Source organism: Oncorhynchus mykiss, chromosome 20 (assembly GCF_013265735.2).
Source record: "Oncorhynchus mykiss isolate Arlee chromosome 20, USDA_OmykA_1.1, whole genome shotgun sequence".
In the NCBI taxonomy this organism is placed as follows: domain Eukaryota; kingdom Metazoa; phylum Chordata; class Actinopteri; order Salmoniformes; family Salmonidae; genus Oncorhynchus; species Oncorhynchus mykiss.
In genome coordinates this window covers 20,444,755-20,716,514 of record NC_048584.1, presented here as the reverse complement: position 1 = coordinate 20,716,514, position 271,760 = coordinate 20,444,755, and the positions used below count along the sequence as shown (strand labels likewise).

Sequence of the window (271,760 nt, the reverse complement as noted above, 5' to 3'; positions counted from 1 at the left end):
TTTTTATGTATAATTTCTTACATTGTTAGCCCAGAAAATGTTGTGTTATTACATACAGCCGGGAAGAACTATTGGATATCAAAGCGCCGGTAACTCATTAGCACTACCAGGAATACGACTTTCCTGAAGCAGATCAATTTGCCCAGCAGGGCAAATTAACTGATTCCAGAACCCAAAACAACTGCGCCGAAGGAGAGGTCCTCGGAGTGGTCTTTTAGTCCGACTTAAGAGGCGCACACGCCACCCACCGCTTCCAAGCATATTACTATCTGCATAATAAAGTTGAGGAGCTCATGGAGGGGGTCTCTTTCCAGAGAGACCGGGATTGTAACATACTCTGCTTCACGGAAACATCTCTCTCGGGATACCTATAAGGCCCCCCCCCCCCCGCCCTCCATTCGGCAAATCTGACCGCAAATCAATTTTGCTCCTCCCTTCCTATAGGCAGAAACTCAAACAGGTAGTACCCACGCTAAGGACTATTCACCGCTGGTCTGACCAATCGGAATCCACGCATCAAGATTGTTTTGATCACGCGGACTGGGATATGTTGCGGGTAGCCTCCGAGAACAACATAGACGAATAGACTGACTCACTTTAGCAGGAAGTGTATAGGAGATGTTGTACTCAATACCTACCCTAAACAGAAACCGTAGATATATGGCAGCATTTGTGCAAAACTGAAAGTGCGAATCACTGCATTTAACCATGGCAAGGTGACTGGGAATATGGCAGAATACAAACAGTGTAGTTATTTCCAAACAGGCAAAATGTCAGTATAGAGACAAAGTGGAGTCACAATTCAACGGCTCAGACAGCAGACCTATGTGGCAGGGTCTACAGATAATCACGGGCTACAAAAGGAAAACCAGCCACGTCGTTCTTTGCTTGCTTTGAGGATAACAGTGCCACTGACGCGGCCCGCTACCAAGGACTGTGGGCTCTCCTTCTCAGTGGCCGATGTATGACATTTAAGCGTTTTAACCCTTGCAAGGCTGCCGGCCCAGACGGCATCCCTAGCCACGTCATCAGAGCATGCGCAGACCAGCTGGCTGGTGTGTTTACGGACATATTCAATCTCTCCCTATACCAGTCTGCTGTCCCCGCATGCTTCATGATGGCCACCGTTGTTCCTGTACCCAAGCAAGCCAAGGTAACTGAACTAAATTACTTTCGCCCCCTAACACTCACTTCTGTCATCATGAAGTGCTTTGAAAGACTCGTCAAGGATCATATCACCTCTACCTTACCCGTCACCCTAAACCCACTTCAATTTGCTTACTGTCTCAATTAGATCCACAGACGCCGCAATCGCCATCACACTGCCCTATCCCATCTAGACAAGAGGAATACATATGTAAGAATGCTGTTCAATGACTATAGCTTAGCATTCAACAACATAGTACCCTCCAAGCTCATCATTAAGCTCGAGGCCCTGGGACTGAACTCCACCCTGTGCAACTGGGTCCTGGACTTCATGATGGGCCGCACCGAGGTGGTGAAGGTAGGAAAAACCTCCACTAGATTGATCCTCAACACAGGGGCCCGTCAGGGGTACGTGCTTAGTCCCCTCCTGTACTCCCTGTTCACCCATGACTGCGTGGCCAAGCACACCTCCAACTCAATCATCAAGTTTGCAGATGACAACAGTAGTAGGCTTGATTACCAACAATGACGAGACCGTCTACAGGGAGGAGATGAGGGCTCTTGGAGTGTGGTGCACTCACTCAACAAAACAAAAGGAGATGATAGTAGACTTCAGGAAACAGCAGATGGAGCACCCCCCATCCACATTTGCAGTCTCGCAATGGAGAAGGTGGAAAGCTTCAAGTTCCTCAGCGTAGATATCACTGACAAACTGAAATGGTTTACTCACACAGACAGTGTGGTGAAGTCACAACAGCACCTCTTCAACCCCAGGAGGCTGAAGAAATTTGGCTTGTCACCTAAAACCCCCAAACTTTTACAGATGCACAATCGAGAGCATCCTGACGGGCTGTATCACTGCTTGGTATGGCAACTGCATCACCCACAACAGCAGGTCTCTCCAGAGGGTGGTGCAGTCTTCCCAACGCATCACAGGGTGAAAACTACCTGTCCTCCAGGGCACCTACAGCACCCGATGTCACAGGAAGGTCAAAAAGATCATCAAGGACAACAACCACCCCGCTATCATCCAGAAGGCGAGGTCAGTACATGTGCATTATAGATGGGACCAAGAGACTGATCTCAAGACTGTTAAAATAGCCATCACTAGCACAGAGGCTGCTGCCTATTTACACATAGACCTGAAATCACTGGCCACTAATAAATGCAACACTAGTCACTCAAAAATGCCTACATATCTTGCATTACCCATCTCATATGTATATACTGTATCCTATTCTATGCCGCTCTGACATTGCTCGTCCATATATTTTTATATTCTTAATTCCATTCCTTTACTAAATGTGTGTGTATCGGGTATATGTTGTGTCGGAGCTAGGAGCACAAGCATTTTGCTACACCCGCATTAACATCTGCTAAACACGTGTATGTGACCAATACAATTTGATGGGTTATGAATACTTCCTGAAGGCACATACCTTCATGCTGAGACTGGTCTTGGAGCCAGTGAAGGACAGCACCTTGATCTTGACTCGTTGACCTTTCTGGACCACATCAGCCACATTGGCAACACGTCCCTCTCTGCGTAGCTCAGAGATGTGCACCAACCCCTCCCAGCGTTTCCTACAATGCAAAACAGATAAGGCGTTCAACATTGCACAATCAAACGCGAACCGGGTTCATCACTATTGAATTAATGACTTTTGCCGAGGCATTAACAACTCTTTTACTGACCTCAGCCCCTCCAGTTGCACAAAGCAGCCAAACTGCATGATGCTGGTGATTTTGCCGTTGAATATGTCTCCCACGGTAGGCTCCTCTGGTGGTGGGCGGTCCACATGTTTGTCCTTCCACCGGTCCGAGCCTTCCTTTGTGTCCCTGTCTCGGTCTCTGTGGGGGCTGGGGGTGCGACTGCGCTCACTCCAGCGAGACGCACGTTTCTTACCACGGTCGCGGTCCCTCTCACGGTCGCGGTCTCTCTGACGATCACGGTCCCTAGATCGAGATCTAGAGCGAGAGCGGGACCGAGAACGATGACGCCTCCTCCTGTCCCTGTCTCGGCTCCGGCTTCTGCTGTGCCGCCTCTTTTTGTCCGACCTGAGGAATGCAAATCTATGAGCTCCAATCTATGTAACTGAGGAAAATGTACACTTGAAACCAATAAGAGTTTAATTGGGGAAATCTCTTTACCTGCTCTTGCTCTTTGAGTCTGATCTACTCACACTGGGCATGAACATCTCCAACTCCTTCATGGCGGCGTCTGCGATTTTCACATCGTCTTCGTCTAGTATGGCCTTGGGGGGGGGGGTCAGAAATGGTAGGCCAAATATCAGTAGGTCACACAGTCAACCAAAGTAGTCTATAATGTATATTTTACCTGCAAATGAACTACGTTAAAGCACAAAGACTTACCTTAGGAGCCGGATCGTCTGGCCTGCATAACGCAGGAAACAACTCCTTCAGTTTGTCTTTCTCACTCTTCTGCTTGACCACAGGCTCAACAGCTAGAATCATAGAGTAAAGAGTCAGCAAGTCTACAACATACTAACAATAGCATAAACAGTGCATTCGGAAAGTATTCAGACACCATTATATTTTCCACATGGATTAAATTGTTGTTTTCCCATCAATTTAGAATAATACTGGTACGTAACGATCTACACAATAACCCCATAATGACAAAGCAAAAACATGTCAAATGTTTTGCAAATGTACAAAAAACAAACAAACAAAAAAAACGATGAAAAAAACAAAATTAGTATTCAGACTCTTTACTTTGTTGAAGCACCTTTGGCAGCGATTACAGCCGAGACTTCTTGGGTTTGACGCTTCAAGCTTGGCACACCTGTATTTGGGGAGTTTCTCCCATTCTTCTCTGCAGATCCTCTCAAGCTCTGTCAGGTTGAATGGGGACCATTGCTGCACTGCTATTTTCACATCTCTCCAGAGATGTTCGATCGGGTTCATGTCCGGGCTCTGGCTGGGCCACCCAAGGATATTCAGAGACTTGTCCCGAAGCCACTCCTGTGTTGTCTTGGCTGTGTGCTTAGGGTTGTTGTTCTGTTCGCTCCCAGTCGCAGGCCCTGAGCGCTCTGGAGCAGGTTTTCATCAAGGATCGCCCTGTACCTTGTTCGGGTTATCTTTCCCTCAATCCTGCTGCCACCATGCTTCACCATAGGGATGGTACCAGGTTTCCTCCAGATGTGACGCTTGGCATTCAGGCCAAAGAGTTCAATCCTGGTTTCATCAGACCAGAGAATCTTGTGTCTCACTTTCTGGGAGTCCTTTAGGTGCCTTTTGGCAAACCCCAACGGGCTGTCATATGCCTTTTACTGAGCACTCCACCAATAAAGTCCTGATAGCTGGAGTTCTGCGGAGATGGTTTCCCATCTCCAAAGAGGAACTCTGGAGCTCTGTCAGTGACTATCGGGTTCTTGGTCACCTTCCAAACCATTCTGCCCTGATTGCTCAGTTTGGGAACGTCAATGCTGCAGAATGTTTTTGGTACCCTTCCCCAGCTTTGTGCCTCGACACAATCCTGTCTCGGAGCTCCGCGGGCAATTCCTTCGACCTCATGGCTTGGTTTTTTTCTCTGACATGCACCATCAACTGTGGGACCTTATATAGACAGGCGTGTGCCTTGCCAAATCATGTCCAACCAATTGAATTTACCACAGGTGGACGTCAATCAAGACGCAGAAACATCAAGAATAAACAATGGAAAAAGGATGCAACTGAGCTCAATTTCAAGTCAAAGGGTCTGAAAATTACATACGGTATGTGTACATTTTTCATAGTGTGTAGATTGAAGAAAAATTTACTTAATCCATTTTTGAATAAGGCTGTAAAGTAACAATGTGGAAAAAGTCAAGGGCTGAATACTTCCCGAATGCACTGCACAAAGCCCATAGCTTTTCAATTGTAAGTGAAAAGCATACATCACCATAAATCAGACGATATAGGTGGAATATAGCTCACATACCTTTGTTTGTAGATGTCTTTGATGGAGGCCGCATCGTTTGAATAAGTCTGAGCAAATTGCCAACAAGTGAATCCTGAAAGATCGAAAATAAATTGAACACGTAGTTAAAGTCGGGAAGTTTACATGCACTTCGGTTGGAGTCATTAAGACTTGTTTTTCAACCACTCTACACATTTCTTGTTAACAAACTATAGTTTTGGCAAGTCAGCTAGGAAAATCTACTTTGTGCATGACAAGTAATTTTTCCAACAATTGTTTACAGACAGATTTCACTTAATCACAATTCTAGTGGATCAGAAGTTTACATACACTAAGTTGATTGTGCCTTTAAACAGCTTGGAAAATTCCAGAAAATTATGTCATGGCTTTAGAAACTTCTGTTAGGCTAATTGACATCATTTGAGTCAATTGGAGATGTACCTGTGGATGTATTTCAAGGCCTCCCTTCAAACTCAGTGCCTCTTTGCTTGACATCATGGGAAAATCAAATGAAATTAGCCAAGCCCTAAGAAAAACAAATTGTAGACCTCCACAAGTCTGGTTCATCCTTGGGAGCAATTTCCAAATGCCTGAAGGTACCACGTTAATCTGTACAAACAATAGTATGCAAGTATAAACACCATGGGACCACGCAGCCGTCATACCGCTCAGGAAGGAGACACGTTCTGTCTCCTAGAGATGAATGTACTTGGAGATGGGGGAAACAGGTACCAAAGTATCTATATCCACAGTAAAACAAGTCCTAAATCGACATAACCTGAAAGGCCGCTCAGCAAGGAAGAAGCCACTGCTCTAAAGCCGTCATAAAAAAAGCCAGACTATGGTTTGCAACTGCACATGGGGACAAAGATCGTAATTTTTGGAGAAATGTCCCCTGGTCTGATGGAACAAAAATAAAACTGTTTGGCCATAATGACCATTGTTATGTTAGGAGGAAAAGGGGGAGGCTTGCAAGCCAAAGAACACCATCCCAACTGTGAAGCATGGGGGTGGCAGCCTCATGTTGTGGGAGTGCTTTGCTGCAGGAGGGACTGGTGCACTTCACAAAATAGATGTCATCATGAGAAAGGAAAATGATGTGGATATATTGAAGCAAAATCAAGACATCAGTCTTGAGTCATCAGTCAAGTTAAAGCTTGGTCGCAAATGGGTCTTCCAAACGGACAATGCTACCAAAGTTGTGGCAAAATGAAAAACTGAGTTTAAATGTATTTGGCTAAGGTATATGTAAACTTCCAACTTCAACTGTAGCCATCAGATCATACCCGTTTGCTTACAGCTGCACTAGGGTCGGACAGGCGTTCTGTGTAGATTAAGACACCACGGAGCCAGCGCGAGATATGGCTTGGAAAACGTACCTCAATTCAGGGATGAGAAATGTTGTACTCCCGACTTGTTCCATTATCCCAACTGTTACACAGAGAAGATTGAACGGCTGCTAGTTTTTAGCAGCCATTTTGGAATGATAGTGTCAGCCAATCAACTCCTTTGTTGTTCAACAAGACATGCCATTCTATAATGGCTGCTGTGGCTGGTAGTTCAATATTCTCGGTGTAACAGCACAAGCATTTCTTATCCCTGGATTGATGTGCTTTTTCCAAACCTTAACATCTTGCGCAGGCTCCGCAGTGTCTTAATCTACACAGAAAGTCCGTACGACCAGCTGTACACAAGTGGGTCAGATCTGCTGGCTATCTAGCTAGTTACAGTAGATAGCAGTGGACAGTACTTACTGTGAATTCTGCGCCATTTTTCAATAGAAGTGATTTAAAGCCATCAAACGTTGGTTGCTTTTCAGCAAGGCTGATGACAAACTCGGCTGTGTGGCAAAGAAACGACCCATTAGTTCAGGGTTAACCTGATTAGCCAAGTAATATTACTCCTAAACATTAATAATGTACTCGTTTGCTTGTTAAACAGGGCTATCACGCCAGCTAGCTAGCCAACTTTAAGGCCAGACATAGCCCTTGAGCATGACTCAGTTCCATTACACATAAGAGTCATTGAATGAAGAGATCCTCTTACAGGGATGTTTTGTTAAGACCATTAACACTCGTTGCTTGCGGTAGGGTATCGGAAGCATAAGGACCTCATCACATATAGAACAATGAGCCAGATCGTTCACTGGATATATAAAATGTGAAGCTTCCAGGTGGCGTTTCCACTCACTACCAAATATTGTGATGAGGAAGCCAAGTGACCGGCAGTGGGAGAACATGGAATTTGGCCAACATTCTGCAAATTTACTCATCGATGAAACATTTGATCTCCATACAGTTCTCTTTCAAAAACTAGAATCTGTAACAGAGTGTTTTGTAGACTTCACCCTTTGCTAAAGTTTCAAAACATTGTGTTTAGAAGGAGTGCAAGGGCGAATTGAGTTATTACACACATCAGGGTAGGCGTTCCCTCGCGAAAATATGCAAATAAATGCTAGAACGTGCCAATGGGAACTCACTAGCTTGTGCTTGGCTGGGCCCACCTCCTTGCTTGTTCTGCCCACTATGATTAATTTGCTCCCATTGGAAATGACAGGCTCTGGTCTGTTGAGTTAGTGCTAAAAATCTTTGACCTCATCTTCCATAAATATACACACACACACTACCGGTCAAAAGTTTTACTATTTTCTACATTTTAGAATAATAGTGAAGACAAAACTATGAAATAACACATCATGTAGTAACCAAAAAAAAGTCAAAATAGATTTTATATTTGAGATTCTTCAAAGTAGCCACCCTTTGCCTTGTTGACTGCTTTGCACACTCTTGGCATTCTCTCAACCAGCCTCACCTGGAAGTGTATGTGATTTGGAATGCTTTTCCAACAGTCTTGAAGGAGTTCCCACATATGCTGAGCACTTGTTGGCTGCTTTTCCTTCACTCTGCGGTCCGACTCATCCCAAAATCCTTCATTATGTGGCCCGACTCATCCTAAACCATCTCAGTTTGGTTGAGGTTGGGGATTGTGGAGGCCAGGTCATCTGATGCAGCACTCTATCACTCTCCTTATTGGTAAAATAGTCTTTAAACAGCCTGGAGGTTTGTTGGGTCATTGTGCTGTTGAAAAACGAATGATAGTGCCACTAAGCCCAAACCAGATGGGATGACATATCGCTGCATAATGCTGTGGTAGCCATATTGGTCAAGTGTGCCTTGAATTCTAAATAAATTGACAGAGATATTACTGCACTGTCAGAGCTAGAAGCACAAGCATTTCGCTACACCCGCAATAACATCTGCTATACACATTATGTGACCAATAAGATTTGATTTGAACTCTGGGTATTCCATTCCTGTGGCAGTCCTCGTGAGAGCCAGTTTCATTATAGAGCTTGATGGTTTTTGCAACTGTACTTGACAAAATTTTAAAAGTTCTTGAAATGTTCCGTTGGCAGTTGCAAAGAAAGAGCCAAATCTCAGACTGGCCAATAAAAATAAAAGATTAAGATGGGCAAAAGAACACAGACACTGGAACTCTGCCTATAAAGCCAGCATCCCGGAGTTGCATCTTCCCTGTTGACCTTGGTGTTTTGCGGGTACTATTTAATGAAGCTGCCAGTTGAGGACTCGTGAGGCATCTGTTTATCAAACTAGACACTAATGTACTTGTCCTCTTCCTCAGTTGTGCACCGGGGCCTCCCACTCCTCTTTCTATTCTGGTTAGCGCTGTTCTGTGAAGGAAGTAGTACACATCGTTGTACGAGATCTTGGAATAGCCTTCATTTCTCAGAACAAAAATAAACTGATGAGTTTCAAAATAAAAACTTTTGTTTCTTTTGAAACTGGCCATTTTGAGCCTGTAATCGAACCCACAAATGCTGATGCTCCAGATACTCAACTAGTCTAAAGGCCAGCTTTATTGCTTCTTTAATAAGCAGTTTTCAGCTGTGCTAACATAATTGCAAAATGTTTTTCTAATTATCAATTAGCCTTTTAAAATTATAAACTTGATTTAGCTAACACAATGTGCCATTCGAACACAAGAGTGATGGTTGCTGATAATGGGCCTTTGTACACCTATGTGGATATTCCATTAAAAATCTGCCGTTTCCAGCTACAATAGTAATTTACAACATTAACAATGTCTACACTGTATCTGATCAATTTGGTGTTCTTTTAAATGGACCAAAAATGTGCTTTTCTTTCAAAAACAAGGACATTTCTAAGTGACCCAAACTTTTGAACGGTAGTGTATATGCATAAATAAATGATTACATTGATGCACACCTTGATATAGTTAGTGTTCCCACACTGCCACATCCATGTTACATTGTTTAAAAAAGAAAACAGACAGAAGACAAGAGGCGACCACTTGTGCTAATTGTCCATCTAGCATTCGCATAACACCTGTGTGTAAGTGTTTCGTAGATTGAGTCACCCATAGTTATAACGTTATGGATCTGTCCAAAACGGATACCGTAAGTGTATATATTTTTATTTGAGGATTCTTCATCGCTTATGGAAGACAAGTGCCAATGATTATTGAAGTTCCTAAACGTTAAAACAACGTCGGGATTGCAGTTCACATGAGGCAGTCGTGGGCGAAGCTAATTTTGGCTCAGAACTGTAGCCAGGGAGAAGCCAGAATGCCGCCTTGAGATTGAGAACTAATTTAGCTAGCTAGGTCAGACAGATGTCAATGCTGTGTTAGTTAGCTAACTAAACGTTAGTCCGGATACGTTTGTATTGGCAACAAGACAACCACAACAGTGCCAAGCGAGTTACTGGGACTCATTTGGGGTATAAGACCGTAGACAGTTAACTTAGGTAGCTAGCTATCGTTGGATAACATGGTTAGTTAGCTGCTAAACAATTTGCGGTTTTCATACCTAGATCTTTATCGCTTATCCCCAGATGGTTGTCGAGTTCTGTGCACACTTTGGATACTAACGAAAGGTATTCGAGCTGTTCTAGCTCGTTATCTCCGATATTTGCCATTCTCCACGAGATTGTTTTGTTTTCAGAAGAAACCAGCAGCAGACATATTTGGAATTTGATGGAGAATGACACCATTTCCGGTTCTGCCGGAAATTAGTGTGTGTGGTGTAGTTCTTCAATTTTGTCACCTGGTGGTGCTAAAACCATTCCCAAAAGGGGACTCCCTAAAAACACTCCAGTTCGATACAAGACACTTCGTAGCAGGTAAAATTAGCAGAGAATTTTCGCTAGTCCTAATCTTAACCTAATTATCATAATCTCTTGCGTAAATCCTCCTAATATTCTACGAAAAGACGTAACTGTATGGAAGGGGCGTGTTTTTAGGGCTCTCCCAAGATGGACACTGTCTCTATGGACACTGACCGGATGTTATGACTGCCACAGTGACAGACATACACGAGTTAGCCTAGTGGTTAGAGTGTTGGACGAGTAATCGAAAGGTTGCTAGATCGAATCCCTGAGCTGGCAATGTAAACATCTGTCGTTCTGCACCTGAACAAGGCAGTTAAGCCACTGTTCCTAGGCCATTATGGAAAATAAGAATTTGTTCTTAATTAACTGACTTGCCTAGTTAAATAAAGGTTAAATAAAAGAGGGAAAGTAATCAGATTACATAAATGAGTTTGGGTAATCCAAAAGTTGTTACTGATTAAGATTCTGGACAGGTAACTGTAACAGATTACATTTAGAAAGCAACCTGCCCAACCCATGCAGTTGCACTGAACCACTGCTATCTAGGAAGAGCTGCTGCCACAGGGGCATCATCTCTCTTACGACACACTCTTTTAATGTGTTTTTATAACCCTAGAGATAATTGAATAGGTTTCCTTGTCTTTATGTATGATGAGTTACCCAACTGCCCTGAATTTCAAACCTTTTCTTTGCACTGCCGTCTCTGAGAACCAGCTCCTTACCTTCAAGAGACCCACTTGCTCCCCCTCCTCTTCTAAAGTCTCTTTCCTCTCCTCCTTCATTAAAGATTTGTGTATCCTTTATCCCCTTTCATTCTCTACCCCCTGGCTCACTGCTTAGGTCCCAGCCAAGGGCTTGTATAATCATCCCCCACTTCCCTCTTCACTTTTCCAGCACGGTGTAGCCTACATATTCCTATGTGTTTTGAATCTGGATCTGGGGGGGGTGCAGCTGAGGCCCCCTCTCTTGTCCTTACCTGACCCAGCGGAGTGGAGCTGAGGAGGGAGTGGAGACTATTTCACAATGGACTTATACCTGTGTGGGTTTAGCCTATGTGTGTGGTGTGAGTGAGTGAGTGAGTGAGTGAGTGAGAGAGAGAGAGAGTGTGAGAGAGAGAGAGAGAGAGAAAGCCCCTCTCAAGAGTACATTCTTTCCTGATTGTTTACAACCAACTCGGGGGGGGGGCGGGCGACAGGCAGTCATCTCCGTGTCTGTTTTTACATTTCCCTGTTTAACCATCATGGGAAAAGATCCCCGCACTCATACATTAAAAAAAGGTGGATGGAATGCAGGTTCCCCCCTCCTCGTGTTTATGTTTATTTCTTGTCACTTCATCCGAGCTCTTTGCTACATTAGTGAGCGTGGGGCAAAAAAAGAGTGGCAAGATGGAGTTCCAAACAAATGTGCCGTTGACCTACAGGCAGGAAGTGAATTCACAGTGGCGCTATATGTTCAGTATGGCAATGTGTTTGTGTCAGAACGAGCGGGTGAGAGAGGGGAGGAGTGTACGAGAGAGAGGTGAAGCCTCTGTATGCGCGTACACATGCGTGCATATACTTGAATTGACAGCACAGCTGGCTGAGATGTTTGCCTGCCGCTGAGTGGAAAATTCCTGCTACAACTGAGGATGGAGAGAGGGAAAATAGGGAAGAGAGGAGGAGGGAGCCTCTGAGGGGGCCGTGCTAGGGTCCGAAAAGCAAGGGAGGGATTGGTTGGCGGAAAAGCTGCCTTTGTGAGATCACAGCCCCCACAACAGCTTCCCACCCACATGACGAGTGAGCGGGCTCCCTATTAAAGATTCTGAGACAAGAAAAGTATCAATGAGAAAACGCTGCGCAACTGTTATTATGTGACTCATTCATATTTACTGGCTAATGGACTGACATCAACATTGATGAACATGTGTTTAAGTAGAGCTAGGCCTTGTTAAAAAAATAAAATAAAAACATTTAAGAGAAGGAACATTTCATCATATATTGTCCACCAACTTCAGATTTTTTTTTCAGTCATGTCAGCTGTATATGTGTGCGAAGGTGATAGCTTGCCCATACTCTTGCACATGCTGACCTGCAGCTGTCAAGCTTGGGTAATGCAGTATTTCCGCCACCAGAGGGTGACAGAGTCAGGCTGGCCATGTCCTCAACTGAGGGACCCTCACACGTCATGCTGTCTGGGATTGTGAAATTGGAACGATTACCCACCCACACCAAGTGTTTATTGCTATATTTCACCTGCAATCTAGTGCGTGCAATCATCAAACAACAACATGAAAACATGAATAAAACTTAGACAGCACTCAGTCATGGGGGAGAATGCAGTGTGACGTACTGATGGACCGAACAGTGGTGGCAGTCCCTTCCATTCAGTCCCATAGCAATGTGACATGACAGATTCTGTGTACTCATCATTTGCTACAATTCGTGCATTATGCATTTCCATCCTTGGCTGACTGCAAACTGAGCTTAGCAATGGTGCATTTCCAATGAGGATTTACCCCTGTGTTTTACCCAAAAGGCTCAGACTTTTCTGTTTCCATCTATAGTACGCAGGCTGACACCCGTGCATGGCTCCGGCGGACCAGCTCTAACTTAGGACCAAAGCCAGGCCACTGGTACTTTAACTGGCATTGACATCACAATGGCTAACTGTGAACTTTCACACCTTCTCACAAAGCAACAGTCTTGAATGATGCGGAGGTTGTTGCTTCTGCTCGCCGCGAGTCTTGAATGTCACACTCCTGATGGAAACACAATAACACTAGAGGCAACATGAACATAAAACAATGGTGACCCACTGGTGTGGGGGTAAGTCTAACTGGAAAAGTACCACAAATTTACTTCCCCCCCCCCAGAACATTTCTGAAAGCCTTGAAGATCAACAAATATAAAAGGGCCGTGCAACTGTATAGTCTGTTTGTATGTGTTGTTATCGCAGTGAAAATGTATGGCGTATGGAAATACAAAGATCACAGAAAGCAAATTGACGTTGAAAAAAAACATTTTAGATGTCTTTTCCAGACGTTGACGTCAGGCGCATTTTAGGTGCTGAATGAAAGTTGAAGATATTTTTCTGGATGTTGAAAATACATACTTTTCGGACGTTGAAATCAGGTGCATTTTAGGTGCTGAATGGAATATGTAATTTACAGACATTGAAAATACATATTTTTCTGTCATTGATTTTTTGGGGCAAATTTCAACTGCACTTACAGTACCAGTCAAATGTTTAGGCATTCAATGGTTTTCCTTTATTTGTACTATTTTCTACATTGTAGAATAATAATGAAGACATCAACATTATGAAATAACACATATGGAATTATGTAGTAACCAGAAAAGGGTTTAACAAATCAAAATATATTTTATATTTGAGATTTTTCAAAGTAGCCACCCTTTGCCTTGATGACAGCTTTGCACACTCTTGGCATCCCCTCAACCAGCTTCACCTAGAATGCTTTTCCAACAGTCTTGAAGGAGTTCCCACAAATGCTGAGCACTTGTTAGTTGCTTTTACTTCACTCTGCGGTCCAACTCATCTCAAACCAGCTCAATTGGGTTGAGGTCGGGTGATTTGTGGAGGCGAGGTCATCTGATGCAGCACTCCATCACTCTCCTTGGTCAAATAGCCCTTACACAGCCTGGAGGTGTGTTGGGTTATTGTCCTGTTGTAAAACAAATTATAGTCCCACTAAGTGAAAACTAGATGGGATGGTGGATCGCTTCAGAATGCTGTGGTAGCCATGCTGGTTAAGTGTGCCTTGAATTCAAAATAAATCACTGACAGTGTCATCAGCAAAGCACCCCCACACCATCACAGCTCCTCCATGCTTTACCGTGGGAACCACACATGCGAAGAGCATCCGTTCACCTACTCTGCATCTTACAAAGACACGGCGGTTGGAGCCAAAAATCGCAAATTTGGACTCATCAGACCAAAGGACAGATTTCCACCTCTCTAATATCCATTGCTCGTGTTTCTTGGCCGAAGCAAGTCTCTTCTTATTATTGGTGTCCTTAAGTAGTGTTTCTTTGCAGCAATTCGACCGCAAAGGCCTGATTCACACAGTCTCCTTTGAACAGTTGATGTTGTGTCTGTTACTTGAACTTTGTAAAGCATTTATTTGGGCTGCAATTTCTGAGGCTGGTAACTCTAAGGAACTTATCCTCTGCAGCAGAGGTAACTCTGGGTCTTCCTTCCCTGTGGCGGTCCTCATGAGAGCCAGTTTCATCATAGCGCTTGATGGTTTTTGCGACTGCACTTGAAGTAACTTTTAAAGTTCTTCTAAACCAAACATAGACCTCTATAATTGGTTCAGATTTGGTCCAGTTCAAACCAAAAATCTACTTCCTTGGACGTTGAAATCAAGGCCAGTCCGAACAGGACCAAATGATTAGTAGTATAGAAAGACATCCAAAAGATGTCGCTATCGATAAGTGCTTAGCGGGATGGGTCCCAACCGCACACTCAGGGAGCCAATGTGCACTCATAATCTGTCTTGGGTTTATATACAGTGGCAAGAAAAAGTATGTGAACCCTTTGGAAATACCTGTATTTCTGCATAAATTCCAGGGTGGGAAAAGTATGTGAACCCTTGGATTTAATAACTGGTTGACCCTTCTTTGGCAGCAATAACCTCAACCAAACGTTTTCTGTAGTTGCGGATTAGACCTGCACAACGGTCAAGAGGAATTGTGGATCATTCCTCTTTATAAAACTGTTTCAGTTCAGCAATATTATTGGAATGTCTGGTGTGAACTGCTCTTTGTAGGTCATGCCAACAGCATTTTAAATTGGGTTGATGTCAGGACTCTGACTGGGCCACTCCAGAAGGCACATTTTCGTTGTTGATTTACTTCTGGGTTTTGGGTTGTCGTCCTGTTGCATCACCCAACTTCTGTTGAGCTTCAATTGGCGGACAGATAGCCTAACATTCTCCTGCAAAATGTCTTGATAAACTTGGGAATTACTTTTTCAATCAATGATAGCAAGCTGTCCAGGATCTGAGGCAGCAAAGCAGCCCCAAACCATGATGCTCCCTCCACCATACTTTACAGTTGGGATGAGGTTTTGATGTTGGTGTGCTGTGCCATTTTTTTCTTCACACATAGTGTTGTGTGTTCCTTCCAAACAACTCAACTTTAGTTTCATCTGTCCACAGAATATGTTGCCAGTAACCCTGTGGAACATCCAGGTGCACTTTGGCAAACTTCAGACTTGCAGCAATGTTTTTTTGGACAGCAGTGGCTTCTTCCGTGGTGTCCTCCCATGATCACCATTCTTGTTTAGTGTTTTAGATATCGTATACTCGTCAACAGAGATGTTAGCATGTTCCAGAGATTTTTGTAAGTCTTTAGTTGACACTCTAGGATTCTTCTTAACCTCATTGAGCATTCTGCGCTGTGCTCTTGCAGTCATCTTTGCAGGATGGCCACTCCTAGGGAGAGTAGCAACAGTGCTGAACTTTCTCAATTTATAGACAATTTGTCCTACCGTGGATTGATGAACGTCAAGGCTGTTAGAGATGCTTTTGTAACACTTTACAGCTTTATGCAAGTCAACAATTCTTCATCTTAGGTCTTCTGAGATCTCTTTTGTTCAAGGCATAGTTCACATCAGGCAATGCTTCTTGTGATTAGCAAACTCAAGTGAGTTATTTTATTTATACGGCAAGGCAGCTCTAACCAACATCTCCAATCACGTCTCATTGATTGGACTCCAGGTTTGCTGACTCCTGACTCCCAATTAGCTTTTGGAAAAGTCATTAGCCTAGGGGTTCACATACTTTTTCCAACCTACACTGTGAATGTTTCAATGATGTATTCAACATAGACAAGAAAAATACAATAATTTGTGTTATTAGTTTAAGCACACTATTGTTGATGAAGATCAGATCAAATTTGATGACAAATTTATGCAGAAAGCCAGGTAATTCCAAAGGGTTCACATACTTTTTCTTGCCACTGTATGGGTTTCAGTAAAGCAGTGTCAGGAAGGGATGGAGAGAAAGCTTAGGGGTTCTGGTGGGGGGACCCTGCCAAGCACTACCTGCTTTAGTTGCCAGGCTTTTCTTTTTGTGTTAAGACAAACTATCAGTCTGCTCTAGAATTACCCTGTTTACGTTCCCATGGCGGTGTCTTTTCCTCAGGAGGGTGATGGGGCCACTGACTGAATGGGGAAAGGAAGACTGTTTCGATGTGTCTATGTCATGTCACCCTCTCCGGGGTTCGGCAACAACCGTATGCATCCAGGTTTTCAGGGGAAATGGAAAGAGAGCCTGTGATGCAAATTCCACTTTTGGAAGTTAACAAAGTGACAACATAACTCCTCCTCCACATTTTACTGGATTGGTACAATAGTGCAGAAGAGAACCTCGCCCAATAGTTTTTTTTATTCTCATCCGGACCAGAAAGAAAGAAACACCGCTCAGGCATTTATTTTACGCCTGCTACGTTAGGTTAATGTCAGGTAAACATGGGTGAAGTCAGTGAAGTCCAGACGCAACCACCCTCCCACCTTCCCAAGCGTTCTTTTATAGTGGTCCGCTATCCACACAATAGGCCTGGCTACACTCAGAAATACTGTATGTCTAGCCGTGCTGCAGTAGGAAACACTGGATCTAAAATTACATTTCCAATGTGAGCTTCACATCTACCCAACTATCACAATTACTAGTCATGAAATAAAATAACAATCAGCAGTTTCTCTTTCCCCCCCTATTTATTACCTGCCAGCTACTATTATATAATACCCACTCTGCAATGCACAGGCACAGAAATAGCTCGCTAAGCTGATACAACGTTTTTCTTCTGATATATCCGCTTACCCCAGATATTGGCAGGCTCAGGTAACCAACTGTTAAGAAAGGGATGGAGGAGGAGGCAATAACAGACCAGGGAGCGGGGGAATGTAAATTTAGTCACATATTTATTACATAAATATATAGTAAAATAGACCAGCGACAATTACCATAAAAATATCTTCCTTTAAAATCCTGACCATAAACAAAGGTTTGAAAAAAAATCACATACTGACGTTTACAAACACGCTGATTGTCTGGACCTGTCATAAGCAGCCCACCACAAAAACCTGACATCACACCACCCACTGGATTCTTGGAGGAAGAGGGGGGGGGGGGGGTTCAGATGCTAGGGCGAGAAGGGGGAATGGGACGAGGGTACAGGTTCAGGAGGAAGGGGGTGACCCTGCAGTAGCTACATATGAGGACACCGAGGTGTATTTTATTATAATTGTTTTTATTTTTATGTGGAACTCAGTCGGGGTCTCAATTTACTGATGAATTAGAATAGTACCATTTCAAAACTTTGTTGTGCATTAGCAGTTTCCTCTTGTTATATGTAGCTCACTGTCAGTCAATCAATTAGCCCATGTCAATTAACAATATTTAGATTGGTAAATTAGGGTAGTTAGTCTAGCCAGCTATCTAAGCTTGTCTGACCTCTAGGGGGCCCCCATTTCAGATCTCAGATATCATATTAACATGGCATAAGTCATGTCAAAATGTGGGGGTGGGGGGAGGACCTGGAAGTGCCTGCGACACTCCAGGACCAGGGCTGCCTACTCCTGGTCACTGGTTATGCTGGCAGACCAGCATGGTCAAGCTGGCAGACAAGCCTTCGTTGTTTTTATGCTGGTGACCAGTCTTCATTGTGGAGTTGCTTGTGACCTGCCTTCGTTGTGTTTTTGCTGGTGATCAGCCTTTGTTGTGTTTTCACTGTTGACCACACTGTAAAAACCATAACTTGTTTCTACAGTAACTTACTGGCAGCCAGTTACCTGGTTTAACAGTGCATTACTGTAAAAAAAAATGAATGTACTGTTAAACCAAGTTTCTTTGGAATTTACAGTAACATACTGTAACTTTTTGCACAGTAACATGGCTGCCAGTAAGTTACCATAAAAACTATTTGGCTTTTTTTACAGTGTACTTTTAGTTTATGGTTTTTGCAGCTTTTTATCCATCAGCCAATCGGCATTTCTCAATGTGTTTAAAGGACGTGAATGCTGGTATTTACAACTTCACAACTGGAAAATGCTCTCTTCCCACTTGGTTACAAACGCAACATTACTTTCACAGTACTTTGAAATGTAGGTGGAGGCAATGTGCAGGTGAGGGCTCATTAGCATATTTGTGGGCATGGTCTAAAATGTTGTATTTGTCCCAACCATTAGAGGAAGTGTTGTACCAGTTTAAGTGGTTTTATTGTTATGTTGTTGAAGGTTGAGCACCTAATTTGTCCACGCCCAGTTCTGTAGTATTTGCAAGAGCTTGTGGCAATCAAGAGCTGCATTGTTAAGAGGTGACTGTGCATGTTCCAATAACGTAATGGCAGTTGGTTACCGGGAAGTTTATGTTCAATAATATATTGTCAGCTTGTGGAAAGTAGTTATTGTAAAATTCACAGTAACTGATCTCTGACACAACCAAGAGGCTGAGGCAAGTTTAGGCTGGGTCTCAAAGACTGTGTATTAGTTGTCAGCTAATGTTATAAGCTTTCTTGTAATCAGTGAAGGTACTGTGAACTTCTGGCAGCTAGTAAGTTACTGTGCTTTTACAATAACATCTTACTGGCAGTTAAGGCTGCCTGTAGGTTACTGGCAGTTAGTTTCTAACAGTTACTGGCTATTTAGTTCATGTGAATTTGACAATTTTCTGACTGCTGGTTGCCAATTAGGTAATACAAAATTCACAGCAACTTCCAGGCAACTAACTTCCATTAAGTTATTGTGAAATGCACAGTAACATCTTAACAGTGCAGCTCTTTAATGTCACATGCTCTTTACAAAGATTCCAGAACTGACAGTGTTAAAAGAGGTGCTCAACCTTTGACAACATAACCATCATCCAATTAAAGTGGTAAAACACTTCTACTGACGGTTGGCACAAATACATGTATTTTAGTTCACACACACAAATATGCTAATGAGCCCCACCAGTACATTGTCACCACCTGGATTTCAAAGTGCAGCGATGATTGTACCTTATATTCAAAATATTGGGTAGAAAAATGTGACATTATACTAGATAATCTGCACATGTCCCCTAAAAAGGAAACGACAAGTACCATGTGAGTATGACCTTTTTGTACCCCAGGGAACAACACTGTAGCCTAACCGTATCCTAATTTTGAGAGTTTGTGGTTATACAGTGCCTTCGGAAAGTATTGAGACCTGTTGACCTTTTCCACATTTTGTTACGTTACAACCTAATTCTAAAATGGATGAAATAAAAATAAAAACTCAGCAATCTATACCTCATTATGACAAAGCGAAAACAGGTTTTTAGAAATTATTGCAAATGTATTAAAAACGAAAAACAGATACCTTATTTACATAAGTATTCAGACCCTTTGCTATAAGACTCCAAAATTGAGCCCAGGTGCATCCTGTTTCCATTGATCATTCCTAAGATGTTTCTACAACTTGGAGTCCACCTGTGGTAAATTCAATTAATTGGACATGATTTGAAAGTTGCCAATGCATGTCAGAGCAAAAACCAAGCCGTGAGGTCGAAGGAATTGTCCGTAGTGTCGTTGTGTCGAGGCACAGATCTGGGGAAGGGTACCAACAAATGTCTGCAGCATTGAAGGGGCCCAAGAACAGAGTGGCCTCCATCATTCTTAAATGGAAGTAGTTTGGAACCACCAAGACTCTTCCTAGAGCTGTCCGCCCGGCCAAACTGAGCAATCAGGGGAGAAGGGCCTTGGTCAGGGAGGTGACTAAGAACCCGATGGTCACTCTGACAACCATCTCTGCAGCACTCCACCAATTAGGCCTTTATGGTAGAGTAGCCAGACGGAAGCCACTCCTTATTAAAAAGACACATGATAACCCGTGTGTAGTTTGCCAAAAGGCACCTAAAGACTTTCAGACCATGAGAAACAAGATTCTCTCGTCTGATGAAACCAAGATTGAGCACTTTGGCCTGAATGCCAAGTGTCACATCTGGAGGAATCCTGGTACCATCCCTACACTGAAGCATGGTGGTGGCAGCATCATGCTGTGGGGCTGTTTTTCAGCAGCAGGGACTGGAAGACTAGTCAGCATTGAGGCAAAGACGAACGGAGCAAAGTACAGAGAGATCCTTGATTAAAACCTACTCCAGAGCACTTAGGATCTCCGACTGGGGCAGGACAATAACCCTAAGCACACAGCCAAGACAATACAGGAGTAGCTTCGGGACAAGTCTCTGAATGTCCTTGAGTGGCCCAGCCAGAGCCCGGACTTGAACCCGATCGAACATCTCTGGAGAGACCTGAAAATAGCTGTGCAGCAACGCTCCACATCCAACCTGACAGAGCTTGAGAAGAATGGTAGAAACTCCCCAAATACAGGTGTGCCAAGTTTGTAGCGTCATACCAAAGAAGACTTGAGGCTGTAATCGCTGCCATAGGTGCTTCAACTAAGTATTGAGTAAAGGGTCTGAGTATTTATGTAAATGCAATATTCCAGTTTTTTTTTTATTTTGAGTAAATTAGCAAACATGTTTAACCTGTTTTTGCTTTGAAATAATGGGGTATCGTTGTCGATTGATAAGGGGGGATATTATTTAATACATTTTAGAGTAAGGCTGTAACCTAACAAAATGTGGAAAAAGTGAAGGGGTCTGAATACTTTCCTAAGGCTCTGTATGTTCTTGGTAATAAAGGTGTACCTTGTGGCACTGCTGAAACATTATTGCACTTCAGCCCAAAAGCTTACAAGTTCAAATCCCCAAAGCAATTATGCACACTTTACATCAAGTGTCCCTGAGCACTGCTATTTTTAAGTTTGTGTTGTCAGATTATCTGACAATGATTGACCTGATTCTGGGATAACTTTTAGCAAAGTGCAGAAATGTATTCTTGCCATTAAAATCTATGGCCAATCTCTGTCATGCCCACAGACCTGGCGATGTAGCAGGAAATTCAGGTCATTAGCAACCAAGAGATGGTGAGTTCAAATCCAAGTGTGGTATAGTCTCAGGTAACCAGCATTCAGCAGCATACTGTCCTTTTACAGCAATAATGCCTTAATTCAGCTGTAAAACATCTGTAACTTGTTGTCGTTTAGCATACTCTCATTGAAACCAGTAGCCTGTAGTGTACTGTAAAATTACAGGAACTGTTTAACAGTGTAGCATTTTCATTGTATGAAAGGAAAACATGGTGGAGAGGGAAAGAACAGGATGGTTCTTCACAACCATCACAGCAGTAAAGAACCCTTCCTGATATGCCTGTATGCTTTGGTCCAGCATTGTCTAGCTGGCCAAGCTGGTCTGCTAAACCACGCCCATAATAATCCTATTTCCCAGCATGCTCTAATGCAGTTTTATTTTTTACAATTGTTTGTTTCAATATCTGTGTTTTTGCATGTACATTGATTTATTAATCAATTAACTACACAAAGATAAATCACTTTTTCTAAACTAATCCAATCTGCTAGTTGGATTTATTGCACCCGTTACTAAAATGGTTGTTCCAGTTTAGATGGTTTATTTGTCTTTCCAACCCAGGCGGTCATTCTGAATGCAGGTTGTGGGTGAATAAGATAGTGAATTGTTGGCTATCCCCCCTCAGACTGGATTCCAGTTAAGCAATAAGGCACGAGGGGGTGTGGTATATGGCCAGTATACCACAGCTAAGGGCTGTTCTTATATAAGCATGACGCCATATACCACAAACCCTCAAGGTGCCTTATTATTATTATTATTATTATTATTATTATAAACTGGTTACCAACCTAATAGGACAGTAAAAATAAATGTTTTGTCATACCTGTGGTATACAGTCTGATATACCACTGCTGTAAGCCAATCAGCATTCAGGCCTCGACCCACCCAGTTTATAATAGGAATGAGACGTCACCTTGCAGGCCAGCATAATGTGATTTGACGCAGGTTTTGTGGGTGACCAGCATATGCTGGTACGCTGGTGACCAGTTTCCAAAACACAGATAAGGCTGGTCACCAGCAACAACACAGAGAAAGCTGGTCACCAGCAACAACACAGATAAGGCTGGTCACCAGCAACAACACAGAGAAGGCTGGTCACCAGCCTATGCAGTTTTTTTCAGCAGGGTACTGTGTGCTCTCTGGCCACCACCAGTTACGGCAGTCTCAGATTAAGACTAGAGCCTTGATAGATTTACATATACTTCTGGCTGAAGGCTTTGAATTCTGTTTTATCTAACAATAACCACAAATATAATGAGAAATTAGCTAACGGACTGGTTAAAAAACTTTTTTGAAGAAAAAAAACAATTATCCATAAAAACATATCCATAAAAACAACATCAAGAGACACAAAAATGACTCGAACCAGAGAAAATACAATCCAACCCAGCCATATCGAGGCTCTCCATTGGTCAAATTTGGTAAGATTAAAACCCAATAGATTTGAATCAGGTGTCATGTCGAAGTGCACCGTTCAAGACCTTTTCGAATAAAATTGGCACGTCGCCTTTCTCTGGATAGAACAGTGGACTGCAAGAGTGCAGGTGATAGACGTCAACACAAAGAGATCATACACACCTGTACAGCAAAACATCGCCCAGAGTGTAGTCCCTATTCCAGGACTGGAGAACAGTGGAGACTGTAAGAAAGGCAGTTTGACATGGACCCTTCTGTCAAGACCAGCTACTGTAGACTGGATTGAGTAGTGGGTATTTGTGAACTATGGAACTCAATTAGACCCGTCTGTTTCTGTGTGGAACTTCTCTGTGAGAACGTTTGATCCCTTTTGCGGCATTATCTTCACTATCTTAACAGAGTATCTCTGGCTGTCCATACAATAAAAGGCTATAGTAGAGTATTGGTCGATTGGATTGAGGTTTGATCTGAGCTAGGAGGGTACATGTCAGAGCAGTGCCATGAAAAGAAGACAGGAGACACATTTGATGGACAGCATGAGAAGAGGAGGGGTTTAAGGAAAGCACCCTTTGAGGCCTCACATTCAAACCTGAGCAGTCCCGACCGATCAAACCCGTTTTCAACCTGACAAACTTTGCATATATATTCATGCATATGGTGTGTTAATTCTCTAAATATTTTTTTTCATTAATAGTGTACATCCTTGCTTTCTAGGCATAACATTTCCGCCACACCTTTTACAAAAAATATCTCCACAATTTTACAAATTTCAATAGACACATAGGATGTCCAAGCAGCATAAAGCCGACCAACCAACTATAATCACCTGCCTTCAAAAGCTCCTGAAGGCACTACCTAATAGTGCTAATAACTAATTGGAAAAATATGTGAAAAATTTGGCCTAGTAAGTAACAGACTCAATACATCACAATCGGACGAATCGCCAGAGCAATTGCTTTACTCCAATTCAAAGATCTTCACACGTTCTAACTTGCCCAGCTGTCCATGCCTGAGACAGTGAGCAGGCCACAGTGCAGGTCAATGTGCCATAGAAGGGTCATAGTGCTTTTTAATGACTACAGTCATGTGCTCACTCTTACTCAACTTACTACTGTACACAAGCACATCTAGAGGATGGCTTACCGACGCCACGACTTTGAACAGTCCAAGCACTTCACAACACAAAATATAGTCGCACAGAGCTGCGTGACCTACCTCTTTCTCTATATCACGCATACACACACGCATGGACGCAGGCGCGCACACACACACTAACTCCCTTGTCCCTGTTATTGTTGGCAGGATGAACATGGCAATCTGGTGATTTCATTAGATCCCTCCGATCTCTGAACTCGAAAATTAGTTTTTCTGTTGCATCAGAATTGCCTCCATGGGGGTGTTTGCTCTAGTCATTTCTACTTCTCTGTGACGATATCCTACTAATGTTATTCTTAAGAGACCGAAACTGGAAAAAATCAAGCAAACATACATATAGGCCTATCTTTCCCCCAAGAGCCCAACTCTATTGTCTGCATTTTTTCAAAGAAAACCAATGAAAGTCTACACAAATCATCGATCTCTACATAAAATACTGCAGTACAGTTTCACATGGGAGCAATACAAAACACAATCAATAAGGCAGCCGTTTCAAAACCTGCAATGCCAAAAACAAGAGAACCCAGGGACAGAGGTAACACTATCAACAGTCTGGTTTCCATTTGCAAGCATAAAAGTCCATCCAGTTGAGCCCCTTTTTAAAAAGCATTCCTACCAGCTCGCATTCTTCACTTGTGAGTTACAACCCCCCTCACCCACCCCCGAACGGTTCCCAAGCCTTTTGGGCAGCAGGTAGCCTAGTGGTCAGGGTATTGGAACAGTAACCGAAAGGTTGCTAGTTCAGAATCCCTGAGCCGAAAAGGTGAAAAATCTGTTGATCTTCCCTTGAGGAAGGCACTTAACCCTAATTGCTCCAGGGTCACGGTCAATAATCTCTGATCCCTGGCTGCGACCCCACTCTTCGAGGGTGCCTCAGAGGGAGTTGAGAAATGCAAAAAAACTTGTACATGGAGCAAAAAAGGACAAATATAAGCACCCCTATTTGACCTCTCGAACACGTTATTGGCTACATTCTTCAAGGGAAATAAAAATGTGAGCCTATGACAAGGCTGTTTTACAGAAATCTGTCTCGTACTGCGGCCTCAAAAGATGCTTAGGGAGTTGGGGAGACCAAAGCGGGTCAGTGGATGTTCAACACACCACAACACACACATACAAACCGACGAAGACGGACACACACACATACACCACAAACAAATTTGAGCCATACCAAGCTTCCAATGCATCACTAAGTATTGGCATTAAGCACACCTAAATAGAACACGTCTGTGGACAGAGGTGCAAAGCTTTTCCTCTGATGGGGAATTGCTGCCATATTGGATGGAAGCCATGCAAGTGGACCGTTCGCTAACTGTGCGCGGGAGCTGAGTATTGCTGCTTGCACTGTAGCTGTAAAAGGGGGAAAGCACATAGACTGGAATATTAAACAGGAATCCACTGTCCGTGATTGTTACAATCTGTTTTGCACACTGTATGTGTGTCTGTATGTAGTAAGCAAAGGTGAGGCGTGATTCCTTCTGGACCGTAGGGTATAATTATTTTTGTCTGCGGGCAAGGAACTGGCCCAAATACAGAAAAGTCCTGTTTATCACCAAACACACGCACGTACATTCACCCACCGACACACACACACACACACCGAAGCAGACAGACATTATAAATACAGGCAGACAGAGACGGAAAGACAGATATACTCACAAACCAACACACGCGGGCAGAAGTACCCTCTCATTTAAAACAAAGCTATGAGGATGCGGAGCAGTTTCTTCGTACGAGGAAGGGTAAAGGGGGAAGGAACTGGGAAAACCAACGAGAGGGAGCACAGTGCAAACAGTACATAGCATAACATTCTCCATCCATTGGGCAACAAATATGAGCTAACAATTGTGGTTCATCTAAGGTCTATCATCATTTATCTAGAAAATGTTATTTATTTTTTTTACCTGAGAGAATCCTTCAATAGCTTTCTTACCCAGTCCGGATAAACAAGGTGCGTGTCTGTGAGTGTGCATGTTTAGAGTAGGTGTTCTAGCCAACACTTTCATGGGTCATGCATATTCACATTGTCTCACAGTAAATCGCCTAATAGGGTCTGACAAGACTAGTTAAACTACAGCACCACTCGCTCACATAACGCACTTCATTCAAAACATTTGTAAAAAATATATATATATATATGTTGTAGCTTTGAGGCTACAGCGACACTAATATAACGGTTCAACTAATTCTAAGTAATAGTTCAAATGTTGCAAGCGCTATTTGGTCATTATCGGGTGCAATCAGTAAGTTTAAACGCTTTACGCTGACACAATCATTAACTGTTTTTATATTATTATATTCTCCGGGAAAGACTCTCGAATCGAGGCTACTGAAAGTGCGTTTCAACTACGTACATGCTGCTATGTCAGTGTACAGCGGGTTAAAGCTGTCCTGTTAATGTGTGGCAACTTGGTTTGTTCAACGATTGTGCATCAGTGCATTCGCTCGTGTCTCTGAGTGGTCTGGCCTTTGACCTCCATGAGGAGAGGTGAGAGATCATCCGGCCATTGCACAAGTTACTCGCATCTCGCCCACATACGTCGCTCGACACCCACTGAGCGCCATGACGTCTTGAATGACATTCCTTTGGCCGCTAGATTAAATATTTGAAAGCTCATCTATGCCAGCGTTTTTTCTTTCTTATCCACTCGTCTTTCTAAAAGAACTCTACAAAAATGTAGGGACTCGTCTGAGGCTGCGTGGGCCTTGTTAGGTAGCACCAAATCGATCTGCTGAACCATGAGAGCGTTGTATCATGTAGACAAATACTGTAACACAGATACACACATCACACACACTGATTCTGGAGCAGTTTACAACTGCACAACCTTTCTATGCCAGTGCCCTTCCAACACTTGGCCTTTTGTCATTTCAACAAGTAGACTTGCTGGACCCCAGGGATCAGCCGGTGAGCTGGGTTATGGTTGGAGAACAGAGCCTTCGAGTATCCCGTCAACCCTGGGCCCCACTCATTTGACAGCCCTGACCCTCAGCCCGGACAGAGTAGCAAGGGCCTTTGTACCCAGATCAAATAAGGACCCATGGGATTCATGCAGTTGAGTTGGGTCAGGGGAATCCGGACAGGGTTGAAACTGCTTTAATTTAAACATGACTGCCAGTCTGCCTCGCCAGTAAAGGGAGCACGCTTTTGAAGGGGTTGTAACGGATTTGCATAGATATCTTGAGTTCCTTTTTTTGTTTTCACAAAACTACATTTTGACATATGTGGAGCAAACACAGCCCCCCTGCAAAAAAACGTAACATCACAGACATTCTCTTCCCTCTCCCCATGTTTCAGCCTGTTGGACTGAACCATGCTATGACTGCTGATGAAAGGACAGGGATGTTGGGGGATTCCATTAAATGGGCTATCCCAAGTTAAGATGTAGCGGGCAGTAGCCAGGCAAGCTGTGGTTTAGGCGTAGCTTTTATATTGGGAATATTGACTGATTTCTCTTTTAGCGAAGTCTTGCCATCCCCCCTCCCCTTCTAAACGACAATATCCATTACACCTTCACATACTCTGTCTACTGTGGCTGCTACCCACTCCAGTCGTTAACCTGGAGAGACCAGTCTGTTGGTGGACACACACTGTATAGTCTTGACTGTATAGCGCTTAGAGTTGTGGCCAGGACATAATGTAGCGATGGCTAGCTATCTCTTTGCAAAGAATAGGAGGCACAGGGATGCGTAATGTCACGGGGCCACTTCTGAATACGGATCGACATGCGCGTGTGAGAGTACACACACAAGCACACAGATGTACAGTATGAAGCATTAATATACATAGCATCCCCCTCCCCCCAGCTTATTTTACAAGATGGTGGGACGCAGGTGCCGGCAAGTTGGTGCTCAAGCCTCAACATCCAGTTTGTGAGTTTTGCATATGTTTTCACATATACTGGTTTTTCATATTTAATTTTTTTGTATTTACATCCTTGGTTGTGGCCAAAATAAAACAAAAAATAATGAAAAAGAAAAGTATTTACAAAAAAAGACATACTGTATATATTGCACCTTGCAGATGGGCAATATTCTCAGTTTGTTTCCGTGTAACGTCTATGTGACACCACTGTCCATTCTGCTGGTGAGCGGAAGTGAGGTTGTGGGTACCGGGCTCAGATCCAGCCCCATCCTATCAGCTACATTCAATACCATAGAGCACTCAGCCATTACAAAAGACACCCCCCCCCCCCCCCCCAAGCTCTGGGCCATTCACATTTGACTTCACTATCTATGGTCGTGGATACACCTGGAAGGGGCCAACTGCCAGCAATCCATTTCAGCACCTGTTGATGATGCGAGACTTTACTTACGTTGGGTCCACAATCTTCCAAGAACCAATTTAAAAGGTAGCGAGCGCCAAGGCTTGTGGTTGAGTCTTTTTGTAATCGCTACAGATGCGTACACGCCACAAGCACATATATACCTCAATGTTCTTTAAAAAAAAATGCATTTACGCACTTCCACATGTGCCTGTGAATCATCACTCCTCCCAAGTTCCTTTTTGAGTTTTGTGTTGTGTGAGGTATGAGAAGATTGTGTTTCAGTTTCGGTTGCATTATTTTTCCTGCTTGTGAATTTTTTTTCTTCAAAGTCTTCTTTCATAAAAAAGCAAACATTATATTTATATATATATATATATATATATATATATATATATATATATATATATATATATATTAATATATATAAAAATAATATTCCTGTTTTTTGTTTGTTGTAAATTCCTCCTGAAAAGGGACGGACAATCAGACAGATGCACAGACAACAGAACAGTTGGCTTATCAACATAAACTATAGGTGATGGAAAATGTCTACGTTACGCTGCACGCGTGGTCAAAAAGTGACTACGGCTGTTCTTTTTTCTCTCTCTTTTACGTAAAGCAGTTTAAGCGTTAAAAACAAAAAAAAATTACATAAACATCACACAAAAAAAACGTTGAGATACAATGACGGGAAAAAGATCTCCAAGCATTCGACTTTTGTTCAGGAGTCTTTTTAAAGTCATATATTCCTCATTTCACTTTTCTGGGTACATAATCATTATCATCATATATGTCTTTCTCAATAAAAATTCAACTCAGAAGGTAAAAGCAGCATTTCAACCAACCATTTCACACACACACACACACCCAATCGGCTCACAGGAACTAAGGACCTTTTTTTTCTGTCACTTCGTTCTTTGTCCACGAAGCTTGGAGTTTCATACCCGCATCCATTGAATGGCGCTTCTGTTTCCGTTGCCGATCGTCTCCATGTGAAAGTTGGTGGCTCGCCTTGATGGAGAGCCGAAGGTGGGGACTCGCTGGGAGTTAAGGGGGAGACCACCTGATCATCTCCCCGTCCTCTGAGTTCATAACGGAGCTTTGACCACGGGCGACGGTCCCCCTCCGACCCACGCCATACGAAGGACGGAAGGAAGGGCTGATGCCCCCACCTTCTTTCTGTCCCGCTCCCTTACGCTCTCTCCTTCACTCGCTCCCATTGCTGCTTTGCAGTTCACATTCATTCGGTAACGCCGCTCTAAGTGAGCGGTTATGGCCAGCCTTGTCTCACAAGGGAGAGGCATGGATTCAGTTTGGTGTACATTTTTCAGACCTACCGTTGGCCTCCTACATTGAGTTGGGTGAATGGGTGGTTGGGCAAGGGAAGGAGTATGTACTGGGGCTGGATCTGGGTAGACTTGGAGACCAATGCTGAGAGGAGAGTGTATGAGTGACAAACAGACCCCGGACCATCCCTCCCTCACCCAGGGACGTCTCCAGCCCAGAGTGGATGAGGGTTGGGGAGGAGGGCTGTTGGTTTAATACTGAAAATGTGACATGGTTAGTTGGGAGCCCTGTTCCAGTGGCCTATGTTATACAGAGTCGGCCAGGACTCTCAGAGGAGGGGGCATGCCTGACAGAGGACTTGAAGCTAGGTTTGAGGATTAGGGGTTGTATAGTTGCTGATGAGGGTGGGGAGGGTGGAGAGAGGGGATGGGACTACTGCAGTAGTGTGAGGGGGCTCTGGCTGCTCCACTAGAGTGCTCTGAAGTCTGGTAACAGTCGATTTCGGCGGTTGAGGTTGCTGCAGTTAGGCTTGGCCGTCTGCTATGAGTACCCGCCATCCTGGTCCCACTCAACGCTCGGCTCCATGTCCTCACGCGTTCCTCCACATGCTCCCGGAATGCTGAAACGCATCCATCCATTCATCCCTCCCGCCGCCTCGTTCAGTCGTTCACAAACTACTGCTTAGCGTTCAATGAAAATTGGTTGTCTCTTTGAACTTTTTTTTGTTCCCTCAACAGTGCTAAACCCGCCCGTCTACGGCCTGGTAACCTTGGGGTTCTCCGCTTGCTTGCGGTGTATCGCTTCTCCAGCCAATCCTCTTCCAGGGCGACATGCAATTTCCTCCGTCGTGTGATTTATTGGCTTCTGTTTCAACTGAAAAAAATAAAAAATAGGGACTCCAAATTTGAATAGTGACACTTGGTCCCACATAACAAAAAAGAGAAAAGCCGAACGTAATGGTTACCATCCCCCGTTCCCCCGAAAAAGAGGAGAGAAGTCAGTGAAACCAATGAGGTCCCCATAGGGAAAGGCAGGCCCTCCTGTCTTCAGTGGTATTTCATTTCAACTGAGTGATAGTACTGAGATTGTGTGTTTGAGGGATTCGTCTTAATGTATGTGTGCTTATGAGTTTCCACCCATGTGTGTTTGTTGAGTATCCTTAAGAGTGTGTGTGTGTGTGTTTTTGTGTGTGTGTGTGTGTGTGTGTGTGTGTGTGTGTGTAGATGGGTGGGTGGGTGGGTGAGGAGGCTGGGGGCTGCTGCCCTGTGTCCAGAGGTGAGGTAGAGCCTGTCGGCACAGGAGCGATGGCGGCGCCCCAGCCGTGAAGGTGTGCCCACTTTGAGGTAAATGGCAGACGTCATTGACCTTGCCCTTTCTCAGTGACCGCTACCCTAACAACTGAGTATGGAAGCTTGGAGGGGCCATACTGAGCTGAGTCACACAGGCGCAGACTCGGACTAACTTACCCTGCAGGTCAGGGCTACATCACTGCAATGTGTACAGTCAACATGGCATTTGAGTTTCTGAGGTGAGGATGTGTGTGTGTGTGAGAGACATGAGTTGCCTGCCTTGTTCACTGCTATTCAGACAGGGTGTGGGAGTCTATATGGATGCTGTTCAGTCTCCAGCCATTGAGTCTACTTGCCAGTGATTTAACTCTCTCTCTCTCTCTCTCTCTCTCTCTCTCATCCTATTCCTCCCCTCTTCTCTTTCACTCGTACTCCTCTGAGAACTCTCCCCGTCAGTGGGCCCCCTTCCATCTTCCCCTCTTTCCTTCACTGCGATGACTTTCCTTGGAGAGAGAAGGGCTCAATTGTCATTCATAAGAGGGTCTACTGCTGGCACCAGCAGCACAGGCAATGACAAGGCACGTCTGCCCAGTGTGTGTGTGTGTGTGTGAGTCACAGGAACCGGCCTAATGACAGAACTGAAGGTAGATACGGAGCCATGGTCTGTAGTTTTACACATTTCAGACAATTAAAGGAGACTTATAAACATAGCACCTGACTTGTTTCAAACATGATCACGCTCATGGCTCAGTTGCGTTGGGAGATGATAGTAGGTACTGGTAGCTTTGCTCTACGATAGGCGCTATATGGCACACGCTCAGGACCTCTGCTTGTGTGTGACAGCGTCACTTGAATTATTGTTTTACACCAATTCTGAGACTGAAATTAGCGGACCAGTTTAAAACATGGTTGCCATCAGTTCAAATCGGTGCAAAGCTGTGAAGACCACCATCTAGTGGCGAGTGACAAATGAGGTGCCGCCGATAAGGCTCTGGGAAGGGACCCAGAGTGTGTGTGCGTGTGCGTGCGCGCGCCTTGGCAAAGGGATGCAACTCCCACTGGATGAGACTGCTCAGACAGGGAGGGCCGCCAAACTGATTCCCCAAAACAGATACGAAGAGGTGGTTGGTTAAAAGCAAAAATCATTGTTTGTTTGACCTCTGCTGCTGGTGTGTGGTTGTTGCCTGTTGTTTGTTCTTTACCACGTAAATGTCGGAGAAACACAAGTCCTGCCAAAACCCTCCCCTGCTCCAGAAAAACAGCCATTCCTTCCCAAGTCGCCACTCTACTATTTGGCAGCGGGGAGGGGGGGGGGGGGGGGGGGGGGGGGGGGGCGCCACTCACACTTCCTGGTCCTCGAAGACCTCCAGGAAGAGCGGGGGGAAAAGTTCAGTTGGGCACTCCACCTTCATGTGGAGGAAGCGGCTGGCGTGGCACGCCCCGATCATACGCAGGTCCGTCACCTTCATCAGCAGCTTGGGCCAGAAGTGGGGAATGTTGTGTTTGCGGTAGTTTATGTAGTGTTCAAACGCCAGCAGGTAGGTCTCCTGGCACTTCTCGATCTTGTCACTGCTCGTGAGGCCCGAGCGGTCTGTGACCGAGGAAGAGGGTGAGAGGGAGAGAAGGAGGAGAAAAAGGTGTGTGTCAGTAAACAGAGAGGGTAAAATTTCACCTAGCCTATCATGGGGAAAGGAGGACAAAATAAAACATTTTTTTGTTTGTTACATACATACATTTGACATACTACCTTCATTGTACTTTTATTTATGACATGATTGGACTCCCAATCACGGCCAGATTGTGATACAGCCTGGATTCGAACCAGGGACTGTAGTGACGTCTCTTGCACTGAGATGCAGTGCCTTATACCATAGATGCCACCTTTCCAACGCATCAAATTTCTGCCCTGCTAGAGCTTCCCCGGTCAACTGTAAGTGCTGTTATTGTGAAGTGGAAATGTCTAGGAGCATTAATCAATGTGAGTTTTCCATAAATAGACAAGTATTTACCTATCCATGGTTGCAGAATCTATGCCTATTTTTGCTAACTTTCTATTGAAATTGGTTGTGGTAAGTTAATTTCTATCTTTAGGGATATGAATACCAATTATGTCTACGTCACCATCAGACCATTTTATTGGTAAACTACAAGATAATGTAAAAATTGTATTTTTAACGATCCAATATGTAATATGGTACACTTATCACAATTGGGTTTTAGCCGAGTTACCTTCATCTAATAGTACAGCATCTTTGACTTATTCTTACGTTATAGTTCGTTCAGAGCCACACAAAGTGCCTAGGTGGTAGGGGATGGATTTGGAACGCGTCCTGAATCCTCTCTGACCTGAATGACCTCAATTGACCTCTGTTCACTGACCCTTGACCCGGTCCTCACCTGAGCTCATGAGCAGCACAGCCTGCAGCAGCGCCACCTCCGTGTCGTCCAGATTGAACTGCGCCAGGCTCTTGCCCAGGTCGAAGATGGCGTCCGACACCACGCCCAAGCCGCCGTTCTTCAACTGCTCCCGCTTGACCGCCATCTCGCCGCTCAGGGTCAGCGTCTCGCTCTCTTCGTCATAGCGCACGGCAGCGCGCAGCGACATGATCTCCATACAGCAGCCTTTTAATAGGATGATCTGGTCCTCACAAGGCAGCTAGAGGGAGGAGGGAAAAGGAGGAGAGTAATAGTAAGAGTTTTTTGGTTGCTCGCCGTCATAGACTGAATTTAGATCAATAGACCAATTTACAATCAGACTTTTATCAAATAGTAAGATCCTAAAAAAACACCATCATTCTAATACAATCCTATATGGAAAATCCAATACAATAATTCTACAACGACCAATATTCGGAGTGGCAGGTTTAAAAACAACAACAGTTCTAATTTTGAGTTCTTTGGTAGACTTCTCAAAAGCCACTGGGCTATGTGGTGTGTGTGTGCATTGATCAGTTTGGTGAAGAATGGGATAGGAAAGATCTGCTAGCATCCTGTTTGTGCTATTGGAGTTTTCAGGCCGAGGAAGGGAGGGCGAGAGAGACTATTACTGAATGTAAACAAAGTGAACTTTAAAGACACTCTTCCATCCTTCGATTGGAATTTCAAAGTATAGTTACGTAAGCCTACATACTTCCCAAATGTAGTGCTGTAGGCTTTGTGTGTAGAGTTCCAAGTCTGTATATAACATTCTGTTATATCAGCTGCAGTCTATGACTGAATCGCCAAATCCCCCCCCATTCCCCTCGGCCCTCTATTTGCGCGAGTCTCAGCCATATGCACAAGTGTCAAATACTCCAGCTATCCAGGTCATAAACAGTTCTCTCTGCTACCGCACGGCAAGTGATACCGATAAGTCTGGAACCAACAGGACCCTGAACAGCTTCTACCCCCAAGCCATAAGACTGCTAAATAGTTAACCAAATAGCTACCCGGACTATCTGCATTGACCCTTTTTGCGCTAACTCTGTTGACTCATCACATACGCTTCTGCTACTGCTTATTATCTATCCTAGGCTTGAGGCCCTGGGTCTGAACCCCGCCCTGTGCAATTGGGTCCTGGACTTCCTGACGGGCCGCCCCCAGGTGGTGAAGGTAGGAAACAACATCTCCACTTCGCTGAGCACTTGTTGGCTGCTGATCCTGCTAATGTCCATAGTAATCATACTGTCATTAGTAGCAACAACACTGCAGCAACGACAGAATCTATACCTAATTAAGTCAACACCAAACACAATGCAGGCTCATTATTGGTCAACAGGCTTCAATTCAAACACACAAACAAAGACACAAGGCAGTATTAAGAACTGATAGAAGGAAGACCGACACATCCCGACACACACACACCCCACTGCATACACACACACACACGTAGGGCCTTACCCCCGAGAACATGGGAAGTTTTTTGGCAAAGTCGACAACGCGGGTGATGGCAGGGGTGATAATCTTGGTGAACTCACTGAAGGCCTCCAGGTCCACCTTGTCTCCGTCCGACGTGGGGGCCACGGGAGACTGACCTATGTCCTCTGGCTAGGGGACAGGACAGGGGACACATGGACACAACACATGTCAACAGATAGCCAGCAGCTGCGGTCAGGAACACGGGTCAAGAGACTTGAGTTAAGTCCTTTGTTATTCCATGAGAGTTAATTCACTTGTTCGCTGGTAAGATGACACATTTAAGCACATCCGACAAAAGTACAGAATTAGACATAGTAGATACATTACAATGACTGAATCGTTTTTTTTTTTTAAAGTAAGGGTTGACATCATTGAGGAAGATCAGATCATGTGTAGTAAACAACTCCTCAGTGTGCAAAAAGAGAATACACATAGAGATGCATAGCACATGGTCAAATTCGGTATCAGCTGTTGATTTACATGCACGACTAAGCAGATGGGATTCTATGGACCTATGGGCTCCCGAGTGGCGCAGCGGTCTAAGGCACTGCATCTCAGTGCTTGAAGCAGTACTACAGACACTCTGGTTCGAATCCAGGCTGTGTCACAACCGGCTGTGATTGTGAGTCACATTGGCCCAGCGTTGCCCGGGTTTAGCCGGTGTCATTGTAAATAAGAATTTGTTCTTAAAACTGACTTGCCTAGTTAAATAAATAAAAGGCACATCAGACTCAAACTCTTAATGTTGGTCCAGCCAATGTCATTGGGAGTTGAGAAAGGGCTGAAAAGTAACATAACAAAAGGCATTATAGGTGGGATGGGCTGAGGGAAACTGAGGGTTGGGATGTGGAACTGGAGACAAGTGGGAGTGGAGTTGCCTGGCGGGGAGTAGAATGACGGTCAAAGATGAACGTTTTTAAGAAAGTACGTTTGAATGACACTGAGGGTTGACACTGCGCTGTTACATCCCATGCATGTTTGCCTGAGGCTGATGCCGCGCAGGTGCTTGCAAGGGTGTATACCTGCATACACACACACACACTCGCTTGAAAACGCACATACACACATGTCAATAGTGTCACACATGCACTAAAATGCATGTAGTTGGCCTTGCTGATGAGTTTTTTGCTGTCCTTGATGCCTTTTGTTTTTGCATTGTTTTCCTTTTTTTCTCTTTTGTTAATTTTGTTGGTTGTTGGCACATTGGGTGGGTGGTTGTTTTGGTTGGGTTGGAGGGGGACAGCGACTTGGGGGCGGGGGCAGTGGAGATGGGGAGGGAGTGGCAGGGGAGGTTTTTCGACTGTGGGGGTGGGGGGGGATGCAGTGGACTGGACCTTAATTTGGTCGGGTGACTTTGATTCCAAGTGGATGAAGGCAGCCTACAGCTTGTAAATAGGAATTTGTTGTGGAGATGCGAAATGTGCTAAATGTGTCGATGTTAATTAACGGTCAATTACCGTGAGACCGGCAGTTATTTGCTTGACAATCCCCGGCTGAAAACATTTCATGACCACCACAGCCCTATATCCCTAGTTTCCATTTTTATTTTACCTTTATTTAACTAGGCAAGTCGGTTAAGAACAAATTCAATGACGGCCTAGGAACAGTGGGTTAACTGCCTTGTTCAGGGGCAGAACGGCAGATTTTCACCTTGTCAGCTCGGGGATTCGATCTTGCAACCTTTCGGTTACTAGGCCAACGCTCTAACCACTAGGCTACCCCATGTTGTCTGGACTAGCCCTGTCAGGATACCCTGTGGTAGTACTGGTAGGCCTATTGATCTGATGTGCTATTCCGGACAACATGGTGGCCCATGAATAGCACATCAGATCAATAGGCCTACCAGTTCTACCACAGGGTATCCTGACAGGGCTAGTCCGGACAACATGGGGTAGCCTAGTGGTTAGAGCGTTGGCCTAGTAACCGAAAGGTTGCAAGATCGAATCCCCGAGCTCTGGGCACACAGCGGCAGGAGGTTGTAGCTAGGGATTAGGCCTAGCAGGTGATGAGCTATGAGCTGGGCACTTCACTCACTCACAGCATGGCTGACACTAAGCCTTGGCAAGAAGCAGGGTCCTTTATTAGCAACCTGCCCCATGAATGGGTGATCTACCTGGGAGGAAGATGAGAGGAAATGGGGGTGATCCTGGTGGGGGTTTCCGAGGCTCACTGTGAATAGCAGGTGTGGTAAGAATTGCAAGGCAACTGTGTTCAACAAGTGGTGTGTTATGAGTAGGAGGAAATGGTACGTGTGGTTTGAACACACAAAAACATACACACACACTTCCATATTTTCTCACACTTTCTGTTTTTCTGTCAGGAATTTTAATTGTCTGTATTGTCTACTTGTTGAATGTTTGAAGTCTTGATTCGTGGTTGTTTGTAATGTCTTGTTAATTGGTGTTGGACCCCAGAAAGATTCGCTAGCTTTATGGCGTCAGCTAATGGGGCTCACTCACTCACTCTCACACACACATGATACAATACCGCTCTCATATACCCACATGTGCACACCAGTGTAAGGCCCCAATTCACCCAGAACGGCTCTAAATAGAGAGAATCATCCATACCACAGAATGTTCACCCGCAAAGCCACATTCAATTTGCCCTAACCATTACGAGGTGTGTGAAAGTACTGACAACCCAAAATCAAACTGGATTTGAGAAAGCTGCAACTTATACCAACCAATATGGAAAATAACGCCTTTCAACTGGTGCCAGAAGAAACCCATGAGTTCCTTTTAAAACTTCTATAAATAACTTAACCCATGTTACTTTTAAAACATATAGAAACCTTATTGTATAGCCTAGACTAGAGTCCTTATAGACAATTTAGGCTTGTACTCGTGTGCGTGACAGGGGCTGTAGCAATGATTTTACTGTGGGGAGTTGTAAGTAAATGCTGATTGCCAGTCGAGATGATGGACGGCACTCAACGTAAATGCTAATGGGACTATTTAGTGTAATTATTAAGTGCAGAAGCCAAATTTATCACAAATGAGCCTAAAATTGACAGCCAGCCAGCAAAACTGAGAACCAAACAAACACTTAGGGAACCAGCCAGCCAGTCAATCAGAAGCTGGCAACATTATCAGCCCTAGTGGGGGCGAGACGAACGTTGGTCGTCCTTGAAGGGTCTGGAAAAGTCATAGGTCAGAGTTTGGTGCCCCCGCTGGCATTGAATGTAATAAAGGCTTATACATACAGGCGAGGTCAAAGTGATTTGCAATAGACAAATTTAATCCATTCAGAAAGTATTCATACCCCTTGACTTTTCCACATTTTGTTGTGTTACAGCCTGAATTTAAAATGGATTACATTTCGATTTTTTCCCACTGGCCTACACACAATACCCCATAATGTGAAAGTGGAATTATGTTTTAGAATGTTTTACTAATTAATAAAAAATGACCTTTTATTATGGCAAGTCTAAATAAGTTCAGGAGTAAACTTTGCTTAACAAGTCACATTGAATATCCCTTTGAGCATGGTGACATTATTAATTACACTTGGGATGATGTATCAATAGACAAAAAAAAAAAAATCACTACAAATATAAAGACTCTTAACTCAGTTGCCGGTGAGGAAGGAAATCGCTCAGGGATTTCACCATGAGGCCAATGGAGACTGTAAAACAGTTTAATGGCTGTGATAGAAGAAAACTGAGGATGAATGAACAACTTTCAAGTTAATCCACCATACTAACCTCATTGACAGAGTGAAAAGGACACCTGTATAGAATAAAATTATTTCCAAACATGCATCCTGTTTGCAACAAGGCACTACAGTAATACTGCAAAAAAAATATGGCAAAGCAATTCACTTTTTGTCCTGAATGCAAAGTGTTATGTTTGGGGCAAATCCAATACAGCATATTACTGAGTACCACTCTCCATATTTTCAAGCATAGTGGTGGCTGCATCATGTTATGGATATACTTGTAATTGTTAAGGGCTGGGGAGTTTTTCAGGATAAAAAACAAATGGAATGGAGCTAAGCACAGGCAAAATCCCAGAGGAAAACCAGGTTCAGTCTGCTTTTCACCAGACACTTGAAGATGAATTCACCTTTCGGCAGAAAAATAACCTAAAACACAGACCAAATCTACACTAGAGTTGCTTACCAAGAAGACAATGAATGTTCCTCAGGGGCTGAGTTACAGTTTTGACTTAGTTTTGTCTAGCAATGATCAACAACCAATTTGACAGAGCTTGAAATATTTTGAAAAGAATAATGGGCTAATGTTGCACAATCCAGGTGTTGAAAGCTCTTAGAGACTTAGTATACAATTTAGTATACGCTCTTATCCAGAGCAATTAGGGTCAACAGATTTTTCACCTAGTCGTCTCGGGGATTCAAACCTGTTTCGGTTACTGGCCCAACACTGTTAACCACTAGGTTACCTGCCGCCCCGAAAGATTCACAACTGTAATCGCTACCAAAGGTGCTTCTACAAAGTATTGACTCAGTGGTGTGAATACTTATGAGATATTTCTACATTTTATGTTCAATGAGATATTTCTGATGAGATATTTATTTCTTATTTCTTATGAGATATTTCTACATTTTATGTTCAATGAGATATTTCTGATGAGATATTTATTTCTTATTTCTTATGAGATATTTCTACATTTTATGTTCAATGAATTAGCAAACATTTCTAAATGTTTTCTCTTTTGTCATTATGGGGTATTGTGTGTAGATGGGTGAGGTGGGAAAAAGTTACATTTAATCCATTTTGAATTTGGGCTGTAACACAACTAAATGTGGAATAAGAGGTATGAATACTTTCGGAAGGCACCGTAGAAATAGTCCACAGTGATTTGGCATTCTCAACATACAGGCTACAAATATTTCTCTGTGTGTTTCGTGTGTAAGCTCAAATGGACAATGAGCAGTGATGTCCAACGGGCCTTTGAAAAACAAAATACTTATCATAGAATATGGGGACATATGGGGAAACGTATTCCATCTTTTGTAAAGATCCATCGAGTCTAAGTCATGGAGGAGTTTCCTCCCAAGGTCGAGAGAGAAGGCCCTGTTGTACACTCCAGACGCTAACAAGCTACTTGTAGCTGTGGTCTCATGTCTACAACACTGTTGTAAGTTCGTCACCTGGAAGCTTAGCCATATCTGGTCTACCGGTTTATTGAAACTCTACAATCAAGCTTTTGTGACATGTTGAATTTGATTACTGTAACCAATTATTGCAAGGCAGATTATGATGCAAAACCAGGTATAAACAGAGATTAACAAGGAAGTAAGGCTTTGAGAAAATCTACTTTAGATTTGTACTAGAGTTTTGTCCCGGGGGGGCCTGGTCATGTCTGCTTGCTTCAACGCCTGTTATGTCTCTGCTTGTCTTTGTCATTAAAACATCTCATAGTCTGACAGCCATCCTGTCCTTCATCCTCTTACCAGGAACTTGCGTTTCTGTTTCCAGTGGGAGCCCTGTGCATTGGTGTGGCGGTGGGCCTCGGTCAGCATGCGGATCAGCTCCCACTCTGAGCCGGTGGGCTCCGGCCGGTTCTGCAGAGTCTTCACCATCTCCTCCTTCTTCCTCTTCTCCCGGTTCTCCTCGATCAGACGCCGCTTGGCCACCCGCTTAGAGTCATCCAGGACGACTGAGAGAGAGAAAGGAGGAACAAAAAAGGGAGAGAGAAAATGTATTTCAGTTACATCAAGGAGTCACGACTGAGGGCATCCGTATGACTTGTAAAATGTTTGTAAATGTGTTGGATAAATTACATTGTGCACGACACGGTGTGTGTGCGTGCATGCATGTGAGTGCGAGAGAGACACTCACGGTCCATGGCCATGCCCACTGCGATGCACTTCTTGAAGCGGCACAGCTGGCACTGGTTGCGGGTGATCTTGTCGATGATGCAGCAGCCATCGTACTTACAGGAGTAGGCGGGGTGGAGGTTCTTCTGAATTGTCCGCCGAAAGAAACCCTGGGAGAGAGAGCGAGAGGGTGAAGAAAAACAATGGAGGAACAGAAAGGGAAGAAGGAAGAAAGAAGGAGCCAGAGGGTGGGTGTGTGTGTGTGTGTGTGTGTGTGTGTGTGTGTGTGTGTGTGTGTGTGTGTGTGTGTGTGTGTGAGAGGATTTGACAGGGGTGGCAGACAGACCATGATGCAGAGTTGAAGTGGGGGAGGAGAGAGACAGAGAGAGAGTCAGTCAGAGTCCATTGGACTAGAGTGAGGATGACAGAACTGACATAGATATGACATACTGTAAATATTGAGGAAGCTGTCACGCTGTGTGTGTGTGTGTGTGTGTGTGTGTGCATTAAATTCAGGCAAAAAAACACCTGCCCCAAATTTAATGCATGTGAATATCCTTATTAATTTATGGTTGATGTTGGGATGAACCCTTCCCCCATCTCATCTTTGTTTTTCCTGGCCTTGTCCTAACCTAAACAGTGCAGTCTCCATTCAAAAGTTGTGCTCTGTAGCGTGTGCATGTGGCCCTGTGTGTCTCACCTTGCAGCCCTCACAGGTGATGCAGCGGTAGTGGTAGCCAGTGGCCTTGTCTCCACACACCACGCACGGTTCATCCTTCTCCAGGTAGCTGGGGATGTACCCTGCAGCACACAGAGAGAGATGGAGAAGGAGAGTGGGATGAGAAGGAGTGAGTATGAGGATAAGACCTGAAGTTCACACTATTGCCACGCAGTACTGATGCTTTAAAGATAGTCAGTACTACGGACCTCAGAGGTTTCAGGATAGGCGTAATAGATACAGGTAATTGCCAAAATAACGGAAACCCTTGAGTAAATGAGGGCTACAAAGTGCTTCCACACAGGTGTGGTTCCTGAGTTAATTAAGCAATCAACAACCCGTCATGTTTAAGGTCATGTATAAAAAGGCCCTGCTGCCCATTATTTTGGCAACCATGGCTAGAAGAAGAGATCTCAGCGACTTTGAAAGAAGGGTCTTAAAAGGGCATAGGGGGGTTAAAGGGCGCGTGTGTGTATGTGTCAGTCACCAGATCTCAACCCAATTGAACACCGCGTTTTCCACCGACATCAAAGTTGAGGAGATATTGACTACATCACTATTGGTCTTTGTGCGAAGTATTGATCTGTTGCAGGTACCAAGCAGTTGGCACACAGTTAGGACACAGTTAGGACACAGTTAGGACACTCATCAGTACAAGACATGCAACCAGAGGTCTCTTCACAGTCCCCAGGTCCAGAACAGAGGCTGGGAAACAGACAGTATTAGATAGAGCCATGGCTACATGGAACTCTGTGCCCCCGCAGGTAACTCAAGCTAGCAATAAAGAAAAGACGATAAAAGAACACCTTACTGAACAAAGGGGACTGTGAAGAGACAGCCATTTTATATATATTGTATTGTAATTGGCACTGTATTATGAATTAGACCTAGATATTGTGTGTATGTACTCTGTGTGACGTTTTAAATTGATGTAGTTCAGTCCTTGACTAATAACGTTCTGTACTATGTCATGTTTCATGTGGACCCCAGGAAGAGTACCTGATGCTTTTACAGAGGCTAATGGGGATCCTAATCAATACCCAAAATAACAAACAAACAAAAAAACAAGAATGGTGTCGCATCGAGTTCCAGACACTTCTAGAATATATGCCAAGGTGCATTGAAGCTGTTCTTTGTGGGCAGAAGTGAAAACGCGTGTGCGAGCAAGGAGGCCTACAAACCTGACTCAGTTACACCAGCTCTGTCAGGAGGAATGGGCCGAAATTCACCCAACTTATTGTGGGAAGCTTGTGGAAGGCTGCCCAAAACGTTTGACCCAAGTTAAACAATTTAAAGGCAATGCTTCCAAATACTAATTGAGAATGTAAACTTCTGACCCACTGGGAATTTGATGAAAGAAATAAAAGCTGAAATAAATCACTCTCTACTATTATTCTGACATTTCCCTTTCTTAAAATAAAGTGGTGATCCTAACTGACCTAAGATGGAATTTTTACTATGATTAAATGTCAGGAATTGTGAAAAACTAAGTTTAAAAGTATTTGGCTAAGGTGTGTAAACTTCCGACTTCAACTTTATTTGTGAGTAGAGTTCAGTGTGTGTGCATAGCGTCAGTGCAACAGAGTTTGTGCAAAAAAAGGAGAAATGAAGGAAGTCCGGGTAGCCACTTGATTAACTAATTTAGCGGTCTTGTTTAGAAGTCTTATGGTTTGGCGGTAGAAGCTGTTCAGGTTTCTGTTGGTTCCATAATTGCTGTGCGGTAGCAGAGAGAACAGTCTGTGGCTTGGGTGGCTGGAGTCTTTGAAAAATTGTTGGGTCTTCCTCTGACACTGCCTGGTATAGAGGTCTTGGATGGCAGGGAGCTCGGCCCCAGTGATGCACTGGGCCGCCCGCAATACTCTCTGTAGCGTCTTGTGGTCGGATGCCGAGCAGTTGCCATACCAATCAAGCTGTGGTGCAGCCAGTCAAGATGCTCTTGATGATGCAGCTGTAGACCTTTCTGAGGATCTGAGGGCCCATGCCAAATCTTTTCAGCCTCTTGAGGGGGAAGAGGTGTTGTCGTTCCCTCTTCACGACTGTGTTGGTGTGATTGGACCATTCCAAATCCTTAGCGATGTGGACACCGAGGAACTTGAAGCTCTCGACCCGCTCCACTACAGCCCCAATGATGTGAATGAGGGTGTGCTCGGCCCTCTGTTTCCTGTCGTCCACGATCAGCTCCTATGTCTTACTGATGTTGAGGGAGAGGTTGTTGTCCTAGCACCACACGGCCAGGTCTCTGACAACTTCCCTATAGCCTGTCTCGTCGACATCAGTGATCAGGCTGACCACTGTTGTGTCATGTGTGGTTACACAATCTTGGGTGAACAGGGAGTACAGGAGGTGTGAGTAGCAGTGGGTTGAGTAACACTATGTTGGTGTTTCCTTTATTATGCCAGTTACCTGTATCACCAAATATACTAAATTACCAAAGGTATGTGGACATCTGCTCGTCAAACATCTCATTCCAAAATCACGGGCATTCATTTGGAGTTGCCCCCCCCCTTTGCTGCTATAACAGCTCAATTTTATACACCTATTAGCAATGGGAGTGGCTGATATATCCTAATCCACTAATCTGAAGGGGTGTCCACGCGCGCGCGCGTGTGTGTGTGTGTGTGTGTGTGTGTGTGTGTGTGTGTGTGTGTATATATATATATATATATATATATATATATATATATATAGATAGATAGATAGATAGATAGATAGATATATGTGTATGTGTATATATATATATATATATATATATATATATATATATATATAAAGTACAAACCAGGGTTGAGGTCAATTCCAGACACTTCAGGAAGTACATGTACAGTGGGGCAAAAAAAGTATTTAGTCAGCCACCAATTGTGCAAGTTCTCCCACTTAAAAAGATGAGAGTGGCCTGTCATTTTCATCATAGGTACACTTCAACTACGACAGACCAAATGAGAAAGAAAAAAAATCCAGAAAATCACATTGTAGGATTTTTTATTAATTTATTTGCAAATTATGGTGGAAAATAAGTATTTGGTCAACTACAAACAAGCAAGATTTCTGGCTCTCACAGACCTGTAACTTCTACTTTAAGAGGCTCCTCTGTCCTCCACTCGTTACCTGTATTAATGGCACCTGTTTGAACTTGTTATCAATATCAAAGACACCTGTCCACAACCTCAAACAGTCACACTCCAAACTCCACTATGGCCAAGACCAAAGAGCTGTCAAAGGACACCAGAAACAAAATTGTAGACCTGCACCAGGCTGGGAAGACTGAATCTGCAATAGGTAAGCAGCTTGGTTTGAAGAAATCAACTGTGGGAGCAATTATTAGGAAATGGAAGACATACAAGACCACTGATAATCTCCCTTGATCTGGGGCTCCACGGAAGATCTCACCCCGTGGGGTCAAAATGATCACAAGAACGGTGAGCAAAAATCCCAGAACCATACGGGGGGACCTAGTGAATGACCTGCAGAGAGCTGGGACCAAAGTAACAAAGCCTACCATCAGTAACACACTACGCCGCCAGGGACTCAAATCCTGCAGTGCCAGACGTGTCCCCCTGCTTAAGACAGTACATGTCCAGGCCCGTCTGAAGTGTGCTAGAGAGCATTTGGATGATCCAGAAGAAGATTGGGAGAATGTCATATGGTCAGATGAAACCAAAATATAACATTTTGGTAAAAACTCAACTCGTCGTGTTTGGAGGACAAAGAATGCTGAGTTGCATCCAAAGAACACCATACCTACTGTGAAGCATGGGGGTGGAAACATCATGCTTTGGGGCTGTTTTTCTGCAAAGGGACCAGGACGACTGATCTGTGTAAAGGAAAGAATGAATGGGGCCATGTATCGTGAGATTTTGAGTGAAAACCTCCTTCCATCAGCAAGGGCATTGAAGATGAAACGTGGCTGGGTCTTTCAGCATGACAATGATCCCAAGCACACTGCCCGGGCAACAAAGGAGTGGCTTTGTAAGAAGCATTTCAAGGTCCTGGAGTGGCCTAGCCAGTCTCCAGATCTCAACCCCATAGAACATCTTTGGAGAGAGTTGAAAGTCTGTGTTGCCCAGCAACAGCCCCAAAACATCACTGCTCTAGAGGAGATCTGCATGGAGGAATGGGCCAAAATACCAGCAACAGTGTGTGAAAACCTTGTGAAGACTTACAGAAAACATTTTACCTCTGTCATTGCCAACAAAGGGTATATAACAAAGTATTGAGATAAACTTTTGTTATTGACCAAATACTTATTTTCCACCATAATTGGCAAATAAATTCATAAAAAATCCTACAATGTGATTTTCTGTATTTTTTTTCTCATTTTGTCTGTCATAGTTGAAGTGTACCTATGATGAAAATTACAGGCCTCTCTCATCTTTTTAAGTGGGAGAACTTGCACAATTGGTGGCTGACTAAATACTTTTTTGCCCCACTGTGTGTGTGTGTGTGTGTGTGTGTGTATATATATATATATAGATAGATACATGTGTACAGTGCCTTGCGAAAGTATCCGGCCCCCTTGAACTTTGTGACCTGTTGCCACATTTCAGGCTTCAAACATAAAGATATAAAACTGTATTTTTTTGTGAAGAATCAACAACAAGTGGGACACAATCATGAAGTGGAACGACATTTATTGGATATTTCAAACTTTTTTAACAAATCAAAAACTGAAAAATTGGGCGTGCAAAATTATTCAGCCCCTTTACTTTCAGTGCAGCAAACTCTCTCCAGAAGTTCAGTGAGGATCTCTGAATGATCCAATGTTGACCTAAATGACTAATGATGATAAATACAATCCACCTGTGTGTAATCAAGTCTCCGTATAAATGCACCTGCACTGTGATAGTCTCAGAGGTCCGTCAAAAGCGCAGAGAGCATCATGAAGAACAAGGAACACACCAGGCAGGTCCGAGATACTGTTGTGAAGAAGTTTAAAGCCGGATTTGGATACAAAAATATTTCCCAAGCTTTAAACATCCCAAGGAGCACTGTGCAAGCGATAATATTGAAATGGAAGGAGTATCAGACCACTGCAAATCTACCAAGACCTGGCCGTCCCTCTAAACTTTCAGCTCATACAAGGAGAAGACTGATCAGAGATGCAGCCAAGAGGCCCATGATCACTCTGGATGAACTGCAGAGATCTACAGCTGAGGTGGGAGACTCTGTCCATAGGACAACAATCAGTCGTATATTGCACAAATCTGGCCTTTATGGAAGAGTGGCAAGAAGAAAGCCATTTCTTAAAGATATCCATAAAAAGTGTCATTTAAAGTTTGCCACAAGCCACCTGGGAGACACACCAAACATGTGGAAGAAGGTGCTCTGGTCAGATGAAACCAAAATTTAACTTTTTGGCAACAATGCAAAACGTTATGTTTGGCGTAAAAGCAACACAGCTGAACACACCATCCCCACTGTCAAACATGGTGGTGGCAGCATCATGGTTTGGGCCTGCTTTTCTTTCGCAGGGACAGGGAAGATGGTTAAAATTGATGGGAAGATGGATGGATGGAGCCAAATACAGGACCATTCTGGAAGAAAACCTGATGGAGTCTGCAAAAGACCTGAGACTGGGACGGAGATTTGTCTTCCAACAAGACAATGATCCAAAACATAAAGCAAAATCTACAATGGAATGGTTCAAAAATAAACATATCCAGGTGTTAGAATGGCCAAGTCAAAGTCCAGACCTGAATCCAATCGAGAATCTGTGGAAAGAACTGAAAACTGCTGTTCACAAATGCTCTCCATCCAACCTCACTGAGCTCGAGCTGTTTTGCAAGGAGGAATGGGAAAACATTTCAGTCTCTCGATGTGCAAAACTGATAGAGACATACCCCAAGCGACTTACAGCTGTAATCGCAGCAAAAGGTAGCGCTACAAAGTATTAACTTAAGGGGGCTGAATAATTTTGCACGCCCAATTTTTCAGTTTTTGATTTGTTAAAGTTTGAAATATCTAATAAATGTCATTCCACTTCATGATTGTGTCCCACTTGTTGATTCTTCACAAAAAAATACAGTTTTATATCTTTATGTTTGAAGCCTGAAATGTGGCAAAAGGTCGCAAAGTTCAAGGGGGCCGAATACTTTCGCAAGGCACTGTATGTGTGTGTGTTTATATATATATATATATATATATATATATATAAAGTACAAACCAGGGTTGAGGTCAATTCCAGACACTTCAGTAAGTACACTGAAATGCACTGTACAGGGAGAATGCAGGGTAAGGCATGGTAGGGATGCCCAGTCTCAGTCTGATCCCAAGCCAGTCTGTGTGGTTTTTGTTAGGAACCTGAGCCCAAACTCAATAGTGCTGCTGCAGCCCACGCCCACTACTATAGTTGCCCCTACTCCAATATCTCAATTGAAGTACTGTCCCATCTATTCAAATTCCAGTTCAATATGCTCTGACCCAAAAGGCTGTATGTAACTGACCTGTACTCTCTGACCCAGTCTGTCCATATCCATTAATTTCTGTTTAGAAAAGACAAGTCACATTTATATCTATTTTCAACGAACACAAAATGGAAGGGGCAATGCTCTCTTCATAGAGAAATACTACACTTAATCTAAATACATTTAGATGAAATAAAGTCTTTCAAAATAAATGTAAGGCAAATGACATGCTGTTTATTTTAGGCAACAGCTAAACCTCGACTCAGTTTTGGTAACGAACCACTTCTCGCATAATTGTTTTTAAGAAACCCATTTCCTTCATGGGTTATTCAGACAAAAAATGTTGAGGGTGCCATGCCATGTGTCAAACAGGGAGTACAAGAGGGGGCTAAGCACACACCCATGGGGGGCCCCCGTATTGAGGGTTAACGTGGCGGAGCTGTTGTTGCCTACTTTTACCACCTGGGGTCGGCCCGTCAGGAAGTCCATGATCCAGTCGCAGAGGGGAGTGTTCAGTCCCAGGGTCCCGAGCTTGGAGGGCCCTTTGGTGTTGAATGCTGAGCTGTAGTCAATGAACAGAATCCTCACATAGGTATTCCTCTTTTCTAGGTGGGAGCGTGGAGTGCAATTGAGATCTGTTGGGGCGGTGTGCAAATTGGAGTGGGTTCAGGGTGTCCGGGATGATGGAGTTGATGTGTGCCATAACCAGCCTTTCAAAGCACTTCATTATCACAGATGTGTGCTACAGAGTGGTGGTCATTGTGGCAGGAACAGGAATGATGGTAGTCAGTTTGAAACATGTGGGGATTACAGACTGGGCGAAGGAGAGGTTAAAAATGTCTATGAAGATGACTGCCAGTTGGTCTGGCATACTCTGAGGACACTCCCTGGAATAGTGTCTAGCCCATCAGCCTTACGAGTCTTTACCCATTAAAAAAACGTACGTCAGCCTCGGAGAGAGAGATCACCCGGTCCTCCGGATTAGCGGGGGCCCTCATTCAGGGCTCTGTGTTGTTTTTTTGTCAATGCACGCATACAAGGCATTGAGTTCATCTGGTAGAGAGGCATCGTTGGGCAGATCAGGCTTCCTTTGTAGTCTGTAATGTACTGTAGCCCCTGCCACATGCGTCAAGCTTAGGCGCCGGTATAATAGGTTTCCACCTTGTTCCAATATTGTATTTTTTCCTGTGTGGAGGTCGTAGTCTGACTTTTTGTACATGTTCGTTGTAACGGTTTTCTTTGGGTGAAAGAGAGTCGGACCAAAATGCAGCGTTGTGATGATTCATGTTTGTTTAATAAAGGAAAAAACTATACATGAATAAACTACAAAAAATAATGAAATGTGAAAACCTAAAACAGTCCTATCTGGTGCAAACACGGAGACAGGAACAATCACCCACAAAACCCAACACCAAACAGGCTACCTAAATATGGTTCCCAATCAGAGACAATGACTAACACCTGCCTCTGATTGAGAACCATATCAGGCCAAACATAGAAATAGACAAACCAGACACACAACATAGAATGCCCACCTAGCTCACATCCTGACCAACACTAAAACAAGGAAAACACACACGAACGATGGTCAGAACGTGACATTCGTGTCCTCAGCCGTAGCCCTGGGGTTGGATGCGTTTGCTCTGTGAGCGGTCATTCTGTCCTTTAGTTTACTGCGCACCTCAGAGTTAATCCAGGGCTTTTGATTGAGGAAGCAGCGAACCTTCACTGTGGGGACGATGTCTGCGATGCATTTCCTGATGTGGTTAACTCGTCGACGCTAATCGTCCGGGAAAATATTCCAGTCAGCGCTAGCAAAGCATTCCTGCAGCACAGCCTCGGCTTCGTCTGACTATTTTTCTACGGAGCGCATCATGGGTACTTCCTGTTTGAGCTTCTGTCTGTAAAGAGGAAGCAGGAGTATAGAGTCGTAATCTGATTTGCCAAAGGGGGGGACGAGGGAAGGCCTTGTATGCTTGCTTGTGGATTGAGTAACAGAGGGTTGAGTAAAACTATGTTGGTGTTTCTTTTATTTTGGCAGTTACTCCAAATACATATAAAGTATGAAACAGGGTTGTGGTCAAATCCATTTCAATTTCAGACAATTCAGGAAGTACACGGAAATTCCAATTACCTTCAATTATTTTCACGGAGGAAAATTGGGAATTGGGTTTACTTTCTGAATTGATCGGCATTGAAATGGAATTGAGCCCAACCTTGGCATAAGCAGACATACAATAGAACACAGTCAAACAAAAACTCATGATCTTATCCTAAGATCTTGGCCTGAGGACCCCATCACATGAGAGTCAGGATACAAACCACTAGAGGAAACGACAGTGTGACAATGTGTGTTTGTGTGCACTCGCGCATGCATGTGTGTGTCTCTGTGTTCGCCTGAGAGTGAGGAGGTTAACCATTTCGGGTACTGTCTTTCTTTTCCTGGCATGTAATGAAGGTGTAAGTCCTTAAATACATCTCCTCACTTGAGAAATGGTACATTGGCAGAGAGAGACTCCAACAAGCACCCTTCAGTGTGAGAGACACTCTAAGGCAATCAAGTATGCCTCGCCCTCGGGTAGAAGACAAAAACACCCACCAGACAGCCTCTCTCTCTACCTCCTCCCTTTCTCTCTTTCTCCTCCCTCCTTCAGGCCAGTGCTCTTCTAGTCTTCCCCTTCTCAAGCCACCTCGGGAGAAAGGTAAATCTGTACTATTTCCATACAGAACATTGGGATTTAGTGGGGGAGTGCGTAGAAACAGGAAACGGCCTCCAGCCCGCCGTTTAATAAAATATATAGCTGTGATACGAGGGGAAGAGAGGGGAAATGGTATTACACAAACACACACACTGCCAATAGCAGATCCTTGGATGCAGCTTAGGGAGCCAAGATGTAATGTCTGTGTAGGCTGCTCTCTCTGCATTGCTGTGTGTGTGTGTGTGTGTGTGTGTGTGTGTGTGTGTGTGTGTGTGTGTGTGTGTGTGTGTGTGTGTGTGTGTGTGTGTGTGTGTGTGTGTGTGTGTGTGTGTGTGTGTACGAATGTGAGAGTGTACCACTGTATGCACACGTGTGTGTACTATAGAGAGAGAGTAAAAAGGGAGTAAACGTGTGGGTGTTTTGGCGTGTGTGTTTATGTCTGGCCCACACTGAGTACAGTCTTACTAGTGTCAGTCTGGCCCTCCCCTTATGGCAGAAAAACAGAGGCGAAGGAGTGGACACTTGACAGGGAGAAGGCAGGGAAAGACAGGGTAAGGCAGGGTAGGGATGCCCAGTCTCAGTCTCAGGCTGGTCCCAAGCCAGTCTGTGTGGTTTTGTTAGAAACCCGAGCCCAAACTCAATAGTGCTGCTGCAGCCCACACCCACTGCTATAGTCACCCCTACTCCAATATCTCAATTGATGTACTGTCCCATCTGTTCAAATTCCAATTCGATATGCTCCGACCCAAAAGGATGTATGTAACTGACCTGTACTCTCTGACCCAGTCTGTCCGTATCCATTCATTTCTGTTTAGAAAAGAAAAGTCACATTTGAATCTATTTTCACCGAATACAAAATGGAAGGGGCAATGCTTTCTTCATAGAAAAATACTACACTTAATCTAGATAGAAAATTAATTTCAAGCAAAATGACATATTGTTTATTTTAGGCAACCGTTAAACCTCTACTCAGTTTTGGTAACAAACAACTTCTTCCCCCCCAAAATATATTTTTTTAAGAAACCCATTTCCTTCCTTCCTTCCCTCCGTGCCACGCCATATGCCAATGACATAACTTATAACACTTAGATAATAAGGACCTGCACTATGCCCCACCACCCCTCAAAGCCCGGCTCAGACATATTGTCATAGTTTCCCAGCTGAGATGGACCGTGGAGGGTCACATGATTCAGGTCTAGCTGCCAGAGAGCATGCTAGGTTTTGGGGGCCTACAGGCTTCCTCATTGGTCTGTCTGCCCAGGCGTGTTTAGGAGATGACAAACACAGAGGTTTTATGGCATCTCGGCAGAGGCGACGTGTAGCGTCCTGCAAATTCCTCAAAGTTGTTTTCCTTTCTTTCACCCTCCGCCCCTCAACTTCCAAGCTGTCAGTCAGTGCATTCTGCCGCGTGAAGAACGAGAGCAGAGCGACAGCCTCCCGTTGAAAGAGATCCCTCCCCCCCCCCCCCCCTTCTCTTTGGTGATAAACACAGACTAAAATGTAAAGAAGGTGGCAGTGATTTATGAGCTGAGGCTTCTGGGTCTTCCACACAAGCACACACCGTACAACCCAGGTGACAGGTTGGGAACACAATGCAGGTTTGAGTTTTTTTTCCCCCAGAGTTGAAGAGTCTAAGGCTGGAATTCAATCAAACCCACATTGGGAGCATAGTGTTCTTGTGTGCAAACGGCTGTAAATCTACCGTAACTGTACCTACCAGACATGCTCTTCACAGAACATGAACTGTTCTTTCTTTTCCTTTTCGGGCCATCGATCCACCTGTAGAGAAGGAGAGAATAAAAGATAGTTGGAGACGGGGGGAGAGAGAGAGAGAGAGGAGAGAGACATTAGAGTCTACGTACAATAGGACACACAGGAATTCAAAAACACAGGCGGCGTGAAGGACATGTCTTCTCCTGACAGTTCTCCTGCGGGAGTCTTGCAGGACTGTAAGCAGTGCTCGTGCTAAGTGTCTGTGGTCGGGAAAATGGCTGCCCTGCCACTTCAATTTACATTAGAGGGGAAGGCAAGAACAACAACAACAACACACACACACATACAACGACGCCGAAACACACATACGCGCGCACACACACACACACACACGTACACAGTTGGCAACACTCACACGCATACAAAAACACACCTATGCGCACACACACACCTGAACATAGCTCTGCAACAGGAGAAATTAGGTAGCTCTGGAAGCACACAGCCCAGAAGAGAGTGCACTAACAAGTCATGCTGTAGGATCTATCAGATGTCAACACTAGTAGTCTTCCAAGGGTCCCTCCTCTGCAACCATCCAGACTCTCCTCAGCACTTCAGCATATCTCACCATATTTTATTTATCCTTTATTTATTTAGGAAAGTATTCTTATTTACAATGATGGCCTAGGAACAGTGGGTTAACTGCCTTGTTCAGGGGCAGAATGACAGATTTTTACCTTGTCAGCTCGAGGATTCGATCTATCAACCTTTCAGTTACTGGCCCAACGCTCTAACCACTAGGCTACCTGCCACTCCTTTTAAAAAATGTTTTAATAAAACATAATATAGTTTACTAAAGTGAATTTGGACACTAGTTTGTCTGGTCTAACTCCCCCTCTCCGTTCTCAGTAAATAGCGATCCATTGTTGCCAGGGAAATCCTAAGGACTTAAGTGGCTGTTTCATTGACTCCCTAATCGAGCTGAAATGCCAACTGTGTCTGACCCTGTGTGTATGCCTTCTTGTTGCATTACCGACTGAGTTGTTTCCAATTACAGTAATGTCGGTGCCACAGTGAACCAAATCGAGTCTTAGTGTGTTTTCACATATAGTCCCCTTTAACAGAACCGATCTCAGTCCTCTTTAAAGTGAACTCTGTGGTTTAAAAAAAAAAAATTGCAAAATAACTCTGTTGTCTTTGTATTACACTGTCCTTGCCTTTGAATGAGGACTCAACACTTTTGCCAGTTCACTTCACCCATTTTGTGGTTAAAAGATGATATGATAATTGTAATCAAAATATACTATTAACATGTATATATTATTGGTAACAAAATAAATAACAGGATAATAAATGCAGATTCAATAATGCTATAATTGGAAAATGTACACCCAATGTAGGCTACTGCCCCTTTAAGAGCTAGAAATTATTTTGTACCCGAGGTTGTGATTCTCACCACCAAATATGTTGTCTTCTCACACTATTCAACCCCCACTATCGAATAAACCGTTTATGAAGCTCTCGTATATATCACATATTGCAAACAAATAACCTGACTAAAAACTCCACACAAATTTGGGAATTCCTGTGCATCCTTGATCACTATCCAAAACAGCACACGTTTCTTTCGGGTGAATCTGCACATCGTTATCTTCTCTCTTTTAGGCACCAAAAAAAGTACTAAACTGTCATACTTGAGTAAAAGTAAAGATACGTTAGAAAATAACTGAAGTAGAAGTGAAAGTCTCAACGTAAAACACTACTTGAGTAAAAGTCTAAAAGTATTTGGTTTAAAATATACACTACACAAAAATATAAATGCAACATGCAACAATTTATACGATTTAACAGAGTTACAGTTCATGCAAGGAAATCAGTCAAGTGAAATAAATCCATTAGGCCATAATCTATGGATTTCACATGGCTGGGAATAAGGATATGCATATGTTGGTCACAGATACCTTAAGAAAAAAAATACGGGCATAGATTAGAAAACAAGTTGTGTCAAGGGAGGGGGGGGGACCATTTGACTCATGCAAGGCGACACATCTCCTTCACATAGAATTGATCAGGCTGTTGATTGTAGCCTGAGGATTGTTGTCCCACTCCTCTTCAATGGCCTTGCGAAGTTGCTGGATATTGGCGGGAACTGGAAAACTGTCGTACACGTCGGCCAGAGCATCCACAACATGCTCAATGGATGACATGTCTGGTGAGTATGCAGGCCATGGAAGAACTGGGACATGTTCAGCTTCCAGAATTATGTACAGATCTTAGCGACATCGGGCCGTGCATTATCATGTTGAAACATGAGTTGATTGCAGCGGGATGAATGGCACGACAATGGCCATCAGGACCTCTGTATCTCTGCATTCAAATGTCCATCATTAAAATGAAATTGTGACCGTTTTCCTGTCTTGCTAAGTAATCAAAGTGTAACGAGTACTTTTGGGTGTCAGGGAAAATGTTTAAAAAATTACAGAATTTTCTTTAGGAATGTAGTGGAATAAAAGCAAAAGTTTTCAAAAATAGAAATGCTAAAGTACAGATACACAAAGCAACTACTTAAGCGGTACTTTAAAGTATTACGTACTTTACACCGCTGCCAATGTGAGGATGCACAGAAATCCCAAAATTTGTATGGAGTTTTTAGTCAGGTTATTTGTTTGCAATACGTGATACATAGGAGAGCTTCATACACTGTTTATTCGAAAGTGGGGTTTGAATAGTGTGAGGAGACAACATATTTGGTGAGAATCACAACATAGGGTATACAATAAATGATAGCTTTTAAAGGAGCAGTAGCCTACATTGGGTGTACAATTTTCAATTACAGCACTATTTAATTGGCAGTTATTCCGCTGTTGTTTATTTTGTTACTATTAACACGTATATATTATTGGTATTATTCGATTACAATTATCATTTCATCTTTTAACGAAATGCAATCTATTAGCTTCCAAAATGTAAGTAGGCATATCTAGATGTCCGATAACACGTTCTGATTAAATGGCTTGTCCTGTGCTTTGTAAAAACCCAGAGTGTATTGAGTGAATGTAGGAAAAAGATCGTGGTTCCTTTCTAAACATAGCGATATGAATGCAAAGAGGACTCGGGCCACAAAATGGGTGTAGTGAACTGGCAAATATCTGAGTCCTCATTGAAAGGCAAGGGCAGTGTGAATAGAAAGAGAGCTCAGTTATTTACCTTTTTTAACGCCAAAGTTCACTTTAAAACTGACAGCGCCTTAATTCAATAACTACTAGAATGGCCATGACGGTTATTCTGACCATTTTTTATAGTTAAATTGTATAAATATTCCATAATACATTGATAAACGAATGCATTTATTATGTTAAAAGATTTTGTTAACCTCAGGTTCACGAAATGACTTGATTGATCCAGAAGCGCATAGACTGTAAATACTAAAATAAGATGATAGTGTATTTTCGACTGTAAGACAAGTCTCCCGCCCAGCTGGCCCGTTCAGACTACACCTTAACTATATCGAAACTAATTTCACACACATACTAATACGAATACGAATAATAGTAATTGATGTGGCCTAAAGACAAGATTACATTTACAATAGTCAATGATGGGTGACAATAGTATATATTGTCGAATAGAAAACGAAGAGACTTGATGTCCTGCATTGACAAAGAAGCAAGGCGCTTACCAAATAGCGCTACTTCCATATCATCACACAGAGGTCCATGCAGGCCAGACATTTTGATTGCTATACCATATCTGAAAGTGCAGATGCCAAGGTTTCTAATTAACCTTTTTTTTTTTTTTGCCAAAACTCTGTACAATTGCGCGGATGGTCACTGTTTTAAAATATAACTTTTTTTTTCTAGAATAACCATATTTCCATGTATTCCTCATGTGAGTAGGCTACTGGTGACAATCAGCAATAGCCATTTGGGATATTCCATTATATTAATAAATATAAATATATTAATATATGAATATAAATTAATAAAACTTGGAGTAGGCTACACAGTGAGAGCGTGCATAACGTACAATGGCAAGCCCAAAACGAAAAGGACGCACGTGCTGCGTTAGCCTTGCTTTCAAGATCTGAATGAAAACGGACTCAGATGGCGGGGAATAAATGGATCATGAGATCTCTGATGATTATTATTCTGATTCGTGGTGAACGGCTTTCCATATCTGGGAAAGGATCCGTATCGGGCAGCAGGTGAGCGAGAGTCGGATAATGTTTCAGATCAGATGGCATGGCTGTATGAGATGACAGGAGGATGGAGAAACTCGCCGCTGGCCTGTTGCTGTGTTTTACAACATGCTCGATTTGGCTGCTATCGACGCACACGTGTTGCTCAAGCAGCGGATGAACAACACCCATGAGCAGGAGAGACTTCATCATGAGTCATACTGTATCGTCTACAGTAACATAAACCAATGAACATGTTATGTTCTTTTAAGTATTTACATTTTGTATTCTAGTCTTAGCTAAGACCTTCATAAACGCAAACAAATTACATTGTCACGAAGGGGGGTCCAATTAGCCCAGGCTTTTCTAGTTGAATGGATTTATTGGACTGGTGGCTATTGGGGCTCTTCGAGGCCCGGCATCTACTAAATATGCAGTCATGGCGCTTTGAGGATGGCATGCTCAGAACGTTTTTGTCTTTTATGAAATTTGTCCGAAAGTACTGCTAGAGTGTAAAATACACATATTTAGGAGAAGTCAGGGACAGGTGGGTTCAATGTTTTTATTGAAATGAAGTTATTGAAATTCCAAAATTGAAAACGGTCAGATTGACGGTCTTGGCGGATCTAGTGTTAAAGAGGACCGAGATGGTTCTTTTGAGGAGGCGAAATGTAAAAACACCCTTAAATGTTTAATAGAGAAATGGCTAATTGGGGCAATAAAAAAAAAATCAAATTAAATTCAGCACTTGTAATGAAGCGCATGTGATTTGCGACTCTGCAAACCCAAACAGGAATAAAGTGACTTATTTTACAACAGCGTGAGGTCATTTGACACTCAACCAAAAAGGGCCACAATAACAAGTAGACACGTTTATAGGGCTGCAATATATATGTATGACTGCTTTCATGCTAGATATGACAAGATGAGAGACCGGTAAAAAGTTTTCAGACAGGTGAAAAGTTTTCAGACCCCTTCACTTTTTCAACATTTCTTACATTGCAGCCTCGTTCTAAAATTAATTAAATATGCTTTTTTTTCTCATCAATCTACACACAATACCCCATAATGACAAAGAAAAAAACATATTTTTTTGTTGTGTGCAAATATGTTAAAAATATATGTTCCATTGATCATCCTTGAGATGTTTCGACAACTTGATTGGAGTCCACCTGTGGTAACTTCAATTGATTGGACATGATTTGGAAAGACACACATCTCTCTATATAAGGTCCCACAGTTGACAGTGTCAGAGCAAAAACCAAGCCATGAGGTTCAAGGAATTGTCCGTAGAACTCCGAGACAGGATTTGGGGAAGGGTACCAAAACATTTCTGCAGCATTGAATGTCCCTAAGAAAATGGTGTCCTCCATCATTCTTAAATGGAAGAACCACCAAGACTCTTCCTAGAGCTGGCCACGCAGCCAAACTGAGCAGTCGGGGGAGAAGGGCCTTGGTCAGGGAGGTGACAAAGCTCCAGAGTTCCTCTGTTGAGATGGGAGAACCTTCTAGACGGACAACCATCTCTGCAGCAATCCACCATTCAGGCCTTTATGGTAGAGTGGCCAGACTGAAGCAACTCCTCAGTAAAAGGCACATGACAGCCTGCTTGGAGTTTGACAAAAGGCACCTAAAGGACTCTCAGACCATGAGAAACATGGTCATTCTCTGGTCTGATGATACCAAGATTGAACTATTTGGCCTGAATGCCAAGCGTCACGTCTGGAGGAAACCAGGCACCGCTCATCACCTGGCCAATACCATCCCTACAGTCATGCATGATGGTGGTAGCATCATGCTGTGGGGCTGTTTTCAGCGGCAGGGACTGGGAGACTAGACAGGATTAAAGGAAAGATGAACAGAGCAAAGTACAGACCTCACACTTAGGAAAAGGTTCACCTTCCAACAGGACAACGACCCTAAGCACACAGCCAAGACAACGCAGCAGTGGCTTCGGGACAAGTCTCTGAATGTCCTTGAGTGGCCCAGCCAGAGGCTGGACTTGAACCTCGATCAAACATCTCTGGAGAGACCTGAAAATAGCTGTGCAGTGACGCTCCCCATCCAACCTGACAGAGCGTGAGAGGATCTGCAGAGAAGAATGGGAGAAACTCCTCAAAAACAGGTGTGCCAAGCTTGTAGCGTCATACCCAAGAAGACTCCAGGCTGTAATAGCTGCCAAATATGCTTCAACAAAGTACTGAGTAAAGGGTCTGAATACTTATGTAAGTGTAATATTTCAGTTATTTATTTTTAATACATTTGCTAAAATGTCTAAAAAACTGTTTTTACTTTGTCATTATAGGGTATTGTGTGTAGATTGATGAGGGGGAAAAAATGAATCCATTTTAGAATAAGGCTGTGAAGTAACAAAACGTGGAAAACTTTCCAAATGCACTGTAAACCCTGGATTGCTGATGCTATGTACTGGCCATCGAAAGGCTTTGAAGCTACAGGTCGGCCATATTGGCACTCCCAGTAGGAGCAGTCCTCCATTGGACATAATAGAATTCTACAGTATTTCAAGAAAATGTTTCAAGGATAAAATTACATGTATTTAACTACTTTGTTGTTGTAGTGGGGACAGTATCATTAGTGATCCGGTCATGGCTCACATCAACACCATCTTCTCAGAAACCCTAGACCCACTCCAATTCACATACCACTCTAACAGATCCACAGATGACACTATCTCTGTTACACTCCACACTGCCCTTTCCCACCTGGACAAAAGGAACACCTTCGTGAGAATGCCGCCACCCACCCCACGCCAACCCCTCTTTTACGCTACAGCTACTCTCTGTTCCTCATATATCCATAGTGACTTTAACCATATCTACATGTACATACTACCTCAATCAGCCTGACTAACCGGTGTCTGTATGTAGCCTCGCTACTTTTATGGCCTCGCTACTATATATAGCCTGTCTTTTTACTGTTGTTTTAGTTCTTTACTTACCTATTGTTCACCTAATACATTTTCTGCACTATTGGTTAGAGCCTGTAAGTAAGCATTTCACTGTAAGGTCTACTACACTTGTTGTATTCGGCTCACGTGACAAATACACTTTTTAAAATGTTTTATTCATTGACTACAGCTCAGCATTCAACACCATAGTGCCCTCCAAGCTCATCACTAAGCTAAATACCTTCGGAATGAACACCTAACTCTGCAACTGAATCCTGGACTTCTTGACGGGCCGCCCCAGCTGGTGACGGTAGGCAACAACACATTTGCCACGCTGACCCTCACCACGGGGGCCCCTGACGGGTGCATACTTAGTCCCCTCCTGTACTCCCCGTTCACCCACGACTGCGTAGCCATGCACAATGGTGGTAGGCCTGATCACCGACAACGATGAGACCGACTATAGGGAGGAAGTCAGAGACTTGGCAGTGTGGTGCCAGGACAACAACCTCTCCCTCAACGTGGTTAAGACAAAGGAGCTAATCGTGGACTACAGGAAAAGGAGGTTCGAGTACGCAACCATTCACATCATCAGGACTGTAGTGGAGCAGGTCGAGAGCTTCAAGTTCCTTGGAGTCCACATCACCAACGAACTATCATGGTCCAAACACACCAAGACAATCGTAAAGAGGGCTCGACATTGACTATTTCCCCTCAGGAGGCTGAAAAGATTTGGCATGGGACCTCAGATCCTCAAAAAGTTCTACACCTGTACCATCGAGAACATCCTGTCTGGTTGCATCACCGCTTGGTATGGCAACTGCTCGGCATCCGACCACAAGATGCTACAGAGGGCAGTGGGTACGGCCCAGTACATCACTGGGGCCGAGCTTCCTGCCATCCAGGACCTCAATACCAGGCGTTGTCAGAGAAACGCCCTAAAAATGGTCAGACTCCATCCACCCAAGTCATAGACTGTTCTTTCTGCTACCACACGGCAAGCGGTACCGAAGCGCCAAGTCTGGGACCAAAAGGATCCTCAACAGCTTCTACCCCCAAGCAATTAAACTGTTGAACTGTTAATCAAATGGTCACCCACCAAACTATTTACATCGACCCCCCCCCCCTTTATTTTATTCTTATCTATTAAAATGTTTTGCACTGACTCTCTTGCACAGTCTCGATGTACACTCACAGGACTCTAACCCCACACTCACACATACTACACTGACACTCCAAAACACACACACACACACATGCATGCATATTGACATTCCTTCACACTCTTCACATACGCTGCTGCTACTCTCTGTTTATTATCTATGCATACATAGTCTCTTTATCCCTACCTACATGTAACCAGTACCCCTGCACATTGACCCCTTGTATATAGCCTCGTCATTGTTGTTTTGTGTTACTATTTTTCCTTTAGTTTATTTAGCAAATTCTTCTTACTTTTTAAAAAACTCTGCATTGTTTTTATTTGTATGTCTAGCTGACATAATACAATTTCAAAGTATGTACGAACGTGTCTGTAATATAATAAGCCTATCAGAAATGTTTGTAGACATTAATAAAGGCATTTCTATTGCATACAAAATACTTTTTACAATGGTGGGGGAGTACCAAGATGGTGGCATGGTGGCTTCTACAAGGCGCCCCATATCAGTCATCTAGTATGTATATATCAATCATCGAGTGCCACTATGGGATGAACCGATAGAACATGTCCAGCTGTAACAACAATGCAGCAAGTATAGCGTTGTCATTGGGTGATAGCCAACGGTAAATGTCACTCCCAGCTTTGGCTTCCTCATCAAAAGCCATCAGATATGCCGATGCCCTGGGTGATAGCCATCAAATTGTCAACCCACTGACAGTACAGCCTCCCACCCTGTGGCCTTCTGATGCTGCCTGTGTCGTACAACTACACAAGCATGCACAGCACTCACTCACACACACACACACACACACACACACACACACACACACACACACACACACACACACACACACACACACACACACACACACAGAACAACACCACTTAGTATCCTGATACATACACACAGAGACAGAAAAAGTTCCGTCCCTGTTTTCCCAACCAGGGTCTTCACATCTGCTACGCACACACGCACCTACTCACGACCCCCATCGCCCACCAACCCCACAAATAAAACGCCCAACGGGGCGGCAGGTAGCCTAGTGGTTAGAGCGTTGGACTAATAACCAAAAGGTTGCAAGATCAAATCCCTGAGCTGACAAGGTAAAAATCTGTCGTTCTGCCCCTGAACAAGGCAGCTAACTCACTGTCCCTAGACCATCATTGAAAATAAGAATTTGTTCTTAACTGACTTGCCTAGTTAAATAAAGGCTAAAAAGTCAATAAATTTACTCTAGGGATGCCACTGCCACCTTCCAAGCCTCCATTAACAACATCACACCTCAGGTAATCCATTCAGAAATACACAACCTCCATCATCACAGTCAAGCAGACAGAGACTGAGGAGTGATAAACTTTAGCGGACCCCTCAGAAGTAGCTAGCCTATAGCGTCCAGTCCCCTCTTAACGCTTTCTGTTGTGCTCTATCAAAAAAATGCCCTTCAGAGCTTCACAGCTCAAGTCTTCTGCTGAGGCGAGAGAGAGTGAAAAAGAAGGGGAAAAAAATACTGTGCACGGATCTTTTACAAAACAAACAAATGATTTCACATTTAAATGGTGAGGCTACACATTTGTACCATTAGGGGGCCAAGTGCCTTGTCGGAACCTTTAAAGAACCCTTAAAGTCTTGCTTTCTTTACTCAAGTAGTAAAGAAAGCAACATGACCTATTTCCTATGTACCATCATTCCTGTGCCCAAAACTACAACAACACAGCAGACCCCCAACAACACCAACACGAGACAATTCATCTGCTAAACAAAAGTTGACAGTCCAAAAAAGAAGACCATTTCTGACCTTATGACGCAGTGCGAGTGTAGAATATGCATGGCGAGAAGAGTTGCTGGCCTCAAACAGCGCTGGCAAATACGAGTCACATCTACTGTACACTGACACTGCTGCCAACCTTGCTATGTTTAGCTCTGAAAAGACCTTGGCTCGCTAGCACACACACCCACTCTGCCTCTCTTTTTCACTCTCTCAGTCTCTCTCTCGCTGTATGAATCCCTGCAGACTCTCTCTGGCTGATCTGTTTCTCTGAATCCCTCCTACAATCTCAACGCTGTGCTTTTCACTGTCATTTTCTCACTCTCTCTCGTGTCTGTGGCTCTCACTCTCCTGTTAGACCCACCCATGCTCATGATTGGCTGTGGGCCAGCCTCTCCACCTGAGGGGTTGACAGCAGGTTTGGGGATGATTGAAGGTAGGCTGATATGGCAACAAACAGGTAGCTGTCAGCTCTGACCTCAAAGGCAGGCTCGATGGGTATATTCTTGTACCTCAGCGACGGAGCCAAAAGCTCAATATCTTGAAATGAGGGCTATTTCGAAACGTAGCTAATTGCCAACAACCCAGTTTTGCGCTTCAAAACAATTTTGAGGCAAAACAGAGATTGGCAATACTCGAGTGAAGAAACAACGAAGAAATATAATCAAACTTACAAGTAGATTGACTGACACCTTTAAACTGGCACAGATGTGATTTCGTGTGACTCAAGTTTTCGGGCACTGAAATACTAATACTAAAGGAAACAAGTTGTGGTACTTTCACGGAAGGCTGACTTTATTATACAGTGGGGCAAAAAAATATTTAGTGAGCCACCAATTGTGCAAGTTCTCCCACTTTAAAAGATGAGAGAGGCCTGTAATTTTCATCATAGGTACACTTCAACTATGACAGACAAAATTAGATTTTTTTTCTCCAGAAAATCACATTGTAGGATTTCTAATGAATTTATTTGCAAATTATGGTGAAAATAAGTATTGAGAGCAGGTCATACACACATGCACATCTGTCTGTCTGTCTGTCTGTCTAGGACTGGCCTCTTGTGGTGATGTGTGTGGATTGGTTTGAAGAGGTTAATCCTTGTCATTACTGACTTGAGAGAGAGAAAAAGAAACAAAGAGAGAGGGAAACAGCAAGCAATTATGATTCTGGTTATGATTGAGGCCCATGCCAAAAGGAAATCGTAACATTGTTTGTCTTACATGTCCAATGAATGCGTAACAAGATAACAATAGGGTACTACAGGCATTGTTGCTTTTCATATTGTTCGTTATCAACCTGAGCATCACATCTACTGCTATTCATTTCCATATGACACAAGGAAGTCATAAAAGCAATATTGAGAGGACAAAGCTCGTATAGCGAAGCCATGGTGGGAAATCCTGACGTCAGCAGGGCAAGGAAAAGCCAATTGGGCCAAAATCTTGTTTATGTCTCCAGTGACTTCAATTGCATTGTTTGGTATGGCAATTGAATTAAACAGAGCCACAGAGGCTGGAGAAGTTCAAGGAGGTCAAATGCAATGTGCTAGATGGCTGTTATCTATTCATAAAAAGGCTTGTTTGAATGGATCTCTCAACTGAAGTCGGTCGTTTTCAGACTGCAAAAATGTGTCGAAATACAAATGCTGTTGTCTTGTCTGAATGGATGTGTGCGTGCGTGCGTGTGTGTGTGTGTGTGTGTGTGTGCGTGTGTGTGCGTGTGTGTGCGCGTGTTAGATAGGACATTGCCTTTTTTGGCAAGGTTGAAAACCAAAACCAATAAGGAAACAAAAAAAGCTAATGCTAAGCCATTTGCTACCATCAGCACCCACAAAACCACAACACCTAATATTACTATATGCCATTGTTATTATTAAGGGCAATAGTACAAGAGCTACTCTCACCTTAGCAGTGCAGTTAAAGGGATAGATCAGCAAAATGCTAGATTTAAATTTGTGTTGCCTAACTTGAAAAGCAGGAGTGACTGCGGTCCACAGAGGCTAGTTTAACAAAAACCAAAGTGTAGATTGCAGTCACTCCTTGTTCATAGACTGCTTTCAAGGTAAGGAAACAAATGTTGCACACTCATAAGCTCTACCACGTACCTTTTTATTAATAAACAAACAATAATTTAGATCCTGACCTGACGAAGATCCTTGCAGGATCCAAACGTAGTTAAAAAAAAAAAAAAGAATCATTGGAATTTCGTAAAAATATCTGATTGCATTTCCAAAACATACAATATACCTGCAGTGAAGCCGCTCAACAACTGCACCACACAGTCATCCAACAGACTCCCATTCAGAGCGACACACAGAAGCATCCCGGGTCAATGCCCTGCTCAAGGGCAAGTCGGCAGATCTCCCACCAGGCCATAAAAAACGGGGACCCAAACCCTCCAAGATCCCCCTCCCACAGTAACCCCCAAAGAAGATTTTTTTTAAATAAAAAATAATAATAATAATAATAATAATTCCATTCCCCACCCCCAAGAACCCCCCAATGCACCAACAACGAAGAAAATTAACTAAAGAGAAAAAAGAAAAAGACAAAAGAAAACAGCAAACTTAAATGCAATAACAAAAAACAAAGGACATCAAGGACAACTGAAATCATAACAGCAATGCCAATTGTATATATCTGAGTGCATGTCTGGCACTATGACATATGTGTGTGTATGCGTGTATTTGAATGAGAGTGTGTGCATATGCATGTGTACAAACACCTGCACGGCATCAGCCTCAGCCAAACCGGCATTAGCTGTAAAAACACTGCCCCTCGGTGTCATTCAAACTTAATTTTTATTATGTTTTATTTTGACTTTACTTTTGACTTTTATCTTTGACCATCATTCCATCTCCCGCCCAGCAACTCCACTCCCACTTGTCTCCAATTCCACATCCCAACCCTCAGCTTCCCTCAACCCATCCCACTTATCTCTACTGGCCACCCTCTTCGGAAATTCATGTATCTTTCAACTATGCTGTGATGCTTAATGTACAATCTCAATCTATCGAATAGAATCCACAGATTGCGAGTTGAAGATAAATACTTTCACTAAGAGTATTAGTATATTAGTAATTGACTGACCTGGTCTCTCCAGATCTCCTAACAGTACTATTTCTAGGGTCAATTTCAGATCAACGTTATGCATTTTCAGCCATTCCTGAACCTGAGTCCAGAAACAGGCTACTCGAGGGCAATACCAAAATAAATGGTCTATTGATTCTGTATCCTCACAACAAAATCTGCAGAGTTTAGATGATTTTATGCCCTAAATATTCAACAGTTTGTTGGTGGCAAGAATTCTATATAATAATTTTTAGCTGAACAGCACGAAGTCTTGAATCTTGTGTTATTTTATATTTCTCATATATCTCATACACCCTGTACCATGAAATTGGTACATCAAAAATCTCTTCCCAACTATTTTGCAATCTGTATGGCACAGCTGTCAACATCTTGGTCTTCAAATGAAACTGGTATACTTTCCTATTTATGCAATTTTTATTCCTCCGGATTGAGCAGACCTTCCTGTACAATTCTAATAACTTCATGAAAGACATAACTCTACCATTACAATTTACAATATAATTTAAGACCAAAATACCCTTTTCAAACATCTTTCCCATAAATACAGGTAAAGTTGAAGTCGGAAGTTTACATACACTTAGGTTGGAGACTCATTTTTCAACCACTCCACACATTTCTTAACAAGCTATAGTTTTGGCAAGTCGGTTAGGACATCTACTTTGTGCATGACACAAGTAATTTTTCCAACAACTGTTTACAGACAGATTATTTCACTTAGAGTTCACTACATCACAATTCCAGTGGGTCAAAGTTTACATACACTAAGTTGACTGTGCCTTTAAACAGCTTGGAAAATTCCAGAAAATTATGTCATGGCTTTAGAAGCTTCTGATAGGCTAATTGACATAATTTGAGTCAATTGGCGGTGTACCTGTGGATGTATTTCAAGGCCTACCTTCAAACTCAGTGCCTCTTTGCTTGACATCATGGGAAAATCAAAAGAAATCAGTCTGGTTTATCCTTGGGAGCAATTTCCAAACGCCTGAAAGTACCACCTTCATCTGTACAAACAATAGCATGCAAGCATAAACACCATGGGATCACGCAACCGTCATACCACTCAGGAAGGAGACGTGTTCTGTCTCCTAGAGATGAACATACTTTGGTGCGAAAAGTGCAAATCAATACCAGAACAACAGCAAAGGACATTGTGAAGATGCTGTAGGAAACAGGTACAAAAGTATCTATATCCACAGTAAAACGAGTCCTGTATTAGCATAACCTGAAAGGCCGCTCAACAAGGAAGAAGCCACTGCTCCAAAACCGCCATAAAAAAGCCAGACTACGATTTGCAACTGCACATGGGGACAAAGATCATACTTTTTGAAGAAATGTCCTCTGGTCTGATGAAACAAAAATATAACTGTTTGGCCATAATTACCATAGTTATGTTTGGAGGAAAAAGGGGGATGCTTGCAAACCGAAGAACACCATTCCAACTGTGAAGCACGGGGGTGGCTGCATCATGTTGTGGGGGTGCTTTGCTGCAGGAGGGACTGGTGCACTTCACAAAATAGATGGCATCATGAGGAGGAATATTATGTGGATATATTGATGCAACATCTCAAGATGTCTCAGGAAGTTAAAGCTTGGTCAGAAATGGGTCTTCCAAATGAATAATGACCCCAAACATATTTCCAAAGTTGTGGCAAAATGGCTTAAGGACAACAAAGTCAAGGTATTGGGGTGGCCATCACAAAGCCCTGACCTCAATCCTATAGAAAATGTTGTGGGCAGAACTGAAAAAGTGTGTGCGAGCAAGGAGGCCTACAAACTTGACTCAGTTACACCAGCTCTGGCAGGAGGAATGGGCCAAAATTTACTCAAATTGTTGTGGGAAGTGTCATGCCCTGACCTTAGAGATCCTTATTATGCTCTATGTTTGGTTAGGTCAGGGTGTGACTTGGGTGGCAAATTCTATGTTTTCTGTTTCTTTGTTTTTGGCCTAGTGTGGTTCCCAATCAGAGGCAGCTGTCTATCGTTGTCTCTGATTGGCGATCATACTTAGGCAGCCCTTTTTCCCACCATTAAGTTGTGGATCTTGTTTTCTGTTTAGTGTCTTAGCAGGCTGACAGAACTATGCGCTTTCGTTTTCGCTTTTGTTATTTTGTTTGAGTGTTTTTTGAATAAAATAATTATGAACACTTTCCACACTGCGCTTTGGTCTACTCTTCCTACCACCAACGAGAGCCGTTACAGGAAGCTTGTGGAAGGCTACCTGAAACGTTTGACACAAGTTAAACAATTTAAAGGCAATGCTACCAAATACTAGAGTGTATGTAAACTTCTGACCCACTGGGAATGTGATGAAAGAAATAAAAACTGAAAGAAATAATTCTCTCTACTATTATTCAGACATTTCACATTCTTAAAAAAAGTGGTGATCCTAACTGACCTAAGACAGGGAATTAAATGTCAGGAATTGTGAAAAACTGTATTTGGTTAAGGTGTATGTAAACTTCCGACTTCAACTCTATATATATATATATATATATTTATTGTCTTCGTATCTAAAAATCATTGTAATGTGGTTGACCTTAAAAATCGAAATGAAAATTATTGAAATCTAAAAGATGAAATTCAACCAGTGAGTGCCCTTGGTGGGAAAAGGCTGTGGGAAAAGGCCGCATTTGACCGTTTCGCTTGAATTGGAATAATTCTAGTGCAACAGTGAAGTGAGGCTTTTCGAGCTGTCATGTGACCGAATGCTGCAGACAATGCATTCACGGGTCACTAGGATGAGTTTTGCTTTCTGACTCAAAGAGAATAACCTGCCTTCTCCCTCAGAGTATTAACACTCATGGTACCCTTCACCAGCTCATATCTGTGTGATGCTTGATTCAACAGTGCTCTCGTCTGCATTGAATCCAAATATCGATCCAGTTTGGATGTGAAAGGAGAGATGAGGTGCACACTGTTAACCACGCCCCCTGATGTTGAGTATTTTATCAACCAGCACATTTGAGTTCAGCCATAATATTTGTTGTAATATTTGTTCTATCTTTCATTGGGATGAAATTGAAATTGTAGCCAGCTCTGCAATGCTTGTTTGAAAAAGAGCTATACTCAATTAATCGAAAATGAGACATTGTAATGTGCACAAAGGCAAAAAAGGGCATTTTTAAACAATGGATGAGCTTTTCTTAGTTATCTACTTGAGAAGCATTTAGGGTTGAAGTAAAACTTTTGAATAAGTGAAGCTTTCAGAGAGAGGTTTAGTGCTTTTATATGTAATAATCTCAACCCACCCAATTGATATTCATTATATAGATAGGCATGTTTTATTTTGTCTGGTTTAGCGTCCCAGATAAAGTGAAATATTATTTGCTCATGTGATTTGAAAAACGAATCATCGGGAGTAGGCAGCGCCGTAAGTGAGTAAACTGAGATATGACTAAGGACTAAATCAGGGCAATTTTTCCATAAATAGACAGGTATTTACCTCTCCATGGTTGCAGGATCTTGTCTATTTCACAAGTGTTCTATTGAAATTCATTGTGGAGAGCTTATTTATATATTTTGTGATATGAATACCAAGTATATCTACTTCACCATCAGCTCATGTTATAGGTAAAAGTTGTATTTTTTAAAGATCCAATATGTAATATTGTACACTTATCATAATTAGGTTTTAGTCCAGAAAGTACAGAAAAGTTATCTAGAACTTCAATGAGACATTGCAGGGATCTAGCTTGCGGACTTAATACAAAACTTGACTCATCGGCATACATGGACACCTTTGTTTTTCAGCCTTGGATTTCTAATCCTCTAATGTTGTTATTGGATCTGATTTTAATAGCTAGCATTTAGATGGCCATAACAAATAGATATGGTGACAGTGGACACCCTTGTTTTAATGCCTCTTGACAATTCAAAACTCTCTGAGAAGTAGCCATTATTTACTATTTTACACGTTGTGAGTGTGCGGGCTCTATTTCTTGTCCCTGCACCCCACTAAAGGGTGTTTTTGTGTGTTTGTGTGCGTTTGATCACACTTGACTAGGAAAACAAATGTCTACATCTGTCATTTTATTGAACTATCCCTTTAACCCCAATATCACTTCAAAGGTATAGAAGGGCAACACAGTGAAGGAGAGCTTAACCTCTCTAGGGTACGTGGGATGCTAGCGTCCCATCTGGCCAACATCCAGTGAGATTGCAGAGCACCGAATTCAATTACAGAAATGCTCATTATAAAAATTCAGAAAACAAAACATATTTTACATAGGTTTAAAGATTAACTTCTTGTTAAACCAACCACAGTGTCATATTTATAAAATGTTTTTCGGCGAAAGCATACCTAGCCCAGAACATACCTAGCCCAGAACATAGCCCAGTTGACAAATTATTACAAACAGTAACCAGCCAAGCAGAAGCGTTACAAAACTCAGAAATAGAGATAAAATGAATCCCTTACCTTTGATGATCTTCATGTGGTGCCAATCAGAAGACATTCATTTACTCAATAAATGTTCCTTTTGTTCGATGAAGTCTCTTTATATCCAAAAACCTCTGTTTTGTTTGCGTGTTTTCTTCAGTAATCCACAGGCTCAAACACAGTCAAAACAATCAGACAAAAAAATCCAAATTGTATCCGTAAAGTTCATAGAAACATGTCAAACTGTGTTTATATTCAATCGTCAGGTAGTTTTTTAGCCTAAATGATCTATAATATTTCAACCGAACAATAACGTCGTCAACGTAAAAGGTAAACAAGAAATGCACATGCACATGAAAAAGCTCTGCGACATGGTAGGGTCCACTTGTTCAGACATGTCTTACTCCCTCATTTATAAGAATACAAGCCTGAAACGATTTGTAAAGACTGTTGACATCTAGTGGAAGGCATAGGAACTGCAAATAGAGTCCCAAATCAATGGATACTGTAATGGCATTGAATAGAAATCTACAAAACCAAAGAAAAAAACGACTTCCTGAATGGATTTTTCTCAGGTTTTCGCCTGCTAAATCAGTTCTGTTATACTCACAGACACTATTTTAACAGTTTTGGAAACTTTAGAGTGTTTTCTATCCAAATATATAGGCATATCATATCTTCTGGGCCCGAGTAGCACACCGTTTAATTTGGGAATGCTTTTCATCCAAAATTCCGAATGCTGCCCCCTACCCTAGAGAAGTAAAATGAAATCCACTACAGTAGCAAACCGTTTAATCAACTTCAATGTGATTAGCAAGCTCTTTAATTCCTCCTCTTTAATTAACACAGCAACAGCAGGCTTAATTTAGCCCTGAACGTCCACTATACAAACAGACACATACAAACCCACAGAATCCCAAACACATGTGCACACACACACACATACACACACACCAGCCCAGTTGCTAATCTAGCGACAGGTGTCCATCGCGGTTGAGTAATCTAGTCTGGCTTTCCTTTCATTTGCGCCCTGGTAATTTGCCACAGGGATCAGCACCGGGGAATTTGACACAGCATTCCAGGGAGCCAAAGACCCTCTCCATGAGGCCATATGTCACAAACATGACACACACCAGACACAAGCACAAAGGAACAACATACACACACATACATGCACACACACCCAGGTACACGTGCAAGCACACCCACATGAACAAAAATATTATAGCATACAATGGTATAAATACTATGGTATTCACTGTAGTGTTTTTGCTGTCTTTACTGTACTAGTCACTGACTAAAGTTTGCAAAAACACTACAGTGAATACTGTAGTATTTACTATAGTATACTGTAGTATTTAAAGTTATAGTATAAATACTGTGGTAAAAGAAAATTACCATAGTATATACACTACAGTTAACGTGAGTTTTTGCTGATTGTAGTATACTGTAGTATTTACTGTAGTGTTTTTTAGGACTGTAGTATACTGTAGCATTTACTGTAGTGTTTCTGCGGATATTACTGTGGTATTTATTATAGTGTTTTTGTTTTATTATCTTTGATGGAGAAGTGGGCAGATTTGCATTTTTCATCAAACGCTAATCTGTCGCTGTGTTAATTATTCTGGAGGCAGCTCTGCAGACTGGTCACTAGCTGGCACAGCTACAGTCATAAAATCCTATTTTAAAGCTAACCTTAACCACACTGCTAACCTTAATGCCTACCCCTAACCTTAAACCTAACCTTAAATTAAGACCATCCTGTTTCTATTGATCATGCTTGAGTAGTTTCTACAACTTGATCGGAGTCCACCTGTGGTAAATTCAATTGATTGAACATGATTTAGAAAGGCACACACCTGTCTATATAAGGTCCCATAGTTGACAGTGCATGTCAGAGCAAAAACCAAGCCACGAGGTTGAAGGAATTGACCGTAGAGCTCTGAGACAGGATTGTGTCAAGGCACATAGTTGGGGAAGGGTACCAGCATTGAAGGTCCCCAAGAACACGGTGGCCTCCATTATTCTTAAAGGGAGTGCTCAGTACCTCAGACTGGGGCAAAGGTTCACCTTCCAACAGGACAACGACCCTAAGCACACAGCTAAGACAACGCAGGAGTGGCTACTGGACAAGTCTCGGAATGTCCTTGAGTGGCCCAGCCAGAGCCCGGACTTGAACCCGATCGAACATCTCTGGTGAGACCTGAAAATATCTGTGCAGCGACACTCCCCATCCAACTTGACAGAGCTTGAGAGGATCTGCAGAGAAGAATGGGAGAAACTGCACAAATACAGGTATGCCAAGCTTGTAGCGTCATACCCAAGAAGACTTGAGGCTGTTATCGCTGCCAAAGGTGCTTCAACAAAGTACTGAGTAAAGCGATCTGAATACTTATGTAAATGTAATATTTCAGTTTTTTTATTTGTAATACATTTGCAAAAACTTGCAAAAACTTGTTTTTGCTTTGTCATTATAGGGTATTGTGTGTACATAAACACAACAGTAACAGAACCCAAACATCATCACTATCAACCATATGAAAATATAGGCTACGCTACCAGAATGTGATATCATTCTAACCTAGCCAGGTGGAGCTGTGCCTCCAATCGCCCCGAGGCATTTCAGATTGACTGATAGTTGTGCCCTTTGAGCAAGAGCAGGTTTCTCTTTGATAAAAATCCCCATTCCACTCTGCCACAGCCTGACTGGTTGAGACAGAGGAGCTTCCATTTCACTGATGTTGTGTTTTAATTAATGATGAACAGGGAAACAGCCTATGTTCGTGTAGGGCGGACTGTCTTTGAGCGGTACAGTTTGTAAGTTGCAGTTACACACTCACAAGGGTTCAGGGTTGGGAAGCCTGGAGGCCTAGTTTACAGGTTTCTTAGAAAACAAGATCACCTTTTGGAGCTGTTTCAACTTGCATACAGTAAAGAAAGTGGAAAGAGAGAGAAAGGCAGAGAGAGATGGAAACGGAGAGAAGAAATAGAGGGAGCCGGGAGAGAGGGAAGAGATGGATGAGATAAAATAAATACTAGCATAGTTGAGAAGCACAGCGAGAGAGAGAAACCGGAGAGCAAACTTTCAAAACAAAAAGGTAAAACACACAGTAATTCTACACTTTCCTCAGACGACCTCTAAAATGATAAGACCATGTGATACCTATTCACGCGTGATGTTAGCGGCAGGGTCATAGCCTGTAGGGTTGAGCCTAGGAAGTAGGGGGCGGGACTCACAGTTTCTCTTCTCCCTCTGATAGGTTAGGGTCCTGCTCCTTGGGCATGTGTTCCATTCACCTTAATTCCATCCAGCAGCCAATCATGCGAGACTGAGGCGGGCCCCACCCTCAGATGCTTGCTGGTCATTCGCAGATAGGGGGGTCAGTCAGTGCGACATCACAGGGTCCCGGTCCGGATGGGCTCTGGCCTCCGGAGCGACCCCCCTGTGCTGGCCCTGGGACTGACGAATGGACTGGACCGTACAAGATCTGTCAATGAGAGGATAGGATACATTTAGTTAGGCACAGTTGACCGATGTGGAGACTTGATGGGTTCCTCCCTTATTCAACCATTTTGACCACTCCTCCCTCGGTTCTATTCTTCCTCCCTAATCTCTCATTCAATGCCTTTCTAATCCCAAACAGAGGGATGGAGGGATTGCGAGCATCAGATTGTTGTTAGTAAATCTATGGTATAATAGTGGTAACACATAATAGTGTGAGTTGAAAAGCTGTGATTTTAATGGACCACAGGAATACAATTTACTACATTGCTTCATGAAAATCTCCAAGTTTGCTGTGTTCTATTTCATAGCACTTTGATTGGGTGGAAAGGTGGAAAGTGTTGGCTTTTGATAAGAAAAAGAAACCTACTACGTCTTCACTGTATTGTGTTTTCCTCCAAGAGAATATTTTTCATATATATATATTTTTTAAATATTTCACTTGAAAATGAATTAGTTGGTGTATGGATATTCTCTTATGGTAAATGTACACAAAAATCATTACATTTATTTTAAAGTCATGTTAGCATGACTATTTACCAGAGGTGTGGACTCGAGTCACATGACTTGGACTCGAGTCAGACTCGAGTCACAAATATGATGACTTGCAACTCGACTTTGACTTTAAAACCAATGATTCGTGACTTGACTTGGACTTGAGCCTTTTGACTCAACCTCACTTGATACCCTCACCAAGCCCAAATATAAAAAATTATGCTATTAACAAGTGTGCAGCGCATCAACTCTTTTTTTAACGGATTACAGTATGAGTCGAACAGCAGCCAATCAAATTGTGCCAGCTGAGAAAAAGTTGTGCCTGGCAGTGCAGAGGAACGTCGGCGAGTGAATTCAGATGGAGCCCTTGGAAAGATGATGTCACGTTCTGACCTTTATTTCCTTTGTTTTGTATTTATTTAGTATGGTCAGGGCGTGAGTTGGGTGGGCAGTCTATGTTTGTTTTTTTATTTTTTGGGGCATTTCTATGTTTCGGCCTAGTATGGTTCTCAATCAGAGGCAGGTGTTATTAGTTGTCTTTGATTTAGAATCATACTTAGGTAGCCTGGGTTGCACTGTTTGTTTGTGGGTGATTGTCTATGTTAGTGGCTTGTGTCAGCACAGGTCTAATTTGTAGCTTCACGGTCGTTATTTGTTTATTGTTTTGTATGCAGTGTTCAGTACTTTCTTTATTAAATATTCACTATGAACACATACCACGCCGCGTTTTGGTCCTCTGATCCTTCTCGCCTCTCCTCTTCCGATGAAGAGGAGGACGACCGTGACAGAATCACCCACCAACCAAGGACCAAGCAGCGTGGTAAAAGACAGCGACGACAGCAGCAGCAACAACAGCGGCCAGCATCACAGGACTCCTGGACATGGGAGGAGATACTGAACGGATTAGGACCCTGGGCACAGGCTGGGGAATATCGCCACCCCAAAGCAGAGCTGGAGGCAGCGAAAGCTGAGCGGCGGCGATATGAGGAGGCAGCACGGCAGTGCGACAGGTACGAGAGGCAGCCCCAAATTTGTTTTGGGGGGGGGGGGCACACGAGGGGTGGAGCTAAGCCAGGTAGCAGACCTGCGCTCACTCCTCGTGCTTATTATAAGCAGCGCGTTACTGGTCAGGCACCGTGTTATGCGGTTAAGCGCACGGTGTCGCCAGTACGTGGCCATAGCCCGGTGCGCTATAGGACAGCCCCCCGAGAGTGTCATGCGAGTGCGGGCATCGAGCCAGGGCGTATGGTGCCTGCTCAGCGGGTCTGGTCGCCGGTACACAGTTTTGGTCCAGGGTATCCTGCGCCGGCTCTGCGTGCTGTGTCTCCGGGGCGCTGGGAGGGTGCAGTGCGTCCTCTGCCTGCGCTCCGCTCGTGCCGGGCGAATGTGGGAATGGAGCCTAAGGGAGAGGTGCGTGTAGTAAGCACTAGATCTCCCGTGCTTACCCACAGCCCGGTTCAACCTGTGCCTGCACTCTGGAGGGTCCGGGCTAGAGTGGTTGTCCAGCCTGGGGAAGTGGTGCCAAGGCTGCGCAACAGAGCTCCAGTGCTCCCCCACAGCCCGGTCCTTCAGGTGCCTCCTCCTAACACCAAGCCTCCTGAAGGTCTCCCCAGCACCAGGCTGTCTCTCTGTCTCCTCCCTGCAGGTGGTCCCGCCTGTCCGGCGCCACTGCCGGAGTCTCCCGCCTGTCCGGTGCCACTGCCGGAGTCTCCCGCCTGTCCGGCGCCGCTGCCGGAGTCTCCCGCCTGTCCGGCGCCAGAGGTGGGACAATGACTTGGTCCCACCTCTGCTATATACTATGAACACAAGTGTTTAACTACGGCATCATGGGAGAAAACAAGGTGGTCTCCTACAGTGGTGTCATGACCCTGATAGATAACGCTTAACCATATGCCCCCGTGGACATAATGGCACAATGACCTCATGTTGGATATTTAATATTCTACAGGGAGTTCAAGGGTGTTTCAAGGCACTACAGTATACCATAATCTTGGGCAGTGGTGGGGTAATATTATGGTGAACTGGTATATTTTGTATTAACACGTGCTCAGCTGGCCTATAACCTCACCTCACATAGCATGTGTTTGTTCAGAACTGGTAACACGAGACACACACACACACACAGAATCCAGCACAGCACATAAGCGATGCATTGTCATAGAGCCTTCCGCGACCCTACACCACAAATGTGAGGACAAACTGTGGTGTAATTAGTATTTTTTTTTTAAATAAAAACTCGGACAGTAATGACACAGAATCACCAGAAGGCCTATCACATGAAAATGAATAGAGTGGCCTTCAGCCACACATAAACAAACCTCCCTCTCTCTCATCAGATCCATTGACAGAGCTATCTCTCGTGCTGCTGCTGCCTGTGGCTGTTGGAACAATTTGTCCTCAGCAATAAAACAGAGAAGAGGATAAAGGGACTCATTGTGTTACAGTCAAAGGGAGATAAATAATGCGGCCAGGTTTTGAAGTATAAGAAGTGACGGAATCAGTTAAATCTCCAAATACGCTCCAACAGATAAGTTTGGCTATAGAAATTGTATTTTGTCTATTTATCATGTGTCATTTTCCCTCTATGTAGGGTGTCAATTTGTTTTCTATCATTAGCTCATCTCTAGTTTCATCAGTAACCTTGCCTGCACCCTCTCCAAGCACCCATGCGGATGCAGAGTTCTCCCTATAGCCAAGGTCAACCCCAAAAAGCAGCTCAGCCCCACTAAAGCTTGTTTTAATATCTGTTCTAGAGGGAGAAAGAGAGAGCGAGAGAGAAAGGATGGGATAGAGAGAAGGGAGGGAGGAAGGGAGAGGGGAGAGAGAGAGAGAGAGAGAGAGAGAGAAAGAGAAAGAGAGAGAGAGAGTACAGCATACAGTAATTCTACACATTCCTCTGAAAGTTCAGTAAAAGAGAGAGAAGAGGGAGACAAGGAGAAGGGGAGCAAGAAAGAGAGAGAGAGAGAAATAGAAAGAGAAAGAGAAAAAAGAGAAAGAGAGAGAGAGAGAGAAAGAAAAAGAGAGAGAGAGAGAGAGAGAGAGAGAGAAAGATATGGGATTGGGGGAGAGAGAGAAATAGAGAGAGAGAGTACAGCATACAGTACTTCTACACTTTCCTCTGAAAGTTCAGTAAAAGAGAGAGAAGAGGGAGACAAGGAGAAGGGGAGCAAGAAAGAGAGAGGAAGATAGAGTTGATGAGAGGTAAGGAGGGAGCTTGAATGAGGTTACTGTTGGTTGACGAGAGGAGAGAAAATGAACTTAGTTTTCAGGGCTTACAGACCAATAACAGGAAACGGGAGTGAACATGCCGAATAACAGATTTAAGGGTTTCAGGTGGCTTATGCACACACCCGTGACTTGTTGTGTTGTTGTGTTGTTGTGTTACAAAATGTGATTAAAATGGATTTAATTGTATTTTTGTTTGGTCAACGATCTACACAAAATACTCTGTAATGTCAAAGTGGAAGAACATTTTAAAAAAAAGAATGAAAAATAAAACGCTGATGTATCTTGATTAGATAAGTATTCAACCCCTCAATACATGCTAAAATCACCTTTGGCAGCGATTACAGCTGTGAGTCTTTCTAGGTAAGTCTCTAACAGCTTTCTGTCTCTAACAGCTTTCTGTCTCTAACAGCTTTCTGTCTCTAACAGCTTTCCACACCTGGATTGTGCAACATTTGCCATTATTATTTTCAAAATTCTTCAAGCTCTGTCAAGTTGGTTATGTATCATTGCTAGACAACCATTTTCAGGTCTTGCCATAGATCTTTAACAGTTTTGACTTAAATCTGCTTAACTTGGCCCTTCGGGAACATTCACTGTCTTCTTGGTAAGCAACTACAGTGTAGATTTGGCCTTGTGTGAATTAATCTCACAGTGTCAATACATTTAGAAAAATTCCAAAAACATGTATTCACTATGTCATTATAGGGTAGTTGGGTGTGACATTTTTCTTTAAAATACATTTTGAATTCAGGCTGTAACACAACAAAATCTGAAAGTCAAGGGGTATGAATACTTTCTGTCCACTGTACTCTGCCCATTCCACTCCCCCATATCCCAATTTGTACAAGCGTCATGAATCTGGCAAGCAAGACTAGTATATCAATTAGCTATATAAGGTGCATTCGGAAACTATTCAGACCCCTTCACTTCTTTCACATTTTGTTACGTTACAGCCTTATTCTAAAATTGATTAAATCGTTTTTCCCCCTCATTGATCTACACACAATACCCCATAATGACAAAGCAAAAATAGGTTTTTAGACATTTTTGCATATGATTAAAAATAAGATACAGAAATACCTTATTTACATAAGTATTCAGACCCTTTTCAATGAGACTCGATATTGAGCCCAGGTGAATCCTGTTTCCACTGATCATCCTTGAGATGTTTCTACAACTTGTTTGGAGTCCCATCTGTTGTAAATTCAATTGATTGGACATGACTTGGAAAGGCACACACCTGTCTATGTAAGGTCCCACAGTTGACGGTGCATTTTTCCTCAATAAAGTAGCTATCAGAAAGGTCAGAGCTAGTAAGGGGGGGGGGGGGGGGGGGGGATTCAAGTGAGTGTTCTCTTTTTGAGGGGTGGCTACAATGTTCACACTGCTACAGTGGCTACAATGTGGCTACGAACGTCTTGCGCTCGGTAGAATTGAATGCGTTGTCACGTGATGCTGCAGTAACCTACTGGAGAAGTGCTATTTACTAAGGCACGTGCCTTTGAAGGCAGGTAGGAAGCAGGCAGCTGCCTTTGGATTGGTTGAACACTTTAGTTTCCAGTCATAGTGTCAAAACGATTGCCCCACACTGCTGCTCAGACCACTGCGCTACGGCAGTTCACAATGCTCTAGCAAGCCGTGAGAATACTTGCTACTGGATGGTATGAGGTCGGTTTGCAGAGCCTTTCCCAAACCATATCCTCCTAGGAACGGTACTGTATTGTATAGCCGACAAACACCGCTTCCAGCTGCCCCCTGGAGACGATTCTAAATATTCAATATTCATTTAAATCCTCCTGTTGCAGGATGATTTTCCTCCTGCGACGAAACGGGTCACGTTAAGATCCGACATCTGCATCTACGCAATGTGAGCCAAGCGATTTCTCCAGTCACTCTCTCACATGGTCTGGTCTGGTTTACCTTGTTTCCCTCTCCACTGAAATCAACCCTCCAACTTTTAATTGGGGCTCGAGAATCTAGCCTCGGTCCCAGAGCTGCACTCCTTTAATTGGCACACTATGAAATGGCAACTTTAAAACACATTAAAAAAAGATGATAACTAGTGAACGGAATGATGTTGGCGTGTGGAGCTGCCTGCATATCAATGAAACATCCCTTTTTTTATTTTACTTCCCACCAATATGATTGATGTCTCCCTGTTCTTTATTTGGGAGGGGGGGGGGGGGAGAGAGAGAAGTTAAGATGAAGGATGTCTGAGTTGTAAAGTTGATGTGAGAGATCTAGGGCTGTCGCTTTGTTTGGGGGGGGGGGGGGAGAAGTTAAGATGAAGGATGTCTGAGTTGTAAAGTTGATGTGAGAGATCTAGGGCTGTCGCTTTGTTTGGGGGGGGGGGGGGGGAGTTAAGATGAAGCATGTCTGAGTTGTAAAGTTGATGTGAGAGATCTAGGGCTGTTGCTTTGTTTGGGGGGGGGGGAGAGAAGTTAAGATCAAGCATGTCTGAGTTGTAAAGTTGATGTGAGAGATCTAGCTAGGGCTGTTGCTTTGTTTGGGGGGGGGGGGGGAGAGAAGTTAAGATGAAGCATGTCTGAGTTGTAAAGTTGATGTGAGAGATCTAGGGCTGTTGCTTTGATTGGGGGGGGGGGAGAAGTTAAGAAGAAGGATGTCTGAGTTGTAAAGTTGATGTGAGAAATCTAGGGCTGTCGCTTTGTTTGGGGAGGGGGGGGAGAGAAGTTAAGAAGAAGGATGTCTGAGTTGTAAAGTTGATGTGAGAGATCTAGGGCTGTCGCTTTGTTTGTAAAGTTGATGTGAGAGATCTAGGGCTGTTGCTTTGTTTGGGGGGGGGGGGGAGAAGTTAAGATGAAGCATGTCTGAGTTGTAAAGTTGATGTGAGAGATCTAGGGCTGTCGCTTTGTTTGGGGAGGGGGGGGGGAGAAGTTAAGAAGAAGGATGTCTGAGTTGTAAAGTTGATGTGAGAGATCTAGGGCTGTCGCTTTGTTTGGGGGGGGGGGGGGAGAGAGAAGTTAAGATGAAGCATGTCTGAGTTGTAAAGTTGATGTGAGAGATCTAGGGCTGTCGCTTTGTTTGGGGGGGGGGGGGGGGGAGAGAAGTTAAGATGAAGCATGTCTGAGTTGTAAAGTTGATGTGAGAGATCTAGGGCTGTCGCTTTGTTTGGGGGGGGGGGGGAGAGAAGTTAAGATGAAGCATGTCTGAGTTGTAAAGTTGATGTGAGAGATCTAGGGCTGTCGCTTTGTTTGGGGGGGGGGGGGAGAAGTTAAGAAGAAGGATGTCTGAGTTGTAAAGTTGATGTGAGAGATCTAGGGCTGTCGCTTTGTTTGGGGGGGGGGAGAGAGAAGTTAAGATGAAGCATGTCTGAGTTGTAAAGTTGATGTGAGAGATCTAGGGCTGTTGCTTTGTTTGGGGGGGGGGGGGGGGAGAAGTTAAGATGAAGCATGTCTGAGTTGTAAAGTTGATGTGAGAGATCTAGGGCTGTTGCTTTGTTTGGGGGGGGGAGAGAAGTTAAGAAGAAGGATGTCTGAGTTGTAAAGTTGATGTGAGAGATCTAGGGCTGTCGCTTTGTTTGGGGAGGGGGGGAGAGAAGTTAAGAAGAAGGATGTCTGAGTTGTAAAGTTGATGTGAGAGATCTAGGGCTGTCGCTTTGTTTGGGGGGGGGGGGGGGGGGAGAAGTTAAGATGAAGCATGTCTGAGTTGTAAAGTTGATATGAGAGATCTAGGGCTGTTGCTTTGTTTGGGGCGGGGGGGGGGGAGAGAAGTTAAGAAGAAGGATGTCTGAGTTGTAAAGTTGATGTGAGAGATCTAGGGCTGTCGCTTTGTTTGGGGGGGGGGAGAGAAGTTAAGAAGAAGGATGTCTGAGTTGTAAAGTTGATGTGAGAGATCTAGGGCTGTCGCTTTGTTTGGGGGGGGGGGGGAGAGAGAAGTTAAGATGAAGCATGTCTGAGTTGTAAAGTTGATGTGAGAGATCTAGGGCTGTTCCTTTGTTTGGGGGGGGGGAGAGAGAAGTTAAGATGAAGCATGTCTGAGTTGTAAAGTTGATGTGAGAGATCTAGGGCTGTTGCTTTGTTGGGGGGGGGAGAGAGAAGTTAAGAAGAAGGATGTCTGAGTTGTAAAGTTGATGTGAGAGATCTAGGGCTGTTGCTTTGTTTGGGGGGGGGAGAGAGAAGTTAAGAAGAAGGATGTATGAGTTGTAAAGTTGATGTGAGAGATCTAGGGCTGTTGCTTTGTTTGGGGGGGGGGAGAGAGAAGTTAAGAAGAAGGATGTCTGAGTTGTAAAGTTGATGTGAGAGATCTAGGGCTGTTGCTTTGTTTGGGGGGGGGGGAGAGAAGTTAAGAAGAAGGATGTCTGAGTTGTAAAGTTGATGTGAGAGATCTAGGGCTGTTGCTTTGTTTGGGGGGGGGGGGAGAGAAGTTAAGATGAAGGATTTCTGAGTTGTAAAGTTGATGTGAGAGATCTTTGTTTGCAACGTGGAGAACTGCTGTTGCTCGGTCTGTTGCAGTGCGATCAGTGGAAGTCTCCCAAGACTCCTCCTTTCCAAGTGCGTATCTGATTCACCCTGATTCACGTGGCCTTGTTACAGTTGGTGAAGCTAGTGTTAATCAATGCATTGAGCCACCGTTGCTAAAGGCGGTATACTGATACTAGTGTGTAATAATGTACGCGTCTCAGTGTCATCACCACCTTAAGGCAGAGAGAGAAAACCTCTTTGTGTTTGTGTGTGTCAGATATCCATACTCCCACTGGGGATCCTAACAATTATTAATAATTAATATATTTGACCTAGGACCAGTTGTTAAAAAGTAAATTGTGTGTGTGTGTGTGTTGTGAGGGCATATGGGATGTGCTGCAGAAGCTCTGCCCTAGGTACAGTATGCAGGGCAGGGTAGGGGCCACTTGGAACCATGTTCAATCGCTCTCTCTCTTGGTCTTTGTTCAGACATATCTATCTCATATTTCATATTTTCTGTAATCAATCAGTCTCCCTCTATCGCTCCCCCTCCCCTCTCCTCTCCTCTCCTCTCCTCTCCCCTCCTCTCCTCTCCTCTCCTCTCCTCTCCTCTCCTCTCCTCTCCTCTCCCGCTGATCTGTTTTCCTCTTTTATTTGATACTTTTGAAAAACGATGATGAATAGACAAATAAACGATTTCACCACTCCGTAATACTAGGCGAACTGTTTCACATTTTGAAACAACATTGCAGCAAAGCCCCCGAGGCATAACGGAGCCCCAAATCCCATAGAGTAATAAGGGACCTTTTATCCTTAACAACAGAGGGGCTTGTGGGGGTTAGAGAGAGGACGTGAGGGTATTCTAGGGGTAGATAGAGAATGTGATCCAGTTAAAACTAGCTTTTGTGTACAGATCCAGGATCAGCTTATACACGTCCCAAATTCTAACCTTAAACATTAAAGTACAGTGGGGCAAAAAAGTATTTAGTCAGCCACCAATTGTGCAAGTTCTCCCACTTAAAAAGATGAGAGAGGTCTGTAATTTTCATCATAGGTTCACTTCAACTATGACAGACAAAATGAGAAAAAAAAATCCAGAAAATCACATTGTAGGATTTTTAATTAATTTATTTGCAAATTATGGTGGAAAATAAGTATTTGGTCAATAACAAAAGTGTATCTCAATACTTTGTTATATACCCTTTGTTGGCAATGACAGAGGTCAAACGTTTTCTGTGAGTCTTCACAAGGTTTTCACACACTGTTGCTGGTATTTTGGCCCATTCCTCCATGCAGATCTCATCTAGAGCAGTGATGTTTTGGGGCTGTTGCTGGACAACACGGACTTTCAACTCCCTCCAAAGATTTTCTATGGGGTTGAGATGTGGAGACTGGCTAGGCCACTCCAGGACCTTGAAATGCTTCTTACGAAGCCACTCCTTCGTTGCCTGGGCGGTGTGTTTGGGATCATTGTCATGCTGAAAGACCCAGCCACGTTTCATCTTCAATGCCCTTGCTGGTGGAAGGAGGTTTTCACTCAAAATCTCACGATACATGGCCCCATTCATTCTTTCCTTTACACGGATCAGTCGTCCTGGTCCCTTTGCAGAAAAACAGCCCCAAAGCATGATGTTTCCACCTCCATGCTTCACAGTAGGTATGGTGTTCTTTGGATGCAACTCAGCATTCTTTGTCCCCCAAACATGACGAGTTTAATTTTTCTATTTTAGTTTCATCTGACCATGACATTCTCCCAATCTTCTTCTGGATCAACCAAATGCTCTCTAGCAAACTTCAGACGGGCCTGGACAAGTTCAAACAGGTGCCATTAATACAGGTAACGAGTGGAGGACAGAGGAGCCTCTTAAAGAAGATGTTTCAGGTCTGTGAGAGCCAGAAATCTTGCTTGTTTGTAGGTGACCAAATACTTATTTTCCACCATAATTTGCAAATAAATTCATTAAAAATCCTACAATGTGATTTTCTGGATTTTTTTTCTAATTTTGTCTGTCATAGTAGAAATGTACCTATGATGAAAATTACAGGCCTCTCTCATCTTTTTAAGTGGGAGAACTTGCACAATTGGTGGCTGACTAAATACTTTTTTTGCCCCACTGTAACTGTCCACGGTTTCCTGATTTCCTTCTGAAAGTTCAGTATGTTTTTTCTATTGACTAAAAAAACAATTAGAATAATAATTTTCTCCCCAATTTTGTGATATTCAATTGCGTCTCATCGTTGCAACTCCCCAACGGGTTTCGGGAGAGGCTTAGGTTATGTCATGCGTCGTCCGAAACATGATCAAACCCCAGACTGTAGTGACACTGCGACGTGGTGCGTTAGACCGCTGCGCCACTCGGGAGGCCCAGTTCTGTGTGTTTTGACCAGATGTTTTTGATCAGATTCACAGAAATCCCAGATCGCGCACTCTAGCAAAGTGCGCTCTCCACTCTCCTCTGGTATTTATTTAGCAAACATGACACATGTCAAAACTCTATACAAATGTTGCAGCAGCCTATTCTTAAACATGAGCGATCTGACATGCTGTATGGGATGAAAAAGAGAATATTTTTCCCTCTGATCAACTGTTGGGGAGGCTACTGATAAGCGCAGCTGCATATAGCCTTTACGCCTTGTCCCCCTCTGGCCAGGGTAAACAAAATGGCAACGTTACATATTTATAGCCCATTTATTTGTGTTAGGAGAAGAATGTGGATGTGATCAAAGTTTAACGAAACTCGGGATTGCTAGGCTACCTAGACCTTTTTCAATCCAAAATGATGAACTGGAATGAATCACAATAGTGATGACATAATTAGACAGACTGTGTGGGTAACTTTTTAATTACAGTTGCACAGGCCTTCACGATGCAAACCCACATAAATAAAGCTCAGCCCTGTAGGTTCTATGCTGTTGTCTCTCTACCTGCGTAAAGGAAAAACCCCTCCTGATAGTCTAGTTTAAAATATAATTCATATGAACAAGTACAGGGTTGCTGCAGTTTGACAATGTTTTCATCCTTCGTAGGAGAGGGACGTCTTGTCCATCTTGTCCATCCTCCAAACCACACTCTCTCTCCACGCTCTGAGTAGGCTGTTGTTGTAGCGTTGCGGCCATGAAAATGATCATCTTGCCACCTGTAACCGTGTCAATTTGACTGGTAAACGCGTGGGTACACTGGCAAATGGCTGGCACTCCTGACTTGAATGGGCACGTCTATTGTATGGATTCTATGTCTATGGTTGTATCGGTCTATCGCAACATTTTGAAATACAATCACAGGAAAAAACGTTGTTTGGAAAGCAAATGCCTACTCCTTTAACCTGTTAGATCTCTAGGGGCGCTATTTCATTTTTGGATAAAAAACGTTCCCGTTTTAAGCGCAATATTTTGTCACGAAAAGATGCTCGACTATGCATATTCTTGACAGTTTTGGAAAGAAAACACTCTGAAGTTTCAGAATCTGCAAAGATTTTGTCTGTAAGTGCCCCAGAACTCATTCTACAGGCGAAACCAAGATGATGCATCAACCAGGAATTAGCAGAATTTCTGAAGCTCTGTTTTCCATTGTCTCCTTATATGGCTGTGATTGCGCAAGGAATGAGCCTACACTTTCTGTCGTTCGCCCAAGGTCTTAGCAGCATTGTGACGTATTTGTAGGCATATCATTGGAAGATTGACCATAAGAGACTACATTTTCCAAGTGTCCGCCTGGTGTCCTGCGTGGAATTCGGTGCGCAATTGCCAGCTGCTAGTACTTTTCCATTTGATATAGGGGAGAAACCATGTGTCCAAGAACGATGTATCAATGAAGAGATATGTGAAAAACACCTTGATGATTGATTCTAAACAACGTTTGCCGTGTTTTCAGTCGATATTATGGAGTTAATTTGGAAAAAAGTTCGTGTTTTGAGGACTGAATTTTCGGATTTTTTTTTGGTAGCCAAATGTGATGTATAAAACGGAGCTATTTCTAATACACAAAGAATCTTTTTGGAAAAACTGAGCATCTGCTATCTAACTGAGAGTATCCTCATTGAAAACATCAGAAGTTCTTCAAAGGTAAATTATTTTATTTGAAGGCTTTTATGTTTTTGTTAATGTTGCGTGCTGGATGCTAACGCTAATGCTAACGCTAAATGCTAACGCTAAATGCTAACGCTAGCTAGCTACTTTTACACAAATTATTGTTTTCCTATGGTTGAGAAGCATATTTTGAAAATCTGAGATGACAGTGTTGTTTACAAAAGGCTAAGCTTGAGAGATGGCATATTTATTTCATTTCATTTGCGATTTTCATGAATAGTTAACGTTGTGTTATGCTAATGAGCTTGCTGATAGATTTACACAATCCTGGATACAGGGGTTTTTTCATAGCTAAACGTGACGCAGAAAACGGAGCGATTTGTCCTAAACAAATAATCTTTCAGGAAAAACTGAACATTTGCTATCTGAGAGTCTCCTCATTGAAAACATCTGAAGTTCTTCAAAGGTAAATGATTTTATTTGAATGCTTTTCTGTTTTTTTGTGTAAATGTTGCCAGCTGAATGCTAATGCTAAATGCTACGTTAGCCATCAATACTGTTACACAAATGCTTGTTTTGCAATGGTTGAGAAGCATATTTTGAAAATCTGAGATGACAGTGTTGTTAACAAAAGGCTAAGCTTGAGAGCTGGCATATTTATTTCATTTAATTTGCGATTTTCATGAATAGTTAACGTTGCGTTATGGTAATGAGCTTGAGTCTGTATTCACGATCCCGGATCCGGGATGGGGAGATCAGAAAGGTTAAAAGAGAAGACTAATCTGTCTGTAGAAATTAGAAAAATAAAAATGCCCCCTTAGTCACTTTATCCTGGTCCCGGGCCTGTCCCCAGGGCAGGAGTTTTTCCAGGAGTTTTCTAAAACCTAAGTGACCTGATTAGAAAAACTATGGTCCCATCACAGCCCATATAAAACTTTTTTCAACTGATTAATCTCTGTCAGACCCTATCAGGTTACTAGATCAGGAAGAACTCTTGGCCCCGGAGCAAAAAATTCCCCCACACTCTGGGATCTGTGGTGCCACCTCTGGTATGGCCACGCACTGGTCATTAAAAATATTCATGCAAGTAGTCCGTGATTGGTCAGCTCATCTTGCTCAAGAGGATGACATCATCCTCTATGAGGAAATATCAAGCATTTTTTAAATGTTCTGTTAGAGACACAATTTAGAGTTTATAGTTCCAAGCTTTATTAGTCGTATGTACACATGGTATGCTTACTTTCAGGGTATTTCTCGACAATGCCACAACAATAAGAACTAAGAAAAGATAAGAATACGAACATAAAGTAAATGGCTCAGTAGAATAGAATAAACATTTTAGCACAAGTATAATACAGGAATCCACAATTTATAGTCTAATATTTTGGGGAAGGGGGGAGTGTTTAAATTGTGCAGTATTTAGGAATTATAATAAGAGTCTGGTAGTTGTGATGTGTGTGTGTAGCATGAATGTACAGTACCAGTCAGAAGTTTGGACACACTTACTCATTCCAGGGTTTTTCTTAATTTTTTTACTATTTTCTACATTGTAGAATAATAGTGAAGACACCAAAACAATAAAATAAAAAATGGAATCATGTAGTAACCAAAAAAGTGTTAAACAAATCAAAATAGGTTTAATATTTGAGATTCTTCAAAGTAGCCAGCCTTTGTCTTGATGACAGCTTTGCACACTCCGTGGTACTGTGTGTGTGTGTGTGTGTGTGTGTGTGTGTGTGTGTGTGTGTGGGGGGGGGGGATTTTTTTTCTTCTTTTTTTTCTCTAGTTTATGCTTTTGCCAAAAATATGAGCATAGGATGAGTCAACAATATTATTTTAGAATGAGTTAACAGAAAATTAACTTTTAAAATGTCATTGGACAGTTAGTTTAAAGGAGAGGGGGGGGGGGTTAAACTGACATTAGATCAGTATCTAGGACCAACTTTCTCTTACTTGAAAGACAGACAGGGGCAGCTGTCTGAGGGAGATACAGAGAGGGGCACTGGGACTGATACTGAGACTGGCAGTTGTGGGGCTTGGTGTGTGTGTGTGTGTGTGTGTGTGTGTGTGCAGGTGGAGGGCTTCAGATGGCAGGCAGGAGTGGGTGACGGATAGTAGAGTTGTAGGGTGCAACACACAGGGGTGTAGATACACAGGGGCAGTATGGGGCGATTATAAACAAAGGGGTTTACATAGACAATGGTAGTCAGGGTAGTTGAGTTAAATGCATAGGGCTAAATTGAGTCAATATACAGGGTAGATGGGAGGGGAAAAGAGTGTAAATGCACAGATGTAAACAAGATTATAGGCCTGCCCTAAATCCCCCTTTCTATCCCCGCCTTCTCTCTCTCTCCTCATACTCTCTCTCCTCCCTTTCCCCACTCCTCCCTCCCCATTTCAGCCTGTTTTTGGCTTAGACAAATTAAGACCCTGCCAAGAATGTGACTAGTGGTTAGAAAACAAATTCCACCGGGTTTTTTTTTCTTCCCTTCCTGATTTTTTTTTTTAAGGTAGATATATCAACACTCGCAAGCCTGGGTACTTCCAAGAGGAAAATAAAACGGATTTGGAATGATACAGGTCTGCATCCCTCTTTCAGGTCGCTTGACTTGATTGAGCACAACATATTTTTCATCCCCAACCCAACCAACTCCTTGACATAAAGTTAATGTTCCCCCAGCCCACCTTAACAGAAACACACTGTGTGAAAACACACTTTCTGTTCTGAGTTTGTTAATGCTCTGTTTTTCAACTTCCCACCTCTCTAATTCTTCATTTCCGAATGGCAACTGGAAATGTCTAATTGTAGCGAACTACACTCGGGGAATGACTATATATTTGTACTGCTGCCTAACTTGAGAGAGAGAGAGAGAGAGAGTTTGAGTTTTTATAAAACCTTTATTTTTTACTCAAGTGTTAACATAAAAAATGACGCACTGCCTTTTCAGAAATGAAACAACAAATGTAATTCCTAAACAAAAATAAATACATAACATATACATTCAACTTATTTCAGCAGCAAAAAATAATTTCCCCTCCTCTACAAAACAAAGCGCTCCTTCGTAGGCCCACTTCTCCTCAAATAATAGGAGATCTTTTACAGCTGAAAAGAACTCAAAATCTACTTTTATTCTTGCTTTCACTAAACCTTTAAAAACACATCTTACATCCTGCCCATATCCCGTTTCTATCTTATGTTTCCTACTCAGAAAAATTGACATCTTAGCTTGTCCCAAAATAAAATTTAACATTTGACATTTTCTTTTCTGTTGTTTACTATATTGAAACCCCAAAATAAAAACAGTGTTATTGAAAAACTCCCCTACAGCTTTAAACAAAGATTCCAGCATTTCCAATAGAAGTTTTATCCTCTCACACTCCATAAAACAGTGAAAAAAGGTTTCTCTTATATTACAAAAAGGACATCCATCTCTAACATCTGAGTTAATAACAGATACAAAAGCATTAACTGCAATGATGCCATTAACTGCAATAAAACCCTCCATTGCATATCACCAGTACCCTTTTGTAACGGTGGTTTGTACAGTGCTCTCCATGCTGGCTTTACCTTGTCATCAATGCCCAATTTTACCCTCCATCTTTTCTATTTTTCAATTTATCTTTATTCAACACCTTGACACACCCCCTATACAATTCCTTCCCATTCACCTCATCCAAACCCACCTCCTCCAACCCTCTCAAATCCAGCAATAACGCCTTTCTTTCTGACTCTGGGATATTTGGTGTAATCCCTAGTTTTGGAAATGAGACGTCTTCATCTTGCACCTTCTTCTTGTGGCTACTAAGCATACCTCATTCTTCCGCTGACAGAGCCTTCCTACAGCTCCCCAGCATTTGTCCGACAATCCTTTCCGACCTCATCCCCAAATGTTCTGCCACCCGTCTTCCATCCATTAAGGCGGGCCCAGCCATGGCCATTAACTGTCTTAAGGTGATGATTTTCCCCTTCACCAGAATCTTGGAGAAATGTGGAACAGCTGCAGTTGTACAATCCAGTCTTGCCCCATACACCAGAGGTTCCTCCAACAGCCAATGCACTGACTCCGCTGAAGTTCTTCTGGACACCTTCATTATGCTCCACACTCTGAGAAGGCCTCTGTAAAACGGAGGTACTCCCTCCCTAGAAATCTGGCTACTATCAACCAGAAATAAAGCCTTCTTTAAACCTAATCCTCCAACCCGCTGTAATATAAGACCTGCCACCCCTCTCCACACCACATTTTCCGGTCCATAAAGCAACCTTTGAATAAACTGAAAACGGAAAGCAGCAGCCCTACTAGCAAGATGTACAAGACCTTGTCCCCCCTCCTCTTTTGACAAATACAAAACACTTTGTGGAACCCAGTGATATTTATCCCAAAAGAAATCCACAATAATTGCCTGTATCTTAGCCAGAAGGCCAGATGGTGGTTCTAAAACTGACAACCGATGCCACAGTGCAGAGGCAATCACATTGTTAACTATAATAGTGCGCCCCCTATATGACATACTAGATAGTAACCAACGCCATCTCCTCATCCTCCCTTCCACCATTTCAACCACCCCACTCCAATTTTTTTCCATAGTCCCCTCATCTCCTAGGTACACTCCAAGATACTTAAAACCTCCCTTACACCATTCTAGCTCCCCTGGCAAAGCCATGATCCCTCCAGACCATTCTCCAATCTGTAAAGCACAACTCTTTTCCCAATTTACCTTTGCAGAGGATATTCCCCTAAAACGATCAACCATTAGACTCAAACTATCCACCTCCGCTTGATTTTTCACTAGCACAACTACATCATCAGCATAGGCTGAAAGACGAATAGGAGGAATATCCTCTGAAAGGCACACCCCTGCAATGCGACTTCTAATGCTATTTAGTAGTGGCTCTATGGCAATAGCATATAACATCCCTGACATAGAACATCCCTGCCTAATACCTCTACACACTTTAAAAGGAGCACTCAAACCACCGTTAACTTTCAATACACTTTCAATGTCACCATAAAAAAATGGTGGCAATAAATGGCAATTATCATGGCAATAAAACCAGAGCTGAACCCAAACGCCTCAAACGTGTGCCATAAATATTGATGTTCAACTCGGTCAAATGCCTTTTCCTGATCAATTGAAATTAGACCAGCATCCAACCCAATAGCCCTAGAGACGTCCAAAAAATCACGAATCAGAGAAATGTTATCCCCTATCTGCCTGCCAGGAACACAGTAGGACTGATCCGTATGTATGATTTGCCCCATCACCTCCCTCAGCCTGTTGGACAAAGCTTTTGACAATATTTTATAATCAGTACACAATAAAGCCACCGGCCTCCAGTTCTTCACCTCCCTCAGGTCACCCTTTTTGGGCAGTAGGGTGAGGACAGCCCTTCTGCAGCTTATTGGTAGTAACCCTCTGGTTAAACTATCATTAGCTACTTCTAACCAATCTTCTCCCAACATAGCCCAAAAAGACTTAAAAAAGTCAACGGGAAGCCCATCAATGCCTGGTGCCCTTCCATTTTCCATGCCTTTTAATGCAGTGTATAAATCCTGCAAAGACAATGGTTGCTCAAGCTCAACCTGAGCTTCTGCAGGCACCTTTGGGAGCCCATCAAAGAACTGCTGTGTCACTGTTTTGTCCTCTTTGTACTCACACTTGTAGAGCTCAGCATAGAACTCTACTGCCCTCTTTCTAATTTCACTAAGGCTAGTGAGCTCTTGTCCAACAGCTGATTTGAGACAATTAATAATTTTTCTTTGTCCATTCTTTTTCTCTAAACCAAAGAAAAATTTGGATGAGGCATCCATTTCAGATATGCCCTGAAATGTACTTCTCACCAATGCCCCCTGTGCTCTGATACCCAGCAGATCTGCCAATGCAGCTTTTCTCCTCTTGAGGGCCTGAGTATGGCCTCGATCTCCTGTGGTCTCAACCAACGTCATGAGTTCCACTATTTCAATCTCTAGGGCTTTCATTGATCTGGTGATATCCTTGGTGACATTCCTCGTGTATTGATTACAAAATTGTTGAATCTGGATTTTCCCTATATCCCACCATTGTTGAAGGGATACAAAACTGGCCTTTTGAGACCTCCACCTCTCCCAAAAAAAACTGAAACAGTTCCTGAAGTGAGCATCACTCAATAAAGTTATATTAAAATGCCAATATGCACTTTTAGGTTTTACATCGTTAATGAACACCACCTCTGTTATTAAACAATGATCAGAAAATCCCACTGGAGTTATCACACTTGATTTACAGACCTGAGATTGATGCTCAAAAACATAAAACCTATCTAACCTGGCCATAGAGATGATGTTCTCTCTCACATGCGCCCAGGTGTACTGCCTTGTTCCTTCATGTTGACTCCGCCAAATATCACACAGTTCATTTGTTACAATAAGGCGTTTTAAAAACGTCCTTGAGGCTATATGAGGTTCTTGGTGATTTCTATCTAAATCGCTAACTGTGCAGTTAAAATCCCCAGCAATAAACAAATAATCTTCTTTGTTACATTTCTCAATGGTATTTGATAATGTCTCTAAAAAACATACCCTCTCAACTGTCACCACTGGGGCATATACATTTATCAGACACATATTGATATTTTCATACCTTGCTCTAACTTTTAATAACCTCCCCTCAACTACCTCTTCAACCTCGTATGACAAAGGCAAAAACCCTTTTGAGAACAAGATAACCACACCCCCACTTTTTGAGTTTTTATGACTACACACCACTGTCTCCTCTCCTCACAATCTCCTCTTGACCTCCAATTTCATTTTCCAGCACCACCTCAGCGACGGCAGTCGCAATCTCACCTACTGCTTCCCCTCCCTCTTTGTTCTGATCTACCACAATTGCCCCCGTATCCACAATGCCTTCCTCTCCTACTTTTCCAACCACATCTGCCCACCTTCTCTCTTCCCCTACACCTGTAGTATTTTCATCCCTTCGCTGTGGTACGTTAGTTGCACCCGCACTAAAGCTACTACCAGGCTCAGCGCGCTCATTCTCGGGACAATTACGCACCAAATGCCCCTCTCTTCCACATCCAAAACATTTCATTGATTCAGTAGATGCATAGAATACATAATCAAATCCATCAATCTTAAAACTAAACGCTAAATTTAGTTCATCTCCTTCCTTTTTTAAAATCATATGCACTTGTCTCCTATGAGACACGACATGTTTCAACAACGGAGATTTGCATCCAAAAAGAACCTTCTTTATTGTAGATACGATTTGACCATGGCGAGATAACTCTCGCTCTAACACTTCATCTCTAACAAATGGTGGCACGTTAGAAAGCATAACTTTCTTCGCAGGATTCATAAGCGGAAATACCGGCGTCTGTGTCTCCCGCAACACAACACCCCTCTCAACTATCTTATTCACCTTTTCAATTGAATCTAAGAATATCACTACAGCGCTATTCATCCTTGAGGCTGATTTGATGCTATCATACCCAATGATAGCACCCACAGCCAAGCTACATTCTTCCACTGAACACCCAGCCGCAGCAGGAATTTTTACTCCATGCCTCCGACTAAGTTTTTCAAACTCGACATTTCCGCGAGTGGCAATATACCCTTAAAACAACTAAACTAATCAATATATATATGTACATACCAAAACCCAAGAGTGAAAAGAAATGCCATTCGTTCTCACAATCACTCCTGCTTGACGACTCACTCCCAGCATGCAATCAGAGAGAGAGAGAGAGAGAGAGAGAGAGAGAGAGAGAGAGAGAGAGAGAGAGAGAGAGAGAGAGAGAGAGAGAGAGAGAGAGAGAGAGAGAGAGAGAGAGAGAGAGAGAGAGAGAGAGAGAGAGAGAGAGATATGTTCCACTGTCTGGCCGACAACTGTGAGTTTGTTTTAGGGAAGGGCATTTGAAATCATTTCACAGTTAAAATAAAATGAAGAGAAAAAAAACATGCTGGAGATCCAGATACTCAACAAAAATATATATATATTATTGACTTATTATTGACTTAAACTTGGACACTTGCTTGCTGCGCAGCCTGCATGACCTCGGGAGAGGGTGCAGCAGGATGGGGGATGGGCAGGGGCCGGTGTGTGTGTGTGTGTGTGTGTGTGTGTGTGTGTGTGGTGGAGGGTGAGAGCGAAAAAGTAACCACTGACTAGTTCAGCGGTTCACAAACTTACCATGTGGAAAAACGAAAATGTAATTAACAGAAAATGTTTGGGGCGTCAATGGCAAGACATTCTAACAGTATTTCTGATTGTCTTCTCAACTCACGATCACATGCTTTTAATGTGGGGCTATGAGAGTCAATTGCAAATCAGAGCCCGGACTTGAACCCGATCAAAAATCTCTGGAGAGACTTGAAAATAGCTGTGCAGCAATGCTCACCATCCGACCTGACAGAGCTTGAGAGGATCTGCAGAGAAGAATGGGAGAAACTCCCCAAATACAGGTGTGCCAAGCTTGTAAAAAAACGATTTAATCCATTTTAGAATAAGGCTGTAAAGTAACAAAATGTGTAAAAAGTCAAGGGGTCTAAATACTTTCCCAAATGCACTATTTACTGTATCTATAAGTGTAAGGGTTTTCCTGTGGTGAAGGAGAGGTGGACCAAAATGCAGCTTGGTGGTTATTCATGTTTTTAATAAATACATGAACAGACTAAACAAACCAAGAAAAGTGCAACCCTAGACAGTCCTATCTGGTGCAAACACAGAGGCAGGAACAATCACCCACAAACACACAGTGAAACCAAAGGCTACCTAAGTATGATTCTCAATCAGAGACAACTAATGACACCTGCCTCTGATTGAGAACCATACTAGGCCGAAACATAGAAATACCCCAAAACATAGAAAAACAAACATAGACTGCCCACCCAACTCACGCCCTGACCATACTAAATAAATACAAAACAAAGGAAATAAAGGTCAGAACGTGACAATAAGTCTTTGTTAGGTAAAGCCCCGCCTCATGTCAGCTCACTGGTCACCATAGCAGCGCCCACCCATAGCACGTGCTCCAGCAGGTATATTTCACTGGTCATCCCCAAAGCCAACTCCTCAGTTCTCTGCTGCCAATCACTGGAACAAATTGCAAAAATCACTGAAGCTGGAGTCTTATATCTCCCTCACTAACTTTAAGCATCAACTGTCAGAGCAGCTTACCGGTAATTGCTCCTGTACACAGCCCATCTGTAAATAGCCCACCCAACTACCTCATCCCCATATTGTTATCTATTTTTTTGCTCCTTTGCAGCCCAGTATCTCTACTTGCACATTCATCTTCTGCACATTTATCACTCCAGTGTTAATGCTAGTGTAATTAATATGTTATGTTAGTGAGCAAGCTAGCTAGGCAAGTTGATGCAATTCTTCTGCGCTCCCCATTCTTGTCTTCAACAACTACATTCAGATTAAACAATAGCCTACTTGTCGGTTGCTCATTTAGCTAACTTATTTCCTTAATTGTAATTCCATTTTGCATTGATTAGTGATCTCCCACTGTGCCTCTTTTTTTGGCCAACGGCATGTCATAAAAGCTATATTCAAAAGTGTTTTATTAAATTAAGAATTTCAATTCTCATGGTATATCCTTGTGTGTACCAAAGTCACATAGATAATTTTATTTAATTGAGACAAAGCCTTCATTATTAAAATAGGCTCTGATTTACAGTGCCTTGCGAAAGTATTCGGCCCCCGAGAACTTTGCGACCTTTTGCCACATTTCAGGCTTCAAACATAAAGATATAAAACTGTATTTTTTTGTGAAGAATCAATAACAAGTGGGACACAATCATTAAGTGGAACGACATTTATTGGATATTTCAAACTTTTTTAACAAATCAAAAACTGAAAAATTGGGCGTGCAAAATTATTCAGCCCCTTTACTTTCAGGGCAGCAAACTCTCTCCAGAAGTTCAGTGAGGATCTCTGAATGATCCAATGTTGACCTAAATGACTAATGATGATAAATACAATCCACCTGTGTGTAATCAAGTCTTCGTATAAATGCACCTGCACTGTGATAGTCTCAGAGGTCCGTTATAAGCGCAGAGAGCATCATGAAGAACAAGGAACACACCAGGCAGGTCCGAGATACTGTTGTGAAGAAGTTTAAAGCCGGATTTGGATACAAAAAGATTCCCAAGCTTTAAACATTCCAAGGAGCACCGTGCAAGCGATAATATTGAAATGGAAGGAGTATCAGACCACTGCAAATCTACCAAGACCTGGCCGTCCCTCTAAACTTTCAGCTCATACAAGGAGAAGACTGATCAGAGATGCAGCCAAGAGGCCCATGATCACTCTGGATGAACTGCAGAGATCTACAGCTGAGGTGGGAGACTCTGTCCATAGGACAACAATCAGTCGTATATTGCACAAATCTGGCCTTTATGGAAGAGTGGCAAGAAGAGAGCCATTTCTTAAAGATATCCATAAAAAGTGTTGTTTAAAGTTTGCCACAAGCCACCTGGAAGTTTGCCACAAACATGTGGAAAAAGGTGCTCTGGTCAGATGAAACCAAAATTGAACTTTTTGGCAACAATGCAAAACGTTATGTTTGGCGTAAAAGCAACACAGCTCATCACCCTGAACACACCATCCCCATTGTCAAACATGGTGGTGGCAGCATCATGGTTTGGGCCTGCTTTTCTTCAGCAGGGACAGGGAAGATGGTTAAAATTGATGGGAAGATGGATGGAGCCAAATACAGGACCATTCTGGAAGAAAACCTGATGGAGTCTGCAAAAGACCTGAGACTGGGACGGAGATTTGTCTTCCAACAAGACAATGATCCAAAACATAAAGCAAAATCTACAATGGAATGGTTAAAAAATAAACATATCCAGGTGTTAGAATGGCCAAGTCAAAGTCCAGACCTGAATCCAATCGAGAATCTGTGGAAAGAACTGAAAACTGCTGTTCACAAATGCTCTCCATCCAACCTCACTGAGCTCGAGCTGTTTTGCAAGGAGGAATGGGAAAAAATGTCAGTCTCTCGATGTGCAAAACTGATAGAGACATACCCCAAGCGACTTACAGCTGTAATCGCAGCAAAAGGTGGCGCTACAAAGTATTAACTTAAGGGGGCTGAATAATTTTGCACGGCCAATTTTTCAGTTTTTGATTTGTTAAAAAAGTTTGAAATATCCAATAAATGTCGTTCCACTTCATGATTGTGTCCCACATGTTGTTGATTCTTCACAAAAAAATACAGTTTTATATCTTTATGTTTGAAGCCTGAAATGTGGCAAAAGGTCGCAAAGTTCAAGGGGGCTGAATACTTTCGCAAGGCACTGTATTTAAAAAAAACAATTCATACTCTCGCAACTATTCAAATACTATCGATTGTTCTGATATTTTAACTTGTAATAACCGTACCAATCCCTAGTTTGTTTGTGGTTTGGATTAATCCATTTTCAAAGACTAATTAAATCGCTGAAATATAAAGTAGAAATGGCATTTAGATGAATAACAAACTAAAAACTTTAAAGCCATCACTGTTGCTGACCCAGTTGGAACAGGTCTTAGTTGTAAGATCATGGGAGATCTGGGAATAAAGGACAATTATGCATTTCACATGTCTGTGTGTGTTCAACTGGCATGTAATGGCGTATGCCTCTCGTTCTATAAATCAAACACACAAATGCATCTATACACCTACATACACGTATTCACCAACACACACACACACACACACACCACACACACACACACACACACTATATCCCATATCCTTATAGATGGGAAAAGATGGAACAACTGGAAGTCTGAGGGAGGTAAGAACATGTGAACATATGCTTTCCTGTGTTTGTTTTCCATGTGTGTGTCTGTGTTCATTTCATGGTCACAAAGTGGAGGCTAGGTGAGCATTGGCAGACGCTCAGATCAGCAGGTAAGCTTTTATGAATGGGGCAGCCACGCCACAAAGGGAATTCCCGCTGCCAGTGTGTGTGTGTTTTAGTGATATCATTAACCAGGGCAGCCCTGGGTTGGTGTGTGTGACATTAGCCAGGTTGGGAATATGAGTTCCAGGGGCTGGGAGTGGGAGCGGTACTATCTAGGCAGAAAGCCAAACCAGTGGCACACTCATAAACAGACACGAGACGGTGAGTTACTTCTTCTAACTGTGCCAGCGATCCGGGCAGTCTCTCTCCCTCCCTCCCGCCTCCTTCAAAAGTGATAGCTAGTTGGAGGTAAGGGTTGCCATGTGGACAGCCCAAGGCGGTGACTCAATATAACCCTGGCTGTGTTCTAGGATCTAGGGAAAGTCCTCTGGACCACAACATGCCAACAAACACTACCTGATATACTAAGCATATGTGAGAAGAGGAAACAAATTAATTAGAGTGTGAAGTGTGCATGTAAAAACATGTTTACAAACGCACTCTGACACTCAAGTAGGGTTTCCACCACTTCCCCAGTTGGCTAGACGAAGTTCCGCCCCCATTACATTTTCAACTGGAGCAAGCGGAGCAAGACGCGGGGGATTATGGACTCGTGAGCGGCGCGAACCCTGCAAGCGGAGCAATAGAAAACGTTCAGCTCTGCTCTGCAAATTGCACACGGACACCGCTCTGTAAACCAATCAGGTGGGGAGCAGATGTTTGCTTGAAAATGGTGTGTTCATGAAACATTGTTTCGCCTGTCATTAGTTCTGGGCAAACAACAACAACAACATTGAGGAAAGCAAATCTTCGCTGTGTCTGGTTTTCCAATTCTATATGATTTTGCTTTGCTAGAATACAGATAGAAATTCATAAGGTCAGTGACATGTAGGAGGATTGTAGAGGTTGTTGGTGTTGATGTTGGGTAAATAGAGATTTGCACAACCATGTTTGCTTATGCCACTAGCTAGCTATGAACATCAAGCAATCTAAACCTCAAAACTGTGATCAAAGCCACAATTTGTGATGGTGGTCAGATGGTCAGATGAAGCAGATGCTAAACTAAACTAAACTACAGGACTGTTTTGCTATCACAGACTGGAACATGTTCTTCCGGTGGCATTGAGGAGTACACCACATCAGTCACTGGCTTTATCAATAAGTGCATCGAGGACGTCGTCCCCACAGTGACTGTACGTACATACTCCAACCAGAAGCCATGGATTACAGGCAACATTCGCACTAGGCTAAAGGGTAGAGCTGCCGCTTTCAAGGTGTGGGACTCTAACCCGGAAGCTTATAAGAAATCATGCTATGCTCTGTGACGAACCATCAACCAGGCAAAGCGTCAATACAGGGCTAAGATTGAATCTGTAATACCAACATGTTTCAAGCAGACCACCATAGTCCCTGTGCCCAAGAACATGAAGGCAACCTGCCTAAATGACTACAGACCCGTACCAACACATCTGCCACACTGATCCTCAACACTGGAGCCCCTCAGGGGTGCGTGCTCAGTCCCCTCCTGTACTCCCTGTTAACCCACAACTGCATGGCCAGGCACGACTCCAATACCATCATTAAGTTTGCAGACGACACAACAGTGATCACCGACAACAACGAGACAGCCTATAGGGAGGAAGTCAAAGACCTGGCCGGGTGGTGCCAGAATAACAACCTATCCCTCAACGTAACCAAGACTAAGGAGAGGATTGTGGACTACAGGGAAAAGAGGACTGAGCACGCCCCCATTCTCATCGACGAGGCTGTAGTGGAGCAGGTTGAGAGCTTCAAGTTCATTGGTGTCCACATCTTCAACAAACTAGAATGGTCCAAACACACCAAGACAGTCGTGAAGAGGGCATGACAAAGCCTATTCCCCCTCAGGAAACTAAAAGGATTTGGCATTTGTCCTGAGATCCTCAAGGTTCTACAGCTGCAACATCGAGAGCATGGTTGCATCACTGCCTAGTACGGAAATTGCTCGGCCTCCGACCGCAAGGCACTACAAAGATTAGTGCGTACGGCCCAGTACATCACTGGGGGTAAGCTGCCTGCCATCCAGGACCTCTACACCAGGCAGTGTCAGAGGAAGGCCCTAAAAATTGTCAAAGACCCCAGCCACCCCAGTCATAGACTGTTCTCTCTACTACCGCAAGGCAAGCGGTACCAGACTGCCAAGTCCAGGGCAAAAAGGCTTCTCAACAGTTTTTACCCCTAAGCCATAAGACTCCTGAACAGGTAATCAAATGGCTACCTGGACTATTTGCATTGTGTGCCCCCCCAACCCCTCTTTTACGCTGCTGCTACTCTCTGTTTATCATATCTGCAAAGTCACTTTAACAATACATGCATGTACATACTACCTCAATTGGCCCGACCAACTAGAGCCCCCACACATTGGCTAACCGAGCTATCTGCATTGTGTCCCGTCACCCGTCACCCACCACCCGCCAACCCCTCTTTTACACTACTGCTACTCTCTGTTTATCATGCCCCACTGTATATGATAGTCACTTTAACCATATATACATGTACATACTACCTCAATCAGCCTGACTAACCGGTGCCTGTATATAGCCTCGCTACTGTTATTTTTCACTGTCTTTTTACTGTTGTTTTCATTTCTTTACTTAACTATTGTCCACCTAATACATTTTCTTGCACTGTTGGTTAGAGCCTGTAAGTAAGCATTTCACTGTAAGGTGGCACACGTGACAAATAAACTTTGATTTGAATTAAATTGTAAAATTTGACCACCAAAGGATAGAAATCACCACATTGCATTCGGAAAGTATGTTTCTCATGGTCTGAGAGTCTTTAGTTGCCTTTTGGCAAACTCCAAGCGGCATGTCATGTGCCTTTTACTGAGGAATGGCTTCTGTCTGGCCATTCTACCATAAAGGCCTGATTGGTAGAGTGCTGCAGAGATGGATGTCCTGTTCTCCCATCTCCACAGAGGAACTTCTGTAGCTCTATCACAGTGACCATCGTGTTCTTGGTCATCTCCCAGTTTGTCTGGGCGGTGAGCTCTAGGAAAAGTCTTGGTTGTTCCAAAATACTTCCATTTAAGAATGATGGAGACCACTGTGTTTTTGGGGACCTTCAATAATGCAGACATTTTCTGGTACCCTTCCCCAGATCTGTGCCTGGACACATTCCTGTCTAAAAGCTCACGGACAATTCCTCCGATCTCATGGCTTGGCTTTTGCTCTTGATAGAGAGGTGTGTGTCTTTCCAAATCATGTCTAATCAATTGAATGTACCACAGGTGGACTCCAATCAAGCTGTAGAAACATCTCAAGGATGATCAATGGAAACAGGATGCACCTGAGCTCAATTTGAGTCTCATAGCAAAGGGTCTGAATACTTATGTAAATAAGGTATATCAGTTTTTTATTTCTAAAAACCTGTTTTTGCTTTGTCATTATGGGGTATTGTGTTTAGATTGATGAGGGACATTTAAAAAAGTATATATTTTAGAATAAGGCTGTAACGTAACAAAATGTGGAAAAATTCTAGGGGTCTGAATACTTTCCGAATGCACTGTTCATGTACACACACTCTCACAGACATACAATTTCACATATATGCAGACATGCAACCGCCTACTCACCCAACCACAAAAAAAAAAAATAACAGCCTTGTACCCCACCCACCCACACACACACACACCCACACACACCCCCACCCACACACACACACACCCACCCACACACTTACCACAGCTCCTGTCACCTTTCAATATAAAAAGAGGCCCTTCATTTGATCCCCATCTCAGCCACCTCTATAATGAGCAATAACAAAAGGTATAGTAATAGTGCTAGTGGGAGGGAAAAATCCAGACATACGCACACACACACATACACAGCTGTAAGCACCCTGCCCCAGGGCCGGTCCCGACGTGGTCTATAGAGGCCTAAAGGGGACCGAGGTTGATGTGTGTGTGTTTGTGTGGGTGTCTGCCTCGGCCCCTTCCCCACTGAAGCGGATCCTGGTGACAGGAGAAGGTGGTGGGCTTGGCAAGCGCCGGCGGTTGGAAGGTGATTTTCTTGGCAAGACTTGTGGACCAGGCCCGGGGCAGACCGCTCTCTCTCAGGCGCCTGTGTGGTCCTGGATCAGATTAGCGCCCCGGCCCACTCAAACACACACACGCAGACGCACACGTAGACACACACATAGACGCACACACACACACACACACACACACACACACACACACACACACACACACACACACACACACACACACAGATATACGCACACTCATGTACACACACATACTTTGATACACACACTGCATATACAAATCTTCTCTCAAACACACATCGGTACACACACTAAGAAACACAAAAGTAGACACGCACACACTGATAAACATTATCCACTCCCACACAAACTCACTCAGACAAATCCCCTGTTCACATACAGTCAAGCTCAGTCAGCCAGCCAGACAGATAAGACATAGTGGCGAAAAGAAAACAGATAACCAAGAAAAAAGCAGAAGGGCCAGGGAGGTTGGAATGAAGAGCGAGTTTTTATGGCAAAGTGCCCAGGGGTATAACATGAAACAGTTACTTAATCGTATTTTCTCATGCACACACACACACACACACACACACACACACACACACACACACACACACACACACACACACACACACACACACACACACACACACACACACACACACACACACACATACACACAAACACACACACACACACACACACACACACAAACACATAGAGACTGTATCGAATTAAGGCTAGAGGGATCTAACGGATGAAAGTCAGTTTGTGTGTGTAGGTACCAGCGTGTGTGTGGTTCTGTGTCCATATGTGTTTCTGAGTCGACACATGTTTACTGTCCATTATTTTCTCTGCCTGTGTTCTCCTGTGTAGCAGTATTACTGTGTCTTTTTCCTGTCTATGACGATGATGATGACGATGATGATGATGGTGTGTGTTTAATGGTTGTCTTCAAGTTTGTTTGTGCATGGCTATTTGCTTAGAAAGCCCTGAGGGCGATGTGTAGCGATGGGCGGTGGGCTATTTATACTATGTCCAGGCCTAATTAATGTGGATGTTTAGGGCTGTGTGTCAGGGCATGTACAACTCTGTGTGGGGAGTATGGGTCTATTTATTGATATGTAAACACATCTCTTTAATTTTCTCTCTTTCTCCCGCTCTTTCCCTCTCCTTGTGGCTATTGAACTGCATTGATTTTGAACTGCTGCTACACCTCAGAGTGTGTTTGTGTTACAGTTTCCTTTCCCAGCGCAGCAACACAGCTTGACAGAAGGTGTGGTCCCGGTGGTTGGCTAACGAGCGCTCGCTAATGACAGGAGGAGCCATTGTTATGACATCAGTGGATTCTGATTGAAGGCATATGGATGGGAGGGGAAGGGATAGGAGTGGATTCCCACAAGACTTGCGGTGAGACAGAGAGCACACGCTTTACAGCCAGTAACTCTCGGTGTATGTGTGTGTGTGTGTGTGTGTGTGTGCGTGTGCGTACGTCAGTGGAGGCTCCTTATCAGAGGAAGGGGAGGACAATCCTCCTGAGTGAATTTCATAAAAATTTCAATAGTGAAACTTTCAAAAAGCTATCCTTTTTAGATAAAACTATACTAAATATATGTCACAAAATAATGAAGGTAATGAAGGTCTACAGTAGCCTCTCTGGGTACACTGACTTCAATACAAACCCTAGGAAGCTCATGGTACTCACCCCCTTCCATAGACTTACACACTAATTATGACAACCTCCGGAGGATGTTCTTCAACCTATCAGAGCTCTTGCAGCATGAACTGACATGTTGTCCACCCAATCAGAAGATCAGTGAATGAATCTAGTAGTGAAAGCATAAGCTACAGCTAGCTAGCACAACAGTGCATAAAATGTGGTGAATAGTTGACTCAAAGAGAGAAAATGACAATAATTGAACAGCGTTGAACAAATACATTTCTTCAAAAATGAAGGAGAAGCAGGAGAGAGAGAGAGAGACAGGGAAAGAAAGAGATAGAGAGCTAGCTATAGTTTGTTGTATTTTCACATTCTCTTACTTGTATTTTTTTCACTTTCACTTACTTAGCTAGCGAATGCAGCTAGCTAGTTTAGCCTACTCAAACACCCGGCTCAAACAGAGAAGGATGCTATGTTAGCTAGCTGGCTATGGCTATCCAACACTGGAACTCTTCCAAGTCAAGGTAAGCTTTTGGTTTTATTAATTTATTGCCACTGAAGTCCACAAGCGAAGGGAAAAGGTGAAAGGAGGAGAGTGAGTAGATGCAAGAAGGAATTATACAATGAGCAAAGTGATCGTGCTGTTTGTGGCTGCTATGAAAGTGAACTGTGTGTGCGGGTGATCAGAGGTGTATTCATTCCGCCGATTCTGTTGAAAACGTTTCTTAAACGGAGTCAAACGGAACGAAATGGGGATAAACATACCTGAATTTGTCCAATAGAAACTCTTGTTTGTAACTGTTTGGACAAATGATTACACCTTAAAACTGCTAAATTCATACAAGAGTGTACAAGGCGGTATTGAATGTGTCACTATCTGTCACCTTGATTACTCTCATTTTTCTCTCGACCTGTGCACGACCTATGTTGTAAACTTTCATTCGTAGGCTAGGTTGTAGCAACGTCATGATGGGTATAGGGAACATTTGAGTATCATGTAATAGCCTAAACCTATCAATGTTACCTTGAGCTGGGTGAATGGAATATGAATGACAGTCATCCCATATGCTGTAAAAGAATAAGCCCATGCTCATAACACAAATGTCCGTCCTCCCTAATCTTAAACGGCACCGACCGCCACTGGTGTGCGTGAAAAAGTATTTACAAATTATTTCATATAAAAAGCCCACTATTTGAAAATATTTTCAAATGTTACTTATTTCTAAATACATTATTTTTAAAAACAAACATATCTGGGTTCAATGCACTGGAGTATTTATTTGTATTTGAGTATCTTCAAATACATGCCAATACTTTCCAAGTGTATTTCAAAATACATTCCAATATTCAACTACATGTGTTTTCCCCCCACAATGATCAAAATACTTACTTCCAAATGACTTTGAAAGTTATTGAAATACCCTAAATAGTATTTCAACCCATGTCTGTGACAGAGGAGAAAGGAAAAAGAGATGTTGGGGAGAGATGCAGCAGTGCCTAAAACATGACCGTACACACGCGCAGCACACACACACACGCACAGACACACACACTTTGACAAACACCCTTTGCCATTCACATTACCCCCAAAATGCAAATATAGCTATGCCCTTGAAAGCCATGGCTGTGTGAAGCATTGGCATTGCAGATCCCTCCATTCCATTCCATGCTGTGGAGACTAAATAAGGGCACTCCCTATAGACAGCTAGGCCATGAACTTGCCTATACTTATTTGATCGTACTTGATCGATTGAACAAACTCACTGAACCCCATGTATCAATATAGAGTGGTGCGGCTTTCTATGTAAATTGCTTTTGTAATTGAACAAGATTTTGGAACAGGTACGAACACAATTCCCCAGAAGAGCGATTCATTTTAAGTGGGTTGTGGGAATGCACTCGGGCTCCCGAGTGGTGCAGCGGTCTAAGGCTCTGCATCTCAGTACAAGAGGCGTCACTACAGACCCTGGTTTGAATCCAGACTGTATCACAACCGGTCGTGATTGGGAGTCCCATAGGGCGGCGCACAATTGGCCCAGTGTCGTGTAGGCCGTCATTGTAAATAAGAATTTTAGTAGCAGAGCTGGGGTGCCACAGTGTAGTACCCTAACCTGACCTATAGGGGGCAATGTGATGCAAGAGGAGGGGCAACAGTACCCTTTCTCCACCACTGTAATATTGATTTAACTGTTGCAGCCCTGGGCAGTAGCCTGAGGACATACTACCTACCCAATCCTCTCATATCTACAGGATGACTAGGGTGTAGGGGCTAGGGGTCGATATGGAACGCAGTAAAATAAGTGGCTAGACAGAGTGACTAAAGCAGTTACTCTATAGCATCTATTCGATAAGTATATCTCACCTCTGCATTATGTGTCCCTAGTATACCTCTTTCGGTGAATCTAGCATAGATTAGGCTCAGACCTAAGCCCTGCTTATACAAATGTATGAAGTAAGATGATATTATGTAGTCGTAGGCTGTTGGATCATTATACAGTACTTTGGGATCTATCTTCTTCCCGAGCCAGCACAGAGATTGTACACAGCCTAAGCTCGTTATTAAAGGGAGATTTGTCTTCAATAATCTTTGCCATACAGCTTATCCATGTGGGAGGAGATGGGGATGGAGGGAGGGAAGTAGGGAGGGATGGAGAGAGAACGTGGAGGAGGTTTGGTTGGCTCGCTGGGGGCAGAAGAGCAGCATGCATGTGTGATATCGAGCAGGGAGAAGTGGTGGGGAGAATACTGTCGCAATCGCAAGTTGACATCGCAGGAGATTTCGGTGAACGATCACGAGCACACGCACATAAAGAAACATACACACGCAGGGGTGGAAGGGGAGTGTGGGCGGGAGCGCGGAGATCCTCACAAGACACATACACATTGCGCACACACACAAACACACACGGACACACACAAAAAACATGAGAGATCGCACAGAGACACTGATGCTATACATATCGTATCAGCACCTAAGTATCATGATAATATCGTATCGTGATGTTCCTGGCAATTCCCAGCCCTAGTGTTAACAGTGGTGAGGATTCACTCTCAAAGCCCTCCTCCCTCCCTCCAACTGGACACAGATATCAATTCAACGTCCATAATACGTTGGTTCAATGTAAATTCATTGAAATGACGTGGAAACAATGTAGATTCAACCAGTGTGTGCCCCCTCCCTCCCTCTCTTTCTCTCTCTGTCCCCTGCCAGCTGCTTTTCCAAGCAGTATAAATCATATCCCCATCTCACATTCAATACTCCATCAATGCCTGATCCCATCTAGTGTTGTGCTAAATTGCTGCTGCTCTCTGCAGTAGAAAGAGTTGCCTCAGCATCGACATAGAGAGAGAGAGAGAGATGGCGGGGGGAAATCTCTCTATACTCATGCCCAGTTTCCCAACGCCTGCACACGTGTTACACACACACCGCCAGGAAGCAGCCTCTGGACAGACCTGGGGAGCGAGACATTCTGGATCACACAGCTAGCCAGGCATCTGTAAACATCATCCATCTCTCATCCTGTACGACTCCCCCTCTCTCTCTCTCTCTCTGTGTACCGTGTTTTCTTGCCTTGATGTGAAGGCGCAATGCCGCAATACTGTACAGTATTATGCACCTTGTCCAATAAGTTCATAAAAATGGTGCGCCCCATCCACTTACCACAAATGCCTTGTTTACTAAGTTCGCTGTTCATTAGAACAGTATACGTGATCCAAAATTCTAGCATGGAGAACTGAAAAAGTATAAAATTTAAAAAGTTTATTATGCTGATTTATTGGCGCATTAAACCATGTCGCACGCCGTAATTTAATCTTAGATGTAAAGTCCCCTGTTTTGGGTACCTACATGGTTCTGGTTCTGGTACTGTTTCTGACCTAGATTTTTGCTTATAAATCGATATGTGGACGTTGTAGATCGAAATGGCTTGCATTAAGTGGTAGCCCTGATTATCACGGACAAAGGAGGATGTCTCTTCTGCCTGTGTGAAGCAGGATGTGAAATCTGCCGCCACTTGAAGCTGGGATGTCCCTCCTCACATGTCATATGCTCTTCCGACTGTCCATCAACTTCTGGCTGAACCCGCCATTATGTCACAGTCACTAAAAACGCATATGCCTGCAATCCTAAGATTGTAACGCAGCAGGAGAGTTGTTTCGTCGCTATAGCCCATTCAGAGATCGATTTTATAGCCAGTAATCTAAAATAGTTAATAGATTTTAAAACAAAAAACGCTTTCTGTTTGTCATAGATTGGCAATATTAATATGAGATGAAACGCAAGTTCCTCACGAGTTCAGGAGCTCTCTGAGACGTCCACAGCGCTGGGGACAGACGTTTTGATCAAGAGAGACCTTTAGAAAATATGCACACTAAATATACAAATATATATTTACATTTAAAAGTAAGGTGAAATCTTATAGTTAGTCATTTTATCCATTTATTATACTGTATTTAGAAAAAATACAAGTCACATCAAGCCTTATTCGAACAGTTTTGTTGAATAGGAAATGCATCATAAAATATGTTTTATCATATTTGTACTGTGCACCTGAGCTTGTGTCCTCAAAAGTGACTACACCTCAGCAATTTATAATTATTTTTACCAGAAAGGTAATATTTGAGCCTTTCTTGGAGTCTGTAGCATTACTAGTTATTGTTTATGGCCCTCTCATGATAAATAATTCATTTTGGTGATTACGTAGATAACATTTTCAATTACATTTAGTTACATTTTAAGAGGTTGAAAAACTCAGTGGAAAGTGAAAATCCTCTTTGCCATTGAGCTATAGGCAGCGCTAGGAGAGCTTGCCCTAAAAGGCAGAGGACTCACCACAGCCATAACCCCACAAACTCTTTACGCCCCCTGGAAGGAAGAGAAGAGACACTGAGAGGTAGCCATCTGGAAAGTGTCAGGTTTAGTTCAAGTAACTTAAAGTGTCAAAGGTTTCTCTCTCGTCTCTACTGTAGACGATCAACATTAGCAACCCCACGTCCAAATCCTAAATAAAGACCTATCAAGACAAGTCTGGCAAGGGGACGTTGCTCCGTTTAACGAGCACGACATGCAGCCATAACAGAACTGCAAAGCAAATAGAACTCCCTACAACTCCCTTACATCTTCAATGTGTCTTGTCCCACAAGGGAAAAAATGGTTCTCTCTCTCTCTCTCTCTCTCTCTCAAGTGAACGCTCCTACTACAGGGAAAGAAGACTTGTGTAGAGAGACAAGAGGAGAGTCTCCCGTAGGTCAGGTGCTCAGCAGGTGGGCTCTATGTTTCCTAAGCAACGGCATATTTCCCTGTGGTACCTCTAAGCCAGAGAATGTTACTCGTAAAATGATTATAAACTGGTTGAATAAAACACCATAGGAGAACAGTGAGACAGCCAGGTTGGGGGTTGTTAGCTACAGTAGGTGTTTGTGTGTGCATCTCTGTCACACACGCAGGTGATCTTCTTCTTGCCTTTTCACGTCACTGCCGCAGAAAGGTGAGCGCGGCTCTGACAGGGTGAGAAAGTCGAGGTAGGACAGAGTGCTCACACCCGTACGCTATCTACGTGGCGAGACACACACCACTGAGTGTACAGAACAACAGTTTGTGTCAAGAACTGCAACGCTGCTGGGTTTTTCCACACTCAGCAGTTTCCCGTGTGTATTAAGAATGGTCCACCACCCAAAGGCCATGGGCCAGCATCCCTGTGGAACGCTTTTCGACACGTTGCAGAGTCCATAGCAATATTGCCTATAAGCTGCATGCGTGCGGCCACACACCTCCTCCAGGACTACCATGCAGATGAAATGCCCGTGACGCGCGAGATTTAACTTCACCGAGTTCGACCCAATAGTTCAATGTTTTTTTCTGTGATCTAATCAACATTATATCAGTCCCCTTTTCAATGCAACAAACCAAAACAAATCTAACTTTGCAAGATTAAGTCTGTGATTTTGTTATAGGCAGAGCCAGGAGTGCAACGGAGTAGAATTATTTTGGCTGGGGTAGCCCACGGGTGGTCTTTCAAACACCCATGAGTGAATACACGTTTCAGATCAGTTCAGATCAGAGTCGCACATTTGTTGATACAGTATGTGTTGATATTCTTAGCTAGTTAGCGAGTTATTAGCCCAGTTATAGGTAAGTATAGGCCAGCAATGGGCAGTTGCTGCTTCCTTCAAGAGGACTGAACTTGTAGGTTTACATTTCAAGCTGGTTTTGAAAAGCCAGTCAGGTAAAAAGCTTATGTGTTTAAAGGGGCAGTGTTGTATTTTGACACAGGCTTGAATATGAAAGTATGCCAATAGGCAGAGGGGTAAGCCTACATTGTCTAAGTCTCTGTATGGTAATAATAATGTGTTTTATTTTGTAAAGTGGTTTGTTGCATGATTCAAAACAATACAATGCAATTTACAGTCACCTATTTGGCCCATGGTGTTACAGACCAAGTAAAAAATCATGAATTAATGTCAAGCCCATCATAATGCCATTTTGCGCCATTGGATTTGTTGGTAGGCCTCTCTGGGCTACAATGGCCTATTGGCTACTGCCTAAACTGTAAGGGTACAGCCTCAGTATTCACTGTAAACCCACGCCAGGAGTTGCACAACATTTTAAAAAATTGCTCAGTGCCACAAAAAAATGTGAGGGAACATTGGTCCATGCCCCGAAAAATTTAGTCTGTTCTGAGGGCAAGGGGGAGGGGGGGGGGTGAAACGCAATATTAGGAAAGTGTTCTTAATGTTTACGTCAACTTGGGAAGTTAGGGATGGTTAGGGGCGGGCAATAGGTTTATTTCACACTAGAGTGAGGGAACACTTTGAGATGCAATGTGAGTAGGACATCTATAGGACAATCTATACTTACACTCTTAGAAAAAACGGTGCTATCTAGAACCTTAAAGGGTTTTCCGGGCTGTCCCCATAGGAGAACCCTTTGAGGAACCCTTTTGGAAGAGGACGTGATGTGTCCCTTGGTGCCTTCTCTTGTCTATGACTTCATACTGGGCTGTATAATATCCTCCCTCTATAATGCTGACTGGTGTGACCGCTGAAATGGCTTATCCATCATACGCTACTTTGGTCAAGGGCAAACATCATAAACGTCAACCAGCACGTCAATTAGTGCCCTTAAGTGCTTCCTTAACACTCGAGTGCTGTGTGTCGCCCCTGTATCCTCTGCGGCTTAGTGCCACTTGTAACACACACTCTCTGACAGCATTCTCAAGGGGCCCCTCTCGAGTGGGGAGTTGACGACGTGCCTACTGTGTCCCGACTCCACCCCGACCTATCAGACCTATAGTATACTAATGACTCTTCTGAGAGGAGATGGCATATAGGGTGATATATCATCTAACTGTACTTTGATATTTGTCTATTAGCCCTATAGCCTACGGTACAGTGTGTTATTTGTCTATATGCCCTATAGCCTACGGTACAGTGTGTTATTTGTCTATATGCCCTATAGCCTACGGTACAGTGTGTTATTTGTCTATATGCCCTATAGCCTACGGTACAGTGTGTTATTTGCACAGCTTGAAGTCGTCACGTTATCAGCTGCAGATTTCTCACATGGAAACACATTGTATACCGAGTCAAATGTGTAAAATATTTGAATAATTAACGAATCGCCTGAGGGAGCATACCTTTTTTTTTTTTACTTTATCTTACCCATACGTTCAATCGTACACCTAAACAGACAAAGGCCCTTTGTACTGTAGTTTGTTCTCTTGCCCACAAAAACAAGTAGAGGAGCTCTATGGAGAGCGATAATAAGTCAACGCATAGCATTGATAACAACTTCATGCTGCTCACCACATACATGTGATTTGGTCTGTGGAGGTCTTACCCCTTCTCTATGGGATAAAAGTGGATATAGAGTCCTTTGAACCTTTGTTTTTCCATTGGCTCTTTGTTCTTATGAACTTGATCTTTTGAACATACTCCTCCTATGGGTTATTTTAGTTATTTAGTGGGCTTGGAACAACCATCGTTATCTTACAGTAACTGTGAGTTTGTAAGCTCAGTTTCAGCCTTGGATCAGTCACAGAAGCAGCCATCATAACCTTCACTTCCATTTTTTCAATCTAGAACCTCAAACAACCACAATACAGTACTTCAGATGCTTCAGCCCGCGAAGGGGTCCAATCCGGCCCGCGGGTGGTTTTTAGTAAAAAATAACTAAAACAATAATAATAGTAATATATATTATTACACAGGTCTATATATAAAAAGTGTATGTGTGGGAGTGGTTTACAAACTCAATATACTTTAAAATGACGAAAACCAAATGGAAACTATGTAGACATGATTATGTACCTGCATTCATACAGTATTTTGACTGTGTCCAGCTCGCTAAGCTTCACCAAAATGAAAGCTAAACAGTCAGGGAGCATCGAAAACTCCCAAAACAATGGATAGAGGAATATTTTTTCCTCATTTTGACGGCAAGGCAATACCTCGTTAAAGTCTGAATGTGCCCGGTGTGGTCGGTGTAAGAGTGGGTCGCTTTAGCTTTAATTCCTGGAAAAACATCTAAATATGTAGCTTGACGTTGCCATGTTGTGTACACTAAATCACTAATCCTGTCACAGTGAAAGCTAGTTGTGAGAGTTACTTCCTTGCGTCCTTACTTAGCCTACCATACTTACTGTCTAATTCTTAGAAAAACATTAAAGAGCCTCCCGGGTGGCGCAGTGGTTAAGGGCGCTGTACTGCAGCGCCAGCTGTGCCATCAGAGTCCTGGGTTCGCGCCCAGGCTCTGTCGTAACCGGCCGCGACCGGGAGGTCCGTGGGGCGACGCACAATTGGCCTAGCGTCGCCCGGGTTAGGGAGGGCTTGGTCGGTAGGGGTGTCCTTGTCTCATCGCGCACCAGCGACTCCTGTGGCGGGCTGGGCGCAGTGTACGCTAGCCAAGGTGGCCAGGTGCACGGTGTTTCCTCCGGCGCATTGGTGCGTCTGGCTTCCGGGTTGGATGTGGATGCGCTGTGTTAAAGAAGCAGCGGCTTGGTTGGTTGTGTATCGGAGGACGCATGACTTTCAACCTTCGTCTCTCCCGAGCCCGTACGGGAGTTGTAGCGATGAGACAAGATAGTAGCTACTACAACAATTGGATGCTACGAAATTGGGGAGAAAAAGGGGTAAAAAAAATGCAAAAAAAAACCAACAAAAAAAAAACATTAAAGTACATTATCAAGTTGCCATGTTGTATACACTAATAACGCCTCTCTATTTGAGTGGGTTGTTCTATGACTAGGTCAGTACCTAAAAGGAGCAGAGGCAGAAGGCTGTTCACTCCAGTAGAGGCTGGTGTCACTTTAAAGAGCACCTCCTCTGATTTCGCCCTCCACTGGTTCGCTCCCATCCGAACTCTGTCTCTCTGATGACTCACCCTCATAGCTTCTCCCTGTACAGACTAATGACATACATCCACCTCGTCTGCCTTGTGTACACTTCCAGAGACATAGAGACGAGAGGTCACAAGAGGGCTTGTTGGATGTTATGCTAATGAATCCAGACATGCATTGTGGATGGATGGATTAGCGGCGCGGTCCGTTGGGGAACAACGTTCATCGCTAAAGGTCCATTAGCACCACCGCGGCGCGCTAGCTGGCCTTTCTCCGACCCTACTGTCTGCATGTTAAAGCTAATCACATTGTACTGGTATATTTAATTATGTAGCTAATTAAGCTAAAGCCCAGAGATTAACTCGTGTCCATAACTGTTTGCTACACCAGGCACACATCCACCACACCTCTATAGCTAATTAATATGACTCCAATGGTTCTATTAGTACCCGTTAGCCGTGCATTAGCGGCGCATAACCCGGTGCCACTGACGTGGCCCACTACCAAGGACTGTGGGCTCTCCTTCTCCATGGCCGATGTGAGAAAAACATTTACACATGTTAACCCTCGCAAGACTGCCGGCCCAGACGGCATCCCTAGCCGCTTCCTCAGAGCATGCGCAAACCAGCTGGCTGGTGTGTGTACGGGCTTATTCAATCTCTCCCTATCTCAGTCTGCTGTCTTCACATGCTTCAAGATGGCCATTGTTCCTGTACCCAAGAAGGCAAAGGTAACTGAACATAATGACTATTGCCCCGTAGCACTCACCTCTGTCATCATAAAGTGCTTTGATAGACTAGTCAAGAATCATATCACATCTACCTTACCTGTCACCCTAGACCTACTTCAATTTGCTTACCGCCCCAATAGATCCACAGATGATGCAATCGCCATCACCCTACACACTGCCTTATCCCATCTGGACAAGAAGAATACCTACAGTTGAAGTTGGAAGTTTACATACACTTAGGTTGGAGTCATTAAAACTCGTTTTTCAACCACTCCACAAATTCCATGTTAACAAACCATAGTTTTGGCAAGTCGGTTAGGTCATCTACTTTGTGCATGACACAAGTAATTTTTCCAACAATTGTTTACAGACAGATTATTTCACATATAATTCACTGCATCACAATTCCAGTGGGTCAAAAGTTTACATACACTAAGTTGACTGTGCCTTTTCTGGAAAATTCCAGAAAATTATGTCATGGCATTAGAAGCTTCTGATAGGCAAATTGACATCATTTGAGTCAATTGGAGGTGTACCTGTGGATGTATTTCAAGGCCTACCTTCAAACTCAGTGCCTCTTCATCTGTACAAACAATAGTACGCAAGTATAAACACCATGGGACCACGCAGCCGTCATACCGCTCAGGAAGGAGACGTGTTCTGTCTCCTAGAGATGAACGTACTTTGGTGAGAAAAGTTCAAATCAATCCCAGAACAACAGCAAAGGACCTTGTGAAGTTGCTGGAGGAAACAGGTACAAAAGTATCTATATCCACAGTAAAACGAGTCCTATATCGACATAACCTGAAAGGCCTCTCAGCAAGGAAAAAGCCACTGCACCAAAACCGCAATAAAAAAGCCAGACTACAGTTTGCAACTGCACATGGGGACAAAGCTCATACTTTTTGGAGAAATGTATTTTGGTCTGATGAAACAAAAATAGAACTGTTTGTCCATAATGACCATCGTTATGTTTGGAGGAAAAAGAGGGAGGCTTGCAAACCGAAGAACACCATCCCAACCGTGAAGCACGGGGGTGGCAGCATCATGTTGTGGGGGAGCTTTGTTGCAGGAGGGCCTGGTGCACTTCATGGCACCATGAGGATGGAAAATTGTGGATATATTGAAGCAACATCTCAAAACATCAGTCAGGAAGGTAAAGCCTGGTCGCAAATGGGTCTTCCAAACGGACAATGACCCCAAGCATACTACCAAATTTGTGGCAAAATGGCTTAAGGACAACAAAGTCAAGGAATTGGAGTGACCATCACAAAGCCCTGACCTCAATCCTATAGAAAATGTGTGGGCAGAACTGAAAAAGCGTGTGTGAGCAAGGAGGCCTTACAAACCTGACTCAGTTACACCAGTTCTGTCAGGAGGAATGTGCCAAAATTCCCCCAACTTATTGTGGGAAGCTTGTGGAAGGCTACCCAAAACGTTTGACCAAAGTTAAACAATTTAATGTCAATGCTACCAAATACTAATTGAGTGTATATAAACTTCTGACCCACTGGGAATGTGATGAAAGAAATAAAAGCTGAAATAAACCATTCTCTCTACTATTATTCTGACATTTCACATTCTTAAAATAAAGTGGTGATCCCAACTGACCTAAGACTTTCTTTTTACTAGGATTAAATGTTAGGAATACTAGGATTAAATGTCAGGAATTGTGAAAAACTGAGTTTAAATGTATTTGGCTAAGGTGTATGAAAACTTCCAACTTCAACTGTATGTAAGAAGGCTGTTTATTTAGTTCAGCATTCAACACCATAGTACCCATCCAAACACCCCCCTATCTACATTCCGCAGTGGAGAAGGTGTAAAGCTTTAAGTTCCTTGGCGTTCACATCACTGGCAAACTGAAATGGACCACCCACAGAGACAGTGTGGTGAAAAAGGTGCAACAGCCTCTTCAACCTCAGGAGGCTAAAGAAATTTGGCTTGTCACCTAAAACCCTCACAAACTTTTACCGATGCATAATTGAAAGCATACTGTCGGGCTGTATCACCGCCTGGTATGGCAACTGCACCACCCCCAACCGCAAGGCTCTCCAGAGGGTGGTGTGGTCCGGCCAAAGCTTTACTGAGGCCAAACTACCCACCCTCCAGGACACCTTCAGCACTCGATGTCACATGAAGGCCAAAAAGATCATCAAGGACATCAACCACCCGAGCCACTGCCTGTTAACCCCGCTAAAATCCAGAAGGCGAGGTCAGAACAGGTGCATCAAAGCTGGGACAGAGAGACTGAAAAACAGCTTCTATCTCATACAGTCTTAATTCATTCCTACTTAGATTTGTGTATATTGGGTATATGTTGTGTAATTTGTTAGATATTACTTGTTAGATACTACTGCATTGTCAGGCTGGAAGCACAAGCATTTCGCTACACCCGCAATAACATCTGCTAATCACGTGTACAGTGCCTTGCGTAAGTATTCGGCCCCCTTAAACTTTGCGACCTTTTGCCACATTTCAGGCTTCAAACATAAAGATATAAAAATGTATTTTTTGTGAAGAATCAACAACAAGTGGGACACAATCATGAAGTGGAACGACATTTATTGAATTTTTTTAACAAATCAAAAACTGAAAAATTGGGCGTGCAAAATTATTCAGCCCCTTTACTTTCAGTGCAGCAAACTCTCTCCAGAAGTTCAGTGAGGATCTCTGAATGATCCAATGTTGACCTAAATGACTAATGATGATAAATACAATCCACCTGTCTGTAATCAAGTCTCCGTATAAATGCACCTGCACTGTGATAGTCTCAGAGGTCTGTTAAAAGCGCAGAGAGGATCATGAAGAACAAGGAACACACCAGGCAGGTCCGAGATACTGTTGTGAAGAAGTTTAAAGCCGGATTTGGATACAAAAAGATTTCCCAAGCTTTAAACATCCCAAGGAGCACTGTGCAAGCGATAATATTGAAATGGAAGGAGTATCAGACCACTGCAAATCTACCAAGACCTGGCCGTCCCTCTAAACTTTCAGCTCATACAAGGAGAAGACTGATCAGAGATGCAGCCAAGAGGCCCATGATCACTCTGGATGAACTGCAGAGATCTACAGCTGAGGTGGGAGACTCTGTCCATAGGACAACAATCAGTTGTATATTGCACAAATCTGGCCTTTATGGAAGAGTGGCAAGAAGAAAGCCATTTCTTAAAGATATCCATAAAAAGTGTTGTTTAAAGTTTGCCACAAGCCACCTGGGAGACACACCAAACATGTGGAAGAAGGTTCTCTGGTCAGATGAAACCAAAATGTAACTTTTTGGCAACAATGCAAAACGTTATGTTTGGCGTAAAAGCAACACAGCTCATCACCCTGAACACACCATCCCCACTGTCAAACATGGTGGTGGCAGCATCATGGTTTGGGCCTGCTTTTTTTCAGCAGGGACAGGGAAGATGGTTAAAATTGATGGGAAGATGGATGGAGCCAAATACAGGACCATTCTGGAAGAAAACCTGATGGAGTCTGCAAAAGACCTGAGACTGGGACGGAGATTTGTCTTCCAACAAGACAATGATCCAAAACATAAAGCAAAATCTACAATGGAATGGTTCAAAAATAAACATATCCAGGTGTTAGAACGGCCAAGTCAAAGTCCAGACCTGAATCCAATCGAGAATCTGTGGAAAGAACTGAAAACTGCTGTTCACAAATGCTCTCCATCCAACCTCACTGAGCTCGAGCTGTTTTGCAAGGAGGAATGGGAAAAAATTTCAGTCTCTCGATGTGCAAAACTGATAGAGACATACCCCAAGCGACTTACAGCTGTAATCGCAGCAAAAGGTGGCGCTACAAAGTATTAACTTAAGGGGGCTGAATAATTTTGCACGCCCAATTTTTCAGTTTTTGATTTGTTAAAAAAGTTTGAAATATCCAATAAATGTCGTTCCACTTCATGATTGTGTCCCACTTGTTGTTGATTCTTCACAAAAAAATACAGTTTTATATCTTTATGTTTGAAGCCTGAAATGTGGCAAAAGGTCGCAAAGTTCAAGGGGGCCGAATACTTTCGCAAGGCACTGTATGTGACCAATCAAATTTGATTTGAGTTGGGGAACAACCGCACATAGGAACATTTGAGCCTTCCTGGCATTCGTCTCTAAAGGTCGATTAGCACCGCCGCGGCGCGCTAGCTGGCCTTTCTCTGACCCTAGTGTCTGCATGCTAAAGCTAATCACATTGTATATGTAATTATGTAGCTCATTAAGCTAAAGCCCAGCGATTATCCCTATTAACTCGTGAGCATAACTGTTTGCTATACCAGGCACACATCCACCACACTTCTATGGCTAATTAATATGACTCCAATGGTTCCATTAGTACCCGTTAGCCGTGTCAGTCTGCGATTGTGCCTCTGCCTCTTCGACAATGTAATGCATTCGAGGTTGTTTGTGCGACCAGAGGCGAGCTACTGTAACCACCCGGCAGGTTTTGTCAGGAACAAACGGATATGCTAATGAGCCATTAAGAGCTATCTGGGTGCAGCACACGGTCACCTCGTGTCTGCTGTGTGTTTCGGGTTAAAGAGAAGCTTTAGATATCAACAGAGGCACTGTAAACAGCCAGAAGAGTGTAACGTGCATGTGGGTTTGGGTTTGGTGTGTTGGGGCCGAGTCCAGCATCTCTATATGGCTGTGAAGACGAGCGAGTCTACAAAACCACAAATAGGTCTACATTAGGTTAATCTTTATCAGAATCACCTTTATTCGCCAAACACATTTGCAAACAGGAATTTGACTCGGTGAAATGGTGCTGCCACAATGAACAGAATATACAGACATACAGCGTGTGTTCATACGCAGGCTTGACACAAATCCACATGCAGAATGTACACCGTTCGCTAAGAACTACAGGCTACACTATAACCACTAAACTTCATTAGAAATTATGTATTAAAAAATGACAGGAGGAAATATACAAATGAAAAGAGTCAGGTACCTAATGAGGATGTGCAGTTCAAGCATGGTAGTGCAGGGTGCATAGACCGTACACAGACACGCCCTCAACACCAACACACACCACCAACACATACACCAACAAATACACTACCAACACATACACCAACACATACACCACCAACGCATACACCAACACTTACACCACCAACACATACACCACCAACACATACACCAAAACATACACCACCAGCACATACACCAGCACATACACCACCAACACATACACCAACACATACACCAACACATACACCACTAACACATACACCAACAAATACACTACCAACACATACACCAACACATACACCAACAAATACACTACCAAAACATATACCACCAACACATACACCACCAACACATACACCAAAACATACACCACCAGCACATACACCAGCACATACACCACCAACACATACACCAACACATACACCAACACATACACCACCAACACATACACCAACAAATACACTACCAACACATACACCACCAACGCATACACTAACACATACACCACCAACGCATACACTAACACATACACCAACACTTACACCACCAACACATACACCACCAACACATACACCACCAACACATACACCAAAACATACACCACCAGCACATACACCACCAGCACATACACCAGCACATACACCACCAACACATACACCACCAGATACACCACCTACACATCTGACAGGAGGACTGATTTCCAGTATGGAGGAACCCCTGGTCTGCTGCCCAGGCCAACACGGGAACAATAACATCAGCGCACGTAACATACCAAGCAGCCCACTGGTCTCTCTGTACCCGTCTTTAGCAAGGACCACTGCCCAAACACACTGACTGTAAACTCCGCCAATGAGGGCAAACATGACATGTGGATAGGTACTCCAACGTTGTAGGTGGAGAAAATGACCTATAAAAGGTCTTTGAGTGTGCGAAAAACGTGCTACACTGTCAATTGAAATCATGAATCAATGGAATTGCTGGCCGGTACAGTGCCATGACGCAATGTCCAATTAGTTACATACTGTACATTTAGGTTGTTGCTGGAAAGGGCACACCCTTCATTTTAGAAAGCTTTAGCAGAACTGATATGCGTGTCTTAATGGAGTTGAACAGTAAGGCCTGGGCTCTGGGTGTACGCTCACTTTTCTATTGATTGTCTGTGGCTCCCTATTACCAGAGATCTGAGACCCTCCTGTCTCTCTCCATGATATCTGTAGCACAATGACAGAGATATATATATTTTTAGCGAGAGAGAGATCGAGGAGAGAGAAATGGAGATGGAGAGAGAGAGTCCCTCCGTACGGATGTCGCCTTTTGAGCCACTAAATCAAACCCATTAAATCAATTTCCTCTAGTCTGGGAAAAAGCCGGCCCCGAGCAGGAAATGCCAGGCTCGGCGCGGGGCCCCGGAGAAAAGGAGCCATTGTGCCTGTATGCAAAGCACAAGCTGAGGAAGATCTGATTAGCCAAGTGCCCTGCTCTGTTGGGTGAGTGTGCCTGCCGCTGACAAGCAAGCCAGGCCTTCTCTCCTCTTCCCACGTGCAACTCATCAACACACACACCCGTCAGCGCGGCACAGGCCGACCACCAGCTGCCCACGCTGTGCCATGCAAGTCAAATGCCCAGGCCAAACCAATAACGGATACCATGTGCAGGTGATATGCCCAACCATACACCCACCTCCACATGGAGGGCTGCTCACAATAAGGCTGTGCACCTGATGGAGGCAGTTTCAGGCAAAAACCATTGTTTATCGAATACAGATGATTGAATAAAGCCCTGGGGGGGACGCACAGTTTACCACGTGTGGGCTTTTCTTTCATGATTCTCTGCTGATGTGTCTCATGCTAGAGCGATGCATGTACATTACAGGCGAATTACACGCACAGGGTTGTATGTACCCGTCATTAAATCTTCCTCTGTTGCTATGTTCTATTGTCACGGCCTGACCTTAGTTCCTTTTTTATGTCTCTATTTTAGTTTGGTCAGGGCGTGAGTTGGGGTGGGCATTCTGTGTTTTGTATTTCTGCTTTTGGCCTAGTATGGTTCCCAATCAGAGGCAGCTGTCAATCGTTGTCTCTGATTGAGAACCATACTTAGGTAGCCTGTGTTCCCACTATGATTGGTGGGTAGTTGTTTTCTGTTGTGTGTCTGCACCAGCCAGAACTGTTTCGGTCGCTCACTTTGTTATTTTTGTTATTGCTGTGTTCATTAAATAAATATGGACACATACCACGCTGCACCTTGGTCCTCTCCTTCCAACAGCCGTTACAGCTATGATGTCTTTGTGCCTTTGTATGACTGTCTAGGAGAAATAATGACTACAGAGATAATATTCTCTGGTTGTCCATGAATGGATAGTATAAAGAGTGCTGTGTGGTGGTCCCCATAAGGAAAAGGGCTATTTTAGAATCGGGGTTAGGTTTACAATTAGGGTTAAGATTAGGGTTTAGGTTTAGGAGTGAGGTTAAGATTAGGGGTTTGGGGTTAGGGTTAAGGGTCAAGGGTTATAGTTAGGGCTTAGGAAAATAGGATTTTGAACGGGAATCAATTGTTTGGTCCCCACGAGGATAGCAAAACAAACGTGTGTTTGTGTGTGTCTGTCTATCTAAATGCACGGGGCACTTCACACACAATCACACAATAGGCCTATTATATTCTATTACATGATTTCGACTGTGTGCCACAGTAGACTATATGTAACTCTTTGACAATGCAATGGTTGCGGCACCATTCAAGTGGAACTGAAATGAACTGAATGGTATAAAATAGTGCAGAAGCAGGACCTGGCAAAAATAGCCTTACTGTATGTTCTGCCGACCAGCTGCTGCTCCTGACTTGATTTCTTTGTTGCTGAAACACGTGCCCCACAAGACAACTTCCTGTTCAAGAACACATTGGTCAAGAAGGGTACTTACGCCCGACATGCCCACATTTCACTGTTTGTTGTGGCTTCTGGCATCAGTCCCCTAGTTTTATCGGCATGGCAATTACAGTTCAGGTTTGCATGGTTCGTATCTGCTGCACACAGCCGTGGCGCCATAGCAACAGCCATGGTGTATTAGGCCTGACTGTCTGATCATCAGATCCAGGACGCGTCAAAAGAGGCTATCTGCCAAGAGTGGTCATCCGAGTCAAAACATCATCACATGCTCTGCCCTTCCTGACCCCCTGTACTTCGCAGCAACCATGTGTAATGTCTGGCGTATGGATTATTCCCATACTGTGTATCTTTGTATTTGTTGAAACTGTCTGTTGTTACTTATGATTTTGAAGCAAAAGTGATTTCCACCTGGGGGGGGGTGCGATAAAAGCTCTCTACTGACGACTGGTGTTTCTGGGCAGACTGAAAAATCTGAAATGAGGTCATAGTGTCCATGACAAGCAGATTGTCAAAGGAAGGATACGACCGAATAGTTCCGCAGATGCCAAGGGAGAAAATGAATGACCTCAGTTTTAATGGACAAAAAAAGGGGTTCCATTTTGTGGCATCTTCTACGAGTCCACGCTGTACCCACTGTGTTATCCCTATAGAGGGGATGTAACAGGTGGAATCATCGTTCAGCGTTATCCATCTTTACACCACACCTCGCCTCCGTAACGGGCTTAGAAGCCGTCCATAGGTCCAGAGTATGTGGCTTTTTCTCTGTGGTTGGTGCTTAGCTGTCGTTTACATACGCAGAAACGATTGTGCGGAAATGTAAAGCTCATTTAATAAAACAATTTAAAAAATGATACACACCGTGCGCAAACATGTAAGAACTTGTGCATTAGCACATCCGGGGGAATTCGCAATTCAACAACTTCAGCAAACTGAATCGAGGTTAAGTCGTGAGCCTACGACGGCATGTTCTCTCAAAGTTCTGGAATATTACTTCATAAAAAAGAATAAAAAATAATACATTTAGAGAAAACGGGGTGGCTGGATCCTGAAATGCATGTGATGTATGCTTTGGCTCGGCAACCGACCTACCTCTGCAACCAGACTGCCCCTTTTGAGGAAACAACATGTGGGAAACCCATTTATGACACGGTTGTTTGTTTTCCTACTCTTTGGGTATTAGCTGTAGGTTCAAGTTTAAGGCTATAATGCACTGGGTTGGAATGTCAGCTCCACTTGCCATGTAATGACCTTAATCCTTTCCGAGCAGGAACTGCTCCTATGCAAAGAATGGTCATTTGTTTCCTCGGGGTCAGGGGGGGGGCTTGACGCACACTAGCCAGAAGCATAGGAAAACAGTGCCACGGCAGCCATCGATTATGCAAAAGAGGGGGAAATGTGTTTCTCTTTTCGAAGAGTGTCGGAAGAGCAGCGAAGGAGAAAGAGAAAGCTGTGAACGATCTGAGAGACAAGGCAAGAAGGGCCTTCTATGCCATCAAAAGGAACATAGAATTCGACATACCAATTAGGATCTGGCTAAAGAAATACTTATAGTTATAGTTATAGAAACCATTGCCCTTTATGGTTGTGAGGTCTGGGGTCCGCTCACCAACTAAGAATCCACAAAATGGGACAAACACCAAATTGAGACTCTGCATGCAGAATTCTGCAAAGATATCCTCCTTGTACAGAGTAAAACACCAAATAATGCATGCAAAGCAGAAATAGGCCGATACCTGCTAATTATCAAAATCTAGAAAAGAGCTGTTAAGCGATTCCCAAACCTTCCATAACAAAGCCATCACGTACAGAAAGATGAACCTGGAGAAGAGTCCTCTAAGCAAGCTTGTCCTGGGGCTCTGTTCACAAACACAAACAGACCCCACAGAGCCCCAGGACAGCAGCACAATTAGACCAAACCAAATCACGAGAAAACAAAAATATAATTGCTTGACACGCTGGAAATAATTTACCAGAAAATTTAGCAAACTAGAATGTTATTTTGCCCTAAACAGAGAGTACACAGTGGCAGAATACCTAACCACTGTGACTGACTCAAAATTAAGGAAAGCTTTGACTATGTACTGACTCAGTGAGCATAGCCTTGCTATTGAGAAAGGCCGCCGTAGGCAAACCTGGTTCTAAAGAGAAGACAGGCTGTGTGCACACTGCCCACAAAATGAGGTGGAAACTGAACTGCACTTCCTAACCTACCAAATGTATGACCATAGAGACACATATTTCCCTCAGATTACACAGACCCACAAAGAATTAGAAAACAAATCCAATTTTGATAAACTCCCATATCTATTGGGTGAAATACCACAGCGTGCATCACAGCAGCAAGATTTGTGACCTGTTGCCGCAAGAAAAGGGAAACCAGTGAAGAACAAACACCATTGTAAACACATAAAGATGTTTATTTATATTCTCTTTTGTACTTTAACTATTTGCACATCATTATCTGACGTCTGAAATGTCTTTATTCTTTTGAAACTTTTGTGAGTGTAATGTTTACTGTGATTTAATTTAGGCATGAACAGTAACAGTAAACGTTTGTTTATTATTTATTTCACTTGCTTTGGCAATGTACATTTTTTCCCCCATGCTAATAAAACTCCATAAATTGAAATGGAATTGAATTGATAGGACAAAATGTGAGGGGAAGAGAAAACATAAAGGGGGGGGGGGGGGGCTGAGATAGTAAAAGAGAGTCAGAGAGAATAAGGGATAGGGGAAAGAGGGAGAGGGGGTTGAGAAGAAATGTGCCTCTCTCCATGTAGGTCTATCTCTGGGGCACAGAGTAGAATCAGGGTAATTAGCCTATCAAACAGATAGACGGGACCGGCCCTGATACAGTCACCCAGCACTAATCCTCATCATCATGGGAGGCTCAGCTTAGCACAGACCCTGGGTCCGTTTCCTGTAGTCACTTTGGATGCTTTGGGTTGTGGTTGTGCCTGCTGAGAACTGATCGTAGACCTGTGTTTGTGGACAACGTCTCATCACAGTGTAAAAAATGCCTTATGATGAATGTGCCTTCAAGGGCATGGTGAAAACAGCATCTACACAACACAACACAACATACTAACCAAGTCCCATTCAACATCTTGGGCTAACCATTATCTGTTTGTCTCTGTTGTTTTCTCTGAATGAACCATTACCATATGACGTGACTAACCAAGCAGTCCATACCCTTGATTAATATATGAATTTCAACTAGCAGATCTCAGAGCCTAGCAAAGAAAATGTATTGGTGCACCAATCTGTCCTATGTATCGGGCTATCGGCACAGTACAGAGAAGAGAGATCTGGCTCTCCAGTATTAGAGAAACTCAGCATACGCCTTAAGTTCGTTCTACACTATTCCACATCCCACCTCGGACATTTCCAACCTCGACGATATGACAATGGCCAGACTACAGTCCCATTCAAGAGCAGTTTGATAGAAAATCAATGAATTGGAATAACCACTCAGCATGTGTGAGAGTGATTTCATCAACACTTGCCAGTCACCCAGGTGAATACTGTCACGCAGCTAGGCCATCTGGTTTGAAAACGCAGACCCTGCAACAACAACAAAAAAATCTGTGTTCCTTCTTCGTATGGATGGAGACATGTTTTGGCTGTGTAACAAACATTTCATTATTTCCCTTAAAGGTACATTTCTTCAAAAGGTTGGTATTAACAAGCAAAGTAGGAATATTGACAGTCTTTCATATTTAATGTTGTTGGGGGGAAAAAAACACACGTGTGTGTGTGAATGGACGCTCCCTCAAATACGCGCACACACACACACACACACACACACACACACACACACACACACACACACACACACACACACACACACACAATAGGTGTTTTTGGTCCGGTTCCAGAACCAGCTTTCTCAATAAACAGGAATTTAACAGCAGGAAAGCCGTGTTTTGTTAATGAAGTGAGATGATGGTGGCCATGTGTGAAGGAGTGATGGATGGAGGGAAGGAGCAGAAGGAGGCGAGATGGGAAGGCATTAACCTTCCTGCTATCAGAGAAGGAGAGGGGGAGTGTAGAAGACAATTATCTCAGATGGAATGATCTATTTGCCTTTGGAAATGCAAACTCAGGCCTCTCTATATCTCTGGACTACCATGCGATATAGTACTTTGTTTGCGACATGTACAGTGTAATACCAGGGACCGTCTCTATTTTGGTGGCTTCAAAAACATTAAAGTGGCAATCAGCAGCAGAAACAATAGCAAAGCGGGCCCCCGCCCCTGGTTCGGTAAAACGCTGAGGGATGAGGCTGGAGAAATGTAACCACTCTCAAATTCATTAGACAGAGCTACGGTTGCAAGGACTGACCACCCATGATATCAACATTTTAGTTTTAACCTATAGCTCTATAGTGTTTGTTTACATGTTCTTTGTTTACCAACGTTGGAGTGAAACAAGCTTATATTTTGGGGTTCTGATGGGGTACGACTGTTGAACTTAAGCTCATGAGGCATTTCTAAGTGATATTCTTCAAGAATCAATGGGGTACATATCATTAATTTATAAGTAAAAAAAACGGGTGTAGCAACTGCTGATTGCCCCTTTGACGCTAGAACCGCCTGGCCTTTCATCCAATAAGTACCCGCTAGAGAACGTTGCCGGGCGTCCCTTTCAGTATATGTATCGGATGCATATCAACCCGCAAGGTGGGCAAACATAAGCACCGACGCTTGATAAATAGTGTGGAAACTATTGTAAAGGATTCATTGCATGAAGAAATATTTGTGGAAATAAACCAATAGAAAATCAAAATGCTTATTTGTTTCGAGTCAAGGATGTTTTGTATAATTCTACAAAGTCCTAGAAAAAAATGTAGGCTTGTTGCCTATTTATATTTCCCTTACAATAAAAACTTTACAGTGTATTCCCTTCTATCAACTTTATTTGTAGATTCGATTAGTAGAGTAATATTAGAGTAGAGTAATAGATAATAGAGTAATAGAGTAATATTAATTAATAAAGCCCATTTACAGTTTCTTTTGACAAAGTAGAAACGAAAAAGATAATAATAATATAACCGGCCACCAGTGTATGAATAAAATGTCAAGGATGAATTGTGTAAATAAATATTTTTGGAAATATATTCATGACAAGATATACAGTGCCTTGCGAAAGTATTCGGCCCTCTTGAACTTTGCGACCTTTTGCCACATTTCAGGCTTCAAACATAAAGATATAAAACTGTATTTTTTTTGTGAAGAATCAACAACAAGTGGGACACAATCATGAAGTGGAACGACATTTATTGGATATTTCAAACTTTTTTAACAAATCAAAAACTGAAAAATTGGGAGTGCAAAATTATTCAGCCCCCTTAAGTTAATACTTTGTAGCGCCACCTTTTGCTGCGATTACAGCTGTAAGTCGCTTGGGGTATGTCTCTATCAGTTTTGCACATCGAGAGACTGAATTTTTTTCCCATTCCTTCTTGCAAAACAGCTCGAGCTCAGTGAGGTTGGATGGAGAGCATTTGTGAACAGCAGTTTTCAGTTCTTTCCACAGATTCTCGATTGGATTCAGGTCTGGACTTTGACTTGGCCATTCTAACACCTGGATATGTTTATTTTTTAACCATTCCATTGTAGATTTTGCTTTATATCTTTATGTTTGAAGCCTGAAATGTGGCAAAAGGTCGCAAAGTTCATGGGGGCCGAATACTTTCGCAAGGCACAGTAGAAAAGTAATTTGTTAATTGTATCGGAGACTCTATTGTACCCTTATACACATGCCTTTACACAATTTTCACCCATTCATCCATTTGTCATTCATTCAGTGAGGAGAGAGCGACGCGTTAGTGTCTGGCTGGGTACCAACGTCCTACAGCACATTGTCTTGGCAGGTTAAATTGGGAATAGGTGTGGAAAAAAAACTGGTAAAAGGGCTTTAAATACTCTTCTGTTTGTGATTTCAAAAGTTGATTACCTACCACCTTTGTCGCTATGACTACACATCATCAATATGATCTGGGCCGTGAATAGAAAGCTAATAGGCCAAAATAAGCGTCTCTGGGGATTTTTGACATTCTAAAATAGGTCGCGTTCACAGGGTTATGGCAGGCGCAGCTAAATGTTTTTGTTCCTAGTTCCTATCAATCAATGAAAGTCATGTCAAGAAGCACACAATAATTCTAACATTTAAACAATAATCCCACATTTTGTACATCAGATGTATAAATAGTATGTAAACATCATTAAAGTGACCAGTGTTCAATGACTATGTACATAGTGCAGCAGTCTCTAAGGTGCAGGGTAGAGTGCCTGGTGGTAGCCGGCTGATGACAGTGACTCAGGGGCAGAGTAGAGTGCTGGGCAGCTTCTGTGCACATGTACTGTCTCCATCTTAGATGGTAGTGGGGTGAACTGGCCGTAGCTCGGCGGCTGATGTCCTAGATGATCTTCTTGGCCTTCCTGTGACAACGGGTGCTGTAGATGTCCTGGACGGTAGGCAGTGTGCCCTCGATGGTGCCTTGGGCTGACCGCACCACCCTCTGGAGAGCACTGCGGTTGCAGTTGCTGTACCTGGTGGTGATACAGCCCAACAGGATGCTCTTAGTGGTGCATGTGTAGAAGTTTGTGAGGGACTAACATGCTGACCAGACAACATGCGCGCATGCACCCGCAAAATGATTTTGTCCACCCACACCAGACGCATTCAGGACACGCAGGTTGAAATATCAAAACAAACTGAACCAATTATACTAATTTGGGGACAGGTCGAATATCATTAAACATGTATGGCAATTCAGCTAGCTATCTTGCTGTTGCTAGCTAATTTGTCCTGGGATATAAACATTGGGTTGTTATTTTACCTGAAATGCACAAGGTCCTCTACTCTGACAATTAATCCACAGATAAAAGGGTAAAAGTTTGTTTTCTAGTAATCTCTCCTCCTTCAGGCTTCTTCTTCTTTGTACATGGCGGTTTGTAACCAACTTTAAGGTGCATTACCATCAACAACAGGACTGAAGTGTGGACCACAGTTCATCTTTCAGTCACCCACGTGGATATATGCTCCTAAAAACCAATGAGGATATGGCACATGGATATATGCTCCTAAAAACGAATGAGGAGATGGCACGTGGGTATATTCTCCTAAAAATCAATGAGGAGATGGGAGAGCCAGGACTTCCATCGCGTCGAGCGTCACAAATAGAGCCAAGTTCAATGTCAGCGCCTGGCTACGCAGATGCTCGTTGATGTGTGGGTGCAATAATTGAATAACATGTACAGTTGAAGTCGGAGGTTTACATACACCTTATCCAAATACATTTCAACTAAGTTTTTCACAATTCCTGACATTTAATCAGAGTAAAAATTCATCACATTCCCAGTGGGTCGGAAGTTTACATACACTCAATTAGTATTTGGTAATATTGCCTTTAAATTGTCTAACTTTGGTCAAACGTTTCAGGTAGCTTTCCACAAACTTCGCACAATAGTTGGGTGAATTTTGGCACATTCCTCCTGACAGAGCTGGTGTAACTGAGTCAGGTTTGTAGGCCTCCTTGCTCGCACATGCTTTTTCAGTTCTGCTCACACATTTCTATAGGATTGAGGTCAGGGCTTTGTGATGGCCACTCCAATACCTTGACTTTGTTGTCCTTAAGCAATTTTGCCACAGCTTTGGAAGTATGCTTGGGGTCATTATCTATTTGGAAGACCAATTTGCAACCAAGCTTTAACTTCCTGACTGATGTTTTGAGATGTTGCTTCAACATATCCACATAATTTCCATCCTCATGATACCATCTATTTTGTGAAGTGCACCAGTCCCTCCTGCAGCAAAGCACCGCCACAACATGATGCTACCACTCTCATGCTTCACGGTTGGGATGGTGTTCTTCGGCTTGCAAGCCTCCCCCTTTTTCCTCCTAACATAACCATGGTAATTATGGCCAAACAGTTTCTCCAAAATGTACGATCTTTGTCCCCATGTGCAGTTCCAAACCGTAGTCTGGCTTTTTTATGGTGGTTTTGGAGCAGTAGCTTTTTCCTTGCTGAGAGGCCTTTCAGGTTATGTCGATATAGGACTCGTTTTACTGTGGATATAGATACTTTTGTACCTGCTTCCTCCAGCATCTTCACAAGGTCCTTTGCTGTTGTTCTGGGATTGATTTGCACTTTTGGTACCAAAGTACGTTCATCTCTAGGAGACAGAACACGCCTCCTTCCTGAGTGGTATGATGGCTGTGTGGCTCCATGGTGTTAATACTTGCGTACTATTGTTTGTACAGATGAACGCGGTACCTTCAGGCGTTTGGAAATTGCTCCCAATAATGAACCAGACTTGTGGAGGTCTACAATTTTTTTTCTGGGGTCTTGGCTGATTCATTTTGATTTTCCCATGATGTCAAGCAAAGAGGCACTGAGTTTGAAGAAAGGCCTTGAAATACATCCACAGGTACACCTCCAATTGACTCAAACGATGCCAATTAGCCTATCAGAAGCTTCTAAAGCCATGACATCATTTTCTGGAATTTAAGTTGTTTAAAGACACAGTCAACTTAGTGTATGTAAACTTCTGACCCACTAGAATTGTAATACAGTGAATTATATGTGAAATAATCTGTCTGTAAACTGTTGGGAAAATTCTTGTGTCATGCACAAAGTAGACTTGCCAAAACTATAGTTTGTTAACAAGAAATTTGTGGAGTGATTTGAAAAATGAGTTTTAATGACTCAACAGTATGTGTACATTTATTTTGCAACGCTCGGGCACGCGACACGAGCGGTATGGTCAGCATGTTAAGGGGCCAAGGTGAATTTCTGTTGCGCCTTCTTCACCACACTGTCAGTGCGATGGAACCATTCCAGGTCCTCAGCGCCGTCGATGTGGACGGGGGCGTGCTCTCTCTGCTGTCTCTTGACGTCTACGATCAGCTCCTTAGTTTTGTTGACGTTGAGGGAGAAGTTATTTTCCTGGCACCACTCTGTCAAGGCGCTCACCTCCTTCCTCGTCGTTGCTGGTAATCAGGCCTACCACTGTTGTGTCGTGAGCAAACTAGAGATCAAATCCTGAGGGGAAATGACTGGGTTTGGGTTGAACCAACGACAGCAGGAAAACTGGGTATAATCACACACACACACGCACGCACAAACACAAACACGTACACATACACACACAAATACAGTAGCAATAGTGTGGTGGCGGGTCGTCAACAGTTTGTATTTTTCCCCCTAATGTATTCAATCTCCCGTATTAGCGGTGCAAGGGTAAAAAGCTTGCTTACTTGACTTAAGGTGTGGACTAAATTCTCATAGCTAGGACACGTCTTTACAGTCCACACTCTATACTGCCAGTTTTAGTCTGTTTACCAGGAAACCATTTCTTAGTGGGGAGTGGCATATCACACAGGGAGGGCACAATCAATGAGCTGTGAAAGGTAGACGCTAACCGCTAGCCCGTTAGGCACTAATGCTATACTCTCCCTGCTGGAGGTTAGACTCAGTGCTGTATAGGGGGCATTAGTCAGGCAGCCACAGCCCCTGTATACACACACTTGCACAAACACACACGCGTGTGTGTGTGTGTGCGCGTGTGTGTGGGAGTCTGTAAGAGTGTTCGCCCGGGATGGGTTTGGTGGCTTTGGCCTGCCATTACTGTGCAAGTCTTCACAGGCAAGTGTGTGTTCTGCATGGGCATGTGAAAGGTGGAGAAGGGAGGGGTATGGCTGGGACAACTTTGGCGTAATGTACTCTGAAACCGGGGGAAGGAGAAGAACGTGGCAGGGGGCCAGGGCGCACAGGATGTGTCTGTGTGTCTTTGTGTGTATATAAGTTGCTATAGACAGAGTTTCTCTCAGATCCAAAAACAGGTCATCAAAAACATTGAAGTGAAGAAGGGAGGAGGGAGCACACGGACAATCTCTGTCAGCCACTGAACAGGGACCTGCCAAACACATCTAGCAGAGCTGATTTCACAATCACACAAATCACTGGTGATCTGCCTGAGCTAAAATTGGGGAAATGATGTCTGTCTGTCTGTCTTCCTTACAATAACAAAAAACAACTTTAAAAAGTGGCAGACAGAGTCCACTGGGGAGGAAAATGCTGCACATACTATAGCCCTTCTGGCCCCAGGAGTCCTACTGTGATCTATTTTCTTAACCTTTATTTAACTAGGCAAGTTGGTTAAGATGAAGTGAAATAATTCTCACTAAATAGCTCACTAAGAGCCTTTGCCATGGGGTGTGTAGGTGCTGTTTTTATGTCTTTGTGTATGTCTATGTTAATTTGTGTGTGTGTGTGTGTGTGTGTGTGTGTGTGTGTGTGTGTGTGTGTGTGTGTGTGTGTGTGTGTGGCAAGCTGGCTGGTGGCTGGTGAGAACAAGGCCTAGATAAGGAGCCGAGTGTTGAGGATCTCTAGTAGCCAGCTGTGGAACAGAGGGGTGAGTCGAGCATTGGCAGTGCCCACATCCTGGCATCTGTCAATGATAAGGGCATGAGGCCTGTGTCAACATGCAGGTGACAGTTCTATTGCTGTGGCAATAGAGGTCCAGGGGCATAGACAGATCAACATGATCAACACTAGAAATGGATTTTGGACATTTGAAAAAATCCTGAGAACGTTTTTGAATGCCATAAATCGGCGCTCACAACAACAACAAAAAATCAACGATTGCCCGGCACTGGTCGCAAAGTCATGATGCTCGGAGCCAAAGCGCGCACAGACCATAGCGCATTATTTTGTATTATTTTGTTTTAAGCCTTCCCCAAACCATAGCCCTAACCTTAACCACTTGGAATGAATGCCTTGAACTTTTGAGTTGTTTCTGTTTTAACCCTGTAACCATGCGAGGTTAATCATGTAACCACGCTGAATTCATGTGTACAAAAATATGTTTATCCATAATACGTCGAATTGTGAAGGGAAACTATGAGAACTTGTTGCAGCGATGCCCAAAACCCTATCTATAACCTAGATCTATAGACGGATGTTATGTCTTCCGCTGAAGTTGGTGCTTCTCCTTGTTCGTGCGGCGTCCGGCGGTCGACGTCACCGGCTTTTCTAGCCGCCACCTATCTACGTTTCTTTTTTTCATTTGTTTTGTCTTGATTGTACACACCTGGTTTCCATTACGTTATAATTCATTCCCTATTTAACTCTCTAGTTCCCACATGGTTTTGTGCGTGTTTGTTCTTTGTTAAGTGGGCAATCTTTTGTGCCGAGCTGGAATATTTTTCCCTGTATGGAATTAGTTTGTGATTTATTCGAGTAAAGTACGTTTTTACTCAGTTCTGTGTCCTGCGCCTGACTCCATCCTACCCGCTGCACACTGACACTTGACAACGGGTTGGTTGTTTAGCGACAAAACCGAAGAGTGCGCCACTATGGGGCAAAACAGACGGGGCTGGCTTAGATTGTTGATATGTAAGCTATATTTCGTCTCCAATGTTTATTTTTTCTTTATCAAATCTTTCTATATTTTTGTAAAAAAAATTGTTTATTGAAAACATAAATACATTTGCACAATGAGCACTTGTCACTCAAATACATTGTTACAGTTCTTGATTAGCTAACTAGCAAATTTAATCCATATTAGCATAGACATCAGTGACATCAGTCAAAACACCTCAAAACAAGACACAGTATCAGGGTCTCCCGGGTGGCGCCGTGGTCTAAGGAACTGCATCACTGCGCCACCAGAGACTCTGGGTTCGAGCCCAGGCTCTGTCGCAGCCGGCCGCAACTGGGACGTCCATGGAGCGACGCACAATTGGCCTAGCGTCGTCTGGGTTAGGGAGGGTTCGGCCGATTGGGATATCGTTGTCTCATCGCGCACTAAGGACTCAGGTGCACGCTGACCAGGTCGCTAGGGCTGGCTTCCGGCTGGCTTCCGGGTTGGATGCGCACTGTGTTAAGAAGCAGTGCGGCTTGGTTTGGTTGTGTTTCGGCGAACGCATGGCACCTCGACCTTCGTCTCTCCCGAGCCTGTACGGGAGTTGTAGTGATGAGACAGTAACTACAGTAACAATTGGATACCATAAAAAGGGGGTAAACAAGACACGGTATCAAGAACAAGATAAAACCAGCTGAAACGAGCCAGCTACGATTCACCACATGTCAGCATCTTGTCATTGTTGCTAGATATCTGGCCATCCAGAATCACAACTACCTTCTGCGCTCGCTTCAATGGGACATTGTTTTCATGACATTGTCAGCTAACCCGTGACAGGGGTGACCAGCCCTCTTCCTGAAGAGCTACTGGTCGGCAGGCGGGAGATCCTGCTCTGTTCTAACACACCTGGTTCAGCTAATCAAGCAAAAGCCTGCACAGACACAAGCACACACACACACACCAGAGGAGGCAGGTGAGGTGACCTATAGGAGGATGGGCACGTTGTAATGGCTGGAACGGGCAGCACTCCTATAGCTCCTCCCACCAGCCTCCTCTGAGCCACCACTGGAAGGCCAGTGTACACCCAGTAAACCACAGAGGAACCCAAAGCCAAACACGCAGGGGAACTAGTTGGACAGATAAATGTTTGTAGACAAACATCCCCGGCTATACAGCAGTTCACTGAGGTCATATGTATTACACTCCAGCACTAACACACTGTAGCATACGAGGCAGAAGAAGAACTGGCTGTAGCCTACCTACAACACGAGTCATCCAATTACTTTACACACCGCATTGCCATGGTGATATTTGCTGGTTAGGAGCAGAAGCTCGACCAATTTGTAAATAAAATGCAGCGTTTCACAGTGACCTACCATACGATATTTCAGGTATATTAAAGCCTTGTTCAAGTCCACCTGCTGTTTCAACACTTTTTTATAACATGGGGTCACTGTGGAGCAGCGCAGAACGACAAGACGGCAGGGTCTCTATCAGCTAACGGCCTTGATCTACAGTGCCTCAGTGCCAGCTGCCATGGGCCCTGTATAGGTCTGCACGTTGGCACATACAGTCCCACGGGTGACTCTATAGCAATGAGGCTGTCGCTGCCAAGTCAACAGTAAAATGCCACTTGTTCAACACCAGGCCTTTGCGGTGTTTCGTCTTCCCCGGTTGGAATGCTCTCCAATGTCTTTACGGAAAAAGTCAGCTGCTTGCCTTAATACATGAATCAGTAGGAATATTTCCCTTTGCCCAAATACTGTACACATAGACAGTTCTAAGTCATATAAAGTATAGGCTATAGTTCATCATGTAGATTAAATCACACATCCAGTCTGCCTGCCTGCCTGTCTGCCTGTCTGTGTCACGATTGCTACCGAAGGTGGTTCCCCTTCCTGTTCGGGTGGCGCTCAGCGGTTGTCGTCACCGTCCTACTAGCTGCCACTGATCCTTTTTCCCCTTTCTGTTTATTGGTTTCACCTGTTTGAGTTTTAGGCTGATTAGTTTGGCTTTGTTTACCAGTAGGCCCGCCTGCTCTTTGTGCGGGATTGTTTTGTGTAACTTGTGTGCACGTCTGTGGGTTACGTGTTTCCCATTTCGTGGGGTTGGCTTATGTTTGCCGTTTTGTGCATTAAATATAGCACTACCCTGAACTCTCTGCTTCCTGCGCCTGACTTCTCACCCACTACACCCAGTACGTTACAGAATCCCGCACCTTGTAATGGAGTCAGCAGGAGCAGCTGCCAACCCCCTTCCATCGATGGAGGAACGCGTCCTCCATCATACCACCGTCCTCCATCGGATAGGATCGGCGATGGATCAGATGATGGAGAGAATGGACCGATGGGAGAGGAGTGGTCTCCTCTCTTCACCTCCGGTTCCTCCGACGAATCCACCTTCTCCTCCCTCCGCATCCGGCGCTCTCCATCTTGCGCTCCCGAGGGATTATGATGGAGCGGCGGCTGGGTGCCAGGGGTTTTTGCTCCAACTTGAACTGTACCTGGCTACCGTGAGGCAAACTCCCTCGGGGGAGGAGAGTGTGAGTGTCCTCGTCTCCTGCCTGACGGGTTGTGCTCTGGAGTGGGCCAGCGACGTCTGGAATGGCCCAGACTCGGCGAAGGAGCACTACCCAGAATTGAGCGACTGTTCCATCTTAGGCAGGAGAAGAGGAGCGTGCAGGATTTCACGTTGGAGTTCCGGACCTTGGCCGCTAGCGCTGGGTGGAACGACAGGGCCCTGATAGACCACTACCGGTGTAGTCTCCGGGAGGACGTCCACAGGGAGCTAACGTGTTGGGACGCCGCTCTCTCCCTTGACGAACTAATAGACATGTCTATCCGGCTGGACAATCTGCTGGCTAGGAGTTAAGGGGGGCCGTGCCGAGAGGTACCGGAGGAGGAGGCTCCTCCTGCACCAGCTGTGGTCGGAGAGGACACACGGCCGATCGGTGCTGGGGGAGCCCGTCTGGGAGTCGAGAGGGCAGGCAGAACACTTCTCGGTCACGCCAGATGAGTCAGCACCAAACTCAGGCAGAACCCCCTGTTAGTCACATGTTTGTATCGATTTTGTTTCTTGACTTTTCTCACTCTTCCCAGCATAAGGCACTAGTCGATTCAGGCGCAGCTGGGAACTTTATGGATCGTGGACTAGCCATCAAGCTGGGTATTCCGCTAGTGCTGATAGACCCACCTTTCCCCGTGCACTCCCTTGATAGCCGGCCATTAGGGTCAGGGTTGGTCAGGGAGGCCACGGTTCCACTGGACATGGTAACGCATGGGAATCATAAGGAGCGGATTAGTCTCTTCATTATCGATTCACCTGCGTTTCCAGTGGTGCTGGGGGTTCCCTGGCTGGCTAGTCACAATCCTAGGATTTAGTGGAGACAGGGGCTTCTCCAGGGGTGGTCAGAGGAGTGTTCAGGGAGGTGTATGGGAGTTTCCATCTGTGACACGTTGGTGGAGTGTCCAGACCAGGTTTCCACTGTGCGCATTCCTCCTGAATATGCCGATTTGGCTATCGCTTTCTGTAAGAAGAGGGCGACTAAATTACCACCTCATCGACAGGTGGATTGTGCGATAAATCTCCAGGTAAACGCTGCGCTTCCCAAGAGTCACGTGTGCCCATTGTCGCAGGAAGAGAAGTTAGCTATGGAGACATACGTCACGGAATCTCTGGGACAGGGGTACATTCGGCCCTCTATTTCACCCGTCTCCTCAAGGTTATTTTTTGTGAAGAAAAAGGAGGGAGGTCTGCGTCCGTGCATTGATTATAGAGGTCTAAATGCCATCACGGTGGGGTTTAGTTACCCACTACCTCTCATCGTTACGGCGGTGGAATCATGGAGCACGGTTTTTCACAAAACTGGACCTCAAGAGCGCGTATAATCTGGTGCGTATTCGGGATGGAGAACCGCGTTTAGTACCACATCGGGTCATTATGAGTACCTCGTCATGCCGTATGGGTTAAAAAAATGCTCCAGCCGTCTTTCAATCCTTTGTAGACGAGATTCTCAGGGACCTGCACGGGCAGGGCGTGGTTGTCTTTATCGATGATATTCTGATCTATTCCGCCACCCGCGCCGCGCATGTGTCTCTGGTGCGCAAGGTGCTTGTTAGACTGCTGGAGCATGACCTATACGTCAAGGCTGAGAAGTGTGTGTTCTCCAAACGAGCTGTCTCCTCCTGGGTTATCACATTTCCACCTCGGGGGTGGTGATGGAGTGTGACCGCATTAAGGCCATGCGTAATTGGCCGACTCCAACTATGGTGAAGGAGGTGCAGCGGTTCTTAGGGTTTGCCGATTACTACCGGAGGTTTATCTGGGGTTTTGGCCAGGTAGCAGCCCCCATTACCTCACTGGGGGGGCCGGTGCGTTTGCTGACAGAGCCTTCAATAGGTTGAAGGCGCTGTTCACAGATGCACCCGTGTTGGCGCACCCGGACCCCTCTTTAGCATTCATAGTGGAGGTGGACGCGTCCGAGGCTGGGGTGGGTGCCGTGCTATCACAGCGCTCGGGTACACCACCAAAACTCCGCCCCTGCGCATTCTTTTCAAGTAACTATGATGTGGGGATCGGGAGTTGTTGGCAGTGGTAAAGGCCCTGAGGGTGTGGAGACACCGGCTTGAGGGGGCTAGGCACCCTTTTCTCATCTGGACTGACCACCAGAATCTGGAATATATCCGGGCAGCTAGGAGACTGAATCCCCGTCAGGCAAGGTGGGCCATGTTCTTCACCCGATTCAGGTTCACTTTGTCTTATAGACCAGGCTCCCTGAACACGAAGGCCGACGCACTGTCCCGTCTCTATGACACGGAGGATCGGCCCACCGATCCTACTCCCATCCTTCCAGCCCCTAGGCTGGTGGCACCAGTGGTATGGGAGGTGGACTCGGACATTGAGCGGGCGTTACGGGCGGAACCTGCGCCTCAGACTGTGGAGGTTCTATTTGGGCTGATTAGTCTGTCTTTATTTACCAGTAGGTCCGCCTGCTCTTTGTGCGGGACTGTTTTGTGTAACTTGTGTGCACGTCTGTGGGTTACGTGTTTCCTATTTCGTGGGTTTTGCTGGACAGTCGTGGGTTTTGCTGGACAGTTTAAGTTCCCGTGTTTGGGGCATTTGTTTTGTTGTGCGCCCTGTGTTTTCGTGGGGTTGGCTTATGTTCGCCGTTTTGTGCATTAAATATAGCACTACCCTGAACTCTCTGCTTCCTGCGCCTGACTTCTCACCCACTACACCCAGTACGTTACAGTCTGTTATAACAGGATTCCTATTTTGTGGATGTATTATTCGCCCGGCACCTGTATACATTTTGGAATTGACTTTGTTTGAATAATAAATCCTAACAGATGATCTATCAAAGAATGATCTCAATCGTTTACATTTTGCACCAGTCCTGCTGCTGACAGAGTTCACATCCCGTCAGCACTCAAGGAGAGTGTGCGTGTCTGTGAGACGCGACGGTGTGTGTGTGTGCGATGCGTGTGGACGAGTGTAGGCCTAAGCGGGTGTGCACGACACACGCGTGCGATGCATGTGAATGAATGTAAGTGTGCGTGTGTGCAAACACTGCAGACTGTGTCGGCAGAAGCCTTGCTGCACCAGGCGAGATTCACGAGGTGTTAGCCTGTAACCCAGCAATGGGACTCTGGGGGCTGAAGCCTGCGCCTCAACCTAACACCCCCCTCCCAACCCCAAACACACACCACACCCTTCACTAAACCCGTTAGCCCCAAAGCGTGAGCTCATGATGTCTGTAACACCAATATAGCCCCCCCCCTGTCCTCTACCCTCATCCTTCAGGCAAAACACACCTTCTAAAATATCCTCCAGCTCTCTGTTTTCTCTCTCAAATGACCAAGTAGCTCCTCCTACAGGGCAGTGGATAATGCATCTTGCTTTCGACGCCTTCGGTTTACTTTTCGGAAGAAATTCTCATCGAGGCTTTTCGAAGAGGCCGATAGTCACCCCTAAGTCTAATGTAACGGAGTCACCCGAAATTGTAGAAAACAGTTCAAGATATACAAAGAGTTATTTTAGTGGCGTCCACTTGCCACATCCATCAAACAGGCAGATTGCATTTACACGTACATCGTAGTCACTTAGGAGACGCTCTTATCCAGAGCGATTTACAGTTAGTGCATTCATCTTAAGATAGCTAGGTGGGACAACCACATATCTCAGTCATAGTTAAGTACATTTTTACCTAATAAAGTAGCTATAAGAAAAGTCAGTGCTAGTAGGGGAGAAAAAAGTCAAGTGCAAGTGTTAGTTCACAAAAGGCTTTAAAACATATATATATATTTTATGACCTTACTTCGAATGGCCAAACCCATCTGTAGGTGCAGTATTACTGTAAGTGCAGAGGTAAACACGAGGCGCCAGTTTAAAGCAGACTAAAAAGCAAACCATTCACCTTTAGTCCCACAGCCATCTCTGACCAAAATGGCCATTCTAATGCTTTCCATGCCAAAACTGACTCAATGTCTCAACCACAGCTGCCTCCTCCCCTCCCCACTGACTTCACCATCCCTCCTAGATGTGGACAAACAGAGTTTGCTGAAAGCTTTTCTGTACTACGCCGTTGCAGTCATTGTGAGGTATTTCCCTCCCAACATCTGTCCAACAACCCTCAGCTCAGTGTTTCGCTTGGGCGGCATTCTCTTTTTCTGTTGTTTCCTAATGCGTTCAGATTTAGGCAAGGATTACCCTGGGATTAAAAACTTCCATCCATTTCTCCCTCTCTCTCCCATTCACCCAGCTGGAGAGGACAGGATATTAAAAGGAGAGCAAATATAAATTCAAATCACGGAGAGAAAAGTACACATAACAGGAATGTCCAACGTCTATTTATGAACTGAACCCCAGCATGCATTATACTCCTAAACTGTCCTGCCTGATTTGTTTTGCCACGATGCCACCACCTACAGTATTGGGACACACACTGAAAGTCTTAAATCCAACGAGAGCTAAAAGAAACATACATACAGTGCCTACAGAAAGTCTAAACACCCAAAATGTTCACCTTTTGTTGCCTTATAGCCTGGATATAAAATGCATTAAAATTGTTATTTTTTCCCCATTGATTTACACATCCTACCCCACAACTTCGAAGTAAAATTGTTTTATTTTTTTATTTATCTATAAGAAAATTCAAATTAAATAGCTTGGTTAGATAAGCGTCTACCCCCCCCCCTTGTATAGTGATCCTATATTAGCTCAGGTGCAACCAATCACCTTCAAAATCACACACCAAGTTAATTGGCCTCCACCTGTGTTAAATTGCAGTGATTCACATGATGTCAAGATACATTCAGCAGTTCCTGTAGGTTACTTCTGCTGGGTAGTGAATTGCAAAGCAAACACTCAACCATGAGCACCAAAGATTTTTTTTTTTTTAAACACTCCAGGACAAAGTTGTGAGAAGGCACAAGTCTGGCATGTATTGTAGGGTGGCAAGAAGGAAGCCATTACTCAAGAAAGCCCACCTTGAATCTGAATATGCAAAAAAAAAAAAACACTGTAGCCATGTGGCCAATAGTGTTGTGGAACTTTTTGGCCTAAATGCAAAGTGTTATGTTTGGTGCAAACCCAACACACCATCCCTACTGTGAAGCATGGCGGTGGTGGCAGCATCATGTTATGGGGATGTTTCAGTTATATTTCACTTATCAGGATAGAAAGGAATATGAATGGAGAAATGTGCAGAAAAGTCCTTGAGGAAAACCTGCTGCCCTCTGCAAGAAACTAGAACGGAAGATCAAATTTCAGCATGACAACGACCCGAAGCACACAGCCAAATCTACATTGAAATGGCTAAGGAATAAAAAGATACATGTCCTGAACAAAAATATAAACGCAACATCCAACAATTTGAAATATTGTTCCAGTTCATATAAGGAAATCAGTCAAATGAAATTAATGAATTAGACCCTAATCTAAGCCATGGGTGGGCCTGGGAGGGCAAAGGCCTAGCCACTTGGGAGCCAGGCCCAGCCTATCAGAATAAGTTCTTCCCGGTAAAAGAGCTTTATTACAGATAGAAATACGCCTCAGCACATTTCGAAAACAAAATGTTTATTATTTCAGTGAAATACTCTAAGTCTAAATATTGTTGTTACATTGCACAACCTTTAATGTTATGTCATACAGTGCCTTGCGAAAGTATTCGGCCCCCTTAAACTTTGCGACCTTTTGCCACATTTCAGGCTTCAAACATGAAGATATAAAACTGTATTTTTTTGTGAAGAATCAACAACAAGTGGTACACAATCATGAAGTGGAACGACATTTATTGGATATTTCAAACTTTTTTAACAAATCAAAAACTGAAAAATTGGGCGTGCAAAATTATTCAGCCCCTTTACTTTCAGTGCAGCAAACTCTCTCCAGAAGTTCAGTGAGGATCTCTGAATGATCCAATGTTGACCTAAATGACTAATGATGATAAATACAATCCACCTGTGTGTAATCAAGTCTCCGTATAAATGCACCTGCACTGTGATAGTCTCAGAGGTCCGTTATAAGCGCAGAGAGCATCATGAAGAACAAGGAACACACCAGGCAGGTCCGAGATACTGTTGTGAAGAAGTTTAAAGCCGGATTTGGATACAAAAATATTTCCCAAGCTTTAAACATCCCAAGGAGCACTGTGCAAGCGATAATATTGAAATGGAAGGAGTATCAGACCACTGCAAATCTACCAAGACCTGGCCGTCCCTCTAAACTTTCAGCTCATACAAGGAGAAGACTGATCAGAGATGCAGCCAAGAGGCCCATGATCACTCTGGATGAACTGCAGAGATCTACAGCTGAGGTGGGAGACTCCGTCCATAGGACAACAATCAGTCGTATATTGCACAAATCTGGCCTTTATGGAAGAGTGGCAAGAAGAAAGACATTTCTTAAAGATATCCATAAAAAGTGTTGTTTAAAGTTTGCCACAGGCCACCTGGGAGACACACCAAACATGTGGAAGAAGGTGCTCTGGTCAGATGAAACCAAAATTGAACTTTTTGGCAACAATGCAAAACGTTATGTTTGGGGTAAAAGCAACACAGCTGAACACACCATCCCCACTGTCAAACATGGTGGTGGCAGCATCATGGTTTGGGCCTGCTTTTCTTCAGCAGGGACAGGGAAGATGGTTAAAATTGATGGGAAGATGGATGGAGCCAAATACAGGACCATTCTGGAAGAAAACCTGATGGAGTCTGCAAAAGACCTGAGACTGGGACGGAGATTTGTCTTCCAACAAGACAATGATCCAAAACATAAAGCAAAATCTACAATGGAATGGTTAAAAAATAAACATATCCAGGTGTTAGAATGGCCAAGTCAAAGTCCAGACCTGAATCCAATCGAGAATCTGTGGAAAGAACTGAAAACTGCTGTTCACAAATGCTCTCCATCCAACCTCACTGAGCTCGAGCTGTTTTGCAAGGAGGAATGGGAAAAAATGTCAGTCTCTCGATGTGCAAAACTGATAGAGACATACCCCAAGCGACTTACAGCTGTAATCGCAGCAAAAGGTGGCGCTACAAAGTATTAACTTAAGGGGGCTGAATAATTTTGCACGCCCAATTTTTCCGTTTTTGATTTGTTAAAAAAGTTTGAAATATCCAATAAATGTCGTTCCACTTCATGATTGTGTCCCACTTGTTGTTGATTCTTCACAAAAAAATACAGTTTTATATCTTTATGTTTGAAGCCTGAAATGTGGCAAAAGGTTGCAAAGTTCAAGGGGGCCGAATACTTTCGCAAGGCACTGTAATTATGTAAAATTCTGTCAACTTAATTACGGTCTTTGTTAGGAAGAAATGGTGTTTGCAATGAGCCCAAACTGCTGCATATACCCTGACTCTGATTGCACTGAATGCAAGAGAAGTGACACAATTTCCCTAGTTAATATTGCCTGCTAACATTAATTTATTTTAACTACATATGCAGGTGTAAAAATATATACTTGTGTATTGATTTTAAGAAAGGAATTGATGTTTATGGTTAGTACATTTGTGCAACGATTGAGCTTTTTTTCGCGAATGCACTTTTGATAATAGGGATCGGCATTCCGTTAACGGGACAGTTGTAAATCAAGCAGCGCGTTATGTCAAGATCACATTTTTTATCAAAACAACAAATGCCTGTACATATAAGTATCTTATATCGACTGAAAGCTTAAATTATTTTTTATATAACTGCACTGTCCAATTTACAGTAGCTATTACTGCGGAGAAAATGCCATGCTATTGTTTGAGGAGAGCTCCGAACAACAAAACACTTTTTTTCACAGCGATAGGTTTGATAAATTCACCTCTGAAGGTGAAATGTGTACTTACATTCTGAAATCTTGCTCTGATTTATCATCCAAAGGGTCCCAGAGATAATGTGAAGTGTCGTTTTGTTAGATAAAATATCCTTTTTCATATCCTAAAAAGGTCCATATAGCACGCACGATCGATTTTGTATTTCCACTCGTTCAATCGGCCATGCCGATTAATCGGACGACCTCTACACAAAACTTCACATTTTAGAGTGGCCTTTTATTGTCCCCCAGCACAAGGTGCACCTGTGTAATGATAATGTTGTTTAATCAGGTTCTTGAAATGCCACACCTGTCAAGGTGATTACCTTGGCAAAAGGAGAAATGCTCGTTTGCAGAGATGTAAACAAATTCGTGCACCAAATTTTTTGAGAACTAAGCTTTTTGTGCTGGGGTCTTTTATTCCAGCTCATTAAAACATGGAACCTACACTTTACATGTTGCATTTTTGTTCAGTGTGTTTTTTTCAATAAAAAAAAATGTCCCCTTAAAACTGTGGAGTATGGTGTGTAGATAAGTGGGGGGAAAATCCTTATATAAATACATTAAACTCTAAGGCACTGACACAATGTGAAAAAAGTTAAAGGGGGTGTAGACTTTTTATTGGCAATATTGGCTAACCTCCTAGACAGGGTATTTAGACTTATGTATCCATGTGTATCCAACACCACAGTATCATATTATTCCACAAAATGTTCCATATTCCAGTGAGTGGGAGAAAGGGGGTCTGAGTCGAGCAGACACACAAGGCCCCCGGCTTAGGGAAACACCATGGAATGTGCCTCTTGGATTTCCTACATTGGACTGGAGGGAGGCAGGAAATGTTACCGTTAATATCAGGACCCTGACTTTAACGCCACTCTGCAAACACACATCATTTTAGAGAGAGAGAGAGAGAGAGAGAGAGATGGATGGAGGAGAAATCTGACAAGGAGCGCATCCATATTTCCACAGTAGGACGAAGGCAGCATAAAAACCCTATTTGGGAATTCTTGGCATCTGATCAGTGGGAGTCGATACATCACCCTGCAGACGGGGCTATAAGTTACCCTGCCTGAGTGAGTGAGGTAGAGAAAGGAAAGAGAGAATGTGTATATATATATATGTATATATGTGTGTGTGGGTGTGCATACAGTCCACAGACATGCTACATATAGCTAGCTATAAGGAGAGAGAAGCAGGCAGCAGAACCTACCAGTGTCCTGTTGTATGTGGTGGCTAATGACTTCCCCAGGCCTTTAGTATGTCCTGTGGGATGATGGCTTCTGCCCTGTGAGACATAAACAGGAGATTGTTCAGAGGTGGGGCGAGGAGGAGAGGAGGCACAGTAAAGTTGTAAGGGGGAAAATAGAAGCATATGGAAAACAAACAGTGCAAGGCAGTACAAAGACCATCAGCAATAGCACCACCCACCAACGCTACCCTCCCTCTCTTTAGGTGGTGGACAAGCCTTGCTAGTGAGCTAGCTAGACGGGGGCCTGGGGTCTCAGATCTGGATTCTGTACATGTCTGGGACTGAATCTGATGACGTAGTCAGCTCTTGTAGACCCCTGGCTTCTGTTATTGTAGACCCCTGGCTCTCACGGCATCGTTTGCATTACTCTTAATTGGGCTACATGGGTCTCTGAGAGGAGGAAGGAGGGGAAAAAGGAGAGGAGAAGAAGAAATGGGTACAAAGTGGAAACTGTTCCAAGGTTCACCGGGAGGAAGAAGCTGTTAATGTCATTACGGTCCCATCGGAAGGGAGGCGCCGGAGGAGGGCGTTTGTGCCGATGTGTGTGTGTGTGGAGAAAAGGGTAAAAATGCCGCTACAAGCCCATAAAATTGTGTGTGGGGGGGGGGTCCCTCCCGGGTCCCTCCCTCACAGCAAGAGTAGATACAGCTCACAGAAAGCTGGCCCTGTGGAGATGTGATGGAGGGGGTGGGATGTTAGTGGTGGTGGGGGGGGGGTCTGTTCTCGACATGCCTAATTTGTACCTGATTAGACAGGGTCAGGGGTCTATGTTTGCTCAGAGGACCTCATGGGCTTGGAAACCGAGACCCAGGGGCAGGTGGAGGGTGGTTTGTGTATCTGTGTGTGTGGGTGTGGTTGGTGGTGGTGGGGGTGTAGTTAAGGAATAGGTATCAGACGTTCCGTGAAGAGAGACTCGCTGAGAATAACTCCACTATGTGCTCATGACGAGGCGAGTGAGCAAGCAGTACATGGGAACAGGGTGTGAGAGAAGGCTGGGTCAAATACTTTTACCCCTCTGTGGGGTATCCATCCCAGCAGTCATGTTACAACAACTGACGGATGGAGTAGGCCAGGGAGGAAACACATGGGGGAAAGGCAAAGCAGGCCGAAAAGGAGGAAAAGCTGGAGGGCAGAGTCGAGGTCGACGACTGCTTGTATTCTGGTAAAAAAAAAACAGGCTTCAAAAGTCAAGTCTCGGGTGCTTTACCTTCAGAGTGAGATGCCCGGTGCCAACTCCACTATTCTCGCCCCAGCCCCACAAAAGGATTGTCGTTGTCAGAATGAACTTCCACTAATCATTAATAATCAATTTAAAAGCGCGTCTTGGCAGAAATACACAGTGCATTCGGAAAGTATTCAGACCACTTGACTTAATCCACATTTTTGCTACGTTACAGTCTAATTCTAAAATGGATTAAATACATTTTAAAAAATCCTCAGCAATCAACACACAATACCCCACAATATGTGTGAACATGTTTTTAGAAATGTTTGCAAATGTAATTCAAAATTTAGAAATACATAAGTATTCAGACCCTTACTATGAGACTCAAAACTGAGCACATCTGCATCCTGTTTCCATTGATCATTCTTGAGAGGTTTCTTGAACTTGATGGGAATCCACCTGTGGTAAATTAAATTGATTTGACATGATTTGGAAAGGCACACACCTGTCTATGTAAGGTCCCACAGTCGACAGTGCATGTCAGAGCAAAAACCAAGCCATGAGGTCAAAGGAATTGTCCGTAGAGCTCCGAGACAGGATTGTGTCGAGGAAAAGGTCTGGGGAGGCATACCAAAACATTTCTGCAGCATTGAAGGTCCCCAAGAACACAGTGGCTTCCATCATTCTTAAATGGAAGATGTTTTCCTAGAACTGTCCACCCGGCCAAACTGAGCAATCGGAAAAGCGACTTGGTCAGGGAGGTGACCAAGAACCTGATGGTCACTCTGACAGAGCTCCAGAGTTCCTCTGTGGAGATGGGATAACCTTCCAGAAAGACAACCATCTCTGCAGCACTCCACCAATCAGGCCTTTATGGTAGAGTGACCAGATGGAAGCCACTCCTCAGTAAAAGGCATATGACAACCCACTTGGAGTTTGCCAAAAGGCACCTAAAGGACTCTCAGACCATGAGAAACATTCTCTGGTCTGATGAAACCAAGATTGAACTCTTTGGCCTGAATGCCAAGCGTCACGTCTGGAGGAAAATATGCACCATCGGTGAAGCATGGTGGTGGCAGCATCAAGCTGTGGGGATGTTTATCAGCGGCAGGGGCTGGGAGACTAGCCAGGATCGAGGGAAAGATGAACGGAGCAAAGTACAGGGAGATCCTTGATGAAAACTTGCTCCAGAGAGTTCAGGACCTCAGACTGGGGCGAAGGTTCACCTTCCAACAGGACAACGACCCTAAGCACAAAGCCAAGACAACGCAGGAGTGGCTTTGGGACAAGTCTCTGAATGTCATTGAGTGGCACAGCCAGAGCCCAGACTTGAACATGAACGAACATCTCTGGAGATGAAAATAGCTGTTCAGTGAAACTCCCCATCCAACCTGACAGAGCTTGAGAGGATCTGCAGAGAAGAATGGGAGAAACTCCCCAAATACAGCTGTGCCAAGCTTGTAGCGTCTTACCCAAGAATTCTCTAGGCTGTATTTGCTGCTAAAGGTGCTTCAACAAAGTACTGAGTAAAGGGTCTGAATATTTATGTCGTTATGGGGTTTTGTGTTTAGCTTGATAAGGGGGGGAAACGATTAGATCCATTTAAGAATAAGGCTGTAACGTGACAACATGGAAAAAGTCAAGGGGTCTGAATACTTTCCGAATGCACTGTACATAGTAGTAGTAGTGCCATTTGGGAATCTGATAGTATTTCTTATTGTCTTAACTCACTACCACTGTGGAGCTTCTCAAAGCAATTTTCTCTTCACCTGTCTGATTTTACATCCATTGAATGACAATAGTTCCTCAACATAGCCTATTTAAAAAAATCTCTCCAGCTCTCTTTCGATAACCACCACTCAGCCTGAAAGGGGGAAAAATGTAATGTTCTGATCCAGTGGAATTGTCATAAAATAGGCCTACCTGATTACTTCTTATTCCTTGCGCGAATAGCCTACAGCTATGTCTGTCCGGAGCTCACTTGTGCAAGAAACTCTGAGGGCCCAGAATATTTTATATAATGTTGCAAGTTTGCTAGAGAGATCTTCAGGCCTCAGCCATACAATGTTTCAAGTTCTTTGAAGACGGGCCATGTGTAGCCAATGTGATTTATAGGATATTTATTTTTATCAGGACTTTTTTCTACATGTTTTTCTTTGTTGGCTTTATGTAGGCTATTTTTTACATAGTTGGCAATGGCAACAGAGGTTACTTTTAGAATTTTGATTAACCATATGATACTGATTTTGAGATACGAAGACTTTGCTATAAATGAAAGGAAACGGTTCCACAAAAAAGTACATATGAAAATCATAACTGCCACACAGATCGATAGAAATGGAAAGAGAAATTGGCACTCCAAATGGAAAAGGTTGCAGACCCTTGGTGTAACCTATTACCTACCAACAACTTCAGGAGGGTAACAGCAAAATCTGCAAAGCAGCGGGAAGAAGTGGGTCGGGAACAGTTTTTTTTTTTTCTGGTTAGGCTATCTCTGGTTCCCTCGTGAGTCATTTGTGTGTCTTAATTATTTTGATTACATTGTGCTTAAAGCGTCAGAAAAGCTCAGTAGCTTTACATATAGTTGATTTGTATTAAAACACGTAGGGAATGCCTATATAGGGAAAAATACACGTTTTAACATTTTGACCAATTGATTGGTCGAAAGAACAGACGACTCTAGGTTAACCAGTATTTTTGCTATTGTTGAGGGCAGCCCTAAATCTATCTGACTTAAGACAAGCCTAGGGGATCGAGGTCAAGCCCTGCCTGCCAACAGCCCTTCATAATCGTTATACTCCACATTTACTATGGGAAGCTGTTAAACGCTCCATATAAAAACAGTCTACTCCTTTCAAAGTGATCTGTGACTGGTCCTCTCAATCAATTTTCTTGGTCATGACACGATCTAACACAAAGCAGACCTTTAAAAAAAAGGTAAGCCTTGATAGATAGTCTGTCCGCAACTTCATCTTGAATCTGAGAACCTTTTAATCAAATCCAAATAAAAAGGGCCTCTCCCTGCTAGTGTGAATGAGATAGCAACAGTAACTCTGCAGCCTTTCCGAGCAGCTCGCTCGGCACGCACAACAATAAATCCCAAGTGCAAGTCAAGCTGCATTTTAACATGTGCATGTCTCCAGGGTGTAGGTTACGAGATTCCTGGTTAGAAGGCGACTATACTTTTTGTGGGGATCCCCTCACTACTGACTAAGGAAGGTGTTGGGTTGTGTGAAAAATCACACCCCGGCCAAGATAAGCACACCAGAGAAACTCTTCTACAGCGATTCAAGGCAGATCGCATGAGGATAAGGTATAAAGTGTGTCTGTTTCAACTGAAAACACCTTGGGGGGTAGATTCAGTGGGCCCCAAGTTTTCCGCACCTGAAAAGGCCCCCTTCTCTAGTGGCCAGGGAAGGGCTTTGATGTTGTAGGGCTAATTCACTGCTATGTCACAGGTTCAGTGACTGAAACATGGCAAGACATATTAAGATATCCAGCAGTGGGGTTACTGTAAGTCGCCTTTGCAGCAATGACCCAGTTACGGCTATTGAGTACTTTTCCAAGTGCGGTAATCAGACATCAAGGGTTGCGGAGAAATTTCAATCATTTTACTTTCAAGTGGCTACCTTTTTCCTGATTTCATAGGTGAAGTAAACCAGAAGAGATTAAAAATGTAATAAGCTGCATTTCTTTCTTGACCAGCCAGCACATGGGTCCGGGGAGCTTGTATTGTTTCATTAGATATGCACTTTGAATCTCAAGCATCCTTCGTCTTCCATATGAAACCAGAGGGTCTGTTGCATCATGGGAGCTTCGGCAATTGGTGGCTACTCTCTGGGATCAGATTCAGCTAGGGAGCACCGATGGATGGCGTGTGCATCCCTGCTAGAGCCTGTGCCATTGGCTTTGGAGTGTTACCATGGTTACTGGACTGATTATGTGGCGGCCCCCCTGTTCCCATGATGTTGAACTCTGACTTCCATAACCACCTAAAAACAAACACACTAACCTTTGAAAATCTTTATAATCACGTGAGACAATTAAGAAGACAAAACTGCAGGAAAAATCCCAGGCAGGCAGAGAGTAGGTTAGGTTATGAATGGGAAATTTTATCAGGAAACAATGGCAATGCTCAATTTTCATACCAGCAGCCTGGGGGTCGAATGGCTTTTCAAGAGTAGGCAGGGGAGCGATGGCGGGAAAGCATCCATTGTCAATAAAAGACACAGAGGGGTTCTGTACATTGATGAAACTCTAGTCACTGCCCTTCCCACACATGGTCTCGGTTTTTGTGTTTGTGTTTGTGTGTGCAAAATCAGGGGGTTGAAAGGGAACCCATGCCAGGGCATGGAATGGACACCCGGGTTGAGTCCGTAGGGCAGGGCAGTGCCAGTCGCCTCCATGTTCAGTGCTTGTTCTACACTGTGCCACTGGTATCGCACATCCTGGCACCACAGCAGAGTTGCTCATGCATGATGGTGTGAGAGACAGGCACACACACATGCAAGCACCTATTGTGGCATTTGTACATTTGGTTTCGATAGAGATTCAGGTTATTACTGTACATACAGTGCCTTCAGAAAGTATTCCTTTACATAAGTATTCACACTCCTTTGCTATGGCACTCCAAACTTGATTGGAGTTCACCTGAGGCCAATTAAATTGTGAAGTGATTTAGAAAGAAACACACCTGTCTATATAAGGTCCCATAGTTGACAGTGCATGTCAGAGCAGAAACTCTATCATGAAGTCAAAGGAACTGTCCGTAGATCTCCGAGAGAGAATTGTGAGGAGGCATATATCTGGGGAAGGGTATAAAACCCTTTCTAGAATGTTGAAAGTTTCCAAGAGCACAGTGGTCTCCATCATTGAGAAATAGAAAAAATATGTAACTACCCAGACACTGCCTAGAGCTGGCCGTCCGACCAAACTGAGCAATCGGAAAAGATTATCTTGGTCACGGAGGTGACCAAGAATCCAATGACCACTCTGACAGAGCTACAGAGTTCCTTGGCTGATATGGGAGAACTTGCCAGAAGGATCACAATCTCTCTAGCACTTCACCAATCTGGGCTTTATGGTAGAGTGGCCAGACGGAAGCACCTCCTGAGAAAAAGGCAAATGATAGTCTGGAGTTTACAAAAAGGCATGTGAAAGGCTCTGAGAGCATAAGGCAAAAGATTCTGTGGTCTGATGAGGCAAAAATGTAACACTTTGGTCTGAATGCAAAGACCTATGTCTGGAGAAAACCAGGCACAGCTCATCACCCGTCTAACACCATCTCTACGGTGAAGCATGGAGGCGGCAGCATCATGCTATGGGGATGCTTTTCAGAAGAAGGGACTGGTAGACTGGTAAGGATAGAGGGAACAATGAATGGAGCCAAATACTGGCAAATCCTTGATGATAACTTGCTTCACAGTGCAAACGACCCTAGACTGGGGGGGGGGCAAAGACTTTACGTTCCAACAGGACAATGACCACAAGCATACAGCCAAAGCAACGCTGGAATGGCTTCAGAACAATAATGTGAAAGTACTTGAGTGGACCCAGCCAAAGCCCAGTCTTGAATCCCATTAAATCTGTGGAAAGACTGGAAGACTACTGTTCAACTCCGCTCCCAATTTAACTTAACAGAACTTGAGAAAATCTGCAAGGAAGCAAAGCTGATACAGACACACCCAAGACGACTCAAAGCTGTAATCGCCGCCAAAGGTGCATCTACAAAGTATTGACTCAGGGGTGCGAAAACTTGTGTAAATGAGATATTTCGGTATTTACTTTCAATAAATGGCAAAGAAAATCGAAAAACACGTTTTTACTTTGTCATTATGGGATATTGTGTGTGTGTGTGTGTGTGTGTGTGTGTGTGTGTGTGTGTAGATGAGTGAAAGAAAAACTACATTTTTAATCCATTTTGTATTTAGGCTGTAACACAACAAAGTGTGGAATAAGTCAAGGGATATACATACTTTCTGAAGGCACCGTGTAACCAATTCTAGCAGTCGTCTGATCTTATACATGTCTTATGGCATTGTTTCAAAAAACAACACGATAACCATGCCCGCCATATCAGATGATCACTCTTGCATGACTGCACCCTTGTGCAGCCCTTTCAATGATTTATATCCCATGTTCTTTACCTAGGACAAGACATTTACATTTCAGTTGTTTATCAGATGCTCTTATCCAGAGCGACTTGCATAGATTTTCATTCTTCAATTTCTTTTCTTACTGGTCCCCGTGGGAATCGAACTCGCAACCTTGGCGTTGCAAGCACAATGCCCTACCAAACTGAACCACAACAAACATGGTACAATTCATGCACTTCTCAAGAGAACACTTACACTTTAGCAGACGCTCTTATCCAGAGTGATTTACAGGAGCAACTAGGATTAAGCATCTTGCTCAAGGGTACATTGACAGATTTATTACCTAGTTGGCTTGGGGATTCAAACCAGCGACCTTTCGGTTACTGGGCCAGCGTGCTTAAGCTTAACCGCTAGGATACCTGCTACTCCCTGACCACACACACACACACACACACACCCACGGACATTACACTAAATTACATTGCAGTCCATCTGTGTGTCCAAACTAGCCAAATCATTTTAAAAACACAACATGTTCATAGTGTCATTCCAAGGGCGGCTGTTTAGAACCACTAAAATTATACATTCACATTGTGGGTAGCCGTATAATGCACAGCACTCAAAGAGGAGGGTACATTGACAGAAGAGATAGAGAGAGCAGAAGGGAAAGAGTGATAAAGAAAAACAAGGCCACGTTGACAAGAAGCTTCATGGCTGGGCAACTTCCAGAAAAGGGGTGAGAGGGAGGGGGAAGACAATGCAGATGGGTTTGTCAAAACTCAAATACATTGCTGGTCAAGCAGCGAACAGCAGTTTGCCCCAGTTAATTTGCATGGATGGGTCAGGAAGGATGGGTCAGGATGTGGGGAAGGAGGGAAAGCTATTGGGCCGTTGTGTATAAATGCACTGTGCTTAACCTCACGAATATACAGAAATACATATCCTATTCTCGGCTCTCTGAGGCGAAATACATATCCCTTGAAGGAAAATGCTATGGAATTGGGTTAGGCCTATGTCTAATTCAGGTTACACTCATGGTTGAATAAGTGCAAACTGTTTAAGTAAGGTGCACACTTAAGGCTCTATTTTCGTCTGGCGTTAAAGCGGCGCTAGTGTCAAACACGTTAGACTGCAATTTCGTCATCTAAAAACTGGCGCACTGGCATTTTCCAGCCCTAATGCCAGGTTCGGCAATTTGCCTGTCTTGTATCAGCTCGCTTGCGCTCAGATGGGAGGGGTGGACATTTTTGAGGTGCCCTTAAAAACTAGATCCAAAGTGCTCATTTCAGAGAGCGCTGATAGGGTATTTTTAAGACCAACCAAAAGTTGGTTTTAGCAGTAACACAGTTGGTTATGGTATGAATTTTGACAGCGGAAACGCAGCCTATACAGCCGTGACAAACACTAGTCACTACCCATAGTCGTATGGAACAAGAGTAGCCTAATGTGGTTTTAGTGTCTGTATACTTCGTATTTACAAACATAAAAAATTTATGTTTTTCCCATTTCATTTAATTTGGTCAAAAACCAAGCATAAAAATAAAAGACAGCCGCACACTCTAGGAGCTCAGATGCAAAAATGTAATACCAACGTTTCGACAGCCAAGCATAGCCTCCCATCCTCGCAATAAACATTTTTTCCCTGCCCAATGCAATCGCGAAGTAGTCAAGACTGTCGACAAAGGGCCTAGCTCCTGAGACCGCTTGTAAATAAATGATTTAAATATAACGTTTGATAGGAGTAAAACAGTGAGCTGACATTCCCTTTTTATCTATGCATTGTAGGCAAACCCACATGATTTTAGACATGCAGGTCCCGTTTTGGATGTGCTCCATGATGTACGCTACGTGTCCATGGCCATCATGAAATGAGAGATGAGAACCTCGGTGAATAATGGTGAACCTCATATTTAGAAGTTATCTATAACCTGTAACAATTCCTTGTTTTCCATTTCATATGTTCAAAAACCCAAGTCCTCCCTACTATAACGAAGGCTGGATTAACAGCAATGCGTGTCTTTTTTATCCGGACGATTTTATGATATTACATTTTGCATTTAATTATTGTTGTTGTTGTAGTAAAAAAAAAAGAGCAGATTTCTTGTTTTTAGTTCCTTTTATCACAACAAATCGTATTAGAATGATTCACCTTCCTGGTTTTATGGTTACAATGTCTGTGGCATCTGATCTGTAAAATGGTTCTCACGATGGGAGCAGTCTATTTGGGAGCAGAAAGGGTGAGTGGACATTTTCACTTCATCTTGGATCTTTGTCCAGCTACTGTGAAAAGTTTGGACATGTCGTAAAACCCTCCAGAGTCTGCATTATTTTAATATTACAGTGGGGAGAACAAGTATTTGATATACTGCCGATTTTGCAGGATTTCCCGACTTACAAAGTATGTAGAGGTCTGTAATTTTTATCAACTGTGAGTGACGGAATCTAACACAAAAATCCAGAAAATCACATTGATTGATTTTTAAGTAATTAATTTGCATTGTATTGCATGACATAAGTATTTGATACATCAGAAAAGCATAACTTAATATTTGGTACAGAAACCTTTGTTTGCAATTACAGAGCTCATACGTTTCCTGTAGTTTTTGACCAGGTTTGCACACACTGCAGCAGAGATTTTGGCCCACTCCTCCAAACAGACCTTCTCCAGATCCTTCAGGTTTCGGGGATGTCGCTGGGCAATACGGACTTTCAGCTCTCTCCAAAGATTTTCTATTAGGTTCAGGTCTGGAGACTGGCTAGGCCACTCCAGGACATTGAGATGCTTCTTACGGAGCCACTCCTTAGTTGCCCTGGCTGTGTGTTTCGGGTCGTTGTCATGCTTGAAGACCCAGCCACGACCCATCTTCAATGCTCTTACTGAGGGAAGGAGGTTGTTGGCCAAGATCTCGCGATACATGGCCCCATCCATCCTCCCCTCAATATGGTGCAGTCGTCCTGTCCCCGTTGCAGAAAAGCATCCCCAAAGAATGATGTTTCCACCTCCATGCTTTACGGTTGGGATGGTGTTCTTGGGGTTGTACTCATACTTCTTCCTCCTCCAAACACAGCGAGTGGAGTTTAGACCAAAAAGCTATATTTTTGTCTCATCAGACCACATGACTTTCTCCCATTCCTCCTCTGGATCATCCAAATGGTCATTGGCAAACTTCAGACAGGCCTGGACATGCGCTGGCTTGAGCAGGGGGACCTTGCGTGCGCTGCAGGATTTTAATCAATGACGGCGTAGTGTGTTACTATTGGTTTTCTTTGAGACTGTGGTCCCAGCTCTCTTCAGGTCATTTACCAGTTCCTGCCATGTAGTTCTGGGCTGATCCCTCACCTTCCTCATGATCATTGATGCCCCACGAGGTGAGATCTTGCATGGAGCCCCAGACCAAGGGTGATTGACCGTCATCTTGAACTTCTTCCATTTTCTACTAATTGCGCCAACAGTTGTTGCCTTCTCACCAAGCTGCTTGCCTATTGTCCTGTAGCCCATCCCAGCCTTGTGCAGGTCTACAATTTTATCCCTGATGTCCTTACACAGCTCCCTGGTTTTGGCCATTGTGGAGAGGTTGGAGTCTGTTTGATTGAGTGTGTGGACAGGTGTCTTTTATACAGGTAACGAGTTCAAACAGGTGCAGTTAATACAGGTAATGAGTGGAGAACAGGAGGGCTTCTTAAAGAAAAACGAACAGGTCTGTGAGAGCCGGAATTCTTACTGGTTGGTAGGTGATCAAATACTTATGACATGCAATAAAATGCTAATTAATTACTTAAAAATCATACAATGTGATTTTCTGGATTTTTGTTTTAGATTCCGTCTCTCACAGTTGAAGTGTACCTATTATAAAAATGACAGACCTCTACATGCTTTGTAAGTAGGGAAAACCAATGATGTGTATCAAATACTTGTTCTCCCCACTGTATATGGCCACGGGATAAATTATGGTGCCTGTAAGTGTGACATAGCCTATTTAAAACAAGCTGTAGTTTAGTTTAGAATTTCATTCAAATTATTCGTTCTCTTTTTAGGCATTATCAATAATGAATTGAATCTTGCTTATTGACCATGTTTGGCATGTCCATACTCAACCATATTGCAATTTACAGTAGGCCTAGACCCTATATCAATGTGAATGCTATTGAAGCTATACAATTACTTAGAACAATGTGGACTGCAAATGGGTTCAACTTAACATATTTAGAAAAGATAAGGCTACAATGTATTTGTATTTTTCTGTAAGACATTTAACAAACTATAACTGACTAACATTGACATTGGAGTTGATTCCAAGGCAATACATAAGAGACCAGAAATACACAACTTGAAGCAACCACATATTTCGCCATGGAGCACGTTCTGATTGGCCAGTGAGGGGCCAAGGCTCGACACAACCACAACTTGTTTATTCATCAAATCCCAGCCAAGAGTGAAAATAGCAAAAATATTTCTGACACACCCCTGAACCTATAGTGCTACCGCCTGGACTTAGATTTACCATTGTGCAAGGTTTGTTATTAATTAAAATAGAGCCCTTAGTGATGGATAATTAAACCAATTAAACAATCTGGACTGGAAAGCATCGGCTAGGCCTGGTGATACACATGTCAAAGAACCCACATTGGTTTCTAGGAACACTGTGTCCCGTCTAAGCCTCTCTTACCAGTTAGGTCAGGTCCTGTGAATGCGAGAACGCTTTAAGCCCTATTCACCCTGTCCTGCCATGTTAGGAACCTTTTATTGGGATGGGCAGCCCACCCTCATGACAACCATCTCTGTGCCCTTCCCAATATTCACCACTGTGCCCCCCACGTCAAGCCCAATCACAGCTCGCTGGGTGTGAGGCATACAAGGCTTACTTTACCCAAGCCGTTATAGTTACAGTTGAACACACATATCAAGACCCAGTCACTTCCCAGTCCACTGTCCATCTCGCGTGTCTCTTTCAACATGGTGCATTAGTGAATGCCTATGTCGCTGTCTATCTCGTGTGCCTCTTTCAACATGGTGCGTCTCATTCAACATGGTTTCAATATGGTTTCAACATGGGGGGTGGGCAACAGGTGCCTGGAAACAGCTGGGATGTGATACAGGCCGTACAGCGTCCATTCACATTGTAACACCAGAGACCAGGGACAAAGAGCTAGCATCGGGGGCTGAACGCGATTAGTGCCTGGCGCCCATCCTGGCCCATTCAGCGCTGCTTAGGGGACGTAACACATACAATTCAGGGGATTACTCCGTGCAGGACAGGGGAGGAAATCAAGGGGCTGTATGAAGTCGGTGTTGAAAAGAAGAGAGGAAAGGAGGAGCATCAAAATGGGAAAGGAAGGGGAACGAGCAGTGAGGCCAAGCTATCACTCTTCCATAATTAAAGAAGACAGCTGCTATGTGCTGCCATGTCATTAAAACATGGGCCCTCCGAGTTCACAGTCACAGCATAAAAGCTGGAAGACAAGTTGGAATACCACAACTTTGATCTTTGATTCAGCCGCATGAATAGTTCAAGACTCGAAAAAATCCATTCATTCCATTGGAGAGCTTGGTTTGAAACGGAGATAAACACGAGACAATACTTCAATGTTCTGTCGCACATTGTCTGTGTGAGGTCATATTGATAGACAGACATGTCGTAGCATCCATCAACAGCTAAAAGAGGTGATAACACGACCAACGTTCTATTAATAGAGTTAGCATCGGAAATAGCACAACAGCTTTGTTGGAATAGATTTTTTTTGTTGGTCTATTTATACGAGCACACACACACCTGACACACATACAACACACAGACAGCCAATGTCTCCCTAGAGAGCTGGCGCTCGTCAAGACCGTCTGGTTCCACTGATGTCCCGTTCAGAGATATTGATTGGCCCCATTTAAAACAACAGTGACATAAGAGGAAACAACAACAGTGATTTAGAGCACACCCTTAGAGAGGAGAGAGAGTGAGAGAGAGCACATCCCCAAATGCCCAGCATACCCTCCTCCTCACACAATCACATCTGATTCCCACTGACAGGCCCAGGCAGATGGGCTCACACACACACACACACACACACACACACACACAAATCCATTGAGGCGCAAAGAGGATTTGGGAGCTGTTTGTGAGTGGGAGATGTAATAAAAAAGAGACTGTGTGTCTGCTTGGACAAAGCTCAATGTGCTCCTCTCCATGGATTTGTCCGTGTGTGTCTTTCTGTATGTGCAAGGGTATACGTTTTAGTACTGAGTGAGCAGCAGTGCTGTAGGTATGTGTGCTGTCTCTCTCTCTTTCTGGCCTGTGCCATGTGCATTCGCATGCCCTCTGCAGACACTCAGAGGGAGAGAAGGGGAACGGGTCAGATGGGGAAGGAGAAAGAGGAAAAGAGAGAGTGAGCGCTGACCCAGCCTGAAGAAATCAGAACAAAGAGAGAGACAGAGAGAGATGAAGTGCGAGAGAGAGAGAGAAAGAGGGAGAAAGAGATGGAGAAAGAAAGGAAGAAAACTAGGGGAAAGAAATAGGAAAATAAGGTATAGCTCAGTTTTGGAGGGTGGGGAGTCCATACCCTATAGCAGGGTTCCCATTTGCCGGCAATATACATTTTTTGGCAAAAATAAATCAAATTCAAAGCTGTTAAATAAAATTGGCGCCGGCCAATTATCCAGGAGAAAAAAACATTCCCATAGCAAAATAATGGATTTAAGCCTATTCATTGATTCAAATACCAGTCGCTGTAGCGTGAGAGCTGCCGATACAGCTCAAACAGCTGTTTGTTGCTGCTGGAGGGAAACGTGCTTTAATAAGCCCAATCATTGCGCAACAATTATAAAGGAAATCGTGTGTGTAAAAAAAACAAAACAAATGGCCACAATTAAAAAGAGCTTCTATTTTTACTTCTCAGCTGGTAAATGAAGCACGCTTTCCATTCGCCATTCAAGTGCATAGGCAACTAGGCAGGCTTGAGCAAGACACACCACTTTGCAATGAGCTGGAGGCAGTATGCGTTTTGAAACCATTTACTTAATTGTTTGAAGCCAGAACGTTTTACTACATATTATGAGGCATGTCTTACCTTGCTTCAAAGTAGCCTCGGCAAAATCCAACCAAACGTGCAGGCAATTATTTTATAAAGACTTCCATATGCCATTGAAACAGTAGTCTTTTTCTCTCATGTTCTATTGGTTTTCTAATCAACTTTCATTCATTGTCCAGTAACCAAAGGCCCAATCCTTGTCATATTAGCAACCCATGCTAGTTGTTGCATCTTTAGATCTCCCCTCTTTCTAAATTTCTAACTGATATTTTCATCTCTCACAATGGTGTTTTCCCGCTAATTGCATTATGGAATGAACATTTGCAAGTAGCCTACTGCCTTGTGCACATTGCTGCACTTATAAAGTGTGGAAATAATAGCTTATCATCATTTTATGCTAAACGTTCTGATCTGTTGCACGAGCCTCATTGCTTTTTAACGTTTTTGGGGGGATGTAGCTTAGGCCTACTGGTTGTATGAATTTGGGATCTATCATCCCACAACTGTCCCAGAGTGTTTGGAATAGGATATTTCTTTCTCACACAGAACTACAAGCTAGCCAATAGAATAGGTACACTTTTATACTATGGGGGATTGGAGATTGACATACTACACTTTATATGAATGGAGATATTAGCAGAATAATTATTAATACAACGACAATTACAGGGTAGCCTACTCTGCTGACACTGGCAAACAGATCAATATATTACGAAAAGGGGAGACACAAATACAATATGACGTCCCATCTAACCTGGAGGAGGAAATGATTGTCCAAAAACAAACAAATGCGGCACGGAGCCAATGATAAAGACAGTGAATATGCACACTCAGTGGGAATTTGATTTCATAGGGCCGATGTTCTCAGCTTGGTGCCAATAAGATCGCTCAATTAAGTCGAGAATTTTCATAGCAAAAAAAGACAGACTGGAGTCTCTTCATTGTCTTTTCTTTACAGCAATAACCATTTGTCTTCTAAATTGTTTTTCCAGCGATTGTATTTTTAAATATTGCCATATGACTGGCTGGGTCTCCTCTGCTTTTCACTGACAGTCGCAACTCAACAATCATCTATTTGGTACAGTATTTGCCACGGGCTCTGCCCAAATTGCGAGCTCTTCCGACAGCAGGTTAAGCTAATGATCATCAGTGGCCGAATCACGCTTTCTGGTTTAGTAGCCTATTTTGAAGGATTTATTTCTGTATAGACCGGAGTAAGCTAATTAGGCTATATCATTATGGCAACTTAATTCAATTTACTTTGGGGAAAGCTTAGCTTCCCCTAGCCTTACGGACATCTTCAAATTGCTCATCGGAATTCGGGTAAGAATGACGCACGCCACTGCGTTCTGAGTTGCATGCTCTGTTAAGATGAATTACTATAAACTAAATCTGATTTCTGTCGCTTCTGTCCTTCTGAGAACCGTGGGTGGACGCCCTAATCAGGTTACACAACCACTGCATAAATGAAAATACTGCCGGTCAAGTGTCAGGCGCCACATTAACAGAAACCCTGCCCCGTAGACACAGACGTTCTGTTCTTCATAGTTAGGGTGAGGGCCTGTCGCTCCTGCTGAGCTATATTCTCTGTATTCATTATATTAAGGCCGCATGGCAAAATTAGCTGACATGCTTGATGATTCATTCTCCCATTAAGATGACAAGTAATAATAGTATACTTTCCTTGTGCTGTGTAAGAGCATTTGTGAGCGCGTGTGTACGTTTATCTACTAATCTGAGCGTATGAGTGGTATGTGTGAGTGTTTGCGTGTAATGTACACGATTTACTGACCATGACATGGTACTGCAGTACATTGCCAGGCCCTGGGGTAATGCGTCTCTCTTTGGCAGGCCTGTCTGCCTGCCAGGCTGTTTGTTTCTCTGGCCCAGACCCAGGCCACTAGAAGGGGAGAACGGCCGCTGCCTATGTGCTCTAATGTTTAAAGGCATTGTCCTTGTGGAGAGGCGACACCAATGGATCTCTACCATGAACAGAGGGGGCTTTATCGGTTAAAGTCACAAGCCTGCCTTTGTCTTTCAGATCGTTGGTGGGGTTATGGCCTCCTTTAGCCTTTAGCATGTGTGATAGGGAGAAGGAGTTGAAAGAGAGCCAACATTCGGAGCGTTGGTAGCAGGCAGGGCCATGAGACTGAAACATTGTCTGTTGACAGACCCCCCCCCCCCAGAGCCAATAACATCTCATGTATGAGGAGTTCAAGGCTAATCCAGCTCGAGGGCTAAAAAACATACTAGGTTAATGACCGCTCTCGACAAATAGGGTACATCATAAAGAAAAGCTGAGGTGGCAAAAGGGTCACTGGTGATCCCTAAAAGGTAAAGGTCATCTAGGTATTCCTAGAAGCCACAAAATTACTTGCTACAATTACAATACATCTTTGCTAAGATGGCTAAAGCTACAGTACAGAGCTAGACCTAGCATAGGTTAACCTAGCCTAGCCCCCTGTCTTTCTCCGTGTTTTAATAAATATTTAGCCGGAAGGCTCAGCTGAAGGGAGTCAGACCTATAAAGTATACAGGCTTACACTGCCTTCACAAGACCTGATTACATATACCTTTATGCTCACCAGGCAGCAGCTAATAAATGATAGCGGGATAGAGCTAGAGTACAGTGGAATACTGCACCTGGCCTGTCCTCACGTGAACCTGCCATTGAGCAGCCATTGGTTCCAAAAATAGGCTGTACTGCACCCAGTGACTGACTGGGAAGGCAATGCTGTTCCAAACGTGGAGCCTAATCCTCTAAGAGAGATGTTATTAAATGAATGGGGTTTTGACTGAGTCAGGTGTTGTTTTGGGAATTGGTAAATATATACTAACTGCCTTCTTGGCAATGGCCAGGTGTGCGTTGTTAAAAGATAGATTTACTACCAATGCACTTCAAATGAGCCGTCTTTGTCTACTGAAAGCAGAACAAAAAGAAAACATTTACTAGAGATAACAATTATGTAGATATGCAGGTACACCAGCATGGATATTGATTGAGATAGATATTCGACTGGAGAAGCAGCGGCTGAGTGAATCATTTCTACACTATCTGTACTGGTCAGTCCTGGCGAAGGCACGGTAGCCAAAATTCCCCAGCTGATCTCGTCTGAGTTCATCATTAAGTCAAGCTAATTTCTCTTCCCTCTCTTCCTCTTTCCCTCCACACCGGATAACCACAACAACAATCAAGTAGTGCTGGCAGGGGAACAAGCACGCGGATGATGGCACAGCGTTCACATTGGCAGTCTCCCCAAACTGTGGTTCCCTTAGCAACTGTCCCAAAACAAGGCATGGAGTGGGTTAGGGGATGGAGTGCTGTGTGGGATAATGAATCCTGTGACAGGTTCTGTTAAACTCCCGCCGCTGGCAGCTCGCCAATGTAGCCGATCGTACAGACCAAACAACCCAAGGAGGGAGCCACTCCGCACAGGCAGAGTGTCTCTTTACAGTCACCTCCATGCGAACGCAGAGCCGCAAGAGCCAAGATGGTCCCTGACACTCAGGCCTGCAGCCATAGACTGTACATTATTTATGGTGAAACACATGAGCTACAGTGTGGCAGGAGATCAGGTGTCTCCAACAACAGAACAATCTGTGAGTCGGGTATTTAGGAGGCACTCCTTGGGGAGTAATTGTATGCTGCCTTTTGTGCCACTTTGAATCGGAGAGGTGGCATGTATACGAGAGTGGCGATGAAATCAGTGATAAAGTGGTTACACTTTCCGTGACCTCTCGATGAAGCCTTCTCGATGATGCCTGCTTTGTTCCGGTGTAACGCATGGCCTGATGAGTCGTGTCAAGTTATAGACTAGCAGGAATGTCCAACTGTAAAAACGAAACAGTGATAAGTTTAGGCCAAACTGATATGAGACAGTAGCAGTTTAAAACAGGCCTAGTTTCTTGGCTGGGAGACATTTCAAAATCAACCATTTGTCAACAGACGCAGTAATGTGTGTTAAGATATGTTCTGTTTTTAGCTTACACGATAAGACTTTATGACCCAGAGCATTAGGTAGAGATGGCAAGATGGACATCCCGAAGACATATGTGATCCCAAAAAGCAGGTCCAAAAGGACACACAATAAATAGTGACGGTGAGACATAAAAAGACCCACGTGGTTTGACCATCTGATGCAATACCATCCAAGGCAGTGTAATATAATTATATAATTTACATTTCAATGCCAGGTCGTCTTTTGACCTCCCCTGTTCCCGTCCCCTCCCACTCACAAGGCAGGCAATGCACTCATCTTTACTAGATGGTATTCGCCTACTAATCTCAGCGCACCTCCGGAGATGGTGAACAGAATGAGCAACAGAATGAGCCTTTCTTGTCCTCCTCCCTCTCTGCTGAAGACTTTGTCAACCACTTTGAAAATAAGGTCGACAGCCGCTCCTCATTCCCTCAGCCTAATGAGTCCACTGGTCCCACTCACACAGAGCCAACCTACGCCTTGACCTCTTTCTCCCCTCTCCCTCCATAAGAAATCCTGTGACTAGTAGTGTCTGGCCACCCAACAACCTGCCCCCTCTACCCCATCCCTCCTCCCTTCTCCAGGAAATCTCTGGAGACCTTCTCTCATTCCTCACTTCCCTCATCAACTCCTCCCTGATCACTGGCTGCGTCCCCTCTGACTTCAAAACTGCCAGAGTTGCTCCCCTCTTCAAGGAACCAACACTTGACCCCTCTGACGTCCAAAACTACAGACCGGTATCCCTTCTTTTTTTTCTTATTTTTTAAACACTTGAGCATGTTGTCTCTGACCAACTCTCTCATTATCTCTCTCAGAATTATCTTCTTGACCCTAACCAGATGGGTCACTTAACCGAGACCACTCTCCTCTGTGTCTCGGAGGCTCTGTGCTCTGGAAAAGCTGACTTTCTCCGGTGTTTTCCTCCTCCTAGATCTATCTGCTGCCTTTGACACCGTGAATCATCAGATCCTCCTCTCCACCCTCTCAGGGCTGGGCGTCTCAGGCTCTGCACACTCTTGGATTGCATCCTACCTGGCAGGCCGCTCCTTCCAGATGGCGTGGAGAGGATCTGTGTCTGCACTACATTCCGTCACTACTGGTGTCCCCCAGGGCTCGGTTCTAGGCTCTCTCATCTTCTCTCTATACGCCAAGTCACTCGGCTCCATCATATCCTCACATGGTCTCTCCTATCATTGCTATGCAGATGAAACTCAAATACTTTTCTCCTTCCCCCCTACTGACACCCAGGTGGTGACACAAATCTCTGAGTGCCTGGCAGATATCTCACCTTGGATGTCAGCACCCTCCACAGCACACGCCACTGGCTTCCAGTAGAAGCTCGCATCTACTACAAGACTATAGTACAGTCGTGGCCAAAGGTTTTGAGAATGACACAAATATTAATTTTCAAAAAGTCTGCTGCCTCAGTTTGTATGATGGCAATTTGCATATACTCCAGAATGTTATGAATTGCAATTAATAGCAAAGTCAGGAAAATCCCCAGACCTTAATCTGATTGAGAACTTGTGGTCAATCCTCAAGAGGCGAGTGGACAAACAAAAACCCACAAATTCTGACAAACTCCAAGCATTGATTATGCAATAATGGGCTGCCATCAGTCAGGATGTGGCCCAGAAGTTAATTGACAGCATGCCAGGGCGGATTGCAGAGATCTTGAAAAAGATGGGTCAACACTGCAAATATTGACTCTTTGCATCAACTGCATGTAATTGTCGATAAAAGCCTTTGACACTTATGAAATGCTTGTAATTATACTTCAGTATTCCATAGTAACATCTGACAAAAATATCTAAAGACGCTGAATCAGAAAACTTTTGGCCACGACTGTACTTGCCTAAGGAGCAGCAAGAGGAACCACCCCTCCCTACATTCAGGCTAGGCTCAAACCCTACACCCCAACCCGAGTGCTCCGTTCTGCCACCTCTGGTCTCTTGGCCCTTCCACCCCTACATGAGGGTAGCTCAACCCAGTCAAATCTCTTCTCTGTCCTGGCATCCCAATGGTGGAACCAGCTTGCCCCAGACGCTAGGACAGCAGAGTCCCTGCCCATCTTCTAAAAACATCTGAAACCCTATCTCTTCAAAGATAATTTAAATTAATCCCATAGCAATCCTCCTCCCCTGCACCCCCTCCTCATTACAAACTAACACTTGCACACCCCCCCACCCCCACCCGCTAGCACTGAGTTTGCTGATTGGAACTATGACTGAGATTTTTGGTTGTCCCACCTAGCTATCTTAAGATGAATGCCCTCACTAAATGCCCTCACTAAATTGCTCTGGATAAGAGCATCTGCTAAATGACTCAAATGTAAAGTGTGAATGTATACACCGTCCAACGAAATGCTTACCTGCAGGTTCCTTCTTGATAATGCAATAAGAAATAATGAAAGATAACAATATGAACATAAAGTAAATGGCTCAGTAGATTAGTATGAACATTTTAGTATAATACAAGAAGACAATTTACAGTATAATATTTACACATGTATCAGGGGGGGCAAGTGTCTAAATTGCGCAGTATTAGCAATAGTAAATGAGAGTCGGGTAGCAGCAGTTGTGATTGTGTGTATGTGTGTGTCTGTGTGGATGTGTAGGTGAGTGAATGTGTGCTAAGCTGCGGAGAGTCAGTGCAGGTGGTCTGTCCGGTTCACGTGTTCAGCAGTCTAATGTTTTGTGCATTGAAACTGTCTCTGAGCCTGTTGGTATCACATTTTTTTTAAATACTACAGTTTACTATAGAATGGAGGTCGACCGATTCATCGGAATAATTAGGGCCGATTTCAAGTTTTCATAACAATCGGAAATTGGTATTTTTAGACACCAATTTTGCCGATTTTAAAAATATATAATTTTTTTACACCTTTATTTAACTAGGCAAGTCAGTTAAGAACACATTCTTATTTTCAATGACGGCCTAGGAACGGTGGGTTAACTGCCTTGTTCAGGGGCAGAAGGACAGATTTTTACCTTGTCAGCTCGGGGGATTCAATCTTGCAAACTTACAGTTAACTAGTCCACTGCTCTAACCACCTGCCTCTCATTGCACTCCACGGGGAGCCTGCCTGTTACGCAAATGCAGTAGAAGCCAAGGTAAGTTGCTAGCTAGCATTAAACTTATCTTATAAAAAACAATCAATCAATCAATCATAATCACTAGTTAACTACACATGGTTGATGATATTACTAGTTTATCTAGCGTGTCCTGCATTGCATATAATCGATGCAACGCAGGGGGATGATTTAACAAAAGCGCATTTGCGAAAAAAGCACAATCGTTGCACGACTACCTAACCATAAACACCAATGCCTTTCTTAAAATCAAAACACAGAATTATATATTTTTAAACCTGCATATTTAGCTAACAGAAATCCAGGTTAGCAGGTAATATTAACCTGGTGAAATTGTCACTTCTCTTGCGTTCATTGCACGCAGAGTCAGGGTATATGCAACAGTTTGGGCAGCCTGGCTCATTGCGAACTAATTTGCCAGAATTTTACGTAATTATGATATTTTTTATTTATTTTACCTTTATTTAACTAGGCAAGTCAGTTAAGAACAAATTCTTATTTTCAATGACGGCCTAGGAACAGTGGGTTAACTGCCTGTTCAGGGGCAGAACGACAGATTTGTACCTTGTCAGCTCGGGGGTTTGAACTTGCAACCTTCCAGTTACTAGTCCAACGCTCTAACCACTAGGCGAAGGTTGTACAATGTAACAGGAATATTTAGACTTAGGGATGCCACCCGTTAGATAAAATACAGAACAGTTCCGTATTTCACTGAAATAATAAACGTTTTGTTTTCGAAATTATAGTTACCGGATTTGACCATATTAATGACCAAAGGCTCGTATTTCTGTGTGTTATTATGTTATAACTAAGTCTATGATTTGATAGAGCAGTCTGACTGAGCGATGGTAGCCAGCAGCAGGCTCGTAAGCATTCATTCAAACAGCAATTTGTGCGTTTTGCCAGCAGCTCTTCGCAAGCAAAGCGCTGTTTATGACTTCAAACCTATCAGCCTAATGGCTGGTATAACCGATGTGAAATGGCTAGCTAGTTTGCGGGATACGCGCTAATAGCTTTTCAAACATTACTCGCTCTGAAACTTGGTGCAGTTATTCCCCTTGCTCTGCATGGGTAACACTGCTTCGAGGGTGGCTGTTGTGGATGTGTTCCTGGTTCGAGCCCAGGTAGGAGCGAGGAGAGGGATGGAAGCTTTACTGTTACACTGGCAATACTAAAGTGCCTATAAGAACATCCAATAGTTAAAGGTATATGAAATACAAATGGTATAGAGAGAAATAGTCCTATAAATACTATATTAACTACAACCTAAAACCTCTTACCTTGGAATATTGATGTTAAAAGGAACCACCAACTTTCATATGTTCTCATGTTCTGAGCAAGGAACTCAAACGTTAGCTTCTTTACATGGCACATATTGCACTTTTACTTTCTTCTCCAACACTTGGTTTTTGCATTATTTAAACCAAATTGAACATGTTTCATTATTTATTTGAGGCTAAATAGATTTTTATTGATGTATTATATTAAGTTAAAATAAGTGTTCATTCAGTATTGTTGTAATTGTCATTTTTACAAATAAATAAAAATCGGCCGATTAATCGGTATCGCCTCTTTTTGGTCCTCCAATAATCGGTGTCGGTATCGGCGTTGAAAAATCATAATCGGTCGACCTCTACTATAGAATACTACAGTACTTTATATAGAATTTTGTTGTATACTGCAGAATTCTATACTACACACTGTAGTTAGTATACTATAGTAAATACTATAGTATTTTCCAGCAAAAAAAAATACTACCGAAATGTCTGCAAAAACACTTTTTTAATTATAGTAAATACTACAGTATTTAATTTGCATTTATCCTGCCCATTCCCCTCCCCCATATCCCAATTTGTGGAACCCGTAACTGAGAAACCAACATGCCAAGTATAGACCATATGTTGTGTTTGCTCCAGGTTATATAAAAGAGCAGAACTTTCTGTCCAAACTGTCTGTTCAGATTCCAGTCCTATCTACCTACCTACAGGTTATGGAAAATTTGCTCTTTTATTATTTAGGTTTACTCAAGGAGACCCCACCGCCCCCCCTTCTATGTCAAAGATAATAAAACAAAAATACTTTGGTAAATACTACAGTAAATACTACAGTAAATACAGTCTGCAAAAACACTACAGTAATGACTATAGTATATTTTCTTTTACTACAGTATTTATACTAAAGTAAACTGTAAATACTACAGTATTCTACAGTGATTCTACAATATTCCTACCATAGTACACACCATATACATTTTTTATGTGGGTGTCACGTTCTGACCTTAGTTCCTTTATTATGTCTGTGTGTTAGTTTGGTCAGGATGAGAGTTGGGGTGGGTAGTCTATGTTCTTTTTTCTATGTTGTATTTCTGTGTTTGGCCTGGTATGTTTCTCAATCAGAGGCAGCTGTCGATCGTTGTCTCTGACACTTACCACGCTGCGTATTGGTCTGATCCTTCCTACTCCTCCTCAGAAGAGGAAGACGAAAATAGTTACAGTGGGAGACCTCATGCTCCAATACCTTCATCCCCAATTTTGTGGTATCCAATTGGTAGTTACAGTCTTGTCTCATCGCTGCAACTCCTGTACGGACTCGGGAGAGGCGAAGGTCGAGAGCCATGCATCCTCCAAAACATAACACAACCCAACCAAGCCGCACTGCTTCTTGACAAAATGCCCACCTAACTCGGAAGCCAGCCGCACCAATGTGTTGGTGGAAACACCATACACCTGGCGACCGTGTCAGCGTGTACTGAGCCCGGCCAGCCACAGGAGTCAGGACATCCCTGCCAGCCAAACCCTCCACTAATCCGGACGACGCAGGGCCATGGGTCTCCCGATTGCGGCCGGCTGTGACAGAGCCTGGACTCGAACCCAGAATCTCTAGTGGCACAGCTAGCACTGCGATGCCAGTGCCTTAGATCACTTTCATGCTCCCATACCATCTTCCCAACGGTAAGGGAGCGGACAGCTCGTCGCTGGGGTGTGTGGGGTCCTTGTTGATGCTGCATGCCTTCCTCAGGAACCAATTCAAGTAGATGTCCTGGATGGGTGGGAACACGGCCCCAGTGATGTACTGGGCCACCTGGAGGGCCTTGCTCTCGATTGATCAGCGGTAGTATTTGGAAAGGACCCGGTCTGGCATGCCGAATTTCCTCCGCCACCTTAGGAAGTAGTGGCGCTGTGGCACCCTCTTGACAAGAGTGGTGGTCTTGTTGGTCCAAGTCGCAGAGGAACTTAAAACTGCTGACTCTCTCTACTGCAGTCCTGTGGATCGGGACATGTTGCCTCCTCTGCTTCCTGAACGTCAGCAATCAACTCCTTAGTTTTGCTGACGTTCAGGGAGAGGTTGTTGTCCTGGCACCACAATGACAGTACACTTACCTCCTCCCTATAGGCTGACTCTTCATTGTTGGTTATCAGGCCTACAACCATGCTGTCATCATCAAACTTGATGATGGAGTTGGTGTCATGCATGGAGCCCAAAATGGTTCACCCAAGCCATGCAGTCGTGGGTGAAAAGAACACACCTCTGGAGGGCCGTGTGGAGGAGAGGTTGTTGACAATCCCTCCCGGCCTGTGGTCTGCATGTCAGAAAGACCAGGATCAAGTGGCAGAGGGTAGTGTCCAGACCTAGGGCTCTGACCTTGACGACGAGCTTGGAGGGAACAATAGTGTTGAATGCTGAACTGTAGTCAATGAACAGCACTTACATACACTCTTAGGGAAAAGGATTCCAAAAAGGTTCTTCAGCTGTCCCCATAAGAGAACCATTTTTGTTTCTAGGCAGAACCATTTTGGGCTCTGCGTAGAACCCTCTGTGGAAAGGGTTTTACCTGGAACCAAAAAGGATTCTCCTACTGTCTGCTCAGAATCCAGTCCTACCTACGGGTTATGGAAAATGTGCTATTTTAGTATTTCTCCAGGAGGTTTCCTCAAGGAGACCCCCCCACCCCCCACTATGTCAAAGGTAATAAAACAAAAACTGTAGTAAATACTACTGTATACTACAGTCTGCAAAACCACTACAGTAATGACTACTCTTTTTTCTTTTACTACAGTATTTATACTAAAGTAAACTGTAAAAACGAATTCAAAAGAACAAATTACTGGTAGCAGACACTTAGAAAGAGAAACAGAAAGAGAGATAGATAGAGAGAGGGGGGAGAGAGAGATAGTGAGAGACAGAGAGGAAAGGGTCGGACGGAAGGGTCATGCGGAGGTAGAGGATAAAAATAGAAGCAGACAGGCCAGGGAGAAGAGGAGGAGTGTGATTCTCTGTTCAACAAAAGCATTGCTCCACCGTCTGTATAACACATTTTCCCACTCTGATTTGTATTTTTTCTCCCTCTCATCTCCAGTGCAAGAGAGAGCAGGATGCAGAGACAAGACCAGAGGCAGGGCAGCTAGAGGGGAGTGGAACAGAGAGGGGTACTGTACTACAGGAAGCCTCCACACAAACAGATGCGCACACACCAACAATCCCCAGCCCACCCCGTGAATGTCAACACTTCCGCAGAAAAGACACACACACACACACACACACACACACACACTCACAGGACACCAGACACGGGTGAGCTCACCAGTGCACCGATAGAAAGAATAGTAGAGGATGACTCATAGGGAGGTGGGGGTTAGAGGGGGGGGCAGATCAAAAGTGGCCACTTGGATATCGATGGAGGGTAAGAAAGACAGCCTTCGCTGCTGCCATTATGCTCCTGAAGTTGGCAATAGGCTCCACCAGTGGTCGACAACCTTTTCCATTTGGAGTGCCAAGTTATCCTACCACTTCTACTGATCTGTGTGCCAGTTGTGATTCTCATATGCACATTTTTATGGAACAGTTTCATTTCATTTCTATTTAAGTCTTTGTGTCTCAAAATCAATGTCGTGGTTAATCCAAATTCTAAATGATGAATGATACAAAATCTAAAAGTAACTTATATTGCCATTGCCAGTATGTAAAAATAGCCTACATCAAGCCAACAAATAAAAACAGACACAGCTGTAGGTTATTTTGCGCAAGGGATAAGAAGTAAACAGGCAGGTCTATTTTATGACGTTTCCACCAGATCAGAGCATGACATTTTTTCCCTTTCATGCTGACTGATAAGCAATTGGGAGAGAGCTGGAAAGATTTTTCCAATAGGCTCCGTCGAGGAACTATTGTCATTCTCAATGGGTGTAAGAACAGACCTTGTGTACTTGCTGTTTGAGGCAGAGAGAAAAAAAATGACTTTGAGAAGCAGTGATTTTGACTTCAGACAGTCAGAAATAGTATCAAATCACCAGAGGGACAGAGTTATAGGCAGGCTTACATTTGCACGCAGGCCAGGTAGACTAATCCTATTTCTTTATGCTTAATCAGGTGCGTGTCCTTGAGATTTACAGGAGCGCTCCAAACAAAACACAATTCATAAATTGTTTGTTTTTTTTAAACTTGGAAATGGAATTAAATAAACCCAAACTTTTTTCTCACAAGTGTAGCTTAGGTTGTGCGCTCTGCAAACAACGTGTCCACTCCTACAATGACAACTGTAAGACTGGAATAATAATATATTGAATGCATTAACATAAATGGCCATAACCAAACAAACATTGTAGATTAGAAATGATGGGAATTAACGGTAAATGTACTACTGGGTGATACTGGTGTGCCCCCCCTGCAGCCTCCGCAATTGGTTAGTCCCCTCAGACAGGTGTCTTAGACTGATGGACTGTGCCATCCCCCACGGCCTCCGCAATGGGTTAGTCCCCTCAGACAGGCGTGAATCAGACAGGTGTCTATTTTTGTTGTTGACATATTTGCCACTGCTCGACAAAATAAAATCTTGGTCGACCGACAGCCTATCGACCAAGCAATCAACCAGTCGACTAAACTGGGTCAGACCTAGCGCACGCACAGAGACATACACACACACACACAAAAGCACTCAAGATGCATGCAAACCTCCTCATTGGAGGTATATATACCTCTAGTATATATAACCACGGTGTAAACAGATAATAATGAATCAATTAGGGCTTTGTTAATTGACATGTACAGTATAACGACAGCTGATTTTAAGGGCTCTTAAAATCAGAGAGAGAGAGAGTCAGACGGAAGGGTCATGTGGAGGTAGAGGATAAAAATAGAAGCAGACAGGCCAGGGAGAAGAGGAGGAGGAGTGTGATCCTCTGTTCAACAAAAGCATTGATCCACAGACAACATCTGTATAACACATTTTTCCACTCTGTCGTTTTTCTTCCTCTCTCTCGTCTCCAGTGGAAGACAGAGCAGGATGCAGGGACAAGGCCAGAGGCAGGGCAGTTAGAGAGGGGAGCGGAGAAGAGGGGGTTACTGTACCAGAGGAAGCCTCCAAATCACACACACATGCAGACGCACATACCAACATTCCCCAGCCTACCCCATAAATGTAAACCCTTCCGCAGAAAAGACACACACACACACACACACACACACACACACACACACACACACACACACACACACACACACACACACACACACACACACACACACAGGACACCGGACATGGGTGAGCTCACCAGTACATCACTAGAAGGAATAGTAGAGGATGACTCATAGGGATGTGGGGGTTAGGGGAGGGGGACAGAGCCAAAGTGGTCACGGGGAAATTGATGGGGGTAAGAAAGACCGATAAACACACATGGGGGTCATATAGAGAGAAAAGCAGTGGGAAGGAGGGGGGGAAAGTGTGTCAAAGAAGCTTTGCCAGAAGCTATCTAGATTGGCATGCAATAGAGTGGGGAAAGGTTGTGCCGAGGCCTCAGGACAGGTTGTCTTAATCTACACACAATACACCATAATACACCGTAATCTACACACAATACACCATAATGACAAAGTAAAAATAGGTTTTTAGAAATGTTTGAAAATGTATTAAAAATAAAAAAATGGACATATTACATTTACATAAGTTTTCAGACACTTTGTTCAATCACCTTGAGCAGCGATTACAGCCTCGAGTCTTCTTGGGTATGATGCTACAAGCTTGGCACACCTGTATTTGGGGAGTTTCTCCCATTCTTCTCTGCAGATCCTCTCAAGCTCTGTCAGGTTGGAAGGGGAGAGTCGCTGCACAGGTATTTTCAGGTCTTTCCAGAGATTTTCGTTCTGGTTAAAGTCCGGGCTCTGGCTGGGCCACTCAAGGACATTCAGAGACTTGTCCTGAAGCCACTTCTGTGTTGTCTTAGCTATGTGCTTAGGGTCATTGTTCTGTTGGAAGGTGAACATTCAACCCAGTCTGAGGACCAAAGCACTCTGGAGCAGGTTTTAATCAATGGTCTCTCTGTACTTTGCTCCGTTCATCTTTCCCTCAATCTTGACTAGTCTCCCAGTCCCTGCCGCTGAAAGACATCCCCACAGCATGATGCTTCCTTCACCATACTTCACCGTAGAAATGGTGCCAGGTTTCCTACAGATGTGACACTTGGCATTCAGGACAAATAGTTCAATCTTGGTTTCATCAGACCAGAGAATCTTGTTTCTTATAGTCTGAGTCCTTTAAGTGCCTTTTGGCAAACACCAAGCAGGCTGTCCTGTGCCTTTTACTGATGAGTGGCTTCCGTCTGGCCACTCTACCATAGATTGGTGGAGTTCTTCAGAGATGGTTGTCCTTCTGGAAGGTCACTCTGAAGCTCTGTCAGAGTGACCATCATGTTCTTGGTCACCTCCCTGATCAAGGCCCTTCAGCCCCGATTGCTCAGTTTAACTGGGCGGCCAGCTCTAGGAAGAGTCTTGGTGGTTCCAAACTTCTTCCATTTAAGAATGATATGTTCTTGGGGACCTTCAATGCAGCAGATTTTTTTTGGGTCCCTTCCCCAGATCTGTGCCTCGACACAATCCTGTCTCAGAGCTCTATGGACAGTTCCCTCGTGGCCTGGTTTTTGCTCTGACATGAACTGTCAACTGTGGGACCTTATATAGACAGGTGGTGCCTTTCCAAATCATGTCCAATCAATTGAATTTACCACAGGTGGACTTCAATCACGTTCTCGAAAAACATCATCAATGTTTTGATGATCAATGGAAACGGGATGCACCTGAGATCAATTTCGAGTCTCATACCAAAGGATCTGAATACTTATTTCAATAAGGTATTTCAGTTTTATATTTTTTAATACATTTGCAAACATTTCAAAAAATCTGTTTTTGCTTTGTCATTATAGGGTGTTGTGTGTAGATGTTAGGGTTTCAATTAGGTTTAGAGGTTAGGTTTAGGGGTTTGAGGATAGGGAAATTTGACTTTTAACAAGAATCAATTGGTTGGTCCTCACAAGGATAGTAAAAGTAAAGTGTGTGTGTGTGTGTGTGTGTGTGTGTGTGTGTGTGTGTGTGTGTGTGTGTGTGTGTGTGTGTGTGTGTGTGTGTGTGTGTGTGTGTGTGTGTGTGTGTGTGTGTGTGTGTGTGTGTGTGTGTGTGTGTGTGTGTGTGTGTGTGTGTACTGCAAGTCTCTACCCGTATGCATAGTGTATGTCTTTGTATGAGTGTGTTTGAGTGTGTGTGTAACGTCTACCATGGAGAGCACAGTACATGACGTGACTGTTTGTGTGGAGGGGTGGATTGAATGTGGAGTAACGACAGAGTCTGGGAAGGACAGACTTCCACTCTGGCGCATTGGGAGTACAATACATTGAATAAGCCAAATGGAAAGGCCAACACAATATCTCAAGGCAAAAGAGAGCCAGAGAGAGAGAAGGAGAGGAAAAGAGAAAAAGGTGAGAGAGCGAGCGAGAGAGCAGGGAAGGAAGGAAAAGTGAGTGAGAGGGAAAGAGAGTGAGTGAGGGGAGAGAGAGATAAAAAAAAGAGAAGAAAACAAGATCATAAAATGATACTACAGTGCAGTTAAAGGAGGCTGGGTGTCAGCCAAGGGTCTGGCCCTTCCCAGCAGCAAACGTGCAGGGGTGGAAAGAGCTACTCAAACTGGACTGGGAAATCAAGGAGTTACGAGGCCCACAGGCCCACTGAAAAGGAAGATGACACTCAAAGCCGAAGGGTGGATGAGATCAGATACAGAGGGATGAGAACCAATTCCACCCAGTTCAAATCAAATTACATTTTATTTCTCACATGCGCTGAATACAACAGGTGTCGACCTTACCGTGAAATGCTTACTTACAAGCCCTTAACCAACAAAGCAGAGCTTTTTTTAAAGTGAGAAGTATGAAAAAATGTGCTAAATAAAAGGAAAAATAGTAACATAATAATGAGGCTATATACAAGGGGTACCGGTACCGAGTACGGGTTAAGTCAAGGTAATTGAGGTAATACGTGCATGTAGGTGGGGGTAAAATGACACACATAATAAACAGAGAGTAGCAGCAGCATACAGTGGGGAAAAAAAGTATGTACTTTTTTGCCCCACTGTATGTGAAGAGTGAGAAGGAATGTGTGTGTGTGTGAGACATCAATATTCATATGTGTTTGTTTGTGTGTGTGTGTGTGTGTGTGTGTGTGTGTGTGTGTGTGTGTGTGTGTGTGTGTGTGTGTGTGTGTGTGTGTGTGTTTGTGTGTGTGTGTGTGTGTGTAAGTGTGTGTGTAAGAGTGTCAGTGAAGAACACCACGGTTCAAAAGTTTGGGGTCACTGAGAAATGTCCTTGATTTTGAAAGAAAAGCACATTTTTCGTCATTTATCATCAAATTGATCAGACATACAGTGTAGACATTGTTAATGTTGTAATTAGCCTTTTAAAATGATAAACTTGGACGTGCCATTGGAACACAGGAGTGATGGTTGCTGATAATGGGCCCCTATACGCCTATGTAGATATTCCATTAAAAATCTGCCGTTTCCAGCTACAATAGTCATTTACAACATTAACAATGTCTACACTGTTTTTCTGATCAATTTGATTTTATGTTAATGAACAATTTTGTAAATTTCCCTTCAAAAACAAGGTTAGGGTTAGTGACCCCAAACATTTGAACCGTAGTTTATGTTTGATGTATTTATGCAAAGCTTATCTGATAGCTTATTGATATCAGCTGATGTACGAAGGGCTATATAAATAAATTTGATTTGATTTTGATTTGATTTGATTTTGATTTGGTTTGATTTGATTTGATCTGTAAAAGAGACCCTAGTCTAAGTATGACATCCCTGTCAAAATCTAAAATACTTAAAGAAAACACACATCCTCAATCAGCAGCAAGGGCCAGCAGCAACGGTATGCTCTCTAACAAACACACAAACGACTACACACACACACACACGCATACACACAGACATTCAGGGGTGTGGCACCGGCTGTGGCACACTTTGCGCCTGGCTAACCTTAGCAGCCTTGGCAGAGGTTCAATGAGGTGCTTTGCCAAAAGGCACGTGAGGCACTTTGTTGGACTGCGGGCTTTATGCAATGATGATAACTCCAGAGACATGCATGGGTAGAAAAAGGAGGGAAAGAGCAAGGAAGAGAGAGGCGTGGCAATCAGCAGAGGGTCCCCATGACTTAACACCATTATCCATGGTCCTCCTTTATAGTAGGCTCTGGTAGGAAGGTACAGTATAAAGGACCATGGATGAAGGATATTATACCAGTGGGAACTAGGCCCACAGTGACATTGGCCACTTTGATTGAAATGGGTGTAGAACATACAGGCAACTGCCAAAATAAAGGAAATGGCAATATAAAGTGTCTTAAATGGGCGTTGGGCATTAGATTATATTAGATTATATTACAGATTATATTAGATTATATTACAGATTATATTAGATTATATTAGATTATATGTAGATTAAGTGTCTGGAACTCTATTGGAGGGATTCACACCATTCTTCCATGAGAAATTCCATCATTTGGTGTTTTGATGATGGTGTTTGAAAACGCCGTCTCGGGCGCCACTCCAGAATCTCCCAGAAGTGTTCACTTGGGTTGAGATCTGGTGACTGAGACGGCCATGGCATATGGTTTACATAGTTTTCCTACTCATCAAACCATTCAGTGACCACTCGTGCCCTGTGTATGAGTGCCTTGTCATCCTATGGGGGCATAGCCATGATATCCAAAATAATGGCCTGCCCAGCGTTTTTATACATGACCCTAAGCATGATGGGATGTCAGTTGCTTAATTAACTCAGGAACCACACCTGTGTGGAAGCACCTGCTTTCAATATACTTTGTATCCCTTTGTTTCCATTATTTTGGCAGTTACCTGCAGCTCACTGATCTGGAACTCTTCCAAATACCAAAGTTATGTTATGCATTGCTCTCCCCCTTGTAATTTCCACTTTGAAATGTCAGACTTTTCCTTAAAAAACAAATTATAATCCACATAATAATTCACATTTCCTGTTGTTGCAGAATTATTTTCCTGCTGTAGCAAACTGCCTCAAATTAAGATCCTACATCTGCATGTGTTGTGCATGTGGCTTAATTAATCCACTGTGCCAAATAACTGGTTTCCTTGCTTTTCCCTCCCTTTGATAGGGTGTATAAAGAGACTCTATCCCACATGCTCGAAAAAAACCTCCAACCAGAAACAATTAATTGCCTGAGTTGGAGCCCTGTGTGTGTACAATACAGGTTACTGGATATGTGAGTGACCCTGTGTGTTAGTGATGCCCCTCTCGCTCGTTCCACCCTCTGTCTGTGAATAAATGTGCTACCCTCTCTTCTCCTTGCGGCGCTTTGACCTATAGCAAACCCGTTCATTAATCTTCCACAGTGCAGCTCATTTGTGTGGTGAGCATGTAGCAGAGAGGCTAAGTAAAGCAGAATACTTTTGGGTGGCAACAAAAAAAGACACGGAATGCTAGCTAACACTGCCCTCCGCTACCATCCTGTTGCCCCATTCGTCCCCTCTTGTCTCTCTCCTCCCACTCCCTCTTGTTCCCTCTCGCACACTGCTACAGATGTACCCAAGAGAGCATTCTGTCGGGCTGCATCACCGCCTGGTACGGCAACTACACCACCCTCAACCGCACGGCCCTCCAGATGGTGGTGCGGTCAGCCCAACGTATCACCGGGGGGCACGCTGCCTGCCCTCCGGGACATTTACAGCACTCAGTGTCAGAGGAAGGCCAAGAAGATCATCAAGGACCTCAGCCGAGCCACGGTCTGTTCACTCTGCTACCATCTAGCAGACAGAGACGGTACAGGTGCATCAGAGCCGCGACAGAGAGACTGAGGAAACAGCTTCTATCACCAGGCCATCTCATATTCTGTTTATCTCATCTCATATTCTGTTTATATACTATTGTTTACTCACTGTGTATGTATATACTGTACTCTTGACATAGCTCACCCTAATATACCTAATACTGTACATACCATTTTCTTTCCAAATGATATACTGTCTATACACACACACCACGTATTTCCATATTCTGGATATACTGTATTCTGGAATCTCACTATAATATATCTACTCTGGATTGTTAATTGGACTTATTCTGTCATTTGTTGATTTCTTGTATTGTATTTACGTGACATTCTACTGCACTGTTGGAACTAGTAACATAAGCATTTCTCTGCACCTGCAAATCTGTATACGTGACCAATACACTTTGATTTGATTTTTGTGCTTTGTTCCTGCTTTCTCTCGACTTGGATTACTGGTCTGGTCTTGATTACAGAGGTGTATACTGTATATAAAGCTTTGTGACTGTTAATTTCAGTTTGGATGCAATGAACACATTCATTATGGGCACCCTAGCTGTTCCGAATAGCCCAAAGTGCCCCGGACCACAATGTGTATTTTCTTGGTACTTTCAAGCTTTGAAATCAACACCAGCTCTTTGCACCATCACTGCACCTTTCATTATCGCTCAAGCAAGGAACAAAGTGTTTCACCAAGCCCTCAACCCCTTACCCACACACACACACATACAGACACACACAGTACACACAGACACACACACAGACACACACTGTACACACACACACAGACACACACAGTACACACACACATACAGACACACACAGTACACACATACACACACACAGACACACACACACAGTACACACACACACAGACACACACAGTACACACACACGTACACACACACACACGTACACACACACACACATACACACACACACACGTACACACACACACACACGTACACACACACGTACACACACACACACACACACACACACACACACACACACACACACACACACACACACACACACACACACACACACACACACACACACACACACACACACACACACACACACACAACACACATACACAGTACACACATACACAGTGTGCCAGCATGTTCTTACAGGTACTTTCTCAGAGTAAAATCGCCCATTATTTCCAGACATAGTGTACTACTTATCTACAGAGAATGTTACTTATAAAGCTTTGCTGTGAAGCAGCAACAACCCTGTTTCTGTCCTCAGCTACACAACATAAGTACTTATCCATGCAAATCATATAGGCTATGATATCCTTATCGCTGAGCACACACACAGTTAAAAGCAAACACACATCACTATAGGGAGTCAGTACACTGAGATCAGAGTGGTCCAACCTGGTCCCGCTCTCCAAACAGTTCCTTTTATTCTGTTCAAAAGGCAAGATTCAGGTCTAGACGGATTGATTGTATAGCGTGGTCGCCCAAATGTTTGAGCAGGGTCTCAAGTTCATATCACTCCCTCCCGGCTGCACAAGATTTTTACTTCATCTGACACCGCCGGAGGGAAAGAGAGGGAAATTGAGAGCGAGAAAGAGAATACAGAGAGAGAGAGAGAGAGAGACAGAGATAGTAAGAGACACAGAGAGAGAGAGAGAGAGACAGAGATAGTAAGAGACACAGAGAGAGAGAGAGACAGAGATAGAGAGAGAGACAGAGAGTAAGAGAGAGAGAGAGAGAGACAGAGAAAGTAAGAGAGAGAGAGAGAGAGAGAGAGAGAGAGACAGAGAGAGAAAGGAAGAGAGAGAGAGAGAGAGAGAGCGAGAGAGAGAGAGAGAGAGAGACAGAGAGAGCGAGAGAGAGAGAGAGAGAGAGAGAAAGTAAGAGACAGAGAGAGAGAGAGAGACAGACAGAGTAAGAGAAAACATTCCCATACATTCACGCAGAGCAGCTTTTTTGCCATCAGTTCTTATTGAATCAAAAGGAGAACATTTGGCAGAATGGCTGGAATGTGAAAAATATGACAAATTCAATGTATACAATTATGAAACAAAGACGGATTTATGGTTGTAACTAGTAACGAGATCATTCGAATTAGTCCCTGTTTCAACAAAAAAAATCCCCATGCCCTGATCAACAACCACGAGATGAGACCGTGGTCTTGATTAGCATCACAAACCATTTTATATGTTTCTCCAGCATATCTTTCAGGTACACTACTTCCTTTTGTACAGTGCCAGAAGGCAAATTTCAAGGTTGTGTTTTTTCATTTCTTCTTACTTTGTCTGAACAAAGGCACAGACAGAGCCAAAGTTAAAATGCGACCATTGTTTATGTTTTATGACTGGAACTATTCGTCTTTCAAAGAGATATTAATAATGATCTTTTGGAAATGTTCGACATTGCAAAGAATTAGCGATTGGTGATAAACGACATGGTTCAATGTTGTTAAAGCTCTGACCAGAAGAATGTTGTTTGGACAGCTAGCATATTGTTTGAATGTTCACACCCCTTCCACAATAGGAAAGTGGCGAGTGTGTGGAAATTCTCACTGGTTTGGAAAAGATTTGCAATAAAAAATTAAACACTAATGCCTAATTTGTCAATGAAAAGGATTATTTATCAATTTTCATAAGCCATTTAATGACACCAGTTCCGCAAAAAACACACAGTACATGCCTGTATGCCTATTTATAATATCTATTTAATGCCAATTATTTGTAGGGCTACAGCCTATCTGAAAGCAGTCAGGATATAATGCTGTGGGAAATTGACAGCAGAAGACTGTCAATGAGTGTAATTAGTACATGAACTTGGCTTGGAGGCTACAGACTCCAAACCCCCCACAGCCTACCCACCATTCACCAGCCTGCGTGAGGGTCAGCAGGGGTCAATCCAACAATGCAAAATGACATGCCACTGGTGGACAACTCCAACCTGTTAGAGAATTGCACTGACCTGAACCCGTAGTCTGTCACCTGGGTATAGGAGGGCCTGCAGTAACTGTGCATGGGTAAAATCACTGGGGAAGCCCTTTTCTTGTTGATGGGGCAAGACCCTTCACAGTTGAGCTCGACGGAGCCCAGATGCTCGCTGCCTTCTCTTGCTGTCAATGCTAGCCGGGGTAAACACTGTCATACTTGGTTTGGACCAGACAGCATCAGATAGATGGTCTACCTGTAGAGAAACAGAGGGGCTCTGTTTCACTCGCTAGGTGGCTTTCTCCTGTGAGATACATTCAGGCTCTTAAAAATTGAAGGAAAATGATGAAACACAGAGAGAGACAAAATATGAATTATTATATGTTATTACATTTGTTCATTGGTCCATTTTTTTGGAGAAGCCTGGCTTCCCGTGGTATTCATGAAAACACGCCACTGCTTCCCAGTGAAAAAAATGGTGTTCTGATATTTCCCATAGCAGAGCCAAGCTCTTATTTCACTTGGAAGGCTGCTGTTGTTTGGCTTTTTCTGGCCTAGTCTAGTCAAAACAGTAAGTTGTGGCGGTAACGTAGGTTCAGTTTGAGATCAACAACTGTGCAGTGTCTGAGCAAACTGTTTGTTCACCGAATCAACCAACACCTGTATGACCCATGTCACATGGCCTACTCTGCAACCACAGGAAGTGGAAACATGTAACCTGGATGTAAGCAGCGAAGATAGAAAGTGTCATCTGTCATTATGTTAAAGCACTGTAGCCTATGTACTGTGTCAACATGAAATAACAGATTAGGTTCAATTGACATGATACAATACCTCCACTGAGTTTGTAGACTAAACAAAGCAGTTGTTGTCCTTCCTTCACCTCTCTGTGGACCCCCCCCCCCCCCCCCCATCCCCAGCCGTAACCCACAACAAAATGATCTTGAACTAGCTCTGACCATTCCAGCCGGTCAGCTGAGGTTATAATAGAAATAGAGCCATGAAAGAAATATTATCATAACCCCATTTTTTATGACTCCAAAATACATTGTAAACAGTCCCTTCACAAACCAACTCTTCATCTCGTGCTCTCTGGTTGACCCAAAAACAATAACTGCTCTAATACTTTTGTTGATATAAAGCTGAAGGTCAATAAAATACAACAAATAGTATCACTGAAGAGAAAGCAGTTCGAGGACATTGTGTTCTCTAGACTGCTGACTGTGAGGAGAGATTGACAAGCCTCTTCCCTCCACTCAATGACGGAGCCGTCAAAGAAACCACAACACTGATTACCAGCACACACTGCTTCGCCTCACTGCATCCTAACATTACAGAAGAGGATGCTGGTGGGAGGAGCTATAGGAGGACAGGCGCTGTTTGACTCCGTTCCATCTTTACCATTCCATTACAATGAGCCCGTCCTCTTATGGCTACTCTAACCAGCCTCCACTGCATTACAGCATGGCACCGTTGACCCTACACTGTAACCTAACATTATAGCATCCCACTGTTGATCCAGCACTGCTATCAAAACCTGCAGCATTGTAACCACTTGCTCTGCCTGCACAGAACTGGTTCCGGGAACAGAACAGAAAACGGCAAAAGAATGACATTTTCCAAGGAACAGAAACGAAACCGGGAATGTAAGTGATCCATACTGTTTCGGAACAGAACCGTTATTTTAAAAGCATGGGAATCGGTTAATAAAGTTATTTGACGGTCCTGGCATTTTTTTCTAGTACCACAACAAAACGCAACAAAGGGCCTATGCAAAGTCCTCCCTCTGTCACTCAGAAACATATTACAGTGTCTACCTGCAAGCTGAAAATATTTGCCTGTGCGTGTGTGTTTAGGCTACCTGCCCCTCTACCAGTGCTTAATCTGTAAATCGGGAGGTGTCGGAACCAAAAAGTGGGTGGAGGAGCATGCATATCATCGTGTTTGCGTAGTGGCATAGAGCAGTAGAGTTGAGGCACTTACAGAAGTTACACACATGGGGGAACATTTTCAGTAGCCTTAGGTTCCGGGAAAAATGTGGCCTTTTTATAGTCGCTTTTCCTGCAATTTTACGTAATTTTACATGACTGGAGACTTTCGCATAATCTTTTGTAATACCGCAGAAATGATCGCAGGCTACTTTGACACTGACAAATGGAGAATCGGAGATCAATAAAAACGACCTTGTCTTGAATCCATCAATAGCCTAGGCCTAGGTGTGTGGAGACACATATTGCAGGCTACAATTATGAGGAGGAAATTATAGTCCTACAAATGCTTTCCAGTTTCACTGACTCACCCAATGATGCCCAGCTCACTTGCTGGTGATGGCCGATGCGCTCGTGCCAAAAGCCTCTCTCTGTCTTGTTTTACCTTGTAAAACAATATTTGGAAGGTGATCAAATATTTTGGTAGCCTACAGCACAGTGTTCTCTTTTCGCGCAGCTGTGATTCTATAACAAAAATAAATGATCAATTGCAACGCTGGAGAGGTGAGAATTGCAGGCTCATGTCTACCAGAGCAGAGAGGGAGAGAGATCATAGAAAGTGAATCTTGTGAGAGATACAGGCACACTTCTCACACAGCCACGGCCACCCATTGGTCTCACACATACATTAGGTTACAATCTTGAGCAAACCACAAACCGGGGCCGTCCCAACCCGAATCAACTCTTAGAATATTAGGCTCGGGCTGAAAATCTCCTTTCTCACATTATGTTTTTTTGGTCGCTTGTATTCAAATTTTGACATTGAAAAAAGTGAAACATATTTTTCATGCCACGAGAGTTACCGGATACGGCAAAACAGTCCAAAACGGAGAGATGCCGGATCCGGCTCAAATGAACCTACTGTACTGGTGTTACAAGCTTGATTCAGAAGAAAGGGCGAGATGTTTTATTAGTAAGAGAAGAAGGGATTCACTTTTTCAATGCTAGTTAAGGATACTATAGGCCTAGTTATCACATTTCACTTTGGATTTGTTGACTACAAAAAGGTAAGACGTGTTTTTAATTCTGGTGCCGCTCTGCACACACAAGCTTGTTAGCTAGCTAGCTCAAAGGACATTCAATTTCTACATAGAAGCCACTCCTCCTAGGTATATTTCTGGTGCCGCTCTGCACACACAAGCTTGTTAGCTAGCTAGCTCAAAGGACATTCAATTTCTACATAGAAGCCACTCCTCCTAGGTATAATTCTGGTGCCGCTCTGCACACACAAGCTTGTTAGCTAGCTAGCTCAAAGGACATTCAATTTCTACATAGAAGCCACTCCTAGGTATAATTCTGGTGCAGCTCTGCACACACAAGCTTGTTAGCTAGCTAGCTCAAAGGACATTCAATTTCTACATAGAAGCCACTCCTCCTAGGTATAATTCTGGTGCAGATCTGCACACACAAGCTTGTTAGCTAGCTAGCTCAAAGGACATTCCATTTCTACATAGAAGCCACTCCTCCTAGGTATAATTCTGTGCACCTAATTCAGGTAATGCATGTCTTAACAAGATACCTAGCACTTCAAGCCTCCTCCTCACCCCTCTCTCGCTCTCTTCCCACCTGCAAAATTTCAGTCGCATCTTGTGCCATAGGACCTGTCTGTCCTTCACACATGTATACAAATAGCTTTCCTGCTTTGTCCACACCTTCAGGCTGTCTAACGGTTATTTGACCAAGAGAGAGAGTGATGGAGTGCTGCATCAGATGACCTGGCCTCCACAATCACCTGACCTCAACCCAATTGAGATGGTTTGGGATGAGTTGGACTGCAGAGTGAAGGGAAAGCAGCAACCAGTCCTGTGGGAACTCCTTCAAGACTGTTGGAAAAACATTCCAGGTGAAGCTGTTGGAGAAAATGCCAAGAGTGTGCAAAGCTGTCATCAAGGCAAAGGGTGGCTACTTTGTATAATCTCAAATATTAAATATATTTTGATTTGTTTAACACTTTTTTGGTTACTACATGATTCCATGTGTTATTTCATGGGGTTGATGTCTTCACTATTAATCTACAATTTAAAGAATTGTAAAAATAAAAAATACTGGAATTAGTAGGTGTGTCCAAACTTTTGACTGGCTTTCTGTGGATATAATGGCTTTGATTTAAATGAGCAATGAGCGGGTTTCCAGTAAAGTATAGGCGTAAATGCCCACCTGAACAATTAAATTCTCTCAAATGTAGAGTCAAGGTTCAAAACACATCCGGTCCAAACATGTGGACTGGGATTACACTGAGCCAGGTTGTGAATCATACTGTTGGGAGATGCAGGCAACTAAAAGACTGGCCTAAATCCCACACTGTATGCTAAATGCATCTCAACCCAGCTCTACAGAAAAGAGGAAGAACTGAAAACATAGCTTGCTTTCTCCATTGTCTCTACTGTGGGAATAGGTGTGTGTACAGAGAGAGAAAAGGACTGAGTGATGCTAACCTAACTAACCTAACTAGGTTAGCTGCTCCAACAGCGACAGATGGGCAGAGAGGGGAAATACACTCTCACTCTTTCCACCTGAGAGGCACGAGTGAGGGATCTGTGTCACCACTTTTCCATCCCTCCGTGCCTCTTCTCTCAGATTCTCTGGCAAATCCTGTACTGTCAACACACATTCACTTTGAACTGCTTCCTGACTCGCATTCTTCTACTTCTGAAAACACCACATCAAGCTGTTTCTTACAAACTATAACAGCTATCTGTTCGCTAACACGTTCCTGCATACACTGCACACACAACATGCTAACCGTTACATATCGCCCGATGGCTTCATACTATCACACTATGTTCAAAATGTAAAGAATGCTCTCTTTCCATCAAATGATACGTCACAATGTTGCCCATAGAACTTACTGCACAAACTATTCAACATGAAAGCTAGACAATCCCCAAATTGATGACAGCCTCACATTGACAGGCTCCTAATTCCTTAAACAGACAGCAGTGGCTGTGGTCATTCATGGACATTAAACACGTGGAAATATCTGTAGCATGCATAGTGCCAATGAAAGAAAAATGAATCGCTCCATCATCAGCTTATTACTCTTTAAGACTGCTGTTGTGAACCACTAATCTAACTCTGGGTTGGGGAAGTCCTTCTGGAGGAGGAGGGGGGGGGTCTTCTTTTTCGCTAACTAATCAGTGCACATAAAACTACAGGCTCCCTCACGTGATCCAACAATGCATATTGACAGGAGCCAGTGTTGACCGAGTGGGAAAAAGTGCCAGTTCGGCATTGTGCAATACATATTCATTCTCCTGAAGTGCTGACTGCACAAAACCTGAGGACAGTGCCATGCAGCTGGATCCATGCCAGTCAGCCAGCTGTAAAAAAATAAAAATAAGAAAAAAGGCCCTTCACCTGTTACGGCATCACGCTAATTCCAGTGTGTCCGTTTACTGCCCCGCCCGGCCCGTCAGCGTGAGTGGTCTAATTCAACAGGAATCCGCATGAACAACGGGTACGTGATTCATGTGAAGACTGACTGGACATTAGCTGAATGTAAAAAGGGGGAGAAGGGGGAGGTGGGGGAGCAAGAGCAGACAAGGTGACCCATGGCCATGGCCAAAGATAGCTCCTTGTACTGTATGTACATCTGTGTGCGAGGCAGACATGTCAATGAGCTCATACAAGAAGCAAAGCTCCCCATAAACCTACTCCACCCCCCTCCTCCCCATTCCCAACCACCAAAACCTGATATTTGCACTTGTGGTCGTAAACAATGCACTAGAACAGGGGGGGAATAAAACCCTCCCCTCCCTCCTATTCTACTGTTAAGTGTCTACTGTACTAACATATCACACAGATATTGCAAGTAGTTCTCTTCAGCAAAAGTATTAATGACCTCCAGAAACCCATTGAACGACAACTTTCGACGAATCCACACCATTAAACAACTCAATAGGGCTGAGGGACGGTCCGAAAGGTAAAGAGTCCTTATAACACAGTACTTTAGAAAAAGACAAATGTTAGCTAAAAACAAAAGACTTGATTTTCAAAAACACCTAATCTTTTGGATTGGTGATCCGTGTGTGTTCTGGCTAGCCAGGATGGGGCAACAAGTAGTTAAATGTTCAGGAGGGGTGGGAACCAGAGGGGGCTGTAAAGGGTTTGAAGGGGGGGGGGGGGTCAATGCAAAACTCTACGGTATATTTCATGTGACCAGCTTACCTCTAAAAGGCTTACCATCGTAATCCTCCAGCCAAATGAGGTGTCTTACCTAAGGCTTACGCTTGTCAGGGGAATCAAAGGCAATATACAGTGCATTTGGAAATGATTCAGACCCTTTGACTTTTTCCACATTTTGTTACATTACAGCCTTATTCTAAAATGGATTCAGTTGTTTTATTCCCTTATCAATCTACACACAATACCCCATAATGCTCCTGAGTGTTGCTAGAGGCGTCACTATAGACCCTTGTTCGATCCCGGGCTGTATCACAACCAGCAGTGATTGGGAGTTCCGTAGGGCGGCCACAACTGGCCCAGCGTCGTCCAGGGTAGGCCGGCATTGTAAATAAGAATTTGATCTTAACTGACTTGCCTAGTTAAATAAAGGTGAAATAAAAAAAATACAAAATACAAAATGACAAAGCAAAAACGGAAATATCACATTTACATGACTATTCAGACTCCGTACTTTGTTGAAGCACCTTTGGCAGCGATTACAGCTTTGAGTCTTCTCGGGTATGACGCTACAAGCTTGGCACACCTGTATTTGGGGAGTTTCTCCCAATCCTCTCAAGCTCTGTCAGGTTGGATGGGGAGTGTCACTTCACAGCTAATTTCAGTTCTCTCCAGAGACGTTCGATCAGGTTCAGGGCTCTGGCTGGGCCACTAAAGGACATTTAGAGACTTGTCCCAAAGCCACTCCTGCATTGTCTTGGCTGTGTGCTTAGGGTTGTTGTCCTGTTGGAAGGTAAACCTTCACCCTATTCTGAGGTCCTGAGCGCTCCGGAGCAGGTTTTCATCAAGGATGTCTCTGTATTCATCTCCGTTCATCTTTCCATCGATCCTTGCTAGTCTCCCAGTCCCTGCCACTGAAAAACATTCCCACCGCATGATGCTGCCACCAACATGCTTCACCACAGGGATGGTGCAGGTTTCCTCCAGACGTGACGCTTGGCATTCAGGCCAAAGAGTTTCATTTTGGTTTCATCAGACCAGAGGATCTTGTTTCTCATGGTCTGAGAGTCTTTAGGTGCCTTTTGGCAAACTCCAAGTGTTATGTCTTTTACTGAGGAGTGGCTTCCGTCTGGCCACTCTACCTTAAAGGCCTGATTGGTGGAGTGCTTATGGAAGGTTCTCCCATCCCCACAGAGGAACTGGAGCTTTGTCAGAGTGACCATCGGGTTCTTGGTCCGATTGCTCAGTTTAGCCGGGCAGCCAGCTCTAGGAAGAGTCTTAGTGGTTCCAAACTTCTTCCATTTAAGAATGATGGAGGCCACTGTGTTCTTGGGGACCTTCAAAGCTATAGAAATGTTTTGGTACCCTTCCCTAGATCTGTGCCACAACACAATTATTTAGACTTCATGGCTTGGTTTTTGCTCTGATATGCATGTCAACTGTGTTACCTTATATAGACAGGTGTATGCCTTTCCAAATTAGGTCCAATCAATTGAACTTACCACAGCTGGACTCCAATAAAGTTGTAGAAACATCTCAAGGATGATCAATAGAAACAGGATGCACCTGAGCTCAATTTTGCGTCTCTGAATAAGTGTCTGAATACTTATGTAAACAAGGTATTTCTGTTTTTTATTTTTAATACATTTGCAAACATTTCTAAAAAACAGTTTTTGCTTTGACATTATGGTGTATTGTGTTGTGTAGATTGATGAGGGCTATTGAATCCATTTTAGAATATGGCTGTAACGTAACACAGTGTGGAAAAAGGGAAGCTGTCTGAATATTTTCCGAATGCACTGTATGATGTACAGTAAACCTTGCTTATAACTCTTTACATGGGTCGTCTTAGGAACATTTGTACAGGAAAGTGGGCGGCTGGTGCAGTGTGCAAAGGATTTATGTTCTATATGATATTATCTAATCATCTCTCAGTCCACCGCTCACTGCTACTATAACTTTATATCTCCCTGCGACTACTGGATCATTGAGAGCTGCAAACATATACAGTACCAGTCAAAAGTTTGGACATAGCTACTCATTGAACGTTTTTTCTTTATTTTGACTATTTTCTACATTGTATAATAATAGTGAAGACATCAAAACTATGAAATAAAACATATGGAATCATGTAGTAACCAAAAAAGTGTTAAACAAATCAAAATATATATTATATTTGAGATTCTTCAAAGTAGCCACCCTTTGCCTTGATGACAGCTTTGCATACTCTTGGCATTCTCTCAACATATGGTAATTTACCCAGGACAGTAGAGTACAGTATACACGCCCCTTAAACAAATGTGTTACCCTTCGTGCAGGCATCTGTCTTCTTAATTTGTCAAAACCCCCTTTGTGTCATTGGCACAGTGTGTACCTTTTGGGTTTGCACATCAGATGCTATAAGTCCCATCTTTAAAGACTGCGAAAGCTCTTTTAGACATGATGACGGGGGACAAAAGGGATTTTAAAGTGTTTTTGATTTGAAACTTTCAGTAAGTGAGTGTACATTTGGAGGGTTTTCAGGGACTCATTTTAAACCCGTATGGGTCGTACTTGTAAACTTTTGCTTAGACCATGGTTTAGAAACCATTGGTCTAAAATGGCTAGCTGCTAGATTTTCTCATAGGGAAACCTGGCTAATTAGCCATGATGCTGAAGATGGCCAGCTGAGCAGATAATTATATCCGATAACAAAATAACTAATCAACCTATCAGAGACCTCAAACAGTAGAGCCACCATCCAATCGCAACAGGTCAATTTGGCCACCAGAGGCAGATTGTTAAATCATCCAATTGCTTAGTTTAACTTGTTACTCATGGTCTACTTGGAGAGTGCCAATATATTTTTGCATGATAGATCTTTGACTATGCTACTGACATCATACACAATTCAAAAGGATTTTCGCATATATGACCAAACTCCACGTTTTTGCTCATCCATTTAACATACATACATACATTGCGAAAGTATTCGGCCCCCTTGAACTTTGCCACATTTCAGGCTTCAAACATAAAGATATAAAACTGTATTTTTTTGTGAAGAATCAACAACAAGTGGGACACAATCATGAAGTGGAACGACATTTATTGGATATTTCAAACTTTTTTAACAAATCAAAAACTGAAAAATTGGGCGTGCAAAATTATTCAGCCCCTTTACTTTCAGTGCAGCAAACTCTCTCCAGAAGTTCAGTGAGGATCTCTGAATGATCCAATGTTGACCTAAATGACTAATGATGATAAATACAATCCACCTGTGTGTAATCAAGTCTCCGTATAAATGCACCTGCACTGTGATAGTCTCAGAGGTCCGTTAAAAGCGCAGAGAGCATCATGAAGAACAAGGAACACACCAGGCAGGTCCGATATACTGTTGTGAAGAAGTTTAAAGCCGGATTTGGATACAAAAAGATTTCCCAAGCTTTAAACATCCCAAGGAGCAAGGAGTGCAAGCGATAGTATTGAAATGGAAGGAGAATCAGACCACTGCAAATCTACCAAGACCTGGCCGTTATTCTAAACTTTCAGCTCATACAAGGAGAAGACTGATCAGAGATGCAGCCAAGAGGCCCATGATCACTCTGGACGAACTGCAGAGATCTACAGCTGAGGTGGGAGACTCTGTCCATAGGACAACAATCAGTCGTATATTGCACAAATCTGGCCTGTATGGAAGAGTGGCAAGAAGAAAGCCATTTCTTAAAGATATCCATAAAAAGTGTTGTTTAAAGTTTGCCACAAGCCACCTGGGAGACACACCAAACATGTGGAAGAAGGTGCTCTGGTCAGATGAAACCAAAATTGAACTTTTTGGCAACAATGCAAAACGTTATGTTTGGCGTAAAAGCAACACAGCTGAACACACCATCCCCACTGTCAAACATGGTGGTGGCAGCATCATGGTTTGGGCCTGCTTTTCTTCAGCAGGGACAGGGAAGATGGTTAAAATTGATGGGAAGATGGATGGAGCCAAATACAGGACCATTCTGGAAGAAAACCTGATGGAGTCTGCAAAAGACCTGAGACTGGGACGGAGATTTGTCTTCCAACAAGACAATGATCCAAAACATAAAGCAAAATCTACAATGGAATGGTTAAAAAATAAACATATCCAGGTGTTAGAATGGCCAAGTCAAAGTCCAGACCTGAATCCAATCGAGAATCTGTGGAAAGAACTGAAAACTGCTGTTCACAAATGCTCTCCATCCAACCTCACTGAGCTCGAGCTGTTTTGCAAGGAGGAATGGGAAAAAATGTCAGTCTCTCGATGTGCAAAACTGATAGAGACATACCCCAAGCGACTTACAGCTGTAATCGCAGCAAAAGGTGGCGCTACAAAGTATTAACTTAAGGGGGCTGAATAATTTTGCACGCCCAATTTTTCAGTTTTTGATTTGTTAAAGAAGTTTGAAATATCCAATAAATGTCGTTCCACTTCATGATTGTGTCCCACTTGTTGTTGATTCTTCACAAAAAAATACAGTTTTATATCTTCATGTTTGAAGCCTGAAATGTGGCAAAAGGTCACAAAGTTCAAGGGGGCCGAATACTTTCGCAAGGCTCGCAAGGCACTGTACATGTACTTTGACTGAAAAAGGTGGGAGGATTATATAGCATGTAACTTTGTATTCAGACAGCGCAAGTCTCGTGGTGCTGTCAAATAGCAGTAATTCACCCACCACTGATAGCCTGGAGTGGTGGAGTGATCCACTAAAGGAGTCTACTCTAAAGGAGTCTACTCCACGGTATCAACGCATGGTGGCTGTGCGTTGGAATCCCATTGAGGCAAGATTATTGTTAAAGAGAAAACCCTCCACTGCTGGTCCTTGATTATATCTTCACATGTTTATGTCTTGGCTGAAACTGAATTTGTTACCGGATATAATTATCTACTCAGCTGGCTGTCCTCAACATCGTGGCTAATTTGGCCAGGTTGGCCTATGAGAAAAGCTAGCAGCTAGCCATTTTAGACCATGGTTTAAGAAGAAAAAGTTTACAAGTATTTCCCCGTAGGGAAATTCCTAAAAAGCACAAACATAATTTCAGCAGCAGCAGCTTGAGACTAAGACAACAACTTAACCCCTAACCTCTAACCACAGGTCAGGGTCAGGGGTCAGCAGTGGGTTGTGACAGCACTCATAATTCCACCAACTGCTATTGCTGCCATCTAGACCCATCGCCGATATCAAGTGTTGTGTTCACACACATCAATGGTACCCTTTTAACAGAGTGTGCAGCGTCTATGGCTGTTTGTTGTGGCCTTGAATTTGATTCTTATGCTAATCCCAATGCTAAACCAGGGCAGTATGGTGGCATTGCCTCTCGGAGACGGATAAATATGCACCGGCACAGGCTGGCCAGATAAGAAGGCCAGCTGCGGGCAGGCAGGGTTAAAACCGTCAGCGGCCCGGGCCTCCCGTGTCCTTCATTTTACACAAACAGGAGGACAGTGGGAAGTAGCTAAAAGTTCACGGTCTAATAACGTTCCAACCCCACATTCAGGGGCATTCAGGCCTCTCATCAGCGTGCGTAGGGGAGGTTAACTAGCAGAGATATATAAGGCCCCTGGTCGCCTGTCACACCTTTAGCAAGCCAGCTCTCCCTGGCGCTTCCTGTGGCTCGCCTTGTGCCTGTTTGTACTGTATGTGTGAGTTAGCAGGGCAATATGAAGGTGCAGGACAGCGCGTCTCAGAAGCCAAGTCAACATCATTGTATCCCTAATTTGTTTAGGAAAAGAAAAACAGTGAGCAAAGAGCAGTTAGCAGAATTTGGGGGCTTTGTGTGAACCAAGAGGGTTGAGGGACAAAAAGAGAGAGCTGAAGCCTCTATCAGGGTATGTTTCTGACACACGATGGGGGACTGGGAGAGGGAGGACTCAATCTGACCCCTCTTCATTAAAATTCCTGCTCCTGTATGCTGGTGGGGACTACATAGTTCAGAACATGTGGCACATGACAGGACAAATGGAGAGAGGGAGAGAAACGAGATAAATATACACTGAGTATGCAAAACAAAGCTCTTTCAATGACAGACTGATCAGGTGAATCCAGGTAAAAGCTATGATCCCTCATACAGATTTTTCATTTATTTAACTTCTTATGGCTGCACGGGCAGTATTGAGTAGCTTGGATGAAAGGTGCACAGAGTTGCCCAAAGTAAACGGCCTGCTCCTCAGTCCCAGTTACTAATATATGCATATCATTATTAGTATTGTATAGAAAACACTCTGAAGTTTCTGAAACTGTTTAAATGATGTCTGTGAGTATAACAGAACTCATATGGCAGGCAAGAACCTGAGAAGAAATCCAAACAGGAAGTGAGAAATCTGAGGTTGGTATATTTTCAAACAATTCCCTATTGAAATCCCATTGCGATATGAATGAAGATTCACTTCCTAGGGCTTAGAAATCTATAGAAATTTGAATGAGGCTCCTACTGTGTTGTGGGACTGAATAAGAGGGGAATGAATCAGACTGCTGTCAGAGTTCCAGGTCAAGCGCATACCGCATGATATCTTCCTGCGTTCCGTTCCTCCTCAAGACACAAAGGAATTTTCCGGTTGGAACTTTATTTAAGATTTATGATAAAAACATCCTAATGATTGATTTTGTACTTAGTTTGAAATGTTTCTTCGACCTGTAATATAACTTTTTGAAGATTTTGTCTGAAAAAATGGTCGACCAGCACCATCGTTTGGATAGGTGTACCAAACGCGCTAACAAAAGTAGCTAATTGGACATAAATAACAGACATTTTCAAACAAATCAAGCATTTATTGTGGACCTGGGATTCCTGGGAGTGCATTCTGATGAAGATCAGAATATTTAGCATGTAATTTATGGTTTATGTTGACTCCAACATGGTGGCTAATTTGACTATTGTTCTGAGCTCCGTCTCAGATTATTGCATGGTTTGCTTTTTCCATAAAGTTGTTTTGAAATCTGACACAGCGGTTGCATTAAGGAGATGTATATCTATAATTCCATGTGTATAACTTGTATTATCATCTACATTTATGATGAGTACTTCTGTTGAATCGATGTGGCTATGCAAAATCCCTGGATGTTTTTGGAACTAGTAAATGTAACGCGCCAATGTAAACTCTGATTTTTTTATATAAATATGAACTTTATCAAACAAAACATACATGCATTTTGTAACATGAAGTCCTATGAGTGTCATCTGATGAAGATCATCAAAGGTTAGTGATTCATTTTATCTCTATTTGTGCTTTTTGTGACTCCTCTCTTTGGCTGTAATAATGACTGTTTTTATTGTGGTTTGGTGGTGACCTAACATAATCATTTGTGGTGCTTTCGCTGAAAAGCATATTTGAAATCGGACACTGTGGTGAGATTAACAACAAGACTACCTTTAACACAGTATAAGATACATGTATGTTTGAGGAATTTTAATTATGAGATTCCTGATGTTTTGAATTTGGCACCCTGCACTTTCACTGGCTGTTGTCATATCATCCCGTTAATGGGATTGCAGCCCAAAGAGGTTTTAACCTTTATTTAACTAGGCAAGTCAGTTAAGAACAATGACGGCCAAACCTGGACGACGCTGGGTCAATTGTGCACCGCCCTATTGGACTCCCAATCACGGCCGGTTGTGATACAGCCTGGAATTGAATCAAGGTCTGTTGTGATGCCACTAGCACTGAGATGCAGTGCTTTAGACAACTGCGCCACTTGGGAGCCCCTAGATGAAGGGGAGAAGACAGGTTAAAGAAGGATTTTTAAGCCTTGAGACAATTGAGGCATGTGTTGTGGAAATTCTACACTGGGACACCCGAAGTCAATCTTAAATGAATCATCGTTTATCATCAGCGCGCTGGAGCGGTTCCAACCAACTCAATACACCAAGTACACATGTCGATCAGGAGCTCCACCCAGGGCAGACCTGTTAGTTCTCTTATATACAGATACGTTATATTTGCATGATTTAGCTTATTCATCATGCATAATTAGCTCAAACCGGCGCACTTCACCTACTACCATACCCTTTTCAAAGGCACTTAAATATTTTGTCTTGCCCATTCACTCTCTGAATGGCACAAATACACAATCCGGCGCACCAGTTTGAGTGTGTCAAGAGCTGCAACTCTGTTGTGTTTTTCATGCTCAACAGTTTCCCGTGTGTATCAAAAATAGTCCACCACATCCAATCTACTTGACACAACTGTGGGAAGCATTGGAGTCAACATGGGCCAGTATCCCTGTGGAATGATTTTGACATCTTGTAGAGTCCATCCCCCAATCAATTGAGGCTGTTCAACAAGTTTCTCTGGTCTGATGAAACCAAGATTGAACTCTTTGGCCTGAATGCCAAGCGTCACGTCTGTAGGAAACCTGGCACCATCCCTACGCTGAAGCATGGTGGTGGCAGCATCATGCTGTGGGGATGTTTATCAGCTGCAGGGACTAGGAGACTAGTCAGGAATACTAGTCAGGATTGAGGCAAAGTTGAACTGGCAAAGTACAGAGAGATCCTTGATGAAAACCTGCTCAGGACCTCAGACTGGGGTGAAGGTTCACCTTCCAACAGGGCAATGACACTAAGCAAACAGCCAAGACAATGCAGAAGTGGCTTCGGGACAAGTCTCTGAATGTCCTTGAGTGGTCCAGCCAGAGCCCGGACTTGAACCCGATCGAACATCTCTGGGGAAACGCTCCCCATCCAACCTGACAGAGCTTGAGAGGATCTGCAGAGAAGAATGGGAGAAACTCCCCAAATACAGGTGTGCCAAGCTTGTAGCCTCATACCCAAGAAGACTCGAAGCTATACTCGTTGCCAAAGGTGCTTCAACAAAGTACTTAGTAAAGAGTCTGAATACATGTGATATTCAGTTTTGTGTTTTTTATAAATTTGCTAAACTTTCAAAAAACGTATGTGTGTCGATTGATGATTGATGAGGAAAGAAAACAATTTTATACATTTTAAAATAAGGCTGTAACGTAACAAAATGTGGAAAAAGTCAAGGGGTCTGAATAGTTTCTGAAGGCACTGTAAATTGCTGGCTTGGAGCAGGAAATACTGTATATACCACAGTACACTCTTAGAAAAAAGGTGCTATCTAGAACCTAAAATGGATTTGACTTTAAATTGTCTGATCTATTACATTCGATTCTAGTCCATTTGTTTTCTAATAATAATACATAAATTATTTGTTATTTCAAAACCCCTCTTGAACTAAAACCAATATCTTTGTGTTTCAAACTAACTTTAATCTAAGAGTGGCCTGTTGGTGTACATAGTTTATAGAGCGGCATAGTTTATAGAGCTAAGCTGTAGCGAACACACACACATTAGCCGAGCCAATGTGGAAATTGATTAGCTGGGCCCCTCCAAAATGGGGCCCATCTTTCGCAGGCAGGCCAAGCCAAATAACTCTCTCCTCTCCCTGCACTCCCCTCTGCACTTCAATGCCCAGAGAGAGGGGGAGCCCGAGGGAAAGAGAGTGAGGGTTAGAAAGAGAGAAATACAAAGAGACAGGGTGAAAAAAATATATATATTGAGAGAAAGAAAGAAAGAAAGAAAGGAAAAAAGAGAGCGAAAGACGAAGCCAGCCTGGTAAGATCGGATAGCGTTTTGACACCCTTTGCAGAAAAAGAAATGCCTGACCTATTCCTCTGCCTTTTCCCATTCCCTCTCAGTTCTGTTCCACAGAGGAGAGAGTTTCTGGCTGTGATAGGCGGGCATTGCAGAGATTGACGAGTAGATCCTGTGTTTTCTTTAATGGTGTAGAGCTGTGTTCCCCAACTTTATGCACACTCTTGGCATTCTCTCAACATAATGCAATTTAACCAGGACAGTAGAGTACAGTATACACACCCTTTAAACAAATGTGTTAACCTTCGTGCAGGCATCTATCTTCTCCTTAATTTGTCAATACCCCCTTTGTGTCGTTGGCACAGTGTGTACCTTTTGGGTTTGCACATCAGATGCTATAAGTCCCATCTTTAGAGGCTGCGAAAGCTCTTTAAGCTTTTCATGGATTTTGGAAGGGATGACGGGGGACAAAAGGGATTTTTATATCTACGTCCCATTTAAGTGTTTTTGATTTGAAACTTTCAGTAAGTGAGTGTACATTTGGAGTCATTTTAAACCCGTAGGGGTTATACTTGTAAACTTTTGCTTAGACCATGGTTTAAAAATCAAACAACAGAAAATCAGCTCCAAAGTAATCCCGAGTGTAATAGAGTGATACTGTAGATGTGATCGTAAAGAAATGTAAGCAGGGCTTGAAATTATTATGTTTCAATCAAATGCTATATCTGTTTGGGCTTCTTGCGGTCAATTTGCAGTCTACAAGTAATTTGTAATTATGTTCAGGCCCCCTGACCATCAGCTCAAGAAAATAATCGTCCCGCGGCTGAATCTAGTTGATGATTACTGGTGTATAGAAGCACACAACACATGTGTTTATTGTGTCCCTTACTGGAAATGCAAACAGCTGATGACACCGGTATGTTGTGGCGATATCTCCAGAATTGCCCATGCCTGAATTGTGTACATGCGTGTTAGGGTTTAACAGCAGGTACTGGGTTACCAAGACTTACAGACGTTTCTCACCCAAACCCACTTCCGTTTCCCAGGATAAATAACTGCGAGAAACTGGTCAATTATAATACATTATTTGTATGAACACAATGACGTGGAATGGTACTGTTAAATTATGTGCAACTCCACGACCTTCTCTGCTCTGTTATGTGCATGATCAATCATCAACACTCAGGGTGGGGACAGACAGTGCATCTCAGTATTAAGCACGATTCACAATACATGTATCAATGCTGATAGCTTTTTAGGTACATTTCCTGCAGCATAGCCTATGCTAGAGTAATATTAGGAATAATATATCTGAATGTGCATCTAATTTACACATCTCCATCTGACTTTCAGGGGTCACCTTGTTTTTTTTTACTGTGAAGATTACTATTTCATTTAATTACCTGCAGCTGCTGAGTTTTAAAACAGCCTATCACTCGAAAATTGTTGTTTCAAATCAGTGGCCATGTGAGCCATCTTTCTCTCTCCATCAATCCCATTACCATTTGCATCCAAAATAGATAATCCTTTTCCAGACTAATTTATATATGGATGTCGTAGCCTACCTCTTTTAGGTAACACAGTCAACGCAGTATTAGTCTTGCATTTAGCTCATTAATGATGGGTTAATATACATAAGCTTCTAACTTATAGCCTCTTGTTTTCACAATGTTCTCTTGTGCAATACCCACCTGCTCTTCGCTGGCCTCTCTCCTTATCAGCTCTTGTGGAGTCCCGGGAAAAGCTCAACTAGAATAGCTTGTTGGATTTTTTTGGCGTGCATTTGTTTTACTAATAGACTTTTTTGAAGTGGCGTGCAATCTGTCTCTTGTTTGCTGAATGTGAAATACAGTTACCCAAGAAGAAAAGTTGCTCATTTTCAGGATGTAACGTTTGTAAAATACAAGGAAAATATAAAAACACTAACACGCGTCTGCACATTTTCAAAGACGGTTCTCTCTCTCTCTCTCTCACACACACACACACACACACACACACACACACACACACACACACACACACACACACACACACACACACACACACACACACACACACACACACACACACACACACACACACACACACACACACACACACACACACACACGTCAAGAGCCCATTACTCGCGCGGCGCTGGGTCTAATGCTCGCAGACGAGAGTTTAGACGTAGTTGTACAAACACAAATGCATGGCCTCGTGAAAAATGAAGTGAAAGTGCTTTTGTGTATGCTGAATATATCGTCCGGGGTTCTCGAGTTCAAACATCAAAAGCCTTGTGCTATGTGCGTTTCTTGTGTCCCTGAGTTCAACTCAGTCTACAGGCGCTTAGGGTGATAAGAGCTGTACAGGATAACACTTGCTGTCCGAAAGGTCATGTGTGTGTGAGGATGTAAGAGAGCTGCTTGCAAATGCACTTAGGACTGTGTGTCAAATTTGTGTGCCTGTCTGTGTGCACTGGGTATGCTCTTGTGTATGTATGTAGGTATGTATTTATGCATGCATGTATGTGTGTGTGCATGCATTTGGGTGTATGTACTCCATCGCCAGCCAGTGAGTCTATCGCTCTAAAACTCGCGGAGGGCTGCCACTGGTAAATCGTTGCCGCTGCTTAATCGCCGCTGCCACTCCAATTCAGTGTAAACTTAGTATAACGACACAGGGTGAGACCCAGATGCAGACACAGGAGGAAGATGGTTCGAGTCTCTGGTAGGCTTGACGAGACAAGACGAACTGGCAACAGACAAACAAAGAACACAGGTATAAATGCCCTGGGGATAATGGAGAAGATGGGTGACACCTGGAGGAGGGTGGAGACAAGCACAAAGACAGGTGAAACATCATGGTTGGAGTCAACATGGCAGTCCACGCCCTGACTAATTTAGTTTGTTCTGAGGAGAAATGGTGGTGTTCCTAATGTTTTGTACACTCAGTGTATATTTATATTCTGGACTCTGACATTGCTCATTATGATATTTCTACATTCCTTTATTTTTATGTTGGGGATTTGTGTGTATTGTTTTGTATTGTTATGTATTACTACACTGTTGGAGCCAGAAACATCATAAGCCTTTCACTGCACCTGTGATAGCATGTGCAAAATAAGTGTACGCGACCAATCAAATGTCATTTTATTTGATTGGACACCCTACACCACGCTACCGTGAGTGACAACTTCTCAAGCACTCGAGCGGAAGTTAACATGTTCACACAGCACACACGAGCTGTCCTGAGCAAAAATAAGATGCCATCGAACTACTTGCTGAGCTTATTTATTTTAGGGAAAGTTATTTACCAAAGTAAACCTTCAATAGTGAACATACTAGCAATATGCTGGCTACTGTTAAAAGGCTGCAAAGCCTACTGTAGCCAAGACAATATATCTATTTTGGAACGCAACTCTCTTAAAGATGCACTATGCAGAAATCTCTCCGTCATCTCTTGGTTGCAGAAATTCTAATAGTTTGCCGAATTTCATTATGACAAAACATCCAAGTATAGTGTAGAACAGGTATTCCCCCAGGGGTACGCGCAATGCCGTCGGGGGTACGCCAAATAAAAATGTGACTCACAATTGTTTTTTTTTTATACTTATAATAATGACAATTTTAAACAGTCCATTTAGTAAGGCCCGTGTCCATAGAGACACATACCAGCTCTACTGGTAGTAATGCTACTACCAGCAGCACTACACATGCAACTGTCGACGATGCAAGTTTACATCTGTATACATCTGGCCCTTCTTGGGACACTGTGCTAACAAACCTCCAAACGAGCTTCAATGCCATAGAACACTCCTTCCGTTGCTTCCAACTGCTTTTAAATGCTAGTAAAACTAAGTGCATGCTCTACCACCGATTGCTGCCCGCACCCGCCCGCCCGACTAGCATTACTACTCTGGACGGTTCTGACTTAGAATATGTGGACAACTATAAATACCTAGGTGTCTGGATAGACTGTAAACTCTCCTTCCAGACTCACATTAAGCATCTCCAATCCAAAATTAAATCTAGAATTGGCTTCCTATTTCGCAGCAAAGCCTCCTTCACTCATGCTGCCAAACATACCCTCGTGAAACTACCGATCCTTGACTTCGGCGATGTCATTTACAAACACTCCAACACTCTACTCAGAAAACTGGATGTAGTCTATCACAGTGCCATCCATTTTGTCACCAAAGCCCCTTATACTACCCACCACTGCGACCTATATGCTCTCATTAGCTGGCCCTCACTACATATTCATCGCCAAACCCACTGGCTCCAGGTCATCCAGGTATTTGCTAGGTAAAGCCCCACCGTATCTCAGGTCACTGGTCACCATAGCAACACCCACCTGTAGCACGCGCTCCAGCAGGTATATTTCTCTGGTCATCCCCAAAGCCAACACTTCCTTTGGCAGCCTTTCCTTCCAGTTCTCTGCTGCCAATCACTGGAACGAATTGCAAAAATCACTGAAGCTGGAGTCTTATATCTCCCTCTCTAACTTTAAGCATCAGCTGTCATCAGCTTACCGATCACTGCACCTGTACACAGACAATCTGTAAATAGCACACCAAACTATCTCATCTCCATATTGTTACTTATCCTCTTGCTCTTTTACACCCCAGTATCTCTACTTGCACATCATCATCTGCACATCTATCACTCCAGTATTAATGCTAAATTGTAATTATTTCGCCTCTATGGCCTATTTATTGCCTTACCTCCCTATTCTTCTACATTTACACACACTGTACAAAGATTTTTCTATTGTGTTTTTGACGGTACGTTTGTTTATGTGTGTTGTTGTTTTTGTTGTTGGCCAAGGTCAAGGTCGCAGTTGTAAATGAGAACCTGTTCTCAACTGGCCTACCTGGTTAAATAAAGGGGAAATAAATAAATAAAAGCGTTGTTCTGCTTCCAGGAGCACATCTAATATTAGCATCAGTAATTTTGCATTTGTTGTTAGCCCAGCTAGCATGGACACTGACAATTCTGAATCTGATGCAGCCGAAGAGCTACTACCCCCTTACCCGGGAAAGCACCGAACAACAGACAAGGACGTTGAACCATCGAAGAGGCGCAAATATGATGAGAACTACATTGATTTGGGGTTCACTTATATTGGGAGTAGTGCCTTTCCTCAGCCACAGTGTGTTATATGTATAAAAACTATACAGTCAATGCCTTCATCAAACAATACTGTTTCACAACGCATCAGTGAAATGGCAGCAGATGTTTTGAAACAATTGCTGCTTCGCATACAAGCAAGTGAATTCTATGCATTACAGCTGGATGAGTCAACAGACATATGGCGGGTTTGGCTGGTAAATCCTGGTAAACATCCGTTATGTTTATGGGGAGTCAATTAAAAATCAAATCAAATCAAATAAAATGTTATTTGTCACATACACATGGTTAGCAGATGTTAATGCGAGTGTAGCAAAATGCTTGTGCTTCTAGTTCCGACAATGCAGTAATAACCAACAAGTAATCTAACTAACAATACCAAAACTACTGTCTTATACACAGTGTAAGGGGATAAAGAATATGTACATAAGGATATATGAATGAGTGATGGTACAGAGCAGCATAGGCAGGATACAGTAGATGGTATCGAGTACAGTATATACATGAGGTGAGTATGTAAACAAAGTGGCATAGTTAAAGTGGCTAGTGATACATGTATTACATAAGGATGCAGTCGATGATATAGAGTACAGTATATACGTATGCATATGAGATGAATAATGTAGGGTAAGTAACATTATATAAGGTAGCATTGTTTAAAGTGGCTAGTGATATATTTACATAATTTCCCATCAATTCCCATTATTAAAGTGGCTGGAGTTGAGTCAGTGTCAGTGTCAGTGTGTTGGCAGCAGCCACTCAATGTTAGTGGTGGCTGTTTAACAGTCTGATGGCCTTGAGATAGAAGCTGTTTTTCAGTCTCTCGGTCCCAGCTTTGATGCACCTGTACTGACCTCGCCTTCTGGATGATAGCGGGGTGAACAGGCAGTGGCTCGGGTGGTTGATGTCCTTGATGATCTTTATGGCCTTCCTGTAACATCGGGTGGTGTAGGTGTCCTGGAGGGCAGGTAGTTTGCCCCCGGTGATGCGTTGTGCAGACCTCACTACCCTCTGGAGAGCCTTACGGTTGTGGGCGGAGCAGTTGCCGTACCAGGCGGTGATACAGCCCGCCAGGATGCTCTCGATTGTGCATCTGTAGAAGTTTGTGAGTGCTTTTGGTGACAAGCCGAATTTCTTCAGCCTCCTGAGGTTGAAGAGGCGCTGCTGCGCCTTCTTCACGATGCTGTCTGTGTGAGTGGACCAATTCAGTTTGTCTGTGATGTGTATGCCGAGGAACTTAAAACTTGCTACCCTCTCCACTACTGTTCCATCGATGTGGATAGGGGGGTGTTCCCTCTGCTGTTTCCTGAAGTCCACAATCATCTCCTTAGTTTTGTTGACGTTGAGTGTGAGGTTATTTTCCTGACACCACACTCCGAGGGCCCTCACCTCCTCCCTGTAGGCCGTCTCGTCGTTGTTGGTAATCAAGCCTACCACTATTGTGTCGTCCGCAAACTTGATGATTGAGTTGGAGGTGTGCGTGGCCACGCAGTCGTGGGTGAACAGTTGCATCCAAAGAACACCATACCTACTGTGAAGCATGGGGGTGGAAACATCATGCTTTGGGGCTGTTTTTCTGCAAAGGGACCAGGACGACTGATCCGTGTAAAGGAAATAATGAATGGGGCCATGTATCGTGAGATTTTGAGTGAAAACCTCCTTCCATCAGCAAGGGCATTGACGATGAAACATGGCTGGGTCTTTCAGCATGACAATGATCCCAAACACACTGCCCGGGCAACGAAGGAGTGGCTTCGTAAAGAAGCATTTCAAGGTCCTAGCCAGTCTCCAGATCTCAACCCCATAGAAAATCTTTGGAGATTTTCATCCTTGTAATTCACTCAACATCACTCCTCACAGTTCTTTTTAAGACTTTTTATGTCAGCTCTTTTTACTTGTTTTTTTTGAAAGTTGAAAGTCCGTGTTGCCCAGCAACAGCCCCAAAACATCAAAAGTATTGAGATAAACTTTTGTTATTGACCAAATACTTATTTTCCATCATAATTTGCAAATAAATTAATTAAAAATCCTACAATGTAATTTTCTGTAATTTTTTTTCTCATTTTGTCTGTCATAGTTGAAGTGTACCTATGATGAAAATTACAGGCCTCTCTCATCTTTTTAAGTGGGAGAACTTGCACAATTGGTGGCTGACTAAATACTTTTTTGCCCCACTGTATGTGCATCCTTTCAAGCACACCTTTCTCATTAACCTGTGGAGAGTTATTCACAATTTTTCGATGAACAAATAAGGTTTTATATGTAAGATGGTTAACCTTTCTGATCTCCCCATCCCGGATCCGGGATCGTGAATACAGACTCAAGCTCATTACCATAACGCAACGTTAACTATTCATGAAAATCGCAAATGAAATGAAATAAATATGCTAGCTCTCAAGCTTAGCCTTTTGTTAACAACACTGTCATCTCAGATTTTCAAAATATGCTTCTCAACCATTGCAAAACAAGCATTTGTGTAACAGTATTGATGGCTAACGTAGCATTTAGCATTAGCATTCAGCTGGCAACATTTACACAAAAAAACAGAAAAGCATTCAAATAAAATCATTTACCTTTGAAGAACTTCAGATGTTTTCAATGAGGAGACTCTCAGATAGCAAATGTTCAGTTTTTCCTGAAAGATTATTTGTTTAGGACAAATCGCTCCGTTTTCTGCGTCACGTTTAGCTATGAAAAAACCCCTGTATCCAGGATTGTGTAAATCTATCAGCAAGCTCATTAGCATAACACAACGTTAACTATTCATGAAAATCGCAAATGAAATGAAATAAATATGCCATCTCTCAAGCTTAGCCTTTTGTAAACAACACTGTCTACTCAGATTTTCAAAATATGCTTCTCAACCATAGGAAAACAATAATTTGTGTAAAAGTAGCTAGCTAGCGTTAGCATTTAGCGTTAGCATTTAGCGTTAGCATTAGCGTTAGCATCCAGCACGCAACATTAACAAAAACATAAAAGCCTTCAAATAAAATCATTTACCTTTGAAGAACTTCTGATGTTTTCAATGAGGATACTCTCAGTTAGATAGCAGATGCTCAGTTTTTCCAAAAAGATTCTTTGTGTATTAGAAATAGCTCCGTTTTATACATCACATTTGGCTACCAAAAAAAATCCGAAAATTCAGTCCTCAAAACGCGAACTTTTTTCCAAATTAACTCCATAATATCGACTGAAAACACGGCAAACGTTGTTTAGAATCAATCATCAAGGTGTTTTTCACATATCTCTTCATTGATACATCGTTCTTGGACACATGGTTTCTCCCCTATATCAAATGGAAAAGTACTAGCAGCTGGCAATTGCGCACCGAATTCCACGCAGGACACCAGGCGGACACTTGGAAAATGTAGTCTCTTATGGTCAATCTTCCAATGATATGCCTACAAATACATCACAATGCTGCTAAGACCTTGGGCGAACGACAGAAAGTGTAGGCTCATTCCTTGCGCAATCACAGCCATATAAGGAGACAATGGAAAACAGAGCTTCAGAAATTCTGCTAATTCCTGGTTGATGCATCATCTTGGTTTCGCCTGTAGAATGAGTTCTGGGGCACTTACAGACAAAATCTTTGCAGATTCTGAAACTTCAGAGTGTTTTCTTTCCAAAACTGTCAAGAATATGCATAGTCGAGCATCTTTTCGTGACAAAATATCGCGCTTAAAACAGGAACGTTTTTTATCCAAAAATGAAATAGCGCCCCTAGAGATCTAACAGGTTAATACACACTGCTCAAAAAAATAAAGGGAACACTAAAATAACACATCCTAGGTCTGACTGAATGAAATATTCTTATTAAATACTTTTGTCTTTACATAGTTGAATGTGCTGACAACAAAATCACACAAAAATTATCAATGGAAATCAAATTTATCAACCCATGGACGTCTGGATTTGGAGTCACACTCAAAATTAAAGTGGAAAACCACACTACAGGCTGATCCAACTTTGATGTAATGTCCTTAAAACAAGTCAAAATGAGGCTCAGTAGTGTGTGTGGCCTCCACGTGCCTGTATAACCTCCCTACAATGCCTGGGCATGCTCCTGATGAGGTGGCGGATGGTCTCCTGAGGGATCTCCTCCCAGACCTGGACTAAAGCATCCGCCAACTCCTGGACAGTCTGTGGTGGATGGAGCGAGACATGATGTCCAATATGTGCTCAATTGGATTCAGGTCTGGGGAACGGGCGGGCCAGTCCATAGCATCAATGCCTTCCTCTTGCAGGAACTGCTGACACACTCCAGCCACATGAGGTCTAGCATTGTCTTGCATTAGGAAAAACCCAGGGCCAACCGCACCAGCATATGGTCTCACAAGGGGTCTGAGGATCTTATCTCGGTACCTAATGGCAGTCAGGCTACCTCTGGCGAGCACATGGAGGGCTGTGCGGCCCCCCAAAGAAATGCCACCCCACACCATGACTGACCCCCCGCCAAACCGGTCATGCTGGAGGATGTTGTAGGCAGCAGAACGTTCTCCACGGCGTCTCCAAACTGTCACGTCTGTCACATGTGCTCAGTGTGAACCTGCTTTCATCTGTGAAGAGCACAGGGCGCCAGTGGCGAATTTGCCAATCTTGGTGTTCTCTGGCAAATGCCAAACGTCGGGCCCTCATACCACCCTCATGGAGTCTGTTTCTGACCGTTTGAGCAGACACATGCACATTTGTGGCCTGCTGGAGGTCATTTTGCAGGGCTCTGGCAGTGCTACTCCTGCACCTCCTTGCACAAAGGCGGAGGTAGCGGTCCTGCTGCTAGGTTGTTGGCCTCCTCCACGTCTCCTGATGTACTGGCCTGGCTCCTGGTAGCGCCTCCATGCTCTGGACACTACGCTGACAGACACAGCAAACCTTCTTGCCACAGCTCGCATTGATGTGCCATCCTGGATGAGCTGCACTACCTGAGCCACTTGTGTGGGTTGTAGACTCCGTCTCATGCTACCACTAGAGTGAAAGCACGGCCAGCATTCAAAAGTGACCAAAACATCAGCCAGGAAGCATAGGAACTGAGAAGTGGTCTGTGGTCACCAACTGCAGAACCACTCTTTTATTGGGGGTGTCTTGCTAATTACCTATAATTTCCACCTGTTGTCTATTCCATTTGCACAACAGCATGTGAAATGTATTGTCAATCAGTGTTGCTTCCTAAGCGGACAGTTTGATTTCACAGAAGTGTGATTGACTTGGAGTTACATTGTGTTGTTTAAGTGTTCCCTTTATTTTTTTGAGCAGTGTATAACCAAATATAGCCTATTATTAGCGAAATACAGAGAGAAAGCATGCCAACCTGCATGACCCCAATGCATTTAAAAACTACACATGTCCAGACCAGTAGAAATTCTGTTAGTGCTAGTAGCTTTTTGGTCAATGGCCCATGACAAAATGTGTAGAATTGCTGGAAACTTGTTTTAAAACTGTAAAACATTTCACTCTGCCCCACGATAAAAACAATCCTAGGGGAAACACTGAAAACTGCAGTAATCACAGTGCAGTAATCACAGTGCAGTAACCACAATGCAGTAATCACAGATCCATTGCATCATGTCTTTGAGGACATTTCCTCACATCAAGGGCAACTATAGTGAGATGCATGTTATCTGCCCTTTCATATAAGAACATAAACACCTACACAGCACCTGAAACTTATATCAAAATCTTAAATCCATATTGTACATGTATAACCCAGTCCAAATGCACACGTACATGCTCATACAGGCCATACAGTGAATTGAATGGAACAGTATGTCACTGTCGCTCGGCAGACTCCTGAATTTCATGTTAGATCAATAGTTGACCTTAACACACATTTTTGGCATTATTCCCTTTTTCTTTAGTCCAGACTACTTGGCAAATGATACAAGCAGGTAGGGATTGAAAACACCCCAAACACACGCACAAAACATATTGGTTTCTTGCCCAGCCTACTCTACTGTACTTAATGTCCATGGATCATTCCCAAATTAATCCTAGCCTCAGGTGAGACGCCCTTCCAAAGCCTTGGTTACACAGCATTTCTGTCAATCTGACACCGAAGCCTGCATTCGGGAAAGATGATGAAAACTCAGCAACGATGATTCCGGTGCATGCACGCCCTACATTGCTCGAAACTGGTAGCGCAAGTTGTTGTGCCTTAATTGGGTTGTAAATAACTTATTGGTGTTGTACAGAGGTCTTTTTCATGCAATGACACAGCACCAGGGCCTAAAATTGCGGGTGGTCACTGCTCCACAGTGCAAGCATTTCAGTCGCATTTGTGAGTAAAAAGGTCCAGTATGATCACATTTATAGCTAAATAAATGCTGCAGTAGCTGTTTTCAAAGTATTTCTGCCTCGCGCTGCAGCACTACATGGCTGGGGGCTGTGAGCGCTTGAAGACATGAGTGGCAGATTCATTTTTCGAAGCGCTGCGCACAGGCATAAAAGTAGATATAATTTACTTGAAACTAAAGACTACTGAAGTGAGACTTTGTAGTTGTATTTCTTGGCTATTTGCATAGTTTTTTTAACAAGCTAGGTTGTTCTTCAATGTTTGCGTTTCAACTGCAAGGGAAGAGAAACAACGCGGGTACTCGTCAGACTATCTATAGACACAAACGTGACTGGAGTCGCGTTACCACGGCAACCTCTCGCCCTTAAAGGGGCAAGTGAAACATTTCGTCTCATCTATGATATTTTGGTTAAAAGCCTCAGGACACAAAAAATAAAATACAAAAATAAAACAATATACCACATGACTTCTTAATTTTAGCATAAAAAAATATTTTGTCTGGTAAAAAATCTGAATGTAATTAAAAAAGTACATTTTAGTCAACAGTTATGGTGTGTCACAGTCAAAGACATGGCCGTTGACTTTTTTACTTGTTGGTAATGGTATATTAGCTAACAACAATCACCACTAATGGTATGCTAATTAAATGTGCTCTATATCTGCACAGGAAATGTAAATGTTCAATCAAGATGCCTTCTAATGGCCAAGCTACCTCATGCATGAAGGAACAGGTGTGCCAGGACTAGAGGGGCAGGGAGGGAAGGAAGGAAGGGGGTTACGTTTTTGTGTAGTGGAGAGCCTTTAGCGGTTGGGTTTCCAGCATGGGAGAGATCTCCTGCAACCCTCATTACAGAATCTTACCTTGGCTGGCAACCCAGACCCAGCCCTGCTATCCATCCCTCATCTATCTATCCATCAACATAATTAACACAGAGTAAATTGGTTGCACATTCTCTGCATACTGTACATGGAGGAGCTCACTGTGTTCTCTTCATTTGACTACAATAGATCACTGTAAATGATCTGCATCTTGTACAGTACATTACTGTATCATGTTCTCTTCATGTGTTGCATTAATTAGTATCAAAACTCATATGATAATAATATCAGTGGTAGTGATCAATTACTGTAGGTGTTCAACTAATTACTGTGGTTTACAAGGTCATTTCACCACAGGAAGTGGCGTGTCCAGAACATTTTGAATAGGGTAGCCAAAGTGGGGCACAGACCCAGTTTAGGGGTACCATAACATTTTGAACCTAAATTGATGCAAGGTAGATTTTTTCAAAAGATAGAATTATAATGGTTCAATGCGGTAAATGCGTCAACTTTTAGGTTTGGCTTCCCTGTTCAAATATATCATAAATCAATTTCAAAAGTCGTGTTACAGTGTTGGCATTCAAGGTCAGTATTTTATATAAGGATATTAGCATACAGCAGTAAATTCACTTGAAAAGGCCATCCAGAGTGTGAATTATACAGTGACATTCAGGGGTCTCCATTTTTTTAACAGGACCTTCTGTGTGTAAAACGCGCTTGGCTTGTTTGTATTCATGAATGCCAAGGGAAGCCACAGATGTTTACAATAAAACAATTAACGTTCCTTCAATTCGCAAGAGGCTAAATCTATTTCACCAGACAAATCATCCATGCGAGGCAAACAGCGCCCCTCTGTCTTAGTATCTGTAGCCCATGTGTCTGATGCTGTCTGGCCAAAAAGAGTATGACATGTCATACTCAGAATCTTGAGGGGGGGATCAAAACAAAATTGGTGTCACAGGCATGGATAACTGTCGCATGTAACTTAGTTGGAGTGTAATCATGTGCAGCTGAACAATACGATGATGCAGGAACATTTGGGAATGGGATTGAGGCCCACTGGGCAAAGGGTCATGTCCTGTTAATAAAAAAAAAGTGATGGAGGGACAACATCAGCACTTTCAGTTACTCTCTCTGTGGCCAAATTAATATCTTATACACATTTCTCTGTTCATCGCCCCCGGGGAAACCGACGTGGGACTGAGGGAGAGAGCCAGAAATGTGACCCAAAAACTGGAGCGCTCTCCAACTGAAGCAGCTTGCAGTAAGCTGTGTAGTGTCAGTCAAAAGGAGGCAGGCTGTCATTACCCAGTGTACTAAAAGCTTAACAAGGCATTAAAACTTTTTACCAGATTTGAAGATCAATTGGCTGAAATCCACTCTATTGCCACTCAATGAGGCTGCAAGTCGACCAGTCTCCCTGGTTTTATCCCTTTATCTCAGTAGTTCAGAATTTCAAATATCTTGGTGTTGAAATCCTTCCCACCTTAAATGTTATTGCTAAGAGAAACTACACAGACACAATCGATTAGGTTACTTGTCATCTAGACATATGGTTTAGCTTTCCAAATTCCCTTCGAGCTCGCATTGCTATTAGTAAAATGAATGTGCTTCCCTGTGGTCATTTTGTCAGCTCAATGTTGACAAAATCCCCTGTGGGATACTGGAGTGAACTGCATTCAGTTATCTCCAAGTTCATTTGGAAGGGCAAACACCTGCGTATAACATTCTCAACAATACACAGATGGAGGTTTTCCTCTTCCGAATGTTTTATTATATTACCGGTCTTTTAGCTTACGCCCTCTAGTCACTTGGTTTGATTCTTCTTCTACCGTGTCATGGCGTGCTTTGGAGGAAGGTTTGGTGCACCCTTGGCGATTCCAAGATCTCCTATTTTCGAATATTTCCATCAAACAATCTAAGCTACGTTTTGGTTCCACAGCTGGTTACTACCTGGAACACTGCAGAAAAATCCTTTAATATCTAACGTAAATGGCACGCGGGGGGGTCCCCTATTTTTAACAACTCAGATCTTTTACTTGGTCGTCGACCAATACGTTTTCCTCAATGGAAGGATAGGGGAATTCATGTACTGGGAGATATCTACGGGGATGATAGACTTTGTTCATTTCAAGATCCTCATAAGATGTTAAGTCCCCTATATGGGGGACTTTGAGTGGTTCTGGACCAGTTCTGTGCACCGCGCACAGTGTGAATGGCTCAACATCAATTGCTTTATACTCCCTAAAGCGCTGGTTGTCTTGATTCATATGCACTATTGCAAGCGCAGCTGTGAGGCAGGGTTCAACACTAACTTTTTCCACTGGTGGCACTGGTGCTACAAACTTTTTCAGTTAGTGGCACCAGCACATGATTTGGCCATACCAATTTATTTGTATATATATCTTCTTAAATAATTGATAATGACCTGGTTTGTGTCCCATAATGTGCCTGCATTCCATACAGAACCAGGCTAATGAATGTGTGTGCCCTTGTTCTTACGTCGATTTGGATAGATTTACTGTAACAGCAAAGAAAAGAAAATGTTAAAATGAAGTGCAAAATCCTCTAGAGGGCAATTTAAAAAATAATAATACTTGATACAAAACCGATACCACGACCCAAAAAATAAAAACGGGTAGAAGTTTTTTCATGTTTGCACTCTCAAAATCCCACTTTTTCTTATAGAAAAACAACAAGACGGGATTTTCTATGTCCACAACAATGCTTAAACCACATCAGGGGACAATTGTTGAGGTCCTGGAAAAATCTGAGAAATGTAGATTTTTTAAATGATGGTGCTCACCAGCCAAATAGTTGTGTTTAGCTAGTGGTGTTTCTGTAGTGCACTTGTGATGGAGTTTTCAAAACAAATGGCCGCGGGATTGATGCAAATAATCATGATTCTGCTAGGTTGCATAGGCTACTTTGTAGTTACCTTTTAATTGCCTTTCCATCTACTGGAAGCCGGTTAGGCTATCATTAACATCGCTAACGGCAACACAAAGTGCTATCTTTCATTTGAAGGCTGTGCAAGCAGCCTATACAAGGTTCATACAGACATTGGCAAGTTAAATTCAAGGACTTTCAAGCACTTTTTAAAGCACTTAATCGTAATGTTCAAGGACCTACATTTCATATGTAATTGTTGTAATAGCCTATAGAAAAAAATCCCCCCAAAATGTATGCAAAAAGTATGCATTACCACTTTAAGATGTCTGTCTATGTGGTAGCTAGTCAGTCTTGCCATTTGAGATGTTGAAAAGTTATCGAGGGGTTACTGTATCATGTTTAAAAATGAGAAAGTGACCAAAATCTGGGTTCCCTTTGTAATGGAACGCTTTGTATGGAAGACCAACGTGAAGCCCACATCTCCCATAAAAGCTGATCAGAAATGAAATCACAGAATATTTTGGGGGGAGAAGTATAACTTCTAAATCGGCTACCAAGGAGCCTAGAGGAAATGTCTGATTTTCAAGGTAGGCTAATTCCACGATGACTGAACTGCGCATTGCAAATATTGAACCAAGATTTATCCATTCTTGTTTTAGCATTTAGGCCTACTGGTCGATATCATAACTTGGAAAATCTTTCCTACACTTTCATGCTTCTACCGCTGTCAGTCTTCACTCCACGCAACAACCAGCTGTTTGAGAGCTACACACTCTCTGCCCGTACACCCCTACTAATTTAGTGGATTCGGCTATTTCAGCCAGACAGGTGTATAAAATCGAGCACAAAGCCATGCAATCTCTACAGACAAACATTGTTAGTAGAATGGCCGTACTGAAGAGCTCAGTGACTTTCAACTTGGCACCGTCATTGGATGCCACCTTTCCAACAAGTCAGTTCGTCAAATTTCTGCCCTGCTAGAGCTGTCCCGGTCGACTGCAAGTGCTTTTATTGTGAAGTGGAAATTTCCCGGAGCAACAATGGCAGTGGAAACGCGTTCTCTGGAGTGATGAATCACGCTTCACAATCTGGCAGTCCAATGGACGAATCTGGGTTTGGAGGATGCCAAAGAGAACGGTACCTGCCCCAATGCATAGTGCCAACTGTAAAGTTTGGTGGAAGAGGTATAATAGTCTGGGGCTGTATTTCATGGTTTGGGCTAGGCCCCCAGTGAAGGGAAACATTAACCATACAGCATTAACCACACAATGACATTCTAGACGATTCTGTGCTTCCAACTTTGTGGCAACAGTTTGGGGAAGGCCCTTTCATGTTTCAGCATGTCCCCATGTACAAAGCGAGGTCCATACAGAAATGGTTTGTTTTGATTGGTGTGGAAGAACTTGAATGGCCTGCACAAAGACCTGACCTCAACCCCATCGAAGACCTTTGGGATGAATTGGAACGCCAACTAAGAGCCAGGCCTAATTACCCAACATCAGTGTCCAACCTCACTAATATGCTTGTGGCTGAATGTAAGCAGGGCCCCTTAGAAATGTTCCAACATGTAGTGGAAAGCCTTCCCAGAAGAGTGGAGTCTGTTATAGCAGCAAAGGGGGTACCAACGCCATGTTAATGCCTGTGCTTTTGGAATGAGATGTTCAACGAGAAGGTGTCCACATACTTTTGGCTATGTAGTGTATGTCGACCTCTGACACACACAGACAGCCTATTTAAATAAATAATGATCATAAAAAAAGAAGCAAATTGTGGACCAGAAACGAACGTAACCAGGTTTTAAAAAAATGGCACAGGCACCCTTGCAACCAATACAAAATGTGTGTCACACTGCCAAGTCAAACATTGGCAAATGCGACTGTTTTGGTCGCAGTATCGAACCCTGCTGTGAGGATCACAGACACAGGAAATCGTATATTTGAATAGGGAGCGACACGTGACATTTTCTGGCCTATCCAGACAAAGGAGCGATTTCCTGTGCCTGTGAACCTCGTGGCTGTGCTTGCATATGGAACGAGAGTCTGGCGGATGCAACAATAGCAGTTCCATCTCGCTGTGATGTTCTCATATGGATCAACAGGAAAAAAATACAAAAAGAATTCTCATAGCATTTATACCAGACCACTGTCTCTTGGTCACAGATATTACTTTGTACTTAAAGCTGAAGTTTTAACGAGTCTGCACATATTTGAATGGTGTCTGCGTCGCTCAGTGGACGTTTGGCAGAGAAGTCTGTCCTTAGTTATATGAAACGGTGCCAATATTGTACTTTCGCTAAGTATGATCACATTTATTTGACCGTTATAAGAAAGGTGAAATCTTATAGTAAGTCGTTTATAATTTGATTCTCACTATATTTAGAAATATTGCAGTCATTTCAAGCCCCATTGTCTCACCTTTGTAATATCATCCATTTGAAACACAACCAAAACAAACGGCAAATGCATAGAGTCATTGTGTGCTATGAATATGGGCCCAAACACTTCATCAATACAAACATAAGTGAATTTGTTGCCCTAAAATGGGGGGACTTTATACAAAAGGGTTTATCATCCCTCACCTGACATACAAAACATTAGGAACACCTGTTCTGTCTATGACATTACACATTTTAGCAGATGCTCTTATCCAGAGCGACTTTCAGTAGTGAGTGCATGTTGTTGTACTGGTCCCCCGTGGGAATCAAACCCACAACCCTGGTGTTTGTGGGTTCCACTTCAGTGTACATGAAGGGGAAGAGACAGGTTAAAGACTAAATATTTAAGTGCCTTTGAATGGGGTATGGTAGTAGGTGCCAGGCTCACTGGTTTGAGTGTGTCAAGAACTATAATGCTGCTGGGTCTTTCACACAACAGTTTCCTGCGTGTATCAAAAATGGTCCAGCTTGACACAACCGTGGGAAGCATTGGAGTCAACATGGGCCAAGCATCCCTGTGGAATGCATTCGACACCTTGTAGAGTCCATGTCCCGAGGCTGTTCTGAGGGGAAAAGGTGGTGCAACTCAACATTAGCAAGGTGTTCACTTTGTGATATATTGCTCATGAGTTTTTATTTTTATTTCCTTCTTTTTTTCCCATGTATGTTTATTTAGTTTGATCCCTTAGGTCTTCGGGCGGGATGCGATTGGGATGGGGGAGGGGGGTGTAACTACCCTTTGTATGCACACATTATCCCTAGGTCCATTCACTCCATGTTTGTAATTGGCTTTAATGAAAAGCTGCATGTTTCAATTTTAAGGGCCGACTCTGCAACAAGGAGTTCTTATTTGGCCTTGTCTGTGCAGCCATTTAGCGTTACAAAAATAGGACCCTAGTGTAAGAAGTGGCCTTAAAATCAAAAGGTGCAATAAAAGGGAAATGATCAAGAGGTGGAGGGAGTGCCCCTGGAATAAGTCCATGCGAATTTCCTGAAGCACGAAAGAATAGATAAAAAAACTGGGCAATAAAAAGCTAGTGTTTCTTCGCCATAGCCACCCATTATTTTTCCCACCCTGATTGGGAGTTCTTTAAGTAATGGAGAGCTAAGATCATGGTCATCTTATGTAAACGGTGGTGCTACTTCGTCGATTCCTACCCGGTTTACTGCAGTTTGATTAATCTTATAAGGCAAAATGCAGACTAAGAATGCTAACTGAGTAAGTGTTTGTTGACAAAGTTAAAATACTGGGTGAGAAGAAGAAAAAGATTTAAAACATACAGTACAATTCAGGAGGTACAATACAAAGCTGATGGATGGTAATAAAAAAAAATAGCAATTCACTATTCATTCAAGAACCTTTGATACAGCAATGCAACGATGACCGATTTACAAACTGCAAGATACAAAGGCTCGGGGACCCCTAATCATGGTCCTGGGGACCCAAAGGCTCGGGGATCCCTAATCATGGTCCTGGGGACCCAAAGGGGTGGACATATTTGTTTTCACTCTAGCACTACACACCTCATTCCACTAATCACTGGTTTGATGATGAGTTGATTATTGGAATTGGGTGTAGTACTAGGGCAACAAACAAAAAAATGTGCAGTCATTTGGTTCCCCAGGAGCAGGAAACTGCAATAGCTGATTAGCCATGGCAAAGAACTTGGTCCACTGACAACATTCTAATCATCCCATTTCATAAGCACCTAGAGTTACTAGAGTCGGCATTGATCTTTGCACTTTTGTTTCAGTATTTGCTGATTAGTGAGAAAACCCATTATAATATCATCATTCAAATTATGAAAATATACAACACATTTGGATGCAAACAGGAAGATATTCCTTGAAAAGATAGTAAAGATTACACTACTACCGTTGTCTTTAATTATGATGTTGATATTCTGGGTAGACTAAACTAGTTGTAGTCAGGAGACAATTTTTATACTGCATTATGCTACGCCAGTCAGTCAACCAACCAACTTTATGGTCTTCCCCACTCTTGCCCGTGACATCTCCGGCAAATCTGTCGCAACTTTATTTCTCTCCCGGTGCGTGAACATAAACAGAGTGGCTACTAGGCTCGTGCCAGCCAGTGTCAGTTGGACTCCCACTCGTAAAGCCACCGCCCTGGCAAAAAAATAAAGCGCCCGTGCCGCACACCAAGGCTTCCTGCTCATGAAAGGGGCTGTGGAGCTGGTGGGAGCAAGCAGTCATAGCCAGAGCCAGGACCAGGGCCAGAGCCAGGACCAGGGCCAGAGCCAGGGCCAGAGCCAGAGCCAGGACCAGAGCCAGGGCCAGAGCCAGGGCCAGGACCAGGGCCAGAGCCAGAGCCAGAGCCAGAGCCAGAGCCAGAGCCAGAGCCAGGACCAGAGCCAGAGCCAGAGCCAGAGCCAGAGCCAGAGCCAGAGCCAGGGCCAGAGCCAGGACCAGGACCAGAGCCAGAGCCGGGGCCAGAGCCAGGACCAGAGCCAGGGCCAGGGCCAGAGCCAGAGCCAGGGCCAGAGCCAGGGCCAGAGCCAGGACCAGGGCCAGAGCCAGGACCAGGGCCAGAGCCAGGACCAGGGCCAGAGCCAGGGCCAGAGCCAGAGCCAGGACCAGAGCCAGGGCCAGAGCCAGAGCCAGGGCCAGAGCCAGAGCCAGAGCCAGAGCCAGGACCAGGGCCAGAGCCAGGGCCAGGGCCAGAGCCAGGGCCAGAGCCAGGACCAGAGCCATAGCCAGGACCAGGGCCAGGGCCAGGGCCAGGGCCAGAGCCAGAGCCAGAGCCAGAGCCAGAGCCAGAGCCAGAGCCAGGGCCAGGACCAGAGCCAGGACCAGAGCCAGGACCAGAGCCAGGACCAGGGCCAGAGCCGCATGACTGCTGTTCATAATAGAAAGGTGTAGCTGTGTAAAACAGCCTCTCAACTCTCCCCGTCCAATAAAAGGATGTTTTTATGTGTAATTATTTTCCCCCTGTGAGCTGAGATTGGCTGCAGAAAAAGGCACACAGAGAGAGAGAGAGAGAAAGAGGGGGAGAGGGCTCGTGAGAGTCTCGCAGTCATGATTATACCAGGAGAGGGAGGAAGAAGGAAGAGGGGAGGAGGAGGAGGGCGCTCTCTGGCAGCCGTCTGCATGGAAACTCCGGGCCGAGGAGAAGCAAGCGAATAAAGAGGAGCAGAAACAGAAGCGCTATAGGGACCCTGCCTGCTAGGAAATGAAGAGAGGAGGCTTAGCTCGGCTTGGCTGGAGCGAGGCGTTGAGTGACCTTTGGAAAGCCACGTTTGGCTTTGAAAGCAAAACGCAGACGGTTTGCTGGTGGTGGTGTGTTTATGTGTGAGTGGGGTGGTCTGTGGTCGTGTGTTATCTCGAAGACAGCGAGACACGCGACCGCCATCGCAGCAAGCACTGATCAACTCTGTGATGTTCAACGAAGGTATGCTCCTCAGTAGTGTGGGGCTGCGTTGCACTCTGCACAGGCTAAAAGAGGCCTGTCAAAGCTTTGTTTGTACTGTATGGACGTCACCATAAAGGAATTCAACCGCCAGTTCACTCACGTTCACACTGAGATGTTAACAGGTACACCACATTGCAGGTGTATTGTAACAGGTACCTACAATGAGGTTCATTGTATGTGGGATGAAAATGTTTGGGGCCCTGCATCAATCACTGCATCCAAGGAGAAAGGCAACAGACAAGTTGCTAGATGGAGAAAATGCTAATTATGCTTATTGTGAGGTAGAAGGGGTGCTATTTGGATGCAAGTCTTCTTCTTGGGTAATTAAGAAATACTTTAACATAGCACTCCTGGTTAACCCTTTAGAATCCATCATTATGTTGTACAAGACAAAAGCCATCTGACCAACACATTTCCACCTTCCTCAGGGTCATTTCATTGTGAAGATGCTAACATGGCGACAGAGGGGAGGAATGTCAGAGCAACTTAAGCCTTGTTCACATAAATAATGCATATACGATTCAAATCTGTTATTTTTCCTGCAGTCTTAACAGCCAAAAAGCACATGGAATTGGATATTTCAAGCCACCTTCGTAGATTATTTGAAGTCAAATACAAATCTGATTCCTTCCAATGTGACTTGTGTCTGAACGGTCAAATCTGATTTACTGGTCCTCAAGTAGGTTTTAGACTGTTATTTGTCATCTCTTGTTGCTTGCTAGCTACTCTGTTGACGGCTTGACAAGAACATGTGGTAGCTAACTAGCTTTTTCATTGACCCCATTTAGTCATCTGGTTGATTGTTTGGTCAATAGGCTGTTGGTCGACTGAGATTTTTTGTTGTCAAGCTGTCCTGGGATGGTACAGTCCATCATTATAAAACAGGCATCTCCAAAGTAAGGCACACATTCCGCGAGGGTATTTGCCTTCAAATCAAATCAAATTTATTTATAAAGATCTTCTTACATCAGCTGATATCTCAAAGTGCTGTACAGAAACCCAGCCTAAAACCCCAAACTGCAAGCAATGCAGGTGTAGGCACGCCAAGCAATTTGAGAAAATGTTGAAATAAGTGTAATTGCAATGGTTTTCCATAAATTGCTACTGCTTGGAACCTGAAACCATTTGTGAGTATTCCTTACAGTATGTGTGAAGATCATGTGTCTTGGGTATAATTAAAAATCTTGAGTTTAGTAGGGGAGACTGGCTTAGACGCTTAGGAGCGTCTCGCTCCGGAATGTGCTCTCTCCCGCCAATTTGTGCACATTCAATGTCTCATTTTGGGCTCTCGAGTGGCGCAGCGGTCTAAGGCACTGCGTCTCAGTGCTAGAGGAGTCACTACAGACCCTGGTTTGATTCCAGGCTGTATCACAACCGTCTGCGATTTGGAGTCCCATAGGGCGGCGCACAATTGGCCCAGTGTCGTCCGGGTTAGGGTCTGGCCGGGGTAAATAAGAATTTGTTCCTAACTGCCATGCCTAGTTAAATAAAGGTTAAATTAAAATAAATATATTTTAAAAATCTTCATTATGTAAATTGTTTTCCTTTTGATTGTTAGTGTCTATCAATTCACTATTACATACAGTACCAGTTAAAACTTGGACACACTAACACATACAAGGGTTTTTCTTTATTTTTACTACATTGTAGAATAATAACACATCAAAACTATGAAATAACACATACGGAATCATGTAGTAACCAAACTTGTTAAACAAAATATATTTTAAATTCAAAGTAGCCACCCTTCGCCTTGATGAGAGCTTTGAACACTCTTGAAATGCTTTTCCAACAGTCGTGAAGGAGTTCCCACATATGCTGAGCACTTGTTGGCTGCTTTTCCTTCATTCTGCGGTCCAACTCATCCCAAACCATCTGTCACGTAAAGAGAGCAAGGGTTGAGGGAATAGGGAATGTTTTTCCTAAACAAATGAGGGATTTCGGTAACAGAACTTTTCAGTCAGAATTGGCTGCAATTATGTTGCATCTTCAGCAACACGGACAGCATGATAAACACTATTAATGTTCTGTGGTCATTGCTGCATCAGGGAGGAGAGAGAGACAATGGGTGCTAGTCACAGTCACTTGCTGTCATTTCTTTAACACAGCACAGCAAGTCTGAGCCCAGCCCCTCACAGTCAAATCAATTGCGGCCTGACTCCCTCTAATCATTTGTGTCTTAATTATTTAATCAAACAGTGCCCTTAAAGCATTAGACAACCTCAGTGCATATAGTTGATTTGATTAAAACACATAGGATGTGTCTATATATGGCCCAAAGAAATGTATCAATTGATTGGTCGAAAGATCAGACGACTCTCGGTCGACCATGATTTTTTTTTTAGTCGGGAACAGTCCTAGACCCTGTAATCTTTGGCTACATTAAATGTTTCTTCATGTAGCCAATGCTTCACCTATTCCTCTTTGATTTAGAAGATATTGTTGCACAAACAAGTGCTGATTTAGGCCTACACCAACACTGGTATCAGGCTAGCTAGTCAGCTTACTAGCGATTAGCATTAGCGGCTAAAACAATTTAGCTAAAACTTGCTAAGAAAAGAAAAACTAGCTGTTTGCAGATGTAATAGTGTAATTATAGAGTGCTTGTGGATTTATATTAAGAAGCAAAGTGGAAACAACATGTTGCATGTGGTGCATTGACCATGCAGACTGAATGCAAGTGTCTTGTGGTCAAGTAGCAATAAATGCGCTCCTTGAGTGACAGGGGGCGGGGCTACATCTGTGTGGAAAGTGGCATGGAGAGAGAGAGAGGGGGAAAGTGGAAAGGGTTTACTCAAGTAGCGGTGTAAACGATAAAAATCGACGTTACATGCGGCATATCACATTTAACAAACCAAACATTCAAATACCATTATAGAATGTAAAGTCAAAACCCAAACCGGTCTGTGCATCAATATATTCAAATACAGATTACCGCCTAGCCCTAGCTATAGCACAACAAAATGTGGAATAAGTCAAGGGATATGAATACTTTCTGAAGGCACTGATTGTCAGGGCAGACAATGCTAACTATTGTTTGTATATTGTTGTATTTTAAGTTTGTGAAACTCTTCTTGTCTATCAGTGTATCCGTGTTTTGTTACCTGTCACGTTTTGTGTTTTTTTTGTGGAACCCAGGAAGAAAAGCTATTGGGGAACCGAATAAACCAATCAAGTTTGATTCCAGGCTGTATCACAACCGGCCGTGATTGGGAGTCCTCTAAGGCGGCGCACAATTGGCCCAACCGGATTAGGGTTTGGCTGGGGTAGGCCTTCATTGTAAATAAGAATTTGTTATTCTTAACTGACTTGCCTCGTTAAATAAAAAATTAAAAAAACAATAACTAGTCAAACAATCAAAAATGTTATCCGCTCACATCTATTTCTCCCTTCATCTGAAGCTATCAATCAAATGGACTTTGATATAGGTTTATCCAGCTTAGAATGTTGTCTGACATTAAAAAAGACAACGTGCCCCAAATACTGTCAATGTTCCCAGCAGAGCAAAAACATGCAGATCAGCTGATGGCATTGTCTGCTTTACTGCCTGCGCTTTTCTGAACGGAGACTGTGAGAGCAACCTGTGAGCGCATGGCATATGGGGTGATATAATCGAATTAATCATAGACATGAGCAGAGACAATTGCGCAAGAGTGCTTCGGGGGCATGTGTTGTATGACTTACTCTGCTGCACTGTATTCAAGTCAAGTCAGCCAACATTAAAACCATTCACTGTCAACGCTAAGAACATTGGAACCAAATACATCATTCTCATAGACAGTACATTGTCCAGTCTCAGTCAATATTGTATAAGTAAGACACTAATGAAAATCTGGTCGAATTCCAGTCTGGCCCTATTGTCCACTCTCAGCCAAGCCCTAGAGTGTTCAGGAAAGGGTTCGACATGTTTGACTACCCAGCATGCCCCTGCCTCTCTCTAGGCTCCTCTGCTCTGCTCTTTTCTGCTCTCTCTTACATCATAATACAGTGGATTCAGATCAGGACATCGGCTGCACTGCATAGCCTGCTTATATAACTGAACTTTTTCTAAGCTTTCAGCACCACTGCCCCATACAGAGAGAGAGACAGAGAGACAGAGAGAGAGAAACCAAAAGAGAGAGAGACAGAGAGACAGAGAGACAGAGAGAGAAATCAAAAGAGAGAGAGACAGAGAGACAGAAACCAAAAGAGAGAGAGACAGAGAGACAGAGAAACAGAGAGAGAGAAACCAAAAGAGAGAGAGAGACAGAGACATATACAGTACTGTAGACAAAAATAAGCTGGGAGAGGCTGAAGAAGGTCACCTCAGCACCCCTGAAGAGGGCCAGCCTGCCAGCCATCTCAAATACACACACACACACACACACACACACAGAGGGGAGCAGGTCACATAGGGCTACGGAATGACTGCTCCACTCCTCCTTCTCTCTTATTCATTCCTTATGCTTACTGATATTCCCCCATGCCAAACATAAACAGTATGCACTAATACACATGTAATAGACCATGTACTGTAGACATTAGTGCATTCATTTGTTTGTGATGGAACTCAAAATGTAGGAGGCTGAGTTACTGTACACAAGTGCTAAAATGTGATTACAGATGCTTTCCAAAGCTCACAATTGGGTTTATTTGTAAGAGTATGCTTTCAGAAAAATGTTTATGGTGTAATGTCTGATTTGACCAAGGCTAATAATCAACAGAGGCAAAGAACACGGGTTTTTTAAAACAAGTAGGTAATGATTAATGTACTGTATAGGTGGAAATCTGGATGAAAGCCAAGGGCTCGCTGTATTAGGCTTTATCGTGAAGCTAGGAACAAAATATCTTCCTCACGAATGAAAACAGTTATCAGTAGGCTATCCCCGAGAAAAACGACTTGGGAGGTCATCTTGCTTGCATACTGACAATGTCAAAAGAAAGGGCATTCTATCTTCGAGTTGTCAATTTGAATCAGTACAAAAACAAAAAAGCCTTCCATCGGTAATTGAAGTCTGTGAAGATCAAGAACTTCAACATTCTACGCAGAGAGAGGACGTGCGCTGAATGTGCTTTGAATATGGAAACCTGAGCCATTGTAATATAGCTGTCAGAATTGAAATATGGGTCCATAGTATGACAGATGTAAAAGTGATATCTGAAGATAGAGGAGAAATTCCATTCAAGAACATTTAAGGGTCTTTACTGTTTGACAGGGCGGAGAAAAAAGACGAACAACACATTTATTACAATAGAATAGTAAGTAACATTGTACCAAGCTATTAATATTACACAGTAACTCGTGAATTTCCTAAACAAGGCTAAATGATATATGGCTGTGCATAACTGTCATGTGTCCCATTATATTTTTCAGGACTATATTGTATTATTATGCACTATGAGAGTCAGAAGGAAAATGGTATTATCGTATCAATATTAATGTTGTTATAGGCCTATAATTATCACTTTCATTCTGCAGTATCATAGCAAATGTGATGTGTCATTTGTACTGTAACCCTTGGAAGTTGTCAGAGTCAATATAAGTTATCTAAAGTATTTTCTGCAAATGTGTTGCAAACATACCCACAACAGCTTTGAACAATATGACATTTACTGTCTAATTTTATGCCAAAATAATATTTGAACCTCCTACACAAAAAATACACACCACATAGCTTACACACTAATAGACAAAGACGCACATACGCGCGCGTGTGTGTGTGTGTGTGTGTGTGTGTGTGTGTGTGTGTGTGTGTGTGTGTGCGCGCGCGTGCTTGTGTGCAGTATCATAAATCCAAATTAGGCCCTTCAATGGACTATCTGAACACATTGCACACTGACTATCTGCACTGACACAACTGCATGCACAATGAAAACACTAACAACAACAGGAGCCTAATTGCGTCGGATTATATTTTAGCAACCAAACTTTAGGAGGCCAAACTGAAGCTATACTGTAGCCTACATGGTGCTGCTTATCTGTCAAACCATGCAGCTACAGTGGCTAGCTTGGACAGATGAATACGCACAAATGCAACATGCAAGGTGGGTAGTACACGTTTGGAAGCAAGTACGTGTCAATGAGACTCACCCGTCAGGTTCTTCAGCGGATTTAGACGAGAATACGGTTGTTTTGAGACAGAAACTGGGATGAAAAAAGTCAAAGCCTCCCCGTATCCAGTGCAAGTGAAGTGGTAGGGAATGCAACTGCACAACACTGGGTTTTTATTTCTAAATCCCTCCGCAACGTACTGTCTCGTACAGTTCCTCTATTGCACTTAAACAAAGTCGCTAGGTGCTCGTTATTTGGGATTTTCCTTTAGGTATGTGCAAAAAAAGTGCTCCAGTATCGTTTCGACAGTGAAATGGAATCAAGAGAACTGCTAGGATTTCTCTTCCCTCCGCTTATGTATACAGTATGGGGTGAGCATAAAACCATTTTTTAGAAAACTATCTACCGCTCTCTACAGGAATACCACAGTAAATTACAAACACATCTGCCTTCTTTGATAAAAACGACAATAAAAAAATAGCAATACTTGTTTTGAATATGAGGCCATCAGTCTGAATAGAAATGAATACAGTTTCTGAGATGTTGAGCATCTCTTGGCATCCACACGTATCTGGCGCGGCGGGTTATCCTCGTCCTTATAAAGGTCTGCTGAAGATGCGCTCCACCTCCTCCCTTCGGAATTAGAAAGACCTCTACCTTGTGTTACCTGAAGATGAGGTGAGTTGAGGATCAGGAGCTTTTTCTCTATAATACAACATAACATTTTCCAAACATACAATTAAATACACTATAATACATTAAGCATACGAGAGGAAAACATGAATACAACAATTCTTACTATAGGCTATGCTTATAATTATTATGTTAGACCTTCAACAGTGGTGTAAAGTACTTAGGAAAAATACTTTAAAAGTGCTACTTGTGTTTTTTGAGGTATCTGTACTTTACTTTACTATCTATACTTTTGTAAACTTTTACTTTTACTTCACTACATTCCTAAAGAAAATAATTTACTTTTTACTCCATACATTTTCCCTGACACCCTAAAGTACTGTTACATGTTGAATGCTTAGCAGGACAGGAAAATTGTCAAATTCACGCACTTATCAAGAGAACATCCCTGGTCATCCTTACTGCCTCTGATCTGGCGGACTCACTAAACACACATGCTTTGTTTGTAAAGATGTCTGAGTGATGGAGTGTGCCCCTGACTATACTTTCTTTTTTTTAAACTAGAAAATAAAGCTGTCTGGTTTGCTTAATATAAGATTTTTGATATGATTTATACTTTTACTTTAACTTTTGATACTTAAGTATATTTTAGCAATTGCATTTACCTTTGATACTTAATTAGATTTAAAAGCAACTACTTTTATACTTTCTCTCAACTCCAACCTGTCCCTTGCTTCATTCTAAGGTGACGTGGTAAAACACAAGTCTCGCTTCCATTCGGTCTGAATAATCACCCTCTAGCACACTAACATTCCTATCATGGCTGACTGCAGATATTTCCATCAGTAGCCTACTAGACCCTTTCCAAGGTGTTAAGAACTCATATACAGTAAACATTATGATATTTCTGCTATTTGTCACGCCCTGACCTTAGAGATCCTTTTTCTTCTCTATTTTGGTTAGGTCAGGGTATGACTAGGGTGGGCAATCTAGTTTTCCAATTTTTTTGTTTGGCCTGGTATGGTTCCCAATCAGAGGCAGCTGTCTATCGTTGTCTCTGATTGGGGATCATACTTAGGCAGCCTTTTTTCCCACCTTAGTTTGTGGGATCTTGATTTTGTATAGTTGCTGTGTAGCCTGCAGAACTTTATGTTCGTTTTGTATTTTGTTGTTTTTCAAATGTTAATTTGTATAAAAGTAAGATGTTCCTCTACCACGCTGCACCTTGGTCTCCTCATTCAAACGATGAGCGTAACACTATTAGAGATAACTCACCCATTAAATGACGCTGGGTTTGAGAAATCATGATGCATGATGATAAGCTGTATGCTGCCAAGGCATTAACGATGATTCAGGCCATTTTATCCATTTCCATCTCATCTAACCGCTGCATGGACTTGGCTGAGAAAATGTATGCTTACTAGCCCAACATCAGACACATCCATCTAATCTTCTGTACCAATATGTATAGAGAAAAGCACAGTGTAAAGTGTATTGAGATGTGTTTTCTAAACATTTAATGCTAGAACATGTGAACTCTACATTGGACGGAGTCAACTACCGATTCAGATCAACTGGGGAAGGAAATGGTTGTTGGTTGTTGCTTTTGTGCAAATACATGTACTACTGTGCCAGTCAGATTAAAGATCTTTCCCTTCTTTACTAAACCCTCGTCAACATAGTTTGTACCTGACTGATGTACAAAAGATAGGATCTGTGAGGTTTGATATGGGTACCCACTGGGCACAGACGTCAATTCAACGTCTATTCCACATTGCTTGAACGTAATTTCATTGAAACCAGTGTGTGCCCAGTGGGTAGTTGCTACCATTTGATTTGGCGGTGGCTCTCTTTGATGACAGCATCCTCCATTTCATCACACTGAGCAACAGTACTTTTTCCCGGAACAAAGCAGCTACTCCACCAGAGGCTCACCTACCGACAGCCTGATCGAAACACACACACCAGGAGACAGAAATTAACCCTGGTGGAGACTGTGTGTGTGTGTGTGTGTGTGTGTGTGTGTGTGCCTTGACCAAATCAGAAATTATGCCACAAAACATTTTCTGAAAGCATACTCTTAAAAATAAACCAATTGTGGGCTTCAGTTAAATTGGTGATAATTATGATAAATGAAAAAGTATACCAGTTTCATAGATTGTAAAATTGTTTCCATGTACCAATTCCATGGCACATGGTTAATGAACTGATACGCAAAACGACGCCGGATTCAACATTTTTAGTTAAAATTATTATACAAAATTCTTGCAACCAATACAATGTAAAATATAATGTGTCTGTAAAATGTATATAGGTTCAGAACTTGGGAAACAGCACAGTTAAAAATATATGGAAAATATAAATCAAATTGGATGATCTTCAGAGATAGATGGGGGGGGGGGGGGGTAGTCATCTGGAATGCATTTCAATTAACAGGTGTGCCTTATTAAAAGTTCATTTGTGGAATTTCATCCCTTCTTATTGCATTTGAGCCAATCAGTTGTGTTGTGACAAGGTAGGGGTGGTATACAGAAGATAGCCCTTTTTGGTAAAAGACCAAGTCCATATTATGCCAAGAACAGCTCAAATAAGCAAAGAGAGATGACAGTCCGTCATTACTTTAAACCATGAAGGTCAGTCAATTCCATAAATGTCAAGAACTTTGAAAGTTTCTTCAAGTACAGTCACAAAAACCATTAAGTGCTATGAGGAAACTGGCTCCCATGAGGACCGCCACAGAAAAGGAAGACCCAGAGTTACCTCTGCTGCAGAGGATAAGTTCATTAGAGATTCATCAGCCTCAGAAATTGCAGCCCAAATAAATGCTTCACAGAGTTCAAGTAACAGATGCATCTCAACATCAACTGTTCAGAGGAGACTGTGGGAATCAGGCCTTCATGGTTGAATTGCTGCGAAGAAACCACTACTAAAGGTCACCAATAATAAGAAGAGACGTTCTTGGGCCAAGAAACACGAGCAATGGACATAAGACCAGTGGAAATCTGTCATTTGGTCTGATGAGTCCAAATGTCTTTGTGAGACTCAGAATAGGTGAAAGGATGATCTCCAATTTGTGGTTCATGGAGGAGGAGGTGTGATGGTGTGGGGGTGCTTTGCTGGTGACACTGCCATTGATTTATTTAGAATTCAAGGCACACTTAACCAGCATGGCTACCACAGCATTCTATAGCAATACACCATCCCATCTGGTTTGGACTTAGTGGGACTAGCATTTGTTTTTCAACAGGACAATGACTGGTGGAAAATCATTCCAGGTGAAGCTGGTTGAGAGAATGCCAAGAGTGTGCAAAGCTGTCATCAAGGCAAAGAGTCTCAAATATGCAGAATCTCAAATATGCAATTGATTTTGATTTGTTTAACACTTTTTTGGTTACTACATTATTCCATATGTATTATGTCATAGTTTTGAGCAGTATAGGCCGGTAGAGCAGTCATTCTGTAACACAATGTGACCTGCTCCCCTTTGCGTGTCTGTGTGTGGGTGGCATGTGTGTGTAGTGATTGAATGGGCCGCACTGGCCTTGGAGTATTTTCTGTTTCTTCCTCTGTTTTTTCATCAGAGTGGAGGACTAGAGTGCTGAAAGAGCTGATTAGTCATTCAGTTTGGAAGAAGTCAGTCGGTCTAAACAGTGTTACTAGAGCAGCAAACTGTTGTTCAATCCTCCTTCTAAATGGGAATCCTTTCATTTCAAGTTATTAAGTATAATTTGAACCCAGCCACTGCACAATGTCATGCATATACACTACATTACCAAAAGTATGTGGTTAGAGCCAGTTTGGGCTGCTCTGTGAAGGGAGTAGTCCACAGTGTTGTACGAGATCTTCAGTTTCTTGGCAATTTCTCGCATGGAATTGCCTTCATTTCTCAGAACAAGAATAGACTGACGAGTTTCAGAAGAAAGTTCTTTGTTTCTGGCCATTTTGAGCCTGTAATCGAACCCACAAATGCTGATGCTCCAGATACTCAATTAGTCTAAAGAAGGCCAGTTTTATTGCTTCTTTGAGCAGAACAACAGTTTTCAGCTGTGCTAACATAATTGCAAAAGGGTTTTCTAATGATCAATTAGCCTTTTAAAACGATTAACTTGGATTAGCTAACACAACGTGCCATTGGAACACATGAGTGATGGTTGCTGATAATGGGCCTCTGTACTGTTGATATTCCATAAAAAAATATGCCGTTCCCAGCTACAATAGTCATTTACAACATTAACAATGTCTACACTATATTTCTGATCAATTTGATGTTATTTTAATGGAAAAAAAATGTGTTTTTATTTAAATAGTCAGTTTTAAATCCTATAACCCAATTACAAATGTCCACTTTTAGATTATTTTTATTTATGTCACACAATAATTGTTTTACTATCCTTGTGGGGACCAAACAATTGATTCCCATTCAAAATCCAATTTTCCCTAACCCCTTACCCTAACCCTTAACCTAACCCTAACCTTAACCCCTAACCCTAATTGTAACCCTAAACCTAACCCCTAAGCCTAACATACATTTTTTCTTTGTGTGAACCGGCAAAATGTCCCTACTTGGCTGAATTTTCCTTGTTTTACTATCCTTGTGAGGACTACTAGTAAAACACACACACACACACACACCTAAGCCTCTTGACTTAGATGCAGCAGAAAAAAAACAGATGTCTCAGTTCACACAATTATCTTCCTCATCTGTTATCTCCAGGTTATCTCGTATTGTCAAATGCTTTTAGTTGTTACTTTACTGCCATTTCATAACGCTCACTTTCAGATAATGTGTGCTGAACCTTGATTAGATGTGTACGGGCTTATTTGTGCTGAACCAGATTAACCCCTCGGGTTCCTGTCATGTTGATCGTATCACGGAGCACCGGTTCCTCGGATCAATAATAGGCTAGTCACAGGGAATGTTTTTGCTTAATGGTCCACAATGATTTACATATGCCAGTGGATTTCAGGCATTTTGTTCGTATGAGCCTTTACAGACATCAGTAAAAATATTTTTAAATCAACATAATTACATTAGACTGATTGTGCAAATTTTATTTTGTAAATATTCAAGCGAAAGCTCTCTTAAACAAGCGTAGGGAGTAAGGAGGGAGGTTAGCATGTTTTTTTATGTTGATGCGTAATATGAGCCATTTAGCTGCCACTGTTATTCATCATTCAGAAAGGCTTTTTAGTAATTACGAGTGTCCTCCTCAGGTGAAAGCAGTAGGGTTAATTAGGCTACCATTCTCACTGAGGATTCACTCTGTCTCAATAATAGAAGGAATTACCCTCAGTCAATCCACACTCACTTCAATTCAGGATAACTCACCATGAATAGGTTGGAAATAGGTTTCAAATACAGATTATGTTCTATTCCCAGAACTGAATGAGCTGAAATACTCCGAACTGAAGAAACATACCTTGCAGGGCATGCTTAGTAAAGTGGATCCTGTTGTTTGTACAGTAACTCAAGGTTACTTTCTCGAGCATGCCTCTATTCCTTGCTCTTTTGCTAGCAGGGAAAAGCGGTGAGATAGTATCTCACTCATATTGTCAGTGAACCGGGGTTTCGCAGGTATTTCTTGAGTTCTCTTTCAAATACTTGTTTCGATTTCTCACAGTAGGATATGGCCAAGTCCCGCATCGCAGACGTGCTCTCTGAAGCCAGGGTCGTCTCAACAACATCACCCCTCAGAGGCTCCCACACTATTAAGCTACCAAGCTGAGGGATTATCCCTATTCCAGTAACAGCGCAGCGACATCTAGTCAGTAAATCTCATGTAATAGATCTCTTGTAATAGATACCGGAACAGTGCCCAAGAGGTAGCCAAACGTTTGGTGAAATGAGCTTCACAAGCCCTCTGGGGGTTGCAAAGCCTTGCTGTTACAAGTCAATATAATATCCTCCACTGTCCAGTAGGATAGTCGTTGACGAGACAGAGGCCTCCCCTTGCAGAGGGAGTTGGTAGCTCTCGTTCTATCTCAGTAGATGTGCAAAACTCATACTGGACATAAACGGTGGAGACGCTCTTCTTCCATAGATGTGGCGGGTGGAAGGCTGCAAGCTCCAAGTCGAGACAGTCGGCATGGTCACCGACCTTAGGCAAAAGGCGGGGTTAAGTAACCACGTAACCTTGAACAACCCCTGGGCAAACTGACAGGGCATGCAGCTCAGTCACTCGCTTGCTGATGTAAGGGCAAGCAGTAAAAGCGGTCTAAAGGAGAGATAGTTCGTCTCCATGCTTTACAGTGGCTCGAAGGCTGCTGTGGAATAGCGTCAAGCGCAATAGAAAGTAGAAGAGACCGGCTGTAAGCGATGCGCTCCCTTCATAAAATGACATAGTAGGGGATGTCTCCCAACAGTGTTGTTGTCGAAGCCTTCGCCCTCTGTCCAAAAAGGTCCTGCAAGAAGCATAGAACCATAGAAACAGAGCATGGGTAAGGGATGATCTGTTTTCAGTCACAACACGTCTCAAAAACACACCAGCTTTGTGTGTAGAAGGGGCTCTGGCACTCTGGATAGTCTAAATGACTCTAAGTGGCAAGTCAGTCACGTGAAGAGTCAACCTCTCACAGGCCAGGCCCAGAGGACCAGGGTGTCTGGGTGAGGATGGAAAATATCCCTGTTCACGAGGGTCAAAAGACCCCTTCGTGATCAGGGCTGCCAGGGCTCGTTGTAAAGCAGGAGAAGATCTTTGCCAACTGGAGCTTGCCTGGTCATTGAGGGGCTACCAAAATGAGGGATCAGCCCTGTTCCGTCAAGGGTGTGCCATTGTGTCGATCCCTGGTGGTGTGACCCCTGAAATCGCATAAAACAACTGGTGGTGCACATTTTTGTGCAATGTAGAAAGATCTTAGGTGGTTTGACCGTATCTCTGCCAGAACTGGTACGCCTGGCATGGGTGAGGCGTAGTGAGCGTAAGAGTGCTCTGTTCCACAGAATAAGCTTACCAGCTAGTCTGTGTCAATGCAGAGTGACTGCCTTCCCTTCTTTGAAGAGGGGTGGGGGCGGGATAACGCACCCGTTTAAAGTGCACCCAGGTGTGTGATACTGTTGTGGAGGTGAAGAGATTACGTCGTTGCAACTAGGATACCTCGTAACGTGCCCGAGGCGAGTGAGCAGAGTTCTTAAAACGACGTGCCCGGGCCTCTTGGACTGCGCCCTGGAGGGTGGTGAAAAGTATGTCCATACCGTCTCGCCTAATGGGGCTGTCTGCCAAAGACCAGCCCACAGAATGACATAAGCCATCAGACGGTGTAGCTAAGAGGAACTAGGAAACATATGGCTTTCCAAAATGTACTAATTCCAAGCAGTGGAGCAGCTATGTGTCTAGTATATCTTAGCCCTGTTCTATAGCTACAGTAGGTGAGTTAGTTTAGGGCCACAACAAAATTGTGAAAGGAGAGGTTTGAGAACCACTGCTCTAACCTCATAGAAAGGGTTGTCTATCAATAGAGCTGAGTTGCCATAGGCTCACAGAGGAATCGCAAAGGCCAAGGTTTTATTCCCTGCCTCGCTCACCTAGGGTGATGGCATGGGAGGTGCACCTGTGCGTTTTTCCTATTGTGTGCGCCTGCGTGCCATAGACAATTCTAAGGCAAAGTGGGGATAGCCATGACAGATGGCAAATGGCCATCTGTCATCCTGCTCTGTATGTCAAGAGGCTGGAGGGAGTGTGAACATGCTGACTTCCACCCCTGGCTAGAACCTGACAAGGTGCTGAAGGAAGAGCACTTGAGGGTAAAGTGCAGCTCCTCCATGCATTCCCATGTGAGCAAGATCATGAAGGTGAGCCGCTGTACAGGGAACAGGGTTCATTTATTCAACGCAGGCCTGTCTCCCCGCTGCCACAAGAGGTCTGGAGGGAGAGGTATGGCTAACGTTAAACCTAAAAGGTAGGGCGCTGTCCTTCTCAGCCGCAAGGGCAGTGCCCTAAATTGTCCGGCTCCTCTTAGTCCATTTAGGGGCAGAAGCAGCAAATGACTGTTTACCTGCAGATGTGCTCTGGTTCGGGGGCTTAACCTGGCTTTTGTCCTGTCAGCTGCGATTTTTGCCCTTTCTCGGCCATCGGTGGGCCCAAACAGCTCCTTGGGTATCACAGGGGCTTTTCATTTGTCAGTCAAGATGGACAAGCTTAACCAAAGAGGCCTCTCTTCCACCACTGCCAGGCTCATGGTACGACCAAAGCCCAAGATGGAAGGGCGGAGGTTTAATGTCTGTAGTCATACAGATCTTGTCCCAGGCACTTGGGTTCAGATTCAGATTCCCTGCTTCCTCCAGTAACTCTGCCTGGTAGAGAGGAGAGGTCGCGTCAAGTACTCTGATTGACTGTAGGTCATTGGGAAAATGGAAGAAGAAAAGTGCCCCGTCTTTCCAAAGAGGGAGGCACCAGTGGCGTTAGCCGCACGTCGCAAGGAGTTGAGGTGGTCAGCCATTGATGGCTCCACCCAGGGAGGGTTGTCAAACTTGGATTCCTCCATATTGTGCATGACCAGGCCAAGGGAACCCCTAGTAGTGAATTTGCTGGAAAGGGGCTTATCCCACAAGCCCTTAACTGTCTGGCTGGTACTGTGGGGAGCAGTTGTTTAGTAGGGGCCGTATGTGAAGGGAGTCTCTTCCCGTTGTACAGGTCCCTAACGGGGTCCTGGCCCATCAAGGGAGCCGGCCACTCGATGTTGAGTCTGGCTGCTGCTCGCTTGCAAACGTCTAAAAACCCAAACTCTAAGGGGGTAACGCAGCTCCCCTGTCCCAGGGGTAGGGAGACGTAAGGACTTTGGAGGGTGGGAGAACAGGGTCTCCACCCTTCATTTCAGTGAGGAGCGGGAATCGAGGAATCGAGTGGGAATCAAGGCTATCCTTTTCCTTGCCCCAATTGGGCTCAGTTGTGGGGGGTTGAATCTCATCCTCAGCCGGTGGGCTGGAATCAAGAGGGGGAGCTGTGAGGGAGGCCCGGCTGAGCCTCCTCTTCAGACCAGCCCCAGTCAGCAAGCACCTTGCAGTGCTCACAGGACTCAGATCATTGAGTGCTGCTTGGGCATGTTCCCTTCCCAAACAGTTGATGCATAGAAGTTGAAAATCCCCGCAATCATAGAGCTACAAGCACAAGAATGTGGGGGCTCGAGGGTATGGCCTTCTCTGGGATAGGGTAGCGGGGCCATTGTTAAGGACAAGGCATGCTTAAGATAGCTAGGTGAAAACCCAAGAGGACTAATATCTAGCTAGGGTGAGCACGGTATTAACGCTGTAGCCGTGAGGCTAATGAGGTAATAGAAATTTAGCAGCCACCTTGTGATAAAGGTAACCTGTAGATAGCACAGTAATAGCCGAACGAACTACGTGGGGGCAGGTTAGCCTTCAGGTAGGTAAATTCCCTCGGCCGAGAAGCCAGGGGGCTAAACTTGGTCGGTCTGGCTAACCCAATGCTACTGTGTATGCAGGTAGGAATGCTAGCGTGACTTGATAGCTACCTTGTGGCGAAGGTATGCTGCTAGCTGAAGTGATCCGAGTGGAGGCAGAGTTCTACTTGGGATGGTTTCTACCCTGACCGTGGAGCCAAGAGGCTATACCAGCTAGTTCAGTTAACACAAACAAGTGAACGTAGGTTAACGAGAGAAGCAAGCTAGCAATGTACATACACGGGCAGATTGGTCATCTGGCAATTCTAGCAAATGCCAGAAGGACAATCTTTTATGGGGTGGGTTGGTTGAAATGGGCAAAACAAAAATAATAAATGTATATACAGTGCATTCGGAAAGTCTTCAGACCCTTGAATTGTTCCACATTTTGTTACGTTACAGCCTTGACAGTGCATGTCAGTTCAAAACCCAAGCCATGAGGTTGAAGGAATTGTCCATAGAGCGCCGAGACATGATTGTGATAAGGCACAGATCTGGGGAAGGGTACCAACAAATTTCTGCGGCATTGAAGGTCCCCAAGATCACAGTGGCCTCCATCATTCTTAGATGAGCAATCAGGGCAGAAGGGCCTTGGTCAGGGAGAACCCGACAGTCACTCTGACAGAGCTCCAGTGATCCTCTGTAAAGATGGGAGAACCTTCCAGAAGGACAACCATCTCTGCAGCACTCCACCAATCAGAAGCCGCTCCTCAGTAACTGGCACATGACAAGAGTTTGCCAAAAGCACCTAAAGGACGGCTCTCAGACCATGAGAAAAGAAGATTCTGTGGTCTGATGAAAGCAAGATTGAACTCTTTGGCCTGAAGGTTCACCTTCCAACAGGACAACAACCCTAAGCACACAGCCAAAACAACGCAAGAGTGGCTTCGGGACAAGTCTCTGAATGTCCTTGAGTGGCCCAGCCAGAGCCCGGACTTGAACCCAATCAAACATCTCTGGAGAGACCTGAAAATAGCTGTGCAGCAACACTCCTCATCCAACTTGGCAGAGCTTGAGAGGGTCTGCAGAGAAGAATGGGAGAAATTCCCCAAATATAGGTGTGCCAACCTTGTAGAGTCATACCCAGGAATAATTGGGGCTGTAATCGCTGCCAAAGGTGCTACAACAACGTACTGAGTTAAGGGTCTCAATACTTACGTAAATGTGATATTTCAGTTGGGTTTTTTTGTATTCATTTGGAAATATTTCTAAAAACCTGTTTTTGCTTCGTCATTATCTCCTTCACATAGAGTTTATTGTGGCCGGTGGAATGTTGTCCCACTCTTCCTCAATGGCTGTGCAAAGTTGCTGGATATAGACCGGAACTGTCGTAAACGTCAACCTAGAGCATCCCAAACATGCTCAATGGGTGACAGGTCTAGTGAGAACTCAGGCCTTGGAAGAAATGGGACATTTTAAGCTTCCAGGATTTGTGTACAGATCCTTGCGACATGGGGCCATGCATTATCATTCTGAAACATGAGGTGATGGAGGCGAATGAATGGCAACAATGGGCCTCAGGATCTCGTCACGGTTTGATTGATTTTTCATTTTTTTTGTCATAGATCTACACAAAACATTCTGTAATGTCAAAGTGGAAGATTTTAATGATAAATAAACACAAACATATCTTGATTAGATACATTTTTAACCCCCTCAGTCAATACATGTTAGAATCACTTGGAAAGCAGACTGAACCAAGATTTTCTCTACAATTTTTCATGTCCTTAGTTTGAGTTGATTTATTCTTGCTCACAGATAAAACATTATTTAGAATTGCAAAACACTCATTTAAAATACATAACACATAAAACATGGCATACATATAAAACAGGACATTTTTCATGATGGAAATTTCATGATGAAATGTAAAAATGTGATTGTTAAAAAGATCATTTTAGGGAAAAACATTTAAGAGTTATTGTACAGTCTGACAGCAGTGGGTAGAGTGGCGTTTCTCAGCCGGTTCGAACTGACAGTTATACAAGACAGTTCGTGGCTAGTGGTGTAGTTGACTCTTTTCGGAGGGAGCACGTCATTTAGTGGGTGGTCAAGAGTGTGCATGTGCACTCCATGTGCACTGCAGCCTGCTCTCGCCTGCTCTGCAGTGAGGGGAGCTGTGGTTGGACTGCTCCACCTCTGGAAATTATCCTCTGCACCCTGTTTGAGCCTGCTGCTTTTTGCTACATCCAACTAACAGCACTCCACCGTATTCCAGACAAGGTCTGACCAGTGTAGTATAGACTGTGACCAGATCTTCAGTGGGTAGACCATTTCTGTCAAGAACAGTCAAAATGTGCAGGAATTTTGAAGCCTTCCCCACTGACTGCTCCACATGTGTCACCACTGAGATGAAAACCAAGATACTTGGTTGTTGTTACCACTGGTACTTCCTGTCCCCCTAGGATGAGTGATGAAGGTTTTAGAGGGTCTCTATTCAATCTCTATTCTATGCCACACGGCCCTTTCCCATCTGGAAAAAAGGAACACCTATGTGAGAATGCTTTTCATTGACTACAGCTCAGCGTTCAACACCATAGTACCCTCAAAGCTCATCACTAAGCTAAGGATCCTGGGACTAAACACCCCCCTCTGCAACTGGATCCTGGACTTCTTGACGGGCCGCCCCCAGGTGGAGAGGGTAGGTAGCAACACATCTGCCACGCTGATCCTCAACACTGGAGCCCCCCAGGGGTGCATGCTCAGTCCCCTCCTGTACTCCCTGTTCACCCACGACTGCATGGCCAGGCACGACTCCAACACCATCATTAAGTTTGCAGATGACACAACAGTGTTCACCGACAACAACGAGACAGCCTATAGGGAGGAGGTCAGAGACCTGGCCAGGTGGTGCCAGAATAACAACCTATCCCTCAACGTAACCAAGACTAAGGAGATGATTGTGGACTACAGGAAACGGTGGGCAGAGCATTGTCATTGACAGGGCTGCAGTGGAGCAAACTAGAATGGTCCAAACACACCAAGACAGTCATGAAAAGGGCTCAACAAAGCCTATTCCCCATCAGGAAACGAAAAAGATTTGGCAAGTGTCCTCAGATCCTCAAAAGGTTCTACAGCTGTAACATCAAGAGCACTGGTTGCAATTGCTCGGCCTCCGACCGCAAGACACTACAGAGGATAGTGAGTACGGCCCGGTACATCACTGGGGCTAAGCTGCGTGCCATCCAGGACCTCTACACCAGGCAGTGTCAGAGGAAGGCCCTAAAAACTGTCAAGGACCCCAGTCATAGACTGCTCTCTCTACTATCGCATGGCAAGTGGTAGCGGAGTCCTAAGTCTAGGACAAAAAGGCTTCTCAACTATTTTTACAGCCAAGCCATAACACTCCTGAACAGGTAATGAAATGGCTACCTGGACTATTTGCATTGTGTGCCCCCCCCCCACCCCTGTTTTACGCTGCTGCTACTCTCTGTTTATCATATATGCATAGTCACTTTAACTATACATTCATGTACATACTACCTCAATTGGTCCAACCAACTAGTCCCCTCGCATATTGGCTAACCGAGCTATCTGCATGGTGTCCCGCCACCCACCCACCACCCGCCAACCCATCGTTTATGCAACTGCTACTCTCTGTTTCTGCATAGTCACTTTAATCATATCTACATGTACATACTACCTCAATCAGTCCGACTAACTGGTGCCTGTATATAGCCTCGCTACTGTTATAGCCTCGCTACTGTATATAGCCTCGCTACTGCTATTTTCACTATCTTTCTACTGTTGTTTTTATTTCTTTACTTACCTATTGTTCACCTAATACCTTTTTTGCACTGTTGGTTAGAGCCTCTAAGTAAGCATTTCACTGTAAGGTGTTACCTGTTGTATTCAGCGCACATGACAAATAAACTGCATTTGATTTATTGGTAACCATACATGATGTCAAAATAAAAATGATTATTTTGATATGTAGAATAATTAAGCTTTTTGAATTTAATTTAATTCTACTTCCTTTAATTTAAATTATTTTCAAATTCTGGTTCCTGTGAATTGTGCATACATATGTTTATTTCTGGTGTGTACACAATCCTCATGGTCAATCACAAGATAACAGAGTGCAAAGGAACGGCCATGAGCAGCCGAGACACTCTGAATGCAAAATACTCCAGAAACACTCCAAAAGTATGTGGACACCTGCTTTTCGAACATCTCATTCCAAAATCATGAGCATTAATATGGAGTTGGTCCCCCCTTTGCTGTTATAACAGCCTCCACTCATCTGGGAAGGCTTTCCAATAGATGTTCGAACAATGCTGCGGGGACTTGCTTCCATTCAGCCATAAAAAAAATGAGTGTGGTCGGGCACTGATGTTGGGCGATTAGTCCTGGCTCGTAGTCAGCGTTCCAATTCATTCTAAAGGTATTCGATGGGGTTGAGGTCAGAGCTCTGTGCAGGACACTCAAGATCTTCCACATCGATCTCGACCAACCATTTCTGAATGGACCTTACTTTGGGCACGGGGAAACAAGAATGGGCCTTCCCCAAACTGTTGCCACAAAGTTGGAAGCACAGAATGTCTAGTATGTCATTGTATACTGTAGCGTTAAGATTTCCCTTCACTGGAACTAAGGGGCCTAGCCCAAACCATGAAAAACAGCCCCAGATCATTATTCCTCTTCTACCAAACTTTACAGTTGGCACTAGGCATTCGGGCTCTCCTGGCATCCGCCAAACTCAGATTCGTCTGTCGGACTGTCAGATGGTGAAGCATGATTCATCACTCCAGAAAACGCATTTCCACTTCCACTGAGTCCAATGGCGGCGAGCTTTACACCGCACCAGCCGACGGTTGGCATTGTGCATTTTTCATTAAAATGTATACATCAAATGTTATCACAGTGGATATTCTCTCTGAAGTTAATTTCATCCTAATTTTACCTCTGCTGCAGAGGATAAGTGTCACAGATTCCCCCGGTACTGCTGCTCATTCCGTTCACCAGCTCTTAGCCTCATGGCAATATATGTAAAATGGCATGAGATTAGCTATAATACTTTCTCTGACCTTGCAGGGGGCCCCGTGAAACTGCACTGTTTACTTCACCAGTTAAGTTGGCGGTGTCTATCTATCTGTGTCATCGGCAGCATGTTCATGCTACATATCTGTGCTTTCATGTCTGTGTGTGCACACGTATCTGAACACATGCATGGTTGCGTTATCTGTCTGCGGGCGTGCATGTCAGCAAGCGACCTTAAGCTTGCGAAAAAAAAGAGAACTTATCCTGGTCCTTAGATACCCTCATGCTAGGTTGTTTTTAATGACTTCTTTTACAAGGTTTTTGAGCTATTCATAGTCCAGCTATTCATGGTTAGTCGATGCGTGTGATGTGGAGGTAACACAGCAGCAGACTCGAGGATACTGACTAGGGTCAGAAGAAGTGCCAAACTGAATGCTTGTATTGAGAGCAACAATATCTCTCGAATGCAGCTATCTGGAATTGTAGCTGTTATACAATGTTTTATGTGACAACTCTGAACTTCATCAGGTGTCAGACTATTAGGTGACATGCTATTCATTTTGATAAGATATAGTTCCTATAGAAAGTCTACATCCCTTTAAACTTTTTTCACATTTTACTGCTTTAAAATCTAAAAAGGGTTTCAATTAGATTTTTTTCCTACAGATATACACAACTTACTTCACATTCTCAAAATGAAAGAAAGTTGTGGAACATTTTCCAAATTAAGAGAAAAAAACTGAAATATCAGAATTGAAGTCTCCACCAATACTAATACTTGGTAGAAGCACCTGTGACAGCCATTACACCTGTGAATAATTCAAAATAAGATTCTACCAACTTTGCACAACTCTTAGGACAACATACATACAAAGTATATCCATTGCTTTTGTCAAAAATGCTAAAGCTCATAAAATTTGTTTGGGAATCATTGATGGCAGGCAATATTCAAACCTTGTCTCTGATTTTTTTAAAGCAGATTTAAGTCAGGACTGAGACTAGACCACCCAGGAACTGTTAACACCTCTTGGAAAGCCATTCTAGTGTGACATTTGCATAACAATGTATGTAATTGTCCCACAGAAAAATAAAATCCCAGGGTTAGGTTTTGAGAAGACTGAGGTGAATTTTTCTCGAACTTATTATCTGGTCTTTTCTCCTTTCATATTTCTTTGGATCCTAAGAAACTCTCTAGATCCTGCCGGTGACAAGCATACTCATAACATGACGCTGCAACCATAATACTTGAAAATACAAAGGGATCAACAACATTGCATTCATTCCATATTACTGGCCTGTATGACAAAGTGAAAATAAATAAGTGTGGGTTAAAAAAATCACTCCAAGTCATCCATTCTATTTGTAACAAGACGCCTTTTTGGCCTAAATTGAAAGCTACAGATTTGGGCCAAATCCAACACAACACAACACAGAGTGAAACACTCTCTCAATCTTCAAGTATTATGCTTGTCATCGGCAGGGACTGGGGAGTTTGTCAGGATCGAAAGAAATACGAAAGGAGCAAAGCCCAGGGAAAAAGTTAGTGGAAAACGTGCCACAGTCTTCTGAAAATCTAACCCAGGGATAGTGTTATTTTCACACATTTTAATGCATAAATTCACACCAGAATGGCTTTCAAAACTGTGTGGCGTGTTCCTGAGTGGCCTAGTCTCAGTCTTGATAAATCAAGACAAGACAATATTTGAATATTGCTGTCCATTAGTGATTCCCAACCAAACGTAATGAGCTTGAGCATTTAAAAAAAAACTTTTGCAAATTTAATCAAAACAAAAAACAGATACCTCATTAAATTAAGTATTCAGACTCTTTGCCATGACACTTGAAATTGAGCTCAGGTGCATTCTGTTTCCATTGATCATCCTTGAGATGTTTCCACAACTTGATTGGAGTCCACCTGTGGTAAATTAATTTGATTGGACATGATTTGGAAAGGCACACACCTGTCTATATAAGATCCCCAGTTGACAGTGCATGTCAGAGCAAAAACCAAGCCATGAGATCGAAGGAATTGTCCATAGCTCTCCTAAAAAGGATTGTGTCAAGGCACAGATCCGGGGAAGGGTACCAAAACATTTCTGCTGCATTACAGGTCCCCAATAACACTGTGGCCTCCATCATTCTTAAATAGAAGAAGTTTGGAACCACCAAGACTCTTCCTAGAGCTGGCCGCCTGGCCAAACTGAGCAATCGGGGAAGAAGGTACTTGGTCAGGGAAGTGACCAATAACCCTATGGTCACTCTGACAGAGCTCCAGAGTTCCTCTGTGGAGATGAGAGAACCTTCCAGAAGGACAACCAGCTCTGCAGCACTCTAGCAATCAGGCCTTTATGGTAGAATGGCCAGACAGAAGCCACTCCTCAGTAAAAGGCACATGACAGCCTGCTTGGAGTTTTCCAAAAGGCACCTAAAGGACTCTCAGACCATGACAAACAAGATTCTCTGGTCTGATGAAACCAAGATTAAACTATTTGGCCTGAATGCAAAGCGTAACCTCTGGAGGAAACCTGGCACCATCCCTACGGTGAAGTATGGTGGTGGCAGCATCATGCTGTGGGGATGTTTTTCAGTGGCAGGGATTGGGAGACCGGTCAGGATGGAAGGAAAGATGAATGGACAGGATGAAAGTACAGAAAGATCCTTGATGAAAGCCTGCTCCAGAGCCCTCAGGACTTCAGACTGGGGTGAGGGTTCACCTTCCAAAAGGAGAACGACTCTAAGCACACAGATAAGACAACGCAGGAGTGGCTTCCGGGCAAGTTACTGAATGTCATTGAGTGGCCCAGCCAGCACCCGGACTTGAACTCCATCGAACATCTCCGGAGAGATCTGAAAATAGCTGTGCAGCAACTCTCCCCATCCAAACTGACAGAGCTTGAGGTGTGCCAACAGGTGTGCCAAGCTTGTAGCATTATACCCAAGATGACTCGAGGCCATAATCGCTACCAAGCCGACACTAACAACACTCACTTTCTGTTGAACTTTCTGTTGAACGTGGGATGAGGAAGAGCTTGGTTTTGTTGTTTTGAGAAGTTTGTTGTGTATTGGAAAGTTCTTAGTAGCTAGCTAACTTTTTAGTTTGGATCCCGCGACGCAGTTGCATAAGTTGCTGGGACTGCTAGTCTCTTTCAGTGATCCTGCTAACCAAGGACGTGTCTGAGGAGCTATTTGGCGTTGCAGCTAGCCTAGCTGCTAGCTAGCTGCATATTAGGCTAGCAGGGTTTTCATGAGGGTTGAACGCAGCCCGCGACGTGGTTAGCCATTGTGACTGGGACCGCGGATTGTCCCGGGTTTGTGGCTGTCTAGATCCCTGCTGTTTGCTATTTTCAATCTTCTCCGCGACCTGCCCTGTCTGGAACTGCGAGGAGTAACAGCGTAACCTACGTTGCTAGCTACCATGACAAAGACCAAAGCCAGCATGAGTACCGTTGAGGACAGTGGTGTCTCTCGATCACATGTGAATAATCTTTTAAACAAACAAAAAGAGTTCTACAAGCAGTTGTTACAACAGCAAGAGAATGGCTTCAAGTGTTTTGTCCAAATACTGGTGGATTCAACTAATAAAAGAATGGACGACCTCACCAGAGTTTGCAGTTTGCAGTTCTCCAAGGGTCAGCTCGATGAGTTGAAACAGGAAGAGCAAGATGACAGAATCTGTAAGTCATTAAGAGAAGACATCAGTTCTGTGTGTGAATCCATGATAACAAAAAAGGATGAATCAGACTGTCTTAAGGGACAGTCAAGGTGGAACAACATGGTTGTGTATTGAGTTGCAGAATCTCCACATGAGACCTTGACGGAGTCTGAGGACAAAGTGAGGGAAATGATCTCGGAGAAATTGAAGATGGACCACAGGAAGATTGAGGTGGAGCGCGCCTACAGGACTGGAAAACCCACCACTGGCCCAGGTGACAGGCACAGGCTTATAGTGGTCCAGTTTCTGAGGTTCAAGGACAAGGTAGCTGTTCTGGAAAGAGCCAAGAACTTGAGAGGAATGTTTATCTTCCTCAACAAGGACTATCCTGAAGCTGTGCAACAGAAGAGGAAAGAACTAATCCCAGCCATGAAAGCTGCCAGAATGCGTGGGGACATTGCTTACATCCGCTATGACAGGCTCATTGTCCTCCCTCCCTCCCAGAAGCCTGGAGGGGATGAGAAAGCCACGTCTATGGGTTCGCAGCACTCACACACTCCAATACAGAGGGTAGTGCGTACGGCCCAGTACTACACTGAGGCCAAGCTTCCTGCCATCCAGGACCTCTATACCAGGCGGTGTCAGGAGAAGGCCCTAAAAAATTGTCAAAGACTCGAGACACCCTAGTCATAGACTGTTCTCTCTGCTACCGCACGGCCGGAGTGGCAAGTCTAGGTCCAAGAGCCTTCTAAACAGCTTCTACCCCCAAGCCATAAGACTCCTGAACATCTAGTCAAATGGCTACCCAGACTATTTCCCCCCCTCTTTTACGCTTCTGCTACTCTCTGTTTATAATCTATGCATAGTCACAGAACTCTACCTACATGTACATATTACCTCATTTACCTTGACTAACCGGTGCCCCCGCACATTGACTCTGTACCAGTACCCCCCCCAGTACCCCCCCCTCTTTTACGCTTCTGCTACTCTCTGTTTATAATCTATGCATAGTCACAGAACTCTACCTACATGTACATATTACCTCATTTACCTTGACTAACCGGTGCCCCCGCACATTGACTCTGTACCAGTACCCCCTGTATATAGCCTTGCTATTGTTATTTTACAGCTGCTCTTTAATTATTTGTTACTTTTATTTATTTTGGGGGAATTTTTCTTAAAACTGCATTGTTGGGTCAGGGCTTGTAAGTAAGAATCTATTGTAAAGTCTACACCTGTTGTATTCGGCACATGTGACATAACGTTTGATTTCATTTGATTGATTAATGGCCTGCTGAATGTATACTTTTTTCTATTGCTTTGTTTGCTATTTTCAGAATTATGTCTATCTCTGAGAAGCTACCCAGGAAAGGGCTGAAAATAGCCCATATTAATATACGTAGCCTTAGAAATAAGGTTCATGAAATCAATAACTTGCTAACATAAGATAACATTCATATATTAACCATTTCTGAGACTCCCTTCGATAATTCATTTGATGATACAGCAGTAGCAATACAAGGATATAACATCTATAGAAGAGACAGAAATGCTTATGGGGGAGGTGTTGTTGTACATATTCAGAGCCTTATCCCTGTAATACTTATAGAAGATCTTATGTCAAGTATTAGTGAAGTGTTGTTGTTGCAGGTTCACTTTGCACATCTAAAGCCTTTTCTTTTGGGGTGTTGCTATAGGCCACCAAGTGCGAACAGTCAGTATCTAAATAATATGTGTGAAATGCTTGATAGTGTATGTGATGCAAACAGAGAGGTCTACTTTCTTGGGGATCTGAAAATTGACTGGTTTTCATCAAGCTGTCCGCTCAAGAGGAAGCTTCTCACTGTAACCAGTGCCTGTAATCTGGTTCAGGTTATTAATCAACCTACCAGGGTATTTACAAACACATAATCTACATGTATTGATCACATTTTACTAATACCGTAGAACTTTGTTACAAAGCTGTATCCGTACCCATTGGATGCAGTGATCTCAATATAGTGGCTATATCCAGGAAAGCCAACAGCTGAAGTTCCAACAGCTGGGCCTAAAATAGTATATAAGAGATCATACAAAACATTTAGCTGTGACTCTTATGTGGATGATGTTAAAAGTATTTTTTGGTCTGATGTGATTAAAGAGCAGCTTCCAGACGCTGCACTTAATGAATTTATGAAATTGCTTCTTCCAATTATTGATGAACATGCACCTGTTAAGAAACTGACTGTTAGAACCGTTAAGGCTCCATGTGTAACAGTATAGCTTCCGTCCCTCTCCTCGCCCCAACCTGGGCTCGAACCAGGGACCCTCGGACGACAGTCACCCACGAAGCATTGTTACCCACCGCGCCACAAAATCCGCGGCAATCTACTCCAGGTCTCCGAGCGAGTGACGTCGCCGATTGAAATGCTATTAGCGCACACCACCGCTAACTAGCTAGCCATTTCACATCGGTTACACATGGATTGAAAAGAGATGCAAAAGGAGTGGCTGGTAAGTCTGGCTGCACATCTGACTGGCTGACTTTCTGCAAATTGAGAAACGATGTGACTAAACTCAACAAAAAGAAGAAGAAACTGTATTATGAAGCCAAGATCAATGATATAAAGAATTATATACATTTTTTTTTTTGTACTTTAAATGAAGTCATGGGCAGAAAGACAAATTCAACTCCATCTTTCATCGAATCAGATGGCTTTTTCATCACAAAACCATTTGATGTTGCCAATTATTTTAATGATTACTTCATTGACAAAGTGGGAAAACTTAGGCAAGAAATGCCAACAACGAACAGTGAGCCATCATATTCATGCATAAAAAAAAATCATGAAAGAAAAGCATCGCAAGTTTGAATTTTGTAAAGTTAGTGTGGGAGAGGGAGAATGTTTTTTGTTGTCAATCGATAATGACAAACCTCCAGACAACTTAGATGGAAAGCTACTGAGGATGGTAGCTGAATCTATAGCCACTCCTATCTGTCATATCTTTAATCTGAGCCTAGATGAAAGTCTAGCCAAAGTAGCCAGATGGCTCAGACAGAGATGGCAACATTGCGACTAGCTCTTAGAAAACTTTACAGTGTTCTGTTTTTTAATGTACTATTTTGTACATTATTAGCTCAGGAAGTGTTTTGTGTCATTACATACAGCCGGGAAGAACTAATAGATATAAGAGTGGCGGAACTACCAGCATTACGACCAGGAATACGACTTCCCTGGAGCAGATCCTTTGTTCACTCTCCCCAGAGCATTTGAACTTATTCCAGAGGCTGACCCAAAACATCGCCGGCGGAGGAGAGGCACTTGAGGCAGCATGCTGGTTTGACTATGGAGGTGCGCACACCACCCACCGCTTCCGAGTATATTACTTGCTAATGTTCAGTCTTTGACTAATAAAGTTGATGAGCTTAAAGCAAGGATTTCTTTCCAGAGAGACATCGGACCTGTAGCATACTTTGTTTCACGGAAACATGCTTCTCTCGGGATACTCTGTCGGAGTCAGTAAAGCCAGAAAGATTCTCAGTACATCGCACATTCAGGAATAAATATCTCTCCGGGTAGCAGAAGGGCAGGGGGGGCGGGGGGGGGGGGTGAGTTTCATGATTAACGACTCATGGTGTAATTCTAGGAACATACAGGAACTCAAGTCATTTTGTTCATCCGACCTAGAATACCTCAAAATTAAATGGCGACCATATTATCTCCCAAGATAATTATCTTCCGTCATCTGTTACATCCCACCTCAAGCCGAAACCTTGATGGCCCTCAAAGAACTTCACTGGACTTTGTGCAAACTGGAAACCACATTTCCTGAGTCTGCTTTTATTGTTGCTGGGGATTTTAACAAAGCAAATCTGAGGATGAGGCTGCCGAAATTCTATCAACATATTGACTGTCCTACACACGCTACTAAGACTCTCGACCATTACTATTCAAACTCTTGGGATGCTTAGAAGGCCCTCCCCCGCCCTCTTATCGGCAAATCTGACCACGACACCATCTTGCTCCTCCCGTCCTATAGGCAGAAACTCAAACAGGAAGTGCCCGTACTATTCAAAGCTGGTCTGACCAATCAGAATCCGTGCTTCAGGATTGTTTTGATCACGTGGACTGGGATATGTTCCGGGTAGCGTGCAAAAATAATCTAGACGCATACACGGATATGGTGACTGAGTTCATAAGGAAGTGTATAGGAGATATAGTACTCACTGTGACTATTAATACCTACCCTAACCAGAAACCGTGGATAGATGGCAGCATTCGAGTGAAACTGAAAGCGCGAACCACCGCATTTAATAATGGCAAGGCGACTGGTAATATGGCAGAATTTAAACAGTGTAGTTATTCACTCCGCAAGGCAATCAAACAAGCTAAACGTCAGTATAGAGATAAAGTGCAATCGCAATTCAACGGCTCAGACACAAGGCGTATGTGGCAGGGACTACAGACAATCACGGACTACCAGCCATTTCGCCGAGACCGACGTCTTGCTTTCAGACAGGCTAAACACATTCTTCCCAAGGACGGTGGGCTCTTCTTCTCCATGGCCAACATGAGTAACACATTTAAACGTGTTAACCCTCGCAACGCTGCCGGTCCAGACCTCATCCCTAGCCGTGTCTTCAGAGCATGCTCAGATCAGCTGGCTGGTGGGTTACGGGCATATTCAATCTTTCCCTATCCCAGTCTGCTGTCCCAACATGCTTCAAGATGGCCACCATTGTTTCTGTTCCCAAGAAGTCAAAGGTAACTGAACTTACTATCGCCCCGTAGCACTCATCTCTGTCATCATTAAGTGCTAGCACATTGAAACATATAATTGGTCTAGTTATGTAAGGTATCAAGGAGATTGGATGCACTTTTTAAAGAAACACCACTCAAGATTAGAGTAGAGCTGAATTGAGTGAGAGAACATTCTCTACTGAGTTTTTAAAACTGTCAGAAGAGTAACACTGCAGCTCTGTTTTATGTTCAATGTTGTCAACACAATTTGATTGCTGTTACTCCCATCTCTATTTCAGAATTCAGCCTTTTGACAGCATGTATTAAAGTCAATTTAATCCACACTTGCATAGTCCCCTCGTTTGTTGATTGGCATTTAGGCTGTGACAACAAAAAGACAGCAGACAGACCTACAGTATGTTTTAGCAGGGAAGTTTGGTAGGGGGACCTGACTTGTAACTATGAGAATAATTTTATCTAACAGATTGTGAACCCAAAAGTGTAAGTTTGATTCTAGAGTGGGGACAATAGAAAATAATTATAATTCTTAACAAAGGGCAAAAATACAGGGTAATTAGTGTGCTTGTCAGCAAGAACACTAATTTATTCCACTTCTTCTCAATTTTACCACTGTGGTATTATATTTTACATCTGAAAAGCATGCTTTTATCTGTGAAAATGAATTACATAAGTCTACTTATTTTTGCAGCATTCATGGACAGTTGTGTTTTGAAATACAGTATATTGGCATAATTTAATTTTCATCCCCCAAAAATGTCTAACCAACATTGTTGCATTTTGAGTGTTCGTTTCATGTCCAAAGCATCCTGAATTCACCTGATCTATGGTTTTAATTTTTTGTCCACCCTGGTCATAGGCCTTAGCCATACGTAGAATTGCAGGAAATTAACTTTAAAACTGTAAATTTTTACTGGGGGAGGACCCCTATCTAGGGTTTGTGCCAAGGGGCAATGAAATTCACATAGCTAATCTCACGCAAAGCTTTCTCCAAAAGTTGGCAGCCCTGGATTCCCAAAAGGTCTCAGACTCCAGGAAGGGAAATGCTTAACAAGAAAGAAACAGATGAAGACACAGAAGGGGGCCATGAAGGCCCAAGTTGTATTTTAAATAGTTCATCTGTTGTCAATTTCTATTCTGACTTGCAATGTTAAAAAGGGGAGAAAAAGACACCCCTGTTTATCTGAATTCGCTAGGCTACTCACTATACCAATTATAGGCTACAGATTTGAGTCACTGCAATTAAAATTGTCTCCCCAATGTCTCTTTCTATTAGATTACATTTTGTTTATAGTATGTATTGCATGTTTGAGGAGATGATATGCTGTTAAAAATGTTTGCAACTCATTATTAATAAATAGCCAATAGGTTTCCACTTTCATTTACGGTAAGTTCTAAATATTGGTAGGCCTATGCTGTTATAAATGTTTGCAACTCATTAATATATAACCAAAAGGTTAATGAATGGTCAGTAGGTTTCCACTTACTTTAAAGGTGTCTTTTCAGCATTTACACATGTTAGTAACTCATTTGTTAATTAATGGTCAGTTGATTGTCACTTTCAAATAAAGTATTTTAGCAGTTAAATGTTGATAACTCAGTTATGAATGTTCACAGGTCTGTCACAAAAAAAAGGCATACTTTTAAATTATAAATTATTGATAGAATATTTGAGAGTTCACTCAGAGCTCATACATACTTATAGGCAGTATTGGGTACTCATCACTACATACATGAGAGAAAATTAAACACGTTGTTGTTCAGTCAGTGAATGGTGGGAATGAAGACCGAAACATTCAACATTGTGAAAGAATACTTTCTCCACTGTTTCACCAACCAAAGGCATTACGGTTACCATTTTACACCAGACCGTTCACCACACATGGACGATCACAGAGAAGTGGTGTGTTGATATAATCTGGTATGCAGTAATAGGTTAGGAATGATGTTGGAATAATGTCCTGGATGTACATTTTCCCAGGGCTTCAAAGGTGGGTCAAGACTCATCATGAAAACCAACCTCTTCTGTTCCTAGGACAGAGCACCAATGCATCACGCCCAAAAGTGAGAAAATAACTTTTGAAAATAAGGTTGCATGATGATGCGTAAGGGTTAATCATATGAGCATTTGTGAGAATGCTATTCATTGACTACAGCTCAGCGTTCAACACCATAGTGCCGTCAAAGCTCATCAATAAGCTCAGGACCACGGGACGTAACACCTCCCTCTACAACTGGATCCTGGACTTCCTGACGGGCTGCCCCCAGGTGGTAAGGGAAGGAAACAACACATCAGCCACGCTGATCCTCAACACAGGGGCCCCTCAGGGGTGCGTCCTAAGTCTCCTCCTGAACTCCCTGTTCATTCATGACTGCACGGCCAGGCACGACACCATCATTACATTTGCCGATGACACAACTGGTAGGCCTGATCAATGACAACGACGAGACAGGGAGGAGGTCAGAGACCTGGCCGTGTGGTGCCAGGACAACAGCCTCTCCCTCAACGGGATCAAGACTAAGGAGATGATTGTGGACTACAGGAAAAAGAGGACCAAACATGCCCTCATTCTCATCAACGGGGGAGCAGGTTGAGAGCTTCAAGTTCCTTGGTGTCCACATCACCAACAAACTAACGTGGTCGAAGCACACCAAGACAGTCGTGAAAAGGTCACGACAAAACCTATTCCCCCTCAGGAGACTGAAAAGATTTGGCATAGGTCCTCAGATCCTCAAAAGGTTCTACAGCTGCACCATCGAGTGCATCACTGCCTGATATGGCAACTGCTCGGCCGTCATGAAAGTAAAAGAACCATAACTGTTTGTGTGGAACGAACAGCTGACTGTAGACGGAGCTGCCGTGTGTCAACTTGACTGGTAAACTCATGGGTACACTCACAATGGCTGCCTGGTATTGTGATCCAATAATTTCCATGGTAATGTAGAATGTTCATTCAAATAATGTTAACTGATATAACATTATTTGAATGCAATGGAATGTATTTTTGTAATGTCAGTTGAGTTTAATCAACAAATCACTGCACATATTGATGGGTTCACTTCCTGCTTTTACTTCCATTCCAACCATTAGGCTATCATTGAGTTGAATGAGGACGCCCGATCATTGAGCTATGTCCTCCAATGAGTTTCATTTTGACTCGTATCTGGGTCCAGAAGCAAACTCAAAGGTTTTGAAGAAAATCAGTCAACTGATTTTCCAACTTCTTGGGCTGCCTAAACTTACTTTTTGTGCAATGTTCCTGAGGTAGATGGCTAGAACTCATCACACTGAGAGATTTGCATTTCAAACCTATTTTTCTGATATTTTTTTCCTTTCAAAGGAGAGGCTTTCATTAGCTTGGGGAACAGCGAAGATCAATCTCCACCAGTTGGCCAGTGCCCCAAGAACGAGATGAGGAAGACAAATCCCTGCAGAGTGGAATCAAAGCGGACGTGTCCACCGAGAGGGGGGACCTCTTTGCTCCACGGCGAAGGTATAACTTGTTTAGCGGTGATTTAGCATTACCCAGTGTGCTGGGGCGAGCCATTGCCACTACTGGCTACCGCACTACACATTAACAGAGACATCAACTGGTAAACATAGTCACTCTCTCACACTCTCTAACAGAGGCAGCAGTCCCAAGCACAATTACAAATAATCTTGCTTTGGTGATGGCAGACCTTCTGAGGATGTTTGCTGATGTGTTCTCTTCCTGTCTGGTCCTTTCTAATATTGGAGGGAGATGGTTGTAGTAATGACATGGTGGGAGCTGTTCAAATCCTGGTCAGAGCTGTTAGAGTTGCCAGATCAGACGTTGTTCCCCGTGATTTGATTTGACATAATATCCTCGTTGCACCGATTAACCCATTTGTTCCCAATTTTTTTCCAGACAGGCCACTATGCAAATATTGTGCCGTTAGTAACTCACATGTAATCCATATTGCTTTTCAAAAAATAATATTGAAAAGTATGTGAAAAATGATATTTTATTCTGTCATAATTGTGACCGATGGGAACATACATTGGTCCCCTATAGAACAGAAAACAGACATTTACTTATATTCCCCAGCCCCAATATCTACATGACTCATCCCACTTACCCACACACCTAAACCCAATTATATACACACCCCAGCCCTGTTACCCCAATGCCCTAACACCCACATGCCAATACCCTAATATTGATAAAATCGAGTCCCAATAAACCCATATCCTAGCCCAAAAGCCTGATTTCTAATGCATAGACTCCAGTTCCTTTGCCAAAACACCTCAGCCTTGTTAAGCCTATCACATGCTTCCCAGTCAAAACAGTTTGCACATATATTATGACGAAATGTTGTGACATTTTTGTTTGATTTGGTGTTGGCAGGGTTTTTTTCAGCTGTTCGCACGCACACCAAAACATCTTGAGGCATATCGAAGTTCAATAGCCAAAGTCTTTGCCCCTTCTTCGGTGATTGGTCAACAGAAGGGGTGGGAACTATGGACGGGTTTCTTCAATTAAGTGTTTGCTGTCATTCAACGAGAGTGACGAGAGAGGGCAGCAGCAGATAGGCCCTACTATCTGCAGTGCGCTACTAGTGTTTATGCACATTTTTATCACTTGAGAAGAACTGCACCAAATATCTTAGCTAGATGTGAAATGTGCGACTAAGACCTCCTCGGCAAAAACGTCAAAATGAGTTACAGATTTCTTGATTTATCTTATATTCATTTGGACTATTTAGAGGAAGTGTTACTGGTTATGTTGTTGCTACAGTGGCTCAAGTTAAGGTCTTCAGGGAGTATGCAAGGACAGAGTAGAGTTCTGCTAGGAGCAAACTGAACCTACGTATGCGGATGCCTTTACTTGCCTATCTATGCCCTGTTAGACACTTTGCCAAGGCCTGTTTTCCCCCAAGTCACCAATATATCCAGCTATCCGCTGCGCACTCCAACCCAGTTTTCTTTTGCATATCTTAGTCCTGTGACCTCTGACCTGCATTTCCTATCAATTTTATAAACTCATAGTACAGTGGTATAACACATTTTCCCCAGCCTCATTAACTTTTTTGACGACAGACTGACCAGAAAGGATTTGAAAAGACAATAGACATCCATTCATATCCATTACCTGTACGAGCCTGTTACATGTCTACACCCCATTACTCATATAAACCAGGTAAATTCATGGGCATAAAGCTTTATGGTACTCAAAAATAAACAGGTCTTCCGCTGTGGGCAAGCCTCAATATTCATCCAAACCATGTCTACATCTGTACTACAGCCCTAATATATCCATACAAACCAGGTGGCTATCCATTAAACCTATGTCCAATACTCTGATAAACAGGTCTACCCTCAACAAAATGATAACGTTTATAATTTATTATCTTAATACATTAACATTTTTGTCATTCAGAAGATGCTCTTATCCAGAGCAACTTAGTGGTGAGTGCATACATTTTCATACGTTGTTTGTACAGGTCCTCCGTGATAATTGAATCCAGAACCCTGACGTTGCAAGCGCCATCCTCTACCAATTTATATTTAGCCAATTCCCCCTGAAATAACAAAATTCTACATTTTACAGTTTGAATCTATAAGGGCACAAGACGAGACCCAGATGCAGACACAGGAGGCAGATGGTTAGAGTCTTTGTAGTTTATTTATAATCCAAAAGGAGTAGGCAAGAGAATGATCGTGGACAGGCAAAAGGTCAAAACCAGATTCACCAGATTCTGCTTGTCGACGATACCTGGAGGTTGTCTTGAGAAAAGCCGCCCGAGCTCTTTTCCAGGTACGCTGACAGCGGCAGACAAACAGGAAGGTTGAAGGTATGTTGACCTCCGCTTCTTGCTCTGGGACGAGCGGGAGCTGATATCCTATGGAGTATTTGAAGGGGGATAGTCCAGTAGCCGAGCAGGGGAGAGTGTTCCTGGCATATTCCACCCAGACCAGTTGCTGACTCCAGGTGGTGGGGTTACTGACAACAAGACACAGGAGGACAGGCTGGCTGATGACCCGATAAGGGTTCAGAATGCCTTCCAGAATTGGGATGAAAACTGAGGACCCTGATCTGAGACAATGTCGATTGGGAGTCCATGGATTCGGAAGACGTGCTGCACCATGAGCTGGACCGTCTACTTGGCGGAAGGTAATTTAGGAAGAGGGATGAAATGGGCGGCCTTGGAGAACCTGTAAACCACCTTCAGGATGGTGGTGTTTCCACCTGACGGAGGAAGCCCAGTGACAAAATCCAGGGAAATATGGAACCAGGGGCGATGAGGAACAGGAAGTGGCTGAAGGAGACCAGACGGAGCTTGCCACAGAGTCTTGCTTTGTGCAAGACTACTTCCGGCGCCGACAGAGATGGCCGCCTCGCTTCACGTTCCTAGGAAACTATGCAGTTTTTTGTTTTTTTACGTGTTATTTCTTACATTAGTACCCCAGGTCATCTTAGGTTTCATTATATACAGTCGAGAAGAACTACTGAATATAAGATCAGCGTCAACTCACCATCAGTACGACCAAGAATATGTTTTTCGCGACGCGGATCCTGTGTTCTGCCTTACAAACAGGACAACGGAGTGGATCCCATGCAGCGACCCAAAAAAACGACTCCGAAAAAGAGGGAAACGAGGCGGTCTTCTGGTCAGACTCCGGAGACGGGCACACCGTGCACCATTCCCTAGCATTCTTCTTGCCAATGTCCAGTCTCTTGACAACAAGGTTGATGAAATCCGAGCAAGGGTAGCATTCCAGAGGGACATCAGAGACTGTAACGTTCTTTGCTTCACGGAAACGTGGCTTACTGGAGAGACGCTATCCGAGGCGGTGCAGCCAACAGGTTTCTCCACGCATCGCGCAGACAGAAACAAACATCTTTCTGGTAAGAAGAGGGGCGGGGCGTATGCCTTATGACTAACGTGACATGGTGTGATGAAAGAAACATACAGGAACTCAAATCCTTCTGTTCACCTGATTTAGAATTCCTCACAATCAAATGTAGACCGCATTATCTACCAAGAGAATTCTCTTCGATTATAATCACAGCCGTATATATCCCCCCCCAAGCAGACACATCGTTGGCTCTGAATGAACTTTATTTGACTCTTTGCAAACTGGAAACTATTTATCCGGAGGCTGCATTCATTGTAGCTGGGGATTTTAACAAGGCTAATCTGAAAACAAGACTCCCTAAATTTTATCAGCATATCGATTGCGCAACCAGGGGTGGAAAGACCTTGGATCATTGTTACTCTAACTTCCGCGACGCATATAAGGCCCTGCCCCGCCCCCCTTTCGGAAAAGCTGACCACGACTCCATTTTGTTGATCCCTGCCTACAGACAGAAACTAAAACAAGAGGCTCCCACGCTGAGGTCTGTCCAACGCTGGTCCGACCAAGCTGACTCCACACTCCAAGACTGCTTCCATCACGTGGACTGGGACATGTTTCGTATTGCGTCAGACAACAGCATTGACGAATACGCTGATTCGGTGTGCGAGTTCATTAGAACGTGCGTTGAAGATGTTGTTCCCATAGCAACGATTAAAACATTCCCTAACCAGAAACCGTGGATTGATGGCAGCATTCGCGTGAAACTGAAAGCGCGAACCACTGCTTTTAATCAGGGCAAGGTGTCTGGTAACATGACCGAATACAAACAGTGCAGCTATTCCCTCCGCAAGGCTATCAAACAAGCTAAGCGCCAGTACAGAGACAAAGTAGAATCTCAATTCAACGGCTCAGACACAAGAGGTATGTGGCAGGGTCTACAGTCAGTCACGGACTACAAGAAGAAATCCAGCCCAGTCACGGACCAGGATGTCCTGCTCCCAGGCAGACTAAATAACTTTTTTGCCCGCTTTGAGGACAATACAGTGCCACTGACACGGCCTGCAACGAAAACTTGCGGTCTCTCCTTCACTGCAGCCGAGGTGAGTAAGACATTTAAACGTGTTAACCCTCGCAAGGCTGCAGGCCCAGACGGCATCGCCAGCCGCGCCCTCAGAGCATGCGCAGACCAGCTGGCCGGTGTGTTTACGGACATATTCAATCAATCCCTATACCAGTCTGCTGTTCCCACACGCTTCAAGAGGGCCACCATTGTTCCTGTTCCCAAGAAAGCTAAGGTAACTGAGCTAAACGACTACCGCCCCGTAGCACTCACTTCCGTCATCATGAAGTGCTTTGAGAGACTAGTCAAGGACCATATCACCTCCACCCTACCTGACACCCTAGACCCACTCCAATTTGCTTACCGCACAAATAGGTCCACAGACGATGCAATCTCAACCACACTGCACACTGCCCTAACCCATCTGGACAAGAGGAATACCTATGTGAGAATGCTGTTCATTGACTACAGCTCGGCATTCAACACCATAGTACCCTCCAAGCTCGTCATCAAGCTCGAGACCCTGGGTCTCGACCCCGCCCTGTGCAACTGGGTACTGGACTTCCTGACGGGCCGCCCCCAGGTGGTGAGGGTAGACAACAACATCTCCTCCCCGCTGATCCTCAACACTGGGGCCCCACAAGGGTGCGTTCTGAGCCCTCTCCTGTACTCCCTGTTCACCTACGACTGCGTGGCCACGCACGCCTCCAACTCAATCATCAAGTTTGCGGACGACACAACAGTGGTAGGCTTGATTACCAACAACGACGAGACGGCCTACAGGGAGGAGGTGAGGGCCCTCGGAGTGTGGTGTCAGGAAAATAACCTCACACTCAACGTCAACAAAACAAAGGAGATGATTGTGGACTTCAGGAAACAGCAGAGGGAACACCCCCCTATCCACATCGATGGAACAGTAGTGGAGAGGGTAGCAAGTTTTAAGTTCCTCGGCATACACATCACAGACAAACTGAATTGGTCCACTCACACAGACAGCATTGTGAAGAAGGCGCAGCAGCGCCTCTTCAACCTCAGGAGGCTGAAGAAATTCGGCTTGTCACCAAAAGCACTCACAAACTTCTACAGATGCACAATCGAGAGCATCCTGGCGGGCTGTATCACCGCCTGGTACGGCAACTGCTCCGCCCTCAACCGTAAGGCTCTCCAGAGGGTAGTGAGGTCTGCACAACGCTTCACCGGGGGCAAACTACCTGCCCTCCAGGACAGCTACACCACCCGATGTCACAGCAAGGCCATAAAGATCATCAAGGACAACAACCACCCGAGCCACTGCCTGTTCACCCCGCTATCATCCTGAAGGCGAGGTCAGTACAGGTGCATCAAAGCAGGGACCGAGAGACTGAAAAACAGCTTCTATCTCAAGGCCATCGCTGCCAACATACTGACTCAACTCCAGCCACTTTAATAATGGAAATTGATGTAAAAAATTTATCACTAGCCACTTTAAACAATGCCACTTAATATAATGTTTACATACCCAACATTACTCATCTCATATGTATATACTGTACTCTATACTATCTACTGCATCTTGCCATCTTTATTTAATACATGTATCACTAGCCACTTTAAACTATGCCACTTTTATGTTTACATACCCCACATTACTCATCTCATATGTATATACTGTACTCGATACCATCTACTGCATCTTGCCTATGCCCTTCTGTAGCATCACTCATTCATATATCTTTATGTACATATTCTTTAACCCTTTACACTTGTGTGCATAAGGTAGTAGTTGTGGAATTGTTAGGTTAGATTACTCGTTGGTTATTACTGCATTGTCGGAACTAGAAGCACAAGCATTTCGCTACCCTCGCATTAACATCTGCTAACCATGTGTATGTGACAAATAACATTTGATTTGATTTGACATCAGGAGCCAAGGTGGGCCACCAGAAGCGCTGTCGGAGGAAAGCCAGGGTACAACGAGCACCAGGATGATAGGTAAGCCTGGAGGAGTGAGTCCATTCCAGGACTTGGGACCAGACAGAATCAGGAACGAACATCCGGTTAGCCGGGCCTCCCCCAGGGTCCGGCTGGGAACGTTGTGCTTTGCGAATCCGTGGACCAGTCAATATTGGGATTGTGCTTCTGGAGCCAAGAAAATGCCAAAACCACAGGGTTGTGAGGAGAATCAATGAGAAGCAGCTGAATTGACTCACTGATTTGGTCCATCATTTCCTTAAACACTTGGTCGTGGCGTTCCGTCAAGGAACGGAGCCCTTCCAGAAGGTCCTGTAACAGCTCCTCATGTCTCCCAATGGTGGCTCCCTGCAGGGAGATAGCGTGGTGGAGCTGGTCCAAGTCTGCTGGGTCTGTCATGGCCAGTTCGTACTATAAGAGCACAAGGCGAGACCCAGATGCAGACACAGGAGGCAGATGGTTAGAGTCTTTGTAGTTTATTTATAATCCAAAAGGAGTAGGCAAGAGAATGGTCATGGACAGGCAAAAGGTCAAAACCAGATTCTGAGTCCAAGAGGTAAAGAGTGGCAGACAGGCTCAATGTCAGGGCAGGCAGAACCGTCAGGCAGGTGGGTACAGAGTCCAGAAAAAAACAGGCAAGGAGCACGGGAAAACATGCTGGTTGACTTGAAAATATACAAGACGAACTGGCACAGAGACAGAAAACACTGGGATAAATACATTGGGGGAAAATAAGCGATACCTGGAGGAGATGGAGACAATCACAAGAACAGGTGAAACAGATTAGGTAGGGTGTGACAGAATCACTGATTTAAGCATATGCAAATGCTAATAGTTAATGATAAAATCATCTGTAGGATCATCTTGATGAAGTTTATCCATAACCCAACTCAACTTCAATCTACTGAAAAAATAAATAATCTGCTATGATTAAATGTAATGTATATAATCAATTAGAGCCACCATGTTGTCCAATTGGTCACAATCGTGACCTCTTAGATATTTTCATATCCCACAACCATCATGGATTCAATGTATTAATAAATATGAAAGAAGATATGTTAAATATATCCTTTAAACATTATGTTTACAAAGTAAATATTTTAAAATGTCAACAATCTATTTGTTTTTTAAAGATGTTAAATGTACACTTCTGCCTGTAAAAGTACACATTGCAGAAATATGCTTGTTGTCTTGAGAACATTTTGAGAAATCATATGAACTTTCTCTAAATGATACTTGTGATAATGCATTATATATTTAAGCTATAGGCACAAGGGGTGTGGTATATGGCCAATATACCACGGCTAAGGGCTGTTCTTGACGCATAGTGTCGTGCCCTTAGCTGTGGTATATTGGCCATAATACCACAAACCCCTAAGGTGCCTTATTGCTATTATAAACTGGTTACCAACGTAATTAGAGCAGTAAAAATATGTTTTGCCATACCCGTGGTATACGGTCTGATATTCCACGGCTGTCAGGAAATAAGCTGGGGCGGAAGGGTAGCCTAGTGGTTAGAGCATTGGACAAGTAACTGAAAGGTTGCAAGTTCAAATCCCCGAGCTGACAAGGTACAAATCTGTCGTTCTGCCCCTGAACAGGCAGTTCCTAGGCCGTCATTGAAAATAAGAATTTGTTTTTAACTGACATGCCTAGTTAAATAAAGGTACAAATAAAAAAGCATTCAGGGCTCGAACCACCCAGTTTATAATTGTTTATGAGTAGAACTTTAACATCTCCAGAGCCTGTAAAGTACAAACGTATTGCGACCCATGGGATAAAATCATTCCTTGTGCCCTAGAACCATATAGAGCATACCTTCATACCGTTTTTGTGCCATAACAGGCTATACGGTATTACCGAATGTGCACACAAGGGGCACTGTATACTTTTTGTTTTATGCACAAAACAATTTAGGCAACAGATATCTTGACATCTAGACACCTAGCTAGCAAGTTAGCAAACCAAATGCATAGTTGGAGCCCTGAGCTAGATATAATTTATTTGACACACCTAAGATTTCTTATAGTTATACTTAACTTATTATAAGTTGCGTAGCACACACTGCTTATAACTGCTTGAAAATCATACCGTTGGTATTTCGAAATACCCCGGTATACAGTATCAACGGTATAACGCCCAAGCCTAGAGGGGACTGATGTGTTACGTTTATGACTGGGTTTTGAAACGTGGGGGTATGTACGAGGATGTGCCAAATGCGGGCTCTGTGCAGTGGGGGTGTCTGTTTGCATTACAGTGTTTGTGATAGTAAGGATTGTTTAGGTGCGCTGGACTGTGAAAGCCCGCGCTGATCTCGCTCTGTTTAGGTTAGCGAATAGTGCTGAGATTCCCATGCTGTGTGGATGTCAGTGTTTGCCAATGGGCGGCATATGAAAGTATGTACATCCCTGGCTAGTGCGGTTGGACCACAAGGCTCAGGGCTTCTTGAGACTCTCTTGGACCACTAGCTCAGACACTTACAGAAAACAAACTTTTATACTTTTAACATGGAAATAGCTGTTCTATCTTAAAGCCTACAGTAGCAGCAAATGTGTGCTCTTCAATATAGGCTGACATTCCATGAGGCTTTTGCAAAAACATGCAGGGCTTGACATCAACCTGTTCATCCATTTGTCCTTCAGACAAGGAGGTAACTGAAAATGTTGTGTTGTTTGATGCAAGAAACCACTTTACAAAATTAAATGTATTATTATTCCCATACCCTTATTACAGAGACTGAAACAAATTATCCTCCCCTCTAAGGCTACTTAGCTTATTTAAAGACCATCTCAAAAGATACAACACTGCCCTTTTAAGACATAAAAAAAAAAAAATTACCTGACAAAGAAATGCACACATTTAGTGCTCCTGTAGGAAGCAACCACTGACTGGAATTTAGCTATAACTGGGCTAGTAACTCACCAACTAGCAAATAATATGAACAAATGTACACATGTAGCTCTTGCTTTAATCTCAAAAGAAGCACATCTACTCGCGACCGCTAATACTGTATCCTAAACACAGATCCATATATGGCAATGGCTATTTGCATATAGGCCACTGCAGCTATGATTGGTTAGACTGATTCGATGTTATGCAGAGCGTTGGTGACTGTAACTGTGCTGCTGGCAACAATTTAATTACACTTTTTTTGCAGCTGCTTTTTTGCCAACATTTATTGACACCGGCCTTATTCAACGTGTTGAGCATTCATAAATGCATCAGTTATACTGTGCTCTGGCACACTCAGACCAGAGTGCTCTGAAATCAGAGTAGATAGACAGAATTAACCATGTCCATTGAGAACGCACAATGACTATACTACTCAGCTAAGAATGATGTGAGTAATCAAGTCAATAAACGTTGGGTAGTTAGTTAGATAGCATATAGTTAATATACTGCCTGGCAAGTTATATGTATTAGTAGCCAACTAACGTTAGGCTGGACAATGGAATGAGTAAAAATGTATCCAAGGCTGAAAAATGGGGAAAGAACATTGGTTGAGCTGGAACACTAGCGGGAGGCCATAGCAAATGAATTGAAACAAACCTTCGCTGAGCCTCTTCTGACTGGAATGATCCTGAGAATTTTCCCTAAATGGCACCAAAAAAATGTATACATTTTTATTTTGCCACTACAACCTGTTCTTTGGATGAAACTGAAAAATAACAACTTGTGCAGAAAGTAAACATCGCACCTCAATGATGCCAAGAGTGCTTATGTCTGCATAACGAGGAATTAGGAAAAATGCAACTTCTGGTACATTCTGCTGTAATGGTATGCTATGCAGTTTGTAAGGATAGCGTATCTAACAAATTGTCAGCCAACATAACTGGGGCGGCAGGGTAGCCTAGTGGTTAGAGCCCACCTTAAATCACACACTCAGTGGGCAAACAGGAGCAAGTCTGGGCCTACGCACAAACCAGCAGAGAGTTTTATCTGAACTAATAGTGACAGAAAATAAATAAGGGAGTGTGTGTGTGAGAGAGAGAACGAGAATACAAGAGAAAGTCCACAGTGAAAGCACACGGCTCTCATTATCGATAACAACAATTCTGCGAAGAGCATAATGCCTTGTTGAGTGGGAGCTCTTCGTCAAAGGTTTAACATGTAGGCAGTTTTGCTCTACTTTATATTTGCTTTGGACAGCTGACTAGTACGTTTTGTCTTTATGGGAGCAGAAGTGGTCTGTGTGGTTGTTTGTGTCTGTACAGTATGTTAAAATATATATTTTGTATTCCATTTATTATCCAATAAACCATGTCAACTGTGTTGGCTGAAAATCTTCACAACTTCCTAAGAGATGCCACATTGACACCCCCTTTGTGGAACTAATACGCTGTAACTTGTCTGTCTGTGGGTGTTCCACAGTCCTATACTGTAGTTCCCGTCCCAGATGTATCCCAGTATTTCTTTGAACTCTGTATAACCACATGTACTGTACGTGATGCGATTGTGCACTAGGCCAGCAGTGACTGGATCTGGGGGTTGTGCTGTATGTGTTCCTGTTCTGTTTGATTCAACATCCAGCCGACATATCCCATCTGTTCCAAGCATTCTTCCTTCGCCAAGCAGAGCTCAATCAAATACATAGGTCTGTGTGTGTTTGCATGTGTTGGTGTGTGTGCGGCTCCGTACACGCATGCGAGTGTGTGTCTGTCTGTGCGTGCGTGCATACATGCAATCGTGTGTGTGTGTGTGTGTGTGTGGAGAGACTCAGAATGCTATGCAGCACATGTGAACACGCAGTCATCACATCCAAGCCCATTCCCTCTGCAACGTGTCAGGATCCACGGCTAACACAACGTGCGTACATTTTTGTCCAAAGGCCTCAAATTCAGATTAAGAGCCATTGAGACTTTTAAAATGTTTGTGATTGTTGGAAGAACAACATAGATAAGGATGTATTGTTACAGCTATGCTGGCACAAGCACAAATACGCACAAGCACACACACACTTTTCACCTCCCCCTCTCCCATCCGTAAGGAATGTTATTTCAATTGTTGACCACTTTTTCATGGTGCCCAATTGGTAGTTTACAGTCCTGTCCCATCGCGGCAACTCCTGTACAGACTCGGGAGAGGCAATGGTCAAGAGCCGTTCGTCCTCCAAAACAAAACCCAGCCAAGCTGCTTCTTCTTCTTTACACCTGTTTAACCCAGAAACCAGCTGCACCACTGTACATGCCTGCTTAACCCAGAAGCCAGCCACACCAATGTGTTAGAGGAAGCACGGTACATTTGGCAAACCTGCCAGTGTGCATTGCACCTGGCCCGCCACAGGAGTCACTGGTGCACAATGGGACAGGAACATCCCTGCCGGCCAAACCAACGCTGGGCCAATTGTGTGCCCCATGGGTTTCCCAGTCACGGCCAGCTGTGACAGAGCCTGGACTTGAACCAGGTTCTCTAGTGGCACAGCTACCACTGCGATTCAGTGCCTTATAGACCATCACACCACTCGGGAGGCCCAAACTAAAAGGCCTTTTTAAACAAATGACCCTGCTATACAATGCATTCGAAGCATGTGCTTCCCAAAGAGATAAATATGCCCGCTCACGCAAGTGCTATGTTTATATGAGGGTGTACAAGATACACATTGCATTCACAACCCCCCACATCCATTGCTCAAAACAAGGTTGTTGCCATAGTTGCCTCTGGGATTTGACAGTGTGGAGGATCAAAGTCTTCCCAGCGAGTATCTCGGCAGGCACTCGCTGCATGTGCAAGTGATTTAACATGGTGAGGTAGTAATACGAGAAGAACAAACATAAATGTTTCCCCAGAAGTTTGCTTCCCTGCCTACCTTTGAAGAAATGACTGGGAAACTGCTTATTCTTACCCTATTTCTTAAGCCCTCCTGTTGCAAGGCTCCCCATCATGTCTCTATGCAAAGCTCAAATGACAAACCTATTGGCTCAACTCCGAATTTGAACGTATAAATATGTCTGCAAGAGCTGTGTTGCTGAGTAATCGAACTTTAATGAATGAAAATGTCCAGCAGCTATCACAAATAAAAATGTTTCTTTGGCTTTTATGTACAGTTGTGGCCAAAAGTTTTGAGAATGACACAAATATTAACTTTCACAAAGTCTGCTGCCTCAGTTTGGTTTGTATGATGGCAATTTGCATATACTCCATTGCAATTAATTGCAAAGTCCCTCTTTGCCATGCAAATGAGCTGAATCCACAAAGAACATTTCCACTGCATTTCAGCTCTGCCACAAAAGGACCAGCTGACATCATGTCAGTGATTCTCTCATTAACACAGGTGTGAGTGTTGACGAGGACAAGGCTGGAGATCACTCTGTCATGCTGATTGAGTTCGAATAACAGACTGGAAGCTTCAAAAGGAGGATGGTGCTTGGAATCATTGTTCTTCCTCTATCAACCATGGTTACCTGCAAGGAAACGTGTGCCGTCATCATTGCTTTGCACAAAAAGGATATTGTTGCCAGTAAGATTGCACCTAAATCAACCATTTATCGGATCATCAAGAACGTCAAGGAGAGCGGTTCAATTGTTGTGAAGAAGGCTTCAGGGCGCCCAAGAAAGTACAGCAAGCGCCATGACCGTCTCCTAAAGTTGATTCAGCTGCGGGATCGGGGCACCACCAGTACAGAGCTTGCTCAGGAATGGCAGCAGGCAGGTGTGAGTGCATCTGCATCTGGAAAAAAACCTTGTCCGGAGAAGACAAGGTGAGCGCTAACATCAGTCCTGTGTCATGCCAACAGTAAAGCATCCTGAGACCATTCATGTGTGGGGTTGCTTCTCAGCCAAGGGAGTGGGCTCACTCACAAGTGATGGCACCACTGCAGTACAGCGCCCTTAACCACTGCGCCACCCGGGAGGCCGCAGAAGAATGTTTTCTTAGTTTTGTTTCACCGTTTCTTAGTTTTGATCACTTTGACTGCTTCTATATATTACTGAAAGACCAATGCAATCTTTGTCATTTTATTTTATATTTTTAAATCATCACATCACTATGTCTAATAAACCACTGTGGGTGTTTACTGTGTTTACTAAGCTAAGATGGTCATACCCTTGATAATTTAGCTATTTGATTTGGAAGTTATTGAATTTGGAACATTTGGAACATATTGAATTTGGAACATATTGAATTTGGTCTTTACTGCTATATCCCATAGAAATGTAATGAATAACATATTCATAAATGGCAAGAAAAGACAGTAAAAACATTTATCATAAATTAAGGCTTTGATGTGTCTGTCCTATATCTAGGAGATATAAGAAATATCAGGAAATATTTCAGTTTCTTTAGACACATTTAACCCCTCATTTTTGCTGGCACAAAACTACCTTCATACTTCCATTCGTTTGTATGGGAACATTCAGTCCCGTGACATTAGTTTGTAGATCAAACGATACGGACATTTCAGACAGAAGTTGACACATCAGTGTTACCAACGCCAGACGAGTCCCGTGACACGTTTGGGGGTCGTAGAGCATAACGGAGAACACCATCATGTTTGTGAGAGTCTCCCCTGTCTCAGGGTCTGACAGACACCACTGTAGCTCAGTCACCACCACAGAGGCGGAAGGCCGGCATAGGCGGATTGAGACGCAGCCCATATCTTTAGTTTAACTAACGAAAAAAAGTTTTAAAAAGGAATAGTTTCACCATATTAAATTGAGAGTTCAGTTCACGTAACAGGGTTGATCATAAAAGGAAGGACAGGTTTTTCACGGATCACAAATAAATAATTATCTTCAGAGATGACTTTGTCAAACAAAATAATAACTATGGCTATACAATGATGAAAACTTGGAGAATTGTTGGGTTTATGTGGGGTAGCCCTTTCTTGCAGTTAAGTACCAAAAGTGCCCTCTTTGGCGTCCTGGTTGGAATGTTATTCATATTTTTTATTAATAAAGATGGTGTGGTTTTTTACTACGAAAATCCGTTTTTTCTATGTCAAACAGCTTTGCTATATTTCAGTCTTCTCTGATATAAAGTGTAATATTGGGATGCAAACTCAACATTTTATCAATTTCAACTCTTTATCTGACATGGAACAGGTGTCTTTTTTAAAGTCCATAACCATGTGTGTGAGGTGTATACTTTTGTTTTAAAGTAGATTTGTTTAATTAAGACTACCAAGAATCACTCTGTGTGAGCCTAAATTTTGCCCACTGCAGTAACATTTTAAAATCATCCTGGAAGTGACATAGGGACATTTTGGCACTTTAACCGAGTCTTTTTTCATATAAAAAAAATCTGATTTATTTAATTCTCCATGTGGTCTATATTAAAGGGCACTTCATTTAATATAACAGGCATTTAAATTTCAACATTGGTGTACAATTTCTACTTAAAATATCAGAGACGCAAAAGGCCCTCTTTTCGTGGAACGACCACTCTACCTCCATACCTGAGGTATGATTGCTGTCCGGATGCTGCTGACTCCAATTGTATACAGCTAGGATTATTACACGCAGTCAACACATAGCGCTAATAAAGAATACATTTCAATAGAGCAACAATAAATGCAATTCATTTAAACTAAACACGGACAACATTTGTGGCCCAAAGCAATACAAATAATGACCTTCACTCCTTTTGAGGAAACCATAACATGGTCTGTTTTTACCAATTCTCTATCAGGTTTTAGTTTTTGTTCAGGGGTGGAAAGATTCCTGAAATATCCTACTGACGTAGAAGTACTGTTACTTTAATGACACCAGTTAAATTACTGGTGTTGTAAGGGTCCTGTGCGTAGCTGGTGTAGAGAGTCAGGCGCAGGAGAGCAAATATGAGTAATCAACGTACGCCTTTTACTCAAAATACACGGCAAACATTACGAGCCCACAATAACGGACCGATTTACAAAGAACAATCACTCACAAACAAACATGGGGAACAGAGGGTTAAATAATAAACAGGTAATGGGTGAGTGAAACCAGGTGTGTAAGACTAAGACAAAATAAATGGAAAATGAAAAGTGGATTGGCGGTGGCTAGAAGGCCGGTGACGTCGACCGCCGAATGCCGCCCAAACAAGAAGAGGGACCGACTTCGGAGGAAGTCATGACAGGTGTAAAGAAACGACTCGAGTAAAAGTAGAAAGTAGCTAATTGAAAAAGTATTCAGTGTAAAGGTAATTGAGTTACTTTTAAAATAAAAACATTGACCTTAATAATGAGCTAATTTTGCTAAGATTACCTGAACATTGTTACACATTATCTTTTCTATGCATTAATTTGAAAAAGAAGAGAGGAAACAAATCTGTCAATGGGTGTAAGGGTTTTCCTGTGGTGAAGGAGAGGCGGACCAAAATACAGCGTGGTGGTTATTCATGTTCTTTAATAAAGGAACTATACATGAACTAACTAACAAAACAATAAATGTGCGAAAACCTAAACAGTCCTATCTGGTGCAAACACAGAGACAGGAACAATCACCCACAAAACCCAACACCAAACAGGCTCCCTAAATATGGTTCCCAATCAGAGACAATGACTAACACCTGCCTCTGATTGAGAACCATATCAGGCCAAACATAGAACTAGACAAACTAGACATGTAACATAGAATGCCCACTCAGATCACACCCTGACCAACCAAAACATAGAAACATACAAAGCAAACTATGGTCAGGGTGTGACAGCAAGGTGCGGACTCCGGCCACAAAACCTGAACCTATTGGGGAGGGTCTGGGTGGGCATCTGTCCGCGGTGGCGGCTCTGGTGCTGAACGTGGCCCACACTTCACCATAGTCTTAGTCCCCCACCTTATCCGCTTCCGTGGCCTCCTAACCACGGCGACCCTACTTAATGACCCCACTGGACAGAGGGGCGGCTGCTCGGGACAGAGGGGCGGCTGGCGCCTCTGGGCACAGGGGCTCTGGCGCCTCTGGGCACAGGGGCTCTGGCGCCTCTGGGCTCTGGCGCCTCTGGGCACGGGAGCGCTGGGCAGACGGGTGGCTCAGGGAGCGCTGGGCAGACGGGTGGCTCAGGGAGCGCTGGGCAGACGGGTGGCTCAGGGAGCGCTGGGCAGACGGGTGGCTCAGGGAGCGCTGGGCAGACGGGTGGCTCAGGGAGCGCTGGGCAGACGGGTGGCTCAGGGAGCGCTGGGCAGACGGGTGGCTCAGGCAGCGCTGGGCAGACGGGTGGCTCAGGCAGCGCTGGGCAGACGGGTGGCTCAGGCAGCGCTGGGCAGACGGGTGGCTCAGGCAGCGCTGGGCAGACGGGTGGCTCAGGCAGCGCTGGGCAGACGGGTGGCTCAGGCAGCGCTGGGTAGACGGGTGGCTCAGGCAGCGCTGGGCAGACGGGTGGCTCAGGCAGCGCTGGGCAGACGGGTGGCTCAGGCAGCGCTGGGCAGACGGGTGGCTCAGGCAGCGCTGGGCAGACGGGTGGCTCAGGCAGCGCTGGGCAGACGGGTGGCTCAGGCAGCGCTGGGCAGACGGGTGGCTCAGGCAGCGCTGGGCAGACGGGTGGCTCAGGCAGCGCTGGGCAGACGGGTGGCTCAGGCAGCGCTGGGCAGACGGGTGGCTCAGGCAGCGCTGGGCAGACGGGTGGCTCAGGCAGGGCTGGGCAGACGGGTGGCTCAGGCAGCGCTGGGCAGACGGGTGGCTCAGGCAGCGCTGGGCAGACGGGTGGCTCAGGCAGCGCTGGGCAGACGGGTGGCTCAGGCAGCGCTGGACTAAGGAGCTCTGGCGCCTCTGGAATGAGGGGCGGGAGCTCTGGTAGCGCCGAACAGGCGGGAGACTCCGGCTGCGCTGGAGAGGAGGAAGGCTCTAGCAGCGCCGGACAGGAGGGAGCACCTGTAGGGATGAGACGGAAAGACAGCCTGGTGCGGGGGGCTGCCACCGGGGGGCTGGTGCGTGGAGGTGGTACCGGATAGACCGGACCGTGCAGGCGCCCTGGAGCTCTTGAGCACCGAGCCTGCCCAACATTACCCGGTTGAATGGTCCTGGTCGCCCTGCCAGTGCGGCGAGGTGGAATAGCCCGCACTGGGCTATGCAGGCGAACCGGGGACACCGTGCGCAAGGCTGGTGCCATGTAAGCCGGACCAAGGAGACGCACTGGAGACCAGATGCGTAGAGCCGGCTTCATGGCACTTGGCTCGATGCCCACTCTAGCCCGGCCGATACACGGAGCTGGAATGTACCGCACCGGGCTATGCACCCGCACTGGGGACACCGTGCGCTCCACAGCATAACACGGTGCCTGCCCGGTCTCTCTCGCCCCCCGGTAAGCACAGGAAGTTGGCGCAGGTCTCCTACCTGGCTTCGCCATACTCCCTGTATGCCCCCCCCAAGAAATTTTGGGGGCTGACTCTCGGGCTTCCGTCCGCGCCGCCGTGCTTGTCACTCCAACTCCATTCTCCTATACTCCTCTTCGCACTGCTCCAGCGAATCCCAGGCGGACTCCGGCACTCTTCCTGGGTCAACCGCCCACCTGTCTATTTCCTCCCACGTCATGTAATCCAGACTTTGTTGCTCCTGCTGCCGCTTCTCCTGCTGCACCTTGGGACGATGACACTCCCCTGGTTTTGCCCAGGGTCCTCTCCCGTCGAGGATTTCTTCCCAAGTCCAGAAGTCTTTATCACGCAGCTCCTGCTGCTGCCCGTTACCACGCTGCTTGGTCCTGTTGTGGTGGGTGATTCTGTAAGGGTTTTCCTGTGGTGAAGGAGAGGCGGACCAAAATGCATTGTGGTTATTCATGTTCTTTAATAAAGGAACTATACATGAAATAACTAACAAAACAATAAATGTGTGAAAACCCAAACAGTCCTATCTGGTGCAAACACAGAGACAGGAACAATCACCCACAAAACCCAACACCAAACAGGCTCCCTAAATATGGTTCCCAATCAGAGACAATGCCTAACACCTGCCTCTGATTGAGAACCAAACATAGAACTAGACAAACTAGACATGTAACATAGAATGCCCACTCAGACCAACCAAAACATAGAAACATACAAAGCAAACTATGGTCAGGGTGTGACAATGGGCAGTTGATTAACCATAACCCTGCTAAATGACAATTTTTTCAAATGTAATGTACAGTGGGAACTAAGTTATTTTTTTTTCTGAGTTGCAACAAGGCATATCTGTATATAAACAATTAAACAATTAACATTTGAAAAGTTTTCAGTTGTGCTAACATAATTTCAAAAGGGTTTTCCAATGATTAATTAGCCTTTTAAAGTGATACACTTTGATTAGCTAACACAATGTGCCATTGGAACACAGGAGTGATGGTTGCTAATAATGGGCCTCTGTAGATATTCCATTATTAATCTGCCATTTCCAACTACAATAGTCATTTACCACATTAACAATGTCTACACTTTATTTCTGATCAGTTTAATGTTATTTTAATGGACAAAAAAATGAGCTTTTCTTTCAAAACCAAGGACATTTCTAAGGGACCCCACACTTTTAAACGTTAGTGTATATACTTACAGTATTTTATTTATTTAATTAATAAAGTTATGCAACTCCCAATTCCCCTGTGTGAAAAAGTAATTGCACCCTTTACACTCAATAACTGGTTGTGCCACTTTTAGCTGCAATGACAGCAACCAAATGCTTCCTGTAGTTGTTGATCAGTCTCGCACATCGCTGTGGAGGAATTCTGCCCCACTAATGAATGCAGAACTGCTTTAACTCAGCGACATTTGTGGTTTTCAAGCATGAACTGCTAGTTTCAAGTCCTGCCACAACATCTCAATTGGGATTAGGTCTGGACTTTCCAAAACTTCAAATGTGTTGCTTTTCAACCTTTTTCATGTAGACTTGATTGTGTGTTTTGGATCATTTTCTTGCTGCTTGACCCAGCTGTGGTTCAGCATCAGCTCACAGACGGATGACCTGACATTCTCCTGTAGAATTCTTTGACACAAAGCAGGTCCTGAGGGAGCAAAGCATCCCCAAACCATCACACTACCACCACCCTGCTTGACCGCTGGTATGAGGATCTTACTGTGGAATGCAGTGTTTGGTTTTCGCCAGACATAATGGGACCACAGCAGGTTGCTGAGGGGAGGTCGGCTCATAATAATGGTCGGAAAAGCATGAATGGAATGGCATCAAACACATGGTTTCCATGTGTTTGATGTATTTGATACCATTCCACTCCAGCCATTACCACAAGTCTGTCCTCCCCAAAAGAAAGTGCCAAAAACCAAGCCATGAGGTTGAAGGAATTATCCGTAGAGCTCCAAGACAGGATTATGTCGAGGCACAGATTTGGGGAAGGGTACTAACAAAAATTCTGCAGCATTAATGGTCCCCAAGAACACATCTTTCTTAAATAGAAGAAGTTTGGAACCACCAAGACTCTTCCTAGAGCTGGCCGCCAGGCAAAACTGAGCAATATGGGGAGAAGGGCCTTGGTCAGGGAGGCGAACAAGAACTCGATGGTCACTCTGACAGAGCTGCAGAGTTTCTCTGTGGAGATGGGATAACCTTCCAAAAGGACAACCATCTTTGCAGCACTCCACCAATCAGGCCTTTATGGTAGAGTGGCCAGACTGAAGCCACTCCTCAGTAAAAGGCACATGACAGCCAGCTTGGAGTTTGCCAAAAGGCACATAAAGGACTCAGACCATGAGAAACAAGATTCTCTGGTCTGATGAAACCAAGATTGAACTCTTTGGCCTGAATGCCAAGTGTCACATCTGGAGGAAACCTGGCACCATCCCTACGGTGAAGCATGGTGTGGGCAGCATCATGCTGTGGGGATGTTTTTCAGCAGCAGGGACTGGGAGACTAGTCAGGATTGAGGGAAAGATGAACTGAGCACAGACAGGTCCTTGATGAAAATCTGCTCCAGAGAGCTCAGGACCTCATACTGGAGCGAATGTTCACCTTCCAACAGGAGTTACCCCAGGACAAGTCTTTGATTGTACTTGATTGGCCCAGCCAAAGCCCGGACTTGAACCCGATCGAACATCTCTGGAGAGACCTGAAAATAGCTGTGCAGTGATGCTCCCCATCCAACCTGACAGATTTTGAGAGGATCTGCACATAAGAATGGGAGAAGCTCCCCAAATACTTGTAGCTTGTAGCGTCATAGCCAAGAAGTAATCTCTGGAGACGGTGCTTCAATGGAGTACTGAGTAAAGGGTCTGAATACTTATGTAAATGTAATATTTCAGTGTTTTGTATGAATTCTAAAAAACGATTGCTTTGTCATTGTGGGGTATTGTGTGTAGATTGATGAGGGGAAAAAAACAATTTAATCGATTTTAGAATACGGCTGTAACGCAACTAAATGCAGAAAAAGTAAAGGGGTATGAATACTTTACGAATGCACTGTATGCATTTGTTGTGTTATTTGTCCACTCGGGTTCCTTTTATATAATATTAGGTTTTGATTGAAGATCAACAATATGCAAAGTTGAGAAAATTAGAAAGGGGGCAAACACTTTTTCATAGCACTGTAGCATTTGTCTCTGTGTAACGAGTGCGCTGAGAGTCGTGAAGCATTTTCAGGGAGTGAGTGTTTTAATAAATAAAAGAAACAATGAACACGAAACAAAAACAACACACCGACATGAAAACAAGAGTCAATGACACCTGAGGAAAGAACCAAGGGGAGTGACAGATATAGGGAAGATTATCAAGGAGGTGATGGAGTCCAGGTGAGTGTCATGAGGCGCAGGTGCGCGAGACGATGGTGACAGGTGTGCGGGATAATCAGCAGCCTGATGACCTAGAGGCCGGTGAGGGAGTATGCGTGACACTCTGAAATTAAACTATAGATAATAGATAATAAACAAATACATGTCTGTCATTGAACAGCCCCATTCCATGATTAGATAGAGAAAAACACAGTATTCTCTTTCAAAATTTCTTTAAAAAATGAAAGATAATTTACCAACATTTCTGAAAATGTATATATAGTGTTTTGGAATGAAACTCTTCATTTGAACACAAAGCAATTAAAATGTATTGCTAAATAAAAAAAGCTATACAAAATAAAGTGCATTAACAATAGCATTCTTTCATCCATTCAATCCCTCATTCACCCCTCTGTTAACGTCATTCAGAGCCCTACCTGTTTTGAGCCCCACCTGTTTAGCTAAAAAAATATATACTACCAGTCAAAAGTTTTAGAACACCTACTCATTCAAGGGTTTTTCTTTATTTTTCCTATTTTCTACATTGTAGAATAATAGTGAAGACATCAACACTATGAAATAACACATATGGAATCATGTAGTAACCAAAAAAGTGTTAAACAAATCAAAATATATTTTATATTTGAGATTCTTCAAATAGCCAATCTTCAAATAGCCAATCTCTGACAGTTTTGAACACTCTTGATATTCTCTCAACCAGCTTCATGAGGTGGAATGCATTTCAATTAACAGGTGTGCCTTCTTAAAAGTTCATTTGTGGAATTTCTTACCTTAATGCGTTTGAGCCAATCAGTTGTGTTGTGACAAGGTAGGGGGGTATACAGAAGATAGCCCTATTTGGTAAAATACCAAGTCCATATGTGACCCAATTCAGGAAACTGGCGTATGTCGCCAGTCACGACTTCACATTAGAGCCATTTGAATGTAAAACTTTTTTAAAAATCAAAATGAGTTTGCCTTCCCGAACTGGCATGTGCCTTAATAACAAACGTTTATGCCATCTGTAACTCCTCAGTAAAAGGCACATGACAGCCCGCTTGGATTTTGCCAAAACACACCTGAAGGACTCAGACCATGAGAAACAAGATCCTCTAGTCTGATTAAACCAAGATTTGGTCTTTGGTCTGAATGCCAAGCGTCACATCTGGAGGAAGTTTGCACCACCCCTACGGTGAAGCATGGTGGTGGCAGCATCATGCTGTGGGGTTGTTTTTCAGTAGCAGGGACTGGGAGACTAGTCAGGATCAAGGGAAAGATGAACGGAGCAAAGTACAGAGAGATCCTTTAAAAAAAAACTTGTAGCCCTTTTTTTGTGGCATCCAATTGGTAGTTACAGTCTTGTCTCATCGCTGCAACTCCCAGAGGTTGACTCAGGAGAGGTGAAACTCGACCAAACACACTGCTTCTTGACAGAATGCCCGCTTAACCTGGAAGCCAGCCACACCAATGTGTCGGAGGAAACACC

The 271,760-nt window shown here is 43.5% G+C and overlaps 2 protein-coding genes and 1 long non-coding RNA gene across 3 annotated transcripts in view; all 3 read right to left on the bottom strand.

Annotated features, from left to right (window-relative positions):
• LOC110499112 (ATP-dependent RNA helicase DHX8) overlaps nucleotides 1-10,116 on the bottom strand; it is a 28,941-nt gene extending 18,825 nt beyond the window's left edge. The window contains exons 1-7 of the mRNA XM_036955957.1: nucleotides 9,918-10,116; nucleotides 6,823-6,908; nucleotides 5,090-5,162; nucleotides 3,520-3,611; nucleotides 3,298-3,401; nucleotides 2,842-3,204; nucleotides 2,586-2,730 (exon numbers count right to left, since the gene is read on the bottom strand). Of these exons, the coding sequence (XP_036811852.1) occupies nucleotides 2,586-2,730; nucleotides 2,842-3,204; nucleotides 3,298-3,401; nucleotides 3,520-3,611; nucleotides 5,090-5,162; nucleotides 6,823-6,908; nucleotides 9,918-10,101 (1,047 nt within the window). The 5' untranslated portion in view covers nucleotides 10,102-10,116. The remainder of the gene's footprint in view (nucleotides 1-2,585; nucleotides 2,731-2,841; nucleotides 3,205-3,297; nucleotides 3,402-3,519; nucleotides 3,612-5,089; nucleotides 5,163-6,822; nucleotides 6,909-9,917) is intronic.
• Nucleotides 10,117-28,451: 18,335 nt separating this feature from the next.
• Nucleotides 28,452-62,051, bottom strand: LOC110499114 (thyroid hormone receptor alpha-like). Its single transcript, XM_021576029.2, has 9 exons — nucleotides 61,837-62,051; nucleotides 51,801-51,862; nucleotides 50,852-50,890; nucleotides 40,966-41,066; nucleotides 40,288-40,435; nucleotides 39,900-40,105; nucleotides 34,464-34,610; nucleotides 32,982-33,240; nucleotides 28,452-32,175 (listed from the first exon to the last, which is right to left on the bottom strand). Exons 1-9 carry the CDS (start codon nucleotides 61,866-61,868, stop codon nucleotides 31,925-31,927), a joined length of 1,245 nt encoding a protein of 414 aa, XP_021431704.2. The 5' UTR covers nucleotides 61,869-62,051; the 3' UTR covers nucleotides 28,452-31,924.
• A 10,395-nt stretch (nucleotides 62,052-72,446) lies between these two features.
• LOC118942050 lies at nucleotides 72,447-223,190 on the bottom strand. The gene is made up of 4 exons (XR_005037956.1): nucleotides 222,483-223,190; nucleotides 179,801-180,019; nucleotides 143,340-143,414; nucleotides 72,447-72,764 (listed from the first exon to the last, which is right to left on the bottom strand). It is a non-coding gene; the product is annotated as an uncharacterized LOC118942050 (long non-coding RNA).
• Nucleotides 223,191-271,760: the final 48,570 nt, after the last annotated feature.

Coding starts and splice junctions, on each gene's coding strand:
- LOC110499114 (XM_021576029.2), bottom strand. CDS start 61,868: ATGCATATTCTACACTCGCACTGCGTCATAAG. Junction 33,241..34,463: donor AACTTCCCATGTTCTCGGGG/GTAAGGCCCTAC, acceptor TCCTCCCTCTAG/CTGCCTTGTGAGGACCAGAT. Junction 32,176..32,981: donor TGTGCTGCTCATGAGCTCAG/GTGAGGACCGGG, acceptor CCTCGGTCACAG/ACCGCTCGGGCCTCACGAGC.